This window comes from Aquarana catesbeiana, linkage group LG02 (assembly GCF_042186555.1).
Source record: "Aquarana catesbeiana isolate 2022-GZ linkage group LG02, ASM4218655v1, whole genome shotgun sequence".
Lineage (NCBI taxonomy): Eukaryota > Metazoa > Chordata > Amphibia > Anura > Ranidae > Aquarana > Aquarana catesbeiana.
In genome coordinates this window covers 751,444,667-751,684,036 of record NC_133325.1, presented here as the reverse complement: position 1 = coordinate 751,684,036, position 239,370 = coordinate 751,444,667, and the positions used below count along the sequence as shown (strand labels likewise).

Sequence of the window (239,370 nt, the reverse complement as noted above, 5' to 3'; positions counted from 1 at the left end):
TCAGATAATGACATTTCTGGTTCTATACGGTAAGATAATGATATTTCTGGTTCTATATGGTCTGATAATGACATTTCTGGTTCTAAATGATCTGATAATGACATTTGTGGTTTTTGTATGGTCTGATCATGATATTTCTGGTTCTACATGGTCAGATAATGATATTCCTGGTTCTATATGGTCTAAAAATTACATTTCTGGTTATATATGGTCTGATAATTACATTTTTGGTTTCTATATGGTCAGATAATGATATTTCTGGTTCTATATGGTCTGATCATCATATTTCTGGTTCTATAGGGTTTGATAATGACATTTCTATATGGTCAGATAATGATATTTCTGGTTCTACATGCTCAGATAATGATATTTCTGGTTCTATATGGTCTAAAAATTACATTTCTGGTTCCATATGACCTGATAATGACATTTGTGGTTTCTATATGATCTGATCATGACATGTTTAGTTTCTATATTGTCTGATAATGATATTTCTGGTTCTATATGGTCTGACAATGACATTTCTGGTTCTATATGGTCTGATGATGATATTTCTGGTTCTATATGGTCAGATAATATTTCTGGTTCTATATGGTCTAAAAATTAAATTTCTGGTTCTATATGGTCTGATAATGACATTTTTGGTTTCTATATGGTCTGATCATGATATTTCTGGTTCTATATGGTCTAAAAATGACATTTCTGGTTCTATATGGTCTGATAATGACATTTCTGGTTTTATATGGTCTGGTAATTACATTTTTGGTTTCTATATGGTCTGATCATGATATTTCTGGTTCTATATGGTCTAAAAATGACATTTCTGGTTCTATATGGTCTGATAATGACATTTCTGGTTTTATATGGTCTGAAAATTACATTTTTGGTTTCTATATGGTCAGATAATGATATTTCTGGTTCTATATGGTCTGATCATCATATTTCTGGTTCTATAGGGTTTGATAATGACATTTCTGGTTCTATATGGTCAGATAATGATATTTCTGGTTCTACATGCTCAGATAATGATATTCCTGGTTCTATATGGTCTAAAAATTACATTTCTGGTTCCATATGATCTGATAATGACATTTGTGGTTTCTATATGATCTGATCATGACATGTTTAGTTTCTATATGGTCTGATAATGATATTTCTGGTTCTATATGGTCTGACAATGACATTTCTGGTTCTATATGGTCTGATGATGATATTTCTGGTTCTATATGGTCAGATAATATTTCTGGTTCTATATGGTCTAAAAATTAAATTTCTGGTTCTATATGGTCTGATAATGACATTTTTGGTTTCTATATGGTCTGATCATGATATTTCTGGTTCTATATGGTCTAAAAATGACATTTCTGGTTCTATATGGTCTGATAATGACATTTCTGGTTTTATATGGTCTGGTAATTACATTTTTGGTTTCTATATGGTCAGATAATGATATTTCTGGTTCTATATGGTCAGATAATGGTATTTCTGGTTCTATATGGTCAGTTAATAGTATTTCTGGTTCTATATGGTCTAAAAATGACATTTTTGGTTTCTATATGGTCTGATAATGACATTTCTGGTTCTATAGGGTCTGATCATGATATTTCTGGTTCTATAGGGTCCGATAATGACATGTCTGGTTTTATATGGTCTGATAATGACATTTCTGGTTCTATACGGTCTGGTAATGAAAGTCCTACATTATAGTATCCCACATGGTCACATAAGTAAGTTGTTGTAGGGTTCTTCATGGTCTGATAATATTATTGAGTTGTAAGGATCTACACGATCTGATAATGAAACTACTGGGTTATAGGATTTTTTTATGATTTCATAATGAAATTACTGAGTTAGGATCCTCTATGGCCAAATAACGAAATACTATGTAACGTTATTGGGGTTGATTTACTAAAGGCGAATAGACTGTGCACTTTGCAAATTGCATTCGCTCCAGAGCTTAGTAAAGGAGGTAAAGCTTCACTTTGCAAAAAATACCCAATCACGTGCAAGGAAAAAAGAAAATCAGCATTTTTACTTGCACATGATTGAATGATGGAAGTCAGCAGGTCTTCTGTTCATTTACTAAGCACTGGAGCAACTGCACTTTGCAAAGTGTGCAGTCTATTTGCCTTTAGTAAATCAACCCCTTTGAGTTTTATGGTCATATAATGGCCAGATGAAGAAATTACAAAGTTGTAGATTCTGATGTGGTCTGATAATGAAATTTCTAGGTTCTAGGATATATATGATCTCATAATAAAAAATAATTGAGTTGTATTGGAGGTATTGGACCCTATATGGTCAGGTAATCAAAAATAAACTTTGGGGAAAATCTAAAACTATCCTTGTAGAGAGACTCCCTCCACATTGCAAGGGCTAAAAGCTTACTTTTATTTAGGGCAGGGGTCTCCAAACTGTGTCCCATGGGCCGAATGCAGCCCTTTGCTTGCCTTTATCTGGCCCCTGGGGGACTCTTCTTCACACTGATACTGGTACTATTCCTCCCACTGACATCCACAATGAGGCACCATTCCTTCCACTGACACCAACAGTGAGTCATAATTCCTCCCACTGATACCAATAATGTAGCGCTACTCCTCCCACTGACACCAAAAATGAGGGACCATTCCTTCCACTCTTCCACTGACACCAACAATGAGGCACTATTCCTTCCATTTATACAAATGATGGGGCACCATTCCTCCTCCAACTGACCACCGGCATGTAATTGTTATACTTCCACTTACCACCAAGCTTGAGGCATTGTTGTTTCCTACTCCCGCTGGCAACTGCCCCCGATACTCTGATATGAGTTATAGGATCCCACATGGTGTGATAATTAAATTTTTGAGTTATAGGATCTACAAGGTTCTCATAATGACATAATTGAGTTATAGGATCCTACATGGTTTGATAATAAAATTTTTGAGTTATAGGATCTACAAGATCTCACAATGACATTACTGATTTATAGGATCCTACATGGTCAGATAATGAAATGACTATCAGGGTTGGGCTCAGCCCTTCCTTCTCTGGGCTGTCTACTCAGATGTCGGCTAATTGCCAGCTCCTATCTCTCCACAGTGACTCACCTGTTGATGATATCCTGCTCGTCAGTCCTGCCTACTTAAGCCGTCCAGTCCAGATGATCTCTGCCTTTGCCAGATCTCTAGAGATGCTCTCCTGTGTTCCTGTTAAAGATTTGCTTGGCTGACATTCCTTCTGGCTCCAGACCCTGCTTGCTGTTCTACTACGCTGTTCTCTGGCTCCCTGACGTTTTGGCTTGTCTGACTATCCTTTCCGGTTCCTGGACTCTGGCTAAGTTTTGACTACGTTTACTCTGTTTACCTTTTTTTATTATTGTTAAACAAGTGAGATTTAACTGTACTTCTGTCTCAGTCTGATTCATGGTTTCTGACAATGACTGAGTTATAGGATCCTACATGGTCAGATAATTAAATTACTCAGTTGTGGGGTCCTATATAGTCATGAACCCCAGTCAAACAGCCCCCATCAGTCGCGTTATGTGCCATTTTTTTATTTACAGAAAATAAAAAACAACAGAAAAAAAATGTAAAGCAACAATACACTAGTACCAGTTAAATACACAAAAAAGAGAAGACACAAATGCAATAAAATTAAACTAACCTAAATACAGGCCAAAAATTCCACTCTCTAAATCTAAAAAGAAAATCTTTTTTTTTTATTTAAGCAAATTTTGCCTAGGCAGCTCAATAGAAATGACAGTTCCCATTTTGATGATATTTGGCAATGGCAAAATTGGTCATTTTGTGGCTAAATCAGTTTCTTGGAAAAAAAACTCCACTACGGTCTAAATAAAAACAAATTCTCTTTTTTTTTGACAATTTCATCATCATACACTTCACTCGTCAGTCCAAGCTGTTTATGGTGCTGCTGCTCAGTGACGAGACAAGGTGATCTAGCACCCAGGGCAAACATGCCAAACTACACCTTCCCCACCCCCAAGACAGCAGAAATCCCCCCACAAAAACATTAAGCACTAATCTGCATGCTTACCCCCTAAGCATAAATGCCTCCTCCTTTCAGTATAAATCCCCCCCTTGCTAAAATTCCCACTCTCAGCGGAAAATCTTCGCCCCACCATCCCCCAAATCCCCCCAGCTCAAATGCCACCCCCCAAAAAAAAATTCACCCCCCCCAACACAAATCCTCCACCCTAAAATTTCCCCTCCTAGTACACATCTCCCCTCACCCATTTTAAACCCCCCCTGCTAGAACAAATTGCCCCAAATCCCCACTCCTAGCACTAATCTGTCCCCCTGCCCCCATCCCCCCCTCCAATTACAAATGTCCCTAAATCACTACTCTTAGCACCTCGTCCCCATATTTCCCCTCCTAGAACAATACTTACCCCCTGCCGCCCTCTGAATTCCTCCTTCCAACACAAATCCCCTCCCCCAATCTCCGTATTGTGCTCCTCCCCCACCTCACATAATACTACAGCGCCCAGGACAACCTCCCCTCCTGCCCACCCTTGTCCCGGCCCTGCTGCTGCTGAGCTATATGTTTTTCATGCCAGAAAAAAATGCATATCATAATTCAGAACAATCTTATTTTTCATAGCACTTCTGCCTTGCGGGACTGGGGTCCTCGGTTTTCATCCCATTCAGGACACTATTTGCATGGAGTTTGCAATGTTCTCCCTGGGCTTGCTTGGGTTTCCTCTTCTGGGTACTCTGATTTCCTCCCACACCCCAAAGACATGCTGGTAGGTTACTTGGGTCCTATCTAAATTGGTCCTTGTATGTGTGTGTATGTATGCAGATAGGGACCTTAGATTGTAAGCTCCTTTTTTTCTCATAAGAAACCCAAACTACTTTTCATCATAAAGAGTCATTTGGCCAAGTGAGGAAACACTTTTTTTTATGTTTTGACTTTTACATGGGTGTTTGTGTACTCAGTTATGGGCTACCATTTACCCAATGTCCTCAATTTATTATAACCACAACTACGTTATTAATTTTGCTTTTCATTAGGCTTATTGTATTTGACCGTTTGCCATTTATTGTATCTCTCTAAAACATTTCAATAAATTACTATGGAATAAAAAATAGATTGTAAGCTCCTTGAGAGCACAGATTGATGTGAATGTACAATATTTAGAATGCTTCCTAAATTGTTTGTGCTATGAACTACCTGTGGTAAATAAGCAAAAAAGAAAAAAAAAAAAAAAAGAAATTGTTGGCTTTTTTGCTTCATGGCTTTTTTGCTTTGCCTCAGTTGGAAATCCACAATCTTGTTGTGTCACTTAAAAAAAAATTCTATATATCAATTCTTTATTTTTCTGTTTCGGTGCCACCAGACTCGTGTAGAAGAAAAGCCCTCTTATTGTACTCTATACAAATAGGCGGGGGACTGTTGTGTTAAAAGCTGAAGGTGATATGGGCTACTTATGTGTGTGGGAGGGAGACTTATCTTCTATTTTACACTTTCCTATTGAACCCATGCCAAAAATGTAATCCACGGCTCCTATCATGAAAACTCAAACAAAACACATGGAAACTCAAATAACATGACAAATGCAGGGCATCGGAGAGCCTGAGAAATCACTGGCTGAGATTAGGCCTATTTAAATGCTGTCTATCACACATTCCTAATGCTGTATGATTCATAGCAGGAACATATACGTATATATATATATATTTATGCCTTCTTCTATGGAAGAGGATGCAGCTTTGTTTTCTTTTAAAAGGAATTTGTACTTAACATGAGCAGGTCATAACATTTTTATTTTTTTATTTTTTTACTGCATTGGAGGATAACTGATCTCATTTTAAATATCTTCTTCTTTGGTAATACATGTTTAAAGCCCAACTGAAATCTTATTCATGTTTTCCTATTTACCACCATTTTTATTTTTAACTGATTACATTTTTTTTTCATTTAGGGGAAATGCACTCTGTTCTCCCACTCCAGCACTCTATGCTGGCACAGATGAATGATGTAATGGGGTATTTACTAAAAATGGAGCATGCAAATTTTGGTGCAGCTCTGCATAGAAACCAATCAGCTTCCAGGTTTTATTGTCAAAGCTTAATTGAATAAGCTGAAGTTAGAAGCTGATTGGCTACCATGCACAGCGGCACCAGGTTCTGAGTGCTCCAGTTTTAGTAAATCTCCCCCCTAAGTGTCCTTACACCTTAAAGAGGGGCATATCTGACCAGGTCTCTTTATTATAAAGTACACTGAGTTCTCTGTGTCCAGCACCCGGCACTGTAATAATGATGGTACTGCGATCTTCTACTTGGTTGGGACAGCATACTTCTGATTCTGGAAAGACTCAGAGCAGCAGTGTGGGAGAGGTGTGTGGAGATAAGTAACCACTGAACACCCAAAAAAGTTTTAATACTGCTCCCAATGACACCAAGGATGGCACTTATTTTAACTTGCTCTGGCACTAATAATGGGGCTGAGTCTACCCCCAACAGATATCAACAATGGAGCTTGTTTTACTCCCACTGACCCCAAAGTTTTTTTTTTTTTTTTTTTACTTTTTATGGACATCAATAAGAGGGCTTGTTTACCTTCCACTGACACCAATGACGGAGCTTCTTTTACTTCAACTGACCCCAATAATAGGACTTATTTTACTCCGACCAACTCCAATGATGTGGCTTATTTTACTAACAACCATAAAGTGATCAAGGTTGGAACAACGGAACTGATTCCCTCTACTACATGCTGATTTATCACGCTGTGAAGGTGAGGGCTCTGTGAGCTCATTCTTTGGATATATACCTCTCCCTGCCCACTGCTTTTTACTGGAACTATTTATTTATACATGATTCCTTCTTTTAGACATTTTTTTGAAGAATACATTTTTTGTAGATCTTATTAAGAGACTATTATTACTCTCTTTGTCATGCCCTGGGATTGATCTATTTATGTTTCACATTTGCATGGTTTTTGATTATGAATTAAGAAACATTTTAGGTTTACTTATTTATTATTCTTATAGACACTATAGATTCACTTATTTGATTTAGTGGATATTTATTTAATATTTTTTATTATATATCTTATTTTTTTGCTGTAGCGCGGGATTACTTTATGGTTGTTATTTATTGAGAGTGGACTGTGATACACTTTAGGTTCTGCTGCAGACAGCTGTTATATTAGACTGCACTTTTATGCACTACATGCACTTTATTTATTAATTATTCACTGTTTATTTACCATTTGGTTTTAGTAATTAGCATACAGCACATTTTAGTAGCGCGAAGGCTCTTTTCACATTATCACTGGCTTATTTTACTCCCACAGACACCAATGATGTGGCTTATTTTACTCGAACACAGGGGCAGCCTGTCCATTAAGGGTGCACGGGTGCCGCCCCCCCTTTCCATCGCCCCTGCCACCCCCTATTCATGCGTCCAGCCCCTTGATGGCAATGGTGAGGCTGCTGCATTGAAGGTAATGGTGAGGCTGCTGCATTGATGGCAATGGTGAGGCTGTATTGATGGCAATGGTTAGGCTGCTGCATTGAGGGCAATGGTGAGGCTGCTGCATTGATGGCAATGGCGAGGCTGCTGCATTGATGGCAATGGCGGGGCTGCTGCATTGATGGCAATGGCAGGGCTGCTGCATTGATGGCAATGGCGAGGTTGCTGCATTGATGGCAATGGTGAGGCTGCTGCATTGATGGCAATGGTGAGGCTGCTGCATTGATGGCAATGGTGAGGCTGCATTGATGGCACTTGTGAGGCTGCGGATGGGCATTGATCAGGCTGCATTGATGGCAATGGCGAGGCTGCAGATGGGCACTGATCGTTATTTTGCTTGAAAGTTCCTTATTTGAAATTTACATTTTTTTTCCTGAAACTTCCCTCTTAAAATAAATGTGTGTGTTCTACGCCGATAAATATGGTAGTTTCTCAGTAAGGGTTTGGTTTGGTGGGGGGAAGGGAAGTGGTAAAAATAGACAGATGAACCATTCTTTAAATACCACCCCCCCCCCCCCCCCGAATACCCCTTAACTAATCACAATGGCAAGAGGGGGTTGTACACGTGCCACAGCAGAAATTATACCTCCTGTCACATTCAGTGGGCAGTACTGCTAGGGAAAGGCGACCTGTTCAAGTGAATAGTGCTGTGACACAAGTCTCCTGAAATTGCGCACGATGCACATGGTTGCTTGCTTTGCGGTAATGCAGACTTTTCAGGGTTAAAACAGGCAGGGAGGAGGTAATATATTGCTTCCAGCCACCTGTCAAATGCCCTCTGATAAGCCATCCACCGTAAATTGCATTTCCAAGGGGTGGCGAGGGCTACCACTATTGTAAACAAGCCCTCGTTCACAATGAATGCCGCTTTGAAATCGTGTGACTTCATCTGAAATCGCACAATTTCAAAGCCACATGTCAGTGCGACTTCAGGTGCAACTTTGAAGACACCTGAGCAGCTTCATGCACAGATACCTGAGCAAGCCGCATCCCAAATTGCCAAAAGTAGTGCAGGAACTACTTTTTAAAAGCAATGCGGCACCGCAAAGTCACTATCGCATCGATTTGATCAGTGCCATTGCCGACAATAGGGTGCAATTTGCCATGCGATTTGACCTGTCACCATCCAATCATGTGTAAGCTAAAATGCTGTTTTTTATTTTGCAGTGCAAAGTGGATTTTCCTTTAGTAAATAACCCCCACTATACGCTTACTGGGATTTTTGTTTACCAAAAATATGTAGCAGAATACATATTGGCCTAAACTGATGAAGAAATTTGATTTTTTACATTTTTTTATTGGATGTGTTTTATAGCAGAAAGTAAAAAATATTGTTTTGTTTTTTAATTGTCGGTCTTTTTTTGTTTATAACGCAAGCAATAAAAACCGCAGAGGTGATCAAATACCACCAAAAGAAAGCTCTATTTGTGGGAAAAAAAGACGTCAATTTTATTTGGGTACAGCGTTACACGACCGCGCAATTGTCAGTTAAAGCGCCGCAGTGCCGTATTGCAAAAAATTACCTGGTCAGGAAGGGGGTTAAATCTTCTGGAGCTGAAGCTGTTAATAAAGTACGGTAATATCTTACTTTCAACATTTTACTATGTACAATACTGTGCAGAAGTTTTAGCCAGCTAAGAAAAAATAATGTCAAGTACAAATGATTTGAAATCTATATATTTTATTGTTTTTTTTTGGAATAAACAAAAGAAAAATCTTCTCATAATGTTTAAAATCAATCTTTAAAAATCTTTATAAAACAGCATTATTTCAAATTGGTACACTAATAAGATAAATCCACTTTGCACTTGGAAGTGCAGTTGCTTTAGAGTGGAAGATCTAAAATAAGGGGAAGCTCTGCTGATTTTATCATCCAATCATGTACAAGCAAAAATGCAGTTTTTTTATTTTTTATCTACAGCGACTGCACTTGCAGTGCACTGGTAGTGCAAAGTGGATTTGCCTTTAGTAAATCAACCCTACACTGGTTGATTTACTAAAGGCAAATGAACTCTGCACTTTGCAAAGTGTAGTAGCTCCAGAGCTTAGTAAATGAGGGAAAGGTTCTCTTTGCAAAGAGCACCCAATTACATGCAAGGAAGATTAAAAAAAAACAGCATATTTGCTTGCACATGATTGGATGATGGAAGTCAGCATAGCTTTTGCTCATTTACTAAGCTCTGGAGCAACTGCACTTTGCAAAGTGCACAACCTTTTTTCCTTTAGTAAATCAACCCCACAGTCTTTGGTTTCAGCAATATGTTTACAGTTCGAATTCCCTTTCGTATTCAAATGGGATGAAATTCGATCTGACAAATTAAATTTAGTTATGCAGAGAATTCTGTAAAATTAGTTTGTACTGTAATTCAGAGATTTGGATACGTCTGGAACTTCGAATAATGAAAAATTTGTCTGAATTTTTATTTGGAAAGAAACAAACCGCACATGTCTAGATCTGAGTAAAAGCATGATGGGCTGCAGACTCAAGGGTTTAGCATTCTTGAATTTGATAGGCCTGGGTGTTACTGAGGGGGACAGAGGGCCTTTTAAGTAAAATGTAAAGTTTACTTGGATGTCCCTAGGGTGAGCAAACAGTCAAATTTGCTTGAGTTAGCCACCATGCCTACCAAAAATGCACTAATCCGTTGCCCTTAGAAAGGAGGAGAGCAGTTAAGTACAGTGGAGCTGGGTCCATAGAACAATTAGACCATAGGGGACATGCTCTCAGCTGTAATTCAGTAAACTGAAAACTATACAATGAAACAGAAGAGTGGGGCCCCCGGGCAGTGTACACATTGACTAGGAGCTCACGGCAATAGCACAAGTGCAATAACTCCCTGTAGAGAAGCAAAGGATAGCTAACCAGGATGGCTCTTAGGCCACACAGATCATTGGAGACATCTACTCATTGTCAGCCCAATGCACTTGCAAGATGACAAGGGTCCAGCACTATCCATTTTAAAAGGCCTGGATGTGACTGAGGGGGCTGAGGGCCTTTTAACTACAAGGAAAACTTTACTGAAGCATCTTCTGGGTGAGCAAACAGTCAAATTTACCAGGGTTAGCCACCATACTATACCTACCAGAAGTGCCCTAAAAGCTGACAAATCGCTTGATATGAGAGGCCTATTAAAGAAGATCTTAATTAAAATGATCAGGGACTGCTTAGCAACCAGCAACTGTTAACACTTTGATGAGAAGTATGTAATGTACAATATAGTGCAGGAGTCTGTAAGGCAGAGTGCAAGGGTCAGGAGTATGAATACTACAGTCAGCATTGGGTTTAGGAATACATAACGGGCAATGGAGGGGCCAGGGAGGTGTAATGCAAAACACTCCCCCCAGCATGCCTCTGTATCCCCCCGAGCATATCTCTGTACCTCTGGCATTGGGCTCTGGGACACAACCCAGATTTATGGGTCACTGGGATTGGTTGAAATCCCGGGACAGTCCCACAAGACCTGGGACAGTTGGAACGCATGTCTCCATAGCCCCTGCACTTCTCTGCATCCCATAGTACATATCCCTACCCCCAACACACCTCTGTACCCCCTAACACACCTCTATATCTGACAGCACTCCTTTGTATCCTCTAGCACATCTCCATACCCCCCTTCCCCCTCACATCTCCATAGCATCCCCCCCCCCCTGCATATCTCCCTACCCTTCAGCAAATCTCTGCAACCTTTTTAACATCTTATTGCCATTGATTAGACATGTTCGGTACGTTTCGTTCTGAATCGAAATTCAAACAAATGTTTCGTTATTCAGGAATTTGGATGTATCTGAATACCATTAGTAACGAATTTAAACTAATCCGAAATAATGAAACAAAAACTTCGGACGAAATTTGGATAGTTTTCAAGTCGAATTCAGATAGTTTTTGAATCGAATTTGAATTGTTTTTGAATCAAATTTCAGAAGAGAATAAAATAGAATAGAAAATAAAGGAAAAGAATAGAAAAAAAATATAATAGAATAGAAAATAATAGAATAGAAAATAAAAGAATAGAAAATAAAGTGATAAAATAAAAAAGAAAGGAATAGAATAGAATAGAGTAAAACAGAACTAAATAGAATAGAAAATAAAAGAACCAAATAAAATAGAATAGAAAATAAAGGAATACATTTAAAAAATAGAATAAAATAGAAAGAATATAACCATCTTCTAAAATTAGAATTTCAAATAGAATAAATTTTAATTCAAATAGAAAAGAAAAGAAAAGAATAAAATAGAATAGAACAGATTACAAAAAACAATAGAATAGAATAAAACAGAAAGAATATATCCGTCTTCCGAAATCCTAATGTCAAATAGAAAAAATTTGAATTTGAATAGAATAGAAAATAATAGATTAGAATTGAATAGAAAATAAAAGAATAGAATAGAAAAGAATAGGAAGAAAACAATGGAATAAAATAGAAAGAATATAACCATCTTCCAGAATTTGAATTTTGAATATAATAGATTTGAATAGAATAGATAAAGAATAAAATTGAAAATGAAATAATAGAAGAGAATAGATTAGAATTGAATAGAAAATAAAATAATAGAGTAGAATAGAATGGAATGGAATAGAAAAAAACAATAGAATAAAATAGTAAGAATATAACCATCTTCCAGAATTTGACTTTTGAATATAATAAATTTGAATAGAATAGAAAAAAATAGAATAGAAAATGAAATGATAGAAAAGAACTGACTAGAAAAAAAAAACATAGAATAGAATAGAATAAAATAGAAAGGAAATAACATTCTTCTGAAATTTGAATAGAATAGAAAAGAATAGTTTAAAATATAATGGAATAGAATAGAAAAAAATCAATAGAATAGAATAAAATAGAAAGAACATAACCATATTCCAGAATTCAAAAGTCAAATAGAATAAATTCAAAATGAATAGAAAAGAATACAATAGAATAATATAGTAAAGAATAGAATTGAAATTGAAATAATAAAAAAGAATAAAATAGAAAGAATATAACCATCTTCCAGAATTTGAATTTTGAATATAATAAATTTGAATTGAATAGAAAAAGAATAACATTGAAAGTGAAATAATGAATGAATGAATGAAATAACTTGTATAGCGCTACATATGCGAACTAAATCGCCTCAGGGCGCTTTTGCCGCCAGTGTCCATCTGGGTCTTCAGAAGGGATGGTCTTGAGCTTCTTCCTGAAGGCCAGGTGGTTTTCTTCTGAGCGGATATCCGCGGGTAGCGTGTTCCATAGCCGTGGTCCTTGGACTGCGAACCTTCGCTCGCCTTTTAATTTATAACGGGTCTTGGGGATATGGAGGAGGTTCTGGTTAGTTGACCGGAGAGGGTGACCTGGGGTGTAGTGCTTTATTTTGTCGCAGAGGTATTCCTTTTCCTTGTGTACATTTGTGAGTAAGGCAGAGGGTCTTAAATGTAACTTGGTCCTTCACGGCTAGCCAATGGAGGGTCCTCAGGGACGGGGTGATTTATTTCCCAGGGTTTTTTTCCAGTTACCAGTGTGGCTGCTGTGTTCTGGACGATTTGTAGACGTGAAATTTGGTATTTTGTAAGTCCTAGGTAGAGGGAATTTGCGTCGTCGAGTCGGGAATTGATGATTGTTCCAACTACTGCTGCTGTATCTCCTTCCGGGATGAAGGGGATGTGTCTATGCAATAGGCGAAGAAGGTAGTGGGATCCGCTGACTACTGATCCTATTTGTGCATCCATCATCATGTTTGAGTCAAAGATGACTCCGAGGCTTTTGGCTTTAGTTCTGGGGGTGATAATAGAAAAGAATAGACTAGAAAAAAACATACAATAGAATAAAATAGAAAGAAAATAGCATTCTTCTGAAATTTGAATAGAATAGAAAAGAATAGATAAAAATAGAGTATAATAGAAAAAAATCAATAGAATAGAATAAAATAGAAAGAAAATAACCATCTTCCAGAATTCAAAAGTCAAATAGAATAAATTCAAAATGAATAGAATACAATACAATAGAATAAAATAGGAAGGAATAGAATTGAAAATGAAATAATAAAATATAATAAAATAGAAAAAACAATAAAATAGAATAGAAAGAATGTAACCATCTAGCACCTTGTAGCACATATCTACCACCCACCACTGCAGTCACTGTTTGATAATGTCAGGGAAATTTGGCTGTACGCTGTGCGCACTGTGCTCCTAAGCACACATTTCGTCTAATGATATAATGCATCTCACTTATAGCTCTATTTCCCGTATATCCCCAAGTAATCAGACATCACCATAGCTTACATTCTCAGCAACATGCTCTTCTGTTCTCTGCCCAGCATGCCCTTGGTTTTTACTCCAACCTCACAAAAGCTATGACAAACAGGAAGTGATGGCTACGATAGCCAATTGCTTCCTCGATACAAAATGACATCACAGGAAATGACCAAATAAGGACATGACCAAATAAGGACATGACCACACAGGATGTGACTTTCAACACAGGAAATACAACAACCAATACAACAATGACTAGGGGAGTCTTATGGGCGTGTCTGGGCGGGGGCAGCGTGTACAATCTCCAGCCCCCTGTCTCTGATCACAGGAAGCCTGAGACTATGAACACCTCTCCCGACCACAACGATTCAAAGAATCCCGTTCTTATCTTTTGTTTGTGAATCCTTATTCTGCGTTGTTCAGAGAACAAGGCATACCTGGACTATACTACTGTCTTTGTGGATGGGAGATTATCTGCAGATGTATGCTCATGGCGCCACAAATATGTTGATCAGGCATACAGGGGCGACGCGAGCGCACACTCGTTAAACCGATAATGTCTTTGCAGAGCGAACACACCCCCATCAGACAATCGTTCTGTGCATCACACAGGGGCCCTTAGCTGGCGGACATGTCCCCACTTCGCAAACACTTCTCTACATCCCCAAGGAGCTTTTCACTGCCAAACAGGTCTTAACCAGCGTCAGTCTACCCCAGTCAGCTCTTTAGAGCAGGCTGCGGGAGAACTAACACTGGGAGACACTTATATTAAAATACATCTTCATAAAATATCCACAACAATATATCTTATGTTGCTGTGACTTCTCTGGTTCCGGTTGCCAGGTGGGACTACATACTGATGATGGACCTGGGACGTACTGATGATGGACCTGGGGAGGGTGGAGCCCACACAGAACCCCCATGAAGTACTGAAGCCGGTGCCTGGCCGGGACAGATGCCTCTCTCCACTGTATATGGTGGGGTGATGGAAGGTGGAGAGGGAGGTTTTAAGTGCACAGCTGTGGACTGTTAATAATGTGCATGAACCTCACGCTGTGATCCCGGGACAAAGCCCCAGACATGGCCTTTGTGGGACAATTAATGCAAAGCGGGACTATCCTGCCAAATCCGGGACACATGGCAAGTATCTCTAAACCATTACAGGAGCTAGCACTGATGTAGGGATCAGCGGGATGAACCATTGAGTGATGCAGGGGGCACAGGCATTTGACACTCTCAGAAGAGTCAAATAATAAATAGGACTGTGCCTCCTGGTAATAGAACCTTCCACTTTACAATGGGCAAAGTAGACAATCTTTAAAGTGATAAAAGTTACTAATAGCTGATTCTCAAAGGCAGGAAAAAAACAATTTCCACTGACATTTATTTTTTTTACTGACTTTAATAACAGGCCAATTTTCTTTTACCATCTGTCACTAGATGTCAGCATAGATGCTAATATTGTACCAGCCAGTCCAGGATACCCTCCCACTAGGCTGACACCTTCTGAATGCGGAACTCATGAGCAGTGAACTTTGTTTCCGTCGGAGCGGGATCGGAACGGACCGCTTGCTGTATGCTGCCCCCACGTGTTGTGTGCTGGTGACAGTACACAGCCAGGAGATCGGATCATCATGGGGAAGAGGAGCCGGAGTTCGGGAGGGGACGACCCCGATCCGGATCCGGAGCCCAAGAAAGCCAAGTCTTCTCCGGAGCCCAAGAAAGCCAAGTCTTCTCCGGAGCCCAAGAAAGCCAAGTCTTCTCCGGAGCCCAAGAAAGCCAAGTCTCCGGATCCCAAGAAAGCCAAGTCTTCTCCGGAGCCCAAGAAAGCCAAGTCTCCGGAGGTGGAGTTCACAGGGACCCTCTTCAAATCCTTACTGAAAGAGCCCAATACTGCACTGAAAGGTGAGGGGCCCCTGGGGTATGAGCAGTCTGCACTGACAAGCGAGGGGCCCCTGGGTTATGAGCAGTCTGCACTGACAAGCGCGGGGCCCCTGGGTTATGAGCAGTCTGCACTGACAAGCGCGGGGCCCCTGGGTTATGAGCAGTCTGCACTGACAAGCGCGGGGCCCCTGGGTTATGAGCAGTCTGCACTGACAAGCGCGGGGCCCCTGGGTTATGAGCAGCCTGCACTGACAAGCGAGGGGCCCCTGGGGTATGAGCAGTCTGCACTGACAAGCGAGGGGCCCCTGGGTTATGAGCAGTCTGCACTGACAAGCGCGGGGCCCCTGGGTTATGAGCAGCCTGCACTGACAAGCGAGGGGCCCCTGGGGTATGAGCAGTCTGCACTGACAAGCGAGGGGCCCCTGGGTTATGAGCAGTCTGCACTGACAAATGAGGGGCCCCTGGGGTATGAGCAGTCTGCACTGACAAATGAGGGGCCCCTGGGGTATGAGCAGTCTGCACTGACAAATGAGGGGCCCCTGGGGTATGAGCAGTCTGCACTGACAAATGAGGGGCCCCTGGGGTATGAGCAGTCTGCACTGACAAGCGCGGGGCCCCTGGGGTATGAGCAGTCTGCACTGACAAGCGCGGGGCCCCTGGGGTATGAGCAGTCTGCACTGACAAGCGCGGGGCCCCTGGGGTATGAGCAGTCTGCACTGACAAGCGCGGGGCCCCTGGGGTATGAGCAGTCTGCACTGACAAGCGCGGGGCCCCTGGGGTATGAGCAGTCTGCACTGACAAGCGCGGGGCCCCTGGGGTATGAGCAGTCTGCACTGACAAGCGCGAGGCCCCTGGGGTATGAGCAGTCTGCACTGACAAGCGCGGGGCCCCTGGGGTATGAGCAGTCTGCACTGACAAGCGCGGGGCCCCTGGGGTATGAGCAGTCTGCACTGACAAGCGCGGGGCCCCTGGGTTATGAGCAGTCTGCACTGACAAGCGCGGGGCCCCTGGGGTATGAGCAGCCTGCACTGACAAGCGAGGGGCCCCTGGGGTATGAGCAGTCTGCACTGACAAGCGAGGGGCCCCTGGGGTATGAGCAGTCTGCACTGACAAGCGAGGGGCCCCTGGGTTATGAGCAGTCTGCACTGACAAGCGCGGGGCCCCTGGGGTATGAGCAGCCTGCACTGACAAGCGAGGGGCCCCTGGGGTATGAGCAGTCTGGACTGACAAGGGGCCCCTGGGGTATGAGCAGTCTGCACTGACAAGCGAGGGGCCCCTGGGGTATGAGCAGTCTGCACTGACAAGGGGCCCTTGGGGTATGAGCAGTCTGCACTGACAAGCGAGGGGCCCCTGGGTTATGAGCAGTCTGCACTGACAAGCGAGGGGCCCCTGGGTTATGAGCAGTCTGCACTGACAAGGGGCCCCTGGGGTATGTGCATTCTGCACTGACAAGCGAGGAGCCCCTGGAGCAGATTGCAGTCAGGGGGTGCATGCCTTGTGAGTAACCAATTGAGGGACCCGGGGATGTATCCAGAGTGTACTGAGAGATGAGGGGCCCCTGGTTATGGCCAGATGGGTGTCAGGGTGTATTCATTGTGGATATTTTCTGGGTGCAGCAGATTCACAGTACAGATGATCTGGGGTGTCCCCTGATCTCATATCAAGCTGAACTCCCAGTTACTGCTTATTATTTCATCCAGTGAGCTGTGTTCCCTGTCATTCCTGCTCCAGCTCATGTAAACAAAGAGGGAAATTGGGACTTTGAATGAGGCTGTTGACAGGTTGAGGTTAGATTGTGTAGACGGCTCATGTAAACAAAGTGCTGGGATTCAGGATGGAATGCTCAGGCTCATGGAAAGTCCTGTGACTCGGGATGTTGTGGATTACTGAACCTTCCTCCGTGTATAATGGATATTCATATTTTTCAGGTTTGCAGCAATTCATCACTTTATCTAGAAAACTGCCCAGTCCTCACATTTATGATGTTGTGGAGGGTTATATTAAGATTTCTGTGGAATGCAGTGAAATGTTGAAGCTTTTGGATGGAGAGAGAAGACCTGAGAATGAGGTGAGTGCACTTTATTTAACGCTAAACTCCATACAAATGGCTATATACACAGATAACATACATCTATGGGGGCTGTTTTACCTAACAAAGGAGTTGTATGTCTGTCCACCCATCCAGTTCTGAGATTCACACAGCTCTGCCACATACCACATCCCTGTTCAGCCTACAAGTACCAACTGCCTTTCTCAATGCTGCTGGTGAGCGCTCTGATTTGTTTTGTATATTTTATATATTTTCGTTGTACTATTACCATTTGTACATTCTGGCATCCATAATATTTTTCGTTATTTGTGATCCCTATTTAGTATGTGCTATGTTTTTAATCTTTTGATATAATAAAATTTTGATATTTTATATATTTTTTGTTATATTCTTTGGAGACCTCCACCTTTTAAAATCCCAATTAAGAGGAAAAAAATGTTTCTATTTGTACATGTACACAGGGATGTGGGTTGGTTGTCTCCTTCCACCAAGTCCGTGTCACCATCCACTGTTCTGTGAGCGCTCTGATAGTCCATTAAGCTTCCTGGGCTTCAGTAACTGCCTGCCTGTATCAGAGGTACAGGCAGACAAAGTACTGACAGTCTGCAAGCGCCTGACATTGCACGCTTTACCGGCTCTTAAGAAAAAAAAAATAGTAAATGCATATTATTACCTGCAGAAAAATGTGCATTTATTTATTTATTTTTTTAAAGGTGAACATGCCCTTTAAGTAACACTTTTAGGTCTCGTCCAGCTGGCAGCCTGTGATTGGACAATGAAAGAAAGAAAAGGCAGACTGATGAGTCAGTGTCACACCCAATTGGATCTTTGTGCTGCTTCCCCCTCTACCAGTCTGAGCTCTGCAGTCCTGTGAATTGCAAGAGACTGGACACATTCTAACATGTGCATTAAAAATGCATTTAAAGGCCTAGTCCACCTTTTGCAAAAGTTAAAGTAATTGTAAAGGCTAAATTATGTAAAAAATAAAAAAAAAAACTACCGTATATACTCGAGTATAAGTAATTCCGAGTATAAGTCGAGGCCCCTAATTTACCACAAAAAACTGGGAAAAACTTATTGACCCGAGTATAAAACGAGGGTGAGAAATGCTGAGGGTCAACAATGCCCATCTGCAGCTGCATGCCTCCCTGTGTCCTGTGCAGCCTACCTGTACCCTGTGCATGTGTCCTGTACATGTGTGTCCTGTACATGTGTGTCCTGTGTTCCTGTGTCCTGTACATGTCCTGTGTGCATGTGCAGCCTACCTGTGGCGATCTCCATCCTCCCTGTGGCGATACTGTTCGGCGGCCATTCCAGAGTTCAAAAGCCGCGCCTCCTCCTCGTCTGTTATAGGCTGACCGCTGACTGCCTATCACGGACATTCTCTCATTCTCATACCACGGACGAGGATGAGAGAATGTCCGTGATAGGCTGTACACTGACAGCTGTTCAGCCTATCACAGACTAGCAGGAGGCGCAGCTTTTGAAAGCTGGAATAGCCTCCGAACACTATCATCACACGCCGGCCGCCGTCTACCTGCATGACACGCTGATCATGCAGACAGACGGCGGTGACTCGAGTATAAGTCGAAGGGGACACTTTCAGCCCAAAAAAAAGGGCTGAAAAATTCGACTTATACTCGAGTATATACGGTATGTTATACTTACCTGCTCTGTGCAGTGGTTCTGCTCAGAGTAGCCCCAATCTTCCTCTTCTCGGGTCCCCCCAACGGTGCTCCTAGCTCCTCTTCTCTGTGCCACCATAAGAATCCTTCCTATTGTTGTACACCAGTGGGTTTGATCCTCAGGCACACTGCTTGTGGTGCCTATAGAAACAGACAGTGAGGCTCAGCCCCCCCTCCCCCCTTCACAGGCTGTGATTGACAGAAGCTTGAAGCTTTTTTTAAACTTAGCAAAATCTTGCCAACATTTTGTTTGAACTGATACTCGGCAGTCCCATTAAATGTTTAGAAGCTTTGTACGCATTCCTAACTGCACCTTGTGTTTTTTTCACCTGCATAAGATGTGCATTGATCAGGTAGTGTCTTGGTGGTGTTTGTTGGCCTGTATTCACAGCCTATAGCAGAGTAAATCTTTACATCTGAGTAGTCTGAGAACTGACACTTCCTGTAAAGAAACTACATATCTCAAAATCACTGTGTCGTGGAAATTCCACTATACGCTGCACGTAATCCATGTCTCCTGCACTAATCAAGCGCCCTTTCGTTTTCTTGGTATAATGCACCTTAGTAAACCCCTGTTTCCCGTATCTTCCCAAATAAACAGACATGACCACCATCCTTAGCTCCACATGCAGACTTGCCGATAATGGGAGCAATCTTTATTTATATAACAATAGAGCTTGTTAGCTTCACAATCGGCCAATCAAGCACAGGCATTCCTTCAAACAGGAGGAGTTATACAAATCTCAACCAATGAACAATGACTAGGGGAGTCTTATGGGCGTGTCTGGGCTGGGGCAGTGTGTATTATTTCCCGCCCTCTGTCTCTGTAAGCCATCATCTTCAGCTAGACAAAGAAAGGCGCGTGGCTGGCCTTGAAATCATGGACACTGTCCCCAACCACAACACACACAAAGACTTGTTTTTACCGTTGGCGGGAATCCTTATTCTGCGTTGTTCAGAGAACAATCCATATCCGGATTATACTACCATTCCTGAGGATGGGAGATTATCTGCAGGAACACGCCATAGCCTCCCCAAGTGTTGATCAGACACACGAGCGCACATCCCCCATAACTGATAATGTCTTTGCAGAGTGAACACATCCCCCCCAGACGATCGTTCTGTGCATTGCACAGGGGCCCTTCGCTGGCGGACATATCCCCACTCTGCAAACACTTCTCTGAAGCTTTCCACTACCAAAATGGGTCTCAACCAGCATCAGTCTGCCCCAGTCCGCTCTTTAGAACGGGCTGCAGGAGAACCAATACTGGGAGACACTTTGACAATACATATTAAATACATCTTTTTTTTTTAAATTCTTTTTTATTAAGTTTTGCACTCAATACAAGACATAAAACAAAACAGTAACCCAGCAGGCAACATGCCACCTGGGTTGGCCTCACAGGGCCAACAACAAGAACTAACATAGTTCAATCTATTCCCATCCCATTCCCCCCACCCCCCCTCCCAACTGACCAGTGACCAAGGTTACCATCTATATATATATATATATATATATATATATATATATATATATATATATATATATATATATATATATATACGCACCTTAACACTATTACAAAGATTTATCATGCCTTTTTTATTTTCTTATTAAATAGTTACTTATTCAGGAACGTGGTTACATTTTTTGTGTCTCATGAGGGGAACACCAACAATAGCATTTACCTATGTTATCAATATATCATATATTTCCAGTATAAACAAAATTTCTCATATTAAATACATCTTAACCACTTACGGAGCGCCGCACGTCAATATATGTCCTAATTTTGAAGAGGAATATCATTGTTATGGCAGCAGCTAGTTGCCATAACCCCTGTATCCTCTTTTTCGTCCGGCGGTCTGCTTTCAGATAAAAGTGGTCTCTGCGGTGGATTCGCCGCAAGATCACTTTTTTTGGTGGCAGGAGAGGCCCTCCACGGCTTACAGGAGCCATCAGCAGAGGCAATCGGATCCTTTCACATGCTGAGTATGGAGACGAGTGAGGGGAAGATGGCCCCCACCCCTCTCCATACCATTGCAGGGCTGAAGCGACGCCAAAACGTCACTTCCGCCCATAGCTTTTAAAGGGCCATTTAAAAAAAAAAAATTTTAATGACAAAATTTTTTATGTTTATTGCATTTTAGTGTAAATATGAGATCTGAGATCTTTTTGACCCCAGACCTCATATTTAAGAGGTCCTGTCATGCTTTTTTTTCTATTATAAGGGATGTTTACATTTCTTGTAATAGGAATAAAAGTGACACCATTTTTTTTTTTTAAAGATCAGTGTAAAAATAAAATGTAAAATAAATAAGAAAAAAACCCATTTTTTAAAAAATGCGCCCTGTCCCGCCGAGCTCGCGTGCAGAAACGAACGCATACGTGAGTAGCGCCCGCATATGAAAACGGTGTTCAAACATGTGAGGTATCGCCGCGATCGGTAGAGCGAGAGCAATAATTCTAGTCCTAGACCACCTCCTCTGTAACTCAAAACATGCAACCTGTAGAATTTTTTTAAACGTCGCCTATGGGCACAATTTTGAAGCCTGACATGTCGGGTATCAAGTTACTCGGCATAACATTATCTTTCACAATATTCAAAAAAAATTTCAAAAATTCAAAAAATGGGCTAACTTTACTGTTATCTTATTTTTTAAATCAAAAAAGTGTATTTTTTCCAAAAAAAGTGCACTTGTAGGACCACTGTGCAAATACGGTGTGTGACAGAAAGTATTGCAATGATCGCCATTTTATTCTCTAGGGTGTTAGAACAAAAATATTTAATGTTTGGGGGTTCTAAGTAATTCTCTATTTAAAAATCCTGTTTTTAACTTGTAAACAACAAATCTCAAACAGAGGCTCGGTCCTTAAGTGGTTAATACAATTTCCACAACAACTGGGTCTCTCAATCTAGGGTTCTGCAGGTGGGATGCTACACAGCAATGAGATCTGACACAGGCACAAACAGGCAGAGCAGAAACTGAGAGCTCATTCGTGTGTTTCATCACATTAGCTCTCCCATATTTGTGATGAAACACAGGGGGGTGGCAAGGAATGGATTGGATGCTGTGTGACCCGGGAACAAACAGTTGCCAATCATTTAGTAAATGGAGACAAGCTGGGTGAATTAATACATGGACATTGGGGGGGGGGGGGATTGCTCAGTCATAACACTACAAACTGCAGCCACAACATGTGAGCTCATCATTACGAGGAAAGGCAAAAGAACACATCGGGAATATAACTACACTAATACTTAGTCAAAATGATAAACTTTTGAAAGTATACAATGCCTTTTATTATTTCCAAACCTTTTTCTTTTATACGCATTTTTTCTGCCATTTCCAGACTTGATTGATTTTGTTTTAGCCAATGGAAAGCTAGTTACTAGGGGAAGGAGAGGCAAGAAATTGCATGAACAACTTTAATAACGTTTCTTATGTTGCATTGGACGCATTCACAAAAAAAAAAAATTAAAGTGACTGTAGATTCCCTTTAGTGTTGATAACATGACTGATTTCTGCTGCCAAACACCTCTCCTATTATGGTTTCTTATATATGGACTATCCATTAATTTTTTGTGTTTCTTTGATTTCAGACAATGTTACTCTTCCAAGCCCTGGAAGCCATTTTGCTGAGAACGGCCAGTGACTTGTCACATCTGAGTGTTGCTGGTGTTAACATAGTCAAATACATACTGAATACACACATGAAGCTGATCTATTCCTCTGTGTACTCAGAAACCCACAGGTAAGGGCTCTCCTAGGGTCTGCCGTATTCTCCGTGTTCTCTTTCCTGGGAAGGTCATTCTCTATTGCAGTGTTTCTCAACCTTTTTTCAGTGGAGGCACCCTTTAACCACTTCCCGCCCGGCCGTCATTCTGCTATAGGCCAGGCGGGGGGTGGTTAAAGGGTGCGTTATTCTGATTGGTCATCCAGCAGGATAAGCCGGGGGCACACAGCGCGGCGATCGGTGGTGTCACTCTTACACACACTGCAACTCCAACCTAGGTAAAGAGCCTTTTGACGCAGGCTCTTTACCACGTGATCAGCTGTGACCAATCACAGCTGATCACAGCGTGTAACCAGGAAGTGCCGGTAAACGGCTTTCCTCGGTTTGTGCTGACAGGGAGAGTCAATCGGCGGCTCTGCACTGATAATCAGCGCACTGATTATTAGCTCAGCCCCCATCAGGGGTGCCCATCACAACTGCTTGTCCCAGATTTATTAGAAGTTTTTTTGGTAATATTTTACTGTAATCATCATTTATTATTGTTAATTTTAGATGTTACAGATTAGAAGTAATCACATAATAATTATAAAGGCATAAAGGAAGTCAGCGTGATAGGTTTCTTCTAAATCTCTTCCCATATGAATGGCTGTAAACTTGAACTCTCACCTCTACATTCATAAGCTCACCACACACATTACAATTTGACTGCATAATCTCCTTTAGATCAACCAACATGTAATGCAAGAGCCAGCCTGGATACAAATTGATGCTATATTTTAGGTAGGTCCTCATAGTACATAGTTTTGTAACACGTATGGTGACCCTTAAAGTGGAGTTCCACCCAAAAGTGGAACTTCTGCTTATCTGATTCCTCCCCCCCTCTGGTGCCACATTTGGCACCTTTCCGGAGGGGGAGCGGGTACCTGTTTTTGACAGGTGCCCTGTCCCCACTTCCATCGGACCTCGCCGTGGCGAGGTATCTCCAGAGGTTTCGCCCCCTGCTCCTTCCCCATGCTGCCGGGCCAGTAAGAGAGCGCAGCACAGTAGGGAAACCGCACTGCCGGGTTCCCTTACCAACAATGGCGACGGCAGCACTTGACAGCCAATGGAATTATCGGCTGGGGTGCCGACATTGCTGGATTCCAGGACAGGTAAGTGTCCTAATATTAAAAGTCAGCAGCTACAGTATGTGTAGCTGCTGACTTAAATTTTTGAAAAGGGGGGGTGGCTTCTGAGCCACTGCTCTGTGTGCCCATTCACACACGGAGCACAACTTGGCCCTGCCCCCGCTTTCTTCTCATTGGCTTACTGGCTGTGATTGATAGTAGCTGGAGCTAATGTCTTCTGCTGCTATCTTAGCCAACGAGGAAGCCTCTGCTCTCATGAACATCGCTGGATTGAGATGGGGCTCAGATAAGTATTAGGGGAGGCCCTTAATCTATCCATTCTTGTATGTGCTCCTACTATGAAGGCTCTGGAAATTTAGAGTGAGGACCGCAGTATATACAGAGGTCCCTTGACGTGGGCACTGTGGCTTACGTATATGTTTGCAAATATATGCAAACAAAGCCTGCATGAGTGCTGCCGGCACTGGGGAGCTACAGTTCATTGAGGGAACCATGATTGCCAACATGTACTGTGACATACTGAAGCAGAGCATGATCCCCTCCCTTTGGAGACTGGGCCGCAGGGCAGTATTCCAACATGATAACGACCACAAACACACCTCCAAGATGACCACTGCCTTGCTAAAGAAGCTGAGGGTAAAGGTGATGGACTGGCCAAGCATGTCTCCAGACCTAAACCCCATTGATCATCTGTGGGGCATCCTCAAACAGAAGGTGGAGGAGCGCAAGGTCTCTAACATCCACCAGCTCCGTGATGACGTCATGGAGGAGTGGAAGAGGACTCCATTGGCAACCTGTGAAGCTCTGGTGAACTCCATTCCCAAGAGGGTTAAGGCAGTGCTGGAAAATAATGGTGGCCACACAAAATATTGACACTTTGGGCCCAATTTGGACATTTTCACTTAGGGGTGTACTCACTTTTGTTGCCAGCGGTTTAGACATTAATGGCTGTGTGTTGAGTTATTTTGAGGGGACAGCAAATTTACACTGTTATACAAGCTGTACACTCACTACTTTACATTGTAGCAAAGTGTCATTTCTTCAGAGTTGTCACATGAAAAGATATAATAAAATATTTACAAAAATGTGAGGGGTGTACTCAATTTTGTGAGATACTGTACTTATTCTGGGTTTAGAGACTCAAAGTATTGAAGAATGATACATTTTTCTAGCATTTTACCATGGTTCTCTTGGTGTAAGTTGACTGGTGGGAGTAGATACCATTTTACCACAGACAATGCAAATGCATGTTACCTTATTTTTGAATGTTTTAAGATTTTACTGCAGAATCTTTGATATGTTGAGGTGAGAGCCACTTACCCAGACTACACATACTGGTTGTGTTTTTATGGCACCAAAGAGGAGAGCAGATTTTGCATTATATACTGTACCCTTTCATACTCTGCTGAATGTTACATACTTCGGACCACAGCATTCTTTTTTATGTATATAGTAAATGCTCAATTTCTCTTCTCTTCTGTACTATTTTGTAGTTACATATACCAGAAAGCTGTGCTGTAAATTATATACGCTGTACAGCTCCATCCTAAACTTTGATGGATGTTGCATTGTTTGGATTGCTCTGCTCTCTGCATTATACTGTATGTTGCATACTTCACACTGCTCCACTCTGTATATTTTCTTGTTCACTATGAGCTCCACCCATCTCCACTCAGTGCGCTGTGCTGTACATTACATTACAATACTCTGCACTGCTACTGTTAATAATTAACACAACATTTCCTAAGCAATAGGCCAAAGTTGTTTGTATCATCTCAGTTTCTTCTAAAAACCTTTTGATTCTTTCTTTAATCTGCACAGGATGTCCCGAATTTGCCTCAACCTGTTGTCCGCAATGGTGACACAAGGACCAGACTGTGCCAGGGATGTTTTCAGCCATTTTGATTTCAACAACAAGTACCTACCAGGATTACTGAAGAAAAGAGACAAACAAGTATGTATCCATAGCAATCCAAGCACGCATACTGATCCATAAAACTCGCTAGATCGGGGGTCAGAAACCCGTTGATCGCGGACAGGTGACAGGTAGACCGCAAACAGGTCTGCACCGCCGACCCCTGCCTTCTATTTGTAGGTACTGGACTGGTTCTCTCTTCACAACCAGCCTCCTCCGCCTCGCCTTCGGTCCTTCCCTCTCCCCGCCGCCTCCTCCGCTGCTGTCATTAGTGAACAGTGGGGAGCGAGAGCCAGCCCCCTTTCTCTTCTCTTTGGCTGACTGACTTTAGCAGCAGCAGGAACCAATGGCACTGCACTGCTGTCTTAGTCAACGAGGAGGGGAGTCCCGGGCAGCCTAGACACTTCTACAACATTGCTGGATCTAAATGGGGCTGGGAAGGGGGGGCTGCCGCACACAGAAGATTTTTTATCTGAATGCATAGAATACATTTAGATAAAAAAAACCTCCTGCCTTGCAACCACTTTAACCCTGCGCTCTGAGCATGTAACGCACCGCTGAATCCTGCGCTCTGAGCGTGTAATGCGGCCCTGTGCTCTGAGCATGTAACGGGCCCCTGAGCCCTGCGCTCTGAGCGTGTAACGGGCCCCTGAGCCCTGCGCTCTGAGCGTGTAACGGGCCCCTGAGCCCTGCGCTCTGAGCGTGTAACGGGCCCCTGAGCCCTGCGCTCTGAGCGTGTAACGGGCCCCTGAGCCCTGCGCTCTGAGCGTGTAACGGGCCCCTGAGCCCTGCGCTCTGAGCGTGTAACGGGCCCCTGAGCCCTGCGCTCTGAGCGTGTAACGGGCCCCTGAGCCCTGCGCTCTGAGCGTGTAACGGGCCCCTGAGCCCTGCGCTCTGAGCGTGTAACGGGCCCCTGAGCCCTGCGCTCTGAGCGTGTAACGGGCCCCTGAGCCCTGCGCTCTGAGCGTGTAACGGGCCCCTGAGCCCTGCGCTCTGAGCGTGTAACGGGCCCCTGAGCCCTGCGCTCTGAGCGTGTAACGGGCCCCTGAGCCCTGCGCTCTGAGCGTGTAACGGGCCCCTGAGCCCTGCGCTCTGAGCGTGTAACGGGCCCCTGAGCCCTGCGCTCTGAGCGTGTAACGGGCCCCTGAGCCCTGCGCTCTGAGCGTGTAACGGGCCCCTGAGCCCTGCGCTCTGAGCGTGTAACGGGCCCCTGAGCCCTGCGCTCTGAGCGTGTAACGGGCCCCTGAGCCCTGCGCTCTGAGCGTGTAACGCGCCCCTGAGCCCTGCGCTCTGAGCGTGTAACGCGCCCCTGAGCCCTGCGCTCTGAGCGTGTAACGCGCCCCTGAGCCCTGCGCTCTGAGCGTGTAACGCGCCCCTGAGCCCTGCGCTCTGAGCGTGTAACGCGCCCCTGAGCCCTGCGCTCTGAGCGTGTAACGCGCCCCTGAGCCCTGCGCTCTGAGCGTGTAACGCGCCCCTGAGCCCTGCGCTCTGAGCGTGTAACGCGCCCCTGAGCCCTGCGCTCTGAGCGTGTAACGCGCCCCTGAGCCCTGCGCTCTGAGCGTGTAACGCGCCCCTGAGCCCTGCGCTCTGAGCGTGTAACGCGCCCCTGAGCCCTGCGCTCTGAGCGTGTAACGCGCCCCTGAGCCCTGCGCTCTGAGCTTGTAACGCGCCCCTGAGCCCTGCGCTCTGAGCGTGTAACGCGCCCCTGAGCCCTGCGCTCACTTGTAATACTTATTTTATTTTTGTGTCCACAAACACACTGCGTTTGGGCTTAACAATGTATCATCGCCCACAGTAGATCACAAAAGCAGTGCCTTTTGAACACTGTGCAAGAAACCCACATGGAACATGCCTTTCTGGCACTGCGCTCTGGTGTGAACCGGCTAAAACAGGACACTGAGCCCGGGGATCTTTGACTTCATCAGTGTTGATGAAGTGGATCTCCATCTCTCTAAGGTTACCTACTAGGTTGCTGGGCTAGATGATAGATTGTACCTGACTTTCCCAGCTTCATCTAGGGTCTGTGGTCACCTTTAAAGCTGCAGAGAGCCTATAAATGCAATAATGTAGTTGTGTGCTTATTTATAGATTTAAAAAAAGTTAAATTTCCGTTATGTACGTACCAAATTATTAATAGTGAAAGTAAAATAAAATACAAATAGTTTAATATTTAGTATGGTTGAATGGAAGGCTGATACCAGGTTACCTACAGAAACTTACAATTCTTGCATACAAAAACTATATTATGAGATGTATAATAGTGATCACAGAGCTGCATTCATTTGTGTATTTTGTTTTGTCTGGAGTTTAGTTTGAAGGGAAGATAAAAATGCTTTTATGTCAATTTTATTTGCAATGTCCCTGATTCCTTTTGCATGACTGAAACCTTCTGTCTTTCTATTGTAGGGCAGACCGGATGTCAGGATGGCATATATACAGTTTGCTCTTTCCTTCCTGATTTCTGGGGATAATACTAACATTGTTCAAGTTCTGGAGCTCAAAGGTAATCTAAGTGTAGTGATTAAAGCTAGGTATAAACAACTAAAAAAAGTGCACACAGAACAGCCACGTCCGTAAATATTGGAGAAGAAAAAAGGGGTAGTATAGAGTATTACCAAAAGGGCGGACTTTTTAGGCTAAGAAACAATGGAAGAGAAACATATTATAAACAATCAAATTTATTAAAGTTAACAATTACATAGAAAAATCAAATTGGATAAAAGTATGAAAAATATGCATCTATGCTTAAGTGCAGTGCAGTGAGCCCCGTATGTCTATGTCTACGCGTTTCGCCGCTAGGCTTCTTCAGGACACAGCCAAGGTTCAAAGACGATGCAGATAAGAGAATATGTTTCTCTATCTTGGTTTAGGGTATAAAGTCGCTTATAGCCACGATAAGATGAGCGATATATTTAGAAGCTACGAATAAATCCAATACCGCTGGATACATAAACAGGGGCAGATAAAAAATTAACATTCCTGGTATGCAAGAGGCAAAAAAGAAGGCCAGAAGGCGTCCAATCATATAGGTCCTTAGTTAGATTTCAGCAGTGCTGATGGCTATATAAAGCCTAACTGGCGTTAATTGTTTCTTAGCCTAAAAAGTCCGCCCTTTTGTTAATACTCTGTACTACCCCTTTTTTCTTCTCTAAAGCTAGGTATACACGTTGAGTTTTTTTCAACCAGCAGATTGAACTAAAAACCCCACAGATCACTGCAAGCTACGTTGATGCAGCAATCTCTCCCACTGTGCCTTTTTATTCTGACAGCGGGGACTCCCACTGCTGCATAGACAGTACACAGCAGTACACATGGACTGAAATTCGGCCGGATTCTCTGCTGAACTGACCGAATTTCGGTGAGTGTATACCCTGCTTAAGTCATATTCATTTATCTGTACACTTTTAATCAAATTATATCAAAACCTTCCAACGTACCAGAAATACTGTGGTCTTACAGCCCTGCCATCACGGACACACTGTGTGTTTTTCTCATTTTTGAATGGGCTTTTTCCAGTTGATCTGACTCCTCTTCTAGACCCATTGGCGGAAATAAATCAAGACGCAGGCTGCAGGTAGAAAAAACGATCTGGCTATCTCAGCAGCAAGCCACCTGTTCTTGTGATCTAGTGTAATGCTGATAGAGCAGCAGCTCATTCAGGTCAGCCTAGCCAGACTGGTCTGTTCAGTAAAGGGAAATCAGTTTTGACCACCAATGACTCAAAGGGGTAACGAGGGACATAGATGATCTCTTATGCCCCGTACACACGGTCAGACTTTGTTCGGACATTCCGACAACAAAATCCTAGGATTTTTTCCGACGGATGTTGGCTCAAACTTGTCTTGCATACACACGGTCACACAAAGTTGTCGGAAAATCCGATCGTTCTGAACGCGGTGACGTATAACACGTATGTCGGGACTATAAACGGGGCAGTGGCCAATAGCTTTCATCTATTTATTCTGAGCATGCGTGACACTTTGTCAGTCGGATTTGTGTACACACGATCGGAATTTCCGACAACGGATTTTGTTGTCGGAAAATTTTATATCCTGCTCTCAAACTTTGTGTGTCGGAAAATCCGATGGAAAATGTGTGATGGAGCCCACACACGGGCGGAATTTCCGACAACAAGGTCCTATCACACATTTTCCGTCGGAAAATCCGACCGTGTGTACGGGGCATTAGGCTGAGTTCACACTGGCATTAGGAGCAGGCGTTTGAGAGGCAATAAAAAAAACCCTCAAATGCCTATGCATAAGATACAATAGACAGCACAGCCTTTTAACGCCTTGCAAATGCTCTGGCAGGCAGTTGCAGGGCGTTAAGATTTGTTCATTTACTGTAATGAAATAGGCATTTGTGGAGCAGTTTTAACGATCATCAAACGTTTCAAAACTGCCCATAGGGCGTTTGGGGAGCATTTTTAACTCCTCCTTAATGCTTGTAGAACGCCTGTCTAATGCCCATACATAACGCTCATTGATTCCTGTCTGACACCCATACTAATGCTATTCAGACGCTATAGGAGCGTTTATTGAGCGTTAGAAATTTAGTCAAGTGCGAACAAGCCCTTAGAGGTTTGTTGTCTCCTCAAATAAATGTTAGAAGAAATACTGTAAGCATCCGGACAAGTGATTGTGAATAATTTATTGTATTATTTATAAAAGCCAGTGGATGGCACTGTTGGCCATGAGAAGATAATATAAATAACATTCTGTTACAATATATAGAACACATGACATTACTACAGAGAGCATTGATGATTTACAAAGTGCCTAAACCATAACATTTATATTTCACCATTCATTGGTACATGTTAGCCTTTGCCATCATAAAAAGGGTTAAAACCACCCGTGCTGCTCCGATTTCGAAACGCTTTTCATATGCTTCGGAAGCGCTGCCCATGCATTCCAATGGTCAGGGGAGGTGTAGGAGTGCTGTATATGGCGCTTCTACACTGCCCCAAAGATGCTGCTTGCAGGACTTTATGTAATGTCCCACAAGCGCACCGCCCCAGTGTGAAAGCACTTGGGGCATTCACACTGGGGCGGCATGGGAGGCGCTTTACAGTCGCTATTTTTAGCGATAAAATTCTCTCTCTCTCTCTCTCTCTCTCTCTCTCTCTCTCTCTCTCTCTCTCTCTCTCTCTCTCTATCTATATATATATCTATATATCGATATATAGATATATATATATTTATATTGTTTTAGTTCACACATATTGCAATAATAGGAGCACATATAAGAATGGATAGGTTAAGGGCAGCTTTTCCTGGAGGGAGCCCGCCTCTCCTTAAAGCCAAAGGGATGCATGTGATGCCCAGCAAGAGCACAATGGCAGCAAAGGCATCCCATGTGTTCCTGCACCCAATAAATGTACCCTTCTACGACCTGAATTTTTTCCCCAAGTTCAGCTGGTTGTCTGGTTACATAAAAAGCCTGTCCCAGCTGCTGAGATATAGTCATGTTAAAAAAAAAAAATGAACCACTTTTTCAGAGTATAGTCAGCTGGGAGGATGCCACTTGTCCATTCCTGAGACTCTGACCTTGATCTCTGAATGTCCCAAAAAAGATAATGGTATTGGGTCAGTTTTTAGTTGCTTTAACTGCTGTTTTGTATGTAATGTAGATTATACATAAATACAAATGCACAAAAATAATTGCCATCAATTTAGATAAATATAAGGTTTGACCATGTTTTTGGTATGCAATTATACTGCAGTATTAATATTTCTTTATTCCTTTCCCTATTGTTTGTATTTTGTATGTTATCACATATATGTATCCCATAGATTGTACAATATACGCAGTTGTATCTAATATTTCAATATTTATATGCAATATCAAGTGGTCAAAGGGGACACTTACAGCTCCCTAAATATTTTACAAATCTAATATATCTATCTTGTATCATATAAAAGACAAGAGCACTCAGTGTTTCCAGTTACATTGTAGGGTTGGAACATTCTTTAACCCTGGCCTTACATGGATCAAAATGTGTCTGGTTCAGCAGGAACGGGCGAATTTCAATCCATGCATGGCCACTGTGGTTGAACAGATGTCAGTCTACTGACCAACCTGCCTGGCTTTAGCCTCTCGATCAACGCTGATCTGTATAATGTGACAGTGGGAAAGTCTCCCTGCTGTCAGAATACAATAACTCGTGGGAAACATTCCCCCATGCACCTCAACTGCGTGGATGGGGGGAATCGGGTTTGTTTTTTTTTTTTTTTTTTTAGTTTAACTCGCTGGTTGAATGAAAAAAAAAAAAAGGAATCGTCTACAGTATGGCTAGCTTAACCACCTGTTCCTTGCAGGCCTGTGGGGTTCAACATACCTAAAATTAACTTTACACTCATAATAGCTCATGCACTACCTCTCTCTCTCTTTCCTCCTCACTGTTGCACCCCTTCTCCACAACACACTCTCCAAAGCCATGTTAAAAACGACTATATCTTCATTATTCCCTCCTTTTCTTTTTTTTCTTTTTCTTTTTTATTTCATCCTTTGCTTTCACTTGAGCACACAGATTCTGGAATGATCGCACATTGGGAGCAGTGGGCTACCCCTACCTATTGCACAAAAAAAATGACGTAAGCACAGACCTACAACACACGTGTTGTTGGGAATTAGACACCCTTGAAGAGCAAACATGCAAAGACGTGCAATTAGACCGCACACAAATGTGCAGTAAAGGAAAATGCTAGCAGCTAATGAAATGTCAGCTCAGGCTGTAAGGCCTCCAAATTTGAATGCCGCGGAACACCCTTTAAAAGTCTATGGGAGAAATCAAAAGTGCTAATTTTAAAGGCTTATAAGTGTTTGGGGACCTGGGTCCTGCCCCAGAGGACATGGATCAATGCAAAAAAAGTTTTAAAAACGGCCGTTTTTTCAGGAGCAGTGATTTTAATAATGCTTAAAGTCAAACAATAAAAGTGTAATAAAAGTGTAATATCCCTTTAAATTTCGTAGCTGGGGGGTGTCTATAGTATGCCTCATCAACATGGGGACAAGGTGCTTTGGGGGGCTACCCCAAAGCACCCTCCCAATGTTAAGGGCATGTGGCCTGGTGCGGTTCAGGAGGGGGGGGGGGCGCTCTCTTGTCCCCCCCTCTTTTTCTGCGGCCTGCCAGGTTGCGTGCTCGGATAAGGGTCTGGTATGGATTTTTGGGGGGACCCCACGCCGTTTTTTTTTTTATTTTGGCGCGGGGTTCCCCTTAAAATCCATACCACACCTGAAGGGCCTGGTATGGAATTTAGGGGGACCCCCACGTCATTTTTTTTTTTTTTTTTTATTTTGTTTCGGGGTTCCCCTGTGGGGAATTCCCATGCCGTTTTTATCAAAGAACTTCTTTGTGTATTGTCGGACCAGCAATGCAATAGCCGCGAGTAGTTTTAAATGACTTTTTTTCCTTTGAAATGTCATTTTGCTGTCAGACTGTTCTAAACACGGGAAACATGCGCCCCTTTACAGGCATACTATAGACACCCCCCAGCTATGAAATTTAAAGGGATATTACACTTTTATTGTTTGACTTTAAGCATTATTAAAATCACTGCTCCTGAAAAAACGGCCGTTTTTAAAACTTTTCTTTGCATTGATCCATGTCCCCTGGGGCAGGACCCAGGTCCCCAAACACTTTTTATGACAATAACTTGCATATAAGCCTTTAAAATTAGCACTTTTGATTATTCATGTTCGTGTCCCATAGACTTTAACGGTGTTCGCGTGCTCGAACAAACTTTTTTCCTGCTCGCATGTTCTGGTGCGAACCGAACAGGGGGGTGTTCGGCTCATCCCTACGGATAACTGAGGCTCTGTTTTGGTTTATCTTCTTCTAAAACACTAATCGCTTTAGAAAGTCTTAATAGTTCCATGCCACCCTAGCAGTGTCTTTAATAGCAAATGAGTGTTATCAGTACTTAGCTCATACAAAATATATGGTGGCCCTACAACCTGACACTTGTCTGATATGTCTAATAGTCTTGGGAGCAACTGGAGTACAATCTGAGTAAAATATGCAAGTGGCAAGTAACACACTCCCAATATAAATGTGCAAATAAAACAAAACAATACTAATGCTAATATTTCTTATTATAATAATATAAATCCCGTGCTTAAGTGCAATAAGATAATGAATAATGTCAGAAAAAAGTTTTACCTTGAGTCTTCACAAATTCTCAAAAATCTGTGCTTTGTATCCTATATTCACCTCAGTTCTCCCCCATAAGAAATGCCCTCACCTCACAGAGTATGACCTCACATTGATTTACCTCCATTAGACTCGAAAATGGGAGAGAGATCTCCAAATAGTGCTTATATAGTTTTAAACAATATTCAATTTGTTAAAAAGTGTGCAAAGAACTCGCATTTAAAGTGGAGTTCTGCCAAAAAAAGAAAATTAAAAGTTAGCAGCTACAAATACTGCATTTGCTGACTTTTAATATTAGGACACTTACCTGTCCAGGGCATCCGCGATGTCCTCACCTGAAGTCGATCTGTCCCTCGACTCCCAGGTGGAGGCACCGGCATCTTTAGCAAGGGAATCGGGAAGTGAAGCCTTGCGGCTTCACAGCCTGGTTCCCTACTGCGCATGCGCGAGTCACACTGCGTGTCCTCACTGGTCCCTGCTGTCTTTTGGGACCTGTGTGTCTCCCAGAAGACAGCGGGGGGGGGGGGGGGGGAGGGGCCGGACATGGCATAGATCGCCGCAAAATCTGCAGCGATCTAAAGCCGAAAGTGGGAGCAAATACCTGTATTGGGTATCTGCTCCCCCTCCCATCTGAAAGGTGCCAAATGTGACACTGGAGAGGGGAGGAACCGGATCAGCTGAAGTTCCATTTTTGATTGGAACTCCGCTTTAAAAGGTGCTCCAGTGCACCAACTGTATACAGCGTATATAATAAAACCACGTTGCTGTAGCTACTTCTTGCCTCTTTGTGAAAAAAGCAAAAAACGTCTTGCCAAACAAATCTGCCCCTCCCCTTGTTTTTTGCATTGTTCACGGAGAGAGGCACAAAGTAGCTGCAGCATCGTGGTTTTATTATATACGCTGTATACAGTTGGTGCACTGGAGCACCTTTTTAAATGTGAGTTCTATGCACATTTTTTAATAAACTGAATATTGTTTAAAAGGATATAAGCACTATTTGGAGCTCTGTCTTTTTCCCATTTTTGAGTCATAATGGAGGTACATCAATGGAGCAACGAGGAGGAAAGCATGATCTGTTAGTCCGGGGTGACTAAAAAGCTTTATTTGACCAAACTTAAAGCGGAGTTCCACACAAAAATGGAACTTCCGCTTTTCGGAACCCTCCCCCCTCCGGTGTCACATTTGGCACCTTTCGGGGGGAGGGGGGTGCAGATACCTGTCTAAGACAGGTATTTGCACCCACTTCCGGCATAGACTCCCACGGGAGTCTATGCCTCTTCCTGTCCCCGACTGCGCTGTCTGCTGGGAACACACAGCTCCCAGGAGAGAGCAGGGACCACTAGGGACGCGCAGCGCGACTCGCGCATGCGCAGTAGGGAACCGGGAAGTGAAGCCGCAACGCTTCACTTCCTGATTCCCTCACCCAGGATGGCGGCGGCAGCTGCCGAGAACCGAGCGGCCTCTCGGCGTCCCCTGCCGACATCGCTGGACCCTGGGACAGGTAAGTGGCCATGTATTAAAAGTCAGCAGCTGCAGTATTTGTAGCTGCTGGCTTTTAATATTTTTTTTTTTTTTTGGCGGTGTGGGTGAACCCCCGCTTTAAGTGTGAGGTGAGTGCATTTCTTTGGGGGGGGGGTGGGGGGGGCACTGAGGTGAATTGATACAAAGCATGGATTTTTGAGGATTTGTAACTTTTTTCTGACATTATTCATTAACTATCTAATTGCACTTAAGCACAGGATTTATATTATTATAAGAAGAAATATACATGAATGTATTATATTATTGTATTATTTTATTGTTTATTCACATGTTATTATGTTGGCACTCATATTGGCACAGGAGAATTGAGAAACTAACTGATTGGATACATTTATTAACACCAGCGCAGCATTATTTGTTTTGAGTGTCTGATATGTCTGCTGTAGTCTAAATTCTTGAATGAAAAGACTGCACCAGTGTAAGAATTAGGCTCCATTCACACTTGTGCGACATAACATGCTACTTTGGACAGCAAAGTTGCATGACAAGTCCTTCTCCATGTTTTGCAATGATAACGATTTATATATGCGTGACTTTAGAGTAGTTCATGCACTACTTCAGTCTGACTTTCATGCCACTTGAGGGCCATAGACTTCAACCCTCAAAAGTTGAAAGAAAGTCGTACAGTTGTGCAAGAGTTATCCATAATCACTGGTCAAAGCCATATCCAAGTTGCACCTATCCAAAGTTGCGTCAAAGTTGCACTCTGAAGTCGGTGCAACTTTAGAGTTGTACAAGTGTGAATGGAACCTTAAAGCAGAGCTTTATAACAGATGCTTTTTTGGTGACTGGTTCTCTTTTGAAGCTACATTTAAGGCCATAAGACTGCATCCTAGTAGATTTGTGCCACTTTGTTAGTTATGGTTTACACATTCTGCCATTATTTTTTTTTTTTTAGGTTTCTTTAGTGAGATTTTCTTCACTGGGATAAAGGAAGATAGAATATCCACAATAAATCTCCTGCTGTCCTTGCTGCAAACCAAGGTGAGATCTCTGTTCTAATACACTGCTTTCAAAGCAAAAACTCTCTGTGCAATAATCCAGCCCAAACTTTTAAAGCCAATGTTCACCATTGAAAACATGTTACACCTGTATTTAGGGCGTAACATGGTCCTAAGCACCCTCACGCCACCCCCCAGAGCCCCATCCCCAGCAGGTGGTGGTTCCTCTGTCACATTTAAAAGTGGTGCGTCTGTGTGGGGCCCTGCCTCTACAGCCATGTCATTACAAAAAGTGATCTGTAAATTAGTAAACTACAATTTCTATCTGCTGATTATCACACTCATAGTCCATGAACACTTCCTCCATGTTTCTAACTAAAAGCCTGGACAGAAAGCTGGAGAGTTAGTGTGCAAGAGCCTGACATTGCAACATTGCACCCACAACCTACTGAGCATGGTTGCAATGCTTTGCAGGCTCCTACAGGAAAAAAATAAATAAATGCATTTTTTTTCCCTGCAAAAATATGTGGATGTATTAATTTTTTTCTTAAAATGATTGTAAGGTCTCGTGTTTTTTTTTTTTTTTTGTAGTTAAAAATAACAAACATGTCATACTTACCTGCTGTGTGCAGTGGATTTGCACAAAGCAGCACAGATCCTCCTCTTCTTTGGTCCCTCTTCTGTGATCCTCCCTCCTGTTGAGGGCCCCCCACAGCAAGCAGCTTGCTATGGGGGTCCCCGAGCCACAGCTCCCTTTGTCCATGCAGACACATAGCCGGGGCCCACCCTGCCCCCTTTCTCTTCTCATTGGCTGACTGACTTTGACAGCAGCGGGAGCCAATGGCGCCACACTGCTGTCTCAGCCAATGAGGAGGGAAGTCCCGGGCAGCCGAGACAATCCTACAACATCGCTGGAACTAGATGGAGCTCAGGTAAATATTAGGGGGGCTGCTGCACACAAAAGGCCAAAATGCATTAAGATAAACCTTCTGACTTTACAATCACTTTAAAGGTAAACTTCAGCCTTTCATTACAGATAGAATATGGAATGATTGGGGCCTTGTCAGTTTTTTTTTTTTTTTGTATTCTCTGTCCTGTCGGGGAGATTTTTCTAAATTTCCTGTCTGAGAAACCCAACAGGAAGAAATAGGAAATCTATCTTATTCTGAGACAGTTGCCATTGGAGTAGGTGTCTCCATTGGAATATTACCCGCAACTTCTGTTTCGTTTGAAAGTTTGGGTTTTCCACCATTGACATTGGTCACCAGGGAAAATATAGAGGATGAATCCCCCAGTGGAACACAGATGGCCATAAAAACCTGAAAGGGGTTTTAACACTTCTAACCCTATCCAAAGTGAGAAAAAGTGTAATTACATATACTTGTAATGTCACCCTCTTTTCTTTTTATTCTAACTTGCTTCTTTCATTTCCATTCAATGTATTTTTGTAATTCTCCTTGCAGGTTATTCACAATAAAGCCATAACTAAGACCCAGAAAGTGCGTTTTTTTACTTCTGCTATTCTGAATCGCATAGCTTCCCTATACCGCTGGAATGGCATTGCAGATGTCAGAAAGGATGTGCAGGTACAGAGTCTTCAGGCAGATCATTGTGTGCAATATGCTGTGCTATTTTAGGGAATGGGTGCAGAACTGTGGTGGCTGTCTGATATTATTCATTTTTTTTTATAATTGACAATTTTTATTGAATTTTAGCGTTTTCAATACAAAAATATAAAACACAATTGAATGAAGAAAAAGAGGAGGGTAGTAGAAACAAACATCTCCGGTAGGGGCATAAATTGTCTCAATACAACAATTCATAAACAATGTCCAAAGGCATAGTTAGTTAGATCATAAAACTGCACAGCCCAGGAACGCAATATCAGAAAAGCAATAGTAATAGATTTTCCTTTTTTTCCTTCCTTCCCCTCCTTTTCCAGACATTCCATAAACATGTGCAGTTATGGATAAAATGTGTAGCCTGCTTTTCAGGAGGAAAAAAAAAAAAAAAGAGGGAGGGAAAGTGGGAAAGTAAAAGAAGGAGGAGAAAGATGTGGAGAGAAGGCCCCAATGGGCTCGTTCCTCCTGGGCCCCGAGTGCACATGGTATACAGAGTGGAGGAGGGGTCTCATAGATTCAGGGTGGCTCCACCTGTCCATGCCAAGGATCCCATGTCGCCGAGTGTAGTTCTATTCGGTCTCTCAATCTAGCCGACATGGACTCCATGACCTCCACATCCTTGATCCTTGATATATAAAGGTCAGAAAGTGTTGGGGGATTACGTTGTTTCCATTGAAGGGCCACTAGACAACTAGCCGCTGTTGCTATATGTGTGGCCAATTTTTTAACCAAACTGGGTAATTTGGGGGGGGAGGCGTAATAAGAAAAATTTGGGTGAGAGGGATATCCACCTCAAACAGCCGATGGAGAAGCTCCCTTACCGATCGTCAGTAAGGTTGAAGGACTGGGCAGCTCCAGTAGATATGATATAACGTGCCCCGGTCCTGGAGACATCTCCAACAGCGATCTGAGGCCAATGGATATATAGCGTGTAGGCTAGATGGTGTTAGATACCAGTAAAAGAGCACCTTGTACATGTTCTCCTTATAGAGCGTGCACATAGAGCTCTTGGCCGCCCAAGACCATATAGTGGACCATTGTTCAGAGGACATTTGATATTATTCATTTTTATGGTGAGATCCTGTTACATCAGTCTCTGCTAGAAGATGACCCTACAGTGGGCATACTTTTTGGTGAAATGATGAGTTCCATTTTCTCAGTGAATCATGCATTTATTGTTTTTTTTTTTTTTTTTTATTGCCCTTTACCGATCAAAGGTAAAACAGACTTGATATTTAGTATATTCCACAAGGTAGACTCGGCAAATCTTTAGAGTCTCCAGTGATCAAGCTTGTGTGCTCTTGTGTTTCCAACTCTGCCTACCAGCTGTCACTAGTACTTGCAGGACTGGCTGTAAAGACTTGCATTGCCTCTTACAGTATAGCAAATAGAGAAGGAGAGCAATATCACTGCAGCAAGAGGAATAAGACGTCAAGAGCAGAATAATTACCTCCAAAGGGAGATCTCTGCTGGAGTTCAGAAGCATTGTAAATCACTTAGTGGGGTAGTATGCCCATTGTCATTTCCCTCTAACTGAAATGTCAGTTCTGGGTAGAAATGTAAAATTTCCGGATATTTTGAATCCATGAGAAAAAACTTTTTTTCTTGTTTTTCCTGGAATTTTTTTTAGAAAAAATGAAAATATAATCAGTATGGAGTAGTTTTACAAATTGAAAGCCATTTTGTTACACTGGGAAGGTAAAATGTAGCGTATATAAATGTATTATGCTGAAAAGTACAGCAGCTTATTTAGCAAATAAACTAAACTTGCCTTATTGTGTAAGAACATATTCCACACTTTTTAAAAAAAAAAATTCCAGAAAAAAAAACAAAAAAAGGCTTAGGAAAAAAAATGGGAAAAGGTTTGTTTTTTTGTGTTTTTTTTTTCCCCAATTTTTTTCATATTTTTTTTTTCCAGTCCTTCTCTCTACTTTTGGGTAAACTTATCTTTTAAAATATATTGTCTGGAAAAGGGATGTCAGGGGCTAATCCAAAAAATTGCCCCATGACAGCGAGAATGTTGAAGACTATCTCGGTACCCTGGGATTCAGACAAGGTAAATATAAAAAAATATGAATTTATTGAGAAATAGGACGTAGATAAAAAACATTAAGTACATATAATAGTTATTACATACAGTTAGAAGTGGTTCAAAGGAGAACAATTAAACCCCACAGGTATATGGGGAATACAGATGTAGGTCCTGACGTAATCCTCGACATGTTTTGCGACTGAGTCGCTTCTTCAGGAGGAATCGACCATATACATCTACAGAAAAATACAATCTCATAATTACATAATCACAGGTATTTAAGGCAATAAAGAATAAGCAAAATACAGTAAATAAGGTAGTTTTGGAGTGTTATGATCAGGCATAGCTTACCAGTGGAGGCTCAAAGGGGGCACCAGATGGCACAATTAGGGGCACCCAAAACAGGTTTCCCCCCGAGGCAAACATGGGAGACACTGGAAGGTGCAATAACTGGAATAAAAAAAATATAGGATATTCTAGAATGGGTCCCCCACTCCTCCCTCTCCTCCCTTCCCATCACAACCTAAATCTGTATTCCTCATATACCTGTTGGGTTTATTTGTTCTCTTTTGAACCACCTGTAACTGTATGCAATAAATGTTATATGTACTTGTGTACTTAATGTTTTTTTATCTACCTCGTATTTCTCAATAAATTTATATTTTTTATATTTACCTTGTCTGAATCCTTGGGTATCGAGATAGTCCACAACATTCTCGTTGTCGTGGGGCAATTTTTTGGAGTAGCCCCTGACACATTCCTTTTTCCACTATCCTAATACTAAGGATGATGGTGCCCGCCCTTATTCCTTTAATTACCTAGTTTGAGGCAATACCCTATTTTTCAAGATATATTCTCTGACTGTTTCTAGGTCAACACACACACTTACTCTGTATTTTTTGCTAGTGTGTTTGGCTGTTACATATCAGCGTTCTTTTTATTTTTTTTATTTTGTGTGTTCACTAGATGAATGTCTGTCTTTTTCTTTAGGACACAAATGATCCAAAGGAAGCGGGGAAATTGATGATGAGGGAGCTGGTACACAACTTCCTGAATGATCTGTGCTGCTCTTTAAAGCATGGAATTAATTTCTATGACCCCAGCCTGGGCACAGCTGCCAGGTGAGAGAAATATATTTAAACACGGTTTTTCACAGAGATCTACAATGACAGAATACAGACTGTCCAAGTTACGGGGACAGACTGCCCAGATTACCCAATTCAGTTTTCTGGTTACAGAAGGAGCACTGCCCAAGCTGTTGAGTTGTAGAGAAGGGACTAAGGGATGGTAGAGAGGTACTGGCTGGTTATAGAGAAGCCACCTAGGCTAACAGAGGTGATCATGGTTCTCTCTTGTTCATGTAATTTTGCACCTTAATGGTTGACTATAAGTTGACTGAAGGTTTACCATATTGTCTTTTATCATAGTGTTAGGGGACATGCAGAGCTGAGCATGGAAACTAGAATCCAAGGAGCCAATGCGGAGTGCAGGGAAGCTTTGTTTCCTTTCGAAAGATCAAGTGATCAATTACATGTTTTCATCATCAATAAAGTCTTTACTATTCTCAGGAACCTCCCTTCCCTCACTATGGCTGTGACAATGAATGCCCGTACTTGACTATACAGACTCCACATGAGGGCAGATGAAGGAACAGCTAGGTCTATGTGGAATCTTCATAGAAGTATATAAAGAAAAAGGACTAAAGCGCACCATATGCATTACTAACTGAACGTACAATCAACTTCAGATTTACCAAAACTATGTAATATGAGAACCTACCTAATTTATCCAATCAGATTGTATTCAATCTGGCAGGCTCTTGCACTGCATACTTGTTGGCAAATCTAAAGGAGATTGTAGCGTGGTGGCTGTAAGAGCTATTAAGATTAACTAAGATCTTCCTACCGGGGTGCCAGAGCATTGTAAAGATACAATGAAAAACAGGACTGTGCCTCGTTTTACTTAAAATGAATACGGATGTTGGTGTGCATTAAGCCGCATTAAACATTGTTTGCTATACCTAGGGCTGGGAACTTGGTCCTCCTGCAGTTCCTGGTTGGACTGAAGTCAGCGACTGAGGATGAGCTGGTTGGGGAGTTGGTGGTAAATATACTAAAGGTTTGTCCAGATTTACTAAGCCGGTATTTTAAGGAAACACAGTACTCCTTCGTTCCCCGACTCAAAACTGCCTGGCTAGACAACATCAAATTTCTGAAAAAGGTCAGTCTTTGTAAATTATTTTTTGCTTATTGTTAAAAATGCATTCCTTCACACTCTGCAAAATCAGTAGAGGGCTACTAAAGCCGGCCATATATGGATCAAAATTCGTCTGGTTTAGCAGGGAACGGCCAAATTGTGATCCATGTATGGGCTGGCTGGTTGTACAGAAGTTGATCGGTAGACTTTCTATTTTTCTCTGCTTGATTAGCTCCACAGGCTATAGCGGGCAGCGCCAATTAGTGCATTCTGATGGCTTGTAAGTCTCCCCACCGTCAGAATACAATACCTCTTCCTCCTTCCTCCCCCCTCCCTCCTCCTTCCTCACCCCTCCCCCCTCAGACCTTGTACCTACTCCTCCGTCTCCTACTAGCTCAGTTCTTAAATAAGATGTCGCTCCTGAATTGAGTGACCTGTATTCCGAATATAGAGTAATGTGCTAAGCTACTTAATTTTCCTCAATGAATGTTCCTATGTTATATTTGATATTGCATTACACAAGTTGTTGTCATAGACTCTGGCATCTGCTAGGGTTATATTATGCTGATCTGTACTCATTTTTTACCATTTTATTTTTTGGAATTATGTTACATTGGTTTTGTTGTTTGATGCAAAATAAACTGCATCCATTTAAAAAAACAAAACAAAAAAAAAACATCATGTTCATCTACCGTGTTTCCCTCGAAAATAAGCCAAAATTATATTAAATTTGCCAACAAAAGATACAGTAGGGCTTCTTTTTTTGGGGCAGGTCTTCTGATGACGTGCTGTCTTCTGTCCCCCTCTCCCCCCTGCCTGTCAGGAATCCCCAGTGGAACCGAATAAAAGTGCTTGTAAAATGCTAGAATCCACACTCTTATGCCCTGTACACGTGGTCGGATTCTCAGACGGAAAATGTGTGATAGGACCTTGTTATCGGAAATTCCGACCGTGTGTAGGCTCCATCACACATTTTCCATCGGAATTTACGACACACAAAGTTTGGGAGCTTGCTATAAAATTTTCCGACAACAAAATCCGTTGTCGGAAATTCCGATAGTGTGTACACAAATCCAATGCACAAAGTGCCACGCATGCTCAGAATAAATTAAGAGACGAAAGCTATTGGCTACTGCCCCGTTTATAGTGCCGACATACGTGTTATACGTCACCGCGTTCAGAACGATCGTATTTTCCGACAACTTTATGTGACCTTGTGTATGCAAGACAAGTTTGAGCCAACATCCGTCGGAAAAAATCCATTGATTATGTTGTCGGAATGTCCGATCAATGTCCGACCGTGTGTACAGGGCATTACAGTATTATATCATGTAAACTGTGTGTATTTCTGTAATATAATTGTGTTAAATACAGTTGTATGCAAAAGTTTAGGAGCCCCTGACAATTTCCATGATTCATTTATAAATATTTGGGTGTTTGGATCAGCAATTTCATTTTGATCTATCAAATAACTGAAGGACACAGTAATATTTCAGTAGTGAAATGAGGTTTATTGGATTAACAGAAAATGCGCAATATGCATCAAAACGAAATTAGACAGGTGCATAAATTTGGGCACCATTGTCATTTTGTTAATTTGAATACCTGTAACTACTTAGCACTGATTAATTGGAACACACAATTGGTTTGGTGAGCTCATTAAGCCTTGAACTTCATAGACAGGTGCATCCAGTCATGAGAAAAGGTATTTAAGGTGGCCAATTGCAAGTTGTTGTTCTCTTTGACTCTCCTATGAAGAGTGGCAACATGGAAGCCTCAAAACAACTCTCAAATGACCTGAAACCAAAGATTGTTCTACATTATGGTTTAGGAGAAGGCTACAAAATGTTATCGCAGAGATATAAGCAGTCAGTGTCCGCTGTGAGGAACATACCGTATTTTCTGGCGTATAAGACGACCTTTTACACTTAAAAAAAACTGTCCAAAAAGCAGGGGTCGTCTTATACGCCGGGTCAGCCCCTCGGATGCCTGCTGGGTGTTCGGTAATACTGTATGTAGCTTCGGCTACATACAGTGTATACCACTGAGCCAATCCCGGTGAGCAATGTATTCAAATGAATACAGAGCCTGCTCGGATTGGAGTAATAACCTCTGCCAATCCGGGCAGGCTACATAGAGTAGCCTGCTCGCATTGGCTTTGAGAGTCAGAGATGATGTTACAGCCTCTGACAATCCAAGCAGGCTTTGTATTCATTAATAGAATACATCACTTTCCATGATTGGCTCCAGCAAGCAGGGAGAAGGATATGTCGCCAGCTCCAGCAAGAAGTGAAGAAATATGAAGTGTCGGAAGCCTCGGATGGGGGTGTTATACGGTAAGTACAGGCAAAAACTGGTAAACTGTAAGATTAGGGGGTCATCTTATACGCCCGGCCGCCTTATACACTGGAACATACGGTAGTGAGGAAATGGAAGACCACAGGTACAGTTCTTGTTAAGGCCAGAAGTGGCAGGCCACATAAAATATTGGAGAGGCGAAGGATGGTGTGAACGGTCAAAAACAGCCCACGGACCACCTCCAAAGACCTACAACATGAACTTGCTGCAGATGGAGTCACTGTGCATCCTTCAACAATTCAGCGCACTTTGCACAGGGAGAAGCTGTATGGGAGAGTGATGTGAAAGAATCCTTTTCTGCACACACGCCACAAACGGAGTCACTTGAGTTATGCAAAAGCACATTTGGACAAGCCAGCTTCATTTTGGAATAAGGTGCTGTGGACTGAGGAAACAAAGATTGTTATTTGGTCATAACAAGGTCCGTTATGCATGGCGGCAAAAGAACACAGCATTCCAATAAAAACACTTGCTACCCACAGTAAAATTTGGTGGAGGTTCCATCATGCTGTGGGGCTGTGTGGCCAGTCCCGGTACTGGGAATCTGGTTACCGTTGAGGGTTGCATGGATTCCACTCAATATCCGCGGATGTTGCGGAATCAGCCACAAAGTTGAAGTTACGCCGGGGCTGGATATTTCAACAAGACAACGACCCAAAACACTGCTCAAAATCTACTCGGGCATTTATGCAGAGGAACAAGTACAATGTTCTGGAATGGCCATCCCAGTCCCCAGACCTGAATATCATTGAACATCTGTGGGGTGAGTTGAAGCGGGCTGTCCATGCTCGGCGACCATCAAACCTAACTGAACTGGGTGGGGATGTTTTGTAAGGAGGAATGGTCCAAAATACATTCATCCAGAATCCAGACACTCATTACAGGCTATAGGAAGCGTCTAGAGGCTATTATTTCTGCTAAGGGAGGCTCTACTAAATATTGATGTGATTTTTCTGTTGGGATGCCCAAATTTATGCACCTGTCTAATTTCGTTTTGATGCATATTGCGCATTTTCTGTTAATCCAATAAACCTCATTTCACTACTGAACTATTACTGTGTCCTTCAGTTATTTGATAGATCAAAATGAAATTGCTGATCCAAACACCCAAATATTTATAAATGACAATCGTGGAAATTGTCAGGGGTTCCTAAAATTTTGCATACAACTATGCCTTCTTATAGTGCTGCTCTGCTCTTCCGCGACCCACCGGAGCTCTCTTCCCCGTTCCGAGCACTGCAGAGGGGGGCCGAGATCCCCCACTGACAGCTGGGAGAAGAGAGGGAGAGCAGCTGAAAGTATTTAACACAATTATATTACAGAAACATACACAGTTTACATGATCTAATACTGTAATAGAGTGGATTCTAGCATTTTACAAGCACTTTAAACTAGGGCTTATTTTCGGGTTGGTCTTATTTTCGGTGAATTGCGGTAAGATTACCCTAGGGACATAACATTGCTGTGTGATTTCACTGCAAAACAAACAGCACTGCTCTTTAGGGCCCCTTCCACACGGGGCGGGCTCCATTGGAATCCCCCTGCTCAGCGGGGAATCTGTCCGCTGATCCCGCTAAGCAGGTGGATTTACCTGCTTAGTGGGATTTACCAACTTATGCAGAGCGGACACAGACACAGCCCGCTTTCCTCTATGGGCGGTCGGATGTAAATGGACCACCATTCCCATCCATTTGTTTTTATTGGACAGGATCGGATGTCAGCAGGTGTCAACGGACACTTGTCCGTTGACACCTGCCGCTCCATAGAGGAGACTGGAGGATCCGCTTGAAAAACAGACAGGCGGACCTGATTGGTCCGCTAGTGTAAAAGGGGCCTAAGTGATCTATTAGCAGGATCAACCGGTAATAAAAAAAATGTTGTGTTTAATGCTTGTAACACTCTGCATTATAGTTCCACTTCGGAAAAAAAAAAATGTCTTTGTGTAGGCAGGACATATACTGAAATTGGAACAATAGAGAGCACATTAGCATGGCCCTGTGCCAGGATCACATGCAAATTTACCAGAATTATTTTTTTTTTTTTTTTCTAAATAGCTATTCTGTTAAAATAATTTTAAAAGTTCACAAAAAAAAAATCTGTCTACATACCTGCATTAGCTCTTGTTTCCTGGTAGTGACGGAGCTTGAACTCTTGCCTCACAGACTTTCTTTTTAGCCAGAGAGGCAGCTCATAATAGTTGATTGGCCAAAAGGAATGTGTGGATTGTTGACGTGACTTGCCTCTTGCAGATTTATGATGCTCAACCATCAGTGTCTGTCGCCTTCAAGACCACAGAATATGTGCCTCTTCCACGGCTGATAAATATGGTGATGATAACAACTGTGGCTCCCGTGTGCAACAAGACCATGCTCACTCAAGGACTTAATGTAAGTTAATGTCCAGTCATTGGTATTCCCTGATTTGTCTTTAGTGACAGCATCCACTCTGAACTTGTGGGTATGCAGTATGTGTCATTGCTCCTCCCCCTTCACTTATGGGAACCACAGACCAGCACCCTAAGGGCCCAGACCATCCCTGGCAGTTTTTCATTCTGTACACTGCAGCCATTCTTTTACTGTAATGACCTTCTGGTTTCAATACTTTCAACAAGTGTAGTGTATGTATTGGGAAAGTTCTGTTCCAAGCTATCCATGTGTGGGCTGTGTTGCTGACTGTACATAAACATGCATTCCCTTCTAATCATAAAACATTGCCAGCAGCATTTTGTCAAATCAGTGGTTTCCCATCAAGAACTTCCAGCCCAAGGGGCTGAGCTCTGAAAAGTTGAGGTTTAAAGTGGAGCAAATGTTGGACATCGTCCCATAGCAGAAGTTTGCGTTTCATATTTCAGTGCAGCCAGGAATGTGATTGGATGCCGTAGGTTTGGCATGTGCTCTTATATAGGAATAAAACTGTGTTGCAATGACGTGGTAAAGTCCATCAGATTACTCAGTTAAGGTTCGTTATACTTAAATCATGGGCGGCAGGTAATACCATAATATGAAAAAAATGTCACCTGGCACAAAAATTATATTTAAAATTAAAGTAAAATCTGCTGCAGTTAGGAAATTTCTACCATTGGTTAGAGGGAAACTGATATTATATAAAAATGTAACTGCGCTGATCATAAAGTGCTTATACAATATTACCACTAAAAACCGTAAAAGTCCACTTCACAATTATATAATTTAAATCTCATGTGCGTAGTGTGCTCAAAATCACATCTGTGCTGTTTTGGAAGCCTTTTCACCACTTCGTGCATCACCACCACCTTCTGAAATGGTCACTGAAAAATTTTTTCCCTTTGGTTCATATTGGGATAACCACTCCACTCTCCTGGCGTTTTTCCAGCTAGATTGCCACTAGTTACTCCTCAAATTTTGATATCTCAAAAGAAGTAAATAGCCATCATTGCGCAATATGCTTTTGTAAAATGTATTTAAACCAACAAGGTAAACATCCCCAATTATAAAAATGTGCACTCACAACTCAGGTGCCTTTAGACCGGCACTGAGTCATTCCAGCAGTGTGTTTTTTGGGTTAGTTCCGCCATTTTGTCTCCCGGTATCGGTGTGCGTTCCATGCCTCGATCTGGTATGGGTTGGGACAGGAAGTGATGTCAGCGGTTACCCAGAAGTGGCAGAACTAACCCAAAAAACACACTTCTGGAATGACTCTCTGCCCCGGTCGAAAGGCACCTGATTTGTGAGTGTACATTTTTATAATTGGGGATGTTTACCTTGTTAGTTTAAATAAATTTTACAAAAGCATTTTGCGCAATGATCAGTCAGCATGCTGCAGGCTTGGTACATGGATGACTCTGATGAGGATCAGAGGAGAGAGCGTCGGCTGAAGCCAGACCAGCCTGTGTCGGTGGAGGAGCTGCAAGCACGGGGGGTCTTCTACCACAAGGTTGTTTATTTGGCTCGAGTTTTGCTGCCTAGAGTTGACTGACAGCTGCTGAATTCGAAAGACTTCCGTGGAGAGGGGGAAGATTACGGCACCCACTCGAAGGGCTATCCGCCATAAGGGGACACCGCTACTGGATCTCAGCCAACACGCCTGTTACCCCTGCAGGGGTTAGGCGCTCCGGTGAGTGCGGGCACAAGTGGGAGTTGCGGAGGAAGGCGGGGAACATTGAAGAGTCATTATTATTATTATTAGTATTATTATTTTTGATTTTTATGCATGGATTATTACTCAGACTATTATTTTCAGTGTATAGTTATATACACATGTACATCTAGTTGGACTTTTCTATCATCATTTTTTTGTTACTACTTATTGCCATTTTTTATATTTCATTTTTTATTTAATTTATTTCAATTTTACACATTAATTTTTGACATTCACTTGCTTGAAGCGCTTTCTTTGGATTCACATGGGGGTACTTTTTATTCATTAAATCACCCCCCTTTATTTATTTAGCACACCACTTGATATTATTATCTGATATGGGGATTATCACTGTAATTTCATTTATTGTCTATGAATTTTTTATATACTTCATATCTACTTTTAAGCACTTTGCACTTTATGGAGAGTTGTTTAGATTTAATAGCACAGAGGGTTCACATATAATTTATCACTCTTGAACAGCTCTATTTCCCCTGAAATAGGTTTTCTTCATTTTGCGCAATGATGGCTGTTTACTTCTTATGAGATATCAAGATTTGAGTAGTAACTAGGGGCAATCTAGCTGGAGAAACGCCAGGAGAGTGGAGTGGTTATCCCAATATGAACCAAAGGCAAAGTTTTTTTTTTCTAGGCTCTGGTGAGTGACCATTTCAGAAGGTTGTGGTGATGCACGAAGTGGTGAAAAGGCTTCCAAAATAGCACGGATGTGATTTTGAGCACACTACACACATGAGATTTAAATGATATAATTGTGAAGTGGACTTTGGGAAATATTGTTAGAAACCTGTGTTCTGTAGTTTTTATAACTTTGCAATTTTGCACTTGATAAATTAATAATTTGCACTATAGCCTTACACCATAAAGTTATATAGTTTTGATTGTGCACATTTCACCAATACTGTTTTAAGTGGTAATACCATAATATGGAAGTTCACTTATCCCTTATTCCTTAACCTATATATATAAGTTTAACCTATATAATTTGTGTGCACTGCCAGTCCTTCAAGAAGACATCTTAATCCATTCATTACAGCCTATCATAATGCAGAACAGGATTTCTGGCCCACAGAGCGGAAGGCTCTGTAACACAAGAACATGCCACTCTGGGCTTAAAGTGGTTGTATACCTTTATTTTTAACTTTTACCTACAGGTAAGCCTATAATAAGGCTTACCTGTAGGTAAAAAAAATATCTCCTAAACCTGTAAGGTTTAGGAGATATTCCCCTCGCAATGAGCCGCTGACTGCAGCGGGGCATGCGCACAGGGGATTTCTCGGCTGACAGCCCGGCAAACTCCGGAGCTTGCCGGGCAGAAGTCTCCCGCGCGCATGCATCGCGGCTCCGGCCACTCACAGCGCCCGGAAGACACGCAGAGGGGAGATGTCAGCTCCCTCGGCGTGGACCAGGTGAGATGCTGGCGCCTCGTTCTAAGGTAAGTATCCCATAATGAGCTAGTATGCGGTGCATACTAGCTCATTATGCCTTTTGCCTTGCAGGTGTAGAAAAAAAAAAAAAAAAGACAGCGGGTATACAACCGCTTTAAAGTGGTTCTAAAGGCTGAAGATTTTTTTAAAAAAACCTTCTGTGTGCAGGAGACCCCCAATCCTTACCTGAGCCCCCTCCGATCCAGCAATGCTTGCGATAGCTTTGACTGTATGAGGAGACTCCCTCATTGGCTGAGAGTAGGCTCCCGCTGCTGCCAATCACAGCCTGTGTCTTATGGACGCCTAGAGCAGAAACTCAGGAACGGGCATGCAGCAGTGCCCCCAGGGCAAGCAGCTTTCTCTGGGGCACCGCTCAAGGGGAGGAGCCAGGAGCGCTAGCGGGGGACCGGAAATAAAGAGGATTAGGGCTGCTCTGTGCAAAACCATTGTACAGAGCAGGTAAGTATAACGTGTTTCTTTTAAAAAAAAAAAAAAACAAACAAAACCATGAAGCTTTAATATCATTTTAATTCCTGTACATAACGATTCCTATTCATTTTCCACCTAGACAGCAGTAGATTAAGCTTACCTGATGGGGGTTCTTAAAGCTCAACTCTGGTCAGCAGGTAATGTAAAAATATTTCTGGCTCCCCCTCTGGGTTGTAAGGGTTAAATGTTCAATTAGTTTAGGGGGTAAGATATTTGGCGGAAATACCTACCTTATTCCTCACTCCCCTGGTGCTCTCCTCCACTCCTAGAATGTGGGAAGGCCCTCAACCTCGTCATTTGCAACGCAGGACCTCTGGATGATCGCTTCCACCAAGCTGCTTCTTTGTTGGTCATACAACTACCCGCTTGCTGAGATAATCATGTACAGTGCAGAGTGGCCAGTCCAGCATGTGTATGTGATGACAGCAGCAAGGGGGCGGCTACACGACCAGCGAAGAAGGGCGGCTTCTAGTCAGAAGAAAGCTTGCAGAAGCAAGGTAACTATTTCTACCTACTACTTTCCTCTTAGACTAAGAGTGTTTAGCCCTTACAACCCAGGAATCCACAAATATGTTTATATTACTTGTTGATACAAGTGAAGGCGCAGAGAACTAGAGCAACCAATCCCATAGTGTAATGTGGCATGAACATTATTTCAGTACAATAATCAGGGCCAAAGGGTAAAAACAATGACAGTAGTCCATGGTCATAAACAGTATTAATAGTCCAATGACCATAAGGGTTGATGATGAGAAATCCGACACATAGGGCTGCCGTCACAAAGGAACAGAGAACCGTGTTCCAAAAACACTGAAAACACAAGGAGAGAGGCGCCTCTAGGTGCAGATGTATAACACGTTTTTAATGTACACTTACTACAAGCAACTCACATTTTTTAAGTTAAATTCAGGCATGTAAAGATCCCAACGGGGAGGTGGCATCAGTTGACAGTCCAGTCCGGCAGGAGGAGAAGCGCTGAGCTTGCTGAGGTACCGCTGTTCGTGAGAGAGGCCGGCCGCGCTGAAGACACCTCAAAGTGAGGCTTGGAGCGCAGTTGGAAACAGGCGTGGGTGGATGATGTCACTGGAAAGGCGACGCGTTTCGTGCGCGCTGCAAATGACACGGCAGCCATGCTCCTTTTTTATATTACTTGTTGACTCGATTTCAGCTTTAAGATTTTTATAGCTATATTCCATTTGCATGTCCCCATAGCCCCAAAAGATGTCAAAGTATGGTTTTACTTTTACATATGGACAGCTAGGTATAGAACAGCGGAAAGAAAATCATAAGGATTTTTTAATAGTTCTATAAAAATGGCAAATACACAAGCCTAGCCACAACTAGTGAGATTTTTTTTATTTAGAAATTCAGTCCTATCTCATCATTTGGTTCTCATACCCCTTGGTTAAGTACCTCTGCTGGTAAAGGTTTAAAGTGGTTGTAAAGGTTGAAGGTTTTTTTTTTTTTTACCTTAATGCAATCTCAGCTCCCCCCTCCCCAACAACTTACCTGAGCCTGATCTTGTACCAGTAATGTGCCCGAGAGCAGCAGCTCTCACTGGACTCAGTGACAGCAGCGGGAGCCATGGGCTCCTGCTGTTATCAATCTAATCCAGTGACAAGGGAGCGGGTGGTGTGGCCAAGCCACGCTGTGTGTGTCAATGGGCACACAGAGCATGGCTCGGGATCGAGCCCGCACGTGTGCAGCCATTCCTATGAGAAGAGGAGAAGCCCAGTGTGCTGACAGGGGATCCCAAAAGAGAAGGATCAGGGCTGCACTGTGCAAAGCCATTACACGGAGCAGGTAAGTTACTTAAAAAAATTAACTTTACAATGACAGTAAACCTTTATGTATGCCAAAGATGTGTGTGAAATAGTAAACAATGCAGACAAATCCATCTCTTTTTTTCCCTGTAAAGAAAGCACTGCAGAGCATTGCATTAGTTGCAACTGATGCCTTATTGGTTGCATTTCCTGAAGCTGTCAGGTGGTATATGTTCACGCTGAGATTTCAGGTTCTTTTGATTATTTATTTGTTTTCAAACACTTAGATAAATGTTATCATTTTCATTCGAATAAGCTGACATTTTCCCTTCTTGACATGGGATATATTGTTCACTGTTGCAGGTGCCAAATAAGATTGTAAAACATACAATCTTGTCCCTGATCTCCTCAATCTTGAAAAGGGCAGAGGAGAACATCAATCATTGTCTAAAGGAAGAAGTGTGGCAGAAATCTGATTTGTACACTCCAACAACGATGGCAGATTTTGCCCAGAAATACAGAGAAGCTCTCAGCAAGGTGAGAATAGCATGTACAATTTTTATCTATGCAGGCCAGGCACAAAGAATGAGGGGGGTGGTATTTATCAATTTTAATTTATATTACAGGGTTATATCTTGAATCATGTGAATCAATCATGTTCCCTTTCTACTCCTAACGCCTATGCGTAAGAAAGATGTACAGGTGCATCTCAAAAAATCTGAATATCATGAAAAAGTTAATTTATTTCAGTAATTCAATTCAAAAAGTGAAACTCATATACAGTGCCTTGAAAAAGTATTCACACCCTTTGAGATTTTCCACATTTTGTCATGTTACAGCCAAAAACTGGATTTTATGTGATAGACCATGGCACATAATTGTGAAGTGGAAGGTAAAATGATAAATGGTTTTCAATAATTTCTACAAATATCTGAAAAGTGTGGCGTGCATTTGTATTCAGCCCCCTTTACTCAGATACCCCTAACTAAAATCTAATGGAACTGATTGCCTTTAGAAGTCACCTAATTAGTAAATCGAGTCCACCTGCGTGTAATTTAATCTCAGTATAAAAACAGCTGTTCTGTGAAGCCCTCAGAGGTTTGTTAGAGAACTTTAGTGGACAAACCGCATCATGAAGGCCAAGGAACACACCAGACAGGTCAGGGATAAAGTTGTGGAGAAGTTTAAAGCAGGGTTGGGTTATAAAAAGATATCCCAAGCTTTGAACCTCTCACGGAGCACTGTTCAATCCATCGTCCGAAAATGGAAAGAGTATGGCACAACTGCAAACCTGCCAAGACATGGCCGCCCACCTAAACTGACAGGCCGGGCAAGGAGAGCATTCATCAGAGAAGCAGCCAAGAGGCCCATGCTAACTCTGCAGAGATCCACAGCTCAGGTGGGAGAATCTGTCCACAGGACAACTATTATGCCCCATACACACGATAGGATTTTCCGACAACAAAATCCATGGATTTTTTCCGACGGATGTTGGCTCAAACTTGTCTTGCATACACGCGGTCACACAAATCTTCTCGGAAATTCCAAACGTCAAGAACGCGGTGACGTACAACCGGTACGACGAGCCGAGAAAAATGAAGTTCAATAGCCAGTGCGGCTCTTCTGCTTGATTCCGAGCATGCATGGAACTTTGTGCGTTGGAATTGTGTACACACGATCGGAATTTACGACAACAGATTTTGTTGTCGGAAAATTTGAGATCCAGATCTCAAATTTTGTGTGACGGAAATTCCGATGGAAAATGTCCAATGGTGCCTACACACGGTCGGAATTTCCGACAAGCTCCCATAGAACATTTTCCGTCGGAAAATCCTATCGTGTGTACGGGGCATTAGTCGTGCACTCCACAAATCTGGCCTTTATGGAGGAGTGGCATGAAGAAAGCCATTGTTGAAAGAAAGCCATAAGAAGTCCCGTTTGCAGTTTACGAGCAGCCATGTGGGGGACACAGCAAACATCCGGAAGAAGGTGCTCTGGTCAGATGAGACCAAAATTGAACTTTTTGGCCTAAAAGCAAAACGTATATGTGGCAGAAAACTAACACTGCACATCACCCTGAACACACCATCCCCACCATGAAATATGGTGGTAGCCGCATCATATTGTGGGGATGCTTTTCTTCAGCTGGGACAGGTTAGCTGGTCAGAGTTGATGGGGAGATGGATGTAGCCAAATACAGGGCAATCTTTGAAGAAAACCTGTTAGAGTCTGCAAAAGACTTGAGACCGGGGCAGAGGTTCACCTTCCAGCAGAACAACGACTCTAAACATACAGCCAGAGCTACAATGGAATGGTTTAGATCAAAGCATATTCATGTGTTAGAATGGCCCAGTCAAAGTCCAGATCTAAATCCAATTGAGAATCTGTGGCAAGACTTGAAAATTGCTGTTCGCAGACGCTCTTCATCCAATCTAACAAAGCTTGAGCTGTTTTGCAAAGAAGAATAGGCAAAAATGTCACTCTCTAGATGTGCAAAGCTGGTAGAGACGTCCCCAAAAAGACTTTAAGCTGTAATAGCAGCAAAAGGTGGTTCTACAAAGTATTGACTCTGGGGGGCTGAATACAAATGCACACCACACTTTTCAGATATTTATTTTAGGGCTGTGGAAATTAAAGATTAATTCCTCGATTAATCGATTAATTTTTATGATCAATCAAAATTATTTTGATCGGTACTGGCCTCTCCGCCGGCTTCCGGATCTTCAGGGAGTTCCGTCGGAGATCCGGTGACGTCACGGACATCGACGTCATCGGACTCCTCCCCCCTTCCCCAAGTGTCTCCGTCTGCTAACGAAGGGAAGGGGGGAGGGGTCTGGTGACGTCGAAGTTCTGATTGAACGTAACGCGTATGGGGGAGGAGCTACGCATGACGTCACCCGCTGCTGCCCTACAGAACTAACACGATTGTCGACTTTACATGCTGTGTTTTTATCATCTTTATGTGAGTAGTTTGTGTTTGAACACAAAAATTAAATCTTATACTTAAGCGGTGAGCACTTAGATCTTTTCTTTCTACCCATGACCTGGCGTTTTTGCTGAGATCTAGGGAGACGTGAGAGAAGTTTATGGTCCGTGTTAACCCTTTTGATACCCGCTTAAGTGATCACCTGTTTGCACAGGAGTCCATGCCGTAAGGTGAGAGTGATTAGTTAGACCGGAGGTGGAGGGATTGTCACGCTACTGTGGAGAAAAAAATTACTTACATCAGTGCTACAGTTTGAATTTAAAACGTATTTGTGTGAACTGTGAAGTTAAGTCATGGATTGTGGAAACTAACTAGTGTTGGGTAATTGTATATATAGTGTATACCACATTTACCACTGACTAATGCAGAGTTGCAATGCAAGGAGGCTTGTATGCAAGTTATTGCCATAAAAAGTGTTTGGGGACCCGGGTACTGCCCCAGGGGACATGTATCAATGCATAAAAACTTTTTAAAACGTCAGTTTTTTCAGGAGCAGTGATTTTAATAATGCTTAAAGTGAAAAAACAAAAATGAAATATTCCTTTAAATATCGTGCTTGGGGGGTCCCCTTAGTCTGTCTGTAAAGTAGCACATTTTCCCCATGTTTAGAAAAGTACTGCAGCAAAATTACATTTCTAAAGGAAAAAATGTCATTTAAAATTGCTCACGGCTGTAATGTATTGCCCGATCCCGGCAATATACATTAAAAATTATTTAACACCCCCCCCCCCCCCCAAGTCCATACCAGGCCCTTCGGGTCTAGTATGGATATTTAGGTGAACTCCATGCCAATTTTCTTTTTTTTTAAATGGCGTGGGGGTTCCCCCCCAAAATCCATATCAGACCCAAAGGGCCTGGTATGGACTGGGGGAACCCATGCCTTTTTTTTTCTTAATTCTGTCATAGGGCTCCCCTTAACCACTTCAATACACTATATTATATATTGTACACTGCACTGAGGGCGCTATATACTCTGAACTGCAGTATATATACTATACGGACTGCACTATATACTGTGCTGAAAAATTGGGCCTTAGGTGTTGGTGGTGGCAGAACACGGTAACCCCTCACAGTTATCTTGTTGGGTGCAGGAACGGCCCCTGCTATTAAATATTATTTCAGAGGCTGCTTGCCCTCTTTTAGTGGCCTGTGAGCGTCTGACTCTCCTTAGAGACATTCCGGAAATGGTGGGTATTTTTTTTTTTTTTTAACACCGCACTACACTGTAGTATATACTGTGTACACCGCCTGCACTGAATCTACTGTAGACCGCCGAATGCATGGTGTATATATAGGCTATGCTGAATGTGTGTGTGTGTGTGTGTGTGTGTGTGTGTGTGTGTGTGTATATATATAATATATATATACACATACACACACTAGTAGACTGTGTATATATACTGTCTGTACTGACGGAATATATCAAATACGCTGCGTGTACTGACCGAGTATAGAGTTTACACTGTATGTAAAGGCTTTGCTGAATGCAGAGTATATTTTTTAGAGATATATATATATATATATATATATATATATATATATATATATATCTCTATCAAATACATGGCCACTAACTAACCTGCCTGCCCAATTATGGCTTTTGCTGAGGAGCGTGCTGTGATTGGCCAAAGCATGCAGGTCAGGTGTATGCTTTGGCCAATCATACAGCAATGCACTGCAGTCTTGCAGTGCATTATAGGGCGCTCAGATTTTCCCGTGAATGCCCCATAAAATTTGCTGTTCAGTGAACGGACGAACACCTGATGTTCGACTCAAACTCTAAGCTCATCCCTAGTTGTAACATGACAAAATGTGGAAAATTTCAAGCAAGTGAAAACCCAAAATTCAGTATCTCAAAAAATTTGAATATTACATAAGACCAATAAAAAAAAAAATTTAATACAGAAATGTTGGATTACTGAAAAGTATGTCCATGTACAGTATAGTATGCACTCAATACTTGGTCAGGGCTCCTTTTGCATGAATGAATGCGGCGTGACATGGAGGCAACCAGCCTGTGGCACTGCTGAGGTGTTATGGAAGCCCATATTGCTTTGACACCCAGCAAGAGCACAATGGCAGCGAAGGTGCCCAGTGTGTCCCCGGACCATATATACGAACAATAACAAAAAACTGGCCACTGCCCCCACCTATAACTGGCCTCCAGTGTGCTCCTGCTCCTTTAAGGGGGCCTGGGCTGCCTCTAGGCTCACTTGCCCCACATCTATCCATTCCGTGCATGTGCTTCCACTGTGGAGAGACTTATACATTTGAAGGCCAGTTATAGGTGGGGGCAGTGACCAGTTTTTTGTTACTGTTCGTATATATGGTCCGGGGACTCAATGGGCACCTTCGCTGCCATTGTGCTCTTGCTGGTTGTCCAGTGTGCTCCTGCTCCTTTAAGGGGGTCTGGGCTGCCTCCAGGCTCACCTGCCCCACATCTATCCATTCCATGCATGTGCTTCCACTGTGGAGACACTTAAAAATTTGTAGTGTTAGGACTGCAAGCAACACAGGGTGCCATGACGAGGCCTTGCAGCTTTCACATGCGTTTGCAAATGTGTGCTAACTAAACCCCTGCTTTTAACAGACGGTTAGACAGGTTAATTTGGTTGGTCAGCAGACTGGTTGGTGAGTTGAGCTATGGAATTGTTTTTGTCTTACATGTATATGGCCCTCCATGTGCTCCTTGCTGTGAAGGCCGGTTATAGGTGGGGACAGTGGCCAGTTTTTTTTTTACAACTTGGATTCCATGCCTTTCCACTCTTCCTCCAGACTCTGGGACCTTTTTTTTTTTTTTTTTTTTTTTTTTTTTTCTTCCTTTTTTTCGACCACTTCAGTTACCTTGATTCAGAGACATCTTTCAGATTGATGGTCATATTTGTCTCTTGCCGAGTCACATCATTGTGGCCATTCAGACTTTTCTCTTAATTTATGCATTCAGTATGTAAGATTACAGTTATACAAAAGTGTGACATAAAGAAAACGGGAAAGAAGAAAAAGGGAAAAAAAAGAAAAAAAAAAAAAAAATCACACCCGCCATATATGTCCCGGCCAGCCGGCCACGCAATCTTTTACTGTTTACATACATGGCAGTGTTTTTCTTTACTTTTTCCAAACTGCCCAAACTAGTGAACCCCCCCTCCCCCCATTAACCTGCGCTCACTATTCCGATGCACACCTTATATCTAGCTATTATTTTTTCCCTTATTCTCTCTTAACTTCGGGTCTCTAGACTATGGTGCAACATCTCTGCCTTGGTGAAAAGACAATTGCCCTCGGCACTAAAGTAACACTGGAAAAGAGCATGGCATTGCTTGGACCCATGGGTTCCATAGTTTCGCGAACGTTTTATAATTGCCTAGCCTTATGTAGAATGTCCTTTCGCTCCATATTGTGGAGTTAACCGTTCCGACCCAAACTTCCGGGGTTGGAGGTGTGCTTGATTGCCATGCTTGTGCAATTAATTTTCTAGCTTGAAACAAGCATCTTGCTATCGCTACGGCTGTACTTCTATCCCTCAATCCACTACTGACGTAGCCCAGCACACAGATTTTGGGATCGGGCTCTAAGTCCACTCTAAACGTAGCATTTATTTTCTTTATAATCTCAGTCCAGTACCTTACTAGTTTTGGGCACCTCCAAACCATGTGAATTAGGTCGCCTGTTCCTCTGCATCTAGGGCACTCGTCATTGGTTCTACGGCCAAACATAAACAGCCTTTTTGGTGTGTAGTAAGATCTGTGTAGCAGCATCAAGTGGGAGGCTTTTTGTGAGGGAGAGACCGACACCTCTGATCCAAACTCAAGAATCCTCTCCCATTGCTCGTCCGTTATCTCCCCCCCACGTCGGCCGCCCATTTACCCCTTCCCCCTGATAGGCCTGCCTTCGTGTTTCCTCTCTTTGTTAGTTGGGAGTATATCTCTGAAATTAAACCTTTGGTGGTCTCTGATTTAATTATTGTCTGTAAGAGTGGGGTCCTACACCATACTGGGGGTTGCCTACTAAACTGCTTGCTAAGAGCATGCCTGATCTGCAAGTAACTGTAGAATACCTGGTTTGGTATCCCATACTCGTGTCTTAGGTCCTCAAAGGATTTCAGAGTATCCCCTTCATATAGTTGTATCAACCGGCTTATCCCGCAACTTTCCCACGATCTATTCCTATCTACTGTTGATAGTTCATGCAATCGCTTATTATTCCACAATGGCGCATGTTCTGATATTCCTTTATACCCCATTGTTTTCTTAGCTGCCTGCCAGACCCTGGTGATCATTTTAAATGTCGGGATTTCTCCTTGTAGCGAGTCTGCCTCCAGTGCTCCCACTAATGAGCTGTGCGGATTCCCCTGTAGAATGATTTTAACGTTATTGTTTCCCCCTCTCTCAGTGGCACATCCTCCCAATTGTTGTAGCTGGGCTGCCAGATAGTACATAAATGGTTGTGGAACCCCCAGTCCCCCCTCCGTGTCGGGGCGCTGCAGTTTTTGTAGGCCGATCCTAGCCTGCCCTTTTTTCCATATTAATTCCCTAAAAAGGGATTGAATCTTTTGAAACCACTTCCCTCCAATCCAAACTGGGGAATTATGAAGTAGGTATAACAACTGCGGCATCCAGACCATTTTTATCAAATTGGCTCGGCCCGCCACAGACAAGGGGAGTCTGCTCCAAATATCACGTTTCCTCTTAAATTTTAGTAAGAGGGGGATCAAGTTATCCTTGATAAACGTACCGGGGTCCTTGGACAGCACCACGCCAAGGTATTTCATTTTCTCTGTGATCTTCAGGTGAGGCAGACACATTGGAGTGGAGTTGGCCACTGAGTCTACCGGTAGAAGCGATGACTTCTCCCAGTTGATAACTAATCCCGAAAACTTTCCAAAATCCTCTACTAGATGCATCACTTTCTCCAACGAGGAGGTCGTGTCCCCCAGGAAAAATATGATATCATCTGCAAAAAGTGCTATTCTCTCTTCTCTCCCTTTTCTTTGAAATCCCTGTATTTCCGTAGATGATCTCACTGCTCCCGCTAATGGTTCCATGGCCAGCACAAACAACAAAGGGGATAAGGGACATCCCTGTCTTGTCCCTCTTTCGAGGGGAAAGCTTTCCGAGTATTCACCGTTTATCTTGAGCCTTGCCCTTGGATGGTTATACAAAATTTTTAGCCAGTTAATAAATACAGGACCGAATTCAAACCTCTCTAGCACCCTCCAGAGGTATTCCCACTCTAGGCTATCGAAAGCCTTGGCAGCATCCAGAGACAATATGGCTCTGGATCCCACATTCTCTGTTGGTACCTGTAGGTTCAGATAAGCTCTTCTGATGTTTGTGCTGGTGGACCGACCGGGGATAAACCCCGATTGGTCCGGGTGCACCAGTTTGTCAATACATTTATTTAGCCTGGATGCCAGCACCCTTGCGATGATCTTGACATCTGTGCACAGCAGTGATATTGGTCTATATGAAGAAACCTCCGATTGATCTTTCCCCTCCTTTGGGATCACTACTATATCAGCCTCTGACATTGATAAGGGCAACCTACCATCCCTGGTCGTCTGCTCTAGCACTTTTAGGAGCTCCGGGAGCAGAATCTCCCCATATTTCCTATAAATCTCCAGTGGTAGCCCGTCCGGGCCCGGAGATTTCTGACCTGACAATTCTGCGACTACCTTTTGTAGCTCCTCCAGGGTCAGAGGGGAATCCACCTCGCTTCTATCCCTCTCCGAGAATATGGGCAGGTCTACTCCCTCCAAGAACCTGTCCATCTCGCGCTGGTTCAAGCCCTGGCGGGACCTGTACAGGTCTCTATAAAATATGGAGAAAGTTTCTAAAACCTCGACCGGGTCAGATGTAATGTTTCCAGCCGATGTTTTAATTGAGGAGATGGTTGGTGAGAATAGATTGGACCTAATTAAAAGGGCGAGCATCCGGCCTACTTTCTCTCCCTCCCCAAAATAATTTTGTTTCTGGAAAAGTCTCTTGTTCTCTACTCTTCTGTTGATTACCTCCTTATACTCTTGTTGTTTGTTGAGCCAAATCTCCTGTTTTTCTGGGGTTGGGTCTAACACATACTGCACTTCTGCTTCCATGGCTTCCCTGCTGGCCCTCGCCTCCCAGTCCCTTGATGTTTTTTTTGCCATAGCGACCTGCTGGTGTAGTAGTCCCCTAAGGTATGCTTTTAGGGTGTCCCACACCACTCCTACCGGTGCTGTGCCTGAGTTAAATGTTACAAACTCTTTTAACTTGGAGGATATTTCTGTTGGACTACTGATCAGGTCCAGCCATAGTGGGTTTATTGTCCACCTCTTCTGACTGGTTCCGATGCTTAGATTTAGAGTCAAAGTCAGGGGTGAGTGGTCCGATATTCCCCTCGGTCTGTATTCTATATTTCCTATTAATCGCAAGGCTTCATTATTACCCACTGCCATGTCTATGCGCGAGAGAGTAGAATATGACCCTAAGTGGCAGGAGTACTGCCGAATGTTTGGATTATGAGATCTCCACAGATCGCGCCATCCAATCTCTACAAGCAGTTGGGCTAATCGCCCCTCTGGTACTCTTTCCGCGCGGGACACTCTGGGACCTTGATATGCAAATGAAATGCAAATTTTCCTTTCATCCAAAAAGAGGACTTTGAACCACTGAGCAACAGTCCAATCCTTTTTCTCCTTGATACAAGGAATGCGACACTTGTAGCCCATATCCTGTATAAGTCTGTGCGTTGTGTCTCTTAAAGCACTGACACCAGCCATAGTCCACTCCTTGTGAATATCCCCCATATTCTTAAATGGCCTGTGCTTCACAATCCTCTTAAGGCTGCGATTATTCCTGTTGCTTGTGCACCTTTTTCTACCACACTTTTTCCCTCCACTCAACTTTCCATTAATATGCTTGGATACAGCACTCTGTGAACAGCCAGCTTCTTTAGCAATGACCTTTTGTGACTTGCCCTCCTTGTGGAGGGTGTCAGTGACTGTCTTCTGGACAACTGTCAAGTCAGCAACCTTCCCCATGATTGTGTTACCTACTGAACCAGACTCAGAGACCATTTAAAGGCTCGGAGAAAACTTTACAGGTGCTTTAAGTTAATTAGCTGATTAGAGTGTGACACTATGATCCTGCAATATTGAACTTTTTTATTTGCAATAGTCAAATTTTCCGACATACTGAATTTGGGGTTTTTACTAGCTGTAAGCCATAATCGTCAAAATTAAAAGAAAAATGCTTGAGTTATATCACTCTGCGTGTAACGCATCTATATAAATATATGAGTTTCACTTTTTGAATTTAAATACTGAAATTAAAGTGGGGTTCCACCCAAAAAAAAAAAAAAAAAAAAACTACATGAAAAATCCTAAAAAAAAATACAAAAAAAATTTGGATATTTTTTTTTTTTTTTTTTACTTACCTCTAGTGCCTGGGCTGGTGACATCACTTCCCCCTCGGCACAGGAAGGGCTCGGCTCTGCTCCCTCCCTCCTGTCAATCATCTGGGACCCATTACAGGTCCCAGGTGACTAAGCGGCCAATCACGGCGCGCGGCGCCACTCGCGCATGCGCAGTGGGTGCCAGGCTGTGAAGCCACAGCCTGGCGCCCACAGTTGCAATGCCGGCGCCACTGAACAGAGGGGGAGACGAGCAGGGCTTCGATCCCCCGCATCGCTTGACCCTGGGACAGGTAAGTGTCCAATTAAAAGTCAGCAGCTGCAGTATTTGTAGCTGCTGACTTTTAATTTTTTTTTCGACTTTAACTTTTTATTATTCTAATTTCTTTGAGATGCACCTGTATATACCTAATTAATTTTCAGGCTGCTCTGGTCACATGATCTCCCCTGTGTCAGCAAGCAGTGGCTGCAGGGGAGAGCAGAGAGCATTCAACAATGGCTGGAATGCCTGTGAGCTGTGGCCTCACCTATAGGCTCCGTTGTTGGCGCTCCCTACTCTCCCCTGCAGCTGCTGCAGAATGACGTGTATGACTAGCCCAAGTCTTACCTGGGGGATACTGGAGCCCTCCAGAAACTTGCTGCAGCCCATGAGAGGAGCAGGTTCACTGCAGGCATCTTTAGACATCTTATGGGTTCCAAACCTGAATTGGATTCTTGTCCCAACAGCTCTTACCTGACATCAATACAATTGTGGCAACCTGGCAGTCCCTCCTCAAACATGAAGAGGCTGGAAAGGAGGAAGTTGGAAAAACGCCTGAGAAAAAGCCATTGGATTCCTCAGGGGACCTTCCAGTACTGACCGAAAAAGAGGGTGAGGTTTTCGGTTTATTTTTTATTTATTTTCCCGTGTTATTACTTGTTTAATGCCTCTATTAAGGGAAGTTTGTAATGGGAAGCTGTTCTAATTTCATTTTACTTGGGAGCTTTCTCCCATTTTTAAAACTAAACTCCAGTACACATGCTGTATGCTATCTCTTATATGCCAGGGGCATTGTAATTCTGTACAACCACTTCTGTGTTTCATACTGCTCTGCCAGACAGCATAGCTAGTAGGGCATTACACCTTTGTTTTGTTTGTTTTAAACTTGGTACATGCTGTGAGTGTGTTTTCGTCCAACCTGTTGACTGTCAGCTCCAGTCTGATCCGCTGTACTTACAATGCAAAGTAAGTACAGCAATCTACCCTGCTGAGCTGTTGTGTTCTGACAGGGGGACTACCCCCCGCCAGAACACTCCAATCAGCGCGCTCTGCCATTGGCTGAGAACACTGAGCGGGAGTTGATCGGCTGCTGGTTTTCCAGCATGCATGTCTGACACACATATGGCTGAATGTCAAATGTGTTTTTTTTTTTTAACTGACAAATGTCTCCCGACATTCGGCCCAGGTACCAGGCTTTAGAGTGGTGTCATCACCTCACCTGCATCCTGCTGAATGGACAATGAAGAAGCAGCAACACACTGATAGGTCATCAATTCTGCTCACTCCTATTCTTAATCTCTTTGTATACTAAATCTGAGATATAAGGAGTCGGAGTGGTAAAGAAAAAAATAAATACGACAAATTACGCACGCACATGCATCACAAACATTGTGGTAATGCAAATTTTATGTTTGTGCACCAGCACACTAGAGGTCTGTTAATATTAGCGAGTGTACTTTATGATGAGCATTGTTACAACACATTGCGGTGCAGTGTGTGTGTTTTTTTTTTTTTTTTTTTTTACCTTTTGAGGCTGGGTTCACACCTATGCAAATTAGATGCGGGTTTCCCTGCATCCAATTCGCATGACAGGAGATTGTGACTGGCTCTCTATGGAGCCGGTTCACATATCTCCGTTGCGGCTGCGGAGCGGCTTGCACAAGAACGCTGTGCCTCTTTGGCTCAGTTTCAGGGCCGAATTCAGGCAGAAATTCGCCACTGATTTGTCCCTGAAATGGAGAACCGGGACGCAGCGGACCCCCTGCTGCGAGTCGCATCTGTCGGATGTGTGAACCCAGCCTAAAACTTTTTACAATTACATTCAACTCTGTGCATGAAATATTAGGGATTATGTATATTATGTTGTGTTTGTGTGCTCTAATGATAATAATTTGAGTGTATTTTTGTAGAAAATACTGATAAACGCAAAACTGTTGATGTACAAAATCATCAGCAACATCATTTTATTCTCCGGGTCCGGTGCTTTCAGAAAATGTATGATTTGGGAGGTATTTTACAAACCAACAAAGCTTGTAAGTAAGAAACATGGTTAAAAAATGGTGAAACCTAGTCTGGTCAGCTGAGACCTGGCAATGAAAGGGTTAAAAGAGTCTTGTATTGACAGTAATATATGGCTGCCATTGCTGAACTTTTGAAAATGCTAGTTACCTGATTCTGGTTTCAATGCTTTGTCACCAACCTGGAACAATCATTTGGCCGTTGAAGTCACAACTCCTGATCTGCAAACTTGTTCCAGGTGAGTGGTCTGAAGTATTGAAGCCATTGATTCACCCAACGTGTTTCTTTTGGCATAGATTTCTATGAAAAGTACACTCCAGTTACAGATGAAAATTAAAGTAGTAGTAAACCTACTTTTTCATCTTTTACCTACAGGTAAGCTTGTAATACGGCTTGTCTGTAGGTACTGTAAATGTCTCCTAAACTTGCACCATTTAGGAGATATTCAGAGTTCATGCAGCCAGTGACGTCACGGTCACATGCGCTCTGATGGTCCGGCATACCGCGCCGGACCTTCAGAAACCGCACCGTAAACAGTGGCTCCCGCGTGCATGCGTGGGACTGATGTCATCGTGCCCCCCCGGCCACTCATGTAGCCAGAGGCCACGAACCCGGAAGGAAGACTGGGTAAAGATAGAAGCCCCATCAGCAGTGACAGCACGATGCTGGAGAACTTTGTTTTAAGGTAGGTCTCTCGTAATGTGCTAGTATGCGATGCGATGAGTTCTTCAGATTTTTTTTTTTTTGTTCAGCCCGCTGGGTTGAACAAAAAAAACCTGATAGTGTGTACCAGGCTTTACACTCACACAGCCGGATAAAAAAAAAAATGTCAATACTAAGAAGTTTCCTACAGCCACCAATCAGTCAAACCTGGCTCAGAAGTTTAATTTTGATTGGTGATTCTGGAACTTACACAGCATACGTATCTGGAAGTACACACCCAGTCACCCTGTAAGGTGATTTGTGCATTTTTACAGCAGAGACATAGCATTGAGTGAAAGTGTCTGATTTTAGAATAGGATCAGCATTTCATGGATTTATTTTGCATGTTGCCTAGCATTGCTGTTTGGTATATCTTACCCTGAAGATGGATTAAATGTACATTTGTTTTATATTGCAACCTTCTTATTTGCTTAGATGATGTTCAGACTACTCTTGTGAAGACTTCCCTCCTCCGAGTCCTGTGCTTGTATCAGAGGGTGGTGCCTCATGTAGTGTCTCAAAGTAATTTCGATTTCAGCAAACTGCTCAAAGGTGAGTAAAGGGCAGACGCTGTGGGCAGGTACACCGCGATTCCTCGTAGCCACTTATAAACCACTTTTGTCACATCTGGCCTCACAATAGGCTCCGCGAGAACCAGTTTTCTGTATCTATTTTTATTTAAAAAAATCAATTCCTGTGAAAAGTGATTTGGGATAAAAGTTGCCTTCAGTGCCAGAAGTTAATTAAATTTCACACATCCCGCTTCAAATCAATTCTCGACGCAGAACAGAAGTGCATTTCCTGTATCTAGGTTAACGGCAAGCGTGTTGATGGAAAGGTTTAATTGCTGCCCTCGCAGGCTATTTCTGTCTCTGTGCTGGGTGACTAATTAAACATCCGAATGCTATGTTACATATTTAGGCATTATGTAAAATTGCTGGTAAAGGAGGGGGGGAACTACTTATAAATACAATAAAGTAATAAATACAGTATTTGATTTTTTTGGTTGTCACTAAGATAAGCTAGGGGTCTTAAATGGAAATCTACTATACAAAAAATAATATTTAGGCATACATTTATCATCATAGATCAGCCTTTCTTGACCTTTTCAACACAGACGAACCCTTGAGTTAATGTTCCAATCTCCGGGAACCCCCGCTTAAAAATTACTATATCTACAACTCATGATAGATTAGTGTGATGGTCAGTAGGAAGAATGTTCTTTACACTTGTGGTCATTGGGAAGAGTTCTTTCCTTACAGATAGCCAAACAAGATCAATGGTGTCAGTGGGAACTTATCAGAGCGAGAGAAATTGTTCATTGCTCAAGGAACCCCTAAACTGTGGAGGAACCCTAGAGTTTCATAGAACCCTGGTTGAGGAACCCTGTCATAGATAAATGTATGCCACTATATGTCAGATATATAATGTAAATAAATATGATCAGTCTTACTGATGCAGAAAACCTACATGAAATGACTCCTGTACTTTCCCTCTGTGCAGGAGCTCCCTGTAATAAGGACCAGTCACTGCTGCTCTCTCTCCTTGTGCAGGATGACTGGTCTTGTCTCCGCCCCCTCCTGTAGTTTTCTGCAGTTAGCCTGTAGTGGGTGGGAAACCAACAACTGGACACTGCCCCCACCTATAACTGGCCTTCACAGCAAGCAGCACATGGAAGGGCAATGCATGCAAAACAAAATAAGAAAATTCCCAGCTCAACTCGCCAGCCAGTCTGCAACCAACTGAACAGTTTACGTTAAAAATGGGTTTAGTTGGCATACTTTTGCAAATACATGTGTAAGTTGCAAAGCTGCGCCAATGCACCCCATTATTATCTGTAGTCCTAACTCTTGTACATTTATGAGAGCCTCCATAGTAGAAGCACATGCATGATAATGGATAGATAGAGGGCAGTTGAGCCTGGAGGGTGCCCACCCCTCCTTAAGGGCACGGGGGCACACTGGACACCCAGCATAATGGCAGCAAAATTTGCACAATCCCTGTTTTTATCGCAAGCTGTTAGAATAATTCAGTTGGTTGCAGACTGGCTGGCGAGTTGTGCTGGGAATTCTCTTTGGTTTTGTTTTGCATGCGTTGCCCTGCCATGTGCTTCTTGCTGTGTAGGTGGGAACAGTGACCAGTAGTTTGTTACTGATGTAATATTAGGTTACACACTGGACACCTTTGCTGCCATTGTGCTGGGTGTCCAGTGCACCCCTGTACCTTTAAGGAGGGGTGGGCTACCTCCAGGATAACCTGCCCTTCATCTATCCATTAGAATGCATGTACTTCTACTATGGAGGCTCTCATAAATTTACAAGAGTTAGGACTGCAGATAATAATGGGGTCCCTTGGAGTGACTCTGCAGCTTACTCCTGTATTTGAATATGTGTGCAAACTAAACCCCTGTTTTTAACTGTTAGACAGGATAATTTGGTTGCAGACTGGCTGGCGAGTTGAGCTGGGAATTTTCTTTTCCCCCCTTTTTTTTTTTTGCTGTACTGGGTGGGCCTGCTGGTCCCTCCCACAGCTCTGCTCTCTGCACAGCACAGTGATGATTGATGTCACTGATACTTTTACAAGGCAATAACTGGGCTTTCAAAGGCATTTTCTGCAGACAGAGTTGTTTTATATAATTTTTGGCATTCAAGGAATTTATTCAAATTAGAGTTTTTGTGCCCAGTGTCAAGTTTTAATACAGAGTGCACCCATGCAACATTATTCACCAGCAAAGTTGTTTGGTTTCCCCAGATATACTAGACCTTTTCATATTGAACATATTGATTCTTTACCTTTATGCTAATCCTTCTGGACCCCAGTGGTCAGGGGCGTAACTAGAAATAGCAGGGCCCCATAGCAAAATGTTGTATGGGGCCCCCTGCAAACAGCCCCCCCCCCACAGCTGCCCTAGTGTCAATGCAGCGTGACCTGTACCACATATAGCGTGACCTGTGCCCCATGCAGCGTGACCTGTGCCCCATGCAGCGTGACCTGTGCCCCATGCAGCGTGACCTGTGCCCCATGCAGCGTGACCTGTGCCCCATGCAGCGTGACCTGTGCCCCATGCAGCGTGACCTGTGCCCCATGCAGCGTGACCTGTGCCCCATGCAGCGTGACCTGTGCCCCATACAGCGTTGCCTGTGCCCAATAGAGCCTGGTCTGCCTGTACCCCATACAGCCTCACCTGTGCAGAGGAAGAGGCAAGCCACCCGGATCAGCAGAGAGTGGGATAGGCCGCTGTAATAGCTTTCATTTGAATTTCCCGTCTTCCCGGGGCTCATTGTCACATAGTCCCACCTCTTGGCCTGACGCCTTTGATGACGTCACACGTCTCGCATTGGATTGGCGTTCTGTCTATCAAAGGCGCCGGGCCAAGAGGTGGTGCTATGTGACGTGAGCCCCGGGAACACTGGGAGTTCTAATGAAAGCTATTACATCGGGCAATTCAGCTCTCTGCTGATCCGGGTGGCTTGCCTCTTCCTCTGCACAGGTGAGGCTGTGTGAGGCACAGGCAGACCAGGCTGTATTGGGCACAGGTCACGCTGCATTGGGCACAGGTCACAGCTTGCCTCTTCCTCTCCTCTCTCTTCCCCTGGCTGGGAGACTGTGCCGGCGGTGCTCTCATCCTCACTGGGCCCCACTTGGCTGCGGGCCCCATAGCGCCCGCATGGGTCGCTATGGTAGTAGTTACGCCCCTGCCAGTGATCATATAATATAACCTACTTATTCTTTAGATGACATAAGGTGTTTGGCAGCAGCAGATTTACTGTGGCAAAGGAAAAGTACTTTTCCTTTCTCAAAAATGTATAATGTTATTCTGGTAATGAGGATATGCACCCTTTAGATTGATGTAACCTATTGTGATAGGTTCACGTTCATGTTTTGTTTTAACCCAGGCATTGTAAGCGAGAGAGGTGTACATGAAGAGGTCCCCCCGATCCTGCAGCATCAGATCCTTCAAGTCGCCCTGGAGTTGCCCGCCAACAAGTTTACCTGGTTTAAAGTGCAGGTTTGTTTTTGAGTTTCCCTAACTATCAAAGAGAGGCCTTGACAATGCATGTGGTTGTAACTATAAAAGGAGAGAATGCATGCCAACCTGTACAATTTCCTTGGCAGGATACACCTGATGTTGGTGGAGGGGAGAAGTCTGTATTTTATCTGCTTCTGAAAATGTTTGTCAGTTGTCACAAGGCACAGCTGAAAACATCAACCAGGCTTTTGATTATTAAGGTAAGTGTTATTTTTTTCCTCCTTTTGCAAATCTTTTTTTATATGTATGAGAGTAGCTAAACCTGAGAACAAAAGTGTCACATTGTAGTTTACCAGTCCTCAGATGAGATGGCTGCATTAGTGTTTTTTCTTTTATTTATTTATTTTTTAAATGTAGGCATGAAAGAGCTATCTCACAGAACTGCTTTAGGGGGTCCAAGATCAATCATTGTCTAGGCAAAGAAAACAGGTTCACTTTAATGTCCTCTGTCCTTTCCTTCCCTTTGCTTCCTCTGCTCAGGTGCCAAAGAAAAGTCTGTGTAACCTGTGAGTTGCTGGAATAGTAGCTTACACAGGGCAATAGATACCCACTTGCTCCTCCATACCTGGATGTAGCAGTTATTTCCTTTTGGCACCTGGTACTGAACGGATCAGCAGGGAAGCCAAGAAAAGGTAAGCTGCTGATTATTTCAAACCTGTTCCTCCCCTAAATGGGGGAAGCACAAGTTTGCTTTAAAGTTGCTATTTTGGCTGTATGTCTGTAATACTGTGTAGACAACTAGGTACTTGCATAAAGTGCGAGTATGTTGCTGCTTCTGCAGCAAGCGACTATTTGCATATCATTGTCAGGTGACCCAATGATATGCAAACAGAAGAGACTCCTTGCAGTAGCACAAATATACTCGCTGCTTATTCGGTCCTGTTGCATTTATGCTTAAAGTGTTACTAAACCCACAACAGTACAATCAGTCTGTATATGCAGTAAAGCATGCTTGTTATACTCACTGTGGAACCTAAGGGTTCCAGTCCTCTGCATTGTGAAAAAAGGCTATTTGATCCTGTATGCACAGATCCTCCTCTTCTTCCACTGGCCCCAATCCATCTCCTGATAAGACAGAGCCTTTGGAGTCACTCTGCACATGCCCTGTTTGGTGGTTATTGCTAGAGTTTTTTTTTTCTTGGGAGGGTGCATGTGATCTGCCCAGGGCCAATCGACATTGTCCAGACAGAAGGGTCAGGGGTCTTACAGCCTCATAAGACAGTTAAAGTAGAATGAAAACTCCTCCTACAAGATTGCTATATACTGCAGATAAGAAAAGGTATTTACCAGTTTATATTTACTAAAATAATTGCATTTCCATGTTCTGTATACTGTAGGACAGTGCCCACCAAATGCAGTCTCATCAGTGCAATGCTTGTGCATTGCAAATGGACGCAGCAGGAGTGAGAGTGAGGAGTCTCACTCGGCTATGGATGGCGTACCCCCTGCCCATGGTGCATGTACCCCCGGGAGTTGACCAGATATAGTGAATTCAGGGTTCTGGGTTTAGTAACACTTTAATTTTTATTTAGCCACAAGTTTACTTAAAAGTGGGTCCTTGTTCAGGCTATGATTATTCAAGTACAGTATTAAGATGTTAGATATTCCAAACAAGCAGCAATAATCTTTAAAACAAGCCCTGACACAGCTGCTAAATCACTGCTAAAGAGGCGTTGGTGCTTCTACTGCGCACTTTGAGGATAAATTGCTCTGGAGTACTTGCAGCTACAGTGGTCAGTGAGGGCTTTAAAGCTTTTTTTTTAGAGCTTGGGAAGGAAAGGTAAATGTGTCCACAGCTTGACCAAAGCTTTAGGTGAACCTATTGCAGCGATTCATAGTCAGTAAAGCTTTCTATGTAAAGCCTGTGGGTTAAGCTATAACCTTTTTGGCCTGAAAGGACAGTTTTGCATCCCTGTCAGACAGATTGCCAGCTTCAGTGGCCTACAAGGGGAGTTTTAGGTCTTCTCTTAGACTGTGTATGGTTATTCCCAGGACTGCACAGTGCATTATAGTAGTAATCAATATAAAAAGTCTATCGTTATTGTTTTAATATAGGTCCCTGATCACAGTATTTTTCTTTTTTTTTAATTCTGCAGATCCTGCGGGACAGCGGTGTGTTTGAATACACTTGGCAGGAGCTGGAGCTGTGGCTGAGGTGTCTGGATAAAGTGGAAGAGGACGCAAAAGAACTGGTGATCCAGTTTTTAGAGCCGGTAACAACAGTTGTTGACAATATCCAGTACAGTGTATACAGGTCATCATTCGATGCATGTTGTGTTTTAAAGCAGCCACAGGGGATGACAATGGTCAGAGCTCTCAACTAGAGTTTTTGGATTTTTTTTTCTCCACCATAGCAGCATGTGTCTCTTCTGCATTCTCTCTAATATTAAAAAAGCTGAATGTTTCAGATAATCATGTCTTCTACTCATTGTCACCCGGAGATCTCCATGCTTAACTGCTTCCCGCCCGCATTGTCGTAAAATGATGGACGGACAGGCAGGAACTCTATTGTTCTGGGAGGACATCTTACGACGTCTTTCTGAGAATGTGCCTCGCACGGCCGCTCCGACACGATCTGTCACCCGCTACGTCCACCGGACACAGCAGGTGATTGATCACTATACCGGCCCGCTGCTTGTGTCATGTGATCGCTGTGATCAATCACAGCACATCACATGACAGTTGTAAACCATGAATGGCTTCCTTTCATGCCATTCATTGTATAAAGTTGTGTTGCTAGCGGTGATTGGTCATAGTGATCACATGGTATAGATAGGGCCAATCACAGCCCACTTGTACCATGTGATTAGCTGTGACCCATCACAACAATAGACAGTGTCTACACATTTTCATTCAGTAAAATATTTGCTTATAGTGGTGAAATTCACTGCTATGAGCAAGTATATAAAAAAAAAAAAACTCCCCAGAGTTGCACAATGTTACTATGGTCACAGTATGTAAAAAAGAGAATTTGTAAAAAAAGCATTTGAAAAAAACATTTTTTTTTTTTACTTATACATACTGTCACCAGTCAGTGTCCCTGATCACAGCCACACCAGATATATGATGACACTGTACTGCACTGATGACACTATGTAAAAAAATTACAACTTCAAAAAACGTGCCATGCCTCTTACTAAATACCTCAGACTGTCTACTACAAAAGGTCATTTGGGGGATATTTGTACTGTCCTGACGTTTTCAGGCCTCAAGAAATGAGATGGTGTGTCAGTTCATCAGGACTGATCACTTTTTTTAGATATATATTATAGCTTGTGGCCTCTATAACTTTCCTACAGACTAAATAATATACACTGATGTGGGTTATTTTCACCAAAGAAACTAAGCAGACTACATTTTGGCCTAAATTTATGAAGAATTATTTATTTGCAAAATTTTATAACAGAAACAAAGAACGTGTTTTTTTCGTTTTTTTTTTTTATATTTTTGGCCTTTTTTTGTTTAGCAAATAATAAAAAACCCAGTGTGGTTAAATACCACCAAAAGAAAGCTCTATTTGTGTGAAAAAAATAATAGAAATTTCTTATGGTTACAGCATTGCATACCTACGCAATTGTCATTCAAATTGTGACAGTGCTGAAAGCTGAAAATTGGCCTTTGAAGGAAGGGGGTAAAAGTGCCCGGTATTGAAGTGGTTAACCTTAGAGAGAAAAAAACTGAAACAGTTAGGTATCTAATTAAAAACAAAAGTTTGGAGCAAAAAATTGATGCTTTAATCGCATCCCAGAGTGGGACTAAGCATAACAGTTCCCCATCCATTGCTCAGGACCCTCATGCTGAGGAACAAGGGGCGAGAGACGATGAATTTCTTTCAAGGGACCAGGAAGAGGCTGATGTCCGAAGAACCTAATACGAAAGGATCAGGTTTGCAGGAAAGGTGGTTGGTACAGTCTCTCACTGAATTGGTCCGCTCCACATTTTTACTGCCAATAAGCGCAGTCAATCAATAAGCCCACCTCTGGTTTTGGTTTACTAAAGCCTCCTCAATCTGTTCATGCTTTTCCTATCCATTCATGGCTAAAAAAGCTTTTGTTTTCTGAGTGGGAGCACCCAGATAAACAGTTTTTTTCCTCCAAAAAAGTTTTCAATACTTTATCCTACGGAGGAAGAGTTCTATAAGAAATGGGGATTTCCAGCAGTTGACACTGCTATGTCCTCTGTACCTGACTTGTCCAGTAGACAATGCTCATATGCTAAAGGATCCAACAGATAAGAAGTTGGAATTCCTTTTTAAAAGCTATATTTTGCTTGCAGGTTCAGCCTGGGCTGGCAGCGATCAGAGTATTTCAGTCCTTAAAGGACCAGTTCATGGAGGTACTCAAGATTATTCCTGATCAGCAGGCCCAAGATTTGGCTGGGATATCAGAAGCGTTGTGCTTTACAGTAGGCGCTATTAAAGACTCTATTCTCCAGGCCTCACTGCTCATGCTAGGGCTGGTACATGTGCGTAGAGTCCTATGGTTGAAAAATTGGTCAGCCAAAGCGCCATGCAAAAGCTCTTGGCCAGTTTCCCATTTCATAGTGAAAGGTTATTTGGAGACGATCTGGATAGGTATATCCAAAGAATTTTCTAATGGGAAAAGTTCCCTTTTACCGGTTAAAAAGAAGTTTAAGCATTTTTTATCTTTTAAAATGTGCTTCTTCTCTGGTGCCGAGGGCATTAGCCTCCAGGCAGTAGCGACGGCCTCCACCGTCAGGTTCATGAGGTAAACCTCAGGGTCAGTCCCAGGGCCAAAAGAGAACCTGGGGGAGGAAACCCACAAAACAAAATACTAAAGCCTCTATGAAGGGGCACCCCCGCTCGCTCGAGTGGGGGGAAAGCTTGTACAGTTTTCAAGGGTCTGGCAGGAACAATGTCAAGACAGATGGGTGGCTTCCTCAATTTCTTTAGGTTACAAACTAGAGTTCCAAGGGTTCCCGTCTCTTCGCTTTCTCAGATCAAACGTTCCCAGAGATCCAGTGAAAAAAGAAGTCTTTCTTTCTAGCTTTGGATCATCTCTTGTCTCAAAGAGTGATATCGGTGGTCCCCTTAGAAGAGCAAGGATTAGGGTTTTTATTCAAACCTTTTCAGGGTTCCAAAACCAAACGGGGATGTCAGACCCATTTTAGATATCAAAGATCTAAACCGGTTTTTGAATATCCGTTTTTTCGCATGGAGTTAATCTGATCAGTAGTCTCCATCCTACAAAGGGAGAACTTCTGGCGTCAATCGACATCAAGGATGCTTTTCTCCATGTGCCGATTTTCCCCGCTCACCAGAAATTTCTGTGCTTCGAGGTAGAAAATCTTCATTCCAGTTTGTAGCTCTGCCTTCAGTCTAGCTACTGCACCTCGAGTGTTTACAAAATCTTCATTCCAGTTTGTAGCTCTTCCTTCAGTCTAGCTACTGCACCTCGAGTGTTTACAAAGGTCCTGGCTCCTCCTTTACCCAGGTTAGGGGCTCAAGGTATAACGATACTAGCCTACTTGGACAATCTACTCTTGATAGATCAATCGGTAGCCCGCTTAAACCAAAGTTTGGTCACCACAGTCAGCTACCTGGAATACCTAGGTTGGATTCTCAACCTAGAAAAATTCTCCTTAAAACCATCAAGGAGCTTGCAGTACTTGGGGCTGATCATAGATACTCAGAAGAGGGTGTTTTTGCCCCAGGAAAGGATCAGTTCCATAAGGGAACTGATTCAGTTGATCAAAACAAAGAAGAATCCTTCTGTTCGACTTAGCATGAAATTGTTGGGAAAGATGGTGGCTTCTTTCATTCAAGACTGCTGCAAAACAGTATCCTGCCAACTTGGAACAAGAAGGTCCAAGCTCTGGAATTCCCAATGCGTTTATCCCCCAAGGTGCATCAGAGCCTCAATTGGTGGTTAATATCCAAGAATCTTCAAAAAGGAAAATCCTTTCTACCAGTTACCTGGAAGGTGGTGACAACAGATGCCAGCCTCCGCTGCCACCACTCAGAGCTGGTGGTGGCAGCGGATGCGGTTCCTCTGCAGAGCTTGGGCGGTCTCCTTTCATCACATCTCTAGTGGTTGTATACGGTTCTTATGAAGTGAACACTCTGCTGTTATTTACCCATCATCCTGGAGGTGAGCAGTTTGGAGCATTGCTTGGACATCTATGAGGGGGATATCCTTTCCATGACGGCTGAGGTTCGTTTGCTGGAAGAAGTACTCAAGGATTCCAGTGTTGGCGTCACTATGCCTTTTTAAATGGGGCTTTCTGGTAAGCCTTCAATCTTCCTAGGGTGAAGGGCGGTGTATTGCGGTGGAAGTCACAATATACACATCTGCAGTGAAATCACCAATTCATCACTTCACATTGTTTATTAATATATGGACACTAGGGTTTATGAAAATCATATTTTTATATTTTTTTTTTATTTTTTTTTAAATTCAAATAAATTTTGTGATCACGTATTCTTATATATTTGCATTTTTTGTATATATTTATATTTAAGTTTGTCACGGTACATTTATCCAGCGCTGCACTTTTTTTCTGTATATGTTACATTTGTGCCCCCTATCAGGGTTATAAGTGTTCAGCTGCAGGGTATCTTCACAGGTTTCACGTATTTATCACTTAATTATTTATTCACCTAGCGCACATTTTTTCTTTAGAAATATTAATGAATTTAAAAAAAACTGAACAGTAAAGTTAGCCCAATTTTTTTGTATAATGTGAAAGATGTCGTTATGCCGCGAGAATCGTGATCTTTATTCTAAGCAAAAAAATTGTGATTCTCATTTTGGCCAGAATCCTGCATCTCTACTTTACAATCACTTCAAGCTACTAAAAGAGGACACTGGTCTGTCAGCAGCTTCAGACTCTTATAGGCACCCAAGCACTGCCTTTTACTAAACAGTGACCCCATTCAGTAACAGAGAACATTTTTTAGCAGTTTTTAAGTCCCGAGGTCCACAGGAAACCTAAAGTTCCTGACAGGAAGATAATAGGCAGTTTTCATTGGTGCTCATGCAGTGCAAAGCAAAAGCAATCCTTAAAGTGATTGTAAAGCTTCGTGTTTTTTTTTTTTTTGTTCTTTTTAAATAACATGTCATACTTTCCTCCACTGTGCAGTTCAGTTTTGCACAGTGTGGCCCCGATCATCCTCTTCTGGGGTCCCCTGGATGTATTAAGGTGAAAAAACATGAGGGTTTACAACCCCTTTAACTCTCCCCCTCGCCAACAGTTGATACTCCCCTATCACTGCTCTTGTACCACTTTGTTTGGCTGCCCAGGACTTGGCAGGTACAGCCCTGTGTAATCAAAATGCCCTTAGCACCGTCGCATTGCAAAGAGAAAAGAGTCACATAATCACGCATACCTGAAAGAGCTGGGTATTTCTCTTTTATATAAATATAGCGCTCACAAACACAATAAGTGAAAATATGTTGACCAAAAAAGGAACAAAGTCCAAATAAAATAAGTGAAAATAGTCCAAATAAAGTGACTAAAGGTGCTCCAATCCAAAGTGAAGGAAAAATTCAGGTGTGCAACACCCCCTCATGTACCCCACTCACCAGATCTGAACGACCCCCAGCTTTTCAGTCTGGTGGGTCATTTACAGCTTGATAAAGAAATCCTGGGATGACGGATATGGTGATAAGTCTTCAGGTCCAGAATTCCTTTATTGAGTTTCTCAGCCAGAAACAACAGGTACCCAGAAGTAAAAACGGAAGGGAACTGATAGTGAAGTACCATTAAAAAAGGTTTTATTGTAAAATGGAGTGGGTACTTACAACAAGTAAGATAAAACAAGCCTCAAACATTGAGCTGTGGGTGTAAAAACGCCATTCCTGGCGTGCGTTCAATGGGACCGGAAGTGACGTCAATGATACCGGAAATAGCATCAACGTTTCGCCCTCCCACAGGGCGTCATCAAGGACCTAATTTCTGGCTAGCTGAGCCATCTTAAATAGGGGGCGGAGGAGAAACGCCCCTCCAAGGGACCAATCAAATTTGGAATAGCGGCCATTTTGTTGGTGGGACAAAAGAGTCGCTTCTAGAGATAGAGCACAATCCATAGGAGAGACAGAAATGCCATTTTGTTGATTTGATAAATCAAACAAATACTTCCAGAGAATCAATAGACATCAATTCAGGCTAGATAGTGGAGCAATAATCAGAAAACCTTTTATACGGACTTCAAAGCATTAAAAATTCAAGAAAATTTTCACTTATTTTATTTGGACTTTGTTCCTTTTTTGGTCAACATATTTTCACTTATTGTGTTTGCGAGTGCTATATTTATATTTTTCAAGTGATTAGCACTTTGTGTATAGCAGCTGCATTTTGTATTTTTATTTTTTGTTGTTTGATACACCATTAGCGCAAGCGTATATACTTAGTATATATCTAGGGTATTTCACTTTGCTCCTAAAGGCTAACTGGAGCAGTGGAGGAGTGCGAAAAGGTTAATGTATGCTGTTTGGAAGGTGGGAGAGTTAGGTCATTTTTTTTTTTTTTTTTTTAACTTCACCCTGCATGGGCAGAGGAATGGGGTCCCTTTAAAGCTGATCACCGCACAGTTAAAATATGTGAAACATGGGAGCTCTGTTTGTGATCTTGTTCATCCAGTCCAGAAATTTGCTGATCACCGCACAGTTGAAATATGTGAAACATGGGAGCTCTGTGTGTGATCTTGTTCATCCAATCCAGAAATTTGCACAGCTCTGCCAGACAGCCTCGGGTCTGGTACGAATTTTAATGGGAACGCCAATAAAAAAAAATGGCGTGGGGTCCCCCAAAAATCTATACCAGACTCTTACCCGAGCATGCAGCCTGGCAGGCCAAAGGGGAGGGGGGGAACGTGTGAGCGCCCCCCCCCCCCCCAAAATTCATACCAGACCACATGACCTCAACATGGGGGGACACCCCAAAGCACCTTGTCCCCATGTTGTGCACAAACCCTGGTGGTGGTTGCGGAACCCTGGCAGGGGACTTATCGGAATCTGGAAGCCCTCATTAACAAGAAATATATATAAAACAGCGCTCGCAAATGAATTCATGTAATGTAGTGATCTTTAAAAATCCTCTTGCAGCTGCAGGATAAAAGTGCTTACACTTTGATGATATATAACAAATAAACCTGCGCTAGCAATTTACTAAAAATAATTGATTAACTGTACCAAAACCAAATCATAAATAATCTATACAAATAATAGTGAATGTGAGAAATGTGTAAAAAATATTGATAATGTATACCATACACAATTAACCGCGCACTGGGTGAAATCGTGCATGAAATGCACTAATAAGGAAAAAATATGCAAAGTGAAAGAGGACAAATCGCAAATATATGTGATGAACAAGCGCGACTATGAAGTGATATAGTGTCATTAAACTAATGCAAAAATTATATAAAATAAAAGCACTCTCATAAATTGTGAATGACAATGAAGTAAGCCTCTAAACAATCATAGACGCCAAGTGAAAAAATGAAACAAAAAAGTCAATTGCATCCAAATTTACAAATGATGGAATATCCATAGCTTTAAGAAGCTCCTTCACAGAAGGGACAGATGGCAGACTTCTAGCATATTCATCCGCAGGATGATATATAGCTACCGATATGCTGATGTTAAAGATGGTTGGGACCATAGAACTCGCGTTCCACCAAAAAAGAAAAAAAAAAAAAAAAAAAACAAAAAACACATTTCTCACATTCACTATTATTTGTATAGATTATTTATGATTTGGTTTTGGTACAGTTAATCAATTATTTTTAGTAAATTGCTAGCTCATTAACAAGAAGGCTCCCGCTGTCTACCTGCTCCACCCCTCAATGTGTGACCATTCTTGAATAGCTTAGGCGCTGGGCCACCCAGGGACCTCATCTGGTGGACCACCCCCTGTGACGTAGGTGACCGGTGCATTTGGGGGCGGTGCCACTAGGTGATCTCGCCGGGTGTCCTCGCCTCTAAGCAGTTTAAAAACTGTCACACAATGGAGCAAACAGATGTCGGGAGCCTTCGGCGCAGGCAGAGCTTTTTTTTTTATTTTTATTTTTCTGATTTTGCGGTGGCGGCATGATTGACGATGGATCCACACCGGGGACACTGTTTATTTTTAATAAAGGAATTGTCAAACTGTATCTGTTTTTATTTCTTCTTGATGCTTTTTTTGGTGAATAAGTAGAGCTACAATGTACCTCTACTCATTCACATTGGGATCTTGTGTCCCCATTGTTTTTTTTGTTTTGTTTTGTAAATTCTTTTTATTAAAGGTTTTTCACATAGAAAAAACATATACAAACTTAGAACATAATAAACATTCAGCACCACAATTCAGCACCAGTGTACAATGCAGCTCCCATATCTAATAGTAACAGATATCAGAAATCTTTCCATACAAAAATCATAGCAAAGGGGAAGACAAATTAAACAAAAAAGGGGGGGGGGAGGAAAGAGGGGAAGGGGGAGGACAAATATAATATACAGTTGTTATACACAGTATAATATCCCCCAATAGCCGTAGTAAAGGAGAGTCTAAAATTCCCATCTAGGCTTAACCAAACCTCTCCACCCGCCACATAATTCAACTAGTCACTGGGAGGCATTCAATTAGATGCAGTGGAATTATCCTCAATCCAGCCACCCCACACCCTTTTAAACTTATGAGGTACCCCTCTACAGAGATATGTAGCTTCATACAGCGGCAGAGCCTTATTAATCAATGCCTTCCAGGCCATGAGGGTAGGTGCCAGCGGTTGCTTCCACGACAAGATAATCACTTTGCGAGCATAATACAGGAGCAACGTGAGCAGAGTACGACTCACATTTTTGGGTGCTAATGTGTCTACCAGGCCCAACAGACAAATTTCAGTGGATGGTGCAATAGCAATTAAAGTTACCGACCTAATACAGTCCATCACAACCTTGTGGCCCCATTGTTAAAGTGGGCTTCCATATTCCGATAAGCACCCTGCCAGCAGACCCGCACATCCTCCACCCAGGGTTGTGGGAAAGAGGCCCTAGTCCCCAATAACATGGTGCTTTGTTGTGAGGGGTGGCAGAGCCCCCTCCCCCCTTGTTGAGGGTATGTAGCCTGGTATAGTTCAGGAGGGAGGGGGGGGGGGAATCGCTCGTCCCTTTTTCCTGGCCCGGCAGGCTGCATGCTCGGATAAGGGTCTGGTATGGATTTTGGAAACAACCAACCCCCCCCCATTCTTTTCACATTTTTATTGCCGGCAATGTTTGTTTTTTTTTTTTTTGTTTTTTTAACATTCAGCTGTCAGCAGGGAACAGCTGACAACTGATGAGTCCTCCGTTGTTAAGGACACGTCGGCTGGCTTTCCGGCCAGCTCCTTAAAGCGGGAGTCCGGCGACCAGTTTTTTTTTTTTGGTCATTTAGACACTTTGCTAATCCCAAAATAATACTCACTGTTTGGGTGTAATATTTTCGCCTCTGTCTGTTTTCGTACTGAAGAATAACTTAAAAAATGTGATGCTGGCTGTTTCCATCTTGCTTGTGGGCGTGTGAAGCCCACAAGCATTGATTTCCGGGATGTGGTGAATGCTGTTCATTCACAGCTTGTTCACGCGCATGATCATTGTTTCCGCACTGAATCTTGGGAAGCCTGACACTAAGCTCCCAGGAGACGGCACCGGGGAAAGGCAATAAACACGCCTACTCCCATGGGAGGAGAGACAGGAAGTGCCGCAATAAAGTACAATATAAAGGTAATTACAGCGATAACAATTTTTTTTGTGCGGCATTTGAACATCTATGCAATTAACTGCATAGGGTAAGGGGTAAGATTAAGTTAAAAATTTGAGTGGAACCCTGCTTTAAAAAACAGTTAAAGACATTGGTGGCTGCCAGCTCCAAAAATTTGCATCTGAACCACTTCTAAAATCACTGCTGCTTTGGAAATTCACAGTGAAAACAGAGGGGGGATTCACACTGGACATGTGTGAACCTAGCCTTAAGGTCCTCTTTTTTTATATTTTTTTAGGTCCTCTTATCCATCACATCCAGTTCCCTTCTCCTTTGTAAATGGCTCTGGCTGTAGGGTGGGACAGTGATGTTGCTGCCAGGGATGCCTATTGTGACTTATTCTTTCAGCTGTAATTTGTTTTCTTTCAGGCTTTGGTCAAACTGGTATCTAACCCATATCCATACACGGACAAAGCTGCTGATTACGTTCAAGAGGCCAGTGTGCTCCAGTCCAGTTTGGGAAAGCAGGATTCCGACACAGTCAGCATTCCCATCTCCCACATTGATGGTGTGTTTCTTTCTAAACAAATAAATAAATAAGAATAAAATATATAAATACATATAATATAATTTTAAATTTTCTCGTTTGCTGTATACTATGCCATTAAATTACTTGCTTTCTTGCTGAGCTTTAAAGATATAGAACATAAGTTGGTTATTCGCTTAAAGCGGGGGTCCACCTATCTATCGTTTTTTTTTTTTTTTTAGTTCATTCACAAACTTTTCTTCTCAGCATTACATACTCACATATTGTGTGTAATATGTCTGCCTGTGTCAGATTTCGTCGGAAAGAATAACTTATATTATTCACTGCAGGCAGTTTCCATCTTCATTGTGGGCATTTGAAGCCCACAAGCATTTATTTCCTGGATGTGGTGAATGCTGTGCTCCCAGCATTCACCGCTCATTCCCGCACATGCTCAGTGGCATCCTGGGAAGCCCGAGACTAGCTCCCAGGAGTCTGGGAGAGGCTAGAAACACGCCTACTCCCACGGGAAGTGCAAAGAAGAATAGAAAAATAAAAGGTAATTACGGCGATTTAAATTTTTTTAAACGGCATGTCAGTATCTAGGCAAGGAAGAGAATACATACAGATATTGTTCAAAATTTGGGTGGAACCCCGCTTTAAGAAAAAAAGCTAATAAATTTCAATGCTTTGTGCTCTAGAACTCTGACTAGGAGATGGGAGGGGGGCAAGCGGCATTGTGAGGAATTTAAAACAAATACAGCATCTACATTTTGTTTTTGCTGCAGATGTGATGGACATGGTGGATGTCATTGTTGAAGGCAGTGAAGGCTTGGATGAAGAAGTTGGCTTTAATCTTGACGAAGAGATGATTCTTCAGACATTTCCTTTCAGTGCTGTGGTCCCAGTAGTAATGGAAGCCAGGAATAGGATCCTGACATCAGAGGAGGATGAACATGGTAAGAACATTATTTGCTGACACTGCTGAAATTTCCTAGTCTGATTCTTACTGTGCAGTAAATTACAAGAAGCTAATAAAAAGACAGATTTGAATTTCTTATACTGACACTCAGTGTTTCCTAGTTTATGTTCCACTAACAAACTAATTAGGTCCTTAAAGCAAAACGCCAAGGAAAAAAAATGGACAAGTAAAAGTAAAAAAAAGTAGTTTTTGCTGCAATTCTCACATCCAGTCTAAAGTTGTGAAAGGCCCCCACCTCCACCCAAACACAGTAATTGCTTTCCGCAACTAGATGTTGCCTATCTTCCAGGGTGAATGACCATCATCATTCAACCCACTTTCTCTGATCCCAAGCTGTCATAGACCCATCCTGTGGGGTTTATTGTAATATATTGATTACTAGAATATACCGATGGTCCTCTTTATTTCATGGCTAATATATCTTTAGTAAAGCAGAGGTTTATTTAGTACCCCCATGAGAGCACCTATGGGGTAACTGGCTTTTGCATAGTAGGGGTATAATTAGATTGAGAATAGGCAGCGCACCAAAAATAAAATAAAATGTGTAAATCATTCAAAATAACATGAAATAATAGTCTACAAGTATATCCTAGTAATTAAATCCACTGATATGCATCCCTCAATATTCCACTCAGTAAATGCGAATGCGTTTTGTCTCCTGGGTTTCATCAGAGACCAGGTGATGAAATGTATCATATCGGGATTGTCACAGAGACACGTAGGTACAGACCCACCAATAAGTAAGACACCGATAGTGCATCCACCTAGGTGAGTATGAATGTTTATATTTTTTAATGCCCATACTTCTCTTTTAAAAGAAAAACCTATTACACACACCTATATGCTGATACTGACTTAATTGTGCCGATTTGTCAGTGGTATATCCATCTAGTCTAAGATCGAGACGACAGAGTGGTGCTTAAACTGTGGCTCTTGGTTAGTCTTTATCTCACCATTGTGACACTATTCCCACTGATGTCAATGATAAGCCACTATTTCTACCACTAATACAAATGATGGGGCACAATTTCTCCCACTGACGTCAAAGATGAGGCAGTAATTCTCCCACGACCACAGGTACTAGGCCATTTTTTTCCTCCCATAGATCACCAAACCTGTGTCCTTGTTTATTTCTCCTGACCTCCAACCCTAGGTCCTTGTTTACTCTCACTGACCCCCAACCCTGGATCTATTTTGACTTCCCCCGACCCCCAACCCTGGGTCTATGTTGACTTCTCCTGACCCCCAGCCCTGGGTCTGTTGACTCCCCCTGACCCCCAGCCTTGGGTCTATGTTGGCTTCCCCTGACCCCCAGCCTTGGGTCTATGTTGGCTTCCCCTGACCCCCAGCCTTGGGTCCATGTTGACTTCCCCTGACCCCCCAACCCTGGGTCTATGTTGACTTCCCCTGACCCCCAGCCCTGGGTGTATGTTGACTTCCCCCAACCCTAAGTCCTTGTTTACTTTCACTGACCCCCAACCCTGGGTCTATGTTTACTTCCCCTGACCCCCAACCCTGGGTCTATGTTTACTTCCCCTGACCCACAACCTGAATCATTGTTTACTTCCACTGACCACCAACCTTGGGCCATTGTTTATTTCCACTCACCAGAAACTCTGGATCATGGTTTGCTCCCACTGACTTACAACCCAGGGAATTGTTTACACCCACTGACCTCTGACACCATGATATTTTCTATCACTACTGGTCCTTTGCTAATACGTTTTTCCTGCCAAGTGAGTTTTGTTCCTTGGAGAGTAGATTATGAAGTGTATTTTGACAAGTGGTCATTCTAATGGGATTCGTTCCATTCCATTAGGTTGCAGGATTGCACCTGGAGTACTAGGTGATAAACATCGGTGGATTCATTTATTATTGAACTTTCTAAATAGGGTTACAGACTGTTGTTTCATGTGTTATTTTGATAGATTTGTGTTCTTTATTGCATGTTGTTATTATGTGCAATGGCTTTTGACAAGGTGTGTAGTAGAGCTGCACGAGCATTCTGGCTAAAATGAGAATCACAATTTTTTTGCTTAGAGGATAGATCACGATTCTCTCACGATTCTCGCAGCGTAACATCATCTTTCACATTAAAACAAAAGAATTGTGCTAACTTTACTGTTTCATTTTTGTTTATTTATTGAAGTGTATTTTTTCCCAAAAAATTGCATTTGAAAGACCGCTGGGCAAATACAGTGTGACATAAAATATTGCAGCAATTGCCATTTTATTTCCTAGGGTCTCTGCTAAAAAAACAAAAAATATTTTATATATATATATATATAATGTTTGGGGGTTCCAAGTAATATTTTTAGCAAAAAATATTGATTTTAACTTAAGAAAGAAGTGTCAGAAAAAGATTCAGCCCGGGTTCACACCTATGCGAATTAGATGTGCGTTTCCGCACATCTAATTCGCATAGCAGGAGAATGTGACTGGCTCCCTATGGAGCCGGTTCACATATCTCCGGGGCGGCTGCGGTGCGCACTGCACAAAAACGCTGTGCGTCTTTGGCTGCGTTTCAGGGCCGAATTCAGGCATAGAATCGGCCCTGATTCGTCCCTGAAATGGTGAACAGGGACGCACAGCGCTCCTGTGCGGTCCGCAGCGAATTATGGTGTGAACCAGGGCTTAGACTTTAAGTGGTTAAACTTCCTGCATTTACACGTTGTTTAAAGCTTGGCAGATTGCCCAGGTTATTTGTTTACACAGAGAAGTTTATCCCTTTGATCTAAGAAGGAAGTTAGATACAATGTTTCAAGTTCTAAACTTGGCAGACTGCCTGGATGTTTTCTTTTGACAGCTGAGTGAACAGATAATCTCTCCACTTGTTTATATGAAAGAATCGGCAAACTCAGCAGGAGAGATCATCAGGGGAGGTGAATCGAGATCACGATTTTTTAACGATTAATTGTGCAGCTCTAGTGTGTAGCACATATTTATGTACACTGAATAGTTACCATATTAGCGTAGTGTTACTAGTTACAGCATATTTGTAAATTATATTGAGATTGGTGTTGGCTGATTCTAAGTAACAAAATTTGTTGAGACCCTTTCTTTTGTTATTAGTTGAAGGCCTTGTTCCATAATTCCTAAAGTGGCTTGCCATAGTGGACTAGCTAGTTCCTGAATTCTGCATGTATTTGCCTCTGTACTGTGACATATGCAGTCGTCTTCTCTGTGTTTCAGAATGTGTAATCCCTTATCTGGTGTCTGTCCTGACTGACATACTACACACCCAACGGGATCCACTTGCCCTTTGCTTGATGCTCCAGTCTTATGATAAAGAGTTAAAGCCCTCGGATACTGTTGGGTATATTCAACTTCACAACTTTTACAACTATTACAGCCTGTGGCTACCGCCATCTGCCAGAGAGTCCACAGTAAGTGAAACTTTAAAATGAAGGAGCATTATTGTAAACAATATTTATTTCTTATAACTGTGTGGGGTTAACATTTTTAATAGCATTCGGTATAGAATTTTTTTTTTTTTTTTTAAATGTCACATTTTACCACCACAGACATTAGTTAGACACTCTCAAAAGAGGAAAAGGCTATAATGGGCTATAAAGTGCAAGGAAGGAGGGGGATTTTTTAGGGAATTGACTCTCTAGCGAGCTTAAAGTGATTGTAAAGTGTTGTTTAAAAAAATATAACAAATATGTCATACTTGCTCTGTTGCAGTGGATTTGCACAGAGCAGCCTGGATCCTCCTCTTCTCGGGTCCCTCTTCGCTGCTCCTGGCCCCTTTCTCCTGTTGAGTGCCCCCACAGCAAGCAGCTGGCTATGGGGGCACCTGAGCCGAGCTTCAGACACGGAGCTGCCGTTTGGCCCCGCCCCCTCTCTCCCCTGATTGGCTAACTGACTTTAATTGACAGCCGCGGGATCCAATGGCGCCACTGCTGTGTCTCAGACAATCAGAAGATAGTCTCGGATGGCCGAGGGACTCGTGGACATTGCTTGATAAAGATGGGATCAGGTAAGTAAGAGGGGGTGCTGGGGAGGCTGCTAGACACAGAAGGCTTTTTATCTTAATGCATACCATGCATTAAGATAAAAAGCCTTCTGCCCTTTACAACCCCTTTTAAGCCTTATTCACATGGGCTGAATTCCTGCCCAACATTTGGCCCGTGTGTATGGCACCCTGTCCGAACAAAGCCAGTTTTGCTGGCTTCTGTCAGACGAGCATGCTGGAAAACCAGCAGCCGACCGGCTCCTGATCAGTGCTCTCAGCCAATGGGGGGGGGTCCTTCTGTTAGAACGCAACATCTCAGTGGGGGAAATCGCTGTACTAACGTTGGATCCTTAGTACAGCGGCTCCGACCGGAGCTGACAGTTTTGTTTTTTTTTTCGTTCAATGAAAAAAAAATAATAGTGTGAACCAGGCTTAAAAAGCACATTGAAAGTCAATATGTGCTCGTTTATGAATAGAGAAAAAACACTGAAAATGCACTTTAGGCACTTGATTTTTCTGTGCTTTTGCCTTGCGTTTTTTTTTTTTTTTTTTTTTTTTTTTTTTTTTAGGTTGGCAACAGGATCTCTTTAGATCAACTTTGAGCTATCCTGGTAAATATTTGTCACAGGCAGCCCATTTCCCACAGTAACCTATGTACCTGTAAGCTGTTCTTGGCAGTTGTCAAGACCCTGACAATTTTAGGAGAGTCATCTACTTATGAAACTGACCTAGAATACATGACATTAGGTTAAATGTATTAGGATGCAGGAATTCTTTTAACTGCACTCCTTCTTTTATCCCATGGTAGCTTTTTCCTGAAAAGATTTCAGCAAATATAAGTACCATTTAGGTGTGGAATCATATTTTTATTTTTACAAAATAAACATTTAACTGTAAAAAAAATAAAAAATAAAATAAAATAAGCCTTAAACTGAGCAATGGATGGTCCTGTGGGCACCCTCTCACTTGACATACCCTGTTTGCATACATTACTTTACCTAACTGTAGAAGTATATTTATGAGGGACTTCTAAAATTGAAAGGTCGGTGGGAACCCTACCCATTAATAATCACTCCCTGATCTGAGAAAGTTCCAATCTCCTATTCTAAAGTCTATCTGGGGTTCTGAGGGGTTGTAGGTTCAGTTTCAATACATTGTATGGTGTCAACCTGTCACAGATTAGGTGTCCCAAATCACCATTATAGAGCAGCTCAGTTGACAGAATTTATTCTGCTGCATCCAAACCGGATTGGGCAACTATTGAAACACAAGCAGGTACCCCTCACATTATGTGGTTCCTATTGAACTAGTATAAAGCCACCTTATGCCCCACCCTCTCCCATTCATTGCAATTATGGGTCAGTTTACAGTCAGGGCTCGTTCACACCATACGTGCATTAAAACTGATGAGAAAACCGCACAGATATCACTTGCAGAGACTTCAGTTTCACATCATTTTACATGGGTGTTAGTCAGTTTGTATGCAGGTTGACATCAGTTTTCATGCCTGTCAGTTGTGTGCACTATTCACACCAGTGTTGATGTCACGTCAGTTTTTTTTCCAGTGCAGAAAACTACATAGATGTTACAGAATGCGTGCAGAAAAACTGACGTCTCTGCACAATTGTGTGAACTCCTTACACTCCAGTGGACCCTCCCTTTCATAACCCAACATTCTAATTGGGATTCCAATCACAGCAGTTTAGGTGGTGGTTATATGAGGGCCTATTGTAAAGGACTCCTTTTTTGGCCACAGAATGACTTAAACACTCAAATGTGCCCCCTCCGAGACCTACTACATGCATCAGATCAACATAATCAAAAAGTCAATATACATTAAGGTCAGAACTCTTTTTAACTGGGGGAATCTATTGTAGAGAAGGATCTGAGTGTTTTGGAAGATCATAAGCTTAATAATAGCATGCAATGCCAAGCTGCGCTTTCCAAAGCAAACAAAGTCCTTTCTTGTATTAGGAGAGGTAGAGACTCCAGAGAGAGAGATATAATTTTGCCCCTGTACAATTCATTAGTAAGACCTCACCTGGAATATGCAGTTCAGCTTTGGGCACTGGTTCTTAAAAAGGATATCAGGTAACTGGAGAAAGTGCAGAGAAGAGCAACCAAACTGATAAGAGGCATGGAGGAGCTCAGCTATGAGGAAAGATTAGAGGAACTGAAGAGATTAAGGAGGGATATGATCAACCTGTATAAATATATAACTGGTCCATATAGTGTACTTGGTGTTGAGTTATTCACTTTAAGGTCATCATAAAGGAGAAGGAGACACTCTTTATGTCTGGAGGAAAAGAGATTTCATCTTCAAATACGGAAAGGTTTCTTCACAGCAAGAGCTGTAAAAATGTGGAATAGACTCCCTCAAGAGCTGGTTATGGCCAGCTCAGTAGGTTGCTTTAAAAAAGGCCTGGATTCTTTCCTAAATGTACATAATATAACTGGATACTAACATTTATAGGTAAAGTTGATCCAGGGAATATCCGATTGCTTCTCAGGAAGGTATTTTTACCCCTGCTGGAGCAAATTGGATAATGCTTTGCTGTTTTTTTTGCCTTCCTCTGGATCAACTGTGGGTATAGGATTGTGTTTATGGGATTGTATATTTTTCCCTTTTATAGGCTGAACTAGATGGACTTTTTTTTTTTTTTTTTTTCAACCTATGTAAGAGCACATGCATGTAGTGGACCAATTAGAGAGGTAACAAATCTATATTCTAAAGAGTGCTGTCTGCCAAATTGCGAAATAGACAAGCATGGCAGACTGACCTAGAGACTAGCGAGGAAGGCTGGACCTCATGGACCACTAGATTACTCAAAGAATCCCTTAACATGACTCCCGTAGAGGCTAATTACAGGATACTTTACCTGGTACCAGGATTGCCAAGATGTATCCAGAGGCATCTCTGGCTTGTTATAGAAGCTGTGGACAATCGAAACCATGCTCCACATTTGGTAGACCTGCCCCAAAATTGGACAAAATTCCTCAAAAATGTACACATTGATTCATTCTGTTACTAAAATCAGTGTTCCCAAGACTGCTCGCACAGTCCTCTGTACATAGCAGAAAAACATGGCAGAGGCTCTTATGCGTCTCCAATCTATCCCAAAAAAAGGCCGAACACACTCTAAAAAAATGTTTTTGTCTAATTAAAAAAAAATGAACATGGAATCCAAAGTAACCGCAAACATTTCTTTGCATCTTACAATGAACACGATTTTGCTTTTGCTTTGTTCCAGTTTTCCAGAGAAGAAACATCTGCGATGGAGATTCCAGAACAGGATGGAGGATCCTCATTTAATTTGCTATTGAAGAAGACTTTTGTGGACGGGTACACAGATGATGACTCTAGGCAGATGCTGAAAGACTCCATTTCCCAGATCCCACAGGAGGAGCTGCCAATGGCTGTGAAACACACACTGCTCTGCCTCAAGACTACTGTAGATAACTTCAACAAGGTGCCCAATTGTCACTCTGTGCTTGTAAATCTATCACTGTGTCTGATCATTGCTGTGAAGCCGAGACCAGCACAAATTGTGTATCTGCCTTTTGTTATTGTTAAAAGAACACCAGTTTTATTAAATCTGACTTATGTAATGGATGTGAGGGTGATCTGGCTGGCCATGCCGATGTCCTTCACCATTCCATGTGCATCCCTCCCAAAGCTCCACACTCAGCCGAAGAACACAGGCTTGCCGGTAGAGAAGCGCCCCAGTCTTCAGTTAAGGGTGTACTAGTAGCTCAGGAGACCCTCTTTTGCAATTGTTGAAATTACATCCAGACTGCCGTTGGGGGCTGTCATCTTTGCCTTGATATCAGCAGCTCTAGCAGGCTCGGAGCTTTCATTCTGGGGGTGTACTACTGCTGTTGATGGTGGCTTTCGCTGAAGTTTAGTCCTATGAAGGTCAACAGTTGTAATTAAGTGCAATATGATGACAGTGTCTTTTTAGGAGTATGAAAATACTTCAATGTCCAAAGCCATTAGGATTATTCTAAGCCCCCAACCACATAGGAGACACATAGGATTTTAGGGGAATAGTGCTTCTGTGTAGATGATGCCGTTGGCAGGGTTGCTTAATAGGTTCGACTTCCTGGTCCAGGGGCCAACACAAGCAAGCGCCTCTGCAGTTGAATTCAATTGCATGCATTTCTATAGCGGGAGAGAAGCCCAGACCATGTGTGCTATATGTCCACATCCTAGCAATTCATTCTATAGGGCAATGATGCCACCTCCTCAGAGGAATAAATGAGAGGGAATGGGGCAGCTCTAACCTTTCATGGGAAGTGCCGATATTTTAATATATTATCAGCTGTCTGTATCTTTGGATCAGTTAAATGCGTTGACATGCAGTTTTCACTGGACATAACATCTGTATGCATTTCTTTATCAACGTGCTGTGTTCAAGTCGTCCAAGTTTGTAACAGTTTTACTTTAGGTTTGTTGGTTCAAAACAACATTTTTGTTTTTCCGTCAAAGTTTAGAAACTGAGGTTTTCTGTTTTTCATTTTCCAGTATAAAAAGTCTACAGGCTCAGGGTTGATTAGTCTCTACTTGGACCTCCTTGGCCATCTTCTGTACCAGTACCAGCAGGTAGAGGACAGCCAGAATGAGAAGAAAGAGGAAGTGAATGAGGAATCTGACCTTTTTCTTGAAGCCAACAACATACTGGAATCTCCTGGGAATACGGTAATAAATAGGAGTGGATATCTTTAGTAGATGACAGACTGAGAGTAATCCTGTTTTCATGGACAATTTACACGGATCATCCTGTTAGAATACACTGATAAACTGTAACATACTTGGTAAATTGGTCAGCACAGTACTGCAGACGTTTTCTAAATATGATTTGCCACTGAACTTGCAAATCTGCTAGTTATTGCAGTGTATGATTTTGTAATTCTTAGAATTGATTTAAACTTTTGCCATGATGTACTTCAAATTCGAGTTTTCACTTTAAGTACTTGCAGGAAACCCATGCAATCACAGGGAGATTATGCAAACTCCATGCAGGTAGTGTCCTGGTCAGGATTCAAACTGTGGACAATATTGCTGCAAGGCAATGAACTTCCAATTTTGCTGGTTATTGGTGTGCACAATTTTATAATTCTTAGGATTAGTTTAAAGCCTAACTCTGGGCAACTAAAAATAAAATCACATTGCCAGGGTCGATAGCTCATTTTGTATAGGGGAGAAGAGAAATTGTTTTACCTGGTCCTCTGCTCCCATGGCAGAAGCCACTACCCCACACTCCGATGGTGGACTGTTCCTGGGCAGCATCACGTCCAGTCCAATGCAGGGCTCTGGAACCTGCTTTGATCTTGATGATGCAAGGCCCTAGACCGTTGGAGTGTGGGAGAGAGGAAGCAGTGGGGACCGGTCTAGCTGCCGAGAGGATCAGAGAATTATGTAAGTAAATCCTTTTTTTTTTTTTTTTTTTTGGTCCCTTAGACCAGTGGTCCCCAAACTGTGGCCTGGGGGCTGGATGCCTTTGCTTGCCTTTATCTGGCCCTTGGGGCACTATTACCGCCATTGATACAAGGCACTATTCCTCCCAATGGCTCCATTCCTCCCACTAACACCAGCAATGGGGCTCCCACTGATGCCAATGATAGGGCACTATTCAGGTCACTACTCGGGGTCCATCCATGGCATTCCTGTCCCCTCCCTCCTGCCCAGTGCCTCCATAGCAAACAGCTTGCTATGGGGTCACCCAAGCAGGTTGCTATCAAGCCTTTGCGTGCCCATTTACAAATGGAGCGTGGCTCGGCCCCTCTCCTCATCTCCCCTTATTGGCTCTCTGGCTGTGATTGACAGTAGCGGAAGCCAATGAAAATCGCTGCTGTCTCAGCTAATAAGGAGGGAGAGACCCAGGAGAGCCGAGGCTCTCGTGCACATCGCTGGATCGAGGTGGGGCTCAAGTAAGTTAGGGGGGCTGGAGATGCTGCTGCGCACAGAAGATTTTTTTTTACCTTCATGCATAGAATGCATGAAGGTAAGAAACCTTGAGCCTTTACAACCACTTAAACTTTGCAATGGAGGAACTTTTTTTAGTTGCCCGGAGTTGGGCTTTAAACCATTGCCAGGATACACTTCAAATCCATGTTTGCACAGTGCACACTTTTAGTCATTAAATACATACTTGATCTCGTCTTCACTACATATGGATTAACAAACCTGAAATGTAATATGTAGAATTGCTTTATCATTTTTAGATCCTAGACGTCATGTTGTCTGCAATCTTCAAACACCCCATTTTGGAAAGCTGGTTTCTGGCTTTACAGCACCAGTCTGTCCCCCTTCACGGCTTGAACCCAGTCAGTGTTAAACTTCTCTCATCTGCCATGAACCAGGGACTGATCCAGCTGCTTAAGTCCAGCGCTCCTTTCCTGCAAAAAAGTGGAAACCTTCATCTCTTTGCCAAGTACTTTGAAGCAATCTCAATTAGTGTCTTAAAAGAGTTAGAAGTGTGCAAGAAAAGTCCACGCAAACTATCCAGTCAGTTGGAAGCTTTACAGGGCCTACATTTATACATGGATACCACTCAGCTGAATCAGCTCATTATTGCTATTTTTAAGCTTCCAGAAGAATCTCTACTTGTGGACAGTGAAGAGTCCGTACATCAGCAGTTGAGTGGTTATGGCAAAGTGTTGGTGGAACTGCTCAGTGATAGTCACCAAAGGAAGCAGTGTCAGGAGGATCTAGCCTACTGGGTGGAACAAGTGAGAGGAATCGGACGGCTTTTGTCATCTTCAGCTGGAACCGACCTAGAGCCATTGGTGTCTGATGCTCTACAAAGAGAACCTGCCTTTGCCCATGTAGTGGAAGTCAATGTGCTGACACATTGCCTTGATAAGAGAACCCCAAGCTCTCTAGGTGTTGCCGCTCAGCTGGTACAGTGCAGCAGGACTCATCAGCTGCAATTTGAGCTGTGGTGCTTGAAGCCTGGAAAGGAGAAGCTTCTGAGGAAGAATGTAAAGACCTTTGTGCCAATAGTCAACATCTACATGAAGACTAGAGAAGAGTTCCAATCTACACAGCTGTCCAAAGGTAAATTATTCTATGTAGTAGTATTGTATGGTTAATATGAGGCACAGCCAGGTCACTGCTGAGGGGGGCTGACACGTTTCCCTCGGGTTTATTCTGGGTTCGCAGGCTCCGGCACTGTGAATGGCCAGAGCCGCGATGATGTCTCTCGCGCATGCGCATTTTGGAATTCTCCGTTTCGACAAGAAGCTCTGAAGTGCCGGCATGATCCACCAGACCTTCAGAGCGCATGTACCCCTGATGTTAGTGGCTGCATGCAGGGTGAATTACTCCTAAACCGTGCAGGTTTAGGAGATATTCATTTTACCTACAGGTAAGCCTTATTATAGGCTTACCTGTAGGTAAAAATGACCAAGCGGGCTTTACTACCGGTACCAGTTTAAGTAAATTTACTCTGTAATAGTAATAAATCTTTATCAGTACATTAGTGCTATGAGTCATACTTGGAGAAAAAGATAAGTTATGCCTCATCTGTGTGTGTGATTCAGTGCTTGTTTTCTACATTATTAAGGATTTATTACTATACCATCTGTATGTGTACCTTCTACCTTTTGGTATCCTTGGGATTAAAGTGGTTCTAAAGGCAGAAGGTTTTTTACCTTATGCATTTTATGCATTAAAATAAAGAAACCTGTGTGCTTACCTGAGCCCCATTTTGATCCAGCGATGTGGACCCTCCTCACTGCTGTCAGTCAAAGTCACTGAGCCAATAAGGAGAGAAAGGGGGTGGGGCTGAGCCATGGCTCAGTGTCTGAATGGACACACAGAGCAGCAGCTCGGCTCAGGTGCCCCCATAGCAAGCTGCTATCACTTAGGGTGGGCACGAAAACCCAATAAACTACCCAATTTTTTACTAAAATATAACAACCGAGGAAGCACAGAGTAAATGGATACCCAAAATGTGAGTATCCTATATATTTCATAAGCGACTCTTTAAAAGTATAAGTCATCAGTTTAGCGTTACAAAGGAGGTCTGGAGCTAGAATTATTGCTCTCATTTCGGCGTGTTCAGTGATATGTAACGTGTATCACAATCAATGTTTTCAGGCGTAGGCTGCCTGCCATATGCCGTATGCATTTACATTTGTACGTGCATATATGTTGGGGAAGTGAGCCTCCATTTTTTTGGAGGGGGCGGGATTTTATGTGCTTGGATGTAAGTTAAAACTTTTACAATAAAAAATATATATATATAATATATACATTTTTTTTTTCCCATCACATAGGGGATGGTGTATGGGGAGCATTCGGGCGGCACCCTAGGCGCCAGGTCCAAACTTCTGGTCACAATGGCGACCTAGCGCCTGGGGTTTGTCAAGCCCTGGCATATAACCGTCAGTCTTATAGCAATTTGTGTCTCTTATTCTGGCTATTGAGATGGTAAATAGGAAAATAATTCTTGATGTGGACACTACTTTAACGTTTTAATATGATTGCTCTTCTAGTGAGTACGGCAGTTCTTCATGTACTGAAGGAAGCCTTCTGGAACAAGCTGGTAAAGGTGGCCTTAAGCATAGAGACCTCCGAACAGACTTCTGATGAAATTGCGCTGCTTTCAAAGTTGGTCAAACAATGCAATGCAGAAGATTTAACAGAACTTATCAGTGAGCTCCCTGCCACGTTGGTAAAGACCTGCTCCATAGAAAAGTAAGTGTGTCACCTCAAGGCTTGGCACCCGTTCATTATATTTTTTACCGTTTATAATGGTATCAGTAGATAAAGTTTTTCTACAAAAGTGTAATTGTTCACAATGTGTACCACCCCTTCAACTGTCAGTTCCCTGAAAGGTTATTGGCAAACACAGCAGACCAGTGGGGTTATTACACCTCCTCTATGGAGGATAAACACTAAGCGGAAGGATATGCTGCTTCTTCTGTGGTTTATACCCCTGGTGCACAGGAAGTGAAAGTCCAGTTTAGCTTCGAGTCCTACGAAGAAGGGCATCTTTGTTATTTGTTTTTTTCTTCATTCTTTTCTTTTAGGAAAGATTTTTTTTTAATCTATTTTTCTTGCTGTTATCGTTTTCAGCCAAGGAAGCTGCCATCTTGGCCTCTGTTTAATTTTCATCTGCTATGATGCTGCACATGTGATCAGTTATGACACCAGCCATTAGATTGATTGACAGTTTGGTTGAGAGCACAACCAATGTGACAGTTACATTCCCAGCACATGCCCGGAATGTAACTATTTTTAGAAACTGGAAAATCAATGGGTTTACTTCCGCTTTAAAGCAAAAATGTAAATCTATCATTTGCAAGCTTCTCTTAAAATATGCATATTAACATTAGACATTTGGTATTTTTTATGCCGTCTTAGTTAATATAAAGATTTTTACATGGTGATCCTGACTTTCTTCCTGAATCTGCCTTGATTCCCTCTCTGGACCAACAAAACCCTTCAAGCGGTATTAACTGCTTCAATACTGGGCACTTTCACCCCCTTCCTGCCCAGGCCAATTTTCAGATGGTCGCAATTTGAATGATAAAGTGCTGTCCCATTGAATGACAATTGCGCTGTCATGCAACACTGCACCCATATGACGTTTTTATAAATGCAAATAGAGCTTTCTTTTGGTGGTATCTAATCACCACTGGATTTCTTATTGTTTGCTAATTAAACTAAAAAAAAGACCGTAAATTTTGAAAAAAAACAAGTTTTCTTTATAGTTTCTGTAATAAAATGTTGCAAATAAATAATCTATCTTCATAGACTTAGGCCAAAATGGATTCTGCTAAATTTCTTTGGTGAAAATAATTCAAATCAGTGTATATTATTTAGCCTGTGGGAAAGTTATAGAGTCCAGAAACTATGGTATATATCTGAAAATCGATCAATCCTGATGTACCTAGTTTCTTGAAGCCCGAAAACGCCAGGACAGTACAAATTCCCCGAAATGACCCCTTTTTGGAAAGTAGACATGCCAAGGTATTTAGTAAGAGGCTTGGCGAGCTTTTGGAAGTTGTCATTTTTTGTCACAATCTTTTGAAAAATATTCACAATTCTCCTTTTTAACCACATAATAATAATTAGCGCATTGATTACCTGTGCAGACCCATCAGCGGTGCCCACCTAGAGTACAAATCCGTGCTCACCAGTGCCACCTATCAGTGCCCATCAGTACTGCATATTATTGCCCGTCGGTGAAGAAGAAAACATACTTATTTACAAAATTTTATAACAAACAAAGAAAAACTTTTTTTTTTTTCTTGTTTAGCAAACATTAAAAAAAAAAAAAAACCCAGAGGTGATCAAATACCACAAAAAGAAAGCGCTATTTGTGGGGAAAAAAATGATAACATTTCATATGGGTACAGTGTCGTCATGCGACAGCCCTAGAATTGGCCTGGGCTGTAAGGGGGATGAAAATGCCCTGTTTTTGAAGTTGTAACCATACTGTGACCAGTGTGGTACAGCATTATCATATAACTGATGTGGCGGCGATCAGGGTGGCTGACTTTTTTAATTTTTTTTACACACTGTGACTAGAGCAATACACGGTTACCATAGTACATATAATTAGTTATGCAAAATTCTTTCTAAACAAGAAATAAAGAAAAATTGGGTAGCTGCTGCTTTAAATGGTGTATGACCCATACACCATGCAAAAATGGACTACTAGAAAGCTGCACTTGCCCTTTCTATGTGCAAAGCAACAATACATAAAAAAGAAACTCCAGTGTGAATAAAGTGCCTTAATTACTAATTAAAGTGCAGGAAGAATATATAATGAGTCCATATAGTGCAGTGATGGCGAACCTTGGCACCCCAGATGTTTTGGAACTACATTTCCCATGATCCTCCACTACACTGCAGAGTGCATGAGGATCATGGTAAATGTAGTTCCAAAACAACTGGGGTGCCAAGGTTCGTCATCACTGATATAGTGTATCAAAGTCCAACAAATTCAAAGTCCCAGTAGTGACTGTGCAGCTGTGCCTGTCTCTATAAGGTGGTCATAAAGAAAAGTGCTCCATGCATCCACAAAATCACCATCTGTGCCCCCACCAGGGTATATATACACTCACCCGCTGTTGTTGACCCCCTAAGCATATACTAAGGTAGGTCAACCAGGTTTCAAGTTACTGGTTGACCTGTTTCTACGTTAATCAAAATGTTCATGTTTAGCTGCAGGGAACCATTAAGCATTTGCTGATCCTTGTTAAGCATAAGTGATCCTTTATACATTGGAATGCAGTTTCTACAGTCTTTTTCAGTGTCTCTGTTCTCCAGGCTAGTCGCAGATAGCGAGTCAGTAGTAGTCCTTACTTTCCTTGGATGAGTCAGTGCATTGTCAGCTCGGTGCTGGAGTGGCAGCTGTGGACACCATCTGTTCCCAGACTTCCAGGAACATTGTTGGCCATGCACTGTGAAGCCTGTGTGCAAGTGTGCGTGGAAATAAAATGCTCACTGTGTTCAGTAGATATTAAAGAGGGAAAAAATGGTCAAGCTTGAAAAATAGTAAAAACAATATAAAAAGTGCAATGCATGTAGTTTGCATATCTTTTTCATGAATAGAGCTGCAAAACTATTACCTTCCAATGTCACATTAATGAGAGTGTAGTGAGTCACATGTAAACATACACTATATTACCAAAAGTATTGGGACGCCTGCCTTTACACGCACATGAACTTTAATGGCATCCCAGTCTTCTCTTTCAAACTTTTTTTTATTATTATGAATAAAGAGACAAAGTGCAATAAAATCATTATGCATAAAGGCCACGTAGGTCAGAGTCTCAAATAAAGTACAACAACGCTATAATGATAGCATCATCCCAAACATAATGATAGAACAACTATGGTGTGACACTTGCAGAGATTAGAAGGTTATTAAAGCTAAAACAGTCCAGAGTTACCCAAAAACAAACAAGGGTAGGATGACATCCTACTAATATGATCCCATACCTTAATAGTATTTAAATATGGGATAAGCCCCGTCTAGAGAGACTTATAGCCTAGAAATGGAAAGAGAGGGAAGAATAAAAAAGTAGTAAAAGGTAGGCTAAGGAGCCTTGGCAGAAGACCCTGCCCGAAGAGATAAAGAGGTAGAAAGTATAGAGAAAGAAAAGAAAGAGGGGGAGGCGAAGAAAACCCAGATACGACCTCTAAATTATCATGGCCCAGGAGGGGCGCCTGAGAGGGAGAAAAAAGCCAAAAATGGAAAAAAGTTACAAATCTATATTAACATACTTAGCCCAAGGATCCCATATTTTCCGAAACCGAGGCATAGAGTCAGTGAGTCTACTTGCCAGGTATTCATTAAGCATTATCCAGGAAACTTTGCATCTAAACAAAGCAATGTGAACTGAAGGGCTCTTCCAGGATCGAGCGATGGCAAGTTTGGCGGCCAAAAGCATGAAGTGGATTAACCTTTTGTGTAGCACGGGAACCATCTGTAAACTTTTTATTGAGAATGGCTATATGAGGTAGCTGCAGAACTGGTATGGCAGTGACATTGCTTATAATCAAAAAGACCCTGTTCCAGAAAATCTTTATCTTAGGGCATTCCCACCATATATGGGTCATGGAACCCAGGGATTGACAGCCCCAAAAACATAATGGTGAGGTGATCGAGAATAGCCCTGCGATGCGAGCTGGAACCATATACCATCTTGTGAGGACTTTAACACTCGCCTTCACCAAGGAAACATTCATTATTCCCTTAAAGACAGAGCCAAATGATGACTGCCAATGGTCCAGCTCTCTCTCAGAGGCTAGGTCTGAGTCCCATGCCTGGATGTAAGGCAATTTTACATTAGAGTCAAGCAGGAGTTGATAGATAATAGAAATCCCCCAGTAACCTGTACACACCATGTTTCGTAGTAAGTCACTTTAGGGTCCCGACGTACCTCTGGGCCTAATGGTCAGAAAAAGTGTGAAATCTGAAGAAATTGAAAGATTTCGGAAGCTGGCATCTTCAGTCGTGACTTACAATGTATTAACATGAAAGGGCCTCGGGGGGGGGGGGGGGGGGGGTGTTTGGGTGAGGAAATGGCAAATGCGAAACGGACCCTTATTGAGCCACCAGTGGAAGGCTTTGGGGTCCTGCCCCGGGGGCAAGGCTGGGTTATTTAGAAGGTGGGCTAATGGAGAGAAGGGAAAAACCAAATTGGGATTATGCCAGACTTTGTCCCACACAGCCAGGGAGTTAAACAGTGTAGGGACTAGAATAGGAGGTCTATCTCAACCAGGATGCCATATTAGGTAATCTATCAGAGTTCTGTTCATCACCGTTCTGTCCACAGCCACCCATTTTGGTTGCCCCCCAGGAATATACTACCGATAGTTGAGCTACCGGGGCCGCTATCTTTAGATTTTTACTCCAAAATCATTTTATTAAAATACATTTGATAAAAATCAAAAAAATATATTTAAATCAAAAAAATATATTTTAAATAAAAAAAAAAATTTGATTTTTTTCAAAAAAATCAGTGATTTATATTCACCCTGCTCCCACCCCCTTCACAGCCCTTCACTCCAGTGAGCGTTGGAGGGTCAGATCAGAGAGCTGATGACTGTCAGTCACCAGCTCTCTGGTCAGCGAAGACCGGAGAACTGAGCGATCACTGTCTTTGATCGCTCAGTTCTTGGGCTTAGGGGCGGCGGAGGACTCAATCGATTGAATCAATGCTGCATCCACCTAGGTGAATATGTATGTTTATTATTTTTAAATCCCACACTTCTCTTTTATACAATGTCTAAGAAGTAAGATTGGCCTTATAACAATTTTTTGTAAACTATAACATAAATATAATATATATTATCTTTATTTATGTTTGCAATTCTGACAACGGTCAAAAAGACGATAGCAACCAAATAAACAGACATTCAAAAGGAAAAGCAAAGCAACCCAGGTGGGTTTTGGGTCAATGTACATAACATAAGGCCCGATTGGCCATCCAACATAGAGGGTTTTAGAGACAGAGGTGTATATTAGTGGTCATAATAGCATATGAAATATATCACCATTATTTTGTCTCTGGCCCTACTATCAACCTTGGCAGTAAAGATGAACGTACACCACTAATTTGGGCAGAAAAACTAGAGCCCAGAGGACAGGCAGATAAAGGGAACACAAAACAAGTGAACCAAAATAAAATAAAAGAAGCACTCTACTATGATGTATGAGCAGTCATATATCAAGTATCTCAGAGGATCAAGTCAAGTCTTAAACATTTCTGACAGACTTCTCCCATAGAACCAGTACCCGTTGGTTGTATGTTCATTCGGGCCTTGTCAACATGATGAATCCAAGTGGCCCAAATGCCATACAATTGGGCTTGTCTGCCCTTACATGTCGCCATCCATTCCTCTGCAGCCTTAATATCGTTCACAAGATGAATCCATTCCGAGTGGCTTGGAACTTGGCTCCTTTTCCAGTAGATGGGGATCAGTCTCCTAGCCGCATTCAGGAGGTGGGGCAGCACCGACTTTCGATAAAGGCTGAGAGGAATGGTGGGGACATGAAGGAGGAAACCCATTGCGGAGTCAGGAAGATCCATATTCAAGATGATGTTTATTTGGGTTCTAATGTCCTGTCAATAGGGCTGTAACTTAGACATTACTTTGAACCCATTCTCTTGCATTTTCGTGTCAACAGAGCTAGAATGTGTAAAGCGGTATAAGTGATCGAGTTGTAGCTCAGTAAACTAATGTTACAGGTCTCTTTCCCATTCTCGAATGTATATTGGCTTCCCCTTGGGTCCCAGCCCTACTAGCATCTCATACAGGAAAGATATGGAATGCGGGATTGGATTGGCTGACATGCAAAGCTTCTCAAAAGTAGTGGAGGAGGTAGGGGAGCGTATAGCTTGAGTTAAATGAAGCTGCCTACATCTCCAATCGTCTTAGGGGAAACAACCATATTGAGCTCTAAGTTCCTCCAGTGGGATTAATCCCTGGTCTTGGATGAACCTACCGCACCTCACCTTGCCATCTGCCATCCAAGTACGGAAGAAAGACGGGTGTTCCCCTGGCGCAAAACCAGGGGAAGCCTCCCAGGGGAGCTATATAAATATAATATCAGTTAGGAAAAAAAAAATTTTGACTGGTTCTTTTTGTGATAAAGGCATTTGAACTACTATATCCTATGATGACAGCTTTCAGTGAACCATAAAAGAAGAGGTGATATCTACTTTCTAGCTTTTATATTCCTGGACCTTGTCAATAGGTTAATGTGCACACATTTAAAACCAATAACGGCGTTATAGTAGATTCATAAAACACATGTATTTATCTATGAAGATTACTGTGAACATAGCTATAATAAAAACAAAAAAAAAAACAGCCTGCCATTTATATTGGTTGACCTGATTTTTCCTCCAATTTTAGTGTTAAAAGCTGTCCTAATTCTGGTACTCAATGAATGTGTTGCAGATGGGCTCTGGCTGACTGTGTACAACAGGCTGCAGACCGTGCTGGGGCGATGGACTGCTCTTGGCAGAGGGCTCTCCTGGCGGCTAGTATAAAGTGTCTGACTGACACATATGGCACCAACAAGGATCGTGAGGAAGTGGAACAGGAAGCAGAGACAGCAATGCTCTCACGACTCAAGAATCTCATGGTAGCGTATGAAATAGAAATGTATCATGCATTGATTAAAGTGACTCTGACCCTTTTTTTTTTTTCAAACAATAAAATAGCCCTGCTTGTAAAGAAAAGAATAAACCTGTCCAGTTATGCTTTCACTGCCGATCATAGTTCTTCTAAACAACTAAGTTTGTGGAAATTTTTGTAGCAGCCAACACTCCCAACAGAAGTGTCAGATGCCTGGTCCCACATTGAGCTCTGTGGTTCCTACCATCAGCTCCTATATTAAAACTGTGTCCTGTAGTGACATAGGGGCCAGCAGGTGGAAAACAACAATTTACCAAGAGAGACCGAGCATTCCAAGAATCCTAGAGTTTTTGGATACAGACAGTTTTTCAGCAAGCTTAACTCCTAAAATGAGAAAAGGACAGAATGACATTACTACTTTTTCCTTGAAGGGAGGTCCTTTTTTGGTGTTTGGTTTTAAAACAGAGTTGGTTTTAACAAAATTTGAATTTTGCTATTTATTTGTGATGTTTAATCACTACAGCATCGATGAGCCTAAATATAAAATAAATGTTTCGCTTAGGTAGGAAAGCTACTAATGTCATCCACATTTTCCCATTTATATGTAAACCTTTTGTCTATACCCGCAGCCCTTGGTGAAGGAGGATGTCCCTACAGAGTGGAACAGCCTTGTGAAAGCTGGACTGAAGTGAGTTATATTCTCCTTTGTCTCAATGTCTAAACATTTTACAAACCTGGTGTGTTATCACAATTATATACAGTGGGGAAAATAAAAATTTGATCCCCTGCAGATTTTGTGAGTTTGCCCACTTACAAAGAAATTAAAGGTCTAGAATTTTTATCATAGGTGCATTTTAAATGATAGAGACAGAATATCAACCAAAAATCTAGAAAAAAACCCCACATGATTCAAATGTTAGAAATGGAGTTGCAGTTCAGTGAGTAAAATAAGTATTCGATCTTCTACCAACCAATAATAAGTCTGGCTTCCACAGATTGGCTACAGTATGTGCTCATGTGGTACACAGATTAGTCCTGTCAATTTAAGAAGGTGCTCCTAACGACAATGGTTGTGTATATAAAAGATACCTGTCCACAGAATCTTTCTTCCATTCATACCTCACAATCATGGACAAGACCAAAGAGCTGCCAAAGGCCATCCAGGACAAGATTGTAGACCTGCACAAGGCTGGAATGATGGACTACAAGACCATCAGCAAGAAGCTTGGTGAGAAGGAGACAACTGTTGGAGCGATTATTTGCAAATGGAAATAACCAAAAATCAAAAAAAAATTCTCGGTCTGGAGCTCCATGCAAGGTTTTGCCACATGGGATGATCATGAGAAAAGTGAGGGCTCAGCCCAGAACTTTACGTGAGGAACTTGTGAATGATCTCAAGGCAGTTGGGACCACAGTCTCCAAACAAACCATTGGTAACACAATATGCCGCTATGGATTGAAATCCTGTAGCGCCTGCAGGGTTCCTCTCCTCAAAAAGGTACATGTACACTCATGCCAATGAACATGATTCAGAGAAGGATTAGGAGAAAGTGCTGTGGTCAGATGATACAAAAATTGAGCTCTTTGGCATTAACTCAACTTGCCGTGTTTGGAGGAAGAAAAATGCTGACTATGACCCTAAGAACACCTTCCCTACAGTCAAGCACGGAGGTGGAAACATTATGCTTTGGGGCTGTTTCTCAGCTACAGGTACAGGCCTACTTTGCCGTATTGAGGGGCCAATGGACAGTGCAATGTATTGTGAAATCTTGGATGAGAACCTTCTTCCCTCAGCTAGAACACTGAAGATGGGTCGTGGATGGTCTTCTAGCATGACAGTGACCCAAAATATACCGCCAAGGCAACAAAGGAGTTGCTCCAGAAGCACATTAAGGTCATGGAGTGTCCTACCCAGTCTCCAGACCATAATCCTATAGAAAATGTATGAAGTGAGTTGAAACTGTTGAGTTACCAAGCGACGGCCAAGAAAACTTAAGGATTTTGAGAAGATCTGTAAAGAAGGGTGGACCAAAATACCTCCTGAGATGTGTGCAAACCTGGACATCAACTACAAGAAATGTCTTACCTCTGTGCTTGCCAGCAAGGGTTGCTCCACCAAGTATTAAGTCATGTTTTGCTTGGGAATCAAATATTTATTTTACTTTATTTATTTACTTGATTTTATTATGTGTTTTTCTGGATTTTTGGTTGATATTCTATCTCTATCATTTAAAATACACCTATGATAAAATTATAGACCCTTCATTTCTTTGTAAGTGGGCAAACTTACAAACTCTGCAGGGAATCAAATAATTATTTTCCTCACTGTACAATAAAGTCATATGTAACTGGCAGCTGCTCCTTTAGTTGCAGATCATTTTTTTCCAGAATATTGCAGTGCGGCGGCATGGTGGACCTTGTAAATGATAATTTGCAATGACAGGTGTAATCTTAAAGCGGAGTTCTGCCTGCAAAAAAAAAAATTAAGTCATTAGCTACAAATACTGCAGCTGCTGACTTTTAAAATAAGGACACTTACCTGTCCAGGCACCCGCGATGTCCTCACCCGAAGCCAACCCATTCCTCAGCTCCGGGGAACCAGCATCTTCAGTAAGGGAATCAGGAAGTGAAGCCTTGCGGCTCCACAGCCTGTTTCCTACTGCACATGCGCAAGTCGAGCTGCGTGTTCTAAATGGTCCCTGCTGTCTTCTGGGACCTGTGTCTCTCCCAGAAGACAGCGGGGGGGGGGGGGGGGGGTGTCAGAGGAGGGGCTGGACATGGCGTAGTTTGTGGCGGATTCTGTGGCGCTCTTTCGCCAGAAGTGAGAGCAAATACCTGGATTTGACAGGTATCTGCCCCCCCCCTCCCTTGAAAGGTGCCAAATGGGACACCTGAGGGGGGGAGGAACTTGATCAGCAGAAGTTCAATTTTTGGGTGGAACTTCATTTTAAGCAGAATTAAACCCAAAACCAAAAATGTACAATATTCCAGTGTACTTTTTTTTTTTTTTTTTTTGGATAGAGTGGAGATGGACTAGACCCCCCTGTCAGTTTTTATTGCTGTCTGTGCCTCCGTTAAGGAGATTCCCCCTCTCTGTGTGTCATGTTTACCATTATCATTAAAAGTGAAAGTAAAAGAAATCCCCAAATTTTGGGTTGTTCTCCTAGAAAAGTAATAGTGGAGAAAGCTTCCAATGGGGACAATAGTTCTGGTGCCCTGGGGGTCCCCAAGGAATTTCCCTAATTGGCAGGGATTTACTCTCACTTCCTGTTTGGCTGTGGGACAGAAAATGAAGGGAAATCTCCACAATAGGACACAGATGGTGAACAAAAAAAAAAATCTGACGGGTTATAACCGTCCCTTGCTCTATCCAAACGGGGGAAAAAAAAGCTTTGCTTGTAGTTCTACTTTAATTGTATTTTAGAGTGGTATGGCTCATAAGATCATGTGATCTTCGCCAAATGGGAGAGTTAGTTGAGTTTGGCTGATCAGACCTTTCTGCATTATTATTCTCCAGGAAAGGAAAGGTATTTCGGCCTCTCTGTGACTTTTATCTATAGAAGCAGATTTCTTTATGTAGCTTTGTGTTTAGCATTTGAGTTTAGATAAACTTTCAAGGAAATATGTATTTCTTTCTTTTATTTCTTATGCCTCAATTCTTGACAGGTATCGATACAAAGACTGTGCATTTTTGGATGCTTTGTGTGCTGGAATTGAAGAGTGGTATGAGCCGAGTGGCCCCTGTACACAGGGTTTAGTGCAGTTATCGGTTATCCATATGATGGTGATGCAGCATTCTCTCTTCCTGCCAAACTTTCTGAGATCCAGAGAGGAGGAGAGCAGCAGCAACACCCTTCGAGGTCAGTAAGAATCACAATGACGCACTATTGGGCTTGCTCAGTAAACAAGTGCAAGGAGCAGTGAAAAAAAGTGTAATTCATACCAGCAAATCGGATTTCATTTGACTGCTGTAATAGGCTGAAATGACTAAAGCCTGCCATACACAGCTCAAATTTTGGCTGATTCCTGCTGAAAGTTACCAAGTGAAAAACTGTCAGCACAACAGAGACTGCGTCCAATTAGCTGTAGGCGCAGATAGGCAGGCAGAAAGCAGCAAGAGCTTTCCTGCTCTCTATGCTGTGTCTGGAACAGACAGAGTATAGTAAACGGAGCAGGATCTGGCCTGTTTTATCAGTTCAGAACAGCCTGCACCTCCCTATGTTAATTCCCACCATAGTGTTTACATAATTTTTTTTTCCCTCAAATTTTTTTTCAGTACGTCTCTTCTATTATATATTGTATTCTTTAGAGTTCTTGATTGGTCATTTAGAGTGAGCCTGTACTTTTCCTGTTCAGGTCAAAGTAAGGGCCTTGTTCATGACATACAAGTTTCCCCATACAAGTCAGTGGGAAAGCTAAAAGCAGGTTGATGCTGCTTAGTCGGTGGTCATACTAAAAGGTTTAATTCACCTTTACAGAAAAAATATAAAGGTGAATGACCCCCGGCCCCCCACTGTATTTACCTCTGGGGTTGCTGCTCCAGCAGCCCGGGGATTTGAAATCTCTGCTCTTCTTTCTCTTCTCTGTACATCACATATGGGATGGACCAGATCGACTCTGATTGGCAATGCTGTGAGAGTCAATTCATCTGGTCTATCCCAGAAGCACTTCATGGAGAAGAGAGAGAAGAGCAGGGATTTCAAATCCCCCAGACCACTGCAGTGGGGGTGCTGACAACATGACAACACCGGAGGCAAGTAAAGCAGGAGCCGGGGGGCAATCAGTTGGCATCTTGAAAGTTCTTTGCTAAAAGATTATAGTTCCAAAGTTCCTTTGTTGGTTCTGCACTTGGTGCGTTTTAGCAAGAGTACTATTACATTATAAGCTTATTCAACTGTTAAGAGGGTAGTGCGGTATTATATAAAAAAAAAAGAGACATTATTAAAGTGGTTCTTACCTGAGCCCCATCGCGATCCAGCGATGTGCACGAGAGGCTCGGCTCTCCGGGGACTCTCCCTCCTCATTGGCTGAGACTGTAGCGGAAGCCATTGGCTCCCACTGCTGTCAATCACAGCCAGTGAGCCAATGAGAAAAGCGGGGACGGGGCCAAGCCACAGCTCTGTGTGGGAATGGACAGACCGAGCAGCAGCCTGGAAGCGAGCCTGCTCGGGTGCACCAATAGCAAGTTGTTTGCTCTGGGAACACTTGGCAGGAGGGAGGGGGCAGGGGACCCAAGAAGAGGAAGATCTGGGCTGCTCTGTGCAAAAGCACTGCACAGGGCAGGTGAGTATTACATGCTTTATTTCTTCATTTTCAAAACTTGCCTTTAATGTCAACCAAATTCTGCAATCACATTGGTTGCTTTAAGGCACCAACTTTGTGCTTTTCCTGTATACTGTAGATGTCAAGTTTGTCCAAGCATTTTGTGTGTTAGTAAACTCTGGGAATAGTAAGGAGCACTCCATATTTATATGTGGCTTTTTGTTTTCTTTTTCTTTTTTCTTTTTTTTTTTTTTTTTTAACAGAAAAGTTGGCGGATCTGCTTGGAACTATAACCAGAAAATGTCCATCGGTTTGTGACAAGAATCATTTTGCTGTTTTACTTGGAGCCTATGGAGCAACCCTCAGCATAACGGGTAATTGGTAGTGCAAATAATTTCTCATTTATTTATAGATGGACTGGCCCACTTTATTTAGGTCAAATGCATTGTGTGATGTTTTGGATTTTAACAACTTGAGTACCAAGCTCTAATACCCCTTTATTAGCGGTATGTTTTTCAGCGCTTATGATAGTTTGACGATTACACTGTACCCAAATGCGTTTCATATAATGTCCTTGAGACAGACAGCGCTTTTCTTTTGGTTGCATTAAATAACCGCTAGGTTGTTTATTTTTTACTATAAAAAGGAAAAAAGACCAAAAATTTAGAAAAGAAATAGTTTTCCTTATTTGTTCAAGGATTCAAGGATAGTACGGAATCCCATGAAATAACCCTTTTTTGTAAAGTGCACACTCCAAGGTTATATATTTTTTTTTGCACACGTTTTTGGAAATAAACATGCCGATACTGAGGGGGGAGGGGGGGGGGGTTGAGAATGGTGCATTAGATACATTACATGTATAGGTCATGTACAGAGGAAGGAGGAGGTGAAGGGGCTAATGTGCAGGTTACATGGAGCTAGAATGTGTAGGAGAGGATGGGGGCATGAAAAGGGTTAATAAAAAGATCCCGGTGTCACTGATGCAGAATAGATGGATCTGCGGCTGCAGCTTCTGACCCATTGATTCTGTGCCCATTCACAAGTGATCAATGTCTCTCTTTCCCCAGTTATAAGGGAGGGATCAGCACTGTAAACAATACCATGTATTAGCTTTGATAACCAATCACTGGGATCACATTGCCCAGCCCCATGGATCAGCTGGGTAAAGTGTCTCTGTGAACACAGTGATCACCGGATGGATTGGCCCCTGTTTGGCTATTTATCCAGGGCCGTTTATAAAGGTATGCCAATCCACCATTGAGAAAATGTACCACAGTAGATAAGTGGTTAAAGGGTATGTCCACCCAAAAGTTATGTTTTTAGTTCTAGGTAGTGTAGACCACTGCCTAGAACTGAAACATAACTTTTGGGTGGACATGCCCTTCAACCCCTTATTTACCATGGTACATTGAATCAACCCCTTGATTGTTCCGTCACTCGATGCTGGTGAGGAGGTCTTCCTGCCATAGCGCTTGCTGTGTTCTTGCCTGCTGTGGAGCACTGATTGTTCGAACCCACCCTAGATTTCCCACTTCGTCTTTGGCATTCTCTATATTATGAAGTAAAAATGTCATGATGTGGAAGCTGAACTAATGGATGCGTGCAGATCAAGTGTCTGCCCGTGGTGTCAGCCTTCCTATATGAACACTGGAGATCTCTGTCTGGCCCTGCACAGCGTACACATGGGTCAGATCGTTCCTCTCCACACACGCCATAAACAAATCTGACAGGCGGAATTAACTACTGTAATGGTAAAAGCAAGTTTGCAGAGATTTCTCCACCAAAGTCGCTGATTGATAATGGAAAATGTTGGGTGGTTTCACTCTTGAGAATCTTCTGCAATCCAAGATATATTTTTGCTGTATTAGCCCTATAATCATCCTATCTTCTAGAGCTGCACGATTCTGTAAAAAATGAGAATCACGATTCTTTTGCTTGGAATAAAGATCACGGTTCTCGGCCTAGCATCTTTCACATTATACAACAAAATCTGGGCTAACTTTACTGTTTAGTTTATTTTTTTTTACTTTTATTTTTTTATTCTTTTTAATAATTGAAGTGTATTTTTTCCCCAAAAACTGCGTTTGAAACACCGCTGCGTAAATATAGTGGAACATAAAATATTGCAACGACTGCCAATATTGCTAAAAAAATACATATATATATATATATATATATATATATATATATATATATATATATATATATATATAATGTTTGGGGGTTCTAAGTAATTTTCTAGCAAAAAAATGCTGATTTTTTAACTTGTAAGCAACAAGTGTCAAAAAGGCCTGATCTTTAGAGAGGAAGTAAACCCTGGTGGGTTTTTGTTCCTTTCTTCTTCCCTGCAAAGCAAAGGCATAATGTGCTAGTGTGCATCGCATACTAGCTCATTTTGTGACACCTGCAAACGAAGCCCGCGTCGTCCCTGCTGCAGGCCTCATCCATCTTTGCCCGTCTTCCTTTCCGGGGCTGCGGACTCCAGCTCTGTGACTGGCCAGAGCCACATGATGTCACTCCACACTACGCTCACGGCACACTCGCCTGAAGAAACCGCACGAGCGGCTGTTCCTTCAGAGCGCATGCGCATATGACCTCATCGGCGCAGTAAACGGTAAATATTTCCTGAACACGCACATTTAGGATATCTTTACCTATAGGTAAACCTTATTCTAGGCTTACCTATAGGTACAACTTCCCCATGGAAGTTTACAACCTCTTTAAGTGGTTAAACTGACCTCGTTTACAGACCGAAGTTCATCCCTTTGATCTAAAAGATCCAAATGATACCTTGTTTATAGTTCTCTCTCAGCATTGAGCAATGTTGATAAACACGGAGGCTTTTTTTTTTTATAGCTGTGAGTGAGCAGAGAACTCTCTGCACTGTTTACATAGAGTTGTGGAAATGCTGGCTTAAGATGTGAGGAGGGTTGAATCAAGATCGCAATTTTTTAAAAATTAATCGTGCAGCTCTACTATCTTCTAATTGTTTTTTTTTCAGTTCCTGGCTGTACATCTCCTTCTGCATTGTCATCTTTAAAGTCATGTTGTGGAGGGGGGGAGGCAGGGGCTGCTGTAAAAATCTAAGACACAAGAATTTTTTTTCATGAAAGTGGATATCCCCTCTGATGGTTTTCTCTCATTTTCTTTTTCTGTTATTTTTAACTATATTTGCTTTCATTCTAGACCAGAAAATCCTTTCCCTTCTGCAGGCCTATGAGCAAAATAACCTGAGCCTCAGAGATTTCAGGTAATGTCACCAACCCAGGTACAATATTCTAGTCAGATCTGTGACAAGTAAGCTGGGCATTGTGTCAATGAAGCTGTTAATAACATTCACATTGCTGAAAGTAATAAACTTTGGGGTTGGTTACTAAAGGCAAATAGACTATGCACTTTGCAAAGTACAGTTGCTCCAGAGCTTAGTAAATGAGCAGAAGACCTGCTGACTTCCATCATCCAATCTTTTGAAAGCAAAAATGCTGGGTTTTTTTTTTTCCTTGCATATGATTGGGTATTCTTTGCAAAGTGAAGCTTTACTTCACTTGCTAAGCTCTGGAGCAACTGCAGAGTACAACTGTACTTTGAAAAGTGCACAGAATATTTGCCTTTAGTAAATTGACCCCTTTATGTTCGAAGTGGTAATAAACCCAGAAAACAAAATTTAATATATTGCAGTTAACAATTCTTAAATGTGATCTCTGCATTCGTTTTATTTTTCCTTGGTTTTTCTTTTTTTTTTTTCTTGTTACCTGGTGATCTGGCCAATAAATGGAAGAATTTAAAGGAGAAGTATAGCTAAAGCTTGTTTGGCTGTACTTCTATGGATCACAGGAGTGCAGTTCATTTTGCACTCCTGTGACCCGTTTTCAGCAGAGAGCAGGCTGAAGTCTGCTCTCTGCTGTTGTCACCAATGTCAGTCCAGGCACCGTGTCATCCCAACCACGGAGTCGGGATCCACCAGGTGCCTGGACCGACACCCAGCTCAGCCTCTCAGCGAGCCGCTGAGAGCCTGAGACGGCCGCTCCGCCCCCTCCGCAGCTCAGTGCTCCAGTGAGTGAGGAGGGAGAAGAGCGGAGAAGTGTGACTGACAGTCTACAGCTCTCTGCTCACGGAGCTCTGAAAACCGAGCCATCTGCAAAGTTCGATCTCTCGGTTCTCAGTGTAGAGGCGGCAGGGGACAGATGCAACATCCACCGAGGTAAGTATGAATGTGCAAAAAGAAAAAACGTCCTTTACTTCTCTTTTAAGAAAAACGTGCAAATGTGTTAAAAAAAAAAGAGAAAACCCCAAATAAAAAAGCTGCAAGCACAAAAAGAAGATATCATTCCCAGTGGCAAGATAAACAGTGTGTTGCGCTAAACAAACGTGAATATGCAAATTATAAATTTGCAAAATTAAAATAACATTAAAAAAAACAATCTCATATACTAAATACATATAATAATGATAATAATAATAAATAATATAAGATCTAATACTGTCTATAAAATGCAGATTAGACAGTGATTCAAAAAAGTCCTATGAGCTCCATGTGAAACCAGGAAAATCTCATGAAGTGTGTAGGATGAATGGACTCGTTCCTCAAATTAGTACCCGCAGTGTGTCACCAACACCAAAACTAGTGAGATGATGGAGTCTTACCAAATATCAATGACCCCCTTATTCCGAGCAGTCACACAGAGCTTCAGTAGAACTGCTCACGCCTTAATGCCGTCTCCACACAAATGTCCCAGGGTCATCAGCAGATAGGGATCCTATGCACAACACATTTGATCACCAACTATATAAGACAGGTAGATATAATGCGCATTCAAAATTCAAACACAGCCGGCAAAAACATGTGGACTTCTTGTATGCAATGACGTCAACAGGAGGCTCCACCCTATACGCATTTTGTCATCAAAAGGACGCCTCCCGGGGCAAACAAATTAACAACTGAAAACTGAATTCCAGCTGAGCACTTTTTAAAGCATTTGTTACCCTAAAAAAAAATAAAAAAGGATCCTGTTCCCTTAAAGCATTTTATACAGCACACAGTGCTTGTGCTCTGTCATTCGGCCCCCTGTATAACCTAAAATACCTGGCTGATCCTGCCAGGTTCTGCCCTCCCCGCTGTAAACTGACGACGGTTTATCATGGCTGCTGAGCCATGATACAGTGGTCAGTTTATGTGCCTCCTCAGCTCGTGACTGTATCGATCACTCCCCTCCTGCTGCAATAATAACTATAGTATATTCATGCCATCCCCTCTGTTAAATTACTATATTTGTCCCAGTGTCTGTGATGTATAAAAAAAAAATGCTGATTTCTAACTTATATCAGAGCGTCTCCCGGCACTCACATGACTACTCGCCTCTCTCCTCTTCCTCTCCGGCTGATGTCAGATGGAGTTCTTGGCCCCTCCCGCTGTAGCTGTCAGCCTGGGAGAGGAGAGAGGCGAGGAGTCACATGAGCGCTGGGGGACGCTCTGATATAAGGTAGAGATCAGCATCTTTTTTTTTTTTTTTTTTATAGCACAGACACTGGGACACATATAGTAATTTAACAGAGGGGATGGCATGAATATACTATAGTGGCTTAACCATTTTAACCTGTTACCGCAACATTTTGTCCTTTTTTTTTTTTTTTTTTTTTGCATTGCACATGAAAACCGATACCGAATTACTTATTACATTGTGTTACTGTATGTGCATATAAAAAAAAATTCTCCTTACATCTTTGCTTGATTTATATCATGTACATTGCAGAGTGACACTTCTACAAAAAAAAAATACTGTGAAAATAAAGTATTACAAAATAATAAAAGTGTAGTTAAACATGGATGCCAGAGTTTGGTTTTACATTACTGGCACCAACAGTAACCTCCTTTCCTGCTGCAGATTGCTGTTGTGGGGTCCAGCTGCGGTGGAGCATCACAAAACAAGGAAAAGTTTGGGGAAATCCCTGTGGCAGCAGCCAACCATGGAGGAGATTCTCGGCCTGTTAGACCGAGAGAAAATGCTGGAAACCATCCTGAATTTCCCACTGCACCGCAAGCTGATTGCTGAGGTATTTTATTCGAATTTGTTCCATTTTATTCCCCACACCTAGGGGAAGGAATGCTTGTGTTCTGTAAAAGCAATAATGCCATATCTGATTGTACCTGTGTAATTTAATAGCAGGCTGCAATTCATGTCACACTTTGAATGACAATTGTGCGGTCATGCAACACTGTACCCAAACTACATTTCTATAATTTTCTTCCCACAAATAGGACTTTCTTTTGGTGGTATTTGATCACCTCTGGGTTTTTTTATTTTTTGATAATCAAACTAAAAATGACCGAAATTAAAAAAAAAAAAAAGAGTTTTCTGCTATAAAATATTGTTTTCTCCTTCACTGACGCGCACTGATGAGACTGCACTAACAGGCACTGATGAGGTACTTATATGCAGCACTGATAGGCGGCACTAATATGCAGCACCAATTTGTGTCCCTGATATTCAGCACTGATGGGCACCGATAGGCGGCACTGATGGGCAAGTTCAATAAATGTTGAACTCATGATAAATTCACATCTCAGCTTCTCCTTTATTTTTGGGTGCCTCTGCTGACACCACTTTCTCATTTTTCGGGCTCCAAGACCTCTTACTGTGTTTGTAGCTATCTGTAAGGGGGTAATTCTTCAGAAGTCACTGCGGTGTATCCTCCAGGGTGAAATAAACAGCACTTACAGCTGAACTCTGTTCTCCCCACCTGGTTTACAACACTCTTTTCTGCATGGATTATATATAAAAACTTTTTAGAAATCAACTATATCACCTGTTACAAACAAAGGAAATTGGAATTAACTGAATATTTATTTTTATTTTTTTATTGTAATTTATGCACAGGGAGTGATTTAATTGTATTATAATTTAGTTTGTCACATATTAGGACACTTTACGTTTCACAAGCGCCATACTGTCCCAATATTTTTGAACATTGGAGTCCAACACAACCCCACTTATTTCTTTGCACATATATACCGTATTTATCTGCGTATAACACGCACTTTTTTCCCCTTAAAATCAGGGGAAAGTCGCAGGTGCGTGTTATACGCTGATCCCGAGCTGTCACATTTTCAAAATCGCGGACTGCGATTTGAAAATGGCGCCGCCGGAGCCGAAGTACACAGAGCCGGTCCTCGGCTCTTTCCGGCGGCTCTCGTTTACTTTCGGCTCCACTCGTAGTCCCGAGCGGAGCTATCTGAACCTACTCGGATAGCTCCACTCGGGACTACGAGTGGAGCCGAAAGTAAACGAAAGCCGCCGGAAAGAGCCGAGGGCCGGCTCTGTGTACTTCGGCGCCGGCGGCGCCATTTTCAAATCGCGGACCGCGATTTTGAAGCCCTGGAAGCAGGGACAGGGGATCCCAGGCTGCACTGGGGCAAGGCTGCACTATGGAAGGCTGCACTATGGAAGGCTGCACTGGGGAAGGCTGCACTGACAAGGCTGCACTATGGAAGGCTGCACTGACAAGGCTGCACTATGGAAGGCTGCACTATGGAAGGCTGCACTATGGAAGGCTGCACTGGGGAAGGCTGCACTGGGGAAGGCTGCACTGGGGAAGGCTGCACTGGGGAAGGCTGCACTGGGGAAGGCTGCACTGGGGAAGGCTGCACTGGGGAAGGCTGCACTGGGGAAGGCTGCACTGGGGAAGGCTGCACTGGGGAAGGCTGCACTGGGGAAGGCTGCACTGGGGAAGGCTGCACTGGGGAAGGCTGCACTGACATGGCTGCACTGACATGGCTGCACTGACATGGCTGCACTGACATGGCTGCACTGACATGGCTGCACTGACATGGCTGCACTGACAAGGCTGCAATGAAGGGCATTTAAATGTAAGTTTTTTTCCCTTCAACTTCCCTCCTAAAAGTTTTTTTTCCTTAAAATTCCCTCCTAAATTGGGGTGTGTGTTATACGCCGGTGCGTGTTATACGCCGATAAATACGGTATATGGAAGTGGCAACACGTACATTACACTGATAATAAATTTCACACTTACTCTTTACTATTCAAAAAAAATTTTTGGGCGCCATTTTGTCCCAAAATTTTTGAACTCTGGGGTTAATTTCATTAAAATAATTTTTTTGCACCTCTTTTTTTCGCACAGCTCACCATAATAATTTTCTTCACTCATTTATTATACTCCAATTTGGATAACATTTTTACCCCGCTGAGGGGATGCACCTTATTCAGTAGTCTTTACAGTAATGGTGTTTTTTGAAACTTTGGTCATCTCTAAATATATGATCTACTCTGGTTTAGACTGTATTAGGTTTTGATATTGGTGGAGCTTTTATGCATCGGAGTCATTTGGATTTAGGTCTGAATCTTATGACATTTTTTTCCTGTTACTTAATAATATTATAGAGGGCAGCGCCGTTTTTATTCTCATTTTACTTACCTAATTCTTCCCAGTGACCCCAAGTGTAAGCAGGATTCTTCCCACTGACCATCTCACTAATGTATCATGAGTTGTATATATAGTGATTTTTAGCAGAGGTTCCCTGAGATCATAAAGTTATTTAAAGGGTTCTTCTGTGTTAAAAAGGTTGAGAAAGACTGCCATACTGTATGAGAACTGGAGTCAGTCTCGAGTTTCTGGCTGTTGAGGTGGTCTGGGGGTACAATGTCTAGGCTGCTTTAAATGCTTTGTCCTAAATCTGATGCCATGTACAGACTTTTCTAGGTAGAGCAGCCATTATATGACACTGGCTGCAGAAAGGCTGTAGCCATAACAGTGTAGCTCTATAAAGTGAGCATTTTTTTTTTAAGGAGATCTTTGATTTTAGAGATGGAGATCTTTGGTTCAAAGCTGTAAAAAAAAAAAGTACCAAAACAATTATGTGCAGCTAGCAAATTCCCGTCACTTCTTGGTGTCAGCATCACAGTGGTCATGAGCAATCCCTGAGTCATAGAGTGATTCAGCAAACACGGACTTGTTAATTGGCCTATATGTGTTGAGATGAAAGCCTGGCCCTTAGATTGGGCTTTCAAACAGTGCTGCGTGGGCAACAGGAGACTGAACCGCATCATAGAGGTTCCACTTAGCAGAGGAGGGAAGTGCTGATGCTTTTGGTCCACCTATAAAGGTTAGCTTAACAGTTCCCATCTGAATGTGACCTATGTTTCTTTTAAACAAAGTTGTTTGTGAAAGTTTTGGAGCCATCTCTGTGCTTGAACTGAATGGGCATAAGGCCCAATTTTAATACAAAGGAATTTTCCATATTTTAACCACTTCAGCCCTGGAAGCATATACCCCCTTCCTGACCAGAGCACTTTTTGTGATTCGGCACTGCGTCGCTTTAACTGACAATTGCGCAGTCGTGCGACGTTGCACCCAAACAAAATTGACGTCCTTTTTTTTTTTTTTTCCCCCACAAACGGAGCTTTCTTTTGGTGGTATTTAATCACCTCTGCAGTTTTTATTTTTTGCACTATAAACAAAAAAGAGCGACAATTTTCAAAAAAACACAATTTTGTACTTTTTGCTATAATAAATATCCCCATTTTTTTTTTTTTTTTTTTTTTAAAAAGCTATTTTTTTCTCAGTTTAGGCTGATATGTATTCTTCTACATATTTTTGGTAAAAAAAATCGCCATAAGCGTATATTGATTGGTTTGCGCAAAAGTTATAGCATCTACAAAATGGGGGATAGATTTTTGATATTTTTATTATTATTTTTTTTTTTTTACTAGTAATGGCGGCAATCTGCGATTTTTATCATGACTGCGACATTATGGCGGACACATCGGACACTTTTGAAACATTTTTGGGACCATTGGCATTAATACATCGATCAATGCTATAAAAATGCATTGATTACTGTAAAAATGTTACTGCCAGTGAAGGGGTTAACACTAGGGGGTGATCGAGGGGTAAACTGTGTTCCCTGGGAGGTGATTCTAACTGAAGGGGGAAGGGACTGACTAGAGGAAGTGACGGATCATGGTTCCTAGCTAATAGGAACACACGATCTGTCACTCCTGTCAGAACAGAACAGGGAAGTGTATGTTTACACACACATCCCTGTTCTGTGTCTCCTGCTCACGATCGCTCGTGGCCGGCGGTCATCGCGACCGTCGGTCACTAGCATTTGCACCCCCGCTGTGTAGCAGGCGTGCGCACGCCTGCTATCCCGACCCCGCGAGCCGACGTATAGCTACGACAGCTCGTGCAGGGGAGCCAGCCTGCCACAGTATAACTGCGGCAGCTGGTCGGGAAGCAGTTAAGGTACTTTCCACACTGGGTGAAAGATATATATATATATTAACCGAACTTTAGCCTTCCCATAACCTCCTGATCTGTCTTGGTTCCATATTAAGAAATTCTGCAGAGACAGCATGACTTTGTATGAACAGAGTATTTCACCAAAGATAATTTAGCAGGGGATGTTTGTAACCTGACTGTATCTCTATGCAGACTCCTAGGAAAAGCAGAGAGCCAGTCACCATAGCAGAACAGTCCTTTTTCTGAAGGTTGTCTGAATCTGATTACGAAAACGTAGGGCTGGTTTTACCAGATTCTGATATTAGCCACTAGAGGTTGGATAGATGATTTACTACCACTATTCTGCCTAACACCTGTAGCGATAAGACATGCACACTACACAGGGATTGCTGACTCATAGACTTGTATTGTGAGAAGGAGCAGTAAAGTACAACCGTTGTGTACCACTGCACAGCTGGTAGGAGAGCCTGCATTTATAATGAGCAAAAATGGCTGCCCTGTGGTATCTTTTCTGACGCCTGCCTTTACACGCACATGAACTTTAATGGCATCCCAGTCTTAGTCTGAGTTTAATATTGAGTTGGCCCACCCTTTGCAGCTATAACAGCTTCAACTCTTCTGGGAATGCTGTCCACAAGGTTTAGGAGTGTGTCTATGGGAATGTTTGACCATTCTTCCAGAAGCGCTTTTGTGAGGTCAGGTACTGATGTTGACAGAAGGCTTGGCTCGCAGTCTCTGCTCTAATTCATCCCAGAGATGTTCTATGGGGTTGAGGTCAGGACTCTGTGCAGGCCAGTCAAGTTCCTCCACTCTAAACTCGCTCATCCATGTCTTTATGGACCCTGCTTTGTGCACTGGTCCAAATCATTTGGTGGAGGGGGGACTATGGTGTGGGGATGTTTTTCAGGGGTTGGGCTTGGTTTCTTAGTTCTAGTGAAGGGAACTCTTAAGAAGTCAGCATCCCAAGACATTTTGGACAATTTTATGCTCCCAACTTTGTGGAAACTAAACAAAATCCCCAGGTGGTCGACTTTTAAGGCACAAAATGGTAAAAAGGTATATTCTAATATGAAAAGTATTTATTGAAATATGAAAAATACACAACATTTAATAAAAAAAAAAAAACATGTTGAGAATAAACATTCCAGTGTTGTCATACAAATCAGAATACATATAACGGACTAGTGTATCCTGTACCCAACGCGTTTCGGAGTGAAAATGTAATCCTCCTCCTTCAGGGGTATAGTTTAAACAAGAAACTCAGTATTATAGACTGGAAGTCACAATTCTTTAATAACATAGCGGTGCCAAGAGGAGTTGTTTCCAAATTGCTTGAGCCACAGAGTTCAGTATGCAGGCATACCTCAAGAACAGGAAAATGCCTGGCCCATATGTGCTGGTCCAGCTCCCACACAGCACCAACCCAGAGGAGGGGAAGCCAGAGGACCCACTGGGGCCGAAAAGCAGGAAAGGACCCTGCACAGTGGTGCGTGGAAATGACTTAGCTGCGTTGCTATTTGTGTGGTAAGAAAAACGCAACAAGAGGAGAGGCTGTCTGTGAATGCCACAGCTGTGGGAATGATGTGACCGTTCGCTTCATCACCCAGCCCAGGACTCGGTACTCAGGACTCAACTTTGTGGGAACAGTTTGGGGATGGCCCCTTCCTGTTCCAACATGACTGCGCACCAGTGCACAAAGCAAGGTCCAAAAAGACATGGATGAGCGAGTTTGGGGTGGAGGAACTTGACGTGCCTGCTCCTGACCTCAACGCGATCGAACATGTGCTTCTAGAAGAATGGTCCATCATTCCCATAGACACACTCCTAAACCTTGTATACAGCCTTCCCAGAAGAGTTGAAGCTGTTATAGCTGCAAAGGGTGGGCCAACTCAATATTGAACCCTACGAACTAAGACTGGGATGCCATTAAAGTTCATTTGCGTGTAAAGGCAGGTGTCCCAATACTTTTGGCAATATAGCATATATAATACACAGTAAGAAGAATGCATGCAGAATTCTGTGCTGCAGAAACTGCTATGTGTATATATATATATATATATATATATATATATATATATATATAAGCAATAATTGCCTCCAAGAATGGTAAACCAGGTAACATAAGATTTTTACACAGTGGTCAAGAGACACAATAAGAATATGTATTGATGATAGGCCCAGGAGTCCGCTAGAACGGCCATTCATATGGAATCTACAGGGGTGGGAAACAGCAGGTCAGGTCAGCCGTCTATGCAGGCTTCAAGCCAACAATACGAGATGTCATTCCATGTGAGGGGAACCTTTGCATAGGGATAGAATATTGTTTTGCATAAAGCCAATTTTCCAATTATAGAATTAAAGATAGAGGAGATCTAAAGCAGAGATGAGGTGAAGACCGTAAAGAAGGGATGCAAAGAGGACAAATAGTGGTGGGGGGGAAAGTAGAGCATCCGTCGGAAGAGATCTATCCATCTGTTTAAAAGCAATAGTTAGTTTAAAATGATACATGTTTTCTGCACAATGAATGTGTTCACAAGCACTGATGTACCCATACAAATATTTAATTTCAGGCTGGGAAGAACAAGTTGTATGAAGACCGGGCAATAGATGACCTCGGAAAGCTTTATGATCCCTGCTTCTTGTTACCTCTCTTCAGTGAGCTGCTCAGACCAGGTAACTGATCTATACTATATTGACTGCTACTATTTTTTTAAGGCTCCGTTCACATTTGTCGTTTTGGGATCCTGGGTAGAATTGCTGCAAGACTGCCTGCGACTTCCAATTGCACTCTAATTGCAAAACGCATGTTCGGGTGCCATTCATTTTTCAATGGTACCGAAAACGTAGTGCGGTTTTGCTGTTATTATCGCAACGCGCAAAGCTTGTTGCTCAAAAAGGAGCTACTTTTGGGAGACCAGCTTTGCACGATGTGGCTTGCCGTGCTATTTATCGCAGCAAAATAAACCGCGTTTTACATGCAATGGAAAATGAATGGCACCTGAGCATACGTTTTGCGATTGCAGTGCGAATTGAGAACGCAGGCAGAATGCCAAATGTGAATGGAGCTTGTTAAAGCCGGGGGCAATCACGGGTTAAGGAAATGTCAATCAGCTGCTTACAGCAAGTCAAATGACCAAGAAATGGCAATCAGACGGTTACAGCTGGGAGCTAGTCACATGTTTTGAAAACTCCTATTGGTTCATGACAGGAGGAATCGGGCAAACATTTTCTTCCAAAGAATTTTCGTACGATTTTCGTATAGTGTGTACACAACTTTCGACAGCCGATTTCGAATTTTCCTACGAAAATTTTCGAAGGGACAAACTCCAAAATTTTTCTCATATGGGAACAGAACGAATGATTTTTGTTTAAGAAGAAATACAAGAAGTACAAGAAAAATCAGAAAGGAAAGACTTGACCAGAAACAATAAACAACAACAAAAGCCTTTTGTCGTACGAGAATATTCGTATGAATTTTTGTAAAATTTTCTTTCATCGGTTCCGATTTGCTGGGAAACATCGGGAAAAATCGGACGAACGTTCGCCTGATTTTCTTATAGTGTGTACCCCACTTAACACATGATCAAATGACAGCACACATCCATAAAGTAAAACCATGTTTGAAAGTTTTTGCCAGTTTTAGAAAATCGTAGCTGGTTGTAATCTTTATTACTTTAATCAAAACAATCTTTATAGAAATTAATTTAAACAGAGGTTGAGATCCTGTTACCAGTAAGTAATAGTCCTGCTTGGTTGCATTTGGATTTTGTAGCTAAAGGCTTAATGTACACGGGATGTTTTTACAACCTCTTCTGAATGATTTAACTTGACAGATAGTAACCCATGTTTTAAAATGTCCATTTTTCCGCGTTTACATGCCGCGTTTAGCCACGTTTGCGTTTAGAAGCAAAAAAAAAAAATTATATATATAGATATATATATATATATATACTTTTTTTTCAAAATAGCCAAAAATGAAAAATGCCTGTAAACGAAACGCGAGTTACCGCGTTTAGAATCGTTTAGCAGTTGACATGCCTCTAAACTCAGCGTCTGGCCTCATTTTTGCTTTCCAAAAAAGGCCTCTAAACTCAATTGCCTATAAACGACATTAAACGAACCTGTGTACATGTACACATAAGATAGCATTGGATGAGTTGTCTGAACGTCCTTTTACCAGCAGCAGCGTATGTGAAGCCAAAGGGTGCAATTGGCCTTCCCATTGATAATGAATGCATTTATTTTCTGAGAAGGTTGCCGTGTCTTTTTGACGTCAGATTGGAGCTCATGAGTCATTCCAATAACTCGGTCTGTCCTTGTGCTCTTTTACTTTGTTTGAAGAACCTTGAATGACAGAGTGCCTGCGACACTGCAGTGTAAATTATGCTTTGCATTGAAGATCCACATACAAAATGTTTTTCTTAGATCTTGGCTTCGATAGAACTGTATTGCTTTTTTTTTTTTTTTTTCTTTCCTTTTTCTCGCCTCAACATATAGATCTTGTCTATAGATACTTGTATACGTTAGATGATTATTGTCCTATACCTGCACTTTTCAGAGGGTATTGTGGACTATTGAGATGACATCAAATACACTCAGCAGGGTGGAATGTTTTGGCAAGTGGCCTATTGTACCCCTGTAAGCTCTAACGAGCAGGGCCCTCTGATTCCTACTGTATTTGTACGGTCTACCCTCAAGTTGTAAAGCGCTACATAAACTGTCGGCTCTATATAAATCCTGTATAATAAGTGTAGTGTCATAGATTTTGGCTATTCACATAAGCATGCACATAATAGGTAATGTTTTGTACCAGGTTCTTTTTATTTTTTTTATTTTCTTCTTATTATTTGTATACAAATAAATATTTATCATAGGGAACCTATATGACATTGATTAAAAATCATACTAATCTTATCTAAGCATTCTAGTAAGAAAAACAGGCACAGTCTTTTTTTTTTTTTTTAAATCAGATAATTTTTATTAGAAAACAAATGAGGTTTCATACATTTTTGCATCCATACAAGAAATAACAAGTGCACCTACCGGCTGCACCAACTATGGCCTTGTTACAAGTACACAGACTGTCAAGCAGTGTACAAAAATAGTAAAAAATACGTAATGAACAGAAAGGAAAAGAAAGTCGTATACAACAAACACCAAACAAGTTGTCTCCAGCCTACGTAATGTGTAGAGCACAGATAGACGGGTCATATCAGCGGCATCACTATAAGGTAGGCTCTGTCTTTATGCTTTTTGGCAGACCGTGTTACTCTATTAACTACTTGAGCTCTGAAAGATTTTACCCCCTTTATGACTTGGCCATTTTTTGCTATTCAGCTCTGCGCTACTTTAAGTGGCAAATGCGCGACACTGTACGCAAATGAAATTTATATCATTTTTTTTTCACACAAATAGAGCTTTCTTTTGGTGGTATTATATAAATGAAACAAACTAAAATTTTGAAAACAATATTTTTTTTATTTCTGCTATAAAACCTATTCAATAAAATAAATAAAATGAATTTCTTTATTAATTTAGGACAAAATGTATTGTGCTACTTGTCTTTGGTGAAAAAAATCCCAATAAGTGTATATTGGTTTGCGTGGAAGTTATAGGGTCTCCAAACTATGGTGTATGTATATGTGTGTGTGTACATATATATATATATATATATATATATATATATATATATATATATATATATATATATATATATATACACTGGAATTTTTATTTATTTTTTTTATAGGCAGCGATCAGTGACTTATAGTGGGACTGCGATAGTGCAGCCGGAAATCTTTACACTTGTGCGACTTGGCATGCAACTTTGAACATCAAAGTTGCATGACAAGTCATTCCCCATGTTTTCCAGTGATACTGATTTCATACAGTGCCTTGCAAAAGTATTCACCCCCCTTGGCTTTTTACCTATTTTGTTACATTACAGCCTTTAGTTCAATGTTTTTTTAATCTGAATTATATGTGATGTATGAGAACACAATAATCTAAGTTGATGAAGTAAAATTAGAAAAATATATACATAAAACTATTTTTCAGAAATAAAAAACTGATAATTGGCATGTGCGTATGTATTCACCCCCTTTGTTATGAAGCCCATATAAAGCTCTGGTGCAACCAATTACCTTCAGAAGTCACATAATTAGTGAAATGATGTCCATCTGTGTGCAATCTAAGTGTCAGATGATCTGTCATTACATATACACACCATTTTGAAAGGCCCCAGAGGCTGCAACACCTAAGCAAGAGGCACCACTAACCGAACACTGCCATGAAGACCAAGGAACTCTCCAAACAAGTAAGGGACAATGTTGTTGAGAAGTACAAGTCAGGATTAGGTTATAAAAAAATATCCAAATCTTTGATGATCCTTAGGAGCACCATCAAATCTATCATAACCAAATGGAAAGAGCATGGCACAACAGCAAACCTGCCAAGAGACGGCCACACACCAAAACTCACGGACCGGGCAAGGAGGGCATTAATCAGAGAGGCAGCACAGAGACCTAAGGTAACCCTGGAGGAGCTGCAGAGTTCCAAAGCAAAGACTGGAGTATCTGTACATAGGACGACAATAACAAAAACAAAATGGCAGGTTTTGAGTTTGCTAAAAGGCATGTGGGAGACTCCCAAAATGTATGGAGGAAGGTGCTCTGGTCTGATGAGACTAAAATTTAACTTTTTGGCCATCAAAGAAAACGCTATGTCTGGCGCAAATCCAACACATCAGATCACCCAAAGAACACCATCCCCACAGTGAAACATGGTGGTGGCAGCATGTTTTTCAGCAGTTGGGACTGGGAAACTGGTCAGAGTTGAGGGAAAGATGGATGGTACTAAATACAGGGATATTCTTGAGCAAAACCTGTACCATTCTATGTGTGATTAGACAGGACAATGACCCCAAACACACTGCTAAAGCAACACTTGAAGGAGCTGGAGCAGTTTTGTGACGAGGAATGGGCGAAAATCCCAGTGGTAAGATGTGGCAAGCTCATAGAGACTTATCCAAAATGACTTGGAGCTGTGATAGCCGCAAAAGGTGGCTCTACAAAGTATTGACTTTAGAGGGGTGAATAGTTATGCACATTGACTTTTTCTGTTATTTGGTCCTATTTGTTTGCTTCACAATAAAAAAAAAATCTTCAAAGTTGTGGGCATGTTCTGTATATTAAATGATGCAAATCCTCAAACAATCCTTGGTAATTCCAGGTTGTGAGGCAACAAAACACAAGATATGCCAAGGGGGTTGAATACTTTTGCAAGGCACTGTATATGTGCAACTTAGGGTTGCAGCAACTTCAAAGTAGTTCATGCACTATTTTGGTCCGACTTTCATGCAACTTGAGGAAAATAGACTTCAATGTTAACCCTCAGAAGTTGCGTGAAAGTTGTACCTGAATGTTATCCAATGCAACTTGTGTGCAACAGTTGTCCATCATCACTGGTCAAAGCCAAAGTCATATCCAAGTAGCACCCATCCAAAGTTGCATCAAAGTTGCACTTTGTCGGTGCAACTTTGAGTGGTACAAGTGTGCATGGAGCCTAACTGACTAACTGCCTCTGACGCTTTCAGTGACACTAATTCAATGCTAATATACACTGTCTCTTTATTAATGACATTGGCTGGGAAGGGGTTAACATCTATGGACAATTAAGGGGCTAATTGTGTGCCTAACAATGTGCAATATGTGCTGATTTTTACTAATGATTGAAGCAGGGAAAAGAAACAAAGAGATCGTTCTCTCTGTTTAAAGCCTTGTGTTGATTGTCAACACAGGGCAATTGTCAAAACAGGGCTTTGGGCTGTGATTGGACACAGCCAATCAGCAGGTCCCAACTATGAATCATTGGCCAAGATCTGCTGACAGACTATGTCAAATCACAGGGAAGTAGGATCACAGGGGTGCGTGTCCAACACCCAGGAACAGGCAGCGACATATGGTTACACCTCGGGGCCTGTAGGAGCCGTCCCATCACAGAATAAGTACTGTGGTGGGTCGGCAAGTGGTTAAAGCAAATATGCTCTTTGGCCACTCAAGGAAAAAGGACAGGTTATCTTCATACTTTAACCTCGCTGCTGCACTGCTTTGTTTGTCTGTTGGATTACTAACTTTAATCCCTGGTTAAAGCGGAGTTCCACCCAAAAGTGAAACTTCCGCTCATTGTACTCCTCCCCCCCTCCAGTGCCACATTTGGCACCTTTCGGGGGGGGGGGGGGGGGACAGGATACCTGTCTTTCACAGGTATCCTGTCCCCACTTCCGGGAGCCTCACCCGTGGATATTTACGTTGCCGCTCGGCTCCCTCCTCCTCCTCCTCCCTCTTCCTTCCCCAGCCGTCGGGCCAATAGGAGAGAGGAGCCTCAGCATAGCCGTAAGGCTACACTGCCGGGTTCCCTTACAATGGAGGCGGCAGCACCCGACATGGAAACATCAGCTGCGGTGCCGACATCGCTGGACTCCAGGACAAGTGTACTTTTGTTAAAAGTCAGCAGCTGCAGTATGTGTAACTGCTGGCTTTTAGTTTTTGCAGCGATGGGCGGAACACCACTTTAAGCTCAGTTGATGGTCAGTGTTGGTGCTTACGCTGGATTAATGATCTTCTCCGCTCTCCTATGTGAGAGATTGGCCGTTCAGGTCCAAGCACTGCTTCCTGGAAAGAAGGGGTAAAGGTCAGGTGCTTCTTCATGACCCCAAGTAGTGGGTAAAGCGGTGAAGGTGTACAATGAAGATACAAGGACTATACCGAAAGTAATGCAAAAGTCGTCATTGAGTTCTTGAAGGAGGAGGGGTGCAGGCTGTCGGACATCCAAGGAAGCCTAGAATGTGGCCTTTGTTAAGAGAAATGTCTTGTCATTTGTGACTGTTGTGAATGGTGTCCTAACTGTAAAAATTCTGTGGCCTTCTATGGATGTTGGACAGGATGTACCCCTTCTTCATTAAGAACTCAATGATGGCACAATACTTCTGTTTGGAATCCATTATTTACCTACAATGAAAAAAAGTTACTATAGAGGAAGAGTTACTCTACCAAAATGTGAAATTTAAATGCCCTATATAACTCAATATAAAAAAAAAGGTTATGCCCACTTTTTGCATTACTTTCAGTGCATCCCTTGTATTTGCATGTGTGTCATTGTATCATTCCCCGCATCTATTACCTTTTGTACCACCACCCCCTCCCTTTAGAATGTAAGCTCTATGAGCAGGGCCCTCCTGTCCCTTCTGTATTGAACTGTAATTGTGCTGTCCCCCCTCTACATTGTAAAGTGCTGCGTAAACTGTTGGCGCTATATAAATCGTGAATAATAATAGTTAACATTTTAAATTTGGTTAAAGGCTGATTTTTATTTTATTTTTTCTTAACCTTCATGCATTCTATTCTAAAAAACCTTCTGTTTGCAGCTCCCCCCGCACAGCCCCCCCCCCTAATAATTAGCTGAGATCGATCTAAAACTAATGATGTGCATGAGAGCAGCTGCTCTCCAGCTCTCTCCCTTCTAATTGGCTCAGAAGCAGGAGTCATTGGCTCCTGCTGCCGTCCATCATGATGAGGAGGGAGTCCCCACATTTCCGGGTTCTCAGTAGCGAGCACGTACGAGTACCCCTATAACAAGCAGCTTGCCATGGGGGCACATATGGGAGGGGGGAGCCCAGAGCGCCAGTGAAGGGACCAGAGAAGAGGCAGATCAGGGCTGTTCTGTGCAAAACCATTGCACAGAGAAAGTAAGTCAACATGTTTATTATTATTTATTATTTTTTAATTTCTTTTATTATCACTTTTACTTTTTTTTTGTGCTGAACATATGAAAAAAATCTATACTTTATGTAAAAATAAATAAATAAAATACGATAAATACTTTTTAAGGTGAAAGTTCTGTTTGTAGATGAGATTATTCTCTAACATCTGGCATTTGAAGACTATTGGTAGGCTTACTTGTAATAAGCAAACCATAGCCTGTATGATTCATCACTCATCATTACTCTCTCTTTAATTTGTCTACTGCAGAGCTGGTTGTGGACTGTGTGAAGTTTGTGGAGGTCAATGCTTTGGGCCTGACCCTGGCAGCACTCAGTAGTTACGATTACAGCATGCGAGCAGCTGCCAATTACGTCTTGGGGTCCCTCCTCTCCCATTTGGAGGGGGGTCATTTTCGGGATAAGAAGCAGGTAAGCAGATGGCAGCATAGGAGTACTTTTCAATGAGTTCTGCTCATGTTTATAGAACACCTGTCCATTTTTATTATGTGTCATGTTTTTTTTTTTTAACAAGAAATTATGTGTCATGTTTACAGAGCCATATATGTTTGTGCCACACTTTTATCGTTCAGGTAATTATTCCATCCACAACACTGTTCAGAACAGCTAAATATGTCTTCAGGATTGATAATCTGAGCACATAATCCTGAATAATGCACACCTTTCAGGAATATTTTAACCCCCAGCCCATCTTTTCTGGCAGCACATAGGTCTGTTTGGAAGATCCTCTACCTTCGAATTGATGTCATTGCTGCAAGATGGCTGTGACAAATCACATGTCCTAGCGGGATTTATAGGGAGTTTATAGCTAAATACAGCACGTGAAAGGGTGTTGGCAGGGGGTCGGCATTGAGAGGAGGTTTTAATGGGTAATTACGACACTTTCTCTTGCCCCAAGCTGTTCAATAAATAGTCCAAGAACCTGAATGCTGAGTGCAACAGCAGCAGCTGGTAGCAAACTTTTCAGTCACAAATCCTTAAGCCCACCATACATGGATCACACGATTCTTGTATGGGGCAGGCTGGTTTTACAGAAGTCAATTTACCGATCAACTTCTGTACACCTGCCCTGTTGTATTTTCCCCTGTCAGAATACAATGATCAATGTGGCAGGCTATTGTCTAATAGCCTGCCACATTGATCATTGTATTCTGACAGCTGGTAAGTCTCCCCGCTGTCAGAATACCATAGTTCAGCGGGAGGATTCCTCATCAACATCAAGTATGTGGATGGCGGAATCAGGTCAGTTTTTTTTGTTTAACCTGCTTGCTGAACAAAAAAAAAACACCTCTATGGGCTGCTTGACAATAAAGAAAAATGTGTAAGCCTTTTATTTGGGTTTTAAAGAGACTCTGTCACCAGACTATTGATTTCAACAAAAATCTTGACTTGTGTAGACATCCAAAACCCTTGATAATGCTGCTGGGCGCCACCATCTTGGGTGTTATGTCAGCAACCCCAGCCGTAGCTGTTGATCAAGTGGCAACCTATAGTATTCCCATTTTGCTCTTTCACCGGCAGCTACTGTATATAAAAGGTTGTGAAGATGGAGATGCTGGGCCAGAACTGACAGTAGTTAGACACTCCAAGAAGAGGAGAGGGTAATGATGTGCAACTATGGAGGGGATGTGCTAGGGAATTGACTGTCCCACATTAGTCTGATTTCTAGCAAATTCAAAGACAAATTAAAGGTGAATAAAAAATAATTTTTGAAAAGGATAAACACTGTAGTGTAAGCTTTTCAAGTACTTGATTTTCTGTGCTATTGCCTGCAATATTTTAAGTTGGTGACAAGGTCTCTTTTAAAATACAAACCTAATCCCAGCCCTGGGCCAAAATGACCAGGCCTGGTGTTTGGAACCACATAGCTCTGGTTATACATCTATTAGAGTAGGACAATCAATATGCTATACTAGATGAGCAAGCTAGATGACCTGCAACTCTCAGGTGTGTAGAGAATATTTATTTTTCTCTTTCCTATTTATCACTAGTTAGAACAAACAGCGTTTTGTACATTTATAATACAGTTAATGTTTCCTCTTGTGCAGCTACAGTATCTTCTGGATGTTATAAAGAATGGAATTCGGCAGGAGAATCTCCGGCTCACTTACTTATTGGCATTATATGGTGCCAGAGTTGCCCAGCTGATCTTCAGACCTGGTAGGCTTTTATTCCATTCCATTCTCATATATTGGCTGTAGAGGGCTGATTGGGAGACTTTAGTCTTACCCTTCTCTTGTCTTCCACAACAGAGGAACACATGTACATAAAGATTAACCGCTTCCTGCTGTCCCACGAGTACCTGGATCTAAAGAAAGTTCCTGATTTTTATAGGTTGTTTTACAGCTTTGACATAGAGGTATGTGGCTGTTCATTGTTGCGTGTCTGTGTACACAAGTGTCAAGTACATTGTAACCGTCTTTATGGTGTTTGACTGAACAGCACAAGGTGGAGCGTGAATGGATTCTAGCAGTTCTAGGTGATGGAATGAGGGACAAGCATTGCTATGAGCTCTATGATTACCAGAGGATTTTCATGGTCATTATGGCTTTTTATAACAGCCCCCTGAGTGATGAAACATCTCAGGTAAGATCTCAGATATGTTATCCTGCTTTGAAAATCAGTACATGTGTAAAATGATTTATCCCATAGCTCAATATTGCTCTCTTCCGTACTTCTCTCTTTTAACTTTTTCCAGCCCCCTCTTCCCCTTGTCTTTTTTTTGTCTTCTATTCTCTCCTCTCTTCCTCTTCTCTTTCCTTTCTTGATCCCTTCTCCTCATCTTCTCTTTTTTTCTCTTCTCATTTCTCTCCTCTTTTTCTCATTTTCTTCTTTTTCTCATTTTCTTCTTTTTCCCATTTTCTTCTTTTTCTCATTTTCTTCTTTTTCTCATTTTCTTCTTTTTCTCTTTTCTCTCCCCTTTTTTTCCTCTTTTCTCTCCTCTTTTTTCTCTTTTCTCTCCTCTTTTTTTCTCTTTTCTCTCCTCTTTTTTTTCTCTTTTCTCTCCTCTTTTTTTTCTCTTTTCTCTCCTCTTTTTTTTCTCTTTTCTCTCCTCTTTTTTTTCTCTTTTCTCTCCTCTTTTTTTTCTCTTTTCTCTCCTCTTTTTTTTCTCTTTTCTCTCCTCTTTTTTTTCTCTTTTCTCTCCTCTTTTTTTTCTCTTTTCTCTCCTCTTTTTTTCTCTTTTCTCTCCTCTTTTTCTCATTTTCTTCTTTTTCTCATTTTCTTCTTTTTCTCATTTTCTTCTTTTTCTCTTTTCTCTCCCCTTTTTTTCTCTTTTCTCTCCTTTTTTTTCTCTTTTCTCTCCCCTTTTTTTTCTCTTTTCTCTCCTCTTTTTTTCTCTTTTCTCTCCTCTTTTTCTCATTTTCTTCTTTTTCTCATTTTCTTTTCTTTTTCTCATTTTCTCTTTTTTTTCTTTTTCTTTTCTTTTTCTTTTTCTCATTTTCTTCTCTTTTTCTTCTTATTCTCTCCTTATTCCTACTTCCTCTTTTAGTTCTTTTTTTTTGCCTTCTCTACTCCTTTCCTTTCTTTTGCCTGACCCTTCTTTTTCTCTCATCTCCTCTCCTCTGCTTCTCCAGCTCTTCCGGTTTCTTCCTCTAACTTTGCCTGCCTTTCCTTTTACTTTCCATCTGATTAGTTCATCAGTCCATTTTCTTTTTTCCTCCCTTTATCATTACCTCCTTTTTCCCCCCTTCTCCTCCCCTTTCTTTTGCTTATCTCATTCTCTTTTATGTATTTTGCTTTCTTACTCCACTATGTTTCTTTCCTTCCATCCCCATCACTTCCCTTGCATCACTGTCATTTCCATACATGTTCTTTTCATCCTATGCTTTTCTCCCCCTGCACTAACCTTTCTCCTACCATGTATTACTGTTTGGCTTCCTTTATTTTCTCTTTCTTTTTAATTTATTTTATTCTCTTTTATCTCTTCTCTTTCCTTGATCATCCCTATTATGTCCAGTTGCTGTCCTTACATAGATTTATTATTTTATCTCATTTTGTGTAATGTTATGTATTGGATCTGATGACAATCCTATGTTTTGTAACAGAGTCAGATTCTGGAAATTCTTACAAAAGCCTCCAAAGTGCAGAAAGCAGCTTATGAACTCACACGGGACCACAGCCTGCTGTCCTGGATACAGAATATTCTGGAGAAAAGGTGATAGAATTGGAGGTATCTGTGCTAAAAGCTGCTTCCAAAGCAAGTCATGCAGTGGTATATGTAATGAATACTTTTTCAATTGCATAAAGTTTCTTGAGCTTCGAAGCCCTAGAAAAAAAGTTGCTACAACCACAAGCTTGACAAGCATGAGTTCTTCCTTAGAAGTCCCTCCACAGACTTGTTTCATGTATGTTAATGAAAGTGATAAACCCCTTTTTGAAGAGGCTGTGTCATCAGTCCTAGGAGGCTTTTAAATGAACTCTAGATGGTACTAAAAATATTTCAGGAAAAGCTGAACTCAAGGCAGTTATAAAAGATGACATTTTTGCAGCTGTAGATTCATCAATATTTAATTAGATGTATTTTTTTGTAATGCAACCTGTGTAAGTACTTCAGTTTGACCTGGTCTTAAGCCCCATACACACGATCAGAAAATCATACGAAAAATAACGCTTTCGAAGCAATCGGACGATAATCTGATTGTACACAGCTTTTAAGCGCCGATCACAACCTTTCATCCGAAATTATCCGGGGGGGACAAACACAAAAAATGTCGTACGATATTATATACTACGATTTTCGTTTAAAGTGATACTAAAGTCTCAATTTTTTTTTTCTTTAAAAATAACAAATATGTTATACTTACCTGCTCTGTGCAGTTGTTTTGCACAGGGCAGCCGAGATCCTCCTCTTCTTGGGTCCCTCTTCTCTGCTCCTGGCCCCTCCCTCCTTCCGAGTGCCCCCACAGAAAGCAGCTTGCTATGGGGGCACCTGAGCCTGCGTGTCCATTCAGATACAGAGCCACAGGCCAGTCCCGCCCCCTCTCTCTCTTCTCATTGGCTCACTAACTTTGACAGCAGCGGGAGCCAATGGTGTCACGTTGCTGTCTCAGCCAATGAGGATGGAGAGTCCTGGGCAGCCAAGACACTCCTGCAACTTTGATGGATCGAGAAGGGCTCAGGTAAGTATTAGGGGGGCTGCTGCACACAGAAGGTTTTTTTTATCCTAATGCATTAAGATAAAAAACCCTCTGGCTTTACAACCATTTTAATCAGTACAGTTTTTATCCGAAAATACAATAGAAATACACTACAACACATTACATCACTTCCGAAGTTGTGTTCTGACATATGTGAATTATCATAAAGTGAGTAAATGCATCATTTTCGATATGGAGACTAGCATGCAGAAAAAAATGGATGATCATTGGTCCGATATTCTGATCGTGTGTACAAACCTTTAGCCCAGGGGTCTCAAACTGGCGGCCCTCCAGCTGTTGCAGAACTACAAGTCCTATCATGCCTCTGCCTATGGGAGTCATGCTTGTAACTGTGAGCCTTGCAATGCCTCATGGAAATTGTAGTTTTGCAACAGCTGGAGGGCCACCAGCTTGAGACCCCTGCTTTAGCCGCTTGCAGCACAAGAAGCTTGTCAGTTGTGGTGAAGCCAACAAGAACCAACATGTTGATAGGAGAGAGCAGAGTGACAAAGATGAGCTTATCTGTTTGCTGCTTGTCCTTTAAATGTCCAGTCGCAGACTGGGGCAGGGACTAGACCCATTAGTGTTACTAAGCTGCAACATAGAAAAATCAGGTTCTCCGCCCTGCCACAGAGGGCTGTGTTATGTGACAGAGCTGTGTAATCTCAGAAATGGATGGATAGAAGTACAGATCTTTTGGCGGGTAAAACAGCTCCTTTATTTCTATTTCATCTGTGTATTGAGCTGCATCCTGAAGATGAGCTTCATAGCTGCAGCTGGCCAGCAAACACCATGGGATGCACTAGTTTACTTTTATAGCTAAAAATAAGAATGCCATCAAAAACAAACTTTGGTATGGGAGAATGGGCATGGCATGCTCTCTTCTGCCTTGTACAAAACTGTGATTTGTACCTATTACCAGTCCTTATGCACTGCCATGTGTCGGGTGTACCTATGCTTGTACAAATGCTGAGATTCAGAAAATTAGTATTTGCATATGAACCATATGGAGCACTCCAGTGCCTACCTTTACTACAACCATAAAAATAGGAGGTACATTATGGTGCCTGCTTTCAAGCTTTATTTTTAGTTCAAGGGCTTTTTACATTTCAGATTTAGCCAGAATTACTTTGTGTGAATATTGGATTAGCAGTATTAGGCTTCTAAGCATTCACGACATATAAATGGTGGGACAATTTCTCGTTAATGTCGTGCGTGACTGTAAAATAAGGGTAGAATGGTAATGGAGTCCTACAGTGTTACCGAATAAATCTGGTTAAGAAGTCTACGTTTTAATCTCCAGGTATGTTGAGAATAAAACACTGGGAAGTATTATAACATTAATAACCAATTTATGGATAACCAACTTGGGCAACAAAGAGAAGACCAAATCAAAAGAAGGGAAGAAGCCAGGTGGACTGGCAGTACACGAAAAGCTCCTTCCCATCCATTTGGTGAATGAGATCTTTGGGGTTTCCTTGGCTCTGCTCAGACACATCAGGTAAGCTGTTCTCTGTTTCTGACAATCTTTGACATGTCTTTTGAGATGAATGCATGACAAATCCACTTTTCTTTATTTTTTTTCTATAAGCAGAACATATTTCCTCTATTTTTTTTTTTTTTTTGCATTAGAGCAAAAATCAGTAGCGTGTAGTCATCTGTGACAGCCAATCACCTATCACTTGCTAGGGAGAATGTTCAAATAATTGATTTCTGCAAGCCACAGTAAAGGTTTTACATTGAGCAAGAGAGGAGGAGTAATCTCTTGACAATGGTTAAATTGCTGGGGTCTTTGGAAAGTAACATCGGGGCCAGGTATCCAGTGGTGGAAGGCGTGTTAGGCTGGCCATACATGGATTGCTTTTTTCAATGAGCCAGCAGGCGGATAGAGAAAAAAATGAGCGGATTCCCTCATCCACACAAGCAAGGTGGATGGTGGAATCCTCTACCGCTGTGCTATTGTATTCTAACTACAGGGACTCCTCCATCAGAATACACTGATCAGCGCTGCAAGTGATTGGTTGCAGGTGCTAATCGGATAAAAGCTTTCCAACAGTCTCATTCAAGAGAAGTCCCTGCTTAACCGGCCAAATTTTGATCCATCTATGGCCAGCTTTTGTGTGGAAGGCAAACTTTTGCACCTTTATCTGCTCATCCATGGCTTTCCTTGGCATTGCACTTTTTATAGACAAACGTTCCCCCTTATAATGCTGCAGATTAAAAGGGATATCCACTGTTACTTGTAGATCAATTCCCTAATTAAAGAACTCTTGGATAGAAGATTTCTTGTTCAAACGTTTTATTAAAGGACAAAATAAACATACAGAGGTAAAGGACAAGTAGGAATTATCCCCAAAGAAGAGGGGATAAAAAAAAAGGTGTATATTTAAGACAGCGACGCAGCCCACACAGGTACAAGATAACTGAAGAAATGTACACAAAAGGAATGTCAAACGGCATGTTCGTACATTTGGAAAAAAGGGGGAGATACAAATACGCAACAGTGTAATAAAATTACATATAAGTAAGGCACCAAAATTATTGAGTAGAAGATTTCATGCTCCTAGGATACATGCCATGACAGGTACCTGATCACCACAAGCATTTACAATGGTGCTGCATGATGTTAGACAGGTAACTCAAGCAAGTCAGCCTTGTTCCTGTCTCTGCTCACAGCATTTTAGGCTCACATCTCACCAGTATGTATCATCTGAGGCAGCAATCTTGGTGGTTTTTGAACAGCCTTTGTAGCTTTTAGTAGGCTTCACGCTCAGTAGCAAAGGTGGACAACTTCTTGGCTTCAGGTGGCATTAACAAATGGGTCCTCGCTTGTAGTCCTTCTTACAGCCTCATTTACTTTGCCTGTAGATCACAAGTTTAGTACTTTTGTTCAGTTTACGGCCTCATGCACACGAGACGCTGTTAAACGCGCGTTCAGAGGCAGTTGGACACTTTTTTCAACTCCCCTTGAACCCATTCAATGTTATCCTATGTGTCCATGTACACAATCTCGTTTTTAGGCAGTTGCATTTAACCTCGTTTTTCCAGAAGCAAAAAAATGGGTTCAGACGCAAAAGTTTTCCACGTTTCAGACGCCAAACGCGGCTAAACAGGGCTAAACGCCGGTACCGCGCTTAGCCGCATTTGCGTTTATAAGTGTTTTTAAAGGAATATTTTATGACCCGAATTTGGGGCCCCATATTTCGGGGCCACTTGGTGCTAGGAACCCCAAATTTGGTGTGCTAACACTATAACATATCCAAATTTGAGGTTCCTAGCACCAACCTTGAGATATGAGGCCCCAAAGTCAGGTAACAAAATGTCATTCTCTGCTGCAGAAAAGTGTTTGACATTTTGCGACCCAAATTTGGGGCCCCAGATCACAAGGCCACTTGGTGCTAGGAACCCCAAACTTGGACTAACACTATGACATATCCAAATTTGGGGTTCCTAGCACTAAGTGGTCCCGAGATATAGGGCCCTAAAGTCAGGTCAGAAAATGCAATTCTCTGCTGCAGAAGTACTTGACATTTTGCGACCCGAATTTGGGCCCCCGTATCTCGGGGCCACTTGGTGCTAGGAACCCCAAATTTGGATATGTTGTAGTGCTAGTTCCACTGTGTTAGCACACAAAATGGGGTTCCTAGCACCAGGAGATATGGGGCCCCAAAGTTGGGTTGCAAAATGTCATTCTCTGCTCTGCAGGCGCTTCTAGACGCAAACGCGGTAAAACGCGGCATAACGGGCGTTTCTAAACACCGGTTTCAGCTTTTAAAAACATGTGTTCAGCAGAGTTTGCACCGGTGTCTCGTGTGCATGAGGCCTAAATATAATATGATAGGATATTGTCTAGACTGGTGGAGGATGAAGGAATCTGTATGCATCCTTGAGTTTGGGGAGGTTTTCTACAGCTCCCTGTAACAATTCTCTTCACACACCAAATGGAGCATGCATTTAATGGCATCATAGGAGGAATGATATAATGGTGTAAAGCAAGGACACCATCATGCTTTCAGAGCTGGCCTTATTAAGTTATGAAAAGCCTACATTATTAAGATTTAACACCTTGTTTTCATACCATTGATTCAGCACAGGTGTTGGAGGTGTTGCTATCGTCCTATTAGAATGCATATTTGCTTTTTATGTTTTGTTTCTGCTCAGTCCAAAACTAACTCCAGCCAGAACATTTTTAGTTTAGTTTTTCAGTATTGAACTCCTGTTTTTTGTTTTTTTTTTAAGTTTTGGCTTTTAAAGGATAAGGTCACCTTTAAAAAAATAAATAAATGTACATTTGTTGCAATTAAAAAAAAAATGTACATTTATTTTTTATTTTTCTTGGGAGCCTGTAAGGCATTGTACCCATGATCAGCAGATCAAGGCTCCAATGTCAGGCTTTTCCAGTTTATCAGTACATTGTCTGCCCATACCTCCAATACGGGTAGGCAGTTACTGAAGTCCTGGAAACTCAATGGACTTTGAGAGTGCTCACCACTACAAGTAATCAGCCGCAGTGGCTAACGGTACTTGTAGGCATTCATTCACGGAACACACAGCCACGCTGGTTTCAAACTGTGACAGTGGATGCGGTGAGATGATCTACCACCAAATGTCACAAGGAGGAGGTGGATCGGGGGGGGGGGGGGATAGAGGGGAAGGATGTTCAATAAATTAATAAAACACGGGTGTTACATGTAACATGTTGAGAAAGGTGAACTTATCCTTTAAAATCCTGAGGTTTCCTTGTTATAAAAAATATTGAGCCATTTCTTGTTCATTGAACCCCATTTGCATGTGTATGTTCTATATTTGATTTCATTTAGAAGCATAAGGAGCATTGTTGCATACACTGTAGCATTTATTTTAATTTTCTTTCACCACAGAACGAATTTAGATGGCCTCCATCTCTGCCAGTATTTCTGTACCTTGAGCTCCATTTTGCAGTACCGTTCACGGGTGTTGGAGGCCTTTAAGGAAATGGGCAGGTTTGCAGTTAATGAACAAGTGTTCTCAGATAAGAATGCTCTGCTCCTACTGCACAAGTGGAGTTCCATCGAGAAGGACCTTGATCTGCAGGAGAGAATCAGCTCACTGGCCAAAGAGTTCAAAGTCAAAGAACTCATAAGTAAGTGACTGGCCAATTTATTTCTTCCTTATATCCCTGCTCATTTGTCTTGCTTATACATACTAACACGTTGTAGCTAGAGTAGTAGTTGTTGGAGTTAGAGGAAAGTTTAACTTGTGGTGTGTGTGTGTTTTCGGTGAGGGAAGAGGGGTGGCTTGAACTTCTGGATGATTTCAGAAACATCTCAGTCTGACGTCAAACTGATTCCATCCTCACAAGCTCAAAGCTTGTCGACTCAGACCTCAGGGCTTGTTTACATGAGTGATCCACACTTTTCAGAGGGCATTTGACAGGCAGTGAGGAGGCAATGTTGCCTCCTCATTGTCTGTTTAACCCCTAAAATCCCTTACCGCCATGCTACAACTGTGTGCAATGTCCTGGGTGGTTGCAGCGCAGACCCCCCCACATTTACTTGAATAGTTCATGTTCGACGGGTGGTACTGCCCACCAAAAGCAGCGAGGGGGGGCCTGTGGGTGTTAATTTTTGCACAGTGTAGCGCCTGCGGACTGTGTATACCACTGTACTGCTGGTTTTACAACTTGCTAAGGAGAAGGTAAAAAACACTACTCAACCACTTTTTTTTTTTTACCACCTCTTCCCCCCAACAGCAAGTGCAAACTAGGCATTAGTAGGCAAAAAGTGCACTTGCTCTGCTTATATTTGTGCAGCAGCACAATGTATTATAGGTATCCATCAATGAATGTATTTTTAAATGTAAGAATATAAGTAACTAACTGCAGTATAGTTCAGACTGGGAGAAGAAGCAGCAGCAGAGATGAGCCAGACATAGAGATGAGTGCATTACGCTGCTGCTTCTCTTTTCCCTGTCCAGTCACAGGCTGAGGGGAGGAACAAGACCTGTAAGTGTAACTGAACTGCAGCAGAGAAAATTCTGGTCTCCTTCCCTTACAGGCAGAGCTGTGCTGTGTAGCATAGATAGAAATACAAATCCATTCATCATGTAAAACCGCTCCCTATTTATCTCATCTATGTATTTGTCTGTTTGCCCAGAGTTTAGTTTTAATGGAGATGTCCAGGCTAAACCTAACTAGTCTTTAAACGGTTTTAAAAGTACGTGATTCTTTTACCTTAATGCATTGTCTGCATTAAAGTAAAAAACCCCACCCTTTTTCTTACCTGGGCCTGATCTCAATCCAGCGATGTGCACAAGAGCAGCAGCTCTCCCTCCTCATTGGACAGAGGCTGCCGCAGGAGCCATTGGCTCCCACTGCTGTTAATCACAACCAGTTAAGAGGGAGGGGGGGAGGAGCAAGCCGTAATGGAAACAGCCGGCTGCTTGCTGTGGCGGCATTCGGCAGAGGGGGGGAGCCAGGAGCGCCAGTGGGGGACCCCAGAAGAAGAGGATTGAGGCTGATCTGTGCAAAACCATTGCACAGAGCATGCAAGTATAATGTCTGTCATTTATGTATTTATTTTTAATTTTCACATTTAGAATCGCTTTAAAAATGTCCCGTCCCCTTTTAACGCCTAAGCTGACTAACCTGTGTAAGGTCATTTTTACGCTGATGGACCAATAATATCCACCTGTCAGTTTTTCAGGCGGACCCGGTCGGACCATCCATATTTCTCTATGGAGCTGGGGATGTCAACGGACATGTCTGCTGACACCCGCCGGCATCCGTTCAAGTCCGCTAAAAACAGATTGATAAGGATCAGTTCCCCATCTATCCGGCGGATCGAATGACAGTCGGATGGCAACAGGCATGCTGTCCGTTTCCATTCGACCACCTCATTGAGCGGACTGTGTTCGGGTCTGCTCTGCAAAGCAGACACGGACCTGTCATCTGCCTGCTCAGCAGAGAGCTACCCCGCTGAGCAGTCAGATCTGTTTGACGGAGTGTACCCCGACTGAAAGGGGCCTTAGCAAGAAGTATATACTTATTTTTAACCTGCTCAGGTCACATGATACCCTATGTCAGCCAGCGGTGGCTGCAGGGAAGAGGAGAGAGCGCTTGACAGTAGACTGGGTATGCCTGAGAGCAGTGATGTCACCCATAGGCTCCCATGGCCCAACCTTCATCGATGGTCCCTCCTCTCTCCGGCAGCTGCCACAGACTGAGACACAGGGGAGCCGGATTACGTCATCAGAGCTGAAAATAGGTAATTGTACAGATCTTATAAAGCAGTGGTCATCAACCCTGTTCTCAGGGCCCACTAACAGGACAGGTTTTATGTATTACCTTGGGAAGATGCAGACTAGAATACTGCAATCACTGAGCAGCAAATGATATCACCTGTGCCTTATTTCAGTTATCTTGCAAACCTGGCCTGTTAGTGGGCCCTGAGGACAGGGTTGATGGCCACTGTTATAAAGGGTTTTAGGACTAGTAAGATTAGTTTGAAATTCTACTTTAACCACTTCACCTTTAGATAGTTTACCCCTCCCCCTTCCTAACCAGGCCATTTTTTGCGATACAACACTACGTTGCTTTAACCGACTATTGCGCGGTTGTGCTGTACCCAAATAAAATGCATGTCCTTTTTTCCCCAAAAATAGAGCTTTCTTTTGGTGGCGTTTGATCACCTCTGCAGTTTTTTTATTTTTTGCGTTATAAACAAAGAACAATCGACAAGTTTGGAAAAAAAATATATATATATATATATTTTACTTTTTGCTCTAAAACACATATTTTTGGTTAAAAAAAAAACCAAGTGTATATTGATTGGTTTGCGCAAAAGTTATAGCGCCTACAAACTATGGAATATTTTATTTATTTTTACTAGTAATGGCGATCAGTGATTTTATAGCGGGATTGCAATACTGCGGCGGACAAATTGCACACTTAATTGACACTTTTGACACTTTTTTTGGGGACCAATGACATTATTACACTGATCAGTGCTAAAAATATGCACGGTCACTGTACTAATGACACTGGCAGGGAATGGGGTTAATATCAGGGGAGATCAAAGGGTTCACTGTGCCTAGCTAATGTTTCAGTGTAGTGGGGGGGGGGGGCTTTTACGAGTGGAAGACATGGATCAGTGTTTCTGCTTAACAGAAACGCAGCATCCATGTCTTCAGTACTGACAGAATGACAATCTGCCTTGTTTACATAGGCAGACTGGCATTATGTCAGTGTAACGAACGATCAGCGGGTGCCGGACCCATATATATATATATATATATATATATATATATATATATATATATATATATATATATATATATATATATATATATATATATATATATATATAAAATGTGATCCTGTGCAGAGCGGCCATGTTTACAAACTTCCATTAGGGGTGGTTTGGGTCTCATCATAGTTACCTCATTGATGGCATGGTTCCTTGTCCCTGGAGTGCTGGGTATGGAATGGCTGTCACTCATGAATGTAAAACTTGGACAATACTAGCAGTATAGCGTTTGTGTTTTCCATTATATAAGTGTAAGATGTAATTCTACTCTAGTGCTCCAAATTTAGATGGTTTAGCGATCTGAGGAGGGACATGTGCTGTGAACAGGATGTGGAGTGACATTGAAGATTCTTTCTGAATTGATTTATTCAACAATTAAAAACGGAAAACTTTAAATGTGTTTCTTCATGTTCTGCTGAAGTGCCATAAATAATCGGCTAAAAAAAGATTGGCTCTATTTTCAGTAAAGCAGTCATGGAATCTTTCGCTGCTGGAGACAGTTTTACATTTCACTGAATTTTCATGCTTTTCTCTTTCCTAATTGCTTCTTTTGTTTTTGATCCTTTTAACATGGTTGCCAAAATTGTAATATAAGTTTCAGGGACTGTTTGCTGCTAAAAAATATTCCACGTAAAGCAGAACTTAACTGTATTTGAGCACACACAAACTGAAAACGCTATTTAATTCATTCTTCATATCTAAAGAGAAGTTTGGCTTTTTTTTTTCCAAAAATCATACTTGTCTAGGTGGACTGATGCTGCATCTGTGTCCCCGGCTGGCTCTAAGACTGAGAACCGAGCGATCAAAGACCGCTAATCGCTAAGTTCTCACAGCTCCCTGAGCAGAGAGCTGATGACTGCCAGTCGCAGAACTCTCTGCTCTGCCCCCCGCCGCACTAAGTGGAATACTGGGCTGTGGACGGGTGGGAGCAGCTGGCTCAGCCTCTCAGCGGTTCGCTGAGAGGCTGAGCCAGGTGCCAGTCCAGGGTTGTGGACGGATCCAGACTTTGCCACGATCATGCCAAAGCCAGGACCGGTTCTGTGACGTTAGCCGACAGCGGGCGTCAGCCCATGGTCTGCTGGAAAAGGGTCACGAGTGTAGAACGAACTGCACTCCTGTGATCCACAGAAGAAGTACAGCCAAACAAGCTTTAGCTGTACTTATCCTTTAAAGCAAACTTTAATCCATCCATCCATATCTCCATGCTTTTTGTTGAGAAACCACTTTGAAAAACACCCCTCCTAGCAGTTTTAACTGCAACCATCTTAAGTAAGGGCAGATGATTCTAGCATTTACTTCCTGGAATCCACCTGCCCTTAGCTCAGGTGTGCAGGCAGGAGGGTGTGCTTGGCTTTGCAAGTCCCACCTCCCATGAAGACTTGTGGGATGTATGACATCATTTTGGTCTAGGCCAGAAACCAGGAAGCAACTGAAGAAATGTAAAAAAAAAAAAAAAGTAATTAAAAGAAAAAAAAAAAGTTCATATTGATTTAGGAACTAAACTCTCTCGATCAGTATTAACAATTAGCTTTACCTATAGTAGAGAAAAGTTAGGTGCGAGGCTGACTGCGGTATGTGATAGAGCTGTGTAAATGTCAGGACTGGATGCAGAGAAATACAAATCCATTGGCAGGTAAAATGTATTTCATGTGTGCATTTAGCTGTTTGCCCAGAGTTCAGCTTTAATTGCATAATGATATACAGTACATTTTACTGAAGATTCACACAACTTTGACCTAATTTTTCCATACATCTTATGTGGAAATCTTGGGTGAAAATATTGATAAATATACCCCTAACAGTCAACTTGTAAAATTTGTATTTACGGACAATATTATAAATTATTGCTTTGTCTTCTAAAATGTCATTATTTAAGTTTGGATCTAATCCTAGAGGACATTCTGTAAAACGGATCTAATAATCCAGCAAGAATTTATATTTAGGCTTTGCCAATGAATGATCCAAGATGCCAGTTTGTTTAATGCCAAAACAGGATGTTGGAAATTTTAGGCCAGGAACCAGGAAGCAACTGAAAATAAAAAGTTTAAAACAAGTAAATTTAACATACCTTCCTATCCAGTTACTAAGGCTAGCAGCATAAGGATTAAAAATAGTTAGGCTCCCTGCATATGTCCAAAATCTTTGATGCCACGTTTGGTGTGATTTTGATCCGACTTTACATTCTATGGATCAAAGTCGCACCAACGTAGTGCCGGCATCTTTTCAAAGTCACTGCGACTTGAATGGGTGCCAATTGAAAACAATGGGATGCAACTTGATATACGACTTTGATGTCCAAATTTGCATGACAAAGCGCACAAGTGTGAATGGAGCCTAAAGTGGAAGTCCATGCAAAATCTAAAATCCCTACATCTATAGACACCAGGGATCTAACACTAACCTCTCTGTCCCTGTAAAGAAAAGATATACACACCTTTTTGGAAGCCAATCTGACCCGCTCTGACCGGATCTCCAGCGCCGGAAGCTCTGCAGAGGACACGGAGGACAACGGCTGTGAAATGAATGGGAAGTGATGTCACCCATAGAGTTACTATGGGGCTTCCGATGTCCTCCGTCTACTCTGCACCCGCCTCTACAATGAACCCGCGGCTGACAGCTCAGCATGGGATCCGGTCGGAGCGGGTCAGATCGCCTTCCAAAAAGGTATGTATACTTGTTTTTTCTTTACAGAGATAGAGAGGTTAGTGTTAGACCCCTGGTGTCTATAGATGCAGAGATGTTAGATTTTGCATTGACTTCCACTTTAAGGTTGATTGAGTTTAGTTCCACTTTAAGCCTGTAGGTGGCAACTGAAAGGGCATTAGTTTGTGAGAGTGATTGGTTCTGTAGTGATGATCTGAGTGATGGATAAAGATATGCAGAGAAAGGCGCTTCAGTATGTCAGCAATTTTACTAAAAGGCAACTGTTGAAAACATTTGCAGAATTACAGAGTAAACAGGCTCATCAATGCATGGAGTCCTCTTGAGATGGTCCTCACTGTCACTGTGCCCACCAGCAAGCTGCAGGCAGTCTGCAGGAGCAAGATGGGCGCCGCACTTCCTGAAACCACCGTGGAACACAGAGGGCGGAAGTGACATCAGCAAGCGAGCGGTGATTAGTTTCTGAGCATGCTCAGAGGCTCTTTCTTCAAAACCTTTTGAAGAAGGAGCCTCTGAGCAGGCTTCCGCCCCCCTGTGTTCCACAGTGGTTTCAGGAAGTGCGACGACCATCTTGCTCCTCCAGACCCTTGGTTCCTTGCAGCTGCTGGTCAGCACAGTGACAGGGAAGACCATCTCAGGAGGACTTCATAAATTGATGAGCCCATTTACTCTGTAATCCTGTAAGTGTTTTTAACTGTTGCCTTTTAATAAAATTTCTGACACACTGCACTTAGAAGTGCCCTTCTCTGTATATATTTGTCTATCCAGAGCCTGCTTCTCTCCTGTAAGTGCTGCTCGAGTGCCTGTCAACTTGCTATCTTGGATGACCCCTAATGTATATAGCACCTGGAGGACCCTTCTAGCAGAAGCGCTCCTACTTTCTGTTCTCCATGATTTAAGTGATAGCCTACCACAATCTAGACTACGTAAGTTACTATAGCATTTGGTTGTCGTAAAAAGGGTTGTGGGTAGTAGGGTCATCGCTTTGTATGTTTGTTGTTGATGGCATTTAGGTTTGCCGCTGTTTTCATTATTGGGTCCTACTGGATTATTTGGGCATTTTGGAGAATAAGTGCTCATACGGGATGAAATCAGGAGATGGCATAGAGAGCTGTAAACTGAGAAAAAAACAATTATAAATAATTAGCTGCTAGTAATTTTTTTTTATCAATTTCTAAGGTACCATTAAAGAAAAATTCAGACAGCCAGTCCCTAGACATCTAAGGAAGAGAATTGAGGCTGCACAGCAGGAAATCCTGGAACAGCACCATACGTCCCATCTAGAGGAGTCCAAGAATCATGTGAAATCTATATTGATGCACTGGAAACCCAATTTATCAAACCTTCCCTCCAACCCTACCCAAGAGACAGGAGAAGATCCAGATCAGGCAAAGGGGGCCCCCACAGAGGAGGAGGAGCCAGAAAAGAGAACAAATGGCGGTGCTCTAGTGTGCGCTACTGCCTGTCTGGTAGCCAAGTGGATAATAAAAGTGGAAGGTGAAGCTGTACTAAACGCACATGATCTCAAACGCTCTCTTCACTGGCTGAATAGCTGCATTGTACCTCGTTCCTGGGTAGTGCAGGAGCTGCTTAAAGATGGTGTGTGGAGAAGTACCCTCTATAAATTGTACTACAGAATCTGCAGTGAGCCGGATTCTGGCCTAGAACTGCTAGGTATAGCTAACCAGGTCATGATGAACCTCATTGAGGCTCAAAATATAAGCGGGGACACTTATCAAGTTGTGAAGGATCTCTGTCTGCTGTCTGGTGACCATACAAATGACTCACAGAAAGGTAGGTAATAGGATGCATTACTTGGAATTTGGGGCTAACCATGATCTTTTATTATCTATTCTATTATCTACTACTATATATTACTACTATCATGTTGGTTGAACTGGATGGACTTGTGTCTTTTTTCATCCAGATTAACTATGTGACTATCCTTGGCATGTTAAAGTTTTGACATGGACTTTCGTCATCTGTTTTTTTAACCATTTGACCTCCGGAAGATTTTCCCCCTTCCTGACACGGCACTGAGTTATTTTAATTGACAGTTGCGCCGTCATGCAATGCTGTACCCAAATAAAATTTATGTCCTTTTTTTTTCCCTACAAATAGAGGTTTCATTTTGTTGGTATTTGATCACCGCTCTGGTTTTAATTTTTTGCACTTTAAACAAAAAAAAAAAAGACAGACAATTTTGAAAAAAAAAAAACAATATTATTATACAATAAAATGTACCATCTGGCCTTCAGGAAAAAACTCAAAACCTTCCTCTTCTAAGAAGCTGTTCAACACTAAACGCATTTAGCGCCTTGAGGCGATTCAGTTCGCATTTGCATCGCTTTACAAATCATTAATTCATTCATTCATTAATTCATTCATTCATTCATACAATATGCTTCAAAACATATCCATTAAAAATATTGAAACAATCTAATTTCTTTGTCAATTTAGGTCAATATATATTTTGCCACATATTTTTGGTAAAAAAACAATCCCAATAAGCGTTTGGTTTGTGTAAAAGTTATAGCATCTACAAAATATGGGATATAGTTATAGAATTTTTATTTACTTTTTATTAGTCATGGCGGTGATCAGCAACTTATAGCGGGACCTTAACACTTTTTGGGGACCAGTGACACTAATACAGTGATCAGTGCTAAAAATATGCACTGTCACTGTACTAATGACACTGCCTGGGATGGGGTTACCATCAGGGGTGATCAAAGAGTTAACTGTGTGCCTAGCCTGTGTTTTGTACAGTGTGGGAGGCCCTTTTGCTTTGCAGGAACACAGGATCCATGTCTTCCCTACTGACAGAACAGCAATCTGCCTTGTTTACATAGGCCGTTCTGCCTCTGTACCGAATGTTGAGCGGGTGCCGGCGAACATAGAGTCCGCGGTACCTGCAGATCAGCTCCCACTGTGTATATTTACAGCGGGCCGCTGGTGTTATGCGTGATTCCCCTCTACCTAGAAGTTTCAGATTGCATATTAGTTACGTGATCAGCGCAGCAGTGTCGCCATATATGTAAGTTATACGGTCGGCATTTTTTCATGAGGTCTTTTGGCAGGTCACATGACTTCCTCTTCTTTCTGCACTGATTGTAGGCAATCTTCAGTATTGCAGAGAGAGTGGTGCTAATGTCATCTCATCAGTGTCACTCTCCCTGATGTTGTACTGTGAGCCCAGGCTGAAGTCATGACACTCTCCATGGTGAATGTTCATGGCTCCCTGGGCTCACAGACCATCATTCAACCTGGAAGAGGACCAGCAGTGGAGTGGAATTCATGTGGGGGGGGGCAACACTTGAGACAAGATTGGTATAGCATTAGCAGTATTATTAAAACTGGAGAGCTGCTTTAAAAGTTGAGTTCACCTTAAGGGTCCCTTTTTCACACTGATCGATTTTTGATGCGCTTTTGGGGTTTAAAAATGCATGTAAAATGTATCCCTTTAAATCCTGTGGAACTCTTCACACTGCACTTTGAAAAATCCTGCATGCTGCATCTTTGGTGCAGATTTTTCAAAAGCACCTTCCATTGTAAGTCAATGGGAAGGCATCAAAAGCACATCAGTGGGAAAGAACCTTTTAAATTGGTTCTATAGGCTGAAGGTAAAAAAAAAGGCTAAAGGTAAATAAGGCTGAAGGTAAAAACCACTTGTGTGCGGCGGCTCAACCAAGCCCCCCCCCCAAATTCTTACCTGAGCCCCCTCTGATCCAAAGATGTTCACAATAGCCTCGGCTGTATGGAGACTCTCCTACCTCTTTGGCTGAGAGAGCAGTGGGAGCCCATTGGCTTCCACTGCTGTCAGTCGCAGGCAGTGAGCCCATGAAAAGAGAATGGGGGGGGGGGGGGAGCAGTGCCGAGCCGCGGCTCTGTGTCTTATGGACTCATAGAGCAGTGGCTTGGGAGCAAGCCTGCAGCGGTGCCCCCAGGGCAAGTGGCTTTCTCTTGTGGCACTGCTCGAGGGGGAGGAGCTCCTGAAAAGAAGTGGATCAGAGCTACTTTGTGCAAAAAAACCACACAGAGCAGGTATAAGTATAGTATAACATGCATGTATAACAACAAGTATAACATGCATGTTCTTTAAAGAAAAAACCCCAAGCTTTAATGACACTTTAAGTTGAGCAAAGCGCTTTAAAAACTGACCAGTGTGAAAGGGCCTAAACTAAAACAAACTGCAGATAAAAATATATGTATTTAATATTTTTAACACAGGAACCTGAAAAGTATTGCACCTACCATCAGTGTATTGTGGGTGCAATGCCAGGCTCAGCACTCTCACCCTCCAGCTTTCTGCCTGTGCCTCTGTGCAGGCTTTCAGTTAGAGTGTGAATGGACTAAGTGCACTCATAGTCCATTGAGAGCTACAAGCCCTTCTGCTGCAGTGACTTGGGACTTGTAGTTTATTTATTCACAGATTCCTGTGAATGAACGACGACAGCAGCGATTTAAAATGTGACAGCGGCTACAGGGAAGAAGAACCCCCACCCACTGTCACGGGAGGTTGGCTCAGGCGGGGAGGGGGGCTGCAGGACATGTTACTACCTAAATACAGGTGTAACATGTTACAAAGGTGAACTTATCCTTAATGTCAATTTTTTTGTTTTAGTTGGGTTGTATAGCACTGAAGGTATTCCCTTTCACTCTGGATAGGCGCACTGCTTTGTTTATAAACATACAAATGCTAGTTGTCATACTGACGGCTTCAGTACTTTTTCAGCCCCGGACCTGGAACAAGTATGACAATTTGGGTGTTCTGACTATACAGGCGCCATGCTTGTGCCAGATCTGTGACTTAAAATATTGAAGCCACAGATAGCCAGCCAATTGGTTGATGGCATTGATGAGGTATTGACACTTTAGAACTTCATCAAACAAGGAGGGGGTGTGTTTGAGAATACCTTTCCTGCATTATAAACATTTAAGAGAAAGATGTTCCCAGATTACCAGATAGAATTAAGTTGTGTGGAATGGTAAGCAACAGCAATGGTTGTATGAAAACAGACGCCTTGAGCAGGTCAGCTGTTCTCCCTTTATGTATCACAATACTTTATTTTCAGTTATGACTGTTCTACGTGTGTCCGTAAAAACATCTTTTTTTTTTAAATTTTAATTATAAAATCAACAGAGCATAAAAATTTTCAGATCTACACTATATTGCCAGAAGTATTGGGACGCCTGCCTTTACACACACATGAAGTTTAATGGCATCCCTGTCTTAGTCTGTAGGGTTTAATATTGAGTTGGCCCACCCTTCACAGCTATAACAGCTTCAACTCTTCTGGGAAGCCTGTCCACAAGGTTTAGGAGTGTGTCTATGGGAATGTTTGACCATTTTTCCAGAAGAGCATTTGTGAGGTCAGGCATTGATGTTGGACGAGAAGGCCTGGCTCACAGTCTGCACTCTAATTCATTCCCAAAGTGTTCTATCAGGTTGAGGTCAGGACTCTGTGCAGGCCAGTCAAGTTCCTCCGCCCTAAACTCACTCATCCATGTCTTTATGAACCTTGCTTTGTGCACTGGTCCAAATCATTTGGTGGAGTGGCGATTATGCTGTGGGGTTGTTTTTCAGGGATCAGGCTTGGCCCCTTATTTCTAGTGATGGGAACTCTTCAGGCATCAGCATACCAAGACATTTTGGTTAAACATTCCCATAGACACACTCCTAAACCTTGTGGACAGCCTTCCCAGAAGAGTTGAAGCTGTTATAGCTGCAAAGGGTGGGCCAACTCAATATTGAACCCTACGGACTAAGACTGGGATGCCATTAAAGTGTGTATGTGTGTGTGCGTATATATATATATATATATATATATATATATATATATATATAGGCAGGTGTCCCAATACTTTTGGCTATGTGGTGTTGTGTAGATTTTTGTAATTTGAGCAGCACCCTTTTGTATGACTGTATAGCAGAGGTCATAGAAGAGATGAGTATATATAAAAAGCACATATTGAGACCTCTGTCAGCCTATTTGTTTTAGAAGGGGCTGTCATGCCATGTTGATGAAAGTTATATATAAACCAAATAAAACAGATTGTACATTTCTAGTCTTTTTTTAATAATCTGATATCTCATTATTCCTCCTACAGCTGCCGCCAGTTTCTTGGCATCTCTCTACATCGGTGATATGTGGCTGGGTGCGAAATCACCTGTTATGTTTAACACTTATGTGAAATTGGTTTGTGAAGGAGACGGCATGGACGGTTCAAGCTCAAAAGATAAGACTCCCCGGAAGAAGAGGAGGAAGGACCAGGAGGCCATGGTGTCCATCTGTAGAGACATTTCTGCTGCCCTTCCTAAGAGTTGATGTCCGTTGTGTACCTTCCTTATCTGCAGACCTTGTTTATTGTAAATCTGAGAGGTTTACCCAGAATTCCAAGCCCTGGTCCCGTATGGTTCTGGGAGCTTGTGACAAGGGTATTGGGCTTGGATTTGTGCCTTCATTTATTGAGAATTCTAAGTTTTTCACCACCCTTTAAATTCAGTATCCCAATTTACATATAACCAATGATGGGTAACAAAATGTATGATTACATTAGTTGGACAACTGATTGGTCAAGTATAATGCTTCAGGTACTCGGACAAATTGGTTCCAAATTTCTGCAGAGATGCTGTTACAATCAGCATTGGAGGAAGCTGAGAGTAAGCTGAAGCCACTTTCCAATGGCCAACACTAGGGATGCACAGATAACATTTTTTTTTTTTTTACAATGTGTACGAGTACAGATACTTTTTTTTAGTACTCGCCGATACCAATTACCGATATGTACCGCAACTGTTTTGTTTTCACTTCAGTCAGCAATGGTACAAAGCATTGAAAAGTTATTTACAAATGAAATAAATAGATTTTTTTTTTTTATTTTGCGATTTTTCAATGTGAAATGTGTAAATATGTGTAAAAATATTCACTAACAAAGCAAACAAAAAAAAGTTTTAATTGGTTATCGTTTATAAAATAGACGTGAACAAAAAAAAAAAAGCAGCAAAATAATTAAATGGAGGAGAATAGGGAGTTGATTTAAGGCTGATTAGAGTAAATTAAGGGGTTAAACAGAGAAACATTTGTTCATCCCTTTGATCTGCAGATGAAGAAACAGAAATATACAAAAAGAAACAATGGTTCTTTTTATTTTAGTGTTTCAGTGACTGAGCAATGTTGTTAATAAACATTGCTGGCTGCTTTTTTTTTTTGACAGCTCCAATTACCGGACTTCTTTAACACCTCAGCTGTCAACAGGGGAGACCCACTGACAGCTTAAAGAACCGAGCCTGAAAGTATCAGTTTCAGGTATCGGTGCATTTGCACGAGTACCGATACTTGTGCAAATACTCGTATCGGCACCAATACTAGTAATCGGTGCAACCCTAACCAACACCATTGCTAGGCAATCTCGGCACTCCAGCTGTGTTGAAACCTAAATTCCCATCATGCCTCTGCCTCTGAAAATCACACTTGTGGCACTCAGTCTTGCAGGTCGTCTTGCCCTCGTCTACACTGTAACCTGTGTAGCTGCAGTAAACAGACATTCTGTATAGTGTAAGGTTTATTTTTATGACTTAGGACACAGACATTGGGTTTAAATCCTTCTGTTATCTAACCAGTTCATAGATATTTTTACACGTCTATGAGTACTTTTTTTATATTCAGGTTTTATACAAACTGGTACTCTTTATTCATGTACATGTTGGGGCTGTCACTAAAGAAGAGAAGCATTGTTCCTTTGTTCAGAGCAGGGATCTGATTTTAGAGATGGTTCAATGAATGTAACTAATGTGAAATCTTTGTGCTCCCCCAGAATGAACTGCTAAACTGTCACTGCCAGTTGGAACGGGTCATGTGATCGCTCTTCAGCTTCCATTTTATTACTACAGAGTGCAGTTTGTTTTGTAACTAAATCTGAACTCCTGGAGGATATAAAAACACAAATTAATGCAGCTCTTTATTCATTACATTAATAAAGGGTAACTTTTTTTTTCCCTCTTGGTGATCTGTGTACATTGCAAGGATTTAACAAACTTTGTTGGAGATTCCTACCTTTTCTTAATCTGGAGAAATCCGTGTGTGTTTGTCTGTTACCATGTGCAGAAGTGAGTCTAATGGGAGTGGTTTTATAATTATCAACCAGCTGCTGCACCTGCAAAGCTCTAATGACGAAAATTTCAGGGCCTGCATCTCTTTTTAGATGTGATTTCCTATTGGGAATATGTTACCAAAAATGATATTTTGTTGCAGGGGATGTCTGATATCTGACTTCTGGGAGAATCAGTGAGCCAATTACACATGCAGGGAATGATGTTTCTGGGGGGTTGTTCTGTACACCATTTGTGTACAGAACGCCCCTAGGTAGCCATATTGCATTTCACCGAAAATTTCAGAGCTGCCAATTGAATAGGAAAGGTACATTTTTTTAATAACATTCCATGACAATATGACTTGTGTCACAATGATATATATTATTTTTCTTTTATTTGCTATTTTTTTTCCCCCACAAAAGTGGAGTTACCCTTTCATTGGCCGAATGACTTTGATTGACAGCAGCGGAAGCCAATGGCGCTTGCTGCTGTCTCAGCCAATGAGGAGGGGAGTCCTGGGCAGTCAAGACAATCCTACCACGTTGCTGGATCTAGAGGGGGTGCTTCACACAGTTTTTTTTTATCTTAATGTATGAAGATTAAGAAACCTTCTGCCTTTACAATCACTTTAAAGTCAAATGGCTCCCCCCCACGCAGAAGGCATTCATCTTTAGTGAGATACTCTGACTCTTGCACACATAAAAAGGGATGATGGGGCAGCAAGTTTTCTTATTACAACACTGAGCCTCATTAGTTGAATATAGCGTAGGCAGAGCTCTCCACTTAGCAAGGCCTACCTCAAAATCTAAGGCTTAATGTACACGGGACATTTTAAAACCTCTCGTGAACAATTTAACTTAATAGATAGTAAACGTTGTCTAAAAATGTCAGTGTTGCCGCATTTGTGTTTTAGAAGCGTTTAAAATATATATATATATATATATATATATATATATATATATATATATAGGAAAAAGATGAGTGGGAAGCACTAATAGTGAACAATTAAACTAAAAAATATGCTGGGTTGGAGAAAATTAAAAAAGTTAAAAGCACCAGCTTACCTAGTTGGATTATAACTAAACAACCATAAATCAAATGAGTTTTATGTTTTTTGTTTTTTTTCTAGTTCTAATCCAACTAGGTAGGCTGGTGTGTATATTTTTTAATTTTCTCCAACCCAACATATTTTTTAGTTTAATTGTTCACTATTAGCGCTTCCCACCCATCTTTTTTCCAATTTGCACTAGTGATAATATCATTTAGTTTTTGGGATCAGCAGCTCATTTTTATAATTTTTTTATTATTTATTTTTTAATTTGTGGCGCAGGATTTTTTCACTACTATTCACACACATATATATATATATATATATATATATATATATATATATATATACATATCAATTTTTTATTTATTTTTTTTGCGAATGGTCAAAAATTAAAAACACCTGCAAACTAAACGCGGGTTACCGCATTTACACATGTTTACAAGCTGTTACAGGCATTTGTCGTTTCAAATGCCTCTGAACATCCGTCCTGAATTCATTTTTTGTGTTCCAAAAATGCTTCTAAACTCCCCTGCCTGGAATCGAATATAAATGACCCCGTGTACATGTACTGATAAGATGTGCTGAAAAAAAACGCCCAACTGCTCCTAAACATCCGTTTATCAGCAGCAGTGTACATGAAGCCTAAAGGACAGAAGTAGATATAAGGATCTAAAGTAAAGTTTGCTCAAATTCTTCTAATGTGTAGTCCACCCGAAGGCAATTTTAATGTTTCAGTGGAATTTTGCTTTAGGCTAGGTTGAAACCAATTAAATATCTTGTATTAATCCAACTTGCAGACTATATTGATTACTCTGTACGTTTCAGATCCAGTGCTCTCTGCATAATGTACTTTGGTCCCTTCTATACAAGATTGGGAACGCCTGAGCTATAATTTTAGCATAAACGGCCACTGCGAAGAATTGCTCTGGTGGGTATTTGAATGCTATGCATTACTTGGAAGGCATCGCCAATAAAAACACAAAATTCATAAAGCTATGCGTTTTATAAATGTGTTTACATTTGTCTACTTCTCACTTAGCAGTGGAATGCTTTTTTAAAGTGTGTCCTGTGATTTTTCCAATTCAGAGCAAAGCGACTGGTTTACTTAAACCACTTCAATACCGGGCACTTTCACCCCCTTCCTGCCCAGGCCGATTTTCAGCTTTCATCGCTGTCACACTTTGAATGACAATTGCATGGTTATGCAACGCTGTACTTAAATGGCATTTTTAGCATTTTTTTTCACACAAATAGTTTTCTTTTGGTGGTATGTAATCACCACTGGGTTTTTTATTTTTTGCTAAATACATTTTTAAAAATGCCTAAAATGTTTGAAAAAACATGTTTTTCTTTGTTTCTGTTATAACATTTTGCAACTAAATAATCTTTCTTCATAAAATTAGACCAAAAAGTATTCTATAGTTCTCTGAAAAGAACACGAATCGGTGTATATTATTTAGTCTGTAGGAAAGTTATAAGGTCCACAAACTATGGTATATATATTTCAAAATTAATCAATCCTGACGACCTATCTAAGGGCACTTTCACACTGAGGCGGTGGGGGCATCGGAGATAAAGCGCCGCTATTTTTAGCGGTGCTTTACTGTTGTTGTAGCGGTGCCAGCAGGACGCTCTTAACCCCCACTAGCGGCCGAAAAAGGGTTAGAAGCGCCCGCAAAGAGCCACTGCAGCGGCGCTGCAAGTTGGGCAAATTGGAACTTTAGGAGCAGTGTATACACCGCTCCTAAAGTGCCTCAAAGATGCTGCTTGCAGGACTTTTTTTTAGCGTCCTGCCAATGTACCACCGCTGCAGTGTGAAAGCACTCGGGCTTTCACTATGGAGTAACAGGAAAGCGCCTGTAAAGCACCTCCGTGTGAAAGTAGCCTAATTTCTTGAGGCCCAAAAATGTCAGGACAGTACAAATATCCCCCAAATTATCCTTTTTTGAAAAGTGGACAGTCCAAGGTATTTAGTAAGAGGCAGTACAAATATCCCCCAAATTACCCTTTTTTGAAAAGTGGACAGTCCAAGGTATTTAGTAAGAGGCATGGCAAGTTTTTTGAAGTTCTAATTTTTTGTCACACAGGAAGTGGTTAAACCTGACTCGACTAACTTTTTTACCCCCCCCCCCCCCCCCTTGTTCTTTTTGACCCCATGGAATGAGAAGTTATGCTATCCATACATGGATCATATTTTGACTGATGTCCTGCTGAGTTTGCAAAACTGGAGCCATAGTTGGCCCTGTCAGTACCGCCCATCTCGACATACTTCAACTGAAAAATTGTCAAACAGTGACTGCATTCCTATCAGATGCAGTCATGGTTTCTGTATTCAGGCAGCCATGGGTGTCAGTGGCTGTCAGAATATAATAGAAAGCAGGTGATTCCTCCATCAAAAAAATCAAAGTGTGTGTATTCACTAGCCTTAGACCTTTGTAAGCTGCAAGCCGTTACTTGCAGGTTATAGAGCGGCTTAAGCCTCTCCCCACCTCCATGTGACAGCACTAATTCACCAATCACCAGTGTTGTCACTGGGTCATTTTCTTCACTCCCATTGGTTAACCTCTTCCCACTGACGTAACACATGTATGTGGCCCCACTGGACTGGGCTTTTTTTTTTGTGGGGTCATATATATACATATCTCCCTATGTGCTGGGAGCCAGCACAAGGAGCGGGGTTTTACCAACGATTGGGACCCGGATCTCGCGATTCTGGGTCACCAGATCACTGTGGTAGCCTCTGATTGGCTGCCACAATGATCAGTCACTGTGAAGCCTGCCCCTGTATTTTTTTCTCTCTCTGTGAATGGAGAGGAAAGATACAATTTCTTTCCTTGCAGAGAGGGGGAAAAAAAAAAGTGTGTGTAAAAATAATTAAAACAAAAGAAAAAACACTTATATCAAGGTTTGATCTAGGTTAGTGTTTGGGTGAAAGGTCAGGGTCAGTATATTTTGGGCAGGATTTTTTTTTTTTTTTAATTTGCATCAGTGTCAGTTTGTTTTAGGTAGGACCAAAAAAACAGTTTCTGGGCCGTACTACGGGTACAAATAACAACTGACATACACATAAGTGGTATTGCTGCGATTGACAAGAGCAGGAGAATCTATTTTGGGCTGTTCTTTGGTGGTAGGTTTTGGTAGTAACAGGAAATATAAAGCTAAATTTAAAAAAAAATAAATTTTTATTTTATGTTTTATTTTATTTTTTACTATTTTGGGCCAGTTTCTTTTTGATTATTAACAAAAAACATAAGATATAACTATTTACTATCAAATGAAAGCCAAATTTGTCTTGAAAGTAGTTGTGATAATATGTATGGTTTTACTAACACATGCCAAAATTGTGCTTGTGCATTAAGATTTGTTATAACCTTAGGCGTGAAGGGGTTAAACAGTTGCAGGTACAAAAAAAAGCAAAGGTGAGAAGGTGCTGTGGCCATTAGACTGAAACTGTTTCTTCACCCTGCATGGGCAAAATATAGATTCACTTTAAAGACGTGCTGCACAGAGGCTTGCTGGTGTATATCCCTCTCCCACATGACATAGTGAAGCAGGTATCTGGGAGAGCCAAAATACACTTAAAGCTGAGTTCCACCCAAAAATGGAACTTCCGCTTATCCGGTTCCTCCTTCCCTCTGGTGTCACATTTGGTACCTTTCAGGGGGGAGCAGATACCTGTCTAATCCAGGTATTTGCTCCCACTAATGGCGATAGATCGCCGCAGAATCTGCGGCTATCTACGCCATGTCCGGCCCCTCCTCCTTCCCCTCCACTGTCTTCTGGGAGACGCACAGGTCCCAGAAGACAGCGGGGACCACTCCGGACACGCAGCGTGACTCGCGCATGCGCAGTAGGGAACCAGGCTGTGAAGCTGCAAGGCTTCACTTCCTGACTCCCTTACCGAAGATGTCGGCACCTCCACCCGGGTCAGCTTCGGGTGAGGACATCGCGGGCGCCCTGGACAGGTAAGTGTCCATATTTAAAAACAGCAGCTGCAGTATTTGTAGCTGCTGACTATTTTGTTGTTTTATTTTCGGTGGAACTCCGCTTTAAGATTGTATTGGCTAGCCTTAGATTGATAGAATCTTAGCTGGTTCAGCAGGGACCGGCCAAGATTCGATCTATCTATGGGCAGGCTGGTTTTACTCAAGTCGATCCATCCGATCAACTTGGTAAAAAAAAAAAAAAACAGTTTTTCTATATTTTTTTTTTCAATGCGATTACTGCTGGTGGTTATAGCTGCTAGCAGTAATCGTGTTCTGCCGCCCGGTAAGGCTCCCCGCTGGCAGAACACAATAGTGCTGTGGGCAGGATTATCAATTTTCTTTCTTTCCACCCGTGGTGGAAGGAAAGAAATTCTAATCATCTATGGCTTGCCTAAGGCTGCTGGGGGTGGGAACAATGTTTCATGGGCCGCTAGGTTTTCATTTTGACCAAATTGTATGTAAAACTATGCAGACAATGTCCCGCCCCTTGTTTTTTGGAGCATTACCAATAACGTCATCCAGCACTGGAAGCTTACCTTGCACAATCCATGGAACTCTGGAACAGTGCTGGGATTGCAAGCCATTCATTCTCAACTGTCACCTTGTATACTGCATCAATCTCCTTTGCACCTTCACTGAGCTTAATACAGACAGGTCACAAATTCCACCAAAAGTCCACACTCATTTCAGACCAATGCATAGTACGTTCATGTACCATAGTGTGGGCCTTAGACTAAAAGAAGCTGGAGAATGCTAGGTGATGTCCACATGAACCAATAAATGAAGTTGGGACTTTTGGTCATTCTCTTAGAAGCTGGTTTTATTTTTTGACAAATAATGGGAGTGTTTTTACTGGTTATACATTAATTGTGCAGCTTTTTCTTCTGGGTCTTCCAGGTGCTCATTTGTACTTTGCAGACGCTTCCTTCTTGATGTATATCTGTTTAAACAGAAAAAAGTGTTACATGTAACAGGGACCTATAAGAAAGTACATAAGCTTTGACATTCATGAAGTTTAATTGAATTTTATAAGGTTAGCTGCACAATTGGCCCACCTCTGACCACACAGCCAGCAATAAATAACAAATGAAATTTGATGGATGGTGCTTATCTCCAGGTTCCATACACTTACCCGAGACCATGCAAGGGGAGGGGGCATGTCACATAGCTTGCCTTGCGGAACATACATTCCCATTGATAATTATGCTACCACAATGAGTGTGTGCTGTAAATTGCTTCTAGTATTGTTCCTTCTTGCTGAAGGCGGTCATTTTGCCGAAGCCCAGAGCTGAGCAGCAGTAAATCTTTAGACTGTCAGCAGATTGGCCCCTACGTTTTCTGCACCGTGCCGAAAAATAGAGAGCAACTGAGCATGTGCAGAACAGGGTGAGACAGTGTATTACTGGATTTTAAACCGAACAGGCACTTATTTTTAATGTTTTACATAGCTAGAACTGCAAAAAGGGGCCAGCCTGAAGTGATCAAGTAGGACTTCATTTTCTGGCTAAAGTTCCACTTTCAGTTACCCTGACCCCCAGACACACAGATCCGGCTTCCCCTTCACCAAGTTCCCCTGTTCAATCCCCTGTTTGCCCTCACTGTGGCTTACCTGGATCAGTCACCTGGTGATTACTAGGATACAGAGAGCCAAGCCACACAGCATCCATGCATTTCCATGGTGCAGGTGGCTGCCAGCACCATACCAACTAATAATGCTGGATCGCTAGGTGGTAGGCCTGAGTAGGAGGGCAGAGTGATGTGCTGATGGGAAGCTTGATTGAGGGAGCAGTATGAATTGTTGACTAAAAAAAATAAATGAATAAAAACTTAAGGAACAAACCCACCTTTGGTAACAGCCACTCATTACCTTAACTGCACAGAGACCTTTGCATACCGATGTGCTTTCCTCCTGCAAAAATGTTGGCTACCATGACATACAAATATATAATATGCTCTGTAACCTAAGCCTGGTCACAGAGGTGTGCGCAGCCTATTGCATTAGGGTGTGCACCGCAAAGCCCAAACACACGTGTGTGTGTATATTTATATATATATATATATATATATATATATATATATATATATATATATATATATATATATATATATATATATATATATGGCAGTAGGGCAGTGGACAGTGTCGGTAGGGCAGAGATTGCTATCAGTTTTTTTTTTTTTTACAATTTAATTTTTTTACTTTGTTGAATTATCAGGGATCTAAACGGATCCCTGAGGTCTGTGAAACAGGGAAAAGGGATTGAGGACAGAGATTCCCCAGTCCCCTTCTCTGTAGCCAGAAAGCAGGGGGAATCTGCACAGTACAGGGTGATTAGGATGTGCCCAGGCACACCCGCCACCCCATGTACGCACACCTATGGCTGGTCAATTGCAGATGCACTTGTCCTACTGCAAACCTGCATTTTACCACCTCCTAGCTGCTTTTGCATTCCCATAGACTTGTAGAGGAAGAGGAGGAGAATTATTATTATTATATAGGATTTATAAAGCGCAGACAGTTTATGCAGCACTTTACAATATAAAAGGGAGACGGTACAGATACAATAAAATACAAGAGAGTGAAGAGGGCCCTGCTCATGAGAGCTTACAATCTAAGAGGGTGGGGCAAGTGGTACAAAAGGTTATAACTGTGGGGAATGAGCTGATGGCAGAGATAAAAGATTAGTTGGAAGCGTGATAGGCTTCCCTGAGGAGATGAGATTTCAGGGATAGCCTAAAGGCAGCCAGAGTAGGAGATAGCCAGACAGAGTGAGGTAGAGAGTTTCAGAGGATGGGAGAGCTTCTGGAGAAGTCCTGGAGACTAGCATGAGAGGAGGAGGTCTTGAGAGGAACGGAGAGGACGGTTTGTGTGATATTTGGAGAAAAGATTTGTGATGTAGCTCAGAGTTGTGAATGGCTTTGTATGTTGTGGTTAGTATTTTGAATTGAATTCGCTGAACAATGGGAAGCCAGTGTAGGGATTGGTGGAGAGGGGTGGCAGACACTAAGCGCTTGGTAATGTAAAATGAGTCTGGCAGCAGCATTCATGATAGACTGAAGAGGGGATAGCATATGAAGAGGTAGGCCTATGAGAAGGGAATTGCAATAGTCAAGACGAGAGATGACGAGGGAGTGAATGAGTAGCTTGGCGGTTTCATTAGATAAAAAGGGGCAAATTTTAAAGATGTTACAGAAGTAAAGTCTACAAGCTTTTGACAGTTGGATTTGGGGCTGAAAGGACAAATCAGAGTCCAGGCTTACACCTCGTACCCTGGCATAAGGGGAGGGATTGATGTTTGCATTCTTGATTTTGATGGAAAAGCCATAGGGGGATTATCATCAGCTGAGTTTTAGAGTGATTTTGTTTAACCACTTCAATACCAGGCACTTATGCACCTTCCCGCCCAGACCAATTTTCAGCTTTCAGCACTCTCACACTTTGAATGACAATTACTCAGTCATGCTACACTGTATCCAAACAAAATGTTTATAATTTTCTTCTCACAAATAGAGCTTTCTTTTGGTGGTATTTAATCACCACTGGGTTTTTCATGTTTTGCAATATAAGCAAAAAAGGCGAAAATTTTGAAAAAAACTTACTTTTTTTTAGTTTCTATTGTAAAATTTTTCAAACAAGTAATTTTTCTTCATAAATTTGTGACAAAATTTATACTGCTACATATCTTTGGTAAAAATAACCCAAATTAATGTATATTATTTGGTCTTTGTGAAAATTATAGAGTCTACAAACTATGGTGCCAATCACTGAAAATTGATCACACCTGATGTACTATCTCACCTGAAGGCCTATCTCATTTCTTGAGACACTAACAAGCCAGGAAAGTACAAATACCCCCCAAATGACCCCTTTTTGGAAAGAAGACAGTCCAATGTATTTACTAAGAGGCATTGTGAGTTTTTTGAAGCTGTAATTTTTTCCCACAATTCTTGGGAAAATTAGGATTTTTTTTTTTTTTTACACAAACTGGTCATATTAACAGGTTATTTCTCTCACACAGCATATGCATAATTGCAACTACACCCCAAAATACATTCTGCTACTCCTCCTGAGTATAGCGATACCAGATGTGTGAGACTTTTACACAGCCTGGCCACATACAAAGGGCCAACACTGAAGTAGCACTTTCAGGCGTTCTACAAGCATAAATTGCACATACAGTATCCTTTCTCAACCACCTATTACACTTTTGAAGGCGCTGGAGCACCAGGACAATTGAATTGTCCACAAAATGACCCCATTTTGGAAAGTAAACACCCCAACTTATAATCTATGAGGCATAATGAGTCTTTTGAACGGTTCATTTTTTTCCAGAAGTTTTTGGAAAATGTGGAAAAAAAATGAAAATGCATTTTTTTTACACAAAGTTGTCCATTTATAAGATATTTTTAACACATAGCATGTGCATAGCAAAAATGACACCCCAAAATGCATTCCTCTACTCCTGTGTATGGCGATACCACATGTGTGAGACTTTTACACAGCCTGGCCACATACAAAGGCCCAACATTGAAGTAGCGCTTTCATGCGTTTTACAAGCATAAATTGCACATATCCTTTCTCAACCACCTATTACAATTTGAAGGCCCTGGATCACCAGGACAATGGAATTGTCCACAAAATGACCCCATTTTGGAAAGAAAACACCCCAACATATAATCTATGAGGCATAATGAGTCTTTTGAATGGTTCATTTTTTTCCAGAAGTTTTTGGAAAATGTGGAAAAAAATGAAAATGCATTTTTTTTACACAAAGTTGTCCCTTTATAAGATATTTATAACGCATAGCATGTACATAGCAAAAATGACACCTCAAAATACATTCTGCTACTCCTCCTGAGTATGGCGATACCACATGTTTGAGACTTTTACACAGCCTGGCCACATACAGAGGCCCAAAATCCAAGTAGAACCTCCAGGCATTCTAGCAGCATTAATTACACATATCATTTTCTGACTACCGATCACATTTTTGAAGGCCCTTCATATTTCTAATACATAGCAGGTACATACCAAATAACAAAAGATTACCTGCAGTTTTAGAAGTGCAGTGGTCCACAGTGGAGAGCATCGGTCCAGGCAGCAGGCAGGAATGAGGTCAGCGACAGCAAAAACAATCATCCAGGCAGCAGGCAGGAATACTGTCCATAGTTTGTACAGGCAGAGACACTGTCAGCACAGCCAGAGCACAGGTCCTGGTAGCAGGCAGAGGTGTCCCGGCAGAAATACTGTCCAAAGTCAGTAGAGGCAGCAGGCACATATATGGTCAACACAGCCAAAGTATTGGTCCAAACAGCAGGAAGAACCATCAAGCTTAGGGCCAGGAGGACAGGGGTAGAGGCTTCTCCCACCCAAATCGCTTTGAAGCCTCCGGGCAACCAGACCCTGTTCTGGGAGCACAGAAAACGAAAAACTGGTTTTCTCTACTCAGAACGCTATTCTGAAGCCCCTCACATATGTGAGACCCCTGTGTACTAAAGTAGATGGCCAAAAGATCAGTCCAAGTGGCAGGCAAAAACATGGTCGATTAACAGTCCAAGGTCGGTATACATGGAAGTCAGAAACGTTGTTTAAATAGGCAGGCAGAGGCATTGTCGGTAAACAGGCTGAGGTTGGTGCACATGGAAGTCAGAAACGTGGTTTAAATCGGCAAGCAAAGACATCGTCGGTAAACAGGCCAGGGTCAGTTAATTAACATGGTAGCAGGCAAATGGGGAAATGGCAGTCTGGTAATAATACAGGGAACTAATATTAGATGGATGTATGATAATTTTTGACGCAATCTCCGATGCACAGGCCAGGTAGAGAGGGACATTGGGGACAATAATAGCTGGAATCTCTTCTTACTCCTCCTCTGCTGCATACACGGCATTTCAATTGGCGTCTTCTTCCAGATTCTGTGGGGGGAATGCTATAGGGAAAGTGTTGCTCGTGAAGTCGACTCACATTATCCGAGCGAATGCTTCCTGGGGCGGGACCTTGTTGGTAAATGAGGGCAGTGACGATATATTCAATATACTTGAGGTAGGTGACTTGTTGGTTTTGAGTTGCTTTTTGGTAGCAGACAAACAAATTAAAAAGGGCCATGTGAAACAGGTGAAAGGCAACTTTCTTGTATCAGTAACGGGACTTTCTGTTTGATAAATAGGGCTGTAGCATCTGATCGTTTAAATCCACCCCCTTATATACATATTGTAGTCGTGGACACATTCGGGCTTTACAATGGGGCCACGTCTTCTTTGGATCTCCACCACGGTGTCATTGTGGATGGTAGAGAGGATGTGGACATCTTTCTTGTCCCTCCACTTCATGGCCAACACCTCCTCATTCCTCATGAATGCCGATTCTCCCTTTTGTAATTTTTTTGCCAACAGATTTTGTGGGAATCCCTTACGTTTTTTTTTTAAGGTAACACAGGCCGGGGTTTTTTTTTACTATAAAGGTGACGAAAAAGGGGCAGGCTGGTATAATAGTTGTCGACATATAAATGGTATCCTTTGTCAAATAGGGGGTATGCCAGCTCCCAGACAATTTTCCCACTGGTTCCAATATATGTGGGGCAATCATGGGGCAGGAGCTGGGAGTCTTTGCCTTCGTAGATACGGAATGTGAAGACATATCCAGTGGCTCGATCGCATAATTTATTTAACTTCAGCCCATACCTGGCTCTCTTGCTTGGTATATACTGCTTAAAGTGCAGTCGGCCAGTGAAATGTATGAGTGACTCGTCCACACAAATTTTTTGGTCTGGGTTAAAAACTTCTCTAAATCGCTGGGAAAAGGAATTGATTAGGGGGCGTATCTTGTACAATTTGTCATGGTTGGGATGATCTCGGGGAGGGCACTGTGAATTGTCATTGAAGTGGAGAAAACGCATAATCATGTCGTATCTTGTCCTGGACATGACAGCGGAATATATGGGCATGTGTTGGATGGGGTGGGTGGTCCAATATGCATGGACTTCGTTCTTTTTTGTAAGCCCCATATTGAATGTTAGGCCCAAAAACAATTTAAATTCATCCAGTGTGACACATCGCCACTGGAACATGCAGGCGTAGGAAGAATTGGGGTTGGCAGCAATAAATTGGGATGCATACAAATTAGTTTGATCCACCATATTTTGCAGAAAATCCTGTGGGAAAAATAAAGAAAAATAATCGAATTCAGAAAAATTTGTAGTGTCGGGCTGCACACCTGGCTGTGCGGTGAAAGGGGGGATGATAGCGGATCCTGAGTTGGCAGGCAACCATAAGGGGTTTGCCAGGGTATCGGGAAGGTAGGACTGGGGCTGGGTTCTTCGGGTTGGGCGGGTAATTCCAGTGCTTGTACTGGGCTCCTCTTCCTGGGGTCTGGCGCTGCTGGTGGTGGGCAGATCTCCTGATCTTGGTCCTGATCTTATTCTTTTGGGAGGGACGGTTTCCTCCGCGGACTCGGACTCTGATCCACTATCCTCCACTGGCTCATATTCCGAACCAGATGATGTGAGCTCCCCGCTGCTCTCATCATCCGACATGGCAAGAATCTCATATGCCCCCTCAGGTGTGTAAACCCTTTGGGACATCATGGCAATGCTTATTGGCGGGCCTGTGTAATGGTACTGCTGGTGGTAGTGGTACCGATTGAGGTATTAGTGGCGGGCCTGTGTGGTGGTACAGATGGCGGTATGGGTGGTGGTGGTACCAATGGTGGTACGGGCGGTGGTGGCGGTACAGGTGGTGGTGGCGGTACCGGTGGTGGTATGGTGGTAGTGGTACCGATGGCGGTACAGGTGGTGGTGGCGGTACAGGTGGAGATTGCGGTACCGGTGGCGGTACAGGTGGTGATTGCGGTACCGGTGGCAGTACGGGAGGTGGTGGTACCGATGGCGGTACAGGTGGTGGTACCAATGGCGGTATGGGTGGTGGTGGCGGTACAGGTGGTGATGGCGGTACAGGTAGCAGTATGGGTGGTGGTGGTACCGATGGCGGTACTGACGGTGGTACGGGTGGTGGTGGTACCGATGGCGGCACTAATGGCGATACTGGTAGTGGCCTGTGTTGCAGTAAAGATGGTGGGCCTGATGGAGGTACTAGTGGCGTTACTGGTGGTGGTACCGATGGCGGTACTGGTAGCCTGTGTGGCGGTACCGATGGCGGTGGGCCTGTGACAGATGGGCTGATTGACAGATGGGCTGATTGGCTGGGCTGTGTGACAGGTCCTCTTTATTGGGGGGGGCGTGTTGTGCACAGTACAATACAGTAAAATGTCAGACAGACACTGATTTCATTCACTGATCCCTGCTCTCTCCTCTCACGATCGGTGTGTGAGGAGAGAGCAGGGATCAGATAGTAACAACTACTCATTGTTTACATTTGTGACCGGCTGTGATTGGACACAGCCGGTCACATGGTAAACAGCCAATTTCATTGGCTGTTTACCCTGATCGGGGAAGAGCTGTGTCCAAGGGACCTTCGCCTTTCTCGATCCCTGCTCTGGATGCCTTCGGCGGCGCACACGGAGCACGGCGCCGAGTTTATTGTGACAGGTGATCGGCTGTGACTTGACACAGCCGATCGCGGGGTAAACAGCTAATAAAATTGGCTGTTTACCTAGATCGGGGAAGCGCTGTGTCCAAGGGACACACGCCGCCCCCGATCGGCGCGCTGCGCGCCCCCGCGGGTTCGCGCAGGCAAGTTATCCTGCTGGACGTCATATGACACCCAGTCAGGATAACGCAACCACTTCCCGGACGTCAATATGCTATTGACCGGGAGGGAAGTGGTTAAGGAAGTGGTGTGACATCCATGTCGGTATGTCAGTTAGTAATGCGAGAGGAGACTGAAGGGATGAGGTGAGGAATAGACAGATAGATTTGGGTGTCATCGGCGTAGAGATGGTATTGGAAGCCGCGGGAGGATATCAAGTGACCAAGAGAGGGGCTGTAAATACAAAAGAGAAGGGGTCCAAAAACAGAGCCTTGGGGGACCCCCACAGAAATGTGAAGTGGAGAGCAGGAGGCAGAGTTGTAGATAACACTGAAGGAGTGATGTGATAGGTAGGAGGAGAAACAGGATAATAGTAGAATTTTGGAGGCCAAGGCAGTGGAGTCTATTGAGAAGGCGTGAGTGGTCAACAGTATCGAAGGTCACAGAGAGCTTTGGTAGTAGGAGTATGGAGTAGTGCCCATTGGTTTTAGCAGTTATTAAATCATTAGTAGAGTAGTTTCTGTGGAGTGAAAGCCAGACTGTAAGCGGTCAAGAAGGTTGTTTTCAGTGAGGTAGGAGCCAAGATGGTTGTAGACTAAGCGCATGAACAAAAGCCCAACAACACAGACCCTAAAATAATCACCCATCACAGTATAGCAGCATGTATGAACAGAATTAGTACAACTCAAGCATGTTAAACTCACAGATTACTCTCTCTGTTAGTTGGACACCTCAGTATTTGTTGTCTGTGTGCTAGGCACAGCCAATAAATCTTCATAATGAATTCTAAATAAAGTTCCTTGATTGAGAATAGCAATATCCCAAAAAGTCTGACAGTCATAGTGTCATTTTATTTGCTTATCTCCAGCTGTTCATGTATCATAGATCTGCATGAAAAATGGTTTTAAAGGCTGCAGGATAAAATTAAAGAGGACGTTGTAGTTCCATTCACTGCTGATTTTTCTTCAGGAATCTTTTTGTTACGATGAATGTCTATTAATGCAACATAAAATGAACCATTACATTGATATGCTTTGACAGTAATGTGTCTTAGAGAGAACATCATCTTTTTAACAAATTTTTAAGTGCACATTAAAGAGCTCAGCTTGATGTCGGCCAAAATGTTTTTTTTTTTTTTTTTTTTTTTAATTTTGTTGCAGAAGCTTAAATATAACATGACTTGTTTTAGGGTCTATAACACTTCCACCTTCATCTGGGCTTAAACTCATTATTTTGTTGGATTATTAGTCAATAGAGATCAGATCAACTGTGAAATAATTGGCTCCTTTATTCCAGAACCATTTCCATAGCCCACAAAACGCGTTGGATGGTCATCTTTGGACTTCTGCATTAAATACTCTTGGACCTTTATACCTTTTTTGTTTGGCGCTCTTATTTGCTTTAAACCATTTAATGTTTTTATTGCTGTCAGGGGAGATATATTCTTACTTTGTGAATAGAAAGGGGGGGGGAAATTGGGACTTTAATTGAGGCACATATGCGGTGTGCCTCCATCCCTATGCTAAGTGCAAAAAGAGAAGGGAAAGTGGGACTTTGATTGAGATAGATGACTTTGTGGAGGCAAAATTGGAATAAATGCAAAATTGTTTTATTAATGACAAACATTGTAAAGAATATGGCAATAAAGTAACCACATATACATTCAATACAGTAATTAGTATAGACTCCACCCACACATAACATACAAGTGTGGCATGGAAAATAGTTTTGCATGAGTATGGTATAGTCAAAGCAGTTCAAAGGTACATAACATAAGGTAAATTTATATTATTACATATGACATAAAAACAGCACCAGCGGCAGGAGTATGGATGTAGCAAGTATAACCAAAATGGATGAATACATAAATGTCAGAATTATTAATCTGCTGCAGACTGAATTTCAATGTGTCCATTACAGACACAAGTAGCATCACTTGTGCCCGACGCGTTTCGTGTAGAGACACTCCTCAGGGGCAGATGCTAAAATATATCTGCAGAGTGTAAAGAAAAAAGTGGTGACATTAGTCTAATTCTAATTAATAATGTAGCAATAGGGCAGATTATCTCGTCCTAAATACTCACATAGGGTCCAAAACGGTAAAATGTTGCGGCAATGTGATCAACGTCCCAATAAAGCCTCCCCCGGGAACTGAGGTAATTGCAGCCGCGCACGGTAGGGCACACGCAACAAAACCTCCCGATGACCCAAGGCACAAATTGCTGGTGCAAGTGAAATATTGCGGTGGCCTGAAAGGGCAACCTGAAGTGATATGAGAAGGTCAAAAAAAGAGAATGTGAAAGTGAGAATGAGTAAAAATGTGAAAGAATGAAAAAAAAAAAAAAAAATGAGTACAAATAGTGAAATAAATGGAATGTGATATAAAAGAGGGGGGTGTAAGTTGACTAAGTGTATGAACTATGTGAGCATTATTAATGTTGCGTGAAAAGGTGAAAGGTGGCAACAGTGATAACAAAAATAAATAAAATAAAACATGGTGACAAACAATTGTGGATGACCTAGGAAGTGACTTACGTGTTGGAGCAGGGCTAAAAACAAAGGGAAGTGTTGAATGCGATGTGATGACTCGGAGGTGTATCAGCAAGAGTGTGACAGGGGAGGCAGCTTATATGTACCCCGCACACGTGCACGCCGGCTCTTACCAGCGTCACGCTGGCGTGTGATAGGCAGGAAGGGGCCCCGGAGAGGGCGGTAAGCACCGCCCTCCACAGAAGCCCATATTCACTGCCAGAACAGCCTAGATGGAAATCACGTGCCCTGTGCGTTGGCCCCAATCATGACGCCACACGCATAGGGCAGGGTGCGTGGCGCCGATGCTCTGTAGGCATCCGCCCGCTACCCCGTAACACTCCCCGCCCCCCGGTGGGCGGAGAGGGGGGAGGGGGAGGGGGAGGCACATAGAGAGCATCGCAGCTCCCGGGTAGAGGACCAACAAGGAACCGGAGATCACCACAACCGCAACATACCCCAAATGAACTGGCGCAACGGCACTGTAGAACTACATGGATACAAAATTAATGTACCCTGAGTGTGTAAATACCGGGTATGGTGGCATAACCACCCGGAACTTACAAACCTCACACTATGTATGTTGCGGTTGTGGTGATCTCCGGTTCCTTGTTGGTCCTCTACCCGGGAGCTGCGATGCTCTCTATGTGCCTCCCCCTCCCCCTCCCCCCTCTCCGCCCACCGGGGGGCGGGGAGTGTTACGGGGTAGCGGGCGGATGCCTACAGAGCATCGGCGCCACGCACCCTGCCCTATGCGTGTGGCGTCATGATTGGGGCCAACGCACAGGGCACGTGATTTCCATCTAGGCTGTTCTGGCAGTGAATATGGGCTTCTGTGGAGGGCGGTGCTTACCGCCCTCTCCGGGGCCCCTTCCTGCCTATCACACGCCAGCGTGACGCTGGTAAGAGCCGGCGTGCACGTGTGCGGGGTACATATAAGCTGCCTCCCCTGTCACACTCTTGCTGATACACCTCCGAGTCATCACATCGCATTCAACACTTCCCTTTGTTTTTAGCCCTGCTCCAACACGTAAGTCACTTCCTAGGTCATCCACAATTGTTTGTCACCATGTTTTATTTTATTTATTTTTGTTATCACTGTTGCCACCTTTCACCTTTTCACGCAACATTAATAATGCTCACATAGTTCATACACTTAGTCAACTTACACCCCCCTCTTTTATATCACATTCCATTTATTTCACTATTTGTACTCATTTTTTTTTTTTTTTTTTTTTTTTTTTTTTCATTCTTTCACATTTTTACTCATTCTCACTTTCACATTCTCTTTTTTTGACCTTCTCATATCACTTCAGGTTGCCCTTTCAGGCCACCGCAATATTTCACTTGCACCAGCAATTTGTGCCTTGGGTCATCGGGAGGTTTTGTTGCGTGTGCCCTACCGTGCGCGGCTGCAATTACCTCAGTTCCCGGGGGAGGCTTTATTGGGACGTTGATCACATTGCCGCAACATTTTACCGTTTTGGACCCTATGTGAGTATTTAGGACGAGATAATCTGCCCTATTGCTACATTATTAATTAGAATTAGACTAATGTCACCACTTTTTTCTTTACACTCTGCAGATATATTTTAGCATCTGCCCCTGAGGAGTGTCTCTACACGAAACGCGTCGGGCACAAGTGATGCTACTTGTGTCTGTAATGGACACATTGAAATTCAGTCTGCAGCAGATTAATAATTCTGACATTTATGTATTCATCCATTTTGGTTATACTTGCTACATCCATACTCCTGCCGCTGGTGCTGTTTTTATGTCATATGTAATAATATAAATTTACCTTATGTTATGTACCTTTGAACTGCTTTGACTATACCATACTCATGCAAAACTATTTTCCATGCCACACTTGTATGTTATGTGTGGGTGGAGTCTATACTAATTACTGTATTGAATGTATATGTGGTTACTTTATTGCCATATTCTTTACAATGTTTGTCATTAATAAAACAATTTTGCATTTATTCCAATTTTGCCTCCACAAAGTCATCTATCTCAATCAAAGTCCCACTTTCCCTTCTCTTTTTGCACTTAGCATAGGGATGGAGGCACACCGCATATGTGCCTCAATTAAAGTCCCAATTTTCCCCCCCCTTTCTATTCGATTTGAACAGGGATGGAGATTTGATGACTGGGTTGGTAGTGTTCCCCTACTACCCCAGTGTGAGGTTTGTAAGTTCCGGGTGGTTATGCCACCATACCCGGTATTTACACACTCAGGGTACATTAATTTTGTATCCATGTAGTTCTACAGTGCCGTTGCGCCAGTTCATTTGGGGTATGTTGCGGTTGTGGTGATCTCCGGTTCCTTGTTGGTCCTCTACCCGGGAGCTGCGATGCTCTCTATGTGCCTCCCCCTCCCCCTCCCCCCTCTCCGCCCACCGGGGGGCGGGGAGTGTTACGGGGTAGCGGGCGGATGCCTACAGAGCATCGGCGCCACGCACCCTGCCCTATGCGTGTGGCGTCATGATTGGGGCCAACGCACAGGGCACGTGATTTCCATCTAGGCTGTTCTGGCAGTGAATATGGGCTTCTGTGGAGGGCGGTGCTTACCGCCCTCTCCGGGGCCCCTTCCTGCCTATCACACGCCAGCGTGACGCTGGTAAGAGCCGGCGTGCACGTGTGCGGGGTACATATAAGCTGCCTCCCCTGTCACACTCTTGCTGATACACCTCCGAGTCATCACATCGCATTCAACACTTCCCTTTGTTTTTAGCCCTGCTCCAACACGTAAGTCACTTCCTAGGTCATCCACAATTGTTTGTCACCATGTTTTATTTTATTTATTTTTGTTATCACTGTTGCCACCTTTCACCTTTTCACGCAACATTAATAATGCTCACATAGTTCATACACTTAGTCAACTTACACCCCCCTCTTTTATATCACATTCCATTTATTTCACTATTTGTACTCATTTTTTTTTTTTTTTTTTTTTCATTCTTTCACATTTTTACTCATTCTCACTTTCACATTCTCTTTTTTTGACCTTCTCATATCACTTCAGGTTGCCCTTTCAGGCCACCGCAATATTTCACTTGCACCAGCAATTTGTGCCTTGGGTCATCGGGAGGTTTTGTTGCGTGTGCCCTACCGTGCGCGGCTGCAATTACCTCAGTTCCCGGGGGAGGCTTTATTGGGACGTTGATCACATTGCCGCAACATTTTACCGTTTTGGACCCTATGTGAGTATTTAGGACGAGATAATCTGCCCTATTGCTACATTATTAATTAGAATTAGACTAATGTCACCACTTTTTTCTTTACACTCTGCAGATATATTTTAGCATCTGCCCCTGAGGAGTGTCTCTACACGAAACGCGTCGGGCACAAGTGATGCTACTTGTGTCTGTAATGGACACATTGAAATTCAGTCTGCAGCAGATTAATAATTCTGACATTTATGTATTCATCCATTTTGGTTATACTTGCTACATCCATACTCCTGCCGCTGGTGCTGTTTTTATGTCATATGTAATAATATAAATTTACCTTATGTTATGTACCTTTGAACTGCTTTGACTATACCATACTCATGCAAAACTATTTTCCATGCCACACTTGTATGTTATGTGTGGGTGGAGTCTATACTAATTACTGTATTGAATGTATATGTGGTTACTTTATTGCCATATTCTTTACAATGTTTGTCATTAATAAAACAATTTTGCATTTATTCCAATTTTGCCTCCACAAAGTCATCTATCTCAATCAAAGTCCCACTTTCCCTTCTCTTTTTGCATATTCTTACTTTGTGTCCTCTCAATTGTAAATGGTATAAAAAGTGAGGACTAATCCACAAGTTAAATAATGAACTCCTACCTTGTAAAAGAACTCATTCAGTTTAAAATAGAAATGAAAGGCAAATTATAATATAATATAATAAATATATATATATATATATATATATAGTGAGGATGGAAAGTATTCAGACCCCCTTAAATTTTTCACTCTGTTATATTGCAGCCATTTGCTAAATTCATGTAAGTTCATTTTTTTTTCTCATTTATGTACACACAGCACCCCACATTGACAGAAAAACACAGAATTGTTGACATTTTTGCAGATTTATTAAAAGAGAAAAACTGAAATATCACGTGGTCCTAAGTATTCAGACCCTTTGCTGTGACAATCATATATTTAACTCAGGTGCTGTCCATTTCTTCTGATCATCCTTGAGATGGTTCTACACCTTCATTTGAGTCCAGCTGTGTTTGATTATACTGATTGGACTTGATTAGGAAAGCCACACACCTGTCTATATAAGACCTTACAGCTCACAGTGCATGTCAGAGCAAATGAGAATCATGAGGTCAAAGGAACTGCCTGAAGAGCTCAGAGACAGAATCGTGGCAAGGCACAGATCTGGCCAAGGTTACAAAAAAAATTCTGCTGCACTTAAGGTTCCTAAGAGCACAGTGGCCTCCATAATCTATAAATGGAAGACATTTGGGACGACCTGAACCCTTCCTAGAGCTGGCCGTCCGGCCAAACTGAGCTATCGGGAGAGAAGAGCCTTGGTGAGAGAGGCAAAGAAGAACCCAAAGATCACTGTGGCTGAACTCCAGAGATGCAGTCGGGAGAAAGTCAACCATCACTGCAGCCCTCCACCAGTCAGGGCTTTATGGCAGAGTGGCCCGACGGAAGCCTCTCCTCAGTGCAAGACACTTGAAAGCCTGCATGGAGTTTGCTAAAAAAAAACACCCGAAGGACTCCAAGATGGTGAGAAATAAGATTCTTTGGTCTGATGAGACCAAGATAGAACTTTTTGGCCTTAATTCTAAGCGGTATGTGTGGAGAAAACCAAGCACACAGCTAAAATAATGAAGGAGTGGCTTCACAACAACTCCGTGACTGTTCTTGAATGGCCCAGCCAGAACCCTGACTTAAGCCCAATTGAGCATCTCTGGAGAGACCTAAAATGGCTGTCCACCAACGTTTACCATCCAACCTGACAGAACTGGAGAGGATCTGTAAGGAGGAATGGCAGAGGATCCCCAAATCCAGCTGTGAAAAACTTGTTGCATCTTTCCCAAAAAGACTCATGACTGTATTAGATCAAAAGGGTGCTTCTACTAAATACTGAGCAAAGGGTCTGAATACTTAGGACCATGTGATATTTCTGTTTTTCTTTTTTAATAAATCTGCAAAAATGTCAACAATTCTGTGTTTTCTGTCAATATGTGGTGCTGTGTGTACATTAATGAGGAAAAAAAATGAACTTGAAACTTGAATGATATTAGCAAATGGCTGCAATATAATAAAGAGTGAAACATTGAAGGTGGTCTGAATACTTTCCATCCCCACTGTATATATAGAGAGACAGAGGGGGGGGGGGGGGAGTATTTTATCCCCTGCTGATTTTGGACGTTTGCCTACTGACAAAGAAATGATCAGTCTATAATTTTAATGGTAGGTTTATTTTAACATTGAGAGACAGAAAAAAAAAAAAATCCAGAAAAATGCTTTTAAAAAAAGTTATAAATTGATTTGCATTTTCATGAGTGAAAAAAGTATTTGACCCCTTCGGAAAACATGACTTAGTACTTAGTGGCAAAACCCTTGCTGGCAATCACAGTGGTCAAATGTTTCTTGTAGTTGGCCACCAGGTTTGCACACATCTCAGGAGGGATTTTGTCCCACTCCTCTTTACAGATCCTCTCCAAGTCATAAAGGTTTCGAGGCTGACATTTGGTAACTCAAACCTTCAGCTCCCTCCACATATTTTCTATAGGATTAAGGTCTGGGGACTGGTTAGGCCACTCCAGGACCTTAACGTGCTTCTTCATGAGCCACTCCTTTGTTGCCTTGGCCATTTGTTTTGGGTCATTGTCATGCTCGAATACCCATCCACAACCCATTTTCAATGCCCTGGCTAAGGGAAGGAGGTTCTCGCCCAAGATTTGACAGTACATGGCCCCATCCCTTTGATGCTGTAAAGTAGGGATGAGCCTGCGGTTTGAGTCGAATGTAAGTTCGACTTGAACATCGGGTGTTCGCCGAATTCCGAGCATTATGGGGGCATTTGTGGCTTATTCGAGCGCCGCAGAACGCCCCATAATTGACTGCGAGATTGCAGTGCATTGATGTCTGATGATTGGCCAAAGCATGCACGTGACCTGCATGTTTTGGCAAATCACAGCGCGCTCTGCTGTGAGTCAATCAAAACACTTTTTCCCTCACTGTATAGTCATGGGCAAAAATGATGGCACCCCTGCATAATGCACCACTTTGCCCAGCAAATTGTTGCAATTACAAATGTTTAGGCATTCTCATGTTTTTTCTTTTGTTTGTATTGGTATGACACAAAGTGGAGAAAAGCCAAATCTGACACATTCCACTCAAACTCCGAAAATAGACTGGACAGAATTATTGGCACCTTCTCAAAATTGTAAGAAATAATTGCATTCTAAGTTTTTGATGCTCCTGTAATTTGTAATTAAATTCACCTGTATCAATGAACAGGTGCTGAGAATATAGAAATCACGACAGCAACCAGTTAAAATGGTGAAGAATTTCCTCAACCTTTCTGTTTTGTTTCTCTCTGTGCCACACGAAGCATGGAGAAGAGAAAGAGCAGCAAAGAATTGTCTGAGGATTTGAGAGCAAAAATTGTAGAAAAGCATGAACAACCTCAAGGTCATAAGTCCATCGCCAGAGATCTAAATTGTCAAAAGGTTTACGGCCCATGGCACTACAGCTAATCTCCCTGGACGTGGATGTAAAAAAAAAAATTGATCAAAGCATTTGCCTAAACTTACATGAGGAAGCCAAGATCCCTTTGGGAGAATGTGCTGTGGACAGATGAAACAAAATTACAGCTTTTATGGTAAACCCATCATTCTACTGTTTTCTATAAAGGCCTCATTTCTTTTTCTGAAAAGAATGCAGTCCTTACAGTCAAACAATGCGGAGGTTCACTGATGTTTTGGGGCTGCTTCAAGCACTGGATGTTTTGACTGTGTGCATGGCAGTATGAAATCTGAAGACTACCAAAGAATTCTGGGGTCCAGTGTCAGAGCTCATGGTCTTACAGCAATGACCCAAAGCGCACGTCAAGGAGCACCCAGAAATGGTTTAAGACAAAGCACTGTAGAGTACTGAACTGGCCCAGCCATATGTCCAGATCAAAATCCCATAGAGCACCTGTGGAGAATTCTCAAAACAGCAGTTGGGAGAAGGAACCCTTCCAATCTGAGAGACCTGGAGCAGATGGCGAAAGAAGAGTGGTCAAAAATCAGCAGAGAGGTGGAAGAAACTCATTGATGGTTACAAGAAGCGATTGATTTCAGTTATTTTTTCCAAGGGGTGTGCTACCAAATAGTAAATTGAGGGTGTCTATAATTTTGTCCAGTCCATTTTTGTAGTTTTTTGTGGCATGTGTCAGATTTGGCTTTTTGTTTCGCCACTTTTTTGTGCCATACCAATACAAACAAAAGAAAGAAATATAAGAATGCCAAAGCATTTGTAATTGCAACAATTTTCTGGGCGAAGTGGTGTATTATCTGACAGAAATGCAGGGGTGCCAATATTTTTGACAAAGTAAAAAGAATTGCAGCTCACAAACACTCCTTGCTTCAAGATGACACCGCCCCAATGAAAACTTGTTCCAGGTGCTGGCTTTGCATGAGTAGCAATGGAATGAAGGAAATCCTGGATAGCCGCACTCTGGGATGAAGATGTCTTTATTGAAATAAAAATCCACAATGCAGTCAAATTACAGGAAAGTACAGGGTGATAAATAGGCTAACGCGTTTCACATCATCGGATGCTTATTCATAGCGTCTTTATTGAAATAAAAATCCACAATGCAGTCAAATTACAGGAAAGTACAGGGTGATAAATAGGCTAACGCGTTTCACGTCATCGGATGCTTATTCATAGCTACGAATAAGCATCAGATGATGTGAAACGCGTTAGCCTATTTATCACCCTGTACTTTCCTGTAATTTGACTGCATTGTGGATTTTTATTTCAATAAAGACGTCTTCATCCCAGAGTGCGGCTATCCAGGATTTCCTTCATTCCATTGCTGACAATATTTTTGGCCATGACTCTGTGTGTGTGTGTATAAGTATAAATATGTATATATATATATATATATATATATATATTTGCTGCTGAAAAGTAAATTTTGCCATTGATATTTTAAAATGTGACCATGCCAAAGAACTGCCTTTTATTTAAGGGTATTGATCATATAAAGTAATTTATTATCACATTTGTTTGGCTCCTTTTTAAATCGTAATGAAATCGCCCAAATCTCACTGATCAAAAGGTTACATTCCCTGGAATGTTTGGCCTTGGCACAGACACACAACATGACAAAAACAGGTTAAAATGGCAATTAAAGGTTAATTGCCCACATCTGAGACTTTTTAAATTGCAATTTGTGTATAAATAGTCAGAGTTGGCTCTCACGTGGATGCACTAAGCCACAGGAAGCAGAAAAGAACTGTCAAAAGACCTGTGTAACCAGGTAATGGAACTTTATAAAGATATCTAAAGTCTTGAATATGCCAGTCGGTACTGTTCAATCACTTATTTAGAAGTGGCAAACTCAGAGATCTCTTGATACCAAGCCAAGGTCAGGTAGACCAAGGCAGAACATGGGGTAAAATGGGCGCAAGCTAGGACAATGTTGAAACTCCATGAGTATCTGTTGTAGTCTCTTCTATTATCTAGATGTATGTGTACTAGTGGCAGCCTTCGTGGAGCAAGATGGCGTGATTGTTTCAATGAGCACAATGCAATACAAAAATAAGCTGCATGTTCAAGTTGCCAGAAAGAAGCCTTTACTGCGCCAATGCCATAAAAAACCTGGTTACAACATGCCCAACAACACCTTAACACGCCTCATAGCTTCTGGCACACTGTAACCTGGAGTGTCAAGATCAAAATAGAGCTTTATGGGCACAACCATAAGCGATATGTCTGGAGAGAGGTCAACAAGGCCTATAGCGACAAGAATACCACCCCATGACTGTAAAGCATGGTGGTGGCTCACTGATGTTTCGAGGGGGGGGGGGAGCTCTAAAGGCACAGGGAATCTTGTGAAAATTGATGGCAAAAATGAATCCAGCATGTGATCAGCAAATACTGGCAGACAATTTGCATTCTTCTGTACGAAAGCTGTGTATGGGACGCTCTTGGACTTTCCAGCGTGACAATGACCCCAATCACAGGGCCAAATTGACCCTCCAGTGATTACAGCAGACAAAAGTGAAGGTTCTGGAGTGGCCATCACAGTCTCCTGACTTTAACCACTTGAGCTCCAGAAGATTTAAAAAAAACAGAAAGTGGTTAGATCTCAAACGTGTGGTTCATGTAAGATAACCAAAGACTTTGCATGACCTGGAGGCATTTTGCCAAGACAAATTATACCACCTGCATTAATTCAGGTTGTTCTAGACACCTATTACAAAAGACTGCACACTGTCATGATGCTAAAGGGGGCAATACAGAGTATTAGGAACAAAGGGTATGCAGACTTTTGAACAGGGGACATTTAATTTGTTTATTTGTTGCCATGTTTTGTTTTATAATTGTGCCTTTCTTCTATGGCCTACAGTTGAATAGAAATCCCATAAGAAATTAAGAAAATGTGTGTTGCCTGCTTACTCATGTTTTCTTTTTAAAATGGTACATACTATTACCTATTTACCAAGGGTATGCAAACTTTTCAGCACAACTGTGTGTATGTATGTATGTGTGTGTGTGTGTATATATATATATATATAATATATATAAAACTATAATGCCAAAAGTAATGGGAAGTCTGCCTTTACACGCACATGAACTTTAATGGCATCCCAGTCTTAGTCCGTAGGGTTCAATATTGAGTTGGCCCACCCTTTGCAGCTATAACAGCTTCAACTCTTCTGGGAAGGCTGTCCACAAGGTTTAGGAGTGTGTCTATGGGAATGTTTCACCATTCTTCCAGAGGCGCATTTGTGAGGTCAGGCACTGCTGTGGACGAGAAGGCCTGGCTCACAGTTTTATTCATCCCAAAGGTGTTCTATCGGGTTGAGGTCAGGACTCTGTGCAGGCCAGTCATGTTCCTCCACCCCAAACTCACTCATCCATGTCTTTATGGACCTTGCTTTGTGCACTGGTCCAAATCATTTGGTGGAGGGGGGATTATGGTGTGGGGTTGTTTTTCAGGGGTTGGGTTTGGCCCCTTAGTTCCAGTGAAGGGAACTTAAGGCGTTGGCATACCGGGACAATTTCATGCTTATAACTTTGTTTGGGGATGGCCCCTTCAAGTGCACAAGGCAAGGTCCATAAAGACATGGATGAGCGAGTTTGGGGTGGAGGAACTTGACTGGCCTGCACAGAGTCCTGACCTCAACCCGAAAGAAGTTCATGTGCGTGTAAAGACAGGTGTCCCAATACTTTTGGAAATATATTGTACATATAAAAATCCTTTTTTTTTTTTTTTTTTTAATTATCACATGACCTTTGTTCTCAGCTGCATTACAGGCTTGGAGAGGCGGAGTGAAGACTGCCGGGGTGGGGGTGGAGGGTGTCAACAAGAGGCAGAGATACAGCAAGACACTGATCTTCCCAGTGAAGAGCAGGGGGGCCTCTTAGCACAAGTCTTGGTCATTGGAGGACAGGCAGGCTGTGTGCCCAGCACAGCCAGAAAACTGTCCACACTGGAATGGATGTGTTTCTTTGCCTGTAAAAGCTGTAAAGGTCACCTAACCCCCTATCCCGCCCACCGTCAATCCCCGCTGTACTTACCTGATGGGATCCTGAGTTGTCAAGGCTCCTACAAGCTGCTCCACAGGTTCGGGGGATTTGAACTCCTAACGAGGAGTTAGGTTGCGATGCTTCGATTTGGGTGCGGCAAAAATATATCCTTCTAACAAAGCTGAATCGGGGTGCCCTGCCCCCCCCCCCCCTCACTGCCCCCCCCCCCCCCCTCACTGCCTGTCAAATGCGCTCTGAAGAGCAATCCAACATGGATCATGTTTCAAAGGACAATGCAGAGGCAAATGTGTTACTGGTCAGATCAACAGTTGAAAACAAGCAAAAATGTGCATCTAATCTAAAGATTGGTAAATTGTAATATATTACATTTTAGTTTTTGGGTTTAGATATGCTTTAACTATAGAAACGTAAAATAGTAACCGTAGAAAAAGACATGGTGGATGCTGTGTGTTTTTTTTTTTTTTTTTTGTTTTTTTTTTTATTAAAGCCACTTGTGATTTTTTATTCAAAAGAATTCAAATGTAACTTCCTCGCAACCATGGTAACAGTATTCAGTAGACTCAATGATTCTTCCATCTGTAGCGGAGGGTCTCGCTGCCTCTCTGACATATGCTCAGAGTTTGAGGTCACATCGCTGTTGTTGTCCTCGACCAGGACTGCTATATTCTTCTTATTACATCTGTTATGAGCTCATATACACCCAAGTGCATAGGAGGTATGAGCAAATCTGCTTGGGTTGGGGTTTTTTTTTAAATCTTGCTTAACATTGCAGCAAACGCCGTTTAAGTCTATAGGGGAGAATCTTGTGATGCCATTTGTAGGTCTAATGAACAAGCTAATGTCAAACAAATGGAATGGGAAGCCAGACACTGCCGTGGGGAACATGTTTTATAGTTATCAATTCCTTTCAATTAACCATTTGCCAACTGCGCTATAGCCAAATGACGGCTAGTTCTGGGAGGCCGCCATATGACGGCCTCCCATGTTTGCGCCTGCTGCGGGGCACGGGCGGCGCTCTCTGTGATCATAGTGTCTGGAGGACATTGCTGATCACAGATGGAGGTAAAGAGCCAATCAGCAGCTCTTTACCACGTGATCAGCTGTGTCCAATCACATCTGCTCACGCATGTAAATAGAAACCGGTTATTGGAACTCCTTTCCTCGTGCTGACAGCATGAGGAAGGGAGAAGAGAGCTGATAACCGGATTCTCTAAATAGGACATGTACACTGATGGAAAAGGACCTGGGGGTCCTAGTAGATGATAGGCTCAGCAATGGCATGCAATGCCAACAGAGTTTTAGCATGCATTTTATTTATTATTATTTTTTATTTATTTCAGGTACTTATATAGCGCTGTCAATTTACGCAGCGCTTTACATATACAGTGTACATTTACATCAGTCCCTACCCTCAAGGAGCTTACAACCTAAGGTCCCCAACTCACATTCATACACACACATACTAGAGACAATTTAGACAGAATCCAATTAACCTACCAGCATGTCTTTGGTGTACCCAGAGGAAACCCGCGCAGGGAGAACATGCAAAGTCCAGGCAGGTGGTGTCATGGTTGGGATTCCAACCAGCAACCCTTTTACTGCTAGGCGAAAGTGCTATCCACTACACCACTGTTAAAAAGGGGATTAACTCCAGAGATAAAACGATAATTCTCCCGCTCTACAAGACTCTGGTCTGGCCGCACCTGGAGTATCCTGTCAAGTTCAGGGCACCAGTCCTCAGGAAGGATGTACTGGAACTGGAGAGAGTCCAAAGAAGGGCAACAAAGCTAATTAAGGGTCTGGAGGATCTCAGCTATGGGGAAAGACTGCGAGCACTGAACTTATTCTCTCTGGAGAGGAGACGCTTGAGAGGGGATATGATTTCAATGTACAATTACCATACTGGTGACCCCATGATAGGGATAAAACTTTTCCGCGTAAAGGAATTGATAAGACATGCGGCCATTCACTAAAATTAGAAGAAAAGAGGTTTAACCTTAAACCACGTAGAGTGTTCTTTACTGTAAGAGCGGTAAGGATGTGGAATTCCCTTCCACAGGCGGTGGTATCAGCAGGGAGCATAGATCACATTAAAAAAACTATTAGATAAGCACCTGAGCGACCACAACTTACAGAGATATACAATGTAATACTGACATAAAAACACACACATAGGTTGGACTCGATGGACTTATTTTTTTTCAACCTCACCTACTATGTAACTGATAATCAGTGTCCTGATTATCAGTGCAGTCCCAACAGTGCCCCACATCAGCGTACACCAGTGAAGGAGAAAAATGACCTGTGTGCAAAACTGAAGTTTTTTTTTTTTTTCTAAATTTTCAGTCTTTTTTCAGTTATTTAGCAAAAAATAAAAAACCCAGTGTTGATTAAATACCACAAAAGAAAGCTGTATTTGTGTGAAAAAAAAATGATAAAAATTTTGTTTGGGTACAGTGTTACATGACCGCACAATTGTCATTCGAAGTGCGACAGCACTAAAAGCTAAAAATCGGCCTGGGCAGGAAGGGGGTAAAGGTGCCCAGTACACAAGTGGTTAAGTTATTGGCTTTTGTGACTCCATTGATCAGGGGCAATAACTATGCACTGCATTATAATAGTCTGTTCCTTATTTCTGGTAATTATGCAACTTTTTACACCAAATGTTTGCAATTCGCCAATCCCAGGGATTCCCTGTTTCAGGTCTCAGAGCCACCAGTGCCATTTTCTATTTCTGAGTGAAAGAGAAATTGGTGCGGGTTCTGTGTTAAGTTAACAAAGGGATTGTAGCAGTTTTTACTTTAGAAAATTGCCGCAGATCCCCACCTGATTGTGCCTGGTCTACGGGTTGTGAATTGTCTGCCATAACCTGGTAGACAGCTCACAAGCCCCTCTCTGCCTGTGCAGTGAGAACCCTACATGGACAGAGCCTGCATGTAGGCAGGTGCACTCTGCTGTCTCCACTGCAGGTGGTGCTCAACTGCAGCAGCAATGCAGATGAGAGGAACTCATGAGGAACCTGGTTCCTCTAGTTTTCTTAGAGTCACTGGGGCAGCGGTCCGATTGGATGCTGGCTGCCCATGTAACTCTGGTGGCCATCTTGGGTATGGCATAGTCTATTTAAGACCCTGGCTTGAGGGTTTGGTGCGCTTGATGCGAGGAGAAAGTGTAGGGCAAGGTACCCCATCTGTTAGGAACCTCTCCTTACCATTAGTACTGTCCCTAACGAGGAGGGAAAGAGTAAGATTCATAACCTCTCTGGACCTCTGCCTGCTTGGGTTCAAGATGGCTAGTTTGCATTCTGCCCCAGATGCTGTCAGTTTGGCTGAAACCTACTTCCTACATGCTGTTGCAACTGTGAGTTTTCCCGGCTGGGCTGCCTTCCCACAGGTGTTTGTGAACTATCTTTACATTATTTCAATATAAGTTATTTCATCACACTGGGACTGTGTGCGTTATTTCCACCGCCGCCCCCAGTCAATGCAGGGTTAACAGCCTTCCTGCACTCTCTCGATCTCACCTGTAAGAGGCATCAGGCAGAGGGAGTTGGAGCAAGCATCTTCAGCTCTCCTACTCAGTATGCTGTGTCTCTGGCACAGACATGGCATCGAAAATGGAACAGATCACACCTAATTTACAAAGGGGCTCCATTTTCTTGGTTTAAAACAGGATTTCTCAACCAGGGATCCAGGCAACTCTAGGGTTCCTCCAGAGGTTGCTAGAGGTTCCTTAAGCAATGAGGAATTTCTACCTCTCAGATAAGTTCCTACTGAAACCATTGATCTTTTTAGCTGTCTATAAGGGAGTAATTCTTCCCATTGGCCACAAATGTAAGGAGCATTCCTCCCACTGATCACACTAATGTATCATGAGTTGTAGATTCATTTTTAACCACTTCTCACCCAGCCTATAGCAAAACGATGGCCGGGCGGTGTCTCTCCCGTTCTGACTAGACGTTATTTGATGTCTTTCAGAACAAGCTGCTTGTGCGCTCCCACAGGGGCCAACAGTGCGGTGATCGGTAGATCATGGTAAAGAGCCCATGACGTAGGCTCTTTACCATGTGATCAGCTGTGTCCAATCACAGCATGACTAGGAAGTGCCGGTTATTGGCATTCCTCTACTCATGCTGACAGAGCATGAGTAGAGGAGAGCCGATAAGCGGCTCTTCTGACAAAGGGGTTCTGCAACCCCATCAGCGATTCCCACCAGTGATGCCCATTAGTGCCCATAAAGGCTGCCTATAGGTGCCCATCAGTGCTACATATTAGTGCTGCCTCATCAGTGCACATCAGTAAAGGAGAAAACATATTTTTCCCCTTTTTCTCCCCCTTCTCTCTTTCCTCCTCTCTTCCCATTGCCTATCTTTCCTCTCCCTTTCCTTTCTTCTCTTCACTTCTCCTCGTCTCCTCACTATGATCCTTATCATTTCTCACTCTCCATCACTACACATTCCCCCATATTCCCTTTCCATTCCAGTGCACTTCATTCACTGGCTGTTTTTTCTCCAGCAGGTTCCCCCGCCTGGGGCCATTCACTTCTCCCATGCACCATACCTCCCATTCACCTCTTTCCCGTCACTACTTGGGGATATTGCCGCTGCTGGCTGCGCTGCCGGGTCGGGCCCCCTCAGCTCCGGGGAGTGGCATCCTTGGCCGGATTGTCTTGTGCGGCGATGATCTCTCCCATGCGCAGTCACTCTCATGTAAGTTTGTGGGACAAATGTATGGATATGTGTGGGGGTTTTCACATTTTCTGCATTTGCCCATGCATTTTTTCAGATAACCACCCATGTCCCTATTTTTCATCTTTTTAGATAACCAATACGGTTTTGCTCCTGATGAGCAACTTTAAGGTCCCGAAACGCGTAGAGCTAACAACTACCGTTACAACAGTGCATTCATGAACCTACCACGGCCGTTTCTCTTCACCAAGTATATTTACTCCTTTTTTCCCAAGTGATGCTTTAATGCATCCATTTTTGTTTTCCAGTATCATTTACACTGCAATTAATCACGCTCTGAAGTGACCCGTGCAACTGTAAAATATTGACATATATCTTCTAACAGAGTCATTATGTATGTTTTTAGATTATTTTTCCTACTTATCTTATCTTTACTATTATTTCTAATGGCGCTTTAATGCGCAAGCTACTTTAATGAGTATTCCCTGCAATGCAATTAATCATGTTATTACGTGACCCGTGTACTTGTAAAATACTGTTTTAAACCTTGGTTGGACAATGCATTTATATGTGATATGTAATTTGAGGTATTGATATGCAATTTATGTACTGAACTGTATACCCCCAACTTATGTTCTAAGAAATGACTCAATTAATAAACCATTTTCTAAATTCATTTCTCTAATGCATCCGTGTGCTTCACTCAAAGTCCCGCCCCTCAACCCCTTTATACATACTTATATGGGATGGAGGATGGGATCTGTACGGCCCCCCTTCCTCACACAAAGTCCCACCTTTTGTTATTTTCCTAATTTATATTTAAAGGGGTTGTAAACCTTCGTGTTTTTTCACCTTAATGCATCCTATGCATTAAGGTGAAAAAAGACCTTGCAGTGACCGGCCCCCCAGCCCCCCTGTTTTACTTACCTGAGCCCCGTAATTCTGTTGGCGGTGACGCTCTCTCCCTCTCTCCACGAGGTCCCGGCTCTTGATTGGATAGATTGATAGCAGCACAGCCATTGGCTCCTGCTGCTGGTGGTAACTAGCCTGGCTGATTGATAGGGGATTTACTAGCTTTTCCCTAACTCTGGATTTGATGCACCTCCCTCTTCTGTCACTGGGTGGCATTGTTGCCTGTGGCATTAGAATGACAAGGGCATAGTGAATTCAGACTAGGAGTGGATGGGTTCTCTCAGCCAATTGGCAGAGGTTTCTTTAGTCCCTTGGCCTGCTGGGAGAGCCTATTTATACAGGAGGAGTAAGTTGATCAGGGTTCTGGACGGCTGCCTGGGTTGGACGTGTGTCACAAGGCTCCGGGTTGCTAGGCCAGAAGCCTGAGGACTATCCCAGGAGCACCTGGCTGGTAGGCTGTCTGAGGCCAATCCAGGTTTGAGAGAAACAGCATGGGGTTGGGGCTTTTGGCCGGAGGCCCAACCAAGTTCCAGAGGTTCCACCGAACGGGGAACCGCATCGTTGCCAGCTGTGAGGGAGAAGCAGTTGCCACATGGGACAACCACTCTTGTTACCAGAGGCAAGTGAGGATCAAGGTGAGAGATAAAGGAGACACAGTTGCCATTATAGGAAAACCACTCTGGTTATCAGAGGCCAGTGTATGGAAGTCTGAAGAAGTGCCAGAGCAGCCTTATTCACCAGCCTTGGGATGGTGAACAAGTGGGAAAGCTTCAGCAGAGTGCCAAGCCAGGGACCCAGCAGGGTTAGTAGGGGTGACGCTTGAGCGGGTTAGCTGTAGAAGAGTTTAGGAGATCCGGTGACGACTGGAATCTTGATGTCTAGTGAGGGACTGGGTGCTCAGTGAGTGAAGATCTATAGTAAGATACTGTGAGATGTGAGAAAAGATCTAACAGGTTATTTTGAGTTATGTGTATGGATCTCTATTGACTGTTCAAAGTTCAGTTGCCAGAGGAGACAGCAGTTCTACAAATACTGTTGCTGCATCCAGCTTAAAGGCCCTTTACCTGTATAGCTGTCTCCATATTTTTGTCTCGGGGTCTGCCAATTGCTATTGCATCTGCCTAAGGGTGTCCTGGCCCTAAGCCTCTCTCCCTCAGTTCTTGTTAAGAGACAATAAATTGCATCCAAAAAGTGACTGGCGCCCATGTTTTCAACTTGCATTACACCCACCATGCCTAGTAACCCATACTATGAAGAAGGATGTCAGTTCTCCCTAACTCTGGAGGTCACCATTAGGCCTTTGGAGGTCGGGGATAGACAGGACAGGAAGTAATAGAAAATCTCCGAAGCAGAAATCTGGGTTGGAATAAAAACCCAAGGCTTCCTGGTCTGGATAAGCAGATAAAGCGATGACTGGGCTTGCACTTTATTACATGAAAAGTCTCTATGCCAACTTACTTAGATCGGGGAAGGTCTGTCCTGGATATGTAGCGCAAACAGAGGAAAAGGAACGCAGAAAAAGCAGCAAGGCCAACCCAGACTGCGATAACAAGTGAATCTGCAAAAACATAAAACACATGGACAGGAGTGATGTCATAGTCAGTCTTACCTTTCAATATGTCATTTTTTTCATTATTGACCATGTCATTCTAGGCTGTATTTAAGTAGTATTAAATCCCAAACCAAAAAAATATATTGTAATATATTGCAGCTTACATCAATCATCAGATGTGGCGGCATTTGTTTTTGTTTTTTATGGTTCCCTCTCTGTTTTCAATTGGTGATCTGGCCAGTAACACTCCTCCTGTATTAGGGTGTCCCCCACTCTGGATGAAGGAGCACAGGGAGCACCTTTTGGACAGCAGAATTTTCAATCTGTTGGGAGGAGAGTGTTAGATGTACTAGCAATTTTGATGCACTAACACATTGAAGCTGAACACTTTATAAGCATTTACAGCAAACAGTTTTGTTCCTTTTGAGATAAAAGTTTTACATAAATGAATAAAAGTTGGTCATTGTAAGCACCCCTGTCAGTGGTAAATGGTTTGTCTTGGCGCTACTTCCTATATGTGCAGGAGAGTTTGTTCTGTTGAAAAGCAACAGACTTGCTGGCCAGATCACCAGGTGAAAATAAAGGAAAGAAAGCTTGAAAAAGAAAACAAATGCAGCCATTACATCTAAGAACTGATGACTGCAATATAATGTTTGCTTTTTGGTTTAATACTGCTTTAAAGTATATCAATTATACAGTATATTTAGTCTAAGGTCTCGATTGTTTTCTACATTCACTATACATTGCACTTCATAGGTAATGGTCACAACATGTATAGATCTACTGTATGTAGTATGCATTACATATGTTATTCCCATTTTTATATTGTTTTTTTAGCTGTCATACACATTTATACAACGTATAATATTACACACACTGTGCTTTCTTTGTGTTGCCTTGTTGCTGATATATATAATCGGTACTGAAAAATTCCTGTTTTTATATTTTACACCCTCTCTAATTATGTAATTTGAGATTTACCAATTTGTACGGTCACATTTTGTATATATAATTATGTTCCTGGTAATAATCATAATAATCATGTTACTATATATATATACTGTATATAGATGTGAATCTGTTTGCATTTTAACCTAATGTTCCATGTATATTTTTTATGTCGTTTCTATGTGATATAGAGAATACTGGTGAAAAATTAGCTCTTGCTGCTTTTGCTATTTTGCCGTACTTACAATATGTCATGCAACCAGGGATCAGCACAAGATACTTTGAGGGCAACTAAAAGTGCAACACACAGAATTTGATGCTATTGTGCACAGTAACCAATCAGCTTCTATGTTTTATTGTCAAAGCTTAACCACTTCAATACTGGGCACTTTCACCCCCTTCCTGCTCAGGCCAATTTTGCGCTTTCAGCGCGGTCAAACAACACTGTGCCCAAATTCAATTTTTATCCCCTTTTTTTTTTTTTTTTTTTTTTTTTTTTTAGACAAATAGAGCTTTCTTTTGGTGGTATTTAATCACCACTGGGTTTTTTTATTTTTTGCTAAACAAATTTAACCACTTCCCGCCCGGCCTATAGCAGAATGACGGCCGCGCGGTGGTTCAGTTATCCTGACTGGGCGTCATATGACATCATGCAGGATAACAGTCGGCGCGCGCCCGTAGGAGCACGCCCATAGGGGCGCGCATCGCGGCGATCGGTGGTGCGCTGTGTCAGTGTGACACACCGTTACATCGATCTCGGTAAAGAGCCTCCGTCGGATCATGCAATCAGCCGTGTCCACGATGTAAACAGGAAGAGCCGGTGATCGGCTTTTTCTCACTCGCGTCTGACAGACGCGAGTAGAGGAGAGCCGATCGGCGGCTCTCCTGACGGGGGGTCTGTGCTGATTGTTTATCAGTGCAAACCCCCTCAAGTCCCTCCCAGGACCACCAGGATTGCCACCTCACTGGGCCACCAGGTATGCCCCCCCTAGACCACCAGGGAAATGCAAATCTGTGCCCAGGCAGCTGCAAATCAGTGCCCACTCACAATGCCTACCACTGCCAGTGCCACCAGGGATGCCCATCAGTGCCGCGTATCAGTGCCACGTATCAATGCCTATCAGTGCCCAGCAGTGCCGCCTATCAGTGCCACCCATAAGTACCCATCTATGCAGCCTTTCAGTGCCCACCAGTGCCACCTATGAGTGCCCATCAGTGCCGCCTATCAATGCCTATCAGTGCTGCATATCAGTGCCACCTATCAGTGCCGCATACCAGTGCCCATCAGTGCCGCATACCAGTGCCCATCAGTGCCGCATATCAGTGCCCATCGTCGGTGCCCGTCAGTGCCCGCTCATTGGTGCCACCTCATCGGTGCCGCTTTATCAGTGCCCATCAGTGAAGGAGAAAACTTACTTATTTACAAAATTTTATAACAGAAATAAAAGCAAAACTTTGATTGTTTTCAACATTTTCGGTCCTTTTTTTATTTGTTTAGCAAAAAATAAAATCCGCAGAGGTGATCAAATACCACCAAAAGAAAGCTCTATTTGTGGGAACAAAATGATAAAAATTCTGTTTGGGTACAGTGTTGTATGACCGCGCAATTCTCATTTAAACAGCGACAGCGCTGAAAGCTAAAAATTGGCTTGGGCAGGAAGGTGTATAAGTGCCCTGTATTGAAGTGGTTAAAAAAATGCCAACATTTTTGAAAGAACACAAAACCTTTTCCTAATGCCGCGTACACACGAGCGGACTTTACGGCGGACTTTGCCCGGCGGACTGGATTTCGTCGGACAATTCGATGTGTGTGGGCTCCAGCGGACTTTGTTTTCTCAAAAGTTGGACGGACTTAGATTTTAAACTTGTTTAAAATTTATCCGTTGAAATCGAGTCCGGTCGAAAAGTCCGCTCGTCTGTATGCTAGTTCGACGGACAAAAAGGCACGCTAGGGCAGCTATTGGCTACTGGCTATGAACTTCCTTGTTTTAGTCCGGTCGTACGTCATCACGTACGAATTCGACGGACTTTGGTGGATTGTGTGTAGGCAAGTCCGTTCATTCACAAAGTCCGTCGGAAAGTACGTCGAAAAATCCGCCGGGCAAAGTCCGCCGTAAAGTCCGACCGTGTGTACGCGGCATTAGTGTCTGTTATAAAATTTAGCAAAAATAATTTTTTCTACTTCACTGATGGGCGCTGAAGGGGCTGCACTGATGAGGAGGCACTAATATGCTGCACTAATGGGCACTGATAACCTGAACTGATCTGCGCTGGCACTGCCCTGATTATCAGTGTAAGCAATTTACTCACTGTGTGCTGTCAGCCTTGCCAGTTATCTGTTCTCCTATCCTCACATAGAGACAGCGTGTGAGGAAAGGAATGCGAGTAACTGGCAAGTCTGTTTACATGTGACTATCTGTGAATGGACACCCTCCCCGAACTGGAGAGCCCCGCTGTAGCTGTCTTTTGGCTATAGCGTTGGCAGCAGTGGTGACCTGTCCATTAGGGGCGCCTGGGCGCTGCCCCCTCTATCCACGCTGCCCCCCTATATGGTGGATAGAGGGGTGGTGCCCGGGCGCCCCTAATGGACAGGCCACCACTACTGCCAATGCTATAGCCAAAGGACAGCTACAGCTATGGCCGCCACCCCCTATTTATGCATCCGGCCCCTTTCAGGACGCTGGGCGTCTGAATTACAGCAGCGGGGGGTGTTTTTTATGAAGCACCTGATTAGAGCCATAGGCTCTATTAGGCTTCAAGATAGGGCGGGCTCGGAGCGCAGAGCATTGCGCCATGAGCCCACCCAGGTGTTGCAACAGCGAATGAATATTCACTGTTGTAACACTGATCCTCAGTCAGGATCTGGCAACAGTAGGACCTGCTTGATGTATCAGGTTTTGGCAGATGTTGGACAGTTAAAGCACATGTCTTGAAAATGTATTGGTGTGAGTTCTGGATCTAAAATCCAGCCTGTGCATGCAACAAGCAAATATTACTGCCCCCATGTACATATAAAACGATGAACTATACACAGAAACAAAGGTTTTTAAAACATTAAGCTTCATGCACATGGCTGTACAGGGCACAGAGACTGCGTATTGCCTGCCCCAGGACCCACTGCTGCAGTGTACAGCCATCCACTGAGGAGAACAGGAGGAGCAGACTGGCTGTACATGGTTGTATGCCAGGGTTTGCATGCTCAATGACAAGTGCTCTGCATGCACACTAACTTCTTTTGGGGCATACATCAGTGTGCATGCAGGCAGAGACAGTGCCAACATAAGACTGCTTAGGCAGCCGCCTTAAGCCACCTTGCTAGGGATTTTTAAATACCTATCTTCTGTTCCCTGGCGCTGCTCCCTCTCTCCTCTCCAGATTTGCCTCACCTGCCAGCTGCCTGTGGCCGGTGATTGCATGGCCCCACCCCCTCATTGCACACAGCTGTCTGGTGGCAGTGTGGCATGGCTCAGGTTTTTGGTGCTGTGTGGTGTCCTTAGTGCTGTGCCCCATCACATTGGACGGTGGATGGATGGGTGGACCCACCCTCTTATTACACGCACTATTCGGGGTCATTTTGGCTGGGATTTTGGGTGCAGCATTGCGTCCTTCACCATCGGGGGGTGCATCTTCGCCTGTGTGGAAAGGGAAGCTCGCCCCTGCATGCGGGTGTTTTTACGCAAGCCCCCACATACAACCGCATATAGCTGCCCTCTCTAATGCAATTCAATTTGTGGCTGTATGCAGTGGCAGAGGGTCCCAGTGATGTTATTACATAGGCTCTGCACACTGTATGGCATTGTGCATGAAGCCTAACACATACTGTATTGACAAAACTGATTATTTGAAGGTGATTTGATTAGTGTTGGGGTACCTTTATGAAGCTTTGCTTTAAGCACCGATGGTTCAGTGATTAAAGCTACCAGCCTCAAGCTCTTGGTAATGGATTGTTCTTTGGAGTGTTACTTTTGAATATTATTTGTTATTAGCACAGCTATTTATGGCAATGTCCTTGTAATGTATTTCAAACTGTTGTGGGGTTCAGAGACAGAAGAACGTACAGGTTTAGGACCGAATAAAGCTGGCTATACACTAGGCGATTTTGAAACAAACATTTGTATCAACATTCATACAAAAATTCTTTTTACATTCGATGACTGGTGGATTGTCATTTGACCGTACTTCAAAATTTGTTTGCTTTCAACCATTAATTTTAGAATAAATGTAATTTCCAAAACAAAAGCCATCATCAACCATTATCATCGTGGTCAAAAAATGAACATTGATTTGATCCCACTAGCACATTGAAAAATTAACGAATGTTCCTAAACCAAATTGTATGGCCAGCTTTAGAGAGGGATTCGGGACCAAGGTGATTGACATAGATAATGGAGATAAAATGAGGGACAGAGGGATTTGGGCGCAAATAAGGGAGAGAGAGAGAGATCCAAGACCAAATGAAGGGCAGAGGGAATAAGGATTAAATTAAGGACAAAGGTAATTGGGGAAAAATGAGAAACAAGGCGATTTGGGACACTAAGATGGACAAGAGGAATTTTGAACCAAATGCTGGGGGATTTTGGAAAAAAATAGCCAAAGCAATTTGGTATGGAGGAATTCAGGGCCAGATAAACGATGGGGGGATTTGAAATCAAATGAGGGAAAGAGAGATTTGGGATGAAAAGAGGGAAAGAGTGAAATCAGGATCAAGTAAGAGGAAGATTTGGCACCAATGACTTACATAAATTGGATAAAATGAGGGACAGAGGGATTTGGGACCAAATAAGGGAGAGAGAAAGAGACCTGGGACCAAATCAGGGACTTGGGATCAAATTAGGGAGTAAAGTAATTTGGGAAAAATAGGCGATGGAAAAATTTAGGACCATATTAAGGAGTGGAGAGATTTGGAACCAAATGAGGAACAAAGGCTATTGGGAAAAAAATTGAGACCAAGCTGTGACAGGAGTCACTTTAGGCAGGGGGCTGGTGGAACCCAGAATCCCTTGGAGAGGTTGGGAAACCCTTGCTTTAGCTCCCCATGCACCTCCTATGTCTAAGTTACCCTGTGTCTATTAGGGGCACAGGGTGACCAAGAAAATAATGGACATTAAGAATGTGGCTTGGATTACTTAAAATGGAACAGTAATATTTATCCACAATATCTCCCAGGAAATATACAAAGACTATTCCTGGTTGGTTTGTTTCTGAACTATACATGTTAATTGAAAGAGCTGGTCACCTTGGCTTCTGGAGCCGGACAGTCTGCTACTGGGGACTCCTGCTATTGTCCATTTAATAAGGTGTCCTGTGTTTATACTTAGATAATGTTAAACTGTTTGTATTGTTAGGGTAATATGATCAGAAGGGGGGAGGGGATGTCCTCCTGGTGTATATATTTGTGTGAGTTTGTTCCAATAAACATTCCATGTTCAAACTGTGTAACTGAGCTAGTCTCACCTGGTTTCTAGTTATAATATCTGATAGCTGATGTTCAGACTGGAGGAGGCTGTGTACTGACAAAAGCACTCAAGCGGAGTGCGACGGGGTTCCGTTACACAAGCATTTTAGGGTGGCACAGTGGTGTAGTGGATAGCACTTTCGCCTAGCAGTAAGAAGGGTCGCTGGTTCGAATCCCGGCCACAACACTACCTGCCTGGAGTTTGCATGTTCTCCCTGTGCCTGCGTGGGTTTCCTCTGGGTACTCCGGTTTCCTCCCACACTCCAAAGACATTCTGGTAGGTTAATTGGATCCTGTCTAAATTGTCCCTAGTATGTATGAATGTGAGTTAGGGACCTTAGATTGTAAGCTCCTTGAGGGTAGGGACTGATGTGAATGTACAATGTATATGTAAAGCGCTGCGTAAATTGACAGCGCTATATAAGTACCTGAAATAAATAAATAAATAATAGGATCGAGGGATTTGGGACCAAATGAAAGATGGGGGATTTGGGATCATATGAGGGAAACAGAGATTTTGGATCAAATGAGAGGTAGAATTCGATTTGGACCAAGACTTGACATAGATAACCCGGATAAAGTGATGAGACAGAGGGATTTGGGAGCAAATGAGGGACAGAAGGAACTGGGACCAAGTAGGGAGGGAGAGAGAGACAGATCTAGGACCAAATGATGGACGGGGAATTGGAAAAAAAATGAGACAGAGTGATCTGAGACAAAAAGAGGGGCAGAGGGATTTTAGATCAAATGAGGAATGGGGGGGGGGGGGTTAGGGCCATATTAGGAACAGATGGAATTGGGAAAAATGAGAGACTGAGGGTTTTAGGATCAAATGAGAGAAGGAAATATTTGGAACGCAATGAGGGACGGAGGAAATTGGGATAAAATGAGAGACAAAGGGACAAAAAAAACAACTACTACTCACATTTGTTGGCCTTCAGTTGGCTTTCATCAAATGAGACTGGATCGACATAATCATAGTAATATTCGTATGTCACTGTATAGTTGTCAGTTTTATTTTGCAAGTTTTCCATTTTGGCGCAGAGCCCACTGCTCACATTATGGACCAGTTCTGTGCCCGTGAATGTTCCTGGTCCGCCGTCAGTTCCTGCAGTGACTAGAAAGAATACTGTATTTTTTTGTGAGTTTACGTAGACCGCAGAGCTCTTGAACAGTTATTTACTTTCTAACCCCCTCCCTCCACTGCATAGATACAAATCTAAGATAAACACAGGGAATGGGTCAGTGTATAGAGGAAATCAGAGGGTACATAGTGATCTCATGTCAATGCACAAATAATAAAATGAGTCGGTGGGGACATTATGAATGATCAGAAAATGACAAAACATACATGTTTTATAAATGGTCATTTATTTTAGATGGGAGAAAGCACAGCTAGATTTCTTAAAGCCATTCAGTCCTTTAAATGAAACTATGAATAAAAGACATCCCAACAAAGAAGATGGTAAATAATTACCACTTCTTCTGCCCACACCAACCATTGCCAATGTACCAATGTACCAATACAAGACACAGTAGTGACATAGGGACTAGCGGGAGGAATCACTGAGTATAGAGGGGAAACAGAAGATTGATTGACACTTATTTATTTTATTATTTATTTATCTATTTTATTATTTATTTATGACACTTTTGGAAGTGTCAGTTTCTGACGAGTCATGTGACAATTCTCCATTACATCTGTATGAGGCAGTGCAGGCAAAAGGAGAGGTAATTGCCTCACCACCCATGCAAAGTCTTCTGTAGGAAAGGGTCTTTTCTGACCATAAACATCCTCCTTTCTACCATGTGATATAGAAACATAGAAGAGTGATGACAGAAAAAAGACCAAGTGATCCATCAAGTCTGCCCCAATTTTTTTATTTACCGTATATACTCGAGTATAAGCCGACCCGAATATAATCCGAGGCACCTAATTTTACCACAAAAAACTGGGAAAACGTATTGACTCGAGTATAAGCCTAGGGTGAGAAATGTGCAGCTACTGTAAGTGGAAAGGAGGGTCAACAATACCCATTTGCATGCCTCACTCTGCCCATTTGCAGCCATAGGTCTCCTGAACTTCAAACTCGGTAGTTGAGGGTTCCTAGATGCCCCCTAGCTGCAGTCAAAATTTGGGGTCTTTGGACCCAAAGGGTCCCGAAATGACATTGCTGCAGATGGACACAGTTGACCGACTTTGGGGCCCCGTATCTTGGGGTCACTTGGTGCTAGGAACCCCAAATTTGGTGTGCAAACCCACTAGCACTACAACATATCCAAAACTGGGGTTCCTATCACCAAGTGGCCCCGAGATACAGGGCCCCAAAGTCGTTTCGGAAAATGTCAAGCACTTTTCTGCAGCAGAGAATGACATTTTCCGAAGCAACTTTGGGGCCCTGTATCTCGGGACCACTTGGTGCTAGGAACCCCAGCCTGGATATGTTGTAGTGCTAGTTCCACTGGGTTTGCACACCAAATTTGGGGTTCCTAGCACCAAGTGGCCCAGAGATACGGGGCCCCAAAGTCGGTTCGGAAAATGTCATTCTCTGCTGCAGAAAAGTGCTTGACTTGAGTATAAGCCGAGGGGGGCATTTTCAGCACAAAAAAATGTGCTGAAAACCTCGGCTTATACTCGAGTATATACGGGTATATATGTTTTATTTTTACTTTTTTTTTGTCTGAGTATAGATCTAGGTTTGTTCCAAGTATTTTTTAATTCACTTACTATTGACTGCCATTCTATCTATGCTAGAATGTCTAATTCCAAGCATCAACTACTCTTCTGGAAAAATATTACTTTCTGAGATTAGTTATGAAGTTTGAGGTCCCTGTTCTTGATCTTGGCTACATCTTGAAAATGCTGCCATCCTAAATCTTATTCTATTTACACCATGATGTATTTAAAAGTTTTAGTCATGTCTCCTCTTTCCCTTCTTACCTCCAGACTGTACATATCAAGTTCCTGAAGTCTCTCCTGACATGTTTCATCCCCCATTTTTTGCCCATCTGTGGACTGTTCTGTCTTCTCTATATATATTTGTTATTAAGGTCTCCAGAACTGGAAACAGTATTCTAAATGAGGTCTCACTAAAGATCTATTTAGAAGATCTTTATGTCCCAGGCCATGCTGCCTTTCTGTAGCCTGTCACAGAAGAAACATATGGTGCCATTGTTGTTTTGGAAAGTGCAGGTTCCAGAATCCCCTATCATCTTTTATTAACCTAACATTAGAAACATTTTTCCATGTTAAGGTCGTGCATGCTAAGTGAAGTGTAAATATAAGGTCTCATGCACACTGGGAGTTTAGCTCTGGTGTATGGGGCTCTGGCGTTTTGCTGCAGGTGGAGAACATAGGTGTCCCAATCCCTTCCACAGGTAAACCAATTAGGGCAGTATTCACCGAGGGACAGATGACCAGAATGCAAGAAGTTTGCATCTTTGGCATTTGTCCCTGGGCCCATACTGTCTTAAAAGTTTGTACTGCTAAGTGCACTGTCCAGCCTCAGCAGCTGTCAGACTTCCATAGAGTTTTACAGGCTGTTGGCAGCAGGGCTGGATGGGGCACTTATGCCCTCTGCCTGTAGCTAAGTGCTGGGGAACCATGCGATGGGACTAAATGCCCAGTGTGTATGGAGCCTAACACTTCCAGAAATCACAGTACTCCCCTTAACTATGCCTTAATGTTCCTTTCTCTTCAAAAGGACAGCCATCTTGTTAGGCATCATCCACGTTCCGGACTGAGATGCTGGCTTAGAGATAAAGCAATTATATAAACTCTTGTGCCTCTGAAGTTCTTGGCTTTGTTCACAAATGCCTGACACAGAATGGCTGAAACCAAATGTTTGTTAATGGCACCCAAACCACATCTCACAAATGCAGCGCGTTTGTGGCCACCAAACTGCATGGTACCACAGTAGCACGTGGTTTGATGCAGCGTGATCTGAAAAAGTAGTGCTTTTGGCAGCCCAATAAATGAATAGACTGTCAAAATTGGAACATACGCGTTCCAAAGTGAATCAGCCCTAAAAGGTGGAGTTAGCTTTTAATATACACGTTTAAGGAGATTGCATAACACTAAACAAAGGTTGTTCTTTAAAGAGCCTTCCTGGCCAACAAGTTAAATATAAATAAAAAAAACATAGCATATACAATTGTTACACAAGCCATATTGTAATTTATTGTTATCAAAAATTTACTTTCCTTTTCAATCTTCAGCACTGTAATTTTTCGTAAACTTGTAATGCAATATGGCAACGCCCCCAGAAATGTAATTTCTTGGTTGTGTGATTGGCTCACTGATTTTCCCAGAAGTCTGCACTAGGATACAAGTAAAATTTTAGGCAAGGGTTAAATATTTCTAAAAGAATGCAGGCCCCTGCAACTCTTCTCATTAACACATTGAAAGTGCACCAGATGATTATTATATACCAGACGCGCCCATTCAGAATCAGTATGCAAAGGACATGGTACAACAATCAGGTATCTCTTCAGAGCAAAAATTGACTTTTAATGACTAGAGTTTAGTAAGTTGACTATATCAGGTTTCACTGTAATTAGACTACACAGATTGGAGGTGGAGTTGAGAATCTGTTAACTGCAGAACCGTAGGCTGAAGGTTAGGTGTTCCAGGAACAGAACCCAAAAGAACTGATACAGTGTGGTGGTCTAGGGTATTGGTTCTCAACTGTATTGATACGGTTCTAAATTCTTCCACACCTTCTGTACCCCAATAAAAAATAGTAAAAAAAGTTTTATACTCACACATTATGGGAACACAAAACATGTATTGAAATTCTGGAAGACTCCACATGTGGCTGGGGGTTCTCTACAGCAGACTTGGTGATCCTGTAGGGGATGAGGGAGAAACTGTGAGGGATTGGGTCTCTGGAGGGGGCTGGGGGCTCTCTAGGATGCTGGGGGTATTGCAGAGGCAATGTGGGAGATCAGAGGGCACTGAGGGACACTGTTGAGGGCACTATGAGGGCTGTAGGCTCTGCAACAAGCTATGGGGTACTGTGGGAGGTTGGAGGGCACTGGGTTGAGAGCTGGTGGTCTAGTATACACAAGCCAAGATGAAAGACAATGGACTTGGCAAGTGTCCTCTTTATGTCCATTTTCCAGTTCCACTGGTGTTTCCATTGTGTTCTCCTTAACGAGGGATTTTCAGCTCACTTCCACTGATCACCAATTGCTAATCTCTCTTATTGACAAGTGTTTACTGTGTTGAGATGAGGCAGCTTCCTGTGTGTTGTAGAGCAAGCTCCAGTGTGATCTAGTCTCATGCCAGACCGAATTGGCTGAGAAAAGTCACAGACAGCTGCCTTGCTGCCTCTCCAATCCTTCTGCTGTGTTGGCGAAGAACCAGACGATGAATAATTGATTGTTTGTAGAACCTTGGTAAGATAAGGCATACAGACATTTAAATAGTCTGCTTTACCAGCACTCCATACTGTATATCCTTCATAGAAATAATGACTCTAGTACCATAATGCAAGATTTGGTCAGAGTGATTGCTTAACACAAAATCTTGTGCCTGATTCGCTCATACACCAAGCCTCTCCCCTTCTACTACATCATGATGATTGACATCGCAGCTTACACAGGAGCAGAACAGGGAAAACCTAAAACTGAACTCCAGCCTTACCTTCAGTCTTGCACAGTTGTACAGGTTCCTGCCCTGTACTGAAATTGTTTGCTCTAATTTCATTGCACACTCTGAGCTTCACACAGTGTGCAGTAGGTCACATAAAGCCTGCCTCATTCCAACATCAACTAGTGCTTTTTTTTCCCCACCCTGATTGTCCCTGGCCTGCTCCTTTCGAGTTAAGTACTTTCAATCAGGTAAGTAAGGTTGCCACCTTTTCTTCAAGCCACACCCAATCACTTTAGTGGCGCATGGCTATTTTGTTTCTGATGTAAAGGGGAACTCTGATGTAAGGGGGTTTCTGCTTACCAAAGCCCCACTGACATCAGAGTTCCCAGCATTCCCCTTAAATCAGGCTTCCCAAAGCCTTCTTTACATCAGAGTCCACAGAGCACTCCTTACATCTGAGTCCACCTTACCTTAGTGTACTCAGACAGTGAATAGCGAGCTCACTCACCCGAGAATGGAAGCACCTTTCATCCATGTGCACCTATGCACTTGGTTACTCGAGGACAAGGTGTGCGCAGTCTATTACATTAGGGCATCCTTTTTCAACCAGGCTGCCTTCAGGTTGTGCCTTGGCAAAATGCCCAAAAATTGTATACATACCAGTGGGTGGATTAAGTCTGTCTTTAGTTACACAAAGCCACAGGTTTTCATCGTTCACCTTTTCGACCTTCTAGCTGCCGGAGTCCTAACAACCAATGACGTTATCAGTTATTAAGGAGGATGTTGGTCACTTGCACAGTGATCCTGCCCCACTCCATCAGCACTGTGGTTACATTAGCTGAGCGATGGGGAAAAACTGAGGAAGAAGAGAAACAATGGATTAATAGCCAGTACCAGTGTACAAAGGTTAAGAATAAATCACCTCTAACGTTGGGTGTCTCGTGTGTGGATGTTGCTGCATTATATAAAACTATTAGAATCGATTTCTACATTTTAGAATTTTAGAATGGGATGCCTCAAGACTGTCCATAATTTTAAAGGGTGCCTTGACTGAAAAGGGTTGAGAAACACTGCATTAGGGTGTTCGCCCCAAATCTCAAACACACGTGTGTATGTATATATATATATATATATATATATATATATATATATATATATATATATATATATACAGTATCTCACAAAAGTGAGTACACCCCTCACATTTTTGTAAATATTTTCAGTATCTTTTCATCAGACAACACTGAAGAAATGACACTTTGCTACAATGTAAAGTAGTGAGTGTATGAGTGTACAGCTTGTATAACAGTGTAAATTTGCTGTCCCCTCAAAATAACTCAACACACGGCCATAAATGTGTAAACTGTTGGCAACAAAAGTGAGTACACCCCTAAGTGAAAATGTCCAAATTGGGCCCAATGTGTCAATATTTTGTGTGGTCACCATTATTTTTCAGCACGGCCTTAACCCTCTTGGGCATGGAGTTCACCAGAGCTTCACAGGTTGCCACTGGAGTCCTCTTCCACTCCTCCATGACGACATCACAGAGCTGGTGGATGTTAGTGACCTTGCACTCCTCCACCTTCCGTTTGAGGATGTCCCACAGATGCTCAATAGAGTTTAGGTCTGGATGCATGCTTGGCCAGTCCATCACCTTTACCTTCAGCTTCTTTAGCAAGGCAGTGGTTGTCTTGGAGGTGTGTTTGGGGTCATTATCATGTTGGAATACTGCCCTGCGGCCCAGTCTCCGAAGGGAGGGGATCATGCTCTGCTTAAGTATGTCACAATACATGTTGGCATTAATGGTTCCCTCAATGAACTGTAGCTTCCCAGTGCTGGCAGCACTCATGCACCCCCAGACCATGACACTCCCACCACCATGCTTGAGTGTAGGCAAGACACACTTGTCTTTGTACTCCTCACCTGGTTGCCGCCACACAGGTTTGACACCATCCGAACTGGTCACATCAGACCACAGGACATGGTTCCAGTAATCCATGTCCTTAGTCAGCTTGTCTTCAGAAAACTGTTTGCAGGTTTACTTGTGCATCATCTTTAGAAGAGGCTTTCTTCTGGGACGACAGCCATGCAGATGAATTTGATGCAGTGTGCGGCGTATGGTCTGAGCACTGACAGGCTGACCCCCCCCCACCCCTTCGAACTCTGCAGCAATGCTGGCAGCACTTATACATCTATTTCCCAAAGACAACCTCTGCATAGGACGCTGAGCATGTGCACTCAACTTCTTTGGTCAACCATGGTAAGGCCTGTTCTGAGTGAAACCTGTCCTATTAAACCTCTGTATGGTCTTTGCCACCGTGCTGCAAGTCCATTTCAGGGTCTTAGCAATCTTCTTATAGCCTAGGCCATCTTTATGTAGAGCAACAATTCTTTTTTTTCAGATCTCCAGAGAGTTTTTTTTGCCATGAGGTGCCATGTTGAAGTTCCAGTGACCAGTATGAGAAAGTGAGAGCGATAACACCAAATTTAACACACCTGCTCCCCATTCACACCTGAGACCTTGTAACATTAACGAGTCACATGACACCGGGGAGGGAAAATAGCTAATTGGGCCCAATTTGGACATTTTCACTTAGGGGTGTACTCACTTTTGTTGCCAGAAGTTTAGACATTAATGGCTGTGTGTTGAGTTATTTTGAGGGGACAGAAAATTTACACTGTTATACAAGCTGTACACTCACTACTTTACATTGTAGCAAAATGTAATTTCTTCAGTGTTGTCACATGAAAAGATATAATAAAATATTTTCAGAAATCTGAGGGGTGTACTCACTTTTGTGAGATACTGTATATATATATATATATATATATATATATATATATATATATATATATATATATATATATGGGGTATTTTAGCTCATTGGTAGCGCCAAATAGTGAGTCCAGTCCACTCCACAAAGTTTGTTTTAGGGCTTTTTCTGCCCACTTTTATTGAAAAAAGTAAAGATTCACAGCAGAACTTGGCTTATTATTGTTTTATGGGCGCAGGGCACTGATACTCTACTGGAAGAAACCCACAAAGCCCTCACTGGCATACTGGAAGGGGCTTGTTAATAGAGTGATTCCGTTCTATAAAGCAACATACCTGAGCAGAGAAGGTGTCCAAAGAAATTTCACAAAGTCTGGAGGATTTGGTTAGATATTGATCTTTCTGTAGCCTAATGATTATATAGATTCCATAATAGGATTTTCCGACGGAAAATGTTCTATAGGAGCTTGTTGGAAATTCTGACCGTGTGTAGGCTCCATCGGACATTTTCCATTGGAATTTCTGTCACAAAAAATTTGAGAGCTGGTTCTCAAATTTTCCGACAACAAAATCTGTTGTCGTAAATTTCGATCGTGTGTACACAATTCCGACGCACAAAAAAGTTCCACGCATGCTCGGAATCAAGCAGAAGAGCAGCACTGGCTATTGAACTTCATTTTTCTCGGCTCGTTGTACGCGTTGTACGTCACCGCGTTTTCAACGTTCGGAATTTCCAACAAGATTTGTGTGACCGTGTGTATGTAAGACAAGCTTGAGCCAACATCCGTCGGAAAAAAAAACATGGATTTTGTTGTCGGAAAATCCTATTGTATGTACAGGGCATAAGGGTATACGCCTCTGTAATTCTTGAACTACCATTGGGATTATTTGGGGACTGACTGCTGCTACGATAGCTATATGTAGGGATGATTGATGGCTTTATTACCATGAGAAATGTAAAGTCGTTATAATACTGCCTCTATTATGATGTTGGTATATTTACCCCTTTTGTTCTAGGGGATTGTCCACAGGGTGGTGAACCTGGACGGGGGTGGGGGGGGGGTATTATGAGAAGTTTTTTTCTTTTCTTTATTTTTAAATGTTTTTTTACTATGACACCCACCCTGCCCTGCGTGGCTTGGCTTGTTTACATTTTTCTGCTTGTTTCTTTGTACTGTGCAAACTATTATTAGTAAAAAGAAATTTGCAAAAAAAAAGATTCACAGCAGAACAATTTCCCTTGCAGGGGTTCTCACCATCAATGTGTCAAAACAAATAGTACTCCTCCTCGTGGCTCTTCTCTGCAGTATCTCTGTTTGGGGCCTCCTACCTTGGTCCTCCAGACCGTCAAACACACAGTCCCCAGTGCTCATGCACTAAATGCTGAACCTTCCTCAGCTCTGACTATTTCTCCTGCAGCTCCCTGCTGCTACATCCTACAGGTCCGAGCAACGTGCTCCCAACACACACTCCTATAAATAAATGTAAACAAATATTTGAATGTGTCAGTAGAGCAGAGGCTGGTGTCAGTAGTTTTTATTTTTGTTTTATTTTTTATAATGTATTTATTATTATTTACAATTTTTTTAAGGAGCCCCTTTGGTGAAATATCAGGGGTCTAAACAGACACCTGATGTCTCACTTTGATGAGAGAGAGAAAGGGACTGAGGACAGAGATTCCCCAGTCCCTTTCTCTGCAGCCTCAGCTGCACTGCAGAGTAAATGAATGGGAAGTGCTCTGTGCTGAGTGGCTTCCTGTTCATTCGCAAACGGAAGCATAGTAAACACAGTTTACTATGCTTCTGTTATGAGTAGATACAGGAGTGATCTGTACTGTGTTCATCCAGAAAAGGAAGGTGCTGACATATTTACCAGCCCCTTCTCCCACTCTCTATCCTGAAAAAGAGGGGGGGAGGTTGGGACTTTAAATGAGGTGCGCATGATGCAGCCCATTCACACTCACAGAGGTGCAAACATATGTATGTTTATTAAGGACCAATGATCAACATGGCATAAAAACGCATTGCATACATTAGACATAAAATAATCGCAAATAGACAATTATTATTATTATTATTCAGGATTTATATAGCCCCAACAGTTTACGCAGCGCTTTACAATATAAAAGGGAGACAATACAGTTATAATACAATACAATACAATAGGACAGGGATATGCAATTAGCGGACCTCCAGCTGTTGCAGAACTACAAGTCCCATGAGGCATAGCAAGACTCTGACAGCCACAAGCATGACACCCAGAGGCAGAGGCATGATGGGACTTGTAGTTTTGCAACAGCTGGAGGTCTGCTAATTGCATATCCCTGCAATAGGATTAAGAGGGCCCTGCTCAGAAGAGCTTACAATCTAATAGGGTGGGGCAGGTGGTACAAAAGGTTGTAACTGTGGGGAATGAGCTGTTGGAAGTGGTAGGAGATTAGTTGGAGACGTGATAGGCTTTCCTAAAGAGATGAGTTTTTAGGGATTGCCTGAAGGTAGCAAGACTAGGGGATAGCCGGATAGATGGAGGTAGCGAGTTCCAGAGGATGGGAGAGGCTCTGGAGAAATCCTGGAGACGAGCATGGGAGGAGGAGATGAGAGAGCTTGAAAGCAGGAGGTCTTGAGAAGAGCAGAGAGGTCGATTTGGGTGATATTTGGAGACAAGATTAGTGATGTAGCTTGGGGCAGAGTTGTGAATGGCTTTGTATGTTGTGGTTAGCATTTTGAATTTAATTCAATAGATCTATGTATATACAAACATAGGACATGGGTAGGTACAATTATGCATCTTAATCCCCCAAACAAGATAAAAGTCATGTGAAGTAAAAAACATCTGAAAATTGGTCAATGTGTGTTTGATGCATCAAAGGTAGGCCCGACGCTGCGTTTCATGGACTTCAATCCACTCTTCAGGAGCCGGATGCATCTAAATTCTATAAAAGATGTATGAAAAGCAATATAGTTTCATGGGTCTAACAAAATCAGCAGAAAAGGGGGAAATTTGGGCATAATGGGCCATGCCAAAAAGGTTACTCACATGATAGCCAAAACTGGGACCGTGTGACAAAACAAAGCCAGGGGTAAGCCCTGGAGCCTGGCCCGGGAGCTGAGAGGGGGATCTCAATGAGGAACACCGGACCGCACACACCAACACTCCGCAGTGGAGGGGACTTCTATAATGTAGGAGATATATAAAATGTATCTATGATGATACAAGTAACAAAAAACGAGATGATGTAAGCTGCGGATATCACCAAGGTGATTGAAAAAAAGCACCCGGAGGATTACCTTGGAGAATACATATGATGTTTGAAGCCACATAGATAGGAGAGGATCAGGGTGTGCATAGGTTGTATCAGCACCGTGTCTGAATACCATGAAGCAGGGAGTGAGATGCAGCCCCAGTATGGAACGCCAGCTCCCCCTCAGCGTCACGCAGGCACCACACAGTGGAGCAAAACCTCGGCAAACGCCAGATATCCTGAAAGAGCCAGGAGGAGAGGAGAGAAGGGAAGCCGGCAGTGCTGGGGGGGCCTGGGCAGCAGGGGGAATCTGCACCGCATGGGGTGATTAGAGTGTGACCAGGCACACCCAGGCTTAGGGAGCCACAATCTGGTCTGAATAATGTCTAATGCCGCGTACACACGGTCGGACTTTTCGTCTACAAAAGTCCGACAGCCTGTCCGACAGACTTCCGGCGGACTTTCAGCGGACTTGCAGCAGACTTTCTAACGAACGGACTTGCCTACACACGACCACACAAAAGTCCGACGGATTCGTACGTGATGACGTACACCGGACTAAAATAAGGAAGTTCATAGCCGGTAGCCAATAGCTGCCCTAGCATGGGTTTTTGTCCGTCGGACTAGCATACAGACGAGCGGACTTCGGGGTCCGTCGTACTTACGACGTAAAGATTTGAAGCATGCTTCAAATCTAAAGTCCGTCGGATTTTAGGCTAAAAAAGTCCGTTGAAAGTCCGGAGAAGCCCACACACGATCGGATTACCAGCCAGCTTTAGTCCGTCAGCGTCCGTTGGACTTTTGTAGACGAAAAGTCCGACCGTGTGTACGCGGCATAAAAGTTGAACACATAATTCAAAGCCTGGTCTGTCCTGGTGAATCCCAGACGGGTGACAACCCTACATGGAGGCTCAGCATCACAGGTGTGCATTACCTAGAGTGGTCTGAATGCACATACAGTCTGCATAGGACCACCCGCTCCTGCAGACTGACATCCACCCACCAAGGCTTTTTCATATTTGCATAACCCCTTCCAAGAGCCATCCCGCTGCTCGGGGCTAATGTCTCTTGAGAAGAGTACAGAAGCAGGGTGCTGTGATGACTTCAGGATCCTATGTACAGTAGCCTGCCAGCCCCTCCCACCGGCCATGATCTGCCTGCATTGTATAGAGTAGCACAGAGACCCCACAGGGATGATGTCAATGGGTAAAAAAATATGGTATGTAATGAATAGGAAAAAGTTTTGTTTGAATATATCACCAGCATGAAAATGGAGAGGGGGGACAGGTCACCAGGGAAGGCTAAACATAAGCATATTACACTTCAGCTTTAGTTGTGTTGTCAGTTTCTCACCAGTTTAGAGCTGCTCAGTGGTATCATGCTGAGTAGCATGCGGGATGGTTATATAAAGATTCATTTACATTTCTTCACATGCACCTGGTAGCTAATTTTCTGTCACCTGTGCTATAAATCAGATCTGGCTAGAAAAAAATGCCTAAAGAAAGACACAAGGAATAAGGAATCCTATAAGTGTCAAGAAAGCGTCCCTATAGTGTCATTGTATAGGCGTTACTTATTGCACTTCTCCTGCTGGTCCAAACCCTTACACCGAGGGATTGGTCATATGGCCTCTGCTGATGAGAACTGGCTAACTTAGTCTTACTGTCCAAATCCTAAGTGCTCATGACTTAAAGTGGTTGTAAACTCCTCGTTCACCACTCCAGCGGCGGACATCGCTCCCGGGGGTTACTTCTGGATATCGCGGCTCCGGCGCTGTGATTGGCCGGAGCCACGATGACGTCACTTCTGCGCATGCGGTCTAACTGAAGCGACGGCACGTACGTGCCATTGCTTCAGTTTGCTTAAGTGCGCATGTGCCGATGACATTGGCACATGCAAATACAGGGATATCTCCTAAACCATGCAGGTTCAGGAGATATCCAGTGTAGCTACAGGTAAGCCTAATTATAGGCTTGCCTGTAGTAAAAAGTAGTTGTAAAGGGTTATTTCTGATATCTGCCTGCTGTACCATGTACTTGTATGAAGAAGTATCCTGTTATCTTTGTATTGCTTCTGTTATGTGAAATCCCTGGGGTCCCCTTGCTTTCCTATTATATACTGACCACACTAAGCAGGAGATCACACTGTGGTCAGTTCTCTAGCTGTGCTGGGAACTCAGCCTGCTCTCCTCCAATGATCAGACTTGTCCTGACATGCCTCCCCCTGCACAGCCATTTACTGGCAAGCTCAATGTGCTGCTGCTCCCCCCCCCCCCCAGCTCTTATGCAGCTGAGAACAGAGGGAATGTGATCACTTATAAAAAAAAAAGGGAAAAAGGTATTTATTATTATTTTTTTTATATATATTTACAAAAATGTTTTGCCTTTCATTTCTATTTTAAAACGAATGGGTTGTTTTACAAGGTGAGGGTTTACAATCACTTTAAGGTGGCCATAGTTGATTTGTTTTTTTGCTCCGCCAGTGATTTTTTCCATCCACACAAATGAGGTTGATGGAAGAATCCCCTCCGCCGGGATACTATATTCTGACAGCGGAACTCAGTAAGAGCCCTTTCACACCGAGCCGCCCATAGCGTCGGCGGTAAAACGCCGCTATTTTTAGCGGCGTTTTACCGTCGGATTAGCAGCGCATTTCGGCCGCTAGTGGGGCACTTTTACCCCCCGCTAGCGGCCGAGAAAGGGTTAAAACCACCCACAATGCCCCGTAATAGCGGCATTTTGCCGGCAGTATCCCAGCGCTGCCCCATTGATTTCAATGGGGAGCAGCGGTGGAGGAGCGGTAAACACACCGCTCCAAAGAAGCTGCTGGCAGGACTTTTCCTGACGTCCTGCCAGCGCAGCGCTCCAGTGTGAAAGCCCTCGGGCCCTCGGGCTTTCACACTGGAGACAATGCTGCAGCTGTTTGAGGGCGGATTGCAGGCGCTATTTTTAATGCTATAGCGCCTGCAAAACGCCCTCGGTGTGAAAGGGGTCTTAGACGTGATGAAACCCCTTCCAACACAGTTGTCACAAAAATAAGTGTCCCCATTAGAAAATTTTCCCTATAATCCTGTTGAGTTGGCAACTAATAATTTTGGATTTATCTTCATCTTTTTTTTCCTGGTGAAATTGGTAATCAGGAAAATTACAGAGAGTCTGTCTCTCTAATGGGGACACAGACAGCAATACAAAACTGAATAAAGTTCTATCCTCTCACCAGTCTATTCAATACTTTAAAAAAATGTCTTTAGTTACACTTTAATTTTCTATAATGGAATGTTCATGCTATGGCAGGACTCCAACAGACATTTGTCTGTAACACATAACTGTCCAGCAGAGGGTGCTGTAGAATCACATTTTACAGTCTCAGATTATGATTGCCTATTATTTAACAGGGAGCAGGGAAATTTCCATCAAAATGATCTATAGTGTATTCCTAGCCGTACACATCATCTGATCTGATCATCTGAGGGTGTCCAGCTTAAGAAATTAAAATAAATTGTTGGGATGCTTGAGTGTTTACATGTATGTAGAAATTGACAGTATATGGTAATGATCATCACCTTATACCTAAAGCAGATCTTAACCCTTTAAAATAGGTTTCCTCTACTCTCTACTCTTTTTAGAGCTAATAGGCAAGCTATTCAAAAAAAGCCATGGTATGCTGAACACTGCTATCGGGCACATGTACAAATGCCAACATTTAAAAAAAAAAAACCCGTATAGTGGGAAAAGGGTCCTTTTTTGCACCATAGCGGGCTCACATCACATGCTTGGAGGATTCTCTGAAGTTATTGCAAAACAGTATTACTTTTACAGACAGCCTAATGCTGTGTACACACGATCAGAAATTCGGCCAGCAAAAGACCGATGAGAGCTTTTGGTCGGAAAATGCGACTGTGTGTATGCTCTATCGGACTTTTGCTAGCCGAATTTCCGCCAGCAAAAGATTGAGAGCATGTTCTCAATTTTTCAGACGGAAAAAGTTTTTCGTGTGTATGCAATTCCGACGCGCAAAAAAACACGCTTGCTCAGAATCAAGTACGAGACGGAGCCGCTCAGTCTGGTAAAACGACCGTTCGTAATGGAGATGGCACATTCGTCACACTGCAAATTTTTAAATGTTTCAATGCAGCGCATTCTCTTCTTTATAATGCTAGAAGAATGAAGTTGTTTTGCTGCTCATATTCACACAGAGTTCTCACAAACGTATTACTTTATTCTTTCTCGTGGTCTCATGAATAATCTTTTTTTGTTTTTAAAGCCAGATCTCCATAATAATGTTTTTATTTTTTTTTATAGTCAGTTTTTTTTTAATCAAGGTCTCCTGTTGTATTTTTTTTTTTTACTAATTTTATAGTCATCTCCATAATTTTTTTTTTTTTTTGTATGTCACGTTTCCACAACACCATTATTATCTTGTATTTGTAAACCTCAAGGAGGTTGCTTGGTGTTGGTGTCCCTTGTTAATTTGACATTGTATTTTTGAAATGTACCTGCCTACTCACAAACAAACTGTCCTTTTTGAAGTAAAACACATAGGCAAGTATTTCTGAAAACAAAACATCCATTTATTCTGGGTCAAAATAATGGAGAAACTGGTAAAATTTTCCAAGCCTCTGTACCCCAGGGCAGACATCAATAACTTTACAGTCAAAATTGGTGGCCTGAGGAGTGCTTATAATAGTGAGCACAATCCGGTCCAGGACTACAAGAGATCAGGAACAGCAGCAGATGACATATCTGTCCCCAGGTTGTGGTCATACAACAGCCTGCATCTTTTGTCAGACCAGACTGAACCCAGGCCATCACTCTCTGGTCTTCCTTAGACACTTCCTCCCAGGCTGTGGCTGTGGTGTTGGAGGTGTGGCAGAAGGTGGAGGAGGAGGAGGACCTGGAGGAGGAGGAGGAGGAGGAGGAGGACCATGGTTCAACTCACAAATGTGACTTTGACTTTTGAGTTGGCCCCTCAACCCCTTATTTAGGGCTTGAAACATTACTTCCTCACATAACAGGCGTTGGCCCTCCTCCATTTCCAGCATTTTGCAGGCTGTAATGTACGCAAAGTCCTCTTGAACACTGTGGGTGGTTCTGAGGGCCGCAGTAGCCTTCAGAAATAGGCCAGTTGCTGACACTTTTTGGTGGAAGGCGGAGGGGAGGGACCTGCGATTCTGGCAGGCTACTGGGCCCAGCCACCTCCTGGCTGCCACTTTCCACAGCCTGGCTGAGGCTTTCCTGTGTATGAAAAAGGAACATCGTTTTAGCTTTTGGTTCATCAATCACACACAATTTTCATCTCATGACTGTTGCAAATTTAATGTTAATAAATAGAAAAGACTATCATTCTGACCCCAGCATTTTTCATTCTTGTCCCAATCATTTGTGGCCACTACTGTCTATTGATATGTAAAACACTTTGTGAAATCAGAAATTACAGATCAAAATTAGCATATATTTAACATCATTAATTTGACAACCAGAAATATTTTTAAGAATGCTATACCTGGCTCAATCTGGGCTCCTCCACATGTTGCTGCCTGGGAGGCCCAGGTTGGACGTCAGAAGCCTCAGCTGGGGGGGGGGGGAGGAAGTGTGGAAGGAAGACTGGAGAGTGCTGGTCTTGGTTCATTCTGGCCTGCCAAAAAATGCAGTCTTCCATAGTACCACAGCCTGGGTACTTAAATGTCATCTGCTGCAGCACCTTATCTCAGGGAATTCTGGACCTTCTTGAGCTCCCTAATATAAGTGCTCCTCATGCTACCAATTAGGGCCTTCAAATAGGGGATGTCTGTCGTGGGGATCACCGGTTTCACAAATTCCACCAATTAATCCAGCGCTGCCTTCCTCTTTGGTTTATTGTTATAAAAGGGGTGGTTTACCTGCCACAGACAGGGCAGCTCCCTGTACATATCAATGAATATGGGCATAAAGTCCTTGTCATTGAATAGATCCATTTTCTCTGCAAGACACAACACAAGACAAACCCTAATGTCAGGCTAAACTCTCCTAATCTTGACCTAATATAGGCCTCAATCTATAAGCAGTATAGGCCACTGATGCACCAACTTAAAATTGTACCTTCATTATAACGATCGGCACTTCTGCTACACCTTCCTCCGCTCACAGATCGTACGTACGACGCACGCATATTACGCTTTATATACACTGAGCATGCGTGAAACTCTGTCCGCGTCACCCGCCCCTGACATTCTTTCTATAATATTCCCCGCCCTTCTCTTTCATTGCAGTGGGAGAGGAACATGGTGGAGACACAACAGGTGCTTAATAGCAGTAACGAGGAGGAAAGCCGGAGTCAGAAACGTCCCGATCCAGGAGGAGGAGATTTAAGGCCTCAAATATGTCCTTTGAAGAGATGGTAGAGATGGTGGACATATTGAAGAGGGCTGACTATGATGGGAAGTATGGACCGTACCTAAACCCAAATGTTAGAAAGGCCAAGATCATGACTAAAGTTGTGAAGAGTCTGCACCGGAATTTTGGGGTACGACGATCCAAGGAGCAATTGAGGAAACGCTGGTCGGACCTCAAATTAAGGGAGCAGGATCAGTACAGAAGGATCAAGAAAGTGCTTCTAAAAAGTAAGTACTTGTACCCTTCTTCCTAGAGCGCAGTTCTCCCCTCACTTTGTTGTGGAAAGAGCCCACAGGATGCCGGCTGTGAGAGGCCCCCAAGGCTCCCCACCACGCACCTTCATATTCCGGCTCTTGAATTTCAGAGACCGGGACCTTATCCTGAGGGAGGCGAGGAAAATTGATGAGCTCCGGTATGAAAACGCCAAACTAATGCTGTTTCCAGATTACTCCGTTGAAACACAGAGGCTCCGTAGAACTTTTGATCATGTGAAGGGCCAGCTCCGCATGAGAGGGATGAAATACAGTATGCTTTTCCCTGCACGCCTCCGTGTGGTGCATGGGGAATCCACAAAATATTTCACCTCCCCGGAAGATGCCTCTCAATGGCTGGATAAACTACCCAGAGCAAGGTAACTGTGTTACTATGATAGTCAGTGATGGCCCCCTTTTACACTCCCTGATAACTTGCCCCTGTTGAAGAACTGTTGCCGCCTCTCTGAGACTTGGAAATACATGCAATTATAGATACTCTTGAAATGTTGATTGTTGTAATATACATACCTCCGCCTGCCACCATCTCTTTGCTGAAGGCCCTGGTCCCCATTCTGTCCACCTACACAACAGATAACCTTATTATAGCATGGGATTTTAATATGCTTCCGAGTCCTATCCTAGACAAAGCTTCTGGCACTGTCGCGGACTCCCCTCTGTCCAGGTGGGCATCTATATATGGTTTGACGGATGTCTATGATGGAAGCACCCTGCGGAAAGTGCTTTCACCTGCCACTCAACATCTTACTGCACCCTGTCGTGAATAGATTTGATTTACGCCAGTGGGGGACTCTTGCCGAGATTGACTAAGGTCGAGATCCTCCCAAGGGGTATATCGGATCATGCCCCTATGCTCTGCTGCCTTCAAACGTCCACTTCACCCTTGGATAGAGTGAGGCGGCTCTCCAGGTATTGGAACTCTGACCCTACTATGGAATTTGAGATAGCTAAACTTACCTCTGAATTTTGGTGGTAGAACGACCGCACGGCCTCCTCGGAGGCGACATGGGATGCTTTCAAGGCCTACATTAGGGGCTGCTATCAGCCCTCTATCTCTAGAGCCCGGCAAAATGCAGCTGTCGCTATAGAGGAGGCTGAGAACAGGGCGAACACTCTGGAGTCTCAATATATCCTCTCTAAAAACCCAATCACATGCTTGGATATGCAGGCTGCCTACTGTGAAGTGGTTCTCCTGTGGGTGACCAAAGCCAAAAAGAACCAATTGGCACAAACACAGTACATCTTCGAAGAGGGTGAGAGGACTGGGCGACTCCTGGCCTGGCTGGCAAAAGAACAACGACCAACTACTAGTATAGCCCGCATCAGAGATGACCTTGGGGTGGTTGTGACTGACCCACAGGCCATCAATGACCGCTTTGCCTCTTATTACGAATCCCTATACTCGACCACGGCAGAATACTCAAAGGAGGAACTAGGGGAATATCTGGATCAGATTGTTTTTCCCAGACTGACTGAGGCGGCTAGGGATATATTGGATATCCCAATAACTCTCAAAGAAGTGCAACAGGCGATAGGTGCTCTGCAGGTGGGGAAGACTCCCGGGGTTGATGGCATGCCAACGGAGTTCTACAAACAATGTGGTAAAAAAAAAGGGGGAGAGGTTGGGACTTAAATGAGGTGCGCATGATAAAACCCGATCACACTCACAGAGGTACAAACATATGTATGTTTATTGGGGACCAATGATCAACATGGCATAAAAACGCATTGCATACATAAGACATAAAAAGTAATCGCATATAGACAATAAATATATGTATAAACAACCATGAGGCATGGGTAGGTACAATTATGCATCTTAATCCCCCAAACAAGGTGAAAGTCGAGTAAAGTAAAAAACATCTGGAAATTGGTCAATATGTGTTTGATGCATCAAGGTAGGCCCGACGCTGCATTTCATGGACTTCAATCCACTCTTCAGGAGCCAGATGCAGGAGCCAGATAATTCTTGAAATCATCAGGGTTATTCTCCTGGATCTCCCACAACAAAGGCATATGAGAGAATTGGTCACGATGGAGCAACCAATTCTTGGTCCATGAACTCCTCTTCGCCCTGTTCATGGACTGGGCTTGGGTCAAAGCTAGAAGCCCAACACCAAGCCCCCACACAGCACAAACTCTACGATGAGCACGTACCTGCAACATGGCTTCAAAACAGTCGGCTGGTCAAAACGAACTAACCAGAACGCACTGAAGAACAGCAAGGCCTGTGAAGAGCGAGCTGAAAATCAGTAATGAGTGGACAAGAACGCACTGAAAAACAGATACGAACTGACTAAAACCAGATGCAAACCCACAAGTACAAACTGAACAGCAGTAAAGCGTTCGGAATAAGCACTTGTCTGAAAAGTGTGAATTGTCTCTCATCAAACTTCTACTAACACAAGATAAACACGAGATTAGCAGAAGGAGCCCAAAGGGTGGCGCACTGGGTATTCTTGACAGTCGGAATTTGGTGTGACCGTGCGTATGAAAGACAGCTTAAGCAAAATCCCGTCGGAATTCCATTGAAAAAACCATCAGAGCTTTTTCCGACCAAAATTCCGATCGTGTGTACGCGGCATTAGCTCACACTGGTAGTGCATATGTGGCTGTGGAATTGATTTTTTCTCTTACAAATAAGTTGGCTTACATGCCGCAGCAGCACCCCATTTCAGCTTGAAAAAAATGCTTTTTATCATGTAGTTTTAGCAGCAACACATGCTTTTTCATCAAGCAGAAAAAGGCCTGGTTTGACCGGCATTCTCCTGGATGCCGAACTGCCTGCTGCTGGCCAATTTGTATTGCACTTCTATCAAACCCCTATGAATAATTGAGAGACTGCAGATGACAAAGCAGTGTAGAATTGGCCAGCAGCAGGACAGCTTTAATAAGCTAGACCAGGGGTAGGCAACCTTTTTAGCACAGTGTGCCGAAAAATGTTTTCAAAGAAATTGAGTGTGCCGATTTTATAACAAAAAAATGTCAACTTCACACTCTCAATCACTAAAAGGATTTTTTATAAAGTAAATGCTGTAAACTACTTTAGTAGTGAGAAATTAACACCCTGCACTCTCATGCCTCTGATCAGCCCCAATTCATGCACATTCACACCTCAGATCACTGTCCCCCCTGCACATCTGCCCCACCACAGTACATCTGCCCTACCTCTGTACTACCCTGCACATCTGCCCCACCACTGTACCCCCTGCTCATCTGCCCCACTACTGTAACCCCCTGTACATCTACCCCACTACAGTACCACCCTGCTCATCTGCCCCACCAATGTATCCCCTTTCTCATCTGCCCCACCACTGTAACCCCCTGCACATCTGCCCCACCACTGTACTACCCTGCACATCTGCACCATCTCTGTCCCCTCTGCTCATCTGTCCCACCACTGTAACCCCCTGTACATCAGCCCCACCGCAGTACCACCCTGCTCATCCCCGACCAATGTACCCTCTTTCTCATCTTCCCCACCACTGTACCCCCCTGCACATCTGCACCATGTCTGTACCCCCCTGCTCACCTGCCCCACCAATGTTCCGCCTTTCTCATCTGCTCCACCACTGAACCGTCTTCTCATCTGTCCTAACACTGAACTTATCTGCTCATCTGCCCCACCACTGTAACCCCCTTTCTCATCTGCCCCATGACTGTACCTCTTGAACATCTGCCCCACCACTGTACCCCCTGCTCATCTCTCCCACCAGTGCACCTCCTTTCTCCTCTGCCCCAACACTGAACTCCCCTGCTCATCTTTCCCACCACTGTAACCCCCTTCTCATATGGCCCAACACTGAACCCCCTCTGCTCATCTGTCCCACCACTGTAACCCGCTGCCCATCTGCCCCATCACTGTACCCCCCTGCTTTTCTGTCCCACCGCTGAACCCCCTTCTCTTTCCTCCCACCACTGTACCTCCTGCACATGTGACCCACCACTGTACCGCCTTGCTCTTCTGTCCCACCACTGTAACCCCCCTGTTCATCTGCCTCATCAATGTACCCCTTTTCTCATCTGCCCCACCACTGTACCTCCCTGCACATCTGCTCCACCGCCGTATCCCCATGCTCTTCTGTTTTACTAATGAATCACCTTCTCATCTGTCCTAACACTGAACCCATCTGCTCATCTGCCCCACCACTGTAACTCACTTTCTCATCTGCCCCACCAATATACCTCCTGCACATCTGTATCACCTCTGTACCCCCCTGCTCTTCTGCCCCACCTTTGTTCCCCCCGCTCTCCTGCCCCACCACTGTAACCCCCTGCTCATCTGCCCCACCAATATACCCCCTTTCACATCTGCCCCACTGCTCTACCCCCCTGCTTTTCTGCACCAACACTGAACCCCCTTGCTCATCTGGTCCAATACTGAACCCCCTGCTCTTCTGTCCCACTGCTGAACCCCTTCTCATCTCTTCCACCACTGTACCCCCCTGCACATCTGCCCCACCGCTGTATCCTCCTGCTCTTCTGTTCCACCTCTGAACCCCTCCTGCTCATCTGCTCCACCGCTGTACCCTCTTCTCATCTATGATATGCAGAGTGGTGAAAGGAAGCAGAGATGAGACACATCTACCTGTCCTGGCACACTCATCTTGCTGATCCACCTCTCACATCCAGCCCACGTGCTTGTATGTGATGTATGGGATATATGTGATGTATGTGATGTATGTAATGTTACATACAGGCATATGGAACGGATGCGCAATGATGAGCTCAGGTCAGGGGTATTTTCTGAAAGCAGTGGGCCTGTGTGCAAGATCATAGGTTGGACCCCCGCAGCTGAGATAAAGTGGTTGGGTGTGATTTTTATTGCGCTGAATACTGGCTGTGGCTTAAAGGGACACAGAGTGCAAGGGTTCAGTAGTAAGTGACACAAAGGTTCCGGAATAATTTCAACAGTTCCCAGAAGCTCAACAGTAATTCCACAAACTGTCACCTGATTGCAGTTTTCTCAATCACAGTGAAATCCCTTCTTTTTGAGATTGGTAGTGGCAACCAAGCGAGTCATCTTCCTCCAGATGGTGGAGGGGGCAAGCAGGACTGTGATTGGCTTTAGCAGTGGCCAAAACAGTCGTCCTCCTCCTGAACACAGGGACCGCCTCCCCCCCCCTTCCCCCCAGCAGAACTGCACCTAATCTCTTCCCATCACAAAAGCTGACGATCGAAGCTACAGCAAAGTTAGAGAACTAAACAATGTTTCCCATCTTTTACAATGTGTGGGGGTACAGTGCCTCCCCCTCAGTGCAGGTACGGCATGGGTAATTGTGAAATTGGAATTCATTAGTGTCTCGCTGACACTTCCCTGTGCTGCGCTGCTCTGCTGATGGGGAGGAAATGTCGAGTGTCGGCAAAAGAGGCTTCATGTGCCGCTTGTGGCACCAGTGCCGGGGGTTGCGTACCCCTGAGCTAGACTAGGCCAAAATGTTCTAGAGACATAAGGCACAGGCACGTGTTTTATTATAAGGATTCAAATATAACTAAGCTCCTTTTCACACTACTGTAGCGTGACATAAGGCATCACACATATGCACGTTTTTCATGGCGCTGTGATTGGTATTGACTCGTAACTCTACTACTATTATCCTGATGGGGCATCTGGGTGATGTGTAGGCTGCTTCCATACCCAAGAGGGACTTCCACGGAAAACCTCTAGAAATCAGTATATTGGTTGAATCAAAGAACTGGAGAGCCACATGATTATCCTGATTCTAGCTCCAGCCTCCAACAGCCACTTTCTTAAAGTGGTTGTAAAAGCAGAATATTTTTTTATCTTAACACATTCTATACATTAAGATAAAAAATCTTCTGTGTGCAGCGGTCCTCCTCAGCCACCCTAATACTTACCTGAGACATATTGTGATCCAGCAATGTTGCACAAGAGTCTCGGCTGTTCAGGACTCTCCCTCTTCATTGGCTGAGACAGCAGAGGGTGCCATTGGCTGTCAATCAAACTCATTAAGCCTATGAGGTAACAAAGGGGGACGGGGCCGAACCGCAGCTCAGAGCAGCAGTTCGGCTCGGGTGCTCAGCAGGAGGGAGGGGCCAGGAGCACCAGCGGGGCACCTGAGAAAAGGAGGATCTGGGCTGCTCTGTGCAGTGGTTTTGTTAAATATAACATGTTTGTTATTTTTATAGAAAAAAAAGAGACTTTAACCACTTCTCGCCCTGCCTATAGCAAAATGACGGCCGGGAAGTGGTTCAGTTATCCTAACTGGGCGTCATATGACGTCCAGCAGGAAAAGCCGCGTGGCAACAGCTGTTGTGGTGTGTCAGTCTGACTCTGTTTACTATGCTTCAGTTTACTATGCTTGTTTACTATGCTACAGACTCTGTTTACTATGCTTCAGTTTGTGAATGAACAGGAAGCCGCTCAGCACAGAGCACTTCCCATTCATTCACTGTCCAGTGCAGCTGAGGCTGCAGGGAAAGTCATGTGTGTTTGAGCTTTGGGGTGCACACCCTAATGCAATAGGGTGATTAGTTAATAGTTAACTATGCTAACTGATGTGTATTAGGTGATTTTCTTCACATTAGAAAGATATCTTCTCACTTCCTGTGGAGTTGACAGGACAGGAAGTGATGAGAAATCTCCCTAACAAGAACTCAGATGCAGTGGCAGCCCGTCCATGCCTCCCCCCTCCTCAGGCAGTCACAAAAAAAATGTAAAAAAATTTTTAAACATGGCCCTTTAAAAAAAAAAAGGTCTTTAAGTGCACTGTATTTGGGCACGGACATAGTGCACTATGGGAAGCACCACGTCAATGCAATCAGTAGATTGCAGACACAGCGCTTCATTCACGGGGTTTGGAGCTGCTTTGTGGCGCGATCCATTGCGCCGAGCAGCATCCGCTCAGCGTCCGGCCAGGTGCTTTGTTCTTAGTGTGAGAACAAAGTCACTTCCGGGGCCCGGCGGGCTACAAAAAGATGGCCGCTGCCTAATCCCTTTGTGTTCAGTGGAGAGGAGAAGCCCCTCCCCTCTCCACTGAACACGCGGAGAAAGACAGGAAGTAGCTGAAGAGAGAGACAGAGGCGATATGAACATATGACACACATATAAGGAGGACAGCACTGGGGACACACATGTAAGGAGGACAGCGCTGGGGACACACATTTAAGGAGGACAGCGCTGGGGACACACATTTAAGGAGGACAGCGCTGGGGACACACATATAAGGAGGACAGCGCTGGGGACACACATGTAAGGAGGACAGCACTGGGGACACACATATAAGGAGGACAGCGCTGGGGACACACATGTAAGGAGGACTGATGGGGACACACATGTAAGGTGGACTGATGGGGACACCACATGTAAGGAGGACTGATGGAGACACAGATGTAAGGAGGGGCTCCGCTGCTGGGGACACAGATGTAAGGAGGGGCTCCGCTGGGGACACAGATGTAAGGAGGGGCTCTGCTGGGGACACAGATGTAAGGAGAGGCTCCGCTGGGGACAGATGTAAGGAGGGGCTCCGCTGGGGACACAGATGTAAGGAGGGGTTCCGCTTGGGACATAGATGTAAGGAGGGGCTCTGCTGGGGATACAGATGTAAGGAGGGGCTGCGCTGGGGACACAGATGTAAGGAGGGGCTCCGCTGGGGACGCAGATGTAAGGAGGAACTCCGTTGATGGGGGCACAGATGTAAGGAGGGACTCCACTGGGGACAAAGATGTAAGGAGAGGCTCCGCTGATGACACTGATGTAAGGAGGGACTCTGCTGATGGGGATACTGATGTAAGGAGGGGCTCAGCTGATGGGTACACTGATGTAAGGGGGAACTCCGCTGATGGGGGCACAGATGTAAGGAGGGGCTCCGCTGGGGACACTGATGTAGGAAGGAACTCCGCTGGGGACACAGATGTAAGGAGGGACTCCGCTGATGGGGGGACAGATGTAAGGAGGGGTTCCGCTGGGGACACTGATGTAAGGAGGGACTGCGCTGAGGACACTGATGTAAGGAGGGACTCCGCTGGGGACACTGATGTAAGCAGGGACTCTGCTGGGGGCACCTGATGTAAGGAGGGACTCTGCTGGGAGCACCTGATGTAAGGAGGGACTCTGCTGGGGGGCACCTGATGTAAGGAGGGTCTCTGCTGGGGGCACCTGATGTAAGGAGGGACTCTGCTGGGGGCACCTGATGTAAGGAGGGACTCCGCTGGGGGCACCTGATGTAAGGACGGATTCCGCTGGGGGCACCTGATGTAAGGACGGACTCCACTGGGGCACCTGATGTAAGGACGGATTCCGCTGGGGGCACCTGATGTAAGGACGTACTCCGCTGGGGGGCACCTGATGTAAGGACGGACTCCGCTGGGGACACCTGATGTAAGGACGGACGCCGCTGGGGACACCTGATGTAAGGACGGACGCCACTGGGGACACCTGATAGCATCTGGTGGCAGGCAACATGGCAGGTGACACACTCGGGGCTCCCACTGATTCTGCATTATGGTGAGTTGAATGATTTCATTTTATATTAAAATGTAATAATAAAAATAATGCGCTTCAATCATCCTGACACCATAACAACCATGGTGTCGGGATGATTGAAGTGCTAACACCAGGTGTTTGGAGAATCTTTATCTGCTGATTGTTAAACTTTCTAGAATACACATATTTCTATTGTGGTGTAGGATCTGGGCCTGTTGTCCCTCCCTCTCTCCCTCCATCCCACGTTCATGTCAGACGCTAACCACACCCCCTTAGAGCCACACTATTTAAGCCACACCCACTATTTTGCTGAAACTGCACCCATTTTCACCAAGTGGGAGGGGTCAAAAAGGAAGGGCGGGGTCTGGCGCCCCCCATCCTAAAACTTCACTAGCCGCCACTGCTCAGATGCAAAAAAAAACAAACAAAAAAAATGACTGTTATTTTAACCCTCCAGCACTCTATCTGGAATAGAAAAAGGAGTTTTGACTTTAAATACACTCTAATTTATCCTCTTCCTATCTCAGTGTTCCTCTAATATGAACTGTAAATGAAAATGACAGAAAAACAGAATGCAGAAACAGGATAGGATCATTTTCACTAAGTGTAAATTAGATAGTCAGGAAACAAACACGCCATGTCTTCCATTATTAATCAGTCTAGGACTGGGAATGACTAATGTGTTTATGATCAGACTATTAACATGTGGCGGATATTTCTTACAGTCCACTATTTTGCATTCTTGGCAGTAATGCTTATGTGTTTGTTTTTGGTATAGGGTGCCTTTATTGTGCTCAGAAATGTTTGATCTCTTATATGGCATAGGCATATTCAGCAGAGCTTGATTAGGGTATTAAACTGGAGTTTGGTCATAGCAGCCCTTTATTAACAAAATGTATAAATAACAGAATAGGGCCTTATGCACACAAGTCGTAAAAAATTACGCTTTTACAGTTGTTTGACTTTTTTCAGTCTCTAAACGCCCCTCTACGTTATCCTACATGCATTCATAAAGTATTCAGACCCTCCGCAGTTTTTGCCAAATGTGTTATGTTGCAGCCTGATACTTTTTTGTTTGTTTTTTTTAAATCAGCAATAACGTTTTTTTAGGCTTTAATAAGCCAACATAACATTCACAGCCAAAGAGTATGACATTAGAGGAATCACATAGTGGTTATGTGCTATATACAACATCTGATGCTACTTTAAATAAAAATAAAATCTCATTAATCTACACTCAATATCCCATAATGACAAAGTGAAAACAGAATTTTAGAAATGTCTGTGAATTTATAAAAAACAAATAAACAAAAAACCCCCTGAAATATCACATGTACGTAAGTATTCAGACCCTTTACTTAGTACTTAAAGCACCTTTGGCAGCAATTACAGCCTTGAGGCTTTCTAGGTATGACGCTACAAGCTTTGCACACCTGAATTGGGGACTTTCTGCCATTGCAAATCCTCTCAAGCTCACTCAGGATGGATAGGGATCGTTGGTGGAAAGATATTTTCAGGTCTCCTGTCCCTTCTGTATTGAACTGTACTGTAATTGTGCTGTCCCTCCTCTACATTGTAAAGCTCTGCATAAACTGTTGGCGCTATATAAATCGTGTATAATAATAATAAGGTCTCTTCAGAGATGTTCACTAGGGTTTACGTCAGGGCTCTGGCTGGGCCGCTCTAGGACATTCACAAAGTTGTCCCTAAACCACTCCTGTGTTGTCTTGGCTGTGTGCTTAGGATCGTTGTCATGTTGGAAGGTAAACCTTCGGCCCAGTCTGAAGTCCTGAGCAATGTCAAAGGAAAAGGTTCATAGGGGAGAGGAGTGCCCAGAGACAGCAGGTACACAAGGATTAATTACACTGCAGTTACTGAAGAACAAAAATCATAGGTACCATTAGCAAAAGCAGTGCTCTCTGGCCTGGAGCATCAGATCCGACCCCTTCACTGCCAGGAATGGAGATAGGTGTACACCAGCCGGCAGCTGCACTGCTTTCCCAATAGGCGGCAGTAGCACCTTGCTGGCTTTCATGTGCGGGAGGTGGGTCTCAGTAAGTGGTGGTGCATAATGCCTCTTCCTCTGCTTCTCCGTCCCTCCTCCTCTTCTGGCGTCCTGGCTGCCAGGTGACCGTCGGCTGCATGGCGCATACGCGAACACGGACTTCCTGTTCAGTGGCGGCCTGGGTTGCCATGGATCGGCTTGGTAGGCGGGGAATGAGGAGACTCTTTCCTCTCCCCCACCACCACCCAGCATATGCGGAACATCAGCAAACGGCCCTGCATGTCAGAACCCACAGCCGGCTCTGCATATCACACCTAGAAATGCAGCCGGCAGCCCACTGGGCAAACGCCCAGGCTGCCCTATGGCTAGTCCAGGCCTGCCTTCCTGCAATCATCACCTGACGTTCCTTTTGTTCTCCCAACTCCATATCTACTTTTAGGTTTCCAAAACTTCTCTTACACCAAACCTCCTTTGAACCCAGTCATGTAGGCACTATGTCTATGTCTCTCTTTTTTTCTTGTTTACACCGGGCCTAACTTCATTTAAGTACACTGAACACTTCACAACAGGGGCTGTCCTATTGACCTTTCCAAACTAAAGTCCAATCTAACGTCCCATCTGATGTCCCAATCAAAGTCATACAAACACCCTAGGCTCAACATGGACAGATGTTAATTAGAGCTGAACTCTGGGCATCATGATCTTATTTTTTGTAGATATTTTATCAGCTCTTTAAATCTTAAATTGTTTTTCTTTTCTTTTTTTTCATCAGCATAAAAAAATGCCTTAAAGCTCAAATTGCGGTCTGCTGGGGACAACCGCCTCTAGGGATGGGACTCAGGAATCCCCATTTTCCATAATGTTGTATTTTAGTGGATCCAACACTCTTGCCGAGGGTCTAGAGGCACAGATTTTTTCCTAAACCCAAAGAGCAATACTCAACATATAGGCTCCTAAAAAAATATGGGAGAAAGCCAAACAAATGCAAACGTTTATGGGATATACTAGCTACAGCCCTATTTGGAATAATCACACCTACCCTGAACTGGCCAAGTTACAACATGTTGCTAAGTGGCGAGTTTCTGGGGTGACGCATCTCAAACATATCTTTGACAATGGACATCTACTCTCTTTTGCCCAATTACAGTCTAGATTTGGAATTTCTGCTAACATGCTCTTTTACTATTTACAACTGAAACATGCGGTTAAAGCTCAGAGGTCTTTGGAGGCCTCAGAGTTATCATCAACCCCGGTCTTTGGTCTCATGCAGCAATCTTACTTTACAAAGGGCTTTATTTCCAACTGTTATGCTATGCTCCTGGGGGTATATATGGAGAGTTTTTCCAGCTCAGCATGTGAGAGGTGGGAGAGAGACATGGGTAATATACCGGGAGACCAATAGGAAGAAGCCTTGGAAGGCTGAACTTTTATGCTCTCTAAATGTCTCACAGAGATTATCTCAGCTCTATATTTTGCTAAGAGCTCATCATACCCCACTTTGGCTGCATTCCATGGGTCTACGCCCAGACCCCTTGTGTGCTGGGTGTAGCAGAGATACAGGGGATCTAATCCATTTGCTCTGTAGGCGGCAAAGGCTTCACTGCTACTGGAACACTGTTGTCACTACGGCAAACAATGCATTTCAGGTCTCCATTCCCTTGGAACATAAGCAATGTATTTTAGGTATGCTTGATGCTGTAATTCCAGATATGTATGTTAGAGTGGCGGCCTCTAGGGCTTTGTTTCAGGGTCATATGCTCATTTTATTACACTGGATATCTCATGTTCCCCCTACGCCACATATGTGGCTTGAACAGATGGGCATGATGCTACAGTTTGAAAAACTGATATATTAGCATAGAGGCAGCTTTTCCAAATTTGACTTGTGGGGAGGCTGGCTAGCTGCCCCTGGTTTAGCCCCAGTGGATTTAGTACTGGACAGGTTATTGCTTTGAAATATGGTATTACAATTATGAGAATGCCCACTTTGGATGGCACCGTTATGGAAGGGGACTGTGTGCTTTTTGTTTCCCAATGTTTTTTTTCCTTCTGTGTTCTGGTGGTCCTAGCACCCCTGCTACGAAGGGCACTTGATATGGTCTCTAACAGTTGGTAATACCTTTAATGTAATTTTTTTACCTGATTAAAAAAAAAATATATATATATAACCATGAGATATTGATGCAATTAGCTTTAGCTTTATCAAATTATGTAATATGCAGGGCCGGACTGGCCTACCGGGATACCGGGAAATTTCCTGGTAGGCCGCCTGCCCTGGGGCCGCTTTGAGCAGCGACTGTTGCGCTCTCCTCCCTCTGTCCTCTGGCGCTCGTATGTCACGGAGCTGGGTCTGTGTGTGCAAAGCCCCCTAGACCGGATTGTGTGATAGTCTTCTAAATGGAACACTGATTGAATCAGTGTTCTGCCTATCACGCAAGCCAGTCTAGCTAAGGGGGCGGGACCTTGCACACAGACCCAGCTCCGTGACATACAAGCGCCGGAGGACAGAGGCAGGGGAGCGCTGTGCGTTATCCAGGAAATGGTGAGGCTGACATTAGTGGGCACAGAGGCTGCAATTAGTGGGCACAGAGGCTGCAATTAGTGGGCACAGAGGCTGCATTTGGTGGGCACACAGAGGCTGCAATTGATGGGCACAGAGGCTGCAATTAGTGGGCACATAGGCTGCAATTGGTGGGCACATAGGCTGCAATTGGTGGGCACACAGAGGCTGCAATTAGTGGGCACACAGGGGCTACAATTGGTGGGCACAGAGGCTGCAATTGGTGGGCAGAGAGGCTGCAATTGGTGGGCACACAGAGGCTGCAATTGGTGGGCACACAGAGGCTGCAATTGGTGGGCAGAGAGGCTGAAATTGGTGGGCACACAGAGGCTGCAATTATTGTGCACAGAGAGGCTGCAATTGGTGGGCATACAGAGGCTGCAATTGGTGGGCACAGGGAGACTGCAATAGGTGGGCACAGAGAGGCTGCAATTGGTGGGCAGAGAGGCTGCAATTGGTGGGCACACAGAGGCTGCAATTGGTGGGCACAGAGAGGCTGCAATTGGTGGGCAGAGAGGCTGAAATTTTTTGGGCACACAGAGGCTGCAATTGGTGGGCACAGAGAGGCTGCAATTGGTGGGCACAGAGAGGCTGCAACTGGTGGACACAGCAAAGCTTCATTGGTGGGCACAGAGAGGCTGCATTGGCGGGCACAGTGAGGCTGCATTGATGGGCACAGTGAGGCTGCATTGAAGTGAAGCTGCATTGGTGGGCACAGCGAGGCTGCATTGGTGGGCACAGCGAGGTTGCATTGGTGGGCACAGCGTGGCTGCATTGGTGGGCACAGTGAGGCTGCATTGATGGGCACAATGAAGCTGCAATGATGGGCACAGAAAGGCTGCAATGGTGGGCACAGAGAGGCTGCATTGATGGGCACCATGAAGCTACAATGATGGGCACAGTGAGGCTGCATTAATGGGTACAGGGAGGCTGCATTAAAGTGAAGCCGCATTGGTGGGCACAGCGAGGCTGCATTGGTGGGCACAGCGAGGCTGCATTGATGGGCACAGTGAGGCTGCATTGAAGTGAAGCTGCATTGGTGGGCACAGCGAGGCTGCATTGGTGGGCACAGCGAGGCTGCATTGGTGGGCACAGCGTGGCTGCATTGGTGGGCACAGTGAGGCTGCATTGATGGGCACAATGAAGCTGCAATGATGGGCACAGAAAGGCTGCAATGATGGGCACAGAGAGGCTGCATTGATGGGCACCATGAAGCTACAATGATGGGCACAGTGAGGCTGCATTAATGGGTACAGGGAGGCTGCATTAATGGGTACAGGGAGGCTGTGGGCACAGAAAGGCTGCATTAGTGGGCACAGGGAGGCTGCATTGGGGGCACAGTGAGACTGCATTCATGGGCACCGTAAAGCTGCATTTGATGGGCACCGTGAGGCTGCAATGATGGGCACAGTGAGGCTGCAATGATGGGCACAGTGAGACTGCACTGGCGGGCATGGCGAGGCTGCATTGATGGGTATGACGAGGCTGCATTGATGGGCACAGTGAGAGTGCATTGATGTGTACCATAAAGCTGCATTTGATGGGCACAGTGAGGCTGAAATGATGGGCACAGTGAGGCTGCAATGATGGGCATAGTGAGGCTGCATTGATGGGCAGAGTGAGGCTGCATTGATGGGCACAGTGAGGCTGTATTTGATGGGCACTGATGAGGCTGCATTGATCTCTTGCATCATGTCTGCAGTCTCTGACCATCTTTAGTATGATGTCCTCTGTCTCTAACCATCCCCTGTACCATGCCCACAGCCTCTGACACCTCCTCCTCTGCTGCCTCTGATATCTACTGTATCATGCCTGCAGCCTCTGACACCTACTGTATCATGTCTGCAGCCTCTGACATCTGCTGTATCATGCCTGCAGCCTCTGACCATCTCTTGTATCATGTCCGCAGCCTCTGACCATCTCTTGTATCATGTTCTCAGTCTCTACCCATCTCTTGTATCATGTTCTCAGTCTCTACCCATCTCTTGTATCCTGTCCTCAGTCTCTAGCCATCTCTTGTATCATGTCCTCAGTCTCTAGCCATCTCTTGTATCATGTCCTCAGTCTCTAGCCATCTCTTGTATTCTGTCCTCAGCTCTAAACATCACTTGTATTATGTCCTCAGTCTCTAACCATCTCTTGTACCATGTCTGCAACCTCTGACCATCTCTTGTCTTATATCATGTCTGCAGTCTCTGAGGGCCAGTCTAGAGAAGAGTTAAGAATGGCAGTGCTGCCAGGATGTGGGTCATGGGAGAAGTCAGATGTGTGTGGACTGTGGATAGGAGACTATATGATAAAACCAGAGCCCTGCACAGTGCAGAGAAGGTCAGTGACAGCGCCGCCAGGCAAGTCTGAGGGGGGTCACTGATGTAAGGGGGGAGTGAATACAATAATATAAGAGGGCACTGATATAAAGAGTTTCCCCTTATATCAGTAACCCCCCCACACACACACACAATCCTGGGGTGCCCCTTGATGATGGACCAATGTTACCACCTTTAACTGGAATTTGCTTATATATATATATATATATATATATATATATATATATATATATATATATATATATAAAGCCCAATGTGCTTTCATATCTGCCTTCTATATATATATATATATATATATATATATATATATATATATATATATTCTTGAAATGTGCTTTAAAATGCATGGTTTTTCCCTTTCATGAACAAGGAAGTAATGACGTTATGATGTTGGGCTGGTATAATAATGCTATGGGCTAGTCTGACATTTTTTCCAGGGCATGGTTTTTATTCCCAGTCCAGCCCTGGTAATATAAGCTAATAATTTAACAAATAAATCAGTACAAAAAAATTCACTACCTAAAAGCAGCAAAATTTCATATAAATCATCAAATAACCCACCAGTCCTTGTGAACAACACATTAAATACATAAAGTGACACTATAAACGGAAAAAGTGCAAATTCATATATTTAACGAATATGTTACCTAGGGTTATGCCCTTTTCCTCAAGTCAAACTCGAACACTTTAGCAGTGCACAGCAATTTTTTTTTAAGGGGGAATGCTGTGGACTCTAGTGTAATTGAGCTCACCAAACTCCCACTTATATCAGAGTTCTCAACATTCCCCCTTAAATCAGGATTCCCAAAGTCCCCTTACATCAGAGTCTGCAGAGCACCCTTTGCATCTGAGACCCCCTTACCTTAGTGTTCTCACTCACCCTGAGGCAAGAGAGAGAAGGTAAGGAGGAGAGTGACTTCAGTCACAGACAGTTGATGGAGGCTCATGCATCACCACCTTTGATCCACGATGTATCTTCCGGCTGCTGGGCTTCAATGTTCTGGCCCACAAATCCCTTTTCTAAGACACAGCATGCTGGGGATTGGAGTGTGGGTGGGTAGACACAAAGGGATAAGGGGAGGAGGAGGAGCAGATTGAACCTACTCTCCTCTCCTGTCTATGCGTGGGGGGAAATGTGCTGGCTCTGGGCAGTGTGAGAGAACTGCAGCCAGCCCTCTGGACGGTTGACAACCCTGTTAATTAGGGTGTGCCCAGGCACATCCAGCCCATGCGTACACTTATGCACTCAGTGGTTGTGGTACTCAGTTACTTGAAAAGCCACAGTCCGGTCTGAATAATGTGTCCGGGATTCAGGTGGTCTGAAACTGAAGCACCTGATTCAGAAGCCAGACTCTCCACGTGAATCCTGGACAGAAGCCATCCCTAATGTTACCCCACCAATTCATATTCCTGATATGTGTCTGTTGTATAACGTACTTGTAGTCAAAAATATCCTGTTCTCTTTGTAGTTTTTCTTTTGTGTGAAATTCCAGGTAATCCTGCCAGTCCCCCTGCTTTCCTATTTCAAACTGACAACAATAGAGCACATCCTTCTCAATGTAGTCAGTTTTCTGGTTGTGCTGGGAGCACAGCCTGCCTGTCCTTCAATGGCCAGGGTTTGTGCTGACACACTCCGTGCACAGCCATTCAATGGGAAGATCAATGTTCTGCTGTTTCTCCTCCCCCAGCTCTCTAAGCTCCTTATACAGCTGAGAACAGAGATCATGTGATCACTTAAAAAAAAAGATATTTATAATGTTATATATATATATATATATATATATATATATATATATATATATATATATATATATATATGTATGTATATATATATATATATATATATATATACACACACACAAATGTTTTGCCTTTCATTTCTAATTTAAACTAAATGCGTTGTTTGAGGGTCGCAAAATACCGTATTTATCGGCGTATAACACACACTTTTTTCCCCTTAAAATCAGGGGAAAATCGCGGGTGCGTGTTATACGCCGATCCCCTGCGATCCTGAGCTTCAAAATTGCAGACCGCAATTTAAAAATGGCGCCGCCGGCGCCGAAATACACAGAGCCGGTCCTCGGCTCTTCTTGGCCAATTTCGGCTTCACTCGAGCGCCGCCCGAACCTAGCCGAGTGTACTCGGCTAGGTTCGGATAGCTCCGCTCACAGTCACGCCCATCCCGGGCGGGACTACGCGTGGAGCCGAAAGGGAATGAGAGCCACAGAGAAGAGCCAAGGACCGGCTCTGTGTATTTCGGTGCCGGCGGCGCCATTTTCAAATCGCGGACGGCGATTTTGCAGCTCAGGATCGCAGAGGATCACAGGATCGCAGGGGAGCGGCGCCATTTTCAAACTGCGAGCTGCAAGGCTGCACTGGGGCAAGGCTGCACTGGGGCAAGGCTGCACTGGGATAAGGCTGCAATGGACACTGGGGAAGGCTGCACTGACAAGGCTGCACTGACAAGGCTGCACTGACATGGCTGTACCGGGGCAAGGCTGCACTGAGAAGGCTGCAATGATGGGCATTTAAATGTAAGTTTTTTTCCCTTAAACTTCCCTCCTAAAAGTTTTTTTTCCTTAAAATTCCCTCCTAAACTTGGGGTGCGTGTTATACGCCGGTGCGTGTTATACGCCGATAAATACGGTACTTCCATCTGGGAATTCTGCATTATGGTCACTAGGTGGAACTGACAATCATAGGAAATAAATGAATGAGATTATGGTGAATATTCGAAGATGGCTGTGCAGCTAATGAAAGGATAACATTGTAAACCCCATCAAAGCTGGCACTCATGGTTAATTAAAAAAGCAGACATTAATAAAAACAATTGATAAATAGAAAAAATATCAGCACCAAAGCTCTCCCCAAAAAATTATACGTTACTGTTTTTATCATTTATGGATCTTCAATAAAATGTGCTTATCATTTACTGTTGGATATGCAAGTGTCAGCTTTAATGTAATCTTCATTATGATTCCTGTTTATTATCTGCATATTTGCTTTGCCAGATTGTGATGTATAATAAATTAGCAGCCTAAAACCGGATTGTGACCAGAGCTGGATTTCACTGGAGCCTTTAGGCACATAGGAGCTGATTTACTAAAACTGGGGAGTGCAAAATTTGGGGCAGCTGTGCAAAGTGGCCAAACAGCTTCTAACTTCAGCTTATTCAATTAATCTTTGACAAAAAAAAATGGAAGCTGATTGGTTTCTATGCAGAGCTGCACCAGATTTTGCACTCTCCAGTTTTAGTAAATCAACCCCACAGCCGTTGGAGCCCAAAACAACACCCCTCTGCTAAGATTACTGCTCAGCCATTCACAGGAAGCTTTGTATTCTATGAGTGAATACAAAGTCTTCTCTGATTAGCTGAGGCAGAGAGGTGGATAGATGAGGTTAAAATACCTGTCTCATCCAATCGGAGGAAGCTTTGTATTTATTCATATAATACAAAGCTTCCTGTGAATGGCTGAAATAAGAAACAGATTATACTTACCTGAGTGGCCCCAAACCTCCTTTTCTGGGGTCCCCTGCCAACGCTCTCTGCTCCTCCTCTTCAGTATCTGCAACCATAGCAGGCTGGTCCCTATAGGGTGCACATGCAGGCTCCATAGACACACACAGCACAGCTCAGCCCTGCTCCCCACTCTCTGCTCACAGGATATGATTGACAGCCAATGGCTTCTGCTGCTGCCTCTTTTTGTCCTGTGAATGGAAAGAGGAGAGAGCTGCTACTGACGGGAACAGCACTGGAACGAAGGAGGACTCAGGTAAGTATTTAGGGGAGGGTGATACTGCTATTGGGATATTTTACCTTAATGCAGGGAATACATTAAGGTAAAAAATGTCTTGGCTTTAGAACCACTGTAATACATTGCGCCAAGCAAACACACCTTTTATTGTAGTAAACAGTTTGTTTTGGCCAGCTTGGCCCAAATCAACAATTTCAAGGGACATTAAAAATCGAGTTAGGCTTTAATGGTCATTTAGGTTAGGACTGAAATACCCCATTTACCATACACCAGCTTCTTCATCTCACGGTACCGGCTCCACAGCTGGGCTCTGCTGTCGGCTTTCTCTCCGGGGTTGTGCTCTGCTGAGTGCCCTCTGCCCTCCGTGCCCGGCGGCTGCTGGTGAGGAGGGCATGCTCAGCCTGGCACACAGGACTCGGCTATAGCCGGAGAAGCCGCTTTTCCCCGGACACACAGCGCAGACATCGTGCTTCACAGACCAACGCAGGAGAGAAATGAGTGCGCCCTGTGCGGGGACTGAGAGAACTGCAGCTGCCCGCACGTCATTGATGATCTGGATCGAGCTTGATCGATTTTGATGACTGACATCTACTGATCTGAGGACTCATCGGCCCCCATCATCTACCACCATCCGGAGTACTAAGGCACTCACTTATGCCTTTAGAGGTATGGGGGATGAGCGCCCAACCACAGAAGAAGACCTTTGGTGGAGAGACTCATTTGGATCCATCCTTACCAAAACCCGTGGCTGGGGTAGATAGCCACACGCCTGTATGATCTCCGTAAAAGGGGATCAAAGGAGCTGGTAAGGGGCAGTATTTACATTGGTGGAGGAACCCTTTTATCACCATATCCCTCGGTGTAATGATCGTAGGACTCACATCACATGGATGCTTGTCACATTTTGCAAAAGCATTTGACACCGTTCCCCATAAACGTTTACTGTACAAAATAAGGTCCGTTGGCATGGACCATAGGGTGAGTACATGGATTGAAAACTGGCTACAAGGGGGAGTTCAGAGGGTGGTGATAAATGGGGAGTACTCGGAATGGTCAGGGGTGGGTAGTGGGGTTCCCCAGGGTTCTGTGCTGGGACCAATCCTATTTAATTTGTTCATAAACGATCTGGAGGATGGGATAAACAGTTCAATCTCTGTATTTGCAGACGATGGCAAATGAGGTTCAATGTAGAAAAATGTAAAATAATGCATTTGGGTGGCAAAAATATGAATGCAATCTATACACTGGGGGGAGAACCTCTGGGGGAATCTAGGATGGAAAAGGACCTTGGGGTCCTAGTAGATGATAGGCTCAGCAATGGCATGTAATGCCAAGCTGCTGCTAACAAAGCAAACATAATATTGGCATGTAATAAAAAGGGGATCAACTCCAGAGATAAAACGATAATTCTCCTGCTCTACAAGACTCTGGTCCGGCCGCACCTAGAGTATGCTGCTCAGTTCTGGGCACCAGTCCTCAGGAAGGATGTACTGGAAATGGAGCGAGTACAAAGAAGGGCAACAAAGCTAATAAAGGGTCTGGAGGATATTAGTTATGAGGAAAGGTTGCAAGCACTGAACTTATTCTCTCTGGAGAAGAGACACTTGAGAGGGGATATGATTTCAATATACAAATACCATACTGGTGACCCCACAATAGGGATAAAACTTTTTCGCAGAAGAGAGTTTAACAAGACTCGTGGCCACTCATTAAAATTAGAAGAAAAGAGGTTTAACCTTAAACTACGTAGATGGTTCTTTACTGTAAGAGCGGTAAGGATGTGGAATTCCCTTCCACAGGCGGTGGTCTCAGTGGGGAGCATTGATAGCTTCAAGAAAATATTAGATAAGCACCTGAATGACCACAACATACAGGGATATACAATGTAATACTGACACATAATCACACACATAGGTTGGACTTGATGGACTTGTGTCTTTTTTCAAACTCACCTACTATGTAACTATGTAACTATGTAACATCTACCTCTGAAGGAGTGTTATGACAGTGAACTTTCTCTTTAATTTACTCCTTTTTGAATGGACTCAATGTATTTATTTTTTTCATGCTGGAATTATTTTGTTCCATGTGTGGTTCATAACAATTTTTTTTAAATATTTGTCACTTTATTGTGGGTGCATAATTTTCACATTAAGAGGTGATTTAATTGTTTATTACTCAAGCGCAGCTATTTCCGATTTTAGGACTGAAATATGACCAAAAATAAAAGATTTTTTAATTTTTAGAGTGAAGAGGAATTAGAACCCCTGTCAGGTTTGTATTGCTGTCTGTGCCCCCATTAGGGAGATTCACCCTCTCTATTTGTCTTGGTCTCAAATTTTGAACGTTCACCTTAACCGTAATAGAGGGGAAATCTTCAAATGTGGACACTAGTTCTGGTGACTCTGACAACTACCAGGCATTTCGTCCTACTTTTGGTTGTGTCATAGGAGGTGACAGGAAATCTCCACAATGGGACACAGATGGCTTTGTCCCCTTTATTTTCACACTTCCTGTCCTAGGGTGACAACACTCAATCACCGTACTGTATCTATGGAAGAGCAGTGTTGTCACTCTAATACAGGCAGTGTTAGGACTACAGAGCAACTCCCTCTTCCCTCATCTCCCTAACATTGGGAAGGAATCTGTAAAAGCAGTACTGGGCTGGGCTGGGCTGATAACACTACATGAGATTTCTGCAGACCAGGCAGAGTCCACAAGAACTGCGTAAGTATGTGTCAGTATTTTTCCCACACACCAAGGGGTTTTTTTCACGGGCAGCATATAATGGAGGTTTTCTCATTTCTGGCGAATCGCAAGCTAGATTTGGGTGAACTATTCCAAAACTATGATAACACCACGGCTTTAAATTTAGAACAGAGTTTTAAACACTTGAAAAACGCAATGGACAAACAAATTAGGATTTGGTGGGATATTAATACATTAGATCAGTATAGAGAAGCAAAAATCACCCCCAGAAGGCTCAGATGGGACCTAGGCCCCAATGATTGGTTAATAGATGAAAATCTATCAAGAACCTGGTTTGATTTTTTTAACAGCTGTGAAAACAAACTACTAGACACCATAATTGAAAGAAGGAGAATTAAACTAAAAAAGATAGAATCCACCATTGGTAACATCAAAGATAATATGCTACCGCATGTAGAGACAAATGAGTACAAAACTAGAGCGGCTAAATTACAGGAATTTTTAGTTAAATTGGACAATGAAGTAAAGAATAAAAAGGTTAAAAAATACCAAAGGGACAAAAAAGATTACCTAGAGGGGAAAGTGTATAGGTGGCAGGAAGATGAGACCACTACCAATTCTGCAAACACGTCCCTGGATGAAGAGGTGGACACCAGGGATGTGGTTGTAGACACAAGACCCAGTGGAACACCTAACACCCCTATCGCCAACTTACTAAGGAGAGACACTAGGATGCCAGCTAATACCCCAAACAATAATCAGAAAAAAATCAACAGCCAGAAACCTGAACAAGGGAATAATATTACCAATGCACCACCTTACCAACCACCGATGGGACAGTACCCCAGACCCTGGAGAGGGGGGTATAGAGGTAGGAGTAGAGGCTACTACAATTACAACCAAAATTATGGCCCACCCATGTGGCGGGGGAATGGCGGGACTGGAGAGAACCCTACAAACCTCCAATGCCAGTATTCCAGACCAGCAGGGGTAGCTGGAGCAGGAACCCCCAGGAAACTGGAGGAAGTATAAACCAACGAGAAAAAGAGGCTGCAGAGGGGGAGGCAAAAAGAAAAAGGGAAAATTAGGGGAGGGAATTTTTAATCTAACGGACATAGAATTTACCCAGGAAGAATTACTGGTACTAGATAGTGGTATCAAATATGCACCTAGCTCTACTTTCAACCAGTTTGAAGCTTTTATTGACTTGCAAAAGTTCATTAGAAAATTAAATTTAAAGAAGTATTTTTTGGAAAAGGGAGAACCTCAACCACAATCCAATGATTCAGGGTACAAACATAGCCAATTGAGGAACAGGTCCACATTCAACCCCAGATCTAACACCAATCAACATACAGAAGTATTTAAAAGGATGGTTGAGAAAGAAATGAGGAGTATCAAACCGGATAAGTGTAATAAAGATAGGATTTGGCAAGGCCTGAAAAAAATGGAAAAAAGAAAAAATATAGTAATCAGACCAGCAGACAAGGGGGGAGGGGTAGTGGTCTTAACTAAACAGGACTATCAAACAGAGCTGGAGAGATTAGTAAAAGACAGTAGTACATACCAACCCCTGAAAAAGAACCCTAATAGGGAACTAAAAAAGAAACTGAAGGATTATTTAAATAAGGGCATAGCAGACAAAATTATTAACAAAAAAGAAGGTAGATATCTACTGACAGAGGCACCGAGAATACCAGTAATATACCAGGTCCCAAAGATTCACAAACACAAAACTAAACCACCAGGCAGGCCCATACTCAGTGGCATTGAATCAGTATATTCTAGACTGGGGGAGTATATGGATATATTCCTCCAGCCAATAGCAGGAGAGGGCAAAGCTTTCCTTAAAGATAGCAAGGATGTAATCAACAATTTGAGAAACATACAGGTAGACGATTCCACATTACTGGTAACACTGGATGTGGAGTCGTTGTACACTAATATAAAACAAACAGATGCCCTAGCAGCTGTAGCATGGGGAATGAAGAACCTATCGGATTTAAAATTGAAACAAAGAAGGTTCATCCTGGAGGGACTAAGAATGGCCATGGGTAACAATTTTTTCTGGCACGACAACTACTATAGACAAATAAAAGGGGTGGGTATGGGCAACAAGTACGCACCGAGTGTGGCCAACATCTTCCTAAGTAAATGGGAGGAGAAAGAAATCTTCGGGAGATGCTGGCCACACTTGCTGTTATATAAACGCTACATAGATGATATTTTGATAGTATGGAAGGGAAGCCAAGAACAGTTGGAGCAATTTATACGTCATATTGGCTGCAATCAATATGACATAAAATTTACAGCTACCTATAACTCACAAAAAATTAATTTTTTGGATTTGGAGATATTCAAAAACCAAAACCAACTTGGGACTAGAACACATTTCAAAGAAAAGGACAGAAACGGGTACATACCGATGGGGAGCTGTCACCACCCCCATTGGAAAAAGGCCATCCCCAAGAGTCAGTTCATCAGGATAAGAAGAAACTGTGACCTGATGGAGGACTATTTCCAACAAACTGACACCCTGATAGAAAGGTTTATGGACAAGAGTTATAAAAGGAACGTACTGGAGGAGACACGTCTGAATGTAGCCAATATGGACAGAGAACTGATCCTAAAAAATAAAAATAAAAACTATAGCCAGAGTAATAATTTACCATTTATTACGCAATTCAATAAACAGTATAAAGCATTGGAGAATATTATAGAAAAACACTGGCCTATAATCAGCAATGACCCACAACTAAGTAAGGTACTCCCAAAAAAAAACAACATTCATATACAGGAGAGCAAGAAGGATCCGTGACAAAATAGTAAAGAACGTGCCCGACCCCCCCAAAACTATGTCAACTTTTTTCAGTCAGAAGGGTTTCTTCAGATGTGGAAAATGCAAGGCTTGTAGATCTACCAATAAACAGGATAGAAAGATAACTAGTTTTGTATCAAATACCAATGAGCAAAAATACAAAATTGAGAAACTGATAACATGCTGTAGCACACACGTCACCTACGTGCTGGAGTGCAGTTGTGGGCTACAGTACGTAGGCAGAACGACCAGAGCCCTGTCAGTAAGAATAGGTGAACATGTCAGAAACATCAAAAAAGGATTCAAACACCATAGTGTATCTAAACATTTTAGGGATGTACATGGAAGAAACCCTCAGCATCTGAAGTTCTATGGAATAGATAAGATAGAAAAGAACTGGAGGAACACCAATATGAAAAGAGAGGTGTCAAAGAATGAAACACATTGGATATTCAAAATGGACACGATGAGGCCACTGGGGTTGAATGTGGAGCTAGACATCAATTGTTTTTTGGAAGATTATTAGTACATTTTTCTTATTTTTTCTATGCCTTATTTTGCTTATGGTTTATTTATAATTATTTTTATTTATTTTTACTTTTTTATCTATTCTTTTCATTGTTTTTCATTTTTTTCATTATTTCATGTTTTTCATTGTCTCACATTTTTTCTATTCTTTTTCTTTTTTCTTTTTTCTGGTACATTTTTTCTAATTTTTTCTAATTTTTCTAATTTTTTCTAACCTTTTACTATTTTATTTACTTTTCATTTTTTTATTTTCATTTTTATTATTTTCTATTTTCATTTTATTTTATTCTATTTTATTTTAAATTTTATTATTTTTTATGTCTTTTTTATAAATTTAATTTTATATATCTTTTCAGTTAACTTATTTGTCAATATTAGAATAATCCCTTATTTTAAATAAATAGTGATTTGATTATATGAGGTGCATAAAATATAGTTACATTTTTTAGACTGTGGGTGTAATAAATAGATTTTTGCCGCCCCATAATGCCTGCAGGCCAGTTGATACTGCGGAACACTATAAGTGGTTTAATTGTTTTAAGATATTGAAAGAGTCTCTTCAGCAGATAAAGATGGGCCACATCTTCGAAGAAATACCGGTTTTCGTAATAGAACAAGTAATTAAGTTAACCAAGTGGGGTATATGATATTATAAGGAAGGTAACCAGAGAATAGTAATTGGGCAAAACATCCCTTAGTTAAGATGGCGGGATACGCACTTCCGGCTATAGAGAATAGGAATTGGGAATAGCATCCCTTAGTTAAGATGGCGACACACGTACTTCCAGTTGCACGGAGTATAAATACAGCACGCACCAATCACACGGCAGCTTCTTGATGACGCATATGATGATGCGAAACGCGTAGAGGCTGCTGGGAGTTCTCTCGGAACAGGTGATCGGAATCGTCCGGGCAGCGGGCGGAAACACATACGAAAGCGAGGGGTGAGGCGCAAGCCGAACGTGGAGGCCATATACGAACCACAGAACCGCTCAGAACTTGCCCTTATCTGCTGGATTCGCTCAGTGCGGCTTGAAGGCACTTTTAAATGTGAGTGTAATATCTATTTTTGGTTTTTTACTCAATAAATGTTTTAAACGCATTGCGCAATGATCGTCTATCTATATATCCTACATGAGGAAAACTAAAGCATAGCCGATGAGAAGTGATAATAAGGTGGAGCACAATTAAGGTGGAGCGGTTTTTAAGGTGGAGTGGTTATCCCATGAATGAACCAAAGGCACATCATTTAACAAGTATCTGGTGAGTGGCCAATCTGCAAGGTGGTGGTGTGTCACAAAGTCACTTATAAATAAGAAGAGACACAAGAGCACGATAAGAATACAGTCACAGCAATTGAAAGAGGATTTTTTTGGATTCTCATGGTTTATGGGACTTTAACATTGTTTATATGCACAGGAGGGGCAATTTGATATATGGTTTTCAGCTGTTTTTACAGGTTTTCAGTGTGATTCACACACAATAGAAGGCTATTGGTTTATATGCACTTATTTGATTTAGGTTTTTTATTTGTACACAGAAGATGGTTATTTGAATTTTTAGGAGATATTACCGTATGACATATTCTTTCCATCACATAATATTAGGAATAGAAATTTATATTGCTAGTGGTGTAGAGATACTAATAGCGCATTTTAAAAAAATTTTTTTTGCATCTATCAAATAGAAATAACAAAATGCATCCAATTGCACCCCCATTGTGTTTAGCTGGTTAGTGGGTATGGAGGAGGACGGAGGGAGTGGGCTGTCATTTACCACTGTATACACACTCACATGGGCTGCTCAGATGTGATAGGGAGGATTTACTAATCATAGAAACTCACTGAAAAGTGAGCATGTGCAGAGTTGCCACCACAGCTGCAAAATCTCTAGATGAACTGGGGACATGGACAGAAAATGGAGATAGAGAGCAGCAGGATCAACCAGGTTTTTTGCAGAATATAGAAAACGAATCTCATAGTGACTAAATGAGTAGGAATAGCATGTAATATACCGTGTATTGATTGTTTTTAATGATGTGGGTTCAGTGACACTTTAAAGTGGTGTTCCACCCAAAAAAAAAAAAACAAAACATCATCAATGTCCATGAAAAAAAAAATAAAAAAAATTTGGAGAATTTTTTTTTTTTTTACTCACCTCTTTAATGCCTGTTGCTAGGGGGTCCCTCGTAATCTGCCTCCTTCAGCGTCTGGGCTCCTGACGTCACTTCCCTCGGCGCAGGAAGAGAGATCAGCTCATCCCCCTCCCTCTAGGCAATCATCTGGGACATGTGACAGGTCCTAGATGATTGTGTGGCCAGTCACAGCGCCACAGCCGGGAGCCCACAATTAAAATGCCGGCGCCGCCAAGCGGAGGGGGAGACGAGCGGGGCTTCAATCCCCCGCATCACTGGACCCTGGGACAGGTAAGTGTCCGATTATTAAAAGTCAGCAGCTGCAGTATGTGTAGCTGCTGACTTTTAATTTTTGTTTTTTAGTGGGAATTCCGCTTTAAAGTACATAAACCATAGATATCAGACTCACATTACAGTTTGCCTCTTAAAAGCTCATCTTTTTTCATTTTTATTTATTTGGTGCACCCTACATACATGGTCAGCTTCATCTAGCGGCTGACGTGCACACTACTTAGTCTAATTTTACCCCACTAGACTAGAGCTTGCGCACGAGAAACCTCCAGAAACCTGGGGGGGGGGGTTCAAGGTTTAAACTGCCTAGAGGCCTCCAGTCCACAGAGTTTAATCTAACACTGCTTGTGTCAAATATACCCATGTATTGCCCTCCTGCATTCCAAGGGTTAAATGCTTATTTTGTCTAGAGCAAACTCTCTCATCTGGGGTTCCTCCAGAGGCTGCTAGGGGTTCCTTGAGCTATGAGCAATGGTGGAATTGGATCTCCCACCCACACTGACCGTCCACACAAAGGGTTCAATTTTCTACTGAGACCTAATGTAAAGGAGATCACTTCTACAATGACCAGCAATCTAAGGGGCCCTTT

General features: G+C 42.9%; 2 protein-coding genes and 2 non-coding genes across 5 annotated transcripts; 3 read left to right on the top strand and 1 right to left on the bottom strand.

The window, feature by feature from the left end:
• Nucleotides 1-15,067: 15,067 nt before the first annotated feature.
• URB1 (URB1 ribosome biogenesis homolog) lies at nt 15,068-152,300 on the top strand. The gene is made up of 39 exons (XM_073617120.1): nt 15,068-15,625; nt 17,533-17,672; nt 22,945-23,096; nt 26,027-26,159; nt 28,527-28,623; nt 36,716-36,801; nt 38,222-38,344; nt 41,403-41,533; nt 42,437-42,632; nt 47,216-47,353; nt 53,143-53,316; nt 63,878-64,022; nt 66,567-66,683; nt 70,028-70,140; nt 70,248-70,361; nt 72,258-72,374; nt 82,273-82,411; nt 83,158-83,328; nt 86,544-86,737; nt 90,561-90,779; nt 91,835-92,008; nt 93,535-94,369; nt 95,812-96,013; nt 102,743-102,929; nt 103,552-103,610; nt 106,589-106,782; nt 108,448-108,558; nt 111,371-111,434; nt 114,067-114,235; nt 121,012-121,114; nt 128,470-128,630; nt 130,268-130,379; nt 130,472-130,578; nt 130,662-130,805; nt 132,266-132,375; nt 134,661-134,858; nt 138,238-138,479; nt 145,483-146,097; nt 150,415-152,300. The coding sequence occupies exons 1-39, from the start codon at nt 15,355-15,357 to the stop codon at nt 150,630-150,632; spliced, it is 6,975 nt and encodes a 2,324-aa protein (XP_073473221.1). The 5' UTR covers nt 15,068-15,354; the 3' UTR covers nt 150,633-152,300.
• Nucleotides 46,901-47,006, top strand: LOC141130713 (U6 spliceosomal RNA). Its single transcript, XR_012242479.1, has one exon. It is a non-coding gene; the product is annotated as a U6 spliceosomal RNA (small nuclear RNA).
• On the top strand, nt 109,761-109,895 carry LOC141130757 (small Cajal body-specific RNA 3). The gene has a single exon (XR_012242518.1).
• A 5,953-nt stretch (nt 152,301-158,253) lies between the features above and the next one.
• Nucleotides 158,254-221,847, bottom strand: MRAP (melanocortin 2 receptor accessory protein). Of its 2 annotated transcripts, XM_073617118.1 has the most exons (6): nt 221,553-221,847; nt 199,212-199,407; nt 197,720-197,803; nt 193,881-194,072; nt 186,459-186,558; nt 158,254-158,375 (listed from the first exon to the last, which is right to left on the bottom strand). In XM_073617118.1, exons 3-6 carry the CDS (start codon nt 197,766-197,768, stop codon nt 158,285-158,287), a joined length of 432 nt encoding a protein of 143 aa, XP_073473219.1. In that variant the 5' UTR covers nt 197,769-197,803; nt 199,212-199,407; nt 221,553-221,847; the 3' UTR covers nt 158,254-158,284. The 2 variants fall into 2 exon arrangements, with proteins under 2 accessions (XP_073473219.1, XP_073473220.1); XM_073617119.1 differs by lacking the exon at nt 197,720-197,803 and having other exon boundaries at nt 221,553-221,845.
• Between the last annotated feature and the right edge of the window lie 17,523 nt (nt 221,848-239,370).

Coding starts and splice junctions, on each gene's coding strand:
- URB1 (XM_073617120.1), top strand. CDS start 15,355: ATGGGGAAGAGGAGCCGGAGTTCGGGAGGGGACGACCCCGATCCGGAT. Junction 82,412..83,157: donor TCCCATCTCCCACATTGATG/GTGTGTTTCTTT, acceptor TTTTTGCTGCAG/ATGTGATGGACATGGTGGAT. Junction 90,780..91,834: donor CTGTAGATAACTTCAACAAG/GTGCCCAATTGT, acceptor TTCATTTTCCAG/TATAAAAAGTCTACAGGCTC.
- MRAP (XM_073617118.1), bottom strand. CDS start 197,768: ATGTGGAGTCTTCCAGAATTTCAATACATGTTTTGTGTTCCCATAATG. Junction 186,559..193,880: donor CCAACTGAAGGCCAACAAAT/GTGAGTAGTAGT, acceptor ATGTTTTTGCAG/ATTCACTTGTTATCGCAGTC. Junction 158,376..186,458: donor ACAGACCTTCCCCGATCTAA/GTAAGTTGGCAT, acceptor CTGTTTAAACAG/ATATACATCAAGAAGGAAGC.